This window comes from Ovis aries, chromosome 11, assembly GCF_016772045.2.
Source record: "Ovis aries strain OAR_USU_Benz2616 breed Rambouillet chromosome 11, ARS-UI_Ramb_v3.0, whole genome shotgun sequence".
Classification (NCBI taxonomy): Eukaryota; Metazoa; Chordata; class Mammalia; order Artiodactyla; family Bovidae; genus Ovis; species Ovis aries.
Window position 1 is genome coordinate 20,588,940 of NC_056064.1, and position 286,591 is coordinate 20,875,530.

A 286,591-nucleotide genomic window follows, 5' to 3' on the forward strand; every position below is an offset into this window, starting at 1 on the left:
CTGGGAAAACCATAGCCTTGACTAGACGGACCTTTCTTGGCAAAGTAATATCTCTGCTTTTGAATAGGCTATCTAGGTTGGTCATAACTTTTCTTCCAAGGAGTAAGCGTCTTTTAATTTCATGGCTGCAGTCACTATCTGCAGTGATTTTTGGATCCCAAAATAATAAAGTCTGACACTGTTTCCACTGGTTCCCCAACTATTTGCCATGAAGTGATGGGACCAGATGCCATGATCTTCGTTTTCTGAATGTTGAGCTTTAAGCCAACTTTTTCACTCTCCTCTTTCACTTTCATCAAGAGGCTTTTTAGTTCCTCTTCACTTTCTGCCATAAGGGTGGTGTCATCTGCATATCTGAGGTTATTGACATTTCTCCCGGCAATCTTGATTCCAGCTTGTGCTTCTTCCAGCCCAGCGTTTCTAATAATGTACTCTGCATATAAGTTAAATAAGCAGGATGACAATATACAGCCTTGACGTACTCCTTTTCCTATTTGGAACCAGTCTGTTGTTCCATGTCCAGTTCTAACTGTTGCTTCCTGACCTGCATACAGATTTCTCAAGAGGCAGGTCATGTGGTCTGGTATTCCCATCTCTTTCAGAATTTTCCACAGTTTCTTATGATCCACACAGTCAAAGGCTTTGGCACAGTCAACAAAGCAGAAATAGATGTTTTCCTGGAACTCTCTTGCTTTTTCCATGATTCAGCAGATGTTGGCAATTTGATCTCTGGTTCCTCTGCCTTTTCTAAAACCAGCTTGAACATCAGGAAGTTCTTGGTTCACATATTGCTGAAGCCTGGCTTGGAGAATTTTGAGCATTACTTTACTAGCGTGTGAGATGAGTGCAATTGTGCATTAGTTTGAGCATTCTTTGGCATTGCCTTTCTTTGGGATTGGAATGAAAACTGACCTTTTCCAGTCCTGTGGCCACTGGTAGCATATTGAGTGCAGCACTTTCACAGCATCTTCTAGGATTTGAAATAGCTCAACTGGAATGCCATCACCTCCACTAGCTTTGTTCATAGTGATGCTTTCTAAGGCCCACTTGACTTCACATTCCAGGATGTCTGGCTCTAGGTGAGTGATCACACCATTGTGATTATCTGGGTCATGAAGATCTCTTTTGTACAGTTCTTCCGTGTATTCTTTCTTGCCACCTCTTCTTAATATCTTCTGCTTCTATTAGGTCCATACCATTTCTGTCCTTTATCGAGCCCATCTTTGCATGGAATGTCCCCTTGGTATCTCTAATTTTCTTGAAGAGACCTCTAGCCTTTCCCATTCTGTTGTTCTCCTCTATTTCCTTGCATTGATCACTGAAGAAGGCTTTCTTATCTCTTCCTGCTATTCTTTGGAGCTCTGCATTCAGATGCTTATATCTTTCCTTTTCTCCTTTGCTTTTTGCTTCTCTTCTTTTCACAGATATCTGTAGGGCCTCCCCAGACACCCATTTTGCTTTTTCGCATTTCTTTTCCATGGGGATGGTCTTGATCCCTGTCTCCTGTACAGTGTCAGAAACCTCAGTCCATAGTTCATCAGGCACTCTATCTATCAGATCTAGGCCCTTAAATCTATTTCTCACTTCCACTGTATAATCAGAAGGGATTTGATTTAGGTCATGCCTGAATGGTCTAGCAGTTTTCCCTACTTTCTTCAATTTATGTCTGAATTTGGCAATAAGGAGTTCATGATCTGAGCCACAGTCAGCTCCTGGTCTTGTTTTTGTTGACTGTATAGAGCTTCTCCATCTTTGGCTGCAAAGAATATAATCAATCTGATTTCGGTGTTGACTATCTGGTGATGTCCACGTGTAGAGTCTTCTCTTGTGTTGTTGGAAGAGGGTGTTTGCTATGACCAGTGCATTTTCTTGGCAAAACTCTATTAGTCTTTGCCCTGCTTCATTCCCATTCCACGGCCAAATTTGCCTGTTACTCCAGGTGTTTCTTGACTTCCTACTTTTGCATTCCAGTCCCCTATAATGAAAAGAACATCTTTTTTGGGTGTTAGTTCTAAAAGGTCTTATAGGTCTTCATAGAACCATTCAACTTCAGCTTCTTCAGTGTTACTGGTTGGGGCATAGACTTGGATTGCCGTGATATTGAATGGTTTGCCTTGAAAACCAACAGAGATCATTCTGTCGTTTTTGAGATTGCATCCAAGTACTGCATTTTGGACTCTTTTGTTGACCATGATGGCTACTCCATTTCTTCTGAGGGATTCCTGCCCGCAGTAGTAGATATAATGGTCATCTGAGTTAAATTCACCCATTCCAGTCCATTTTAGTTCACTTATTCCTAGAATGTCAACGTTCACTCTTGCCATCTCTTGTTTGTCCACTTCCAATTTGCCTTGATTCATGGACCTGACATTCCAGGTTCCTATGCAATATTGCTCTTTACAGCATAGGACCTTGCTTCTATCACCAGTCACATCCACAACTGGATATTGTTTTTGCTTTGGCTCCATCCCTTCATTCTTTCTGGAGTTATTTCTCCACTGATCTCCAGTAGCATATTGGGCACCTACTGACCTGGGGAGTTCCTCTTTCGGTATCCTATCATTTTGCCTTTTCATACTGTTCATGGGGTTCTCAAGGCAAGAATACTGAAGTGATTTGCCATTCCCTTCTCCAGCAGACCACATTCTGTCAGACCTCTCCACCATGACCCGCCCATCTTGGGTGGCCCCACGGGCATGGCTTAGTTTCATTGAGTTAGACAAGGCTGTGGTCCTAGTGTGATTAGATTGACTGGTTTAATGTGATGATGATTTCAGTTTGTCTGCCCTCTGATGCCCTCTTGCAACACCTACCGTCTTACTTAGGTTTCTCTTACCTTTGGTGTGGGGTATCTCCCCACGGCTGCTCCAGCAAAGCACAGCCACTGCTCCTTACCTTGGATGAGGGGTATCTCCTCACCGCTGCCCTTCCTGACCTTCAACGTGGGATAGCTCCACTAGGCCCTCCTGCACAGGCCTGCACAGCCACCGTTTCCTTGGAGGTGGGGTTGCTCCTCCTGGGGGCCGCTCCTGGCCTCGGGTGCAGGGTGGCTCCTCCCAGGCGCGGGGTGGCTCCTCTCGGCCGTCGCCCCTGACCTCGGACGCGGGGTAGCTCCTCTAGGCTGTTCCTGCGCCGTCGCAGCCTGGCACTCTCAGCTGCTGCCCCTGACCTCGGATGTGGGGTAACTCCTCTTGGCCGCCACCCTTTGGGCATGGAGTCCTCCCGGCTTCTGCCCCTGACCTCAGACGTGGGGTGGCTCCTCTCAGCCGCGCTGCTCTTAGTGCACCGGTCGCAGCCTCTCCATTCCAAAATTACTCTTTTTCACTTTGTAATTAAGTGTTTTGTAAGGGGATATTTTGAGACTATGTAAATTTCTTGTTCCTCATCAAATTTTCTCCCATTAACTTTAGTATCCACGATATTTCTTGGCTGAATTCACTATCACTACAGGTTGCCAAATGGTGATTATCTAATTCCAGTATTCTTTCTACATTTATTAGTTTTATATATATATATATATCCCTTTTATATATACGCACACACACACATATCCCTGATTGTGCTCATGTGCTTTTGCTTAGTTGCCCAGTTGTGTCCGACTCTTTGCAACCCGATGGACTGTAACTTGCCAGGCTCCTCTGTCCATGGGAGTCTCCAGGCAAGGATACTGGAGTGGATATCCATTCCCTTCTCCATGGGATTTTTCCAACTCAAGGATCGAACTTGGGTCTCCTGCACTGCAGGTGGATTCTTTACTGTGAGCCACCAAGGAATAGACCCAGTTAGAAGTAGTTGGAGAAGTGACAACTAGAATTTTAATAGACAAAATAAATTTCATTTCTTTTCAGAAGAATAGCCCTGAGATCCAGTCTGGACCTGGCACTTTGGGGAGACTTGTAGCCAGGTAGCCAATTGCTTAGTTTTATAAAAAGTAAGGCTGCAGTTACTAGCTTCTAGCAGACATTGTTTTGAGAATGTCCAGAGAAGGCAATGGCACCCCACTCCAGTACTCTTGCCTGTAATATCCCATGGACGGAGGAGCCTGGTGGGCTGCAGTCCGTGAGGTTGCTAGGAGTCGGACACGACTGAGCAACTTCACTTTCACTTTTCACTTCCATGCATGGGAAAAGGAAATGGCAGCCTGCTCCAGTGTTCTTGCCTGGAGAATCCCAGGGACAGCGGAGCCTGGTGGGCTGCTGTCTATGGGGTCACACAGAGTCGGACATGACTGAAGCGACTTAGCAGCAGCAGCAGTGACATCTAAATCTGACACAATTCAGAAAACTCAAGTTCTTAGCAATACAAGAACTAGTCTGTAATTACACCCATAGTGTCACGTAGTCATTTCCTTGTATGTCTGAACCATATCTACTCTATTTTGACTTTTAATTGTAGTATCCTCCTTAATAGCCAAAGCTGATGTCACTGTTAACAATGTTACTGCTTCTGTAGGTATGAGAAGATGCAAGAACTGGGACTCATGAAATCTTCTCCTGAAAATATCTAACTCTCTGAAGGCCTGTTCTGCCAGTTTTTCCTAGAGCACAGGGTGCCTCATTCCTGATTTCGATGCTGAACTCCTCTCATGGGGTGTTGAAGGTCAGCAGCTGCAGTAACCATGATTTAATCTTTGTAGAGATAGATAGCAAGTGCCAGTTTCCAGTTGGCAGGGCCCCTTCATGGTTATAAATTTGACCATGGTTTGAGGGGGGCATTTCATGACCATTTCATTCCACGGTGCTGGGAATGTTCATTCCCAGTTCTGGCAAAAATTTTGCTGATATGCCACAAAATGTGCTGTTATTGGACTAGGCCATGAAACAGTATCCAAAATTCTCTGGACCACCTGTCTTACTAGCCTCTTACAGTCCAGGAAAATATTTCCTCTTGTTGCTTCTTCCTATATCTAGAGTTGTATTATTATAATCATCGATATCATATGGAGCTATATATTATTTTACAGTCAAACATTTGGTAATATAAGAAACAGCAATTTTGTAAAACAGGTGAAATTACAAATAGCATAGCTAGAAGTATTACTATCCCTTATGTATATACATATATATCTCATACATATTTTTATGTATGCATATGTTTATTTATATTTGTTTTTATGTCTCTATATTTTAAACCATGTGTTTGCACTGATAAGTTCAACTCTAATATAACATTAGAGGGCATTCTAGTTTTCTCCACTTCCATATTGGTAATTCCCATTGCAAAATATCTTCAATATTTACTCATTGAATCAAGCCTCCCAATATTCCGTAATGTGACTAATTGTCCAAATCATGATGCTCACTTTCCAGGCAAACATTCTCTTCGCCGCACTCTTCTTTCAACAGCCTGCACCTGGTTAACACTGCCCTTCATCCCCCTTCCTGTGGACATCTACCTTGCTTGGCCCCCACATAATGGCTTTAAAAAAATTTTATTCTTTTGACTGTGTGGCATGTGGGATGTTAGTTCCCCAACCAGGGATTGAAGCCATACCCCCTGCATCAGAAGCACAGAGTCTTAACCACTGGACCACCAGAGAAGTCCTGACATTTTAATTGAATTATTCAGGAGGAGACTAAGTCAGGAGGGCAGGATGGCAATCAAGAAAGCAAGCTAGTCATGTTTACCTTTTAAGAGTGAGTACTCTAGCCCAAAGGAGAACTCTATCAGAGTAAGAAATGTTGGATGCTGGGTCAGGCCAGTGGAGATTATATTTGGAGGAAGCAGACCTTCATTACAATCTTTAAATAATAAGGTAAATATCAATGCTTAGAATTTAATGTGAATTAGCATTTTTCCTTCTAAAATATTTATGTTCAAAATTTTTGAGTTGAAATAAATCACATCTCTTAAGCTACAGCCTTTATACTCAAAGTATGATCCACAACTAGCTACATCAACATCTTCTGGGATCCCATAGGAAACAGAGAATCTCAGTCCCCACCCTAGATGTACTGAATCAGAATCTGCATTTAGCAAGACCCTCTGAATGATTTATCCATACACTAAAGTTTAAAAAGCACTGAGTTTGAACATTCACCGATTATTAGTAAAATCCATCCTGGTCTCACCTACAAAATGTAGGTAGTAAAACTCCTTCTTTGCTAACTACAGAAGTTAAAAATGACGTTAAATGCTCCAGGATTTCCCGAATGGTCCAGTGGTTAAGAATCCACCTGCCAATGCAGAGGACATGGGTCCGGGAAGATTTCTCATGCGGCAGAACAACTAAGCCCATGTGCTGCAGCTACTGAAGCCCACACACCTAGAGCCCATGTTCCTCAACAATAGAAGATGCTGCAATGAGAAGCCCAAGTACTGCAACTACAGAGTCGCCCCCACTCACTGCAACTAGAGAAAACCAGCGTGCAACGACAAAGATAAACAAGTAAATTTTTGAAAAGTAAATACTCCATCTGTCTCATTTCATGTTCCTATTATTTTTATCCCCTCACTTCCTTCCTCATTTCCTATCTGCCTGCCTCCCTCCCCTTTTTTCCTTTTCTGTTTAAATGTCTGGTTCCCTTAATTAGGCAATAAACACCTTTAGGATAGAAACTATTTGTCCTGTAAGTTTACAGTTTAGTAGTCAAATACCAAAGAGTCTGGCTAATGATTTAAAAACTAACTCCTACAGGAACTTTATTCAAACAGTACAATGAAATAAAACCCAGTTAGATTGCTATACTTTCAGAATTAGCTTCAAATCAGAGAACTAAATTATTTTTCCATTATTTTTCTTCTTGCACAATGTCAGCATTTTAATTCTGGAATCAGACAAACCTGGATTCAGATACCAGTCTGTGATTTGCTGGCTGTGTAAAACTGGGCAAGTCTCTTAAACCCTCTGAACTTTGATTTCTATTTTTGGAGTGTTCAAACTCATGAGCTTTTTGGAATAAGAAATCCAAGCTCTGAAAGTTGCTTTTTCTTCTTTGATACGTAGACTTGGGCAAGCTATTTAACCTTCTTTATCCTCAGTAAAATAGAGACCCACTTCAGAAGTTTGTCTTGGGAAAATGCATATCATGTGCTTAGCGCAGTTGTTCAGCCACTCAGTCAGTCTGATTCTTTGTGACCCCATGGACTGCAGCATGCCAGGCTTCCCTATCCTTCACTATCTCCCAGAGTTTGCTCAAACTCATGTCCATTAAATCAATGATGCCATCTAACCATCTCTTCCTCCCCCTTCTCCCACCCTCAATCTTTCCCAGTATCAGAGTCTTTTCCCATTAGTCAGCTCTTCGTATAAGGTAACCAAAGTATTGGAGCTTCAGCTTCAGCATCAGTCCTTCCAATGAATATTGAGGGTTGATTTCCTTTAGGACTCACTGGTTTGATCTCCTCACTGTCCAAGAGACTCTCAAGAGTCTTCTCCAGCACCACAGTTTGAAAGCATCAGTTCTTCGGTGCTCAGCCTTCTTTATGGTCCATTCTCATATCTGTACATGACTACCGGGAAAACCATAGCTTTGTCTATATGAACCTTTGTTGGCAAAGTGATGTCTCTGCTTTTTAATATGCTGACTCAATTTAGCACAGTGCCTTGGCACATAGTAAGATGACAACTGAACAACGTGGGCATTAGGAGCACTGACCCTTCATGTAGTGGACAAATCCATGTTTAATTTGCAGTTGGTGCTCCCTAGCCACAGTTCCACATCTGGGGATTCAGTCAACTGCAAATCATATCATGTAGTACTATAGTATTTACTTGAAAAAATCCATGTGTAAGTGAACCTACATAGTTCAAACGCGTTATTCAAGGGTCAACTATGTGTTCAATAATTGTTAAATCTTTTCAATTTGAAAATAAGGAATTATCTGCAACAAAGGTTGCAGTGAGAGCTTAGACAACACAGGATCTGAAGAGTTTCCGGCACAAAGAAAGCACTCGTAGGGTTGGCTCATAGGTTGTCATAAGGATCCAGTAGGATAAGACAGTATGATACTCATCATCATTATTGTTCTCCCTATGGAAGGTAATTCTGACCTTGGGTTTTAGCGAATTTGGACTACAGTGTCTGTAACCTGCAAGTTCTTTCGTTTTTTGTTTTTTTTTTTTTTTTAATTCTTCATCTTACCTAATTCTTGTACTTATCACTTATGTATATGCTGAGATGCTACAGAAAGACGCACCTGGGCATTTCCACTTGGATCTGCCTTTGTTGTGTTTCTCTGATCCTAAGATCCTGCTCCTGAAATGGCCAGCACCATCTGGCTCTTCTGGGATGAGTGGCTGGATTTGGACTTTTCAAGAGAAAAGGAAAAGCAGGTGGAAAGAAATGTTCCAAACTCTTCTTTAAGATAAACGGCGAGGACTACATGTGCCTCGGAAACGACTTCTTTAAAGGCCACGCAAATGATAGAGAGAGGAACAGAGGAAAGAGCAGCATCCAGTTGCTATGGCAACTGGAATTTTGCAAATAAATACTTCAGCATAGCTTGTTTCTCAAACAAACTGACCTATTCTTTCCATTCTTTGTTTCTCCTCCTGTTTCCCTTATCCTCCTTTTGTAAGTGGACACTCCTTCCTATCTTGGAATGACAAGGAAAAGTATTCCTTTTTGAGACTTTTTATCACCCCCTCCCCAGTAAAATCCAGTAACACCTTGTTTGCTCATACATTGAGACAGGACGTGTCTATTATACAGAAACTCTGTCCGTCCATGAGTGTCATCATGGAAGTATAGTAAGACAAGAACTTCCCCCGAAAACTGAAAACTGACAATCAAAACAGTAAAGGTCTACTGATGACTTGTGAATCACCAGATTTCTGTAAGCTTCCCTTTCCCAGCGTGCATGGGGGAATGCTGCCCTAAATTATGGGAAACATGGGCAAGATTTGGGTCATTTGTATTCATACTCAACTGACCCACTTTGGACCCAGTTTTCCTGCAGCCTGAGCCCTCACTGGTCTCCTGTACTTTAGCCAAACACGTCTAGTTGTTCCTGGCACACACAGTTCTGTGCCTTCGCTCTTGCCATCTCTGCCTGGAATGCCCTCTCCCCTTTTCTCCATTTCCTCCTTCTGTTTTATTCCATCTCTCTTCCTATATGTCTCAAATCAAATAACACCTCTTCCACAAAGCTTTCCCTGATTTCCCCTGCGAGTACATTTCTTGCTTTTCTTATTTGTGTTCTTTCCTGGTATGTGTGGTTGTTCGTATGCATCTTTTATCCACCTTCCCTTCCCCCAGAAGAGATTAAGCCCCTTGAGAGCAGAGAATGTATATTCTCCTTGATTCCCTATAGCATCCCAAACTATAAATGGCCTTTTTACTTACAGGTATCCTTCCCCTACAGACTCTTGACTTATAAGCTTTTTAAGACCAAGGGCCATGTCTTGTTCCCTATTATATACCCAATACCTAGCTCATGGGTTTCCCTAATAGCTCAGTTGGTAGAGAATCCGCCTGCAAAGCAGGAGACCCTGGGTCGGGAAGATCTGCTGGAAAAGGGATAGGTTACCTACTCCACTATTCTTGGGCTTCCCTTGTGGCTCAGCTGGTAAAGAATCTGCCTCCAGTGCAGAACATCTGGGTTCGTTTCCTGGATTGAGAAGATCCCCTGGAGAAGGGAATGGCTACCCACTCCAGTATTCTGGCCTGGAGAATTCCATGGACTGTATAGTCCATGGGATCGCAAAGAGTTGGACATAACTGAGTGACTTTCACTTTCACCTAGCTCATTGCTTGGCACATTGAACTGGTATTCAAAAAATAATGATTGAAGTAATGAATGAAAGTAGCTGCTTTTGGAATTGAATTAGATTAATTTGTAAATTGAAACTTTAAATAGTGGGGAAATACACTGAGTAGCTACAAGTGCATAAAATTCATTCATTCATTCAATCAGCATTGAACAGGCAAATAAAGATCTCGACTTGAAGCTTATGTTTTAATGGGACATGGAGAGAATTAAAGCGAACAAAAAGGTAAATTCAGATTGAGATGAGTACTGTGAAGGAAATAAACAGGGCAATGAAAGAGAGTCACTTTAAAAAGGGTGTTATATAAAGTGTTATTTGTAGGGTTTCTCAACTTCTGCACTGTTGTCGTTTTGGAATGGATAATTCTTGTTTGCAGGGGGCTGTCTTGTGCACAGTAGGATGTTTAATAGCATTTCTGGCCTCTGTCCACTAGATGCCAGTAACAACCCTTCCGGTTATGATAAAAATATCTCAGGACTTTCCTGGCGAGACTGGTAGACTGGTAGACTCCTCGTTTCCATTGAGGGGCAGGGGCTGGAGGGAGTGAGTTGCTATTCCTGGTTGGGCAATTAAGATCCTGTATGCCTCATGGCGTGGTCTAAAATTTTTTTTTTTTAATAAAATAGTGAAAACCAAAAAAAAAGTCTCTAAACATTGCCAAATGTCTGCGGGACAAAATCACCCCCAGTCAAGAACCACTGCATTAAAGTAGTACCTCTTAGGGCTTGTGACGTGAATTGAAACCTGAAAGACAAGATATAAATAAACCTTTAAAACTAGTGAAGTATATTCCAGGTAGGGAAGTAGACTACAGCCCATACAAACACAAATAGACTATAGACATGACAATAATAAGTTTGGAGAGGAGTGATATGTGATTAGAGAGAGAAGCAAGGGACCAATCATAGTTGCTTGAAGTCATATAAGGAAGCTTAGTTTTCATTTTAAAGTACTAGAGGTCATTAAGGGATTTAAGCTGAGATGTAGCACATTCTAATTTGTTTCTAAAGCTTGTTCTAACTGTAACATGGCAAATGGGTTTGGCAAGAATTGAAGCAAGGAGACCAATGAGCAGACTATTGGAACAATCCAGGTGAAAGATGAGGCTTGGATTTCTCTAGTGGAGCAGTGGCTAAGAATCCACCTGGCAATGCAGGGGACATGGGTTCAATCCCTGGTCCGGGAAGATCCCACATACTGCAGAGCAATTAAGCCCGTGTGCCACAGCTGCTAAGCCGGTATGTATAGACCCCATGCTCTGCAATAAGAGAAACCACTGAAGTGAGAAGCCTGTGCTCTGTGCAATTAGAGAAATTCATGAGCAAAGCAATAAAGTGCAGCCAAACAAACAAATTTTAAAAATAAATAAAAATAGGAAGTGTTCAAAAGATAGAGATGCTGTGCCAGAAATTTAGTTGGAAAAAAAAAAATGAGGAGGCTTTAGTCTGCAGTAATAACAGTGGTAATGAAGATAGTGAACAGATTCGTGATATCAAAGAAGTATAAGACAAATTCTATCACTTAAAATTTGACACTACCAGTTCAGAACAGGATGACCTATGGAGTGGTAAACTGGGGCCCTCACTTCACCTCTCATAGAACTGCTTGGTCTACTGTCTCCATTTTCTCTGCAGATGAGTTTCAGTGCATCCACCATATTTCAGTCCTCACACGGTTTTGATCTGTGGCCTAGCCTCAACAGTACTTTTTCATTCAAGTACCCACCACCTACTAGTTGCCTCAGTCTCTCGGCTTTACAATTCCAAATTCTTGGGAGAGGGAATCTGATTGGTCTAGTTTGCTTCATGTTACCCTCTCTTCTAAGGGACATGGGTAGGACAAGTTCACTAAAGATGAGATACAAATAAATCACAGCAAGCTGTTTTTTGATCCACCTCCTAGAGTAATGAAAATAAAAATAAATATATACAAATGGAACCTATTAAACTTAAAAACTTTTGCACAACAAAGGAATCCATAAACAAGACTAAAGGACAACTCTCAGAGTGGGAGAAAATATTTGCAAATGAAGCAACTGACAAGGGATTCACCTGCAAAATATACAAACAACTCATACAGCTCAATATCAAAAAAACAAACAATCCAATAAAAAAATAGACAGAAGACCTAAATAGACACTTCTCCAGAGAAGATATACAAATGGCTAAGAAAAACATGAAAAGGTGGTCAACATCACTAATTATTAGAGAAATGCAAACCGAAACTACAATGAGGTGCCACTTCACACTGGTCAGAATGGCCATCATCAAAAAATCTACAAATGATAAATGCCTGGAAAATCCCATGGACAGAGGAGCCCGGTAGGCTGCAGCCCATGGGGTTTCGAAGAGTCGGACATGACTGAGTGACTTCACTTTCACTTTTCACTTTCATGCATTGGAGAAGGAAATGGCATCCCACTCCAGTGTTCTTGCCTGGAGAATTCCAGGGATGGCAGAGCCTGGTGGGCTGCTGTCTATGGGGTCTCACAGAGTCGGACATGACTGAAGTGACTTAGCAGCAGAGAAGGTGTGGAGAAAAGGGCACACTCTTGCACTGTTGGTGGGAATGTAAATTGATACAGCCACTATGGAGAACAGCTTGGGCATTCCTTTAAAAAGTAAAAGTAGAACTACCACATGACTTGGCAATTCCACTACTAGACAAATACACAGAGAAAAATATCATTCAAAAAATGGTGCGCCGTAATGTTCATTGCAGCACTATTTATGATAGCCAGGACATGGAAGCAACCTAAATGTCCATCAGCAGAGGAATGGATAAAGAAGGTGTGGTACATATATATATATGGTGGAATATTGTTGTTGTTTTTGTTCAATCACTCGGTCTGACTGTTTGTGACACCATGAACCGTAGCACTCCAGGCTTCCCTGTCCTTCACTATCTCCTGAAGTTTGCTCAGACTTACATCCATTAAGTTGATAATGCCATCCAACCATCTCATCCTCTTGCCCGCTTCTCCTCCTGCCCTCAATCTTTCCCAGTATCAGGGTCTCTTTCAGCGAGTCAGTGCTTTGAATCAGCTCTATCGGAGCTTCAGTTTCAGCATCAGTCCTTCCAATGAGTATTTAGGGTTGATTTCCTTTAGGATTAACTGGTTTGATCTCTTGCTGTCCAAGGGACTCTCAAGAGTCTTCTCCAGCACCACAGTTTGAAAGCATCAGTTCTTCGGCACTCAGCCTTCTTTATGGTCCAGCTCTCATATCTGTACATAACTACTGGAAAAACCATAATCTTTGACCTTATGGATCTTTGCTGGCAAAGTGATGTTTCTGCTTTTCAATACACTCTCTAAGTTTGTGATAGCTTTTCTTCCAAGGAGCAAGCGTATTTTAATTTCATTTAAGTAGTACATTAAAATATTCACCAAAATTCATATGAAATGGATTGCTGGCTTCCCATATAGTACTGTGCTTCCTTTATGTGAAAACTGGAAATGAAGAAGCAAAACAGAAATGAAAAAGAAAAGGTTAAAAAAGTGAGATGTAGAAAAGCCTTAAATAAGCATTGTTAAGCTGGGTAGTATGACATGATGTGTCATTAAAGAGGTATATGCAAAGTGCTTTTGGAAGCACAGAATAGAGTAATGCTGGCAGAGCCAGAGAGGAAGTGACATTTGAGCTGTGTTAAAAGATGAAATGGAATTTTCCAGGCAGAGAATATTTTTTTTAAAATGTTATACCATGTATAAGTAAAGGCATGGTATTTTCAGAATCTGTTACACAGTTTAACTTTCTCCTGTAGGTCTTAGAAGCAAACAGCAGAAAATTACCTGCTATTATTCAGGTCCATGATTGCTAACTGTGATGGTAACATGGAAGATGGGTTGGAAGAGGAAGATTCTTGAATCCTGGAGATCTGCAATGATATTGTGGTTGCCTAGGTAAAGAGGAGGGCTTTCCTGGTAGCTTGGTGATAAAGAATCTACCTGCCAAGGCAGGATACCTGGGTTTGATCCATAGGTCAGGAAGATCCCCTGGAGAAGGAAATGGCAAACCACTCCAGGATTCTTGCCTGGGAAATCCCATGGACGGAGGAGCCTGGTGGGCTACAGTCCATGGAGTCGCAAGAATTGGACACAACTTAGTGATTAAACCACAAGGTAAAAGGCACAGTGAATCTGTTGAGGTATGGAAGAAAACCAAAGAGCTTTGGAAGAAGTTGCCTATTGACTGCAGCAGTGAGAGATGGTCAGAACTTGAAGATAACTCAAATTTCTGACTTCGGCAACCACCCAGGTAGATGGTACTGCCATTGTCCAAGCTAAAGAATGAAACAGAAGCAAGTCTGTGGACATGAGGAGACTATACATATTTATTTTATTTTTCTGCTTACATCTCTGGAAAAGAGGATTTCCCTACAAATGTCACAGATAGTTTAAAAAGCTGACTTTTATCTGTAACATAGAATTGTAATTTTGCCTACTTAAAAAATTTTTAATTGTTGCATGATATTCCCTGGTGGCTTTCCTGGTGGCTGAGTTGATAAAGAATCCGCCTGCAAGGCAGGAGACCTGGGTTGGGAAGATGCCCTGGAGAAGGGAAAGGCTACCCTCTCTAGTATTCTGCCCTGGAGAATTCCATGGAGTGTACACATAAAGAGCTGGACACGACTGAGTGACTTTCACTTTCATTCCACTGTTTGGATGTAATACTTAATTTCATGACATTTCAAAAGTCTGCTTTTTATGGTTATCATACTGTTGTTTACACATAATTTTAAATTTTAAAAAAATGTATTGCTTGTCCACATTTTCAGCAATAGGCATATACCATTAATAGCATTTTTTTTTAAGTTAAAGAAGAAACAATGATGTTGGAGTTTTGAGTAAGCATACTAGAATCCTGTTGTCATTGATCAGAAAAAGGAAAGTCAGAAGGGTGAACTTTTTGAGGGGACAGACTTGGAGGTGCTGGTTGAGGAGCCAGTGTTTCTAGTTTGGAACAGGTTAAGATCTCAGGAAAATTAAACATAAGACTAGAGTTCAGGAAAGAAATGAAATATGAAGATGTGGGATTATTCACAGAGGGAGAGTTGAAAATGCACAAAGAAGAAAATGTAGAAGGAAAGAACTGAGGGTGAAGGAAAAATAACAGGAAACACACACATAAATACTGCACACACACAGAAAACATGAGGGTTTGTTGTTAGACTGAGTTCAAATTCTAGTTCCATAAATTACCATCTGTTCCAAAATTTACTGAGAGTCTTCCAGGAAAATCATTTAATGTTTCTGAACCTCAGTATTCTCTTAAGTAAAATGGGTATAAATAATACCCTAAACTATAAATAATACCCTAGGCAATTGTCCCCAATCTTTTTGGCACCAGGGACCAATTTCATGGAAGACAAGTTTTTCCAGGGACCTGGGGTGGTTAAGTGATGATCCAAATGCATTACATTTATTGTGTACTTTATTTCTATTATTATTTCCTCAGCTCCACCTCAGATCATCAAGCGTTAGATCCTGGAGGTTGGGGACCCATGCCTTAAAGTGCTATAAAAATAAAGAAAAACGTAGGAAAATTTTTTTTTCAATTATCTTTTGTTATACAACAAATTTATCCCAAAATTTAGCTGTGACTTATTATTTCAGTTTCTAGGAGTGAGGAATGTGGAAGTGAGTTGCTTAGCTGGCTCAGAATCTCTCATGAAGTTGAGATCAAAGGTCAGTGAGGCCTGTGGTCCTCTGAAGCCTGCAGTATTTGCTTCCAAGAGGGGTTCATTCATACAGCTGATAGAAAAGGGTCTCAGTTCCCAGACAAGTGAACTTTGCCATGGGGCTGTTGGGGGTACCACTTCACAACAAAGCAGCTACTTCCTCCAAAGTGAGTGATCTGAGAACAAAGAGAAAGCTGTGATGCCTTTTATGACCTATCTCTGAAGTTAAACACCATCACTTCTACAATATTCTATTCCTTAGAAGCAAGTCACTATGTCCAGCCCACACTCAAGGAGAATGGGGTTAAGCTCAATCACTTGAAGAGAGGAGTAGCAAAGATTTTGAGGGTATATTTTAAAACCACAACAGATACCAGGCAAAATGTTACTTCTTGAGATCTGATCCCGAATCCTCTTTTCTTCTCTATCAGTCTTGATTTTCTTCCTAACGCAGTCTTCCCTTAACTTTCCTCTCCCCATAAATGACACTACTGTTCACTCAATTACAAAAAGCCTGAGTCATTCTTGATTCTTTTCTTTCTCTGACCGTCGATCTCCCAAGAAATCCATCTGCAAGTATTATTGACTCTACTTCTAAAATAATGAATATATGAAAGTTGGGGGGTTGAAGCGACAGAGACACACTTGAGAGAAGGGGAAGTAGAGGTTTGGTATGGTTCTCCTGCCTTCCTAAAGCAGCTTTTCCATACCTTCTTTATTCATTCTTCCATCAGCGGATATTTAGGTTGTTTCCATGTCTTGGTTGCTGTAAATAAGGCTTCAGTGAACACAGGGGTGCAGATACAAGACAGAGATTTTGTTTCCTCTAGATGAATACCCAGAAGTGGGATTGCTGGTTCTGCCCATTTTAAAATTGAATTATTTGAGTTTTGTGTTCCTTATGGATTTTAAGTGTGTGTGTGTGTGTGTGTGTGTGTGTGTGTCTGCTCAATTGTTGTGTTAGACTCTTTGGGATCCCATGGACTATAGCCCACCAGGCTCCTCTGTTCGTGGGATTTTCCAGGCAAGAAAATGCAGTGGGTTGCCATTTCCTTCTCTAATGTATTTTAAAGATTAACTCTTTATCTGATGCAAATATTTTCTCCCATTCTGTAAGCCGCCTCTTCATTTCGTTGATTGTTTCATCTGCTGTGTGCAAGTTTTGGGTTTGATGTAGTTTCTATAAATATAGTGTCACTTGTTTATTTTTCCTTTTGTTGCTTGTGCTTTTGATATAATATCCAAAAAATGATTGCCAAACCTCCATCGAGGAGCTTTTCCTCTTTGCTTTCTTCTAGGAGTTTTAGGGTTTCAGGTCTTACGTTTGAGTCCTTATTCCATTTCAAGTTAATTTTTGTGACTGATATGAGATAGGGGTCCAATTTAATTCTTCTTCACGTGAGTATCCAGTTTTCTCAACACTGTTTATTGAAGTGACTAAGCCTTTCCTCAGGCTTCCCAGGTGACTCAGCGGGTAAAGAAGCTGCCTGCAATGCAGGAGATGCAGGCAGACATGAGTTCAGTCCCCGGGTCTGTGAGATCCCTGGAGGAGGGCATGGCAATCCACTCCAGTATACTTGCATGGAGAATCCCATGGACGGAGGAGCCTGGTGGGCTGCAGTCCATAGCGTCTAAGGGTCAGACTCAACTGAAGCAACTAAGCACGAGCCTTTCTTCATTGAGCATTTTTGGTTCCTTGTCAAATGTTAGCCAACTGTTTATGCCAGCCACGTTTTACTAAGCATTTACTTTGTGCCTTGCACTACACTGAGTAATTTTCATGTACCCTCTCATTTAATCATCATACCTTTCTAAGGAGTGGCTATTACTATTGCTCATCTAACACATTTATTTAAAAGCTTACTTTTACTGTTATCAAGATAATGTATGTTCACACACATACTTTTTTATTCTTCTGTTTATTTATTTTCTTAGGATAGTTTTCAGAAGTGGAACTACTGGGTCAAAGAATATACAGCTTTTAAAGCCATCAATAATTTTTTTTAAATTCTTTTTTCTGTTCCTCCTTTCCTTTCCCCTTAACTTTTTAAAAATATATTTTAAAAGATTTATTTATTTATTTTTGGCTGGGTCTTCATTGCTGTGTGTGGGCTTTCTCTAGTTGTGGCGAGGAGAACTCCTCTTTGCTGTGGTGTGCAGGCTTGTCATTGTGGTTGCTTCTCTTGCTGCGGAGCACAGGCTTCAGTAGTTGCCACTCTCCAACTCTATCTTGATCAATACTTGTGGTACTAGGGCTTAGTTCTTCTGTGGTACATGGGATCTTCCCAGACCAGGGATTGAACCCATGTCTCCTGCATTGACAGGTAGATTCTTAACCACTGGACCACCATGGAAGCCCTCCTCTTAACTCTGATTTTGAAATGGGTTTTTAAAAAATGGTAGATACAGATTCCCAAGAGAAGGAATGAGGGCACAGCCAAGAAACTGGGCAAAAATGCTGTAACTTAGCTTAATTTTTAAACATTTTTCCAAAATAACTCTTGGTTAAAGAAGATCTAGGGCTTCACAGGTGGTGCTAGTGGTAAAGAATCCACCTGCCAATACAGGAGATGTAATTCCTCTGTCAGGAAGATCCCCTGGAGGAGGACATGGCAACTCCAGTATTCTTGCCAGGAGAAGCCATGGACAGAGGATCCTGGCAGGCCACACTCAATAGGATCACAAAGAGTCAGACACAACTGAGCACAAAGAAGATCTATGGAATATTTACTTCAAAATAGCTTCTGGGTTTTTTACCTTCAATTTTAAGAGAATATAATAGACATAAAAATTAAATTTAATACCACTAATTATTATAACATCAAAAACCTTTGTGAAGTCTCACTTGGAGGACTTATTTGCTCCCTTTCCTCATATGTAACATTTCTATTAAGAAAGTGGACTCCTTCACTGCTGATGACCTACCTTAGAGCCTGATAGATAACAGATGCTTAATAAATATTGACTTCATGACTACCAAATACTATATTTCGAGTATCTTACCTAAAAGCCCCTCTAAGGAAAATGGCCAGTTCTGTCTTTATGAAGATTTGAGGATGAGCTTTTACAGAATTGCCTGATTTTATTGAACTCATTCATTCATTAATCTACAGTTTGCCATCTTGTAAACAAGATGACCTTGGACTTCCCTGGTGGTCTAGTGGTTAGGACTCAGTGTTTTCACTGCTGTGACCCTGGCTTCAGTTCTTAGTTGGGGAACTAAGATCCCACAAGCTTCACAGTGAGGCAAAAAAACAAAAACAATATAAGACAGCAACAGCAAAAAACAAATCTTAAGGTGGCTTAGAAATTTGTGAAAAGAAGTAGCAAGACAAAATATATTCCATATAAGAAAGATAAAGCCCAGGGAATATAAGAGTAGGGAAGTAAAATGGAGCCAAATATCAAAAAGTGCATGCCATGAAGTTTTGTGTACATTTGCTAATAAGAGCAAAAAATTTTGATTTTAACTCCCTGGCAACCCAGAAAAAGAGATGAGAATGTGATCAGTTGCAACAATATTTGCAGTGTTCATAGGCAAAAACAATCCAGCTACTTAGGAAAATCATCGTCCTTCCTGGAGATAAAACCTGACATAAATTTCCACTGTGTTTTCTCTGATTGCTAATCTTGTGAATAATGTCACCTCCAACAGCATCCTCCTTATAGTAAACATGGAGATGAATTTTGAAGGGCTGTTTCTTATAGTGCCTATAATAAAAGCTGAGAACATTACAGCCATGTACAGTTCAGCAGGGCTTCCCTGATAGCTCAGATGGTAAAGAATCTACCTGCAATGCAGGAGACCCCCGTTCCGTTCTTGAGTCGGAGACAGGATAGGCTACCCACTCCAGTATTCTTGGGCTTCCCTTGTGGCTCAGCTGGTAAAGAATCTGCCTGCAATGTGGGAGACCTGGGTTTGATCCCTGGGTTGGAAAGATCCCCTGGAGAAGGGAAAGGCTACCCACTCCAGTATTCTGGCCTAAAAGAATTCCATGAACTGTATAGTCCATGGGGACATGAGTCAGCGGCTTTTTCCATTCCATACAGTTCAGTAAGGACTTCCCAGGCAGTGCTAGTGGTAAAGAACCTACCTACCAAATGCAGGAGACCTAAGAGAGGCAGCTTCAATTGAGTGGCGGGCATAACAACCCACTCCAATATTCTTGCCTGGAGAATTCCATGGAAAGGGGAGTTTTGGCCGGCTGTAGTCCATGGGGTTGTAAAGAGTTGGACACAATTGAAGCAACTTAGCATGCACGCATAGTTCAGTAAAGGCAAAAGATGATGACAATGTGTAGCAGATAAGGAACTCCTGGTTTTATTCAGCTTATGCTTCTTTTATTTAAGAGATCTAGTGTGAAAGTACTCTTGCCTGGAAAATCCCATGGATGGAGGAGCCTGGTAGGCTGCAGTCCATGGGGTCGCGAAGAGTCGGACACGACTGAGTGACTTCACTTTCATTTTTCACTTTCCACTTTCATGCATTGGAGAAGGAAATGGCAACCCACTCCAGTGTTCTTGCCTGGAGAATCCCAGGGACGGGGGAGCCTGGTGGGCTGCCGTCTCTGGGGTCGCACAGAGTTGGACACGACTGAAGCAACTTAGCAGTAGCAGTGTGAAAGTTCTTAATCTAAGGTTCATGGACAACATTTGTGTGGGCTGTCGCTTTAGTCATGTCCAGCTCTTTGCGACCCCATGGACTGTAACCCACCAGGTTCCTCTGTCCATGGGATTTTCCAGGCAAGAGTACTGGAGTGAGTGGCCATGCCCTCCCTCAGGGATCTTCCCGACCCAAGGATGGAACCCACGTCTCCTGTATTGCAGATGAAATCTTAACCTGCTAAGCCATCAGGGACAACATCAGGGTATTTAAAGTCTTTGAAGTTGTGTGCAAAAATATTGTGTCATTTTGAAGGATTATGACATGTCAATGTAGATTCATTGATTGCAACAAATGCACCACTATGGTGAGGATATTGATAATGGGGAGGCTATACATGTCTGGGAAATCTTTAAAACTTACTCTCTATTTTGCTGGAGCCTGAAACTGATCTTAAAAGGTAAAGGCTTGGGACTCCCGTGGTGGTCCAGTGGTTAAGACTTTGCCTTCCAATGCAGGGAGTGCCTGGTTCGATCCCTGGTCGGGGAGCTAAGATCCCACATGCCTTGCAGCCAAAAAACCAAAAACATAACAGAAGCAATATCGTAACAAATTCAATAAAGATTAAAAAAAAAAAAAAACGGTCAAGTCTTAAAAGAAAAAAAATATGTCCATGAGTAAATGTGCTTTCCTGGAGAAAAGTCTAGAGCAGGAGTTCTTAAGTTTAACTGCACATTAAAGTCACCTAAGCAGGTTTAAAACTAATGCTGGAAACTTTAGCTACCCTGACTTTTAATCGGTCTTGAGGAGCCCAGGCATAGCTGTATTTTAAAAGCTGCTATGAACACAAAACACTTAACAGTTTTGTTAAAATGCAGGTACTGATTCAATACTGCCATCCGCTTACAATTTTCTTTTAAAGTGAAATTTTAGGGGCTTCTCTGGTGGTCCAGGGGCTAAGACTGAGCTCCCAATGCAGGAAACCCAGGTTCAGTCCCTGGTCAGGGAACTAGATCCCACATGCCCAACTAAGAAAAACAAATTGCAGTTTTACTTAAGAATAAATGACGAAGCAGTGAAAAGTATCAGTTTTATGAAATCTTGACCCCCTCGGTACATGTCTCTTTATTTTATAGGACAAAATGGAAAGTGTGAAAGTGTGCATGAAACCTTTTGTGTTGCATGCGTAAGAAGGATCGATGGCTATTTTGAGGAAAGACATTTATGTGATTCTTTGAGTTGTAATCCAAGTTAGCTGCTTTTCTCATTGACTAGCATTTTTACTTGGAAGACTGACTACCAGACAAACTATGGCTATTTAGACTAGTGTATTGGGCTCAAATTTTCTCAAAAATGAGCAAAATGACCTTGTGTGTAGAGAAAACCAACTGATAGGGTTTCCTGCCATTGATAAAATTTGAGTTTTCAAACAAAAATTAGAATTTTGGGCAACTTGTTTTTATCACCATGAGCTCAACAGCTTCCCAATACTTGAAAGACTTTTCTGATGATGATACACGTGTCTTTAAAAAGACGGTACAATAAAGGATGTCAACATTTGGAAGATCTTCTTAACTTAGTGAACCAATATTTTCAAATGACCAATGCATATTTAATCATGCATAGGTAAAAGATCCATTCAAATAAAAAACAAGATCTACTGTATAGCACAGAGAACTATATTCAATATCCTATGATAGTGGAATTCCCTGGTGGTCCTGTGGTTAGGACTCTATACTTCAACTGCGTGGGGCATGGGTTCGATCCCTGGGCAGGGAACTAAGACCCTGCATGCTGCATGGCAAGGCCAAAAAAATTTTAAAATCCTATGCTAAACCATAATGGAAAAGAATATTTTAAAAAGAGAATATTATATATATATGTGTGTATAACTGAATCACTTTGCTGTATAGCAGAAATTAACATGACTGTTAATCAACTATACTTCAATTAAAAATATTGATTAAAAAATTCAAAATAATAAAAGTAAAACTCAAAAAAGATCCATTCAAAGAGCAAGAAAGACCAGTGGATTTTAATGAAACAGAGAATAAAAGGTTCATTGATTTGGTTTCAAATTCTACACTGCAGCTAAGCTTTAAAAAATTATTACGTGTTGAGTTCCCGTGTAATATCAAAGAATAACCACAATTATCTGAGAAGGCTATTAAAGTACATCTCCTTTTTCCATCTACACAGCCGTGTGACGTCCAATATTCTTTTTATTTGTTTCTGTATTCCATGCTCCAATATTATTCATATACTACACCTAAAACAATGTATTGTAACAGTTACTGTGTACATAGATGGGAATCTAGCTAAAGAAAACATTAATGATAATTGTAGAAATGTAAAACATTAACACTCTTATTGCATTTTTTGGAAAATATAATTACTTGTCACAAAAATACATTATTTATATTAACATATACCAATAAGTTTACCACTATTTTAAAAATTAAACATTTCATTTTAATTTCTAATACAGTAATCATTGGTAGATATAGCCCATGCATGCACATAAATTAAAGCTCATTAATTTAAAATTTTTTTTGGTTTGAAAACTGCTGCTCTACTTTTATTAAAGTACAAAGAGCTCCAAGACCTCAAAGTGATTAAGAACCTCAAACATTTAAAAAGGAATGAATGGGTTTCTCTGGTGGTCTAGTGGTTAAGAATCTGCCTGCCAGTGCAGGGGATGCAGTTCCATCCCTGGTCTGGGAAGATCCCACATGCTAAAGCTGGTGCGTGGTGAATCCCACGCACCGCAGAGAAGAGTAGCCCTGGCTCTCCACAACTAGAGAAAGCCCACACACAGCAAGGAAGACCTAGCGCAGCCAAAAATAAAAGTAAATGAATAAATCTTTAAAAAAAGAAAAAGGGATAGATGAACTGATTGCATATTCTCCACAAAGATGATTTTTCTCGGTTAAACTTTCGAAAAGTACGGAGTCGCAGTGAATTGTAGAATATATTTCTGATAAGAACTTGGAGTACAACAGTTCTAAGCTGCCAGTTATCCACTCAGTCTTAATATTAAAGGGCTGAAAACAACTCTTGAAGCACAAATCCAGTTCCATTCCCTAATATGGTATACAAAGCATCTTTTTGAACTGTGCTTTACAAGAAATAACCAGTTTAATTCATGACCACTCTGTTTGGCAAAAACTCGTGATCTCTGATTTGTACATTTTGTTGAATGAATGCATGAGTGACAACACAAGTAAATAAAATTGAATTTTTTGCCTGCATGCAAGTCTAATTTAGTAAAGGTTCTCTATATAGCTCTACTCAGTTAGTGATCACTTCCTATTTTCTCTTTATTTGCCTACCTGAAGTTTCCTTCTGTGTTTTGATTACCACTTGTCTCTTTTTAAAGTTGTATTCATTTTTTATTGACGTATAGTTGTTTTACATTGTTGTACCAGTCTCTACTATACAGCAAAGTGACTCAGTTATATATAGACGTCCTTTTTTATATTTTTATATCCTTTTCCATTATGGTTTATCCCAGGATATTGAATATAGTTCCCTGTACTATACAGTAAGATCTTGTCATTTATCATTACTACTTGCCTCTTTATTTTATCTCCACAGTTAATCTCTTTCCTTCTCAGCTTGAGATCTCTTGCCTCAATATCTCCATGCACCTTTTTAAAAAATATATATTTATAAATATATATTTATTTAGTTGAAGAATAACTGCTTTACAATAGTGTGTTGGTTTCTGCCATACATCAGCATGAATCAATCATAGGTATATATACATCCCCTCCCCCTTGAACTTCCCTTCTACCCACCCCTCTAGGTTGTTATGGAGCCCTGGTTGGATAAAGAAACTGTGGTATATACACACAATGGAATATTACTAAGCCATAAAAAGGAAAGCATTTGAGTCAGTTCTAATTGGGTGGATGAACCTAGAGTTTACTCCAAGGGTGAAGTAAGCCAGAAAGAGAAAAACAAATATCATATATTACTGCATATATATGGAATTTAGAAAAATGGTACTGATGAACCTATTTGCAAGGCCCCAATGGAGACACAGACATAGCTGCTGCTGATGCTAAGTTGCTTCAGTCATGTCCAACTCTGTGCGACCCCATAGACAGCAGCCCACCAGGCTCCCCTGTCCCTGGGATTCTCCAGGCAAGAACACTGGAGTGGGTTGCCATTTCCTTCTCCAATGCATGAAAGTGAAAAGTGAAAGCGAAGTTGCTCAGTCGTGTCCAACCCTCAGCGACCCCATGGACTGCAGCCCACCAGGCTCCTCCGTCCATGAGATTTTCCAGGCAAGAGTACTAGAGTGGGGTGCCATTGCCTTCTCTGGACACAGACATAAGTACCAATATCATCGTCTCCATCAACTAGTCCTGCCTGACTTACTGCACCCCAGTACTCATGCGCCCTCTATGGGCTGTGTGCTCATCCTATCAAGCAGAGCTCCTCACCATCTTCTGATAATGCTAATAATAACAAACACTGATATTCACTGAATAATTATTGTGGGCTATGTGCTTTACTGAATGACCTTAGTCTTCACTGGGTAGCTGCAGTACTATTTTTATCATTCCTATTTTACAAATTAAAAAATACAGGTTCAAGGAGCTAAAATAACTTGTCCAAGTCTCATAGCTAGCTAGGATTTGATTTAAACCTTTTTCCTTTCACAGCTCTATTGAGGTATAATTTGTATATCATAAAACTAACCTATTGTAAATATGCAGTTCAATGATTTTTAGTAAATTTGTAATTATGACCATCATCACAATCTAGTTTTGGTGTATTTCCCTCACCCCTAAAATTTCCTTTGAGGTCATTTGCAGTCAGTTCCTGCTCCCACTCCTAGCTCCAGAAAATTACTTATCAGCTTTCTCTCTATAAAGTTACGTTTTACGGAATTCATATAGATGGAATCCTACATTACATTTAAGTGGAATCTTTTGTATCTGGCTTTTTTTCACTTAGCATGATGTTTTTAAAGTTCATCCATGCTATAAAGTTTCTCGCTAATTCATTCCTTCCTGCTTATCTATTTGGCTGCACTGGGTCTTAGTTGCAGCACATGGGACCTCATTCTCTGACCAGTGATGGAACCCCAGCCCTTGGCATTGGGAGCATGACTCTTAGTCACTGAATCACCAGGGAAGTCCCATTTCATTCCTTCTTATTGCTGAACAGTATCTGTCAGATGATAAACCATGTTTTGTTTTGTGTCCATTCACCAGCTGATATACATTTAGGTGATTTCCATTTTGGGCCTACTATGAATAATGCTGTTATGAACATTCAGGTACAAATTTCTGAGTGGACATATATATGGGTGGTTCTTCAGAATGAAATTTCTGACTCATAGACTAAGTTTTATGTTGAACATTTTAGGAAACTCAAACTATTTTCCAAAGTGACCATTTTATATTCATTTTATATTCCCGCCAATGATATAGGAAGGTTCCAATTTCTCCACATCCTCATCAACACTTGACATCGTCAGTCTTTTTGATTATCACCATCCTAGTGGATGTGAAGGAGAAGGCAATGGCACCCCACTCCAGTACTCTTGCCTGGAAAATCCCATGGACAGAGGAGCCTGGTAGGCTGCAGTCCATGGGGTCGCTGAGGTCGGACACGACTGAGCGACTTCACTTTCACTTTTCACTTTCATGCATTGGAGAAGGAAATGGCAACTCACTCCAGTGTTCTTGCCTGGAGAATCCCAGGGACGGGGGAGCCTGGTGGGCTGCTGACTATGGGGTTGCACAGAGTCAGACATGACTTGAAGCGACGCAGCAGCAGCAGCAGCAGCAGTGGATGTGAAGTGGTATCTCATTGTGATTTTAATTGGCGTTTCCTTAGTGACTAATAATGTTGAGTATCTTTTCCTGCACTTGTCAGCCATTTACATATCTTTGGTGAGAACCCATGACTACAAAGTTAATGCCTCTCAAATAGACCATATTCATTCTTGTCTCTCTGCTTTTGATAGTCTTCCTATAACCTAAAATGCCCTGGTATTTTATGATCTCAAATTTCCAGTTTATTTAATTAATTTATTTATTCTTTGGCTGTATAGCACAGCTCTCAGGATTTTATTTCCTCAACTGGGGATCACACCAGGGCTGCCTGCAGTGGGAGCATGGAACCCTAACCACTTGACCACCAGGGAATTTCCTGCAATTTTAAAAAATCTAGTTCCAGATTTGCATCCTCTATAAGACTAATCCTGGCCCAAACTTTTATATATCCTATCTCCTGCCATATTTTATATATGACAAGAGACTATATGACATATAGCAAGAATTCTTGCTATATGATATATAGCAAGAATCCAATAAATGTTTATTAAATTTATAGATGGACTTTGTCCCATTTAAAACATATGAAGTCTATTCAATTTCTGAGCAGAACAATCAACATATAGTTCTTGAGAACTGATACTGCGGAAGATACCAAGATGAATATAGCAAAATAAAATTTATCATCTAGTTAATCAACTCTCATGAGGCACAGATACAGGCCCAAACAGTGCAAAAAGTACATCGTCTGCAATTGTGTCATCACTTCAGGCATAAATGAGACCCCCAAAGCTTACTATCTATTCGTGCATCAGTTTGTTTGACTATTTCCTTTATTGAGTATCTCCAATGTATCTGCTACTGTGTAATTGCTATTGTTAGATAGATAAAAGAAATAAATAAGATCCTTCTATTTGTTCATAGCAAGATAAAGAGAAGTGATAGGTAATCAATCCTAATATAATGATAAGTGCTATAAAGGTATCAGTAGTTCCAGCGGGGACCACAGAGGAAACTGTGATCATGCTGTCACAAAAGAGATGACTTTGATTTGGTTCTTTAGCAAAGAGTATTAGCCAAGTAAAATATGAGGCTTCCTGGTAGGAATCTGGCCCATCTCTGGGTTTTTCTCTCACCTCAAGGAAGTCAGACTGTTGAAAACCATATCCAATTTTGGATTCAGCGAAATAATCAGGGCACAAAATTGTCCTGGATTGACCTGAGTTCCTAGGGATATTGGGATAATGTCAACAACATCACTTCTCTTCACCTTTTACCTCTCTGGACTCATTTCCGGGCATTATCCTCTGAGTTTTTAGGAAATGAACAATTGTAGAAATCAACAAGGGACAAGGGCATGCCTACTAGATAAGAAATGAACCTCTAGAAAAAGGCCATCTTCAGCAATCTGATCTCTTCAAGCCTGGAGGATAGCCTAAGACCTGGAGCCCCTGAATTGTAAATAAAGTTAATTGTTCCAACATGAAACTGTTAGGTTTTTAGGTCCAAAAATTGTGTACACTTGTGTTGGGTTTTAGCTCATACTGAGTATTATTTAAACCTTTCTTGAAGGACTTAATCTGGAAAACAAAAGTGGATGATGGCCAAGAAAACGGAGGAAGTATAAATAGTGATATCAGTCTTGGGAATTGTTATTTTGAGTAAATCTAAACAAGAAGGTGTTTCTCCAGCCATTAACCTGGTGTAATTAAAGACATAATTTCAGTCTTGACTCTGAAAACTTGTTCAAACCACTTAAATCTCCTAAGCGATAGTCTCTTTATCAGAAAAATACAACACCTTTCACTCATTATTGAAAGTTAAAGGAAGTATTTCTGTAAAAACTCTACTGGTTACCTACTTGATGATGGTGATGACCATTCTGATACAAATAGGAACATTTATTGAGCATTTTCTATTGAGCATTTTCTATGAGCCAGACAGTGTTCCAAAGTGCTTTGTATGATAATAATTATTTGTCGAATCACTGCTCAGGACTATATCTGTATGAAAGACCAGTGAATTATCAATTGTCTTAGCCAGGTTGGGCTGTTATAAGTATGTATACTAGGTGGCTTAAACAACAGATACTGATTTCTCATAGCTGTGGGGGATGGGAAGTCCAAGGTCAGGCTGTCAGCATGGTTAGGTTCTTGGTGAGGGCTCTCTTCCTGGCTTGCAGATAACACCCTTCTTACTGTATCCTTAGTTAGTTAGTTCAGTCACTCAGTCATGTCCAACGCTTTGCGACCCCATGAATCACAGCACGCCAGGCCTCCCTGTCCATCACCAACTCCTGGAGTTCACTCAGACTCACGTCCATTGAGTCAGTGATGCCATCTAGCCATCTCATCCTCTGTCGTCCCCTTTTCCTCCTGCCCCCAATCCCTCCCAGCATCAGAGTCTTTTCCAATGAGTCAGCTCTTCGCATGAGGTGGCCAAAGTACTGAAGTTTCAGCTTTAGCATCAGTCCTTCCAAGAACACCCAGGGCTAATCTCCTTCAGAATGGACTGGGTGAATCTCCTTGCAGTCCAAGGGACTCTCAAGAGTCTTCTCCAACACCACAGTTCAAAAGCATCAATTCTTCAGCGCTCAGCTTTCTTTATAGTCCAACTCTCACATCCATACATGACCACTGGAAAAACCATAGCCTTGACTAGACGGACCTTTGTTGGCAAAGTAATGTCTCTGCTTTTCAATATACTATCTAGGTTGGTCCTAACTTTTCTTCCAAAGAGTAAGAGTTTTTAAATTTCATGGCTGCAGTCACCATCTGCAGTGATTTTGGAGCCCCCCAAAATAAAGTCTGACACTGTTTCCACTGTTTCCCCAACTATTTCCCATGAAGTGATGAGACTGGATGCCACGATCTTCGTTTTCTGAATGTTGAGCTTTAAGTCAACTTTTTCACTCTCCTCTTTCACTTTCATCAAGAGGCTTTTTAGTTCCTCTTCACTTTCTGCCATAAGGGTGGTGTCATCTGCATATCTGAGGTGATTGATATTTCTCCCGGCAATTTGATTCCAGCTTGTGCTTCTTCCAGCCCAACGTTTCTCATGATGTACTCTGCACAGAAGTTAAATAAGCAGGGTGACAATATACAGCCTTGATGTACTCCTTTTCCTATTTGGAACCAGTCTGTTGTTCCATGTCCAGTTCTAACTGTTGCTTCCTGACCTGCATATAGGTTTCTCAAGAGGCAGGTCAAGTGGTCTGGTATTCCCATCTCTTTCAGAATTTTCCACAGTTTCTTGTGATCCACACAGTCAAAGGCTTTGGCATAGTCAATAAAGCAGAAATAGATGTTTTTCTGGAACTCTCTTGCTTTTTCCATGATCCAGCGGATGTTGGCAATTTGATCTCTGGTTCCTCTGCCTTTTCTAAAACCAGCTTGAACATCTGGAAGTTCATGGTTCACATACTGCTGAAACCTGAACTGGGGAATTTTAAGCATTACTTTACTAGTGTGTGAGATGAGTGTACTTGTGTGGTAGTTTGATCATTCTTTGGCATTGCCTTTCTTTGGAATTGGAATGAAAACTGACCTTTTCCAGTCCTGTGGCCACTGCTGACTTTTCCAAATTTGCTGGCATATTGAGTGCAGCACTTTCACAGCATCATCTTTCAGGATTTGAAATAGCTCAACTGGAATTCCATCACCTCCACTAGCTTTGTTTGTAGTGATGCTTTCTAAGGCCCACTTGACTTCACATTCCAGGATGTCTGGCTCTAGGTGAGTGATCACACCATTGTGATTATCTGGGTCATGAAGATCTTTTTTGTACAGTTCTTCTGTGTATTCTTGCCGCCTCTTCTTAATATCTTCTGCTTCTGTTAGGTCCATACCATTTCTGTCCTTTATCGAGCCCATCTTTGCATGAAATGTCCCCTTGGTATCTCTAATTTTCTTGAAGAGTTCTCTCTAGTCTTTTTCGTTCCGTTGTTTGCCTCTATTTCTTTGCATTGATCGCTGAAGAAGGCCTTCTTATCTCTTCTTGCTGTTCTTTGGAACTCTGTATTCAGATACTTATATCTTTCCTTTTCTCCTTTGCTTTTTGCTTCTCTTCTTTTCACAGCTATTTGTAGGGCCTCCCCAGACAGCCATTTTGCATTTTTGCATTTCTTTTCCATGGGGATGGTCTTGATCCCTGTCTCTTGTACAATGTCACAAACCTCAGTCTATAGTTCATCAGGCGCTCTATCTATCAGATCTGGACCCTTAAATCTATTTCTCACTTCCACTGAATAATCATAAGGGATTTGATGTAGGTCATACCTGAATGGTCTAGTGGTTTTCCCTACTTTCTTCAATTAAAGTCTGAATTTGGCAATAAGGAGTTCATAATCTGAACCACAGTCAGCTCCTGGTCTTGTTTTTGTTGACTGTATAGAGCTTCTCCATCTTCGGCTGCAGAGAATATAATCAATCTGATTTTGGTGTTGACTATCTGGTGATGTCCATGTGTAGAGTCTTCTCTTGTGTTGTTGGAAGAGGGTGTTTGCTATGACCAGTGCATTTTCTTGGCAAAACTCTATTAGTCTTTGTCCTGCTTCATTCTGCATTCCAAGGCCAAATTTGCCTGTTACTCCAGGTGTTTCTCGACTTCCTACTTTTGCATTCCAGTCCCCTATAATGAAAAGGACATCTTTTTTGGGTGTTAGTTCTAAAAGGTCTTGTAGGTCTTCATAAAACCGTTCAACTTCAGCTTCTTCAGTGTTACTGCTTGGGGCATAGACTTGGATTACCGTGATACTGAATGGTTTGCCTTGGAAAGGAACAGAGATCATTCTGTCGTTTTGAGACTGCATCCAAGTACTGCATTTTGGACTCTTTTGTTGACCATGATGGCTACTCCATTTCTTCTGAGGGATTCCTGCCCGCAGTAGTAGATATAATGGTCATCTGAGTTAAATTCACCCATTCCAGTCCATTTTAGTTCACTTATTCCTAGAATGTCGACGTTCACTCTTGCCATCTCTTGTTTGACCACTTCCAATTTGCCTTGATTCATGGACCTGACATTCCAGGTTCCTATGCAATATTGCTCTTTACAGCATCGGACCTTGGTTCTATCACCAGTCACATCCACAACTGGGTATTGTTTTTGCTTTGGCTCCATCCCTTCATTCTTTCTGGAGTTATTTCTCCACTGATCTCCAGTAGCATATTGGGCACTTATTGACCTGGCGAGTTCCTCTTTCAGTATCCTATCATTTTGCCTTTTCATACTGTTCATGGGGTTCTCAAGGCAAGAATACTGAAGTAATTTGCCATTCCCTTCTCCAGCAGACCACATTCTGTCAGACTTCTCCACCATGACCCGCCCATCTTGGGTGGCCCCACGGGCATGGCTTAGTTTCATTGAGTTAGACAAGGCTGTGGTCCTAGTGTGATTAGATTGACTAGTTTTCTGTGATGATGGTTTCAGTTTGTCTGCCCTCTGATGCCCTCTTGCAACACCTACTGTCTTACTTGGGTTTCTTTTACTTTGGACGTGGGGAATCTCTTCACGGCTGCTCCTTCCCTTGGATGAGGGGTATCTCCTCACCGCCACCCCTCCTGACCTTGAACATAGAATAGCTCCTCTAGGCCCTCCTGCGCTCGTGCAGCCACCGCTCTTTGGACATGGGGTTGCACCTCCAGGCCACTGCCCCGGCCTCGGGCGTGGGGTAGCTCTTCTCGGCGGCCCCTGCGCTGTCACAGCCTGGCACTCTCAGCCGCTGCCCCTGACCTCAGATGTGGGGTAGCTCCTCTCAGCCGCGCTTTGTGCACTGGTCACACCTGGCATTAGCATCTAATAGCATTAGATGCTCCAAAAGAGAACTGTATCCTTACATGGACGTTAAGGAGAAAACTCAGGGTCTTCTCTTCTTGCAAGGACACTAATCCCACCATGTGGGCTGTACCCTCACAACTTTATCTAACGTAATTATTTCCCAAAGATCACACTTTCAAATATTATCACATTAGAGGTTAGGACTTCAACACGTGAATTTTGAGGGGGACATAAACATTAAGCCATAACACCATTCTAGGAATTGGTTCTGCATCCTGGCTGTACACCTAATGTGTATGTGTGTGTGTATTCAGTGGCCAACTCGTGTTTGACTCTCTGTGACCCCATAGATGATAGCCAGGCTCCTCTGTCCATGGGATTCTCCAGGCAAGAATTCTGCAGTGGGTCCCTTCTCCAGGGGATCTTCCTGACCAGGGATTGAACCTGCATCTCCCGTATTGGCAAGCGGATTCTTTGCCTCTGAACCACTGGGAAGCCCTTGATCATCTAGGGAGCTTTCAAAAAAATTTTAATGTCTATATGCTAGACAAATTAAGTCAGAATATTTGGAGCGAGGCCTGCTCTTTATTAAGGACAGTTAGAAAGAGGTAGAATTCACATTTTTCCCAAGTAATGAGTACCGAATTTCATAAAGCCCTAGGGGTCAGCCCAAGGAACTGATTTCACCCAATTTTCACTTTATTTCTGGATTTTTTGTTTATCCATATAGGAAGAAAACCCAAAGAGAGACTTCTTTGAGGATTTCTGTGCCTTCTGAAGAAAAGATGTATGTGAGGCTTGATTAACACACCTATCAGGTCTCTTACTAGATTTAGGGACAACCTTTGAATTTCTTGTAAAGATGTTCTGTCAGATTTATTCATTCATTTATTTTTTGGCCACACTGCATATGCAATCTTAGTTCCCTGATCAGGGAACAAACTTGGATCCCCTGCAGTGAAAGCACAGATTCTTAACCGTTGGACAGCCAGGGATGCCCCTGGATTTATTAATTTGATTACTATATATTGACTGCATACTATACATCAAGAGTTGTGCTCAAAAAAGAAGAAAACAAATACTTCCTCCCTAAAGAATTCGCCTTCCTGGGTAGGAGACCCACACAGATAACACAGATGAAAAGTGGAAACGTTCATGTAAAAATATTGTGGAACATTTTGAGAATACTTAAAAGGGAGCAGTTCGTTGTAGGTTATTAGAAAAAATTGGAGAAGGAATATGCCATTTGCATTGGTTTTTAAGGACAAGATGATAACAAGGGATGGGAGTGGGTTGAGAGGGTATTTCTGGCAGAGAGGCAGTGTGAACAATGGGCTGGAATATGATGGAATGTTGAGTGGTCCAGTGTCACTCAAATGTAGGACATTTAAGGAAACCATAGAAAATGGGAATAGGATGGCAGTTTCTATTTAGATTTTTGAGGAGATAGAGGTTAGAAGACATAGTTCAAAGAGAGTAGGAAAGCTTTGAAATGGCCATTTCACAGAATGCGAAAGGGAGTTCACTAGGAATAAAGATCATTGTTGTTCAGTCGCTCAGTTGTGTCTGATTCTTTGCAACCCCATGGACTGCAGTGCACCAGGCTTCCCTGTCCTTTACTATCTCCCAGAGTTTGCTCAAATTCATGTCCATTGAGTCAGTGATGCCATCCAACCATCTCATCCTCTGTCACCCCCTCTCCTCCTGCTCTCAATCTTTCTCAGCATCAAGGTCTTTTCCAATGAGTTGGCTCTTCCATCAGGTGGCCAAAGTATTGGAGCTTCAGCTTCAGCGTCAGTCCTTTCAATGAATATTTATGATTGGTTTCCTTTAGGATTGAGTGATTTGCTCTTGCTGTCCAAGGGATTCTCAAGAGTCATCTCCAACACCACAGTTCAAAAGCAACAATTCTTCGGCACTCAGCCTTCTTCATGGTCCATCTCTCACATCTGTACATGACTACTAGAAAAACCATAGCTTGACTATACAGACCTTTGTTGGCCAAGTGATATCTCTGGTTTTTAATATGCTGTTTATCATAGCTTTTCTTCAAAGGAGCAAGTATCTTTTAATTTCATAAATAAAGATAGTAGCCACCATTTATGAGCACTTACTATGTGCCAGGCAATATGCTAAACACAGCATATGCATTGAAGAAGTAAGTGGACTTGACTCCTGCCCTCATGGAGCCTCCAATCTAGAAAGGGAGGCAGACAACAAATAGGTGTATTCTAAAAACATATAACATTTGAAATAAATGTTATGAAGAAATAAATGATATCATGAAAAGGAATGATTAGGGACGAAGGCCAGTTTGGACCAGGGGAAGAGCCTTGGACCAAGACTCAAAGGCTGGGAAACAGACCATGACAAGAGGAAACAGAAGAGAGCTTTTTGCTAAAGCCTAGGCCCAGAGGAGTGTTGCCTGTTCCAGGAACTGAAAGAAGGCCAGTGTGACTGGAGCACAGTAGGAGAGAGTGGCAAGAAGTGAGAGGAGATAGGTGGGTAGAGGCCAGATCATGCAGAGTTTCTTCTAGGCCCTAGTAAGGAATCTGAATTATACTCTTTGTGCAATGGGAATTTGTAGACTAGTTTTAAGCAGGGGAATAATATGACTGGATTTGTGTTTTAACATTAGTTACTAAAGGGACGTCCCTCGTGGTCCAGTGGCTAAGACTTTACGCTCCCAAGGAAAGGGCCCAGGTTCAGTCCCTGGTTGGAGAACTAGATCCCACACGCCACAACTACAGATCCAGCATGCTGTAATGAAGAGCGAGGATCCTGAATGCTGCAGCTAAGACCCAGCACAGCCAAATAAATACAGGAAATAAATATCTTTTAAAAATTAGTTACTAAAGGGGAGTGGATTGTGTCAGAGCAATCAGGAGGCCTCGAGAAACTTTTGGAGGACTAAGGCCTCTATCAGATGAAATCCTGAAGGAAATTAAGAGCACAGAGTGGTTTGGTGGAAGAGATGATGGGGTAGGTCTTATTGACTTCAGGTTGATATGTATTAGTTATTTTTAGCAGAGCTCCAAGTGGAACTGAGATAAGAAGATTTGTAGAGTCAGCATGGACAGCTAATGTAAAGATATGAAGGGTGGGAGAAGTGATGCCAAGAGTGGAATCCAGAGAAGTCAAGGCATTATCTTACCCAGAGCTACTTTTACAAGGTTGTCAAATACCTCACGTTATCCTGTTGAAGATGTTCCACAAACAACTGGACTGGAGTGAGATTCAGGTTGTAGAACACAGCAAGAAGTTAATGAATATTTATTGAATGAATAAGATCGATGTGGTAGTTCTCCATCTAGCAGGAATAGTTGAAGGTAGAGGAGTGGATGAAACCACTGAGGGATAAAAGAGAGAGAAAGAGAAGGGAACAGCCGAGAACAACTAAGCTCTGATTGGAGTTGATCTGATAGAAACTGAATGATGCGACCACAAGAGAAATTTGAGTTACACTCTGGAAGATCCTAAAACTGATATTTTTAATAAGAATAGGAGAATATCTATTAAAGAAAGATGTTTAATTTCTATCTCTTACACCCAAAGAGATCTTGAAGAATAGACAGCCTACTACATAAGTAGGATCTCAAGCGTTTGGGGACACGATTTCAATTAGATTGGTATTTTTTACATAGGTCTTACCAGGACATACTAGGAGTTTTTAAAACAATAGAATATTGAATAAAATGGTATTCAGTCATTGAGAAATTGTCTCATACAAAGTGGCTAAGTAGGGTTTCTTAAAGAGCTGTAATTAAAGGGGAGTGAAAACAAATTCTTTGCTTACAGTTTCAGTGGGTTTAATTAAAATGTATTTATGTGGATGAGGCAGCCCATTCCACATGTAATTATCTATCTACTGTATCTAGATTTAGGGTTCTAGGAAACAAAGTCAAAGGCACTGGAATAGACCAGTTGATTTTCTGCTTTTGTGAGGATACGTGGTGGTGGTGTAATTGCTAAGTGGAGTCCAACTCTTCTGTAACCCTGTGGACTGAAGTCCGCAGGCTCCTCTGTCCACGGGATTCTCCAGGCAAGAATACAGGAATGGGTTGCCATTTCCTTCTCCAGGGTATCTTCCCGACCCGGGGATCGAACCTGGGTCTCCTGCATTGCAGGCAGATTCCTTACCGACTAAGCCACCAGGGAAGACAATAGAGTAATTTAATTATTAAGATTGAGGGCATTAATGTCAGACAGACCTGGTTTTGATTCTTACTCGGCCACCTCCTAGCCCTGTGACTGTTTGCAAGTTACTCAACCTCTCTAGGCCTAGTTTTTTCATCAGTGCTGCACAGAAAATGGAACAACCTACTTCAAAGGGTTATTGTGAAAATTAAATGAAAAAAATTAAAGCATTTAACCCAGTGCCTTAAAGACAATCCCTGACATGTTCCATTAGAGAAAGACATAATAGAAGCAATCTAATATCCAATACTTAATCTATGGCAGCTACTGGGCTTAAGTACTTTAAATACCTAATCTCATTTAATCCTTTGAGATAGGTACTATTTCTTTTCTGAATTTCACTCATGAAGAAACTGAGGTTTGAGGAATTCCAAGAATCAGAGAGCTCTACAAATACCCAGTTAGCTCAGTCACCCACAGGTGTGCACATGTAATTTAATGCAGACATATGCAAGGGTATTTACACGTTCATCATTGCCAGCCCTTTATTTCCTGGCGCTTATATCTGAAACTGGTGGTGCTGGAATAGCACAGTGACATTAGTGGAAATGGGTGGAGGAGCACCTACTCAACCAGCGTGAGTGTCCTCATGAAAAGGGTGTTGTAATATTGCAGAGTCAGGACTTCCCTGATGGTCCAGTGCTTCAGACTTCACCTCCCAATGAGGAGGGGGCAGGTTCGATCCCTGGTTGGGGAATTGGGATCCCACATGCCTTGCAGTAAAAAAAACAAAACAGAAGCAATATTTTAACAAATGCGGTGAAAGTGAAAGTCCTGCCAACTCTTTGCAACCCTATGGACTATATGGTCCATGGAATTCTCCAGGCCAGAATACTGGAGTGGGTAGCCTTTCCCTTCTCCAGGGGATCTTCCCAACCCAGGGATCAAACCCAGGTCTCCTGCATTGCAGACAGATTCTTTACCAGCTGAGCCACCAGGGAAGCCCAAGAATATTGGAGTGGTAGTCATCTCTTCTCCAATCGATCTTCTTGACCCAGGAATTGAACCCGGGCCTCCTGCATTGCAGGTGGATTCTTTACCAACTGAGCTATGAGGGAAGCCCACAAATGCAGTAAAGAATTTTTTTTTAATAGCCCACATTAAAAAAAAAAAAAAGTATTGCAAAGAGCACAACTCTGTTTCTAACTTGCCCTAGGACCCTGAATGAATCATCGAACTGACTCTATGGGCCTCAGTTTCCTCATCTGTAAACTGAGGGCGCTGGCTCAGTTCTAGAATCCTCCAAACCTAAGCAGCCCTCAAGCCTACCACCTTGTATAGACAGTTCTATACAAACACTCTCGCCCCCATGGCAACAGCCACTCAGCTCCGAGCAGCGCTGGTATGCCTCACCACTCTAGCCAGCAGGACTATTTCCATCACAAATTCCTGGGTGAATAGGGGGTTTGAATGGGGGAGGGATCTGTCGGTCAGAAATCTTAAAGCCTCTGGCTTTGAAAGAAATTCTGGAATAAATTGCCTGTGGGTGGCATGTATGTGCTAAATTAGAAAAAACAGCATCCCTGTTTAATTCACAAAAATCACCCTCTTAGCAGGTAAAGGAGCTGTCTTTGCTGAGATGAGATTTGAAGGGTCACTTTGCCACTAAGTGCTGAGTCAAGGAGTGGAGGAGATTGCGGCCCAGGTTCGTTAGCATTGGCAAGGAGGCCAAAGGAACGTTGCCAGAGGGTGTTTAAATCAATCCAAAATTTTGAGAAGTGATTCCAGTATTTATTTTCAAGATCCATACACTTGGATGTGACTCTTTCGTTATGATCAGAGCTCCGTTTTAGAAGCATGGAGATTCTGGGGCAAAAGGACAAGGATTAAGTTTTGAAAAAAGAATAATTCTTCTCAAGGAAAGCAAAGGATGTCTTTGAGGAGGCTATCCTTTATCTGCCCTACTCTCTTTTTCCCTGCTGGTAATGATGATGAAAATGCTGAATTCATTGGGAGGAGGTCCTGCTTTTTCCTCCTCCACATTGCTTCCTTAAATCTGAGCCCGAGAGTGGAAAGGGGTACTGTCTGTTTATAACTCGGATGCAAAAAGAAAAGAAGGCTCAATAAGATACCGAGTTAATAAAGATTTGACTCTCAGAGAGAGAGAGGGTCCAGGGAAAATGCAACATGCACTTCCCTAGGTCCCCACTTGAGGGCAGCAGTGCTAGCTTTTATGCCCTCAGGGCTGCCTACTGCTGGCTCTGCATTGCGAGGGCGTTGAGGAGAGGAAGGGTGTAGAGGTGAGGTGAGGAGCAACTGGGAACCAGGCTGGGGAAGAATTCTCAGAAGAGGGATTTTTATAATGGGAGACAGGGCTGTATCCATGGAAGTGGGGGAATTCTGGAATAAATGCCTGGTCTCTGCTGAAGACTGAGCAACGCAACGTGCTCAGAGGTACGGGAGCTGTGACATTCAAGGATAATCAAAGCTGGCGGCTCCTCGTAAACCTGAAGAGCTGGAACGTGCTGATTTTCGTCTTGCCACTAGAGGGCAGAATACGAAAAGAAGACTTAAACTGGCTTTACACCCCTGGAGGAATTTTAGTTTCCGAAAGGATTAATCTTGATCTTGTTAACATGTGTATCTGGTCAAGTCATTTCCCTGATTACACATTTTCACTGGCTCCCTAAAGTCTCCAGAGTAAAGTCTGAGCTGATGAGAACAGTATACAAAACCTTTTCCGAAGTGTCCTTGGTCCTCCTAACTACCTTACTTTTCGGTTGGCCCCCTGCTCCCCACTGAACACACACGACCTTAGGGAGAGTAGTGAGGTAGAAAGGGTGAGGGTTTCGAGCCAAGCACGAGCCAGTAAACCACCCCAGACTCCCTCTTCCCCCTCACTCTCACATTCAACTCCACTAACTCCCATCTATTCTATCCCTTAGATGAACTCCGTGAGGGCAAGACCCTCATTTGCCTTAACTTTGTATCCTCGTACTAAGAGTAGGAGCTTATTAAATATGTATTGGACAGAGGAATGAATGAATGAATACTTCCGTGGCGCTTTTATCATCCTGGTCCACTTTACTACTGCCTTTTACCTGGTCTGCAATAGGAACCCAAAGGGTCGCCCATGTCCCCCTTTATTCCCTGTAATCCACTCTATACTCTGCAAGCAGAGTGATCTTTCTGAAACACAAATTTGCCTAAAACCCTCTGATGGCTTCCCACAGCTCTTAAAATAAAGACAATCATCCATAGAGTAAGTATAATTTAGCAGTTTAGGCACTTGCTAGTTAAGTGATCATAAGAAAGTTACTAAATCTCACTGAGTCTTGATTTTCTCATCTTAAAAAAAAAATGTAAGGAATAATTATTCCCACCTGATAGGGTTGGTGGGAGAATTAAACAAGCCATACATACACATAAAAGGTTTAGCATAGTGTTCAGTTCTGTGTTCAATAAATGGTCATTACAATTGTTAGGTCCTGAATGAGGTAGTCCCGGCCTATCCCTTATTATTCCCTCTCATTTCTGGCAGCCTCATTAAAGCTACTTTCAGATCTTGGAATATGCTATGCTCTTTTTTATTCCTATTCCTCTTTCTGGTCCAGATGTAAAGTTTACTTCCTCTAAGAAGGCTTTGTTGACACTCTCCTGTCTGGTTCAGGTGACCCTGCAATGGCTTCCCTTAATACCCTATATACCATTTATCATGGCATTTGTTATCCACTCCCGGCACAGTGACTGATATTTAGCGATGTCTCGGTAAATAAATGTGTTGAGTCAACTCTAGACACACTGCATTTCTCTTTTTCCATGTTCTTTGTATATGTTATTTCTTCTTTCTGTTCTAAACAGAGCATCATGAATGCTATATCCGTATTTCCTTTCTTTTTTTTTTTTTCCCGTATTTCCTTTCGAAGGGAAACTTCACTACCTATAGCTGCTGTTGAAGAGGTAGCCCGAGGTGGCCACAGTTCATGGAGGTACTTGCGCCTTAGCTGACAGGACCAGAGTTGGCATCTGATACAATGGTGGACAACCCAGAACCTGGCCAGCAACTTACAACATACCTGATACCAATAAAGGATGAGGTCAATCAGATACTCTCTAAGAATGAATTAGAAAAAGGAGAGAATGTGGCTATTAATAACAGGAACAAGATCTAAAATCATATATAAAGAAAAGTCATGAGAGGGGACTTCCCTGGTGGTCCAGTGGCTGAGAATCCACGCTTCCAATGCAGAAAGCATGAGTTCAGTCCCTCGTTAGGGAACTAGGATCCCTCATGTCCCGTGGCATGGCCAAAAAAAAAAAGAGAGAGAAAGAAGGACCCCTCAGGGTTACCAGGGGTCAAGGCAGGCTCTAGCTGTGGATATATAGAAACGACAGGGAAGAGAGCATAATACAAAGCAGAGACCAAGGAACCAGTTGGAAAGGAGGCCAGGAAAACAGCTAAGTCATGCTAATGACTGAGCATCAGGATTAAAATACCCAAGATGCTCTCTCTCGCTCTTCTGGGCTGTTACTTTTCCTGGTTTTCTTGTGACTTCTATCTTTCAAATAACCTTGTTGAGCTGGAGTGACCCAGAGTGCCTAATTGATAAGCTGTTTCTGTTTAGGAAAACCCAGGCATCCTTCAAGGCTGAATTTCTGGCTCTGTCTCAGTTCTCTCTCTCCATTCAGAGAAGTACTTGTCATGTTACCTGTAATTACTGGGTATTCTATTTCTACCATGTGGATATCAGCCTTTAAACTCTTTGAGGATAGGGCAACTTGTCTGTGTTTCTCAGTTACATACTCTGTCCAGAGGCATCCTTGATACATAAAACCAGGGACTAATCAAAGTACTTTACATGTTTAAATTTATGTAAGCCTCATGACAGAGAAGGCAATGGCACCCCAATCCAGTACTCTTGCCTGGAAAATCCCATGGACAGAGGAGCCTGATGGGCTGCAGTCCATAGGGTCACAAAGAATTGGACACAACAGAAGCAACTTAGCACACATGCACACAAGCCTCATAAAAGCCCTCTAAGCAGGGTACTATTATCTTTCCCATTTTACAGATGGGGAAAATGAAGCACAGAGTAACCTTGCCAAAAGTACAAAGTAAAGGGTAGAGAAGGAATTCAAACCAGGACATTTGGCTCTAGAGTCCTATGCAATATGACCTTGAACTAAAGGGGAAGGGTAGGCAGAGAATAGTAGTTAAAATGAATATTTGAATTTCACAAAACTTTATGTTAGTGTCTTATTTATTTCCATAACTTATTCAAGATTCCACATTGTATTTAGTTGCATTCAGCAACTTCAGCCACATGCAAAAAATTCTGGTAAATTCTCTTTTCATTTTTACTGTGTTACAAATATAGGGGTGTGTTAAAGTATCTTTGTATTAATTTCTCATTTAAATATTTTCTTCTCTGTAATCACCCTCTGTGTTTTTTCGGTCTTCTAATTTTATTGAGGCTTTCAATGGCTAAATCAAAGACCTCTCTTGGTAAATGTCACATTGCACTTGAAAATTTGTGGATTATTTTCAAATATCATTGGATATGGGTTTCTAACACGATTCTACAGTAACAAGAGGACAGACTCTGTATGTTTTTAATATCTTTAGATCAAGAAATTTTTTTACCTTGTTTTATGTCCCTGGATATGTTCCAGTGTCTCCTAGTTTGTAGTCTCTGGGAACTTGAATATAATTGGTATCCTACTGTTGTGTGAAAATTGTCTAAATCTTATTTATTTTGACGTGGCTCATGGTGTTTTCAGCTGTGCTTCTACTTTTCTGTATGTCCATTCTATTAATTTTTGAGAGTTAGACATTAAAACTCCAACTAAAAATCTGAATTTATCTACTTAAAAAATAATTGTAATATATAGTAGAGCTATATGTGACTTTGTTCCATATTTTTCAAGGCTCCTGTCAATGTGTTATCATACTTTCATAATTCAAAAAATAAAAAAGAAAGAGAAACAGAATATTTGAACACTCTGCTACAGGGTATGAAGCACTTTCGAGTGTATTTTATGAGGACATCAGGAGTCCCCTCCCCCTCTGTGGGAAACCAAATAGCACTTCTAGCCCTGAAATGCCAACCACCTGGATTCTTTCTACCAGCACAGAAAAAAAATGAAGTATAAGTAAAGGATACATACAGATGTATTTTTTAAATTCCATGGAGTCCTAGAGATGTTGATACTTTGTAGATTGGTCAGATTTCTAGGCTAGTGTCTAAAGAAAGAATTGTGTTAGAATTTTTTAAAGATTTTTTTTTATGTGAACCATTTTAAAAGTCTTTATCAAATTTGTTACAATATTGTTTCTGTTGTTTCTCTTGCCTAGGAGACATATGGATCTTTGTTCCCTGACCAGGGACCCAGCCCTCGGATTCTTAACCACTGGACCACCACAGAAGTCCCTGGAATTTAGAAACCTTTCATCTGGGGCAAAACAGCCAGTTTCTCAGCTGTTCCAAGAACTGAGTCTCTCCATAAAATCAGCAATTGAAAGTATGTATTCGGTGTGGTGGAGAAGGTGGATGGAGTGGTCATTCCACATTATGCTATTGTTTTTAAAGGAGTCTGAGTTTGGGGACTGATGCCTATATTGGCAGCTTCAATCATTGTGTTTGAGTTACCATGACAACAAGCCAAACTTCAGGGGCTGTTTATTAGTGAGTGGTAAGGAGCCAACTGAAAGGGAAGCTCTTTGAGGAAGCCTGGGGTTGCTTCGGGGTGGTAGTGGAACAGGGTACGTGGTACAAGGTAAATCCAGATACTTGCTGGCTAGGTATACAAGTAGCCTCCTCCTGATTGCCTGTATCTCAGAGATCTGAGTGAGTAACCAGAGGAGAGGTCTGACAGTAGCAACTGTTCAGCATGAGAATGTTCTTAAATATTAATGGTGTTGTGGAAGAACAGGAAGAGCCTTTAGGTTCCTCCGAAAGTGAGGGAATGCACAGGGAGCTTTGTTCAGTGCTCTGTGGTGACCTAAATGGGAAGGAAATCCAAAAAAGAGGGGATGTATGTATACAGATAGCTGATTCACTTTGCTGTACAGCAGAAAATAACATAACATTGTAAAGCAACTATATTCTGATTAAAATATTTTTAAATAATAAAAATAAAAGACAATTAAAATTTTTTACAAAAGCGAGAGAACAGCAGGAGATGCCTATACCTGAGTAAAATTTACCCAGGATGTGAGTGTAGTTTGTGTTAGGGCTGAATTCCTGGTGACACAGCCATATGGCTTTTGCTGACTGCCATCCTCCAGACAGTATATTCCTTTTGCAGAGTGGCTAACATGTATTTAGGATGGTGCTTTCCTCACGGTCACCTTTACTCCTTCTCCCAGCATCAGCTGGTACTCTTAAATGAGGGTGCTCCTACCTGTCCTTCCAGCCTGAATTTCTGCCCCAGATGAAGGGTCTGGATCTTTCCCTCAGCCACTTCCTCACATCTCTGATTTCCTCCCCGAGAGTAGGAGGCTCCAGGGGACCACAGCTGACTCTGCCAGGCACAGAGGGTTGAGTCATCCCGCAGGCGTCAGAGCTGTTAGCAAAAGCTCTGCTGATCTGTATGCAGCTCCAACTCCCTCTCCGGTTCAGAGTTTTGGAGCCGTCTTGTTCAAAAGTAAAGAACGGAACACAGATGGCTGGTAACAGGATCCCACAGGAGCCTCCTCTCCCACTGAGCCCATCCTGCTAATCCTTTTATAGGAGAAAAGAAAATAAATGGTGAATGAAGAAAGAAAAAAAAGAGGAGTGTCAGTTTTGCTCTGTCCTTTGGGTTTTGGTGGAAGGCCTCTGAGAACAACCTCCTGCTCCTCATTACATTTCCCAAACATTTCCCCTTCCTGGTCCTTGTTTCTTCTCGTCTGCTTCTTTCCCCTCCCAGTTCTCTATTCTCTGTATCATCTTTGAATCTGATGGAGTATTTTGCTGAATGTCTTCTATTTAACCAGGCAATTGTAATCCATACAGACAAAAGAAAATCAAATGCACCAGAAGTGCATGTATCAGGTGTATCTCTTGGGAGTTTCTTTAGTTTCTCCTCTTCTACTGAAGCAGCATAATGCATTACAAAGAGTACAGGCTTTGGAGCCAGAAAAAAGTGGGTTCTAAGCCCTGTCCCAGGAAATAAACGTTAAAAAAAATCTGCTCTGTCACTTACTAGCTGGGTCATTTTGAGCAATTTACCTAACCTCTCTGAGCTCCAGATATGGCATTGGAATACATATATCAGTTCACTTCATTCGCCCAGTCATGTCTGACTCTTTGCAACCCCACGGACTGCAGCACGCCAGGCTTCCCTGTTTATCACCAACTCCCAGAACTTGCTCAAACTCACGTCCATCGAGTCGGTGATGCCATCCAACCATCTCATCCTCTGTCGTCCCGTTCTCCTCCTGCCTTTTATATGTGTATAATAGTGTCTATGTTGTCAGTTGATTCATAGATTAAATTAGATAGAAGTAAAATACAGTACCTAGGGACTCTTCTGGTGGTCCAGGGGTGAATAATACACCTTGCAGCGCAGGAGACACGGGTTTGATCCTTGGTCAGGGAACTAAGATTCCATATGCTGTGGACCAACTAAGCCCACACACCACACTTAGAGAGTCCATGTGCCGCAACTAGAGAGTCCGTGTGCTACAACAAATGATCTCGCATGATACAATGAAGATCCCTCATGCAACAACTATGCAGCCAATTAAATTAATTAATTTTAAAAAGCATAGTATCTGGAACATCATAAGTATGCCCAGTAAATATTAACTTTCTCTTTCTTCTCATCTCCTGTTGCAATAAATACCAGGCCCCGGATTTTCAAGTATCTGAAAAAAAATTTTTTTTTCCATTGAGAAAGTAGCATCCACGATCAGGTGCTACTGATGCAACTGAAGACAGAAAGGCAAGTGGGAAGTGTGTGTGAGTGTTTTTGCAAGACCAGAAGACCAGGACTTTGTAAAAATTAGCATGCGAATACAATAAGGTTGCTTTCCCTCAGTTTAGAGATTCTTGGCCAAGACTGCTGGTTTCCTCATGTTGCTGCTGTAGCATGGTTGATACTAATTTATTTTCCTTGGAAGATAAGATGCTAGGTTGCTGATTAGGTAAGTTATTACCTGTCTCTAAGCTTCTCTGGAACACAGGATCACTAGCTCCTCTTCAGTTCAGGAAAGGAGGAGGACTGGTTGAAGTCTGTGTAAATTCCAGGAGGAAAGTTAAGTATGGTTTGGTATTATCCTTGGCACTGAGAATACCAGAAGTGTTTTTACAGTCAGGTCAAATGCCACTGTTCAATTTATGTGACTACCAAAGACTTAGCTGACACAGGGCTGTGGTTTGACATGTTTCCTTTGTTCCAGATAACAAACACGTGCGATGTCAGTTGTATTAATGTGCCGTGCTCTAGTGAAGCAAGAAGGAGGCTGATGATGGGGCCAGGATACTGTACCTCATTCTCTCTGACCAGGAGCTCTCTGACAACACGTTTTTCCTGTCTCTCTTTGTAACTGGTAATTAGGTTCTCAGCTGAGCTGTCAGGAATCTTGACAAGTTTCACAGGCAATCACCATTAGACAATTTACAACTGTAGGCTTTTCATAACTGGCACAGTCCCTCCCCAGGAAGCAAAGTTTCTCAATCCTAATCTCCTCCTATCATTCCAAGAGTCTGATCTGAGTGGAAGGCTGGCTCAGTACATTATCCAGTTCCAAAGCAGACTATTGCTTCCAGTGGAGGTGATGGGCAAACCTCTGTATTCACATATGCCCTCAGTAATAAGGGGATATGGTTGGGTAACAGAGTGGAAGTTGTCCAAGCCAGAGGTGACATGCGCCTATGAGAATTTAACAGAGCCTATCAAAAAGAGAGAAAAAAATTAGTTAATAAAGTGGCTTTTTCTTTTGTTCTTAGAAAGCTCAACCCCTGTACACTCAAAAAATTGGAAGCAAGGACTCAGATATTTGTACATCATGTTCATAGCAGCATTATTCCCACTAGCCAAAAGCTGGAAACAACCCAAATGTCCATTGACAGATGAATGCCCAAATGAAATGTGATACCTACATCATACATGGAATATTATTTAGCCTTCAAAAGGAATGAAATTCTTTTTTTTTCAGCCACCTATGAGGTTTTGGGGATCTTAGTTCCCTGACCAGGGATAGAACCCATGTCTCCTGCACTGACAGGCGGATTCTTTACCACTGAGCTACCAGGGAAGCCCTGAATTGCCTATTTTTAAATGGTTAAAGTGGTAAATTTTTTAATGTATATTTTACCACAATCCCTCTGGATTAGGGAACTTAGGTAGTGGATAAAAAGAAATCAGTTCTTGGGGAGTTCCCTGGTGGTCTAGTGGTTAGGATTCTGGACTTTCACTGCGTGGACTGGATTCACATCACTAACTGGGGAGCAGAGGTTCCACAAGCTGTGCCAAAATAAAACAAAACCAAAACCAAACCAAAACAAAAATTCAGTTCTTCCCAGAAACTCCTCAGATGAGCTTGAATATTTACCTTGATCACAGCACTGGCCAGACTGTACCATCAAGACTATGATGCTGCTCATCTCTTGTTTTTTGCATCCATCCTCTCTCTTTCTCTTGCTGGGAACGAGCCTGTCCTCTAATCATAGTCTATGAGGTTCTTGTGACATTGACTCTACTCTGCACTCCAGGGATGGAGCAGGTTTATCAGGCCTAAACCGCCAGTGTGTGCAGCGTATGACACTCCCTTGGCTCTGGGTCAGGGATGGGCACACGATCCAATCAGAGCCAATGAGAGGCAAGAAGATTTTCTCTGGCATTTGGGAGAAAGAAACTCCCTTCTTTTTCCCCCCAAAATTGGATGACAATAATGATAAGAATAATGAAAATAAGTTATTTTATTAATAACTTAATAAATTAATAATTATTAATAATAATTTATTAATAAGATAAGTACTTATTGAGTGCTTATTCTATGCCAGGGAGAGTTCTGAATACAATTTATGTTCTTTAGCCCTCATGATAACTTTACTGAGTAGGGGACTTCCCTGGTGCTCCAAAGGCTAAGCCTCCCAATGCAGGAGGCCTGGGTTTGATTCTTGGTCAGGGAACTAGATCCCATATGCTGCAACAAAGATTGAACATCTCATGTGCCACAACTAAGACCCAGCACAGTCAAATAAATAAATAAAAAGAAATATAAAAAGAAAAGAAAAGCACAAAGTGTATATATATATATGTATGTATGTATGTATGTATTTTGAACTATATTGGGTAGGTATAATTATTATTCCCTTTTTACAAATGGTGGAAATGAGGCACAGAGTGTTTCGATCAGCCTGCGAAAGCTCTCATAGCCAGCGTGTGGTGAGGCCTGATGTCAAACCAGCTTTCACTCTGAACCACTACACTCTGTTGCCTTGAAAGGATGTAAGAACTGGAGTTGCTGATGCCTCTTTCTGTGAAGCTTCAGACCACATGCAGCATGGTAGAAGTCCTAGAGATGAAACCAGAGTATTTAGCCCGGAAGCAACTCTGCCTGAAGCTAGCCTGTGGACTTTTTAACATATGTGAGCCAAAATATTCCCCCCCACCTTTTTTTTTTCCCTTAAACTACTTTGGGTCCTGTTTCTATGTCAGCCAAAGGACTTTGGACTGTTTACTTGTTGACTTTTCCCATTAGGCTGTGACTTAAGAATAGGAATGCTTTTCATCTCTATATCCATAGAGCCTAGCATAATTCACATAACTGACATTCAGTAATGATTGCTATCTCTCAATGCATCATTCCATAAACACTTGTTGTGGTTTATGTGTAAATTGGGTTAGATGTGGGAGATGGAAATAAAATGAGTGAATGAAAGTTGTTATCCTGGAGTATATGGAAGAATACCAACTATAAAGGTTAATGTGATAGAGAACTCTAGGGATGCACATGTGTGCTAGAGTTTCCAGGAAGTTGCAGTCACCTTGATAATATGTACCTGGATGCTGGGCAGGGCATTTTCTGGGTTCCTGCAGATGCCAGACAATCTCAGGATTGCCTAACATCCTGAGAATGTCTGGAAGGCACCTGCCTCCCAAACTGATGTACAAACCAGATTTACACCTGGCACTGTCATATGAACCACGTGTTTTCCGCTGTGCTTCCCTGTGTTGCTTGACTTTCAAAAGCACGTTCTGTAAAATAAGTGTGCCCTGCCCAATTCTCGTCATTATGGTGACAATCAGAAGAGGTAATAGATATGAACATTCTACAATGTAACTTTCCAGATGACTGTTGCTTTCTTTTACCTGGCCACAGCAAACACTTACATACTGTACTCTAAGAAGCATCCCCACAAAACCATGTCGTTTGGCCTCGCCAGCAGTTCTATTCTCCTTGTAGTGAACATCTGTTGTTTTTGTCTGTCCAGAATTTCTCCCTCATCTTCTGGCAAAAAGTACCCTACATTCTTTTAAGGAATTTCCTCTCCATCACTCCATGTAATTTTGTGGAGCTGTTACTCAGAGCCACTTGCCACAGGGTGAACACATAATCCCAGCTAGGGCCATCAGAATGTCCCACCCGTTGGTGAAGAGACTAGCCCACAGAGGAACATATGACACAGGGTCCAAGCTGGGCTACTCAGCGATGCTCCTTTGGATTTTTTTAAAAAGATGTATTTATTTGTTCATTTATATTTGGCTGCACCGGGTCTTCATTGCGGCATGAGGGCTCTCTTTAGTTGTGGTGAGCATAGGCTACTCTTCATTGCAGTGCATAGCCTTCTTGCAGTGGCTTTTCTTGTTGCAAAGCACACACAGGTTCTAGGTGTGTGGGCTCAGTAGCTATGGCACGGTGCACTGGCTTAGTTGCTCCAAGGCATGTGGAATCTTCCTGGACAAGGGGTCGAACTCATGTCCCCCCACATTGGCAGGCAGATTCTTATCCACTAGACCACCAGGGAAGCCCTCCTTTGGCTTTTATTACTATTGAGACGGAGAATCTTTCCTTTACCTTTAGGGTCACTAAACTGGGATGATGTCAATCTGGACTTCTGTGGTCATTTCTTTCACTCCCCTCTGCTCCCTTGCCCCATCCCTCTGCCCCATGAATCAACTACAAAGATGGAAGTTCATCTAATACGATCTATGTGAAACCTGCTTACATGTCTCCTGGAAACACTATCTATGGTCCATATGCCCTAAATTCTGATGTGCTCATTCTCACAAAGTCCCAAATGACTTCAATTTCTTACATTTACAATATTGTAACATTTTTATGTTGAGAATATTTGTGAAGAGGAGAAATAAAGGATGAGTTTCATGATAACCATTTGTATGTTACCATTTGATCACTAGACTAGATGTCTAGTGTTTTTGGGCAACAGGTGAAAGAGAGCAGGTTATGCAAGAAAGGCCACATAGCATGCGAGCTTAAGTGGTTGTATAAACCTCAATTTTGGAACAGGGACTCCTGTTACTAGTGATCACAACACAGGGTCATGTCAGCAAGGGAAGTATCTGGTTAAAACTGATACTAGAAAACTCCTTGATTGACTTCCCTGGTGGTCCAGTGGCTAAGACTCCACTCTCCCAGTGCAGGGGGCCTGGGTTCAATCCTTGGTTGGGGAACTAGATCTCACAGTCTGCAACTAAAGATCCTGTGTCCTGCAACTAAGACCCAGTGTAGCCAAACTAAAGAGAAAAAAGAAAGAAAGAAGTCTCCTTGATTCATTTCCTGTGTATAGACAGTATTAATGGCAGTATTCAGTGCTGGGGTATACTAAACTAGATGATAGCAGTGGGAAGCACCTGGATCCCCTAGTTGCATTCCCCCCTCCTCAATACAAACACACACAAATTTATAACAAAAATCCAATCTATAGACAAAAATAGTCAAGCATTTGGAAACTGGGTATGGTGTGTGGAGAGGAGGAAAGGAGAGACAAAAAGGGGCAAACATCTGACAAAATTCTTTAAATTCCTGAGGCACTGGACTTTTCAGTTACAGGGTTTAATGCATTTCCTTCCCCTCACCCCCTCCAAGCTGATCTGAACTGTCACTTTCAACCAAAGTCTTCTTGCTAGTATTGTACTACTGCCCAGCAAAGAGAAGGCTCAAAGACGAAGCCCAAAGATAGTCTTAGGCCAATAAAATGTCAACTTGTTTGATGTTTTGATTGCCAGCTGTTTGTTTCATATCTTATGTAGCACAACTCCCTTAGGACTTTGTGTTTTTGTTTTTAATCCTGGCAGATGTCAGCAAAAGACAAGGGCATGACAAAATCACCAGTTGATCCAGAAGTGCATTCCAAAAACCTCTCAGTCTGCAACCATGCAGCCCAACCCTTGCCACATTCACAGATGTCCCAGACAATTGTGATGTACTGATCATGGGCGCCTGCCAGACAGTAGCATCAGAGAAGTGTGATGAATATTTACCTCCTGACACACACACACACACACACAACATCTACCACTTGAAAACATTTCCCATGGGTTAGGCACTTTACATATTACCTTATTATTATGTTTAAAATAATTTTAAAAATTTATTAATTTTTGGCTGTCCTGAGTCTTTGTTGCTGCACAGGTTTTTCTCCGGTTGGAGTGAGCCAGGGCTACTTGTCATTGCATTGCACAGGCTTCTTATTGCAGTGGCTTGTTTTGTTGCATAGCACAGGCTCAAGGGCACCCAGCTTCAGTAGTTGCGGCACGTGGGCTCAGTAGTTGCAGCTCCCTGGCTCTAGAGTACAGGCTCAGTAATTGTGGCACATGGGCTTGGTGGCTCTAAGGCATGTGGGGTTTTCCTGGATCAGGGATCAAGCTCGAGTCTACTGTTTTGGTGGGTGGATTCTTGACCCCTGAGCCACCAGGGAAGCCCCATGTTACCTTATTTAAATCCTCACACAACCCTGTGAGGGAGGTAATGTCAACCCCGTTTTACAGAAGAGGAAGCAAAACAGCCGGGTTATGAAGTCAGCACAAAGTAACATACTCACTGACAGGAGTAAGAGAGGGAGATGGAACTCCACAGTCAATTTTTTTTTTTGTTAGACACTCCAATTTTCTTTGTTAATATACATGCATTGTTTTTAGTTGTTAAAAATAATTTTATTTTGTTTTTAGTTATATTAATATATATGGTTTATTGGCAACATTGTTTATAACATATTGTGTCAAGTGCACCACATGAACATTTAACAAGATAGATAATATCCTATTTATAGTCTCACAATACAATGAAAAGGATTCAACTCAAGCCAGAGCCTGTAAGAAACTATTTGCATATCATGTACATCTGATAAAGGACCTCTACAGCCCATGTTTTTAACTCTGGCCGTACAGCCTTCACATCTACTGCCTGATATCTTCAGGGCTGGCTTTCTTTAAGACTCCCGGGCAGCTGCTTTAATTTATTCATGGCTTTTGCTACAGATGCTTATCTGATAGATACCTGAGACTGAAAGTTTTCTAGGGCAGGACTTTCTTGAACTAAATTGTATTCTACCATCCTTAGGGACCTTGGCCCAGCGTTTATTTCTGTGTGTTAAAATGGAACAATCTGGGACTTCCCTGGTGGTCCAGTGGCTGAGACTCTACAACCCCAGTGCAGGGGAACCTCAATTACCTCAAGTGAGAAACAGGTATGAACCACCACAGCAGAGGCCATGGGGATGAGGAACCAGGCCAATTCAAGAACTGTTCAGGAGTTAAATCCACAGAAAGCACAGTCCTTGCAACCATTCTAAGTACTGACTACCACTGATGAGTGTAAATTTCTTTTATTTCTTGGATAAATTCTAAGAACTGAATAACTTATATATTCTACAGTATCTACTAAAAATACCTTCATGTTGAACAAATCTGACGTTGGGATATGCCCCTGTAGGTGTGTGTGTGTGTGTGTGTGTGTGTGTGTGTGTGTGTGAAATTTGAAGAATTTGAGGAAAGAGGCCTATTAACACAAGATCAGAAGCACAGATCTGGAATAATAATAATAATATTAAGACAGCCAGAGTCTCTTAAGATGCCCTATATATTGAGGAAACAGAGTGGGGTGTGGGGGAGCTGTAATTTAGGCAGAGATAAGTGTGAGAACAAGGTCATGGCTGATACAAAATTCTATAAAAACACTCCCTATACAACATCAAACCTTTATTAGTCTTAAAAAATTTTTTGGGGGGCTATGCCATAGGTCATGCAGGATCTTAGCTCCCCAACCAGGCAGAGTCTTATCCACTGGACTGCCAGGAAAGTTCCCAACATCAAACCTTTAGATTTAACTCCTAGTTTACAAGAAAAATAGTGACTGAAGCAAATGTGAAATGACATCGTAAGGATGCAACTGGCCAAGTCCAGAATGTGGAAAGTTCTTAAGATATGTAATCTGGTTTCTTCAACAAATAGACTGTGTGTGAAAAAGGAAGGAAGACAAAAAAAAGGAAGGGAAAATGTTATACATGAAAAGAAACTTGAGAGACATATTTATCAATCAAGTGCAAAGTGGAGATCCCGATTCAGATAAATAGGGTATGAAATAATATTTTGGAAACTATTGGGGAAAAAACTGAACATGAGTTGGCTATTAAATCATATTAAGGACATATTGTAAAGGTGTGATAAAGAAATCATGGTTATGTTAAAAGTATTTATTAGAGATACATATTCAGTTCAGTTGCTCAGTTGTGTCTGACTCTTTGCGACCCCATGGACTGCAGCACGCCAGGCTTCCCTGTCCATCACCAACTCCCAGAGCCTGCTCAAACTCATATCCATCGAGTCAGTGATGCCATCCAACCATCTCATCCTCTGTCATCCCCTTCTCCTGCCTTCAATCTTTCCCAGCACCAGGGTCTCTTCCAATGAGTTACTTCTTCTCATCAGGTGCCCAAAGTATTAGAGATTCAGCTTTATCATCAGTCCTTCCAATGAATATTCAGGACTGATTTCCTTTAGGATTGACCAGTTTGATCTCCTTGCAGTCCAAGGGACTCTCAAGAGTCTTCTCCAACACCACAGTTCAAAAGCATCAATTCTTTGGCACTCAGATACCAGAGATATCAGAAAACAGAGATACATATTAAAGTAAATATTTACAGGTGAAGTGTTACCATGGTTTATTAGAGATTTACTTAAAAGTGCATGGGGGTGGACTTCCCTAGTGGTACTGGATAAGAATGGACCTGCCAATGCAGGGGACAGGGGTTCCATCCCTGGTCAAGGAAGATTCACCTGCCACAGAGTAACTGAGTCCATGCGCCACAAATATCGAGCCCGCATGCTACAACTACTGAAGCCTGTGCACCTAGAGCCTGTGCTCTACAACGAGAGAGACGCTGCTGCAATGAGAAGCCCATGCTCAAAAGAGTAGCCCCTGCTCACCTCAACTAGAGAAAGCCTGTATGCAGCAAGAAGACCCAGCACAGCCAAACAAATAAACCCCCACTGGGGTGAGGGAGAAGGTTGTGGGAGAACAGGTGAAACAAGAATGACGAAGTGTGATAACCAGTGAAGTTGGGATAATGGTCACGAGGTTTACTATTCTGACTCCTTTTTTTGTTTGAAATTTTCTAAAAAAAATTAAGAACAAAGATTACAGGAAAGCATGAATCTCTTTCCATTCCCAACTGTATAAAGTAGCCAGAAGAGAACATTCTTGCTGTAACACTTTCAGAAAATGGGATCAGGATTGGAGGGCATTATTTAAGGAGTATGTGGCGGGAGAGGGGCTCCAGGAACAGGACGGTACAAGAAAAACTGTTTCTGAGCAGTGCTGAAAGAGCCATGCTGCTGCTGCTGCTGCTAAGTCACTTCAGTCGTGTCCAACTCTGTGTGACCCCATAGACAGCAGCCCACCAGGCTACTCCCTCCCTGGGATTCTCCAGGCAAGAACACTGGAGTGGGTTGCCGTTGGAACACAGATTTCAAGATGAAAGGAGTATCAACTATGCCAACTATTGTAGATGTCAAGAAGAAAGGGATCAAAATGAAAACTCCACTAGATATGACTAGGAAGTCACTCTTGACCTTGGCAGGATCGAAGTTTTCATTTTCAGTTGAGGTGGGATGATATACAACTTTTCCACGAACTTGTCTATGAAGGAGAGGTAAGGTGAAGATTGTAATCTCTCCTTCAACCTCAAAGAAGAAGAAATTAGGGCATTTTTTGTGTTTTTCATGTTGAGGGGAAGTTGCCCCTTTGAGAATGATTGATGATATAGATGAAAAGAGTAATGACTGACTGATTTGCAAAGCAAGGAGTCTTACTAGGAGAGGGAACATTGAGAACAAATTATACATACATCCTGCTGAAGCAGAGAGCTAGTTTTTTTCTGATCACAGCCAATGTACTTGCCTAGTTTAACTTCCAATTATTGTTCTGGTGTACATATTCACTCACAAGTCCCACACGGCAGATCTATTTATCTCAGTTTTATACACTGAAGAAAAAAGATTTTTTTTATGACTGCACTTTAGGCATACCTTTTGGTTCTTGAATAAAATTGCTCTCTTTGTGGCCTACTGAAGAGGTTTTCCCCTTTAAAAGGTTTTCGTTACAAAAACTGAGCAGCACTACGTCTTCTCTTGGAACTCTCCAGTTTGTTTACTGTTCTTATTACTCAGCCTACTCACTCTACAAAAACTTTTCAAGAATTTCTCCTTTTTCTACCATCGCTAACATATAGGACGGTGTAGATTTGTATTTCTCTTATTACCGTTCCAAAAATTATTATAAACTTTTCGAATCTGAAAAACTCAATTATGTACTGATTAAGCTGACCAGCTTATCTCCGAATTCCAAGGAGGGATGGAAGTAAGGTGTGTAAGAAGGGGATTATTCAACACGTCAGGGAAAACTTCATTCTCAGGTTTATTGGGGAGGGGGGTGCACATACTTTGGGGGTGGGAAAAGCAGAGGCGGAGGAGAGCAGATAAGCTCTTCTTCCTTAGGTTTCAGGGTGAAATAAACGCACCTGACGCCCGCGTGGCAGAAGAGCTCCGCCAGCTGAGCGAGCCAGGGCTGGACAGAGGCTGTAAACTCGGGGACACGCGTGAGACTCCGCCCAGTGTAAGCACTCGCGCGTTCCCGTGAGGGCGTGCACGCGTACGCAGTTTTGTCTCGCGCAGGGTCGAGCCTGTCAGGCGGGAAATCTCGCGAGATCGGAGACTGGGATGACTGTCGGGAGGAGGGGAGTGGTGTCGGGGAAGGGGGGGAATCTGGGCAGCGGCCGGGCTCTGTGGCTTCAGGGCTCGGAGAGAGAGAGGGAGGGTGGCAAAGAGAGTGAGTCGGTGCCGCCGCCTGCCTAAGCAGAGAGGAGGGGTCCCGCTTGCCTGCGCCCTTCGCGGGCCGAGAGCGCGAGGCACCCGCAACCTCTGAGGCCTCCGGCCCCTGGGGACCCCGCCCCGCCGCCGGCCGGCCGGCCCGGGGCCTCTATTCCCTTTGTGAGCGCCCCCTTCCCAGGGGTGGTGGTGGTGGCGGAGGGCTGTGCGTGGGCCCGCCCGCCGAGGGGCCGCGGCGGGGGACCGAGAGGGCCTCGGCTGTGTGAGGACAGGAGGCGGCCGAGGCCCGGGCCGGTTCCCCCGAGGCGGCGGCGGCGGCGGCGGCGGCTCCCGGCACTTCCCCGCGCCATCTTAGCTGAGCCCAAGCGCTGAGGGCGCCTCCTCGACCCCGGTCGTCCCCTCGCCCCCCCCCCCCCCGCCCCTTGTCGCAGAGCTTGGGCTGGGCGGCTTGCTGGGGCTCCGGGGGGGGGGGCGGCGGTCTGTCGCCTGGCCCCCTCCTCCTCCTCACTCCTTGCCCTCCAGCGTAGCGGCTCCCCCGGCGCTGCAGGGGGCTGCGCCTGCCTACTCCGCCCCAGACCTGTCGGCGAAAGGGTAAGGGCACCTCTGCTTTGGGAAAGGGAGACATGGAGGGGGCGGGGAAATTCGGCCCACTCTGGCCGCTGCGCGGAAGCTGGGATGTGGGGGTGGGGTGGGGGAGGGAGACAAGGAGGGTCTGTGATTCTGTGGGTGGGGTGAGGAAGCTGGTGAGCTAGGCGCCCTCCTGTTTTGAGGGGCAAGAGCAATTGCATTCCTCTTTCCTGAGGGTCACCGGAAGGGGTGGTGGAAGGGGATGTCTCGAGGAAGGTGTGGCCCTCCTAGGGAGACAGGGTTGATGTGCACCCCGACTTAAAGGCGCGGGGTCCCCTTCCCTTCTGATCCCTCTGCTCCTCCCTCCTCTTTGTAGTGTCTGTGTATTCTTGAGAAGGGAGACTGCTCTGGGTAGTCTACTGGGGTAGATTCCTCCCGCCCCCCAGGAACTCTGTACCCCACTTCTGTAGGGGTGATGGAAGCGTTTCTTTCCCCCTACCCTTCCCCATCCTTTAGTCTGCTGCAGTGCTGCAGAAGTCCAAGGCAGTTTCTTCATACACAGGCCCGTGTATACACTGAAGGGAGGGGGAGCGGGAGAGGGAAGTAATGGCGCTTCCCTTAGAAAGGTTACCCCTTTTCCTTTGGTTTTAAATCGATAACAGTACCGGTTTAATACTCTTCCTCTGAGATCTGTCCGTGGGAAGTATATCTGTTTCTGTTGTTACTGCGAGGATATGGCCACTCAAGAGGGACCCTGCCATGTTAGGAACAGTTTTGATGGTCTCTCTTGCTCTCTCATTTGAACACTAGATTGACTGTGTGAGCATATTGGGTTTTCGTTAAGATTTAAGTAAAATAATTTTGTTTTCTCTGATTTCCCACTTTTTCTCCCCTCTTCCTATGACTTTTGTAGTACTTGAAGAATTATTCAAGATTATTCTGTACAGACAGGATGTCTGATGGACATTGCTTCTCCCTGAGCTGTGAATTTTTAGGGTTAATACTATTTTGTATACATCGAAATTGGAATTTTCCCGAAATGATTAGGCCACACACTTTTCTATTGCAAATGCTTTGTTTCTTAGTGTAAGGGAAAAATAAACGTGATTTGCCTAATTATGCTGTAATAGAATATTCTGTAGTCAAAAAGTCATTTTCCACTTTTGCTTCAGAATGTCATATTTGTTTAAGACAAATCGTCTTATCTGGTTTACAATAGTACTTATTGGTTTTGCTTAGTAGAATAGAAATAAATTTTTAAAAAATTACATTCTAGAAGTATGTTGCCAAGTTCTTGTGACCAGAGTAGTCTTGAAGTCTATAGTTGATACTTTTCTCTTTACTGATGGGTGAGTTCAAAACGTTCCATACTTGAATATTCATATAATTAAAAAACTGTTACACAGAGTGATGAAGATGACTAAATACAGAGATCATGTCTTGACATTTTACTAGCAAGTTGTATTTAGTGTTTAAGCTTTACTTGGTGGCTGACTTGTTTTTAAATACTTCCCTGCCATCTACATTTTACATTGTCCATCAGAGCTCTTTTGGTGTGTGTTGCATTTTGAAACCCATTTTAAGACAAAGATTTAAAGATGTTAGAGGCAGTAGTAGTGTTAAGCATTAATTTAGATTTTGTCTTATTTCATGATTTTAATATAGGAGGACACGTTAATGCTATGTTAAGTCAGTTTTTATTATTTTTACTCGGCAAATGGAATTCTCCTTGCTTTCTTTATTCTCTTGATTTTTTATCTGAATTCATTTAAACAGCACTTCTCATTTGAATCTTTATTTCATGGCGCGATGCTGCATGTTGTGGTGGGCAGTTTTTCCCTGTATGGCAGACTGTGATGTAAAGTTTAATTCTCTATGCTATGGCTTGTTGTTGATAATTAATTCATATATTACTAGCATGTGTAAACCCGAGCTTACTGCTTACTAAAGAGTGTCTGTTTTTGTCTTTCAAAGATGCAGAGAGAGGATTTATCAATAAGGGCTACAAAACTGAAGGATGTAGACAGGATATAGGTAAACTATTTGCTATACATCAGAATGCTGGAACTAAGAAGTACTCTTTAGAACAATTATAAAGAGACCCTTGTCAATAGTTGGTAGGAATTCTGCTACAAGTGGTAAAATTATGTTCATCACCAGTTAGATAAATTCATTATTAGGGGAAAAACAGGGTTATGGCAGCTGAGTTCTGATGCTGCTGTCAGAAAGAGAATACTGAGAACTATTAGTGTGAGTTGGTTGATTCCAGATTAGTATGGTACCTCTTGTGTTTCTAAATAGTTCATCTACAAAATGGCAGTGGACATCACTTCCTGTTCTTTCACAACTGACTCTCTGAATTCCCTTTTAATGACTTAATTTTTGGCATTCTCGTATCTGATTTGCTAATTTTGTTGTATTTCTCATGCTTTATAGATGGAAGAATTTGTTAGAAAGAATTTGGTTTTAAAAGGTTTTATATAAAATTATCTTGACAGTAACTAAGTATCCTTCCAAATTAAAGGATATTTTCTCAAACATTTAAACTCTGAGAGGTTTTAAAGAAACATAACAATATACAGGACCAAAGGTATGAGTGAACTGAATAGAAAGTAGTTACTGTATTTTCTGTAATATATATTTTAGGAGAACAGTAGATATGCAGTTAATTGACCATGTTACTATACACCATGCTTTCTGCATATCAAAGTATATGCATGATACTTGATCCCATGTTATGATGCCATCCCACTAGTATGAAAGAAACTAATTACTTGCAAAATACTAGAAGAACCAAATACTCTTAACCAGAAAAAGTGTAATTTAAGAATTTGCTAGTACTTAGTAGATATGGAGCTGGAGGAGGGCACAGCAACCCATTCTAGTATTTTTGCCAGGAGAATTTCGTGGACAGAGGAGTCTGTGGGTGACGGTCTATAGGGTCACAGAGTCGGACATGACTGAAACGACTTAGCATGCACGCAGTGGATATGAATACTTAGTAAATCCAGAAGTTATTTAGAGGGCCAACTGTTGGCATTGAATTTACATTTGAGATTAATCTGTTATTCAGATTACCTGGAAATAAATTCTGTTTTTCATTTGACCACTTCAAATATTAAAATTAAAAAAAACCAAATATTGAAATCATTTTATCTCTCCAGTGTATATCTTTTTGGTTATCGGTAGTCTGTTGTAATAATTGCACTCATACTATTAACCTTTTAGAAATTAGGAGCTTTTTTATATGTATTAGTTAAGGGCTGGTGTTCAGTTCCGGATCATATATGAATGAATCTCTTCTAAAGTGTCAATTCCGTAGTCAAAAATAAAAGTGAGATTGTTGTATTAGAATGCCAACGTATGTTCATCCACCTTTAGGTTTCTGTACTTGTTCATGGCTGGATTATTTTTTATATTGTTCAAGGTTTCAAATTTTAAAATGTGAGTGTAAGAGAAAGAAATGGCAACCCACTCCAGTATTCTTGCCTGGAAAAGTCCATGGACAGAGGAGCCTGGCGGGCTATAGCCCATGGGGTTAGATGACTGAGCATGCATGCGAGAGGGTGGAGGGAGATGGGTTGGTAGCAATGAACTGGTAGAACTAAAAAATAAAATGTAAATGTAAAAAATACAAATCCATTATATTGGATTAAAAATTTTAATTTTTAATGATAAAAATTAATATTTAATATCATTAAAGTGTCTCATACCTTCTTTAAAAATCCACATGAATTTAAAAATTGTATGGAGGGACTAGAAACAATTTCAATTGGGATGTTCTGTCAACATTTGGTAACAATTATTTCTATATCAATCTCTCTTGCTTGTGCTAGAAGATGACTTTTTGTTCTGAAATAGAGTTTAAGGCTGCATCCTCTTACCTAGTGACAAAATTGAGTGGCCCATAAAAGGCCCATATTTCACAATATGAAGTACTTGGCATGTAAATAGACTTAGCGAAAGTACAGGTTACTAAATACTTTACATAGTAAATATATAGCCTGTTAAAAATCTCAATGACACTGGCATTGTTACGTAAACATAACTACATTTAATGTACCCTAATTTAACTTTAAAGTTAAGAAGGGGATGATTTTTACTTTTGATTAAATTATTCTATATGTTAGTGTTGTGCAGATTCAGAAATAAATGAATTACTTCATTTAAGGAAGACACATGCGAAGTTCAGTTTTTGAGAAAAGCTGCTGCTGCTTCTGTTAAGTCGCTTCAGTCGTGTCTGACTCTGTGCAACCTCATAGACGGCAGCCCACCAGGCTCCCCCGTCCCTAGGATTCTCCAAGCAAGAACACTGGAGCGGGTTGCCATTTCCTTCTCCCATGCGTGAAAGTGAAGTCGCTCAGTCGTCTCTGACTCTTCGAGACCCCATGGACTGCAGCTTACCAGGCTCCTCCGTCCATGGGATTTTCCAGGCAAGAGTACTGGAGTGGGGTGCCATTGCCTTCTCCTTTGAGAAAAGCATCAACAGATAATGGTATGGAGCACAGTATTTGGATCTGTAGTCATCAATAATAAACTAGTGCTTAATGTATCTTATTTTCTCCATTTATTAGCTGTGTGACTTCTTTATGTCACTTTTTTAAGCCTCACTTTCCCTGGTGGCTCAGAGAAGGAAATGGCAACCCACTCCAGTATTCTTGCCTGGAAAATCCCATAGACAGACAGGCCTGATGGGCTACAGTCCATGGGGTCTCGAGAAGTTGTACACAACTGAGTGACTAACACACTTCCCTGGTGGCTCAGACGGTAAAGAATCCGCCTGCAATGGAGGAGACCTGGGTTCAGTCCCTGGGTTGAGAAGATCCTCTGGAGAGGGGAATGGCAACCCACTCTAGTATTCTTGCCTGGAGAGTTCCATGGACAGGAGCATGGCAGGCTATAGTCCTTGGTTGCAAAGAGTCGTCAAGTTGTCTGACTGAACACTTCTTCCTGGTCTATAAAATGAAAATCATGTCTACTTTATAAGGTGGTTAGGTTTAAATGGGATAATCCTTGTTAAGTACTTAACATATTGCTTGATACGTAGTAAGCACTCAGTAAGATGTTGGCTTTCACATACTGGCCACTTAATAAATGTTTACAGATGAAGATAGGGAGTCTTAATTTTTAAGAATGAATTATATTCCATAATTTTTATTTGAAGTTGGATTTATACATTTGGAGCTCTCTTTCTCTCTATATATCTGTGTATGTGTGTATATGTATAGACACATATAACATATTTTTAAAAGAAATGGTTAGAATTTCTTTTTTTAAATAATATTTATTTGGCTTACTGAGTCCTACTTACCATGTGGGATCTTCGATCTTCATTGCTGCATGCAGGATCTTTAGTTTCGGCATGTGGAGTTTAGTTTTCTGACCAGGGATCAAACCCCAGTGCCCTCCATTGGGAGCTCAGAGTCTTAGCCACTGGACCATCACAGAAGTCCCAGAAAAGGTTACACTTTCTAACCAAGGGTAGCTTGCAAACTTTTTGTACCTATAATGAACTACTATGTGGTTCTGTAAGAGATTTTCTTTTTCCTTTGCTGGATGTAAACCTGTCTTGAAGGCAAAATTTCCTTTCCCTTTGGTGGTTGTTGGTGTTCGCTGAGTTTGCATCTAGCTTTTTGCAACGCCATGGACTGTAGCCTGCCAGGCTCCTCTGTCCTCCACCATCTCCCGGAGTTTGCTCAAATTCATGTCCATTGAGTCAGTGATGCTATTAATATCTAACCATCTCATCCTCTGCCACCCGATTCTCCTTTTGCCTCGTTTCCCCCTGCATCAGGGTCTTTTACAGTGAATTGGCTCTTCGAATGAGGTGGCTAGAGTTTTGGAGTTTCAGCGTTATCAGCAGCCCTTCCAATGAATATTTGAGGGTTGATTTTCTTTAGGATTGACTGGTTTGATCTTCTTGCAGTCCAAGGAGACTTCTAAGTCGCATACTTCTACTTCCTGAAACTCTTTTCAGTGTCCCTGGCTTTGAAGGAATTCAAAATAGTTGTGTTCTCCTAAGGCTTTTTCTAGGTATGTTTTGTAGGTATGTCCCACCTTGAACATGCTTTATATTCCACAGTATATTAATTCAGCAAATGTTAAGTGATGATTATGTGCCAATAAGACTTGGTCCCTGCCGTGGAGGAATTCTATCTTTTCATTTTTTCCACTTAAATAGTTTTCTCAAACTAGATATTCAGAGGAAAGCAGGGACCTTCCCGTGGTTGTCAGTTCCTCTAAACCAGTTCTTTTCAAATTTTAGGTTGTGACCCATTAGTGACTTGTCAATTCAATTTAGTGGATCACAACACTAGTTTTTTTTTTAATGAAAAATAATGGGGAAATGTCAGAGTGTGATGTGTAAGTAAAGGTGAGCATTGTAATGGGAAACTTCTTTTGACTTTATGAGTTCTGGGTACACAGTTAAATTGTTTTGAAATTTCTTTTTGAACCCTCATATCTGAGTATGCTTATTTTTTCTTTCAACAACTCTACTTTCGGTCTCTCCTGATTCTAGTCTCTCATCTATTTGTTAGTTATGTTGCATGTATTTACCTTCCCTAGGTCTTAAATCTTGTAGGGTACTGAAGACTTTGTCTAGTAAGTCCTGGGCAGGATGCCAGCAGTTTGGGGTATGATGATAACTTCTGAGGTTTTTATTTTGGGGAATATATTATCACATATCTAATGTCACATCTTACTTACGTGAGGGCAGTTTCTCACGAATTGCAGAATTTAGTAAAAAAAAAACTTTATTGGAGCATAATAAAATATATTTTTATTTGAGGCACATGTAGATTTAAACTACTAGTTGTAACATGTAATTCAATAAAGTTTATTATATGACTAAATGTATTGAGTATATTTGAAAAATTTCAGTGTACTTCTGTGCATTGTCTAATGATATCCTTATGTTTTGATGTTTTTAATTGACTTATGATAGTAGTTACAAGTCTCTATAGTTTGTATTTTGGGTTGATTTCTTCCAATTTATCCCCATGAAAACTGAGGAAAGTTTCAAAAAAAAGTTGATGAACAGCATTATTAAACAAGGTCAAGGTTTTTTTCCTTTTTTACACTTGGGAATTTAGTGTCACTCAAAATTGGAAAAGCTTTGTCTCTTTGCCAAAAGCATCCATAATGCTTGATTGTAATAACTTATTAATATGTAATTGTACTTGATAAGGAAACTTGACTCTTCAACGTTGCACAGAAAACTGTATGGTATATATTATAGTATTTAATATATAGAATTTAAATAAACTCTTGCTGTGTAAATGGTAGATGATGATTGTGATGTTTTATAGAGACCATCACTTCATAGGAGTATACTATTTCAGTTGTTTCTTAAAATTCAAGGGTTCTGAGTTCTGGGGTGCAGTATAATGTGCTCACTTTCACATTCTTTACTTTATGTGATTGTTAGTGATGGTAATTTTTCGTTACCTGGAAAAGCACAAATAATTTAAACATAGAGTAATGAAAAGATCCTTTTATCTTTAATTTAGAGACTGACAAAATCGTTTTGTGTGTTATGTATGAAAGTTCAGTTCTATGAAGTAATGCCGCAAAACTTAAGGCTAAAAGGATTTTAAGAAGGAAAAGATGTGAAAATTTTGTGTTTAGGAGAGAAATGTTCTGTAGTAGAAAAACTTGAATGCTAACAGTAGAAAGTATAGAATTTGGATATTTCTTTGTTTATGTGATACTTTGATTGAGCTCATTGTAGATATGCATGCAGATGTAAACTGGAAAAATCACTGTGTTCAAAAATAGCATGGTTTTAGGGGAAAACAAAAATAGTGATACATGAATTTTGTTTTGTAATGTATATTAGATACTTTGATAAGTTAGAAGAATAAGCTTTACAAGAGAGTTTATTCCTATAGTAAAAGAAGTTTTACTAAAACCCTAAATAATGGATTGTTACCAGATGAGTTTTTCTTTGGTTGAATACATACAAAATAGATATTGTTTATTATTTAATCATCAAATCAGTGATAAGGGTGGTGGGTTTTTAAATTTATTTTTTGTTTTGCTTTTGCATTTAGTATTAATAGGTTCAGTTCAATCGCTCAGTGGTGTCCAACTTTGTGACCCCATGGACTGCAGCACACTAAGCCTCCCTGTCCATCACCAACTCCCGGAGTTTACCCAAACTCATTTCCGTTGAGTTGGTGATGCCGTCCAACCATCTCATCCTCTGTCATCCCCTTCTCCTCCCGCCTTCAATCTTTCCCAGCACCAGGGTCTTTTCCAATGATTTTGCCTTTTTTTTTTTTTTCAATGAGAATGGACCCACATTGGCAGTTAAATGTTTTGAGAACTTTAGATAGGGATCAAATTAAGAACTTTCATTTTTATTTATCAGATTTGGAATACAGATAGTTTAATAATAAATCATTATCTCAAAAATTTTCCTTCAATTGAATACTTAGTCTCCTAACATTTTACAGTCTGTCTACTCTAAACAACTAAATTTAACAAGGCATCTGGTTAATTTAAGAGCCTTGTAAATACACATTTTCTTTCAACCTTCCAGGAGATGGCATGGAATATATTAGGGGAGGAATAGTGAAATAGATACAGTAAGCAAGCATCTAAAATGTATTTTATGGTTATCTTAGAGGTGATAAATCCAGTCATCACCAATAAAATGGTTCTGTTGTTGAGATACAAAATGTTTATTAAGTAATACAAAAAGTGTAATTGTTTTTGACAATACATTAAGGTATTGTTTTAAAAAACCACCATTATGTTTTTTTAATATAAATTAATATTGGATTAATATTAAGTGAAATGGTATCCCACATTTTAGTTTTCTATTATTCTGCTTTATCTTATTCAGGTGGCATTGTGATATGTGATTAAAACATTTTTTTTAAAGTTTTATGCTTTTAATCCTTTTCAAACATAGTCATTAAGCTATTTGGTTTACTCATATTTGGTCTAAGCTTAACTTAATATCGGAGAAGACAATGGCACCCCACTCCAGTCCTCTTGCCTGGAAAATCCCTTGGGCAGAGGAGCCTGGTAGGCTGCAGTCCACGGGGTCACTAAGAGTCGGACACAACTGAGCGACTTCACTTTCACTTTTCATTTTCATGCATTGGAGAAGGAAATGGCAACCTCCTCCAGTGTTCTTGCCTGGAGAATCCCAGGGACAGGGGAGCCTGGTGGGCTGCCGTCTATGGGGTCACACAGAGTCAGACACGACTGAAGTGGCTTAGCATAGCAGTAACTTAATATAGATATCAATTTCAATTTAACTACTTGAAATACATAGATTATAGTTTATGATCTGTTGGTTTGTACTATGAAAGCATCAAATCAGAATGGTAATTGATGGAATTTAAATTTAAAGACTACCAGTGTAGCTAGTATACTGTATAGCTTTAGTATTAAAATAAGATTCTGTAATAACACATGTACTTGTTATGTATCTTTTGAGTGCTACATTGCTACATTCCAGGCACTGTGATTATCAAAATAGGTTCAGTGATGACATCTCTTATTATACATTTTTAAATGCTATTTGCTAGGTACTATGGAGAAGACTCTTGAGAGTCCCTTGGACTGCAAGGAGATCCAACCAGTCCATTCTGAAGGAGATCAGCCCTGGGATTTCTTTTGGAAGGAATGATGCTAAAGCTGAAACTCCAGTACTTTGGCCACCTCATACGAAGAGTTGACTCACTGGCAAAGTCTCTGATGCTGGGAGGGATTGGGGGCAGGAGGAGAAGGGGACAACAGCGGATGAGATGGCTGGATGGCATCACTGACTCGATGGACGTGAGTCTGAGTGAACTCCGGGAGTTGGTGATGGACAGGGAGGCCTGGCATGCTGTGATTCATGGGGTTGCAAAGAGTCGGACATGACTGAGTGACTGAAGTGAACTGAACTGAACTGATGCTGGAATACTGAAATGAGTATGATTTAATCTCTCCTGTTTTTTTTTTTCAGTTTAGCAGGGAAACGGACTTGCAGACATATTGTATCATACAAAAACGTAGTGCAGAATTTCTCAACCATGGCAATATTGACATTTTAGGTAGAATTATTCATTGTTGTGGGGGTCTGTGTTGTATATTTATAAGACCATTTGCAGTATCCCTAGCCTTTACCTTTAGATACCAGAAACACTCCCTCTCCCCAGTTGTGACAATTAAAAATGTTTCCAGACATTGTCAAATGCCCCCTGGGGAGTAAAATCACCTCTTATTGAGACTCACTGGCATAGTGAATAAGTTACAAAGAGCTGTTATCGTACAAGTGAAGGAAAGTCAAGGAATGTTTGGGTGGAGTAACCCCTTATGGGAGTGAAATATTGTATGAATCTTGAAGAAAAGTAGGAGTGGAAAGGAAATTGTATACCTGAGAACATGAAAGATCAATGTCTAAGAGTGTAATTACTGACAGTTTGTGGCTGTAGGCTATTTATGTTGTTTGGAATGGAAATTCAGTAAAATGAAGCTGAAAAACTAGGGCCATGTATCTTTTAAACTATTTAATTGAGTTATGATTAGTGCAGCATGATGCATAAATATTAAGTGTAAGCTTGTTGAATTTTTGCAAATTTATATACTCATGTAACTCCCATGCACAACAACATATGGAACATTTCCAGCATCTCTCACAGTTATTTCTTTTTTCCTTTTTTTTAAAAAAAGTTAATCCGTGTTGTTTTTTAAAATTAATTTAGAAAAATATTTGTCTGCACTGGGTCTTAGTTGAGGCATGCAGGATCTTTTAGTTGTGACATCTGGAATCTAGTTCCTTGACCAGGGATCAAACCCAGGGCCCCCTGCATTGGGAGTGTAGAGTCTTAGTCACTGGACCACCAGGAAAGTCCCTCTGACAGTCATTTCTTGAAGGCCCTTTTTTCCTGTGCTCCTATTTGATAAGAAAACCATATAAAACCAAGGGTATGGTATGATCAGATTTATGTTTTGAAGAGATTATTCTGGAATTATTGCAGAGAATAGATGGGCAAAAATTATACATAGAGAGGTTGGTTAGAAGGTCATTTCAGAAGCCTGTAAAGAGTAGCGCTCAGATGATGGATTTGAGAGAGATTACAAGTAGCTGTGAAAAGAAGAGAAGCAAAAAAGCAAAGGAGAAAAGGAAAGATATTCCCATTTGAATGCAGAGTTTCAAAGATTAGCAAGGAGAGATAAGAAAGCCTTCCTCAGCGATCAATGCAAAGAAATAGAGGAAAACAACAGAATGGGAAAGACTAGAGATCTCTTCAAGAAAATTAGAGATAGCAAGGGAACATTTCATGAAAAGATGGGCTCGATAAAGGACAGAAATGGTCTGGACCTAACAGAAGCAGAAGATATTAAGAAGAGGTGGCAGAATACACGGAAGAACTGTACAAAACAGATCTTCACGACCCAAATAATCACGATGGTGTGATCACTTACGCAGAGCCAGACATCCTGGAATGTGAAGTCAGGTGGGCCTTAGAAAGCATCACTACGAACAAAGCTAGTGGAGATGATGGCATTCCAGTTGAGCTGTTTCAGATCCTGAAAGATGATGCTGTGAAAGTGCTGCACTCAGTATGCCCGCAAATTTGGAAAAGTCACCAGTGGCCACAGGACTGGACAAGGTCAGTTTTCATTTCAATCCCAAAGAAAGGCAGTGCCAAAGAATGTGCAAACTACTCCAAATTGCACTCATCTCACATGCTAGTAAAGTAATGCTCAAAATTCTGCAAGCCAGGCTTCAGCAGTACGTGAACCGTGAACTTCCAGATGTTCAGGCTGGTTTCAGAAAAGGCAAAGAAATCAGAGATCAAATTGCCAACATCTGCGGGATCATGGAAAAAGCAACTGTTCCAGAGAAACATCTATTTCTGCTTTATTGACTATGCCAAAGCCTTTGTGTGGATCACAAGATACTGTGGAAAATTCTGAAAGAGATGGGAATACCAGACCACCTGACCTGCCCCTTGAGAAACCTATATGCAGGTCAGGAAGCAACAGTTAGAATTGGACATGGAACAACAGACTCGTTCCAAATAGGAGAAGGAGTACATCAAGGCTTTGTCACCCTGCTTATTTAACTTATTTGCAGAGTACATCATGAGAAATGCTGGGCTGGAAGAAGCACAAGCTGGAATCAAGATTGCTGGGAGAAATATCAATCACCTCAGATATGCAGATGACACCACCCTTATGGCAGAAAGTGAAGAGGAACTAAAAAGCCTCTTGATGAAAGTGAAAGAGGAGAGTGAAAAAGTTGGCTTAAAGCTCAACATTCAGAAAACGAAGATATTGGCTTCTGGTCCCATCACTTCATGGGAAATAGATGGGGAAACAGTGGAAACAGTGTCAGACTTTTATTTTTCTGGGCTCCAAAATCACTGCAGATGGTGATTGCAGCAATGAAATTAAAAGACACTTACTCTTTGGAAGGAAAGTTATGACCAACCTAGATAGCATATTAAAAAGCAGAGACATTACTTTGTCAACAAAGGTCCATCTAGTCAAGGCTATGGTTTTCCAGTGGTCATGTATGGATGTGAGAGTTGGACTGTGAAGAAAGCTGCTGCTGCTGCTGCTAAGTCACTTCAGTGTGTCTGACTCTGTGCGACCCCATAGACGGCAGCCCACCAGGCTCCCTCGTCCCTGGGATTCTCCAGGCAAGAACACTGGAGTGGGATGCCATTTCCTTCTCCAATGCATGAAAGTGAAAAGTGAAAGTGAAGTCGCTTAGTTGGGTCCGACCCTCAGTGATCCCATGGACTGCAGCCTTCCATGCTCCAAAGCTGAGCACGGAAGAATTGAATCTTTGAAACTGTGGTATTGGTTGTAGAAGACTCTTGAGAGTCCCTTGGACTGCAAGGAGATCTTACCAGTCCATCAAGGAGACCAGTCCTGGGTGTTCATTGGAAGGACTGATGCTAAAGCTGAAACTCCAATACTTTGGCCACCTCATGCGAAGAGTTGACTCATTGGAAAAGACCCTGATGCTGGGAGGGATTGGGGGCAGGAGGAGAAGGGAATGACAGGATGAGATGGTTGGATGGCATCACCAACTTGATGCACATGAGGTTGGGTGAACTCCGGGAGTTGGTGATGGACAGGGAGGCGTGGTGTGCTGCGATTCATGGGGTCACAAAGAGTCAGACACAACTGAGCGACTGAACTGAACTGAAGGTAGAAATATTGATGGAAATCGGTTCACTAGAGGTAGGGGAAAGGATATGTTAAGAATGACTCTAATTTTTCAAGAAAAGGGAAAGATAGTGACTTTGGCTTTGGTTGTGTATCAGTCAGGAGAGACCAGGTTATGTAGTGGTAACAAACAGTTCAAAGATTTCAGTGACTTTTAACAAGACAAATGCTTTTTTGCTTGACATGATGTGTATATAGTGTGGGCTGGTGGGGCATTCTGTTTGTTCTTACTATGTAGGATCTCAGATTAATGGAGATTCCATCACATGGTTCCATGATCTTTGGCCATGGGAAGGAGACTGTTAAGAACTCACTGGTTCTTAAAGTGTCTTTCTAGAAGAGGATCATATCATTTTGGCTTATCATTTATTGGCCAAAACAAGTTAAATGGTCTTAAGAGATTTCACAGAGAGGGTAAAAAAGTACAGTATGTCCTGAAAAGGAGAACTGAAATATTTTAGCTATGATAAATATATGTTGATATACAGCTTATTTAGTCATTTCAAAAATGAATTATGTGACATTTATGATTAGAATTTTAGTAGTAAAAAGACCCACTGTTTATTGAGCATTTAACTGTGGGCCAGGTACTACTTTATATGTGTGTACACACACACACACACACACACACACACACATACATATATTAATACATGTTTTATTTAAGTTTTTCATAACATCCCTGAAAGGTAAATAGCAAGTTGCATTTTATAGGGGGTAACTGATGCTCTTGAAGTTAAATAACTTAAGATCACATAGCCAGTAAGTGATGGAACCAGGAGTGTCTGTAAAGCCTGAGTTGTACTCTTATTTGGTTGGGTAGAAACTATTTGGTGATAGGGTAGAAGGAGGGGAAAAAACTGATTAATCAATCAAATATTGTTGATTTGACTTAATATTGTTAATTAGACTTAAATGAATTAGCAGTGATATTCTTGTAAATAACATTTTTTGTCTAAGATTTTTGCAAAATGTTACAAGTATAGACTAATTTCACTGCATTTTAAAGTTTCACAGATTAACATCTGCCGTGTCTTATTTATTTATTCTGTTTTTTACTGCCTTCTCTCTGGGTTTCTGCCTGTATCACTCTACTGAACCTTTTCTCTAATTTTTTTCACTCTTCTTTTAGATTTTTTAAATTTTTAATTGAAGTATAATTACAGTATTGTGTTGGTTTCTGCTGTACATCAACATGGATCAGCTATAGGTATACATATGTCCCCTCACTTTTAAGCCTCCCTCCCACCCCATCTCACCCCTCTAGATTGTCACAGAGCCCTGGTTTGAGTTCCCTGAGTCATCCAGCAAATTCCCACTGGCTGTCTATTTTACATAGGTTAGTGTGTATGTTTTCATGCTACTCTCCATCTGTCCCACTCTCTCCTTCGTACTCACTGCCCCCCACCATGTCCACAAGTTTGTTCTGTGTGTCTGCATCTCCATTGCTGCCCTGCAGATAGGTTCATCAGTACCATCTTTCTACATTCCATTGTTGTTTAGTCACTCAGTCGTGTCCGACTCTGCAACCCTGTGGACTGCAGTATGCCAGGCTTCCCTGTCCTTCACTATCTCCCACAGTTCGCTCAAACTATCTGCTGCCCCCTTCTCCTGTCCTTAATCTTTCCTTGCACCAGGGTCTTTTTCAGTGAATCAGCTCTTTGCATCAGGTAGCCAAAATTTTGGAGCTTTTGCTTCAGTCCTTCCAGTGAATATTCAGGATTAATTTCCTTTGGGATTGACTGGGTTGATCTCCTTGCTGTCTATATGTATTAATATATAATTTTTGTGTTTCTCTTTCTGACTTACTTTACTCTTTATAGAAGGCTCTAGGTTCATCCACCTCATTTTCTCTAATTTTTTGAGTGTGAGAATCTTTCATCAGTTCTTTGTACATGAAATGCTAGTGTATGTGATATGCCTTTCTATTACTCTTAGTGAGCATTTCTTTTTAGGTATGTGAATTGCTGGTCATAGGGGTGTTGGTAATTAGAATAAGAGGGAGTCTAGCTGTTGAGAATAGAAAATTCAAGTTGAAAGCTGAGTCAGGAGTAGGAATTTTTATAAGAAAACCTTAGAAAAGATTAAAGGAAACAAGTAACTCTGATCTGTAAAACTGTCTTCTTACCTTGGTTGGAAGAAAAGGGCTTATTTTTAGATCATCTCCTTCTTAAGAATTTGTTTTACTGGTTCTTTCTGACTTCCCTTAACTGTAGATGTCTCTTAGCACTTGATATTTTTCTTTCTCTCTCTGGTCGTCTTTTTCTCCCTGTTCTTTCCAGTGCCTCTCCCAACCCCATCCTGTATATCCAACTGCCTGTCTAAGAAGTTTTGTACTTCTTGGTTATCTATAGGCACATCAGGTTCAACATATCTAAAAAGAACTCATCTTTTTCATCTCTTCTTGCAAAACATTTTTTTAAAAAGTTAACTTTACCAAGTCACAACTTAGTGACTAAACAAACAATTTGCTTGGCAGTAAAACTCACATTTTTAACGTACAGATCAGTGACTGTAACCGTCAACCTAGTGAAATATAGAGCATTTTTATTTCATCTAAAAATTCCTGAACAGTCTCATTCTACTCTTATTCTTAGACAGCCACTGATGTGATTTCTGTTATTGTGAGTTAGATTTGCCTTTTCTAGAGTTACGTAGAAATGGAATCACACAGTATGTGTTTTTGTGCTTGGCTCCTTTCTCTTGGCATAATGTCTGTGATATTTACCCATGTTGTTGTGTGTATCAGCAGTTCTTTTTTATGTTCCTTAGTAATATCCCTGTGTTGTGATATACCATTAATTCACTTATGGTTGATAGTTGCATCATTTCCAGTTTTTGACTGTTGCAAGTAAAGCTGTTTTGAAAATTTGTGTGTCAGCTTTTTATGGACATTTATTTTTATTTCTTTTTACAACCTTTCTAAAGTCTTGTAACTAGAAACTGGGATTTTTTTTTTTTCTTTTAGTCTCTTTCCTCACCTATATTCATCCAATAGATCATGAAGTCATGGAGTTTCTTTTTTAAATGGTTTTACCCTTATGTTCTCTTTTCCAAAGATCTTTAGCATTCTTGAAAAGTTTTTTAATTTTGTGAAGCCTTATTTTAGGAATAGGGCATGTAAGGGTGATTAGGGAGAAGGTGTCCTTGCTAAGTGAGGTTTTTAGTCAGCTGGGAATGCTGACTGAAACTGGGGAGAGGATGGTGTTGACATTGAAGTTATAGGATGGGGGAAAAGGGATGTTGCTGCTGAATGCGCTCCATCCCTGCCTGGTAAAGCACTGTTGTAGTCCCTATTCTTGTTGGTAGGTTGAGATTGCCATTTTTAGTTTTGTTGTCTATTTATAGGTATATATGTAGTGTGACTGACGAAAAGAAAGTTCTTTTTTCATGGATATGCTCATTGCTAAGAGATCTTCAGCCAGTTACTTAACCTGGGCCTTGGCTTCCTTATCGGTAAAATGGGGATAATAATAATAGGCTTGTCACATAAGGTTATTAAGAAGATTAGAAGCATTATTATATGCAAAGTTCTTAGAACAGTACCTGGCATATTGTGTTCTATAAGTGTTTGCTAGTATGATTACCTTAGTTCTGAGTTACTTAAAAGGCTGCCTTTTCCTCTCCCATTTCAGCTCCTCTTCCATATACTGTAAGATGCATCTCCTAGCACACCACTCTTCTGTTACCTATTCAAAACTACAGGACTGCTGTATTAGTTGGCAACTATTTATGTGTCTTTTTCTTTTTTTCAGTTGTGGTAAAGTATACAGACTACTAAAGTGCACAAATTAAATTTTACAAATTTATCAACCATTCAGACTGAGTTGTAAAAGTTTCTAACATTCCAGAAGCTTCCCATTTGTCCCTTTCTGTTCCCTCATCTGTTTTGACTTTGTTGTTGTTGAGTTGCTAAGTTGTGTCTGACTCTTTGCAACCCCATGGAATATAGCCTGCCAGGTTCCTCTGTCCATGGGATTTCCCAGGCAAGAATACTGGAGTGGGTTGCCATTTCCTTCTCCAGAGGATATTCCTGACGCAGGAATTGAACCTGCATCTCCTGCATTGACAGGTGGATTATTTACCACTGAGCCATCAGAGAAGCCTTTTGATTTTTTTTACCATAGGTTATTTTTGCAAATATGTCCTTTTTAAAATTGAGGTATAATTGACATACTAGTTTCTGGTGTACAACATGATTTGATAGCTGTATATATTGTAAAATGATCACTATAATAAGTCAGGTTAACATTTGTCATCATACATAGTTACAGATTTGTGTGTGTGTGTGTGTGTGTGTGTGATGAAACGTCTATGATCTACTCTTAGCAACTTTCAAGTGTGCAATACAATATTATTAATTACAGCCACCCAGCTGTACATTACATCCCTGTGACATTTGGTTTATAACTAGAAGTTTATACCTTTTGATCCACTTCACCTCTTTAGTTCACCCCCAGTCCCTGCCTCTATTCTCTGTATTTCGAGGTTGTTCCTGACCCCTCCCCCGCAAGATTCCACATATAAGTGAGATCCCATGGTGTTCTTTCTCTGACTTATTTCACTGAAGGTCCATCCATGTTGTCCTAGATGGCAAGATTTTCTTCTCTGTTTTGGCTGAATAGTACTTCATTGTGTGTGTGTGTATTTATGTGTATGTGTGTATCTCAGATTTTCTCTGTCTATTCATTCGGTGATGGACATTTAGGTTGTTGCTCTATCTTGGCTGTTGTAAATAATGTTGCAGTAAGCATGGAGATGTATATATCTTTTAGAATTTTCATTTTCTTCAGATGAATACTCAGGAATAGGATTGTTGGATCATATGGTAGTTGTTTTTTTTTTTACACACCCTCTACTGTTTTTCATAGTGGCTGCTTCAATTTACATTCCTACTAACAGTATGGAAGGGTTCCCTTTTCTCCACATCTTTGCCAACACTTTTCTTCTTTTTGATAATAGTCATTTTAACAGATGTGAGGTGATATCTCATTGTGGTTTTGATTTCCATTTCCCTGATGATTAGTGATATTGAGCAGCTTTTTATGTACCTGTTGGCCTTCTGTATATTTTCTTTGGAAAAATACCTACTCACATCCTCTGCCCATTTTAAACTTGGATTGTATGGTCTTTTTCTCTTGAGTTGTATGAATTTTAAAAGCTGTATATTTGAATATTAACCCCTTGTCAGATATATCATTCATAGATATTTTTTGTGTTCTGTAGATTGTCTTTATTTTGTTGTTGGTGCAAATAATTATTTTGTTTAATTTTAAGCTTATCTGTGATTGGCCCCTCCATACCTATGAAGTCTTATTTCTCATTACTGCCCAGCATACAGATTTTATTATACCTGCTCTGCCTATGTTCATGATGTCCTGTTAGTACCCTTTTGATCTCATCTGTTCTTCCTGTCCATTCCAGTGTTCTTTCATGAGATTGTCCCCAACTGGTCCAAATTATTATTGTCTTTGTCCCCTTGGACCCTCCGGGATATTCGGCATGTGGGATTTTAGTTCCCTGACCCCATATTTCACCCATGCCCCCTGCAGTGGAAGAGCAGTGTCCTAACCACTAGACTGCCAGGGAATTCCTGTCCTTGTTGTTATCTAAATTATTTTTGGCTCATTTTCACTATCCCAGGTTAGTACTTAATGAGGTATTTTCTTTTTTTGTAATTACTTAATTGTCTTAACTTTAGTGGTACTGTGGTTATTTTCTGTTCCTCCCTTATGATGCCTAGCATAGGATACATAGCACTAATTGTTGAGTAGAATCTAACTGAATTTTTAATATTTAAGTTCTCTTAAGTATTGGATAGCAACTAGCAGTCATAATAAACAGCTTGTTAGTGAACTAGGATAACTATAACACTACACAAAGTATAAAAATCACATTTTCATGAACCTGTGGAAATCTTGAGGCTATTCCAGTATTAGACTGCAGTAGAATGGGAAATTTAAAACTGAAAGGATCATAGAGATAATCTAACTAGGTATCCTTCAGTCAGTTCAGTCCTCAGTCGTGTCCAACTCTGTGATCCCATGAATCGCAGCACGCCAGGCCTCCCTGTCCATCACCAACTCCCGGAGTTTACTCAAACTCGTGTCCATCAAGTTGGTGATGCCATCCAGCCATCTCATCCTCTGTCGTCCCCTTCTCCTCCTGCCCCCAATCCCTCCCGGCATCAGAGTCTTTTCCAATGAGTCAACTCTTCGCATGAGGTGGCCAAGGTATTGGAGTTTCAGCTTTAGCATCAGTCCTTCCAATGAACACGCAGGACTGATCTCCTTTAGAATAAACTGGTTGGATCTCCTTGCAGTCCATGGGACTCTCAAGAGTCTTCTCCAACACCAGTTCAAAAGCATCAAATTCTTTGGCGCTCAGCTTTCTTCACAGTCCAACTCTCACATCCATACATGACCACTGGAAAAGCCATAGCGTTGACTAGATGGACCTTTGTTGGCAAAGTAATGTCTCTGCTTGTTAATATGCTATAGGTATCCTTATCTCCCACCTTAATGCTGAACCCATGAGAATTGCTTGCATGAGTTACAGGAGTTCTGTGAACTTCTTGAGTTTGTATGTAATTTGCTATGTATATATGTGCATACATACATTTTTCTAGGGTAGATAATCTATAGCTTAATTAGACTTTCAAAGCTGTCTGTGGCTCTAAAACTGTTAAATATCCTGTGATCAAACCAAAATATGACATTTCACCAATAAGATAACTGAGGCTCAGAGATAATTAAAACAGAATAGGGGTGACTTACTCATATATTCGTTGTTGTTCACAATGATGATCCTGAGTCAACGGGAAAATATTAATCATATTCAGTGTGCTTTTCTTTATAGAAAGGGAAACAAGACTATACGAAAGAGTCTAATGCAGCTAGTAAATATTTCTATCCCAGTGGTTAGAATGGACTTTTAAAAATTTGAAGTGAAATTCATATAACATTAAATTAATACTTTTAAAATGAGTGATTCGGTGGTATATAGTACATTCATAGTGCTGCATAATTGCCACTTCTTTCTAAGTTCCAGGGGCTTCCCTGGTGGCTCAGAGGTTAAAGCGTCTGCCTGGAATGTGGGAGACCCAGGGGGAGACCCAGGTTCGATCCCTGGGTCGGGAAGATCCCCTGGAGAAGGAAATGGCAACCCACTCTAGTACTCTTGCCTGGAGAATCCCATGGAGGGAAGAGCCTGGTAGGCTACAGTCCATGGAGTCGCAAAGAGTCGGACACGACTGAGCGACTTCACTTCACTTCTCAGTTCCAGAGCATTTTACTTACCCCAGAAGCAAACCCTTTACACATTAAATAGTTACTTCCTCTTCCCTCTTTTCCCTGCTGCTGATAACCATCAGTCTGTGTTCTGTCTCTGTAGATTTACCTCTTCTCAATATTTTATATATGTTGAATCATGAAATGTATGTATCTTGACTTTTTTCACTAATGTAATGTTTTAGAGGTTCCTCATTTCAAGACCATCCCCAAGAAAAAGAAATGCAAAAAAGCAAAATGGCTGTCAGAGGAGGCTTTACAAATAGCTGTGAAAAGAAGGGAAGCGAAAAGCAAAGGAGAAAAGGAAAGATATACCCATTTGAATGCAGAGTTCCAAAGAATAACAAGGAGAGATATGAAAGCCTTCCTCAGCTATCAGTGCAGAGAAATAGAGGAAAACATGAGGATGGGAAAGACTAGAGATCTCCTCAAGAAAATTAGATATAGCAAGGGAACATTTCATGCAAAGATAGGCTTGATAAAGGACAGAAATGGTCTGGACCTAACAGAAGCAGAAGATATTAAGAAGAGGTGGCAAGAATACACAGAAGAGCTGTACAAAAAGGATCTTCACAACCCAGATAATCACAATGGTGTGATCACTCGCCTAGAGCCAGACATCCTGGAATGTGAAGTCTAGTGGGTCTTAGAAAGCATCACTATGAACAAAGCTAGTGGAAGTGTTGGAATCCCCATTGAGCTATTTCAAATCCTGAAAGATGATGCTGTGAAACTGCTGCACTCAGTATGCCAGCAAATTTGGAAAACTCAGCAGTGGCCACAGGACTGGAAGAAGTCAGTTTTCATTCCAATCCCAAAGAATGTCAGTGCCAAAGAATGCTCAAACTACCGCACAATTGCACTCATCTCACATGCTAGTAAAGTAATGCTCAAAATACTCCAATCCAGGCTTCAGCAATATGTGAACCATGCACTTCTAGATGTTCAAGCTGGTTTTAGAAAACGCAGAGGACCCAGAGATCAAATTGCCAACATCCGCTGGATCATGGAAAAGCAAGAGAGTTCCAGGAAAACATCTGTTTCTGCTTTATTAACTGTGTCAAAGCCTTTGACTGTGTGGATCACAAGAAACTGTGGAAAATTCTGAAAGAGATGGGAATACAGACCACCTGACCTGCCTCTTGAGAAACCTATATGCAGGTCAGGAAGCAACATTTAGAACTGGACATGGAACAACAGACTGGTTCCAAATAGGAAAAGGAGTACATCAAGGCTGTATATTGTCACCCTGCTTATTTAACTTCTGTGCAGAGTACATCATGAGAAACGCGGAGCTGCAGGAAGCACAAACTGGAATCAAGATTGCCGGGAGAAATATCAATAACCTCAGATATGCAGATGACACCACCCTTATGGGAGAAAGTGAAGAAGAACTAAAGAGCCTCTTGATGAAAGTGAAAGAGGAGAGTGAAAAAGTTGGCTTAAAGCTCAACATTCAGAAAACTAAGATCATGGCATCTGGTCCCATCACTTCATGGCAAATAGATGGGGAACCAGTGGAAACAGTGTCAGACTTTATTTTTTTGGGCTCCAAAATCACTGCAGATGGTGACTGCAGCCATGAAATTAAAAGACGCTTACTCCTTGGAAGAAAAGTTATGACCAACCTAGAGAGTATATTCAAAAGCAGAGACATTACTTTGCCAACAAAGGTCCGTCTAGTCAAGGCTATGGTTTTTCCAGTGGTCATGTATGGATGTGAGAGTTGGACCATAAAGAAAGCTGAATGGCAAAGAATTGATGCTTTTGAACTGTGGTGTTGGAGAAGACTCTTGAGAGTCCCTTGGACTGCAAGGAGATCCAACCAGTCCATCCTAAAGGCAATCAGTCCTGTGTGTTCATTGGAAGGACTGATGATGTTGAAGCTGAAACTCCAATACTTTGGCCACCTGATGCGAAGAGCTGATTCATTTGAAAAGATCCTGATGCTGGGAAAGATTGAGGGCAGGAGGAGAAAGGGACGACAGAGGATAAGATGGCTGGATGGCATCACTGACTCGATGGACGTGAGTCTGAGTGAACTCCGGGAGTTGGTGATGGACAGGGAGGTCTGGCGTGCTGCAATTCATGGGGTCGCAAAGAATCGGACACAACTGAGCGACTGAACTGAACATTTAGTAGTTCATTCATTTTTATGAGTGAGTAATATTCTATTGTGTATATAACACATTCATTTATCCTTTTATCTGTTAACGGACATTTAGGCTGTTTTTACCTTTTGGCTGTTGTGAATAGTGCTGCTGTGACCATGTGTATACATGTACTTCTTTAAGAACCTGTTTTTAGTTCTCATGGGTATATACCAAGAAGTGAAATTGCTGGGTCATATGGTAATTCTCTGTTTAGCTTTGAGAACTGCTAACTATTTTATACAGTGACCGAATGCACAGAGGTTCCAGTTTCACCACATCAATTCCAATAGTTGTTATTTTTCATTAAAAAGATTTTTTTAAATAATAAGCCATCCTCATAGATATGAAATGCTTTCTCTTTGGGCTTTATTTTATATTTCTCTAGTGACTAATGATGTTGATTGAACATCTTTTCATTTGTGTATTGGCCTTTTCCATATCTTCTTTGGACAAACATAAAATAAACTTTTGGTTCTCAAAGAGGAATGCTTTGGTTATGAAGACAAATCTTTGAAGATATAAAATATTTGGTGTTAATATATAATTAAGTTCCAAACTGGTGTAAATACAACATACTATGGGTAATTAAAAGGAGGATATGTAGTAAGACTAGGTTAAACTTTAAGACCTCTTCTAACATTATGTACAGTGATAAATTTTAATGCAGATAAAATAACTTTGGTGCTTTTCTTCAGATATTTGATTATTGTTCTCTGACTTGGCATTGAAAGATGCGGGTTTGATTTTGTGCCTGAAAACATAACATTTGAAGTTATACATACCAAAGTACTTGATTTCAGGGGACTAACATAAAAACATACAATACTTTAAATTGACAATAAAAATAAGCAGGTGAAAATAAAGGTAGGATACTAAGAGGCTTATAGTAAAACACTCTGAAAGCATCCATGATATTTTTAGCTTTATTGAGGTACAATTGATATACAAATAATTGCACATATTTAGTGTATACAGTTTGATGGATTTGGACATAAGTGTACACCTGTGATACCATTACCACAATCAAGGAATCTGTCACCTCCCAAAATTTTCTTGTGTTCTTTTGTGATATTTTTGTTTGTTTGCTTTGTGATAAGAACACTTAACATGAGAACTATCCTCTTAATATATTTTAATGGTATTCACAATTGAAAGAACTGGATTGAGAATTCATTCTTCCTTGCTTCTTTTTCAAAGTATGGAGAGAATCACAGTGCCTATTAGACTTAAGAGGAAAAAGCCTGTTATTCCATGAGAAGTCGTAGAGGAAATAATTGGATCATTAGAAAAGGGGTGGTTATATTTTGGAAATTATTACAATGAATCAAATAGAATATATTGAATAGCTTCTTGCATTGACGCCAACTGAAGGAGTATATTTGCTATCCTTTAGCCTTGTTTAATTAAAAACTATTTGTAAAAAAAAGAGGCAGACTCACAGATACAGAGAACAAATCAAGGGAACCAGAGGGCAAAAAGGAGGAGGAAATTAGGAAGTACAAACTATAAAGTATAAAATGTGTTATAAGGATAATACTGTAAAACATGGGGAATATAGCCAATATTTTATAATAACTATAAATGGAGTATAATTTTTTAAAAATTGAGTCATTATGTTGTACACCTGTAACTTACATAATATTGTACATCATGTGAACTTAAGTTTAAAGAAAAGCAGAAAAAAAGACTTTCAATATGTTGAGTATAAAAATGATTCAAGACTTTCCCTCTTTGCAGTTAAATTTTGTACCTTGTTTGGTACTTCATAAAGGCAGATTTTGAACTCATTGATTTTCTAAAAGGGGCACACTTTTCAAGGTAGGGTTATCTTTTACTCATCTTCTACTATTAATATTTAATAAGTATTTGTTAAGTCAAATTCTCCTATATTTGCCTTCCCACTTAATCATTTCTGAATCCCTAGCATCTAGGACGGTGTGTAGACTTGGTAAAGACCAAGTAAATACTGAGTGAATTATGCTTATTCTGGTTTACTAGTTTTGCTATTGTCTTGTTATGTCAGAGGAAGGCAAATTGGTTCAAGCTTGATAGAATTAAGAATGCTTTATTTACATGTAGTTCCTCTTCCTCTATGAATTATTGTATATATTTGGATATTAGAACATGAAGCACTATTACACCTCAGTGTTAATGATTTGCGAAGATAATTATATCTTTTAATGTATGGTCAAACTGATATTTCTCCCCTTAAAATTTTATATATTTTAAAGGATTATTTTGCCCCTCATTTTAGGTAATCATCCTTTTACTTGAACTATTACAGTAATTACTGAGAATAAAATGTATTTCTCAATTTGCTAATATTTTGGCATACCATAAAAATTCATTAACTGCAGAGGAATCAGTATTAATTATTTTAATATTTCTTCCATAGGATTAAGTTTGAATTGTAGAAATCAAAGTAAATGCTAGAATACCATTTTAATACATAATTATTGGTAAGGGTTCTAAGTTTGGCAATTTCACTGAAGAGGAGGTTTTAAAATTTTTTATTGCAGTATAATTGATTTAGAATGTTTTGTTAGTTTCAGGTGTACAGCAGAGTGAATGGGTTATACATATACATATATCCTCTCTTTTTTAGATTCTTTTCCCATATGGATCATTACAGAGTCTTGAGTAGAGTTCCCTGTGCTGTACCATGGGTACTTGTTAGTTATCTGTCTTAGGAGTGTATATATGTCAATCCCCATCTCCCAATTTATCCCTCCCTCTTTTCCCCCTAAGCATAAGTTTGTTTTCTACATTTGTGACTCTTTCTGTTTTTTAAAGAAGTTCATTGGTACCATTTTTTAGATTCCACATATAACCAATATCATATGATATTTGTCTTTCTCTATCTGACTTATGCCAGTATGCCACTCTCTAGGTCCATTCATGTTGCTGCAAATGGCATTATTTTTTTACAGCTGGGTAATATTCCATTGTATATATGTATCACATCTTCTTTATCCACTCCTTTGTCAGTGGACATTTAGGTTGCTTTCATGTCATGCCTATTGTAAATAGCACAGCAGTGAACATTGAGATGCATAAATCTTTTCAGATTGTAGTTTTTCCTGGATATATGCCCAGGAGTGGGATTGCTGGTTCATAAGGTAGTTCTATATTTAGTTTTCTTTTCCAGTTTTTAAAAAACTTATTTATTTTTGCTTTTTTTTTGGTTGCAATGGGACTTCGTTGCTGTGCATGGGCTTTCTCTAGTTGCAGAAGCAGGGGCTACTCCTCACTGTGGTGTGCAGGCTTCTCATTGAAGTGACTTGTCGTTGGGCACAGGCTTTATGCACATGGCTTCATTTGTTCTAGCCTGTGGCTATAGAGCGTGCAGGCTTCAGTAGTTGCAGCACGTGGGCTCAGTAGTTGTGGCATATGGGCTCTAGAGTGTGGGGTCAGAAGTATTGGCACCTGGCCTTAGTTGCTCTGTGGCATGTTGAATCTTGGGATCAAGCCTCTGTCCCCTGCATTGGCAGGTGGATTCTTATCCACTGCACTACCAGGGAGGGCCTATTTTTAGTTTTTTAAGTAACTTCCATACTGTTCTCCATAATGGTTATACCAGTTTGCATTCCCCTAATCTTCCATAACTAAAAAATAATTACCAAGGCAAGAAAATTAACATTGGTATAATACTGTGAACTTAACCTCAGCCCTTATTTGAATTTTGCATTTTTTTTCTTTTAGTAGTAACCCTTTTCTGTTTCGAGACTTCACTCTGCAGTTCGTCATGAGTCGTTGCTCTCCTCCAGTCTCTCGGTGGTTCCTTAGTCTTTGCCACTTTTTTTATCCTTGTCATGTTTAATGAGTACTGATCAGTTATTTTAAAAATATCTCTCAATTTGGGCTTCTCTGGTGTTTTCTCATGATTAGACTGACAATATATTTTTAAGAATATTGCAGAATATCTTGTGGCCTTCTCAGTGCATCATCATATCAGGGATCTGATATGTGATGTTGATATGTTTTACTGTTGATGTTAATCTGGTTTATTAAGGTGGTATTTGTTCCATTTCTGTACTGTAATTTTCCCCTTTGTAAATAGTAAATATCCTGAGACTGTGTGTTTAAACGTACCTTTGTCAAAAACTAATAAACTGACATGAAACAACATGGTCTTACCTGTATAGCACAGGGAACTGTATGCAGTATCCTGTAATAAACCATAATGGAAAAGAATATGAAAAAGAATATGTATGTATAACTGAATATTTGTTGTACATCATGAAGTAACACAGCATTGTAAATCAGCTATACCTCAGTTATAAAAAAAGGAACAAACTGACATGAGTATATTACCTATTTAACTCACAGGCTTTATTTGGATTTCACCAGGCTTTTTTCCCCACCAGTTTTTCCATTAATATTCTGTTTCTGTCACAGTCACCTCTGAAATATGATAGTTCCTGTCCTTTTGTCCTTGGTTTTCATGACCTCGATACTACTGATTAGGTATCTTGAAGAATGTCACCAATCTAGGTTTTTTTTTTCCTTATGATTAGCCTGAAATGATGGGTTTGGGGGAAGAATACCATAGTGCCTTTCTTATCAAATCATGGGGTATAAGATAGGCCACATGACACACTGATAACGTTAACATTCTTCTCTCGGTTCATGTAGTGTTGGCCAGGTTTTACTATAAAGTTACTGTTTTTCCCTTTCCCTACTCTATTCTTGGGAAGGGAGTTACTGAGTCTGTGGGTGTGCTCAGTTGCTCAGTCGCTCAGTCACGTCCGACTGTTTGTGACCTTATGGACTGTAGCCTGCCAGGTTCCTCTGTCCATGGAATTTTTCAGGGAAGAATACTGGAGCAGGTTGTCATTTCCTTTCCCCGGGGATCTTCTGGGCCCAGGAATCAAACCCATGTCTCTTGTGTCTCCTGCATTGGCAGGTGGATTCTTTACCACTGTGCCACGTGGGAAGCCCCACTAAGTCTAGGTCACCCCTTAAAAGAGGGGAGCGGTTCATATTTTGGTTTCCACTTCATGTGCTTCAGTTCAGTTCAGTCGCTCAGTCATGTCCGACTCTGTGACCCCATGAATTGCAGCACGCCAGGCCTCCCTGTCCATCACCAGCTCCCGGAGTTCACTCAGACTCACGTCCATTGAGTTGGTGATGCCATCCAGCCATCTCATCCTCTGTCGTCCCCTTCTCCTCCTGCCCCCAATCCCTCCCAGCATCAGAGTCTTTTCCAATGAGTCAACTCTTTGCATGAGGTGGCCAAAGTACTGGAGTTTCAGCTTTAGCATCATTCCTTCCAGAGAACACCCAGGACTGATCTCCTTTAGGATGGACTGGTTGGATCTCCTTGCAGTCCAAGGGACTCTCAAGAGTCTTCTCCAACACCACAGTTCAAAAGCATCGATTCTTCAGCGCTCAGCTTTCTTCACAGTCCAACTCTCACATCCATACATGACTACTGGAAAAACTATAGCCTTGACTAGACGGACCTTTGTTGGCAAAGTAATATCTCTGCTTTTGAATATGCTATCTAGGTTGGTCATAACTTTTCTTCCAAGGAGTAAGCGTCTTTTAATTTCATGGCTGCAGTCACCATCTGCAGTGATTTTGGAGCCCCCAAAACTAAAGTCTGACACTGTTTCCACTGTTTGCCCATCTATTTCCCATGAGCTTAGTTGCCATCTATACTCTTTACAGGCTAAGTGTCTTCAAATTATTTGCCCATCTCCTCCATTTAAAAAATGGGCTGTTTGTTATTTAGTTAGAAATTCTTTGTTTATTCATTTATAAGCCCTTTATTAGATATATACAGGTTTTGCCAGTATTATCTCTCAGTCGTGTCTTGATTTTTATTTTCTTAACAGTATCCTTTAAAGAGCAGTTTTCAGTTTTGATGAAGTCTAGTTTGTCAGTTTCTTTTAAGAAATTTTTGTGTAAACCAAGGTCACAAAAAATTTTTGTCCTTTACTTCCTTTTAGAAGTTCTAAAGTTTTAGGTTTTACATTTAGGTCCATTATTTGTTTTGACTGAGTTTTTGTTTAAGGATGAGGTAAGGGCTTTAAAACATATATATTTCATTGCATTTGTTGAAAAGATTGTCCTTTCCCCTTTTGATTATCTTTGTACCTTTGTCTTAAAACAACTGACCATGTATTTATGGGTTTGCTTCTGGTCTCTATCCATTCCATTAATTTGTTCCTAACACCAATGTCACACTATCTTGATTACTGTAGTTTTCTCGTGTCTTGAGTTCAGTCACAGTGAGATTTCCAACTGTATTTTATTCAACATTGTTTTGGTTATCCCAGGTGCTTTGCTTTTTAATGTAAGTTTTAGAATCAGTTTCTCCAGAAAAGACTACTGGTCTTTTGAGATTGTGTTGAATCTTTGTCTCATATTGGGGAGTATTGACAACTTAACAATATTGAGTCTCTATTTTCATTTTTTTGTCATGAATGAATTGAACCTTGTCACGTTTTTGGTTTTTTGCATCTACTGAAATCATATGGTTATGCTTTTTTAGTCAAATAGAGTGAATTACACTGATGGATTTTCATTCCTGGGATGAACTGTACTTGGTCATAATATATTATTTTCATAATTTGCAGGATTCTATTTTTTATTTTTTCAGAATTTTTGCATTTATATCGATATGGGATACTGGTCTTTAGATTTCTTGTTCATCTCTGTTTTGATATCATGGTATTGTTGACTTTATAAGATAAGTTAGTAAGTGCTTAAATGCTGGAAGAACTTATGTATAACTGGTGTTATTTCTTAAGTATTTGGTAAAATACGCCAGTGAAACCATCTGGGCCTCATATATTCTTTGTTGCAAAGCTTTTAACTGTAAAGTTAGTTTACTTAATAGAAACAGAGCTATTGAAGTTAGGTTTTCTATTTATTCTTGAGTTAACTTTGATAGTTTGAGGTTATTAAATACTCTATTTCATCTGAGTTATCAATTAACTGGTAAAAGTTATTCATAATATTCCCTTATTCTTTTAATGTCTTTAGGGTCTGTAGTGATATCCTCTCTTTAATTGCTGATACTAGTAATTGGTATCATTTTTTTTTTCCTGTATCAGTCTGCTAGAGATTTCACTGTTTTATCTTTTCAAAGAACTGGAAATTGATTTTTCTCTTCTAGTTTCTTCAGTTTTTAATTTCATTGACATTTTACTGTTATTATTACCTTCTTTCTGCTTTGTTGTGTTGAATTTTCTCTTGTTTGTTTCTTAAGCTGGAATCTTATGTTACTGATTTCACATGTTTCTTGTTTTCTAATAATAGGATTCAGTGTTATAAAATTTCCTAAGTACTTCTTCACCTGTGAACTATAGAGAGTCTGATATACCATGTTTTCATTGTTACTCAGTTTAGAGTATTTTCTAGTTTCTCTTATGTCCTGCTGTTTGACCAACCATGTGTCATTTAGAAGTATGTTGTTTAATATCCAAATATTTAGGAATGTTCCTAATTTAATTTTTAATTCTGTGTGGTCAGACAACACACTTTGTATGAATTTAATCCTTTTATATTTACTAGACTTGTTTTCTGGCCCAGTGTATAGTTTAGATTGGTTCCATAAAGCTAAAGAAGAATGTGTATTCTGATTTTAGTCATGGAGTATTTTTTAACTGTGAATTAGGTCAGATTATTTGATTGTTAAGGTTCTGTACACCTGTTGGTTTTCTATATTTGTTCTCTCAATTATAGAGAGGAATATTGAAATGTCAGCTATAAATTATTCATTTGTTTTCATGACTGATTCATGGTATAGCATGTCTCAGAATTTCCTTCCTTTTTTAAAAAAGGCTGAATGATAAGTATATGTTTATCCATTCATCTGTTGATAGACACTTGGTTTGTTGTTGGTGGCTCAGATGGTATAAAATCTGCCTGCAGTGCAGGAGACCTGGGTTCGATCCCTGGGTCAGAAAGATGCTTTGAAGAAGGGAATGGCTACTCACTCCAGTATTCTTGCCTGGAGAATTCCATGGACAGAGGAGCTAAAGTTCATGGGGTTGCAAAGAGTTGGACACAACTGAGTGACTAACACTTTGCACTTTTTTTTTTTTTTCTTTCACGTTTTGGCTATTGTAAATAATGCTGTTTCAAAGCTTGATGTGTGTATTCTTTGAGCCTCTGCTTTCATTTCTTTTGGGTGTGTACCTAAGGCTACCCTGGTATTCATAACAGTGTTTGCATGGTATATCTTTTTATATCCTTCTGTTTTTAAGATATTTTCGTCTTTGTGAGTTTCCTGTTGAGAGCTTTTTTTTAAATTGCCTTTTTGAAAAGGGCTTTGCTTTGTAATTCGTTCTGTCTCTGCTTTTTATTTAGAGTGTTCTTAGACCATTTACATTTAATGAAAATAACAATATGGTTGGGTTTCAGTGTTCCTTCTTGCTGTCTGCTTTCTGTTTGTCTCATCTTTTGATTATTTCTTTTGTCATTTTTCTCCCTCCTTTGTTTGGATTAAGTATATTTATTTATTTAATTTTATCTCTACTATTGTCTTAACAAGCCATATATTTTTTAAAGTGGTTATACTAAGATTACAGTAGGCCTTTTAACTTAACACATTTCACTTTGAAATATTATAACACTTCACATGTAATGTAAGAGCCTTACAATGGCATTCTTATATTTTCCCCTCTAATCTTGTGTGCTGTTGTTTTCATACCTTTTTCTTGTGTGTTAAAAACTCAGGTTACATTGTTGTTATTTTCATGTCAACAGCCTTTTGTATTTATAAAGGATAATTTAAAATTATTTTTTAAAGTCTTTTGTATTTATACCATATATTTGCCATTTCTTTTGCTCTGCATTTCTTTGTGTAGATTTGAGTTTCTGTTCAATATCATTTTCTTTGTGCTTGAAGAACTTGCACTGAAGTGAAGTGAAATCGCTCAGTTGCGACCCCATGGACTGTATGTAGCCCACCAGGCTCCTCTATCCATGGAATTTTCTAGGCAAGAGTACTGGAGTGGTTTGCCATTTCCTTCTCCAGGGGATCTTCCCGACCCAGGGATTGAACCCAGGTCTCCCGCATTGCAGACAGACGCTTTACCGTCAGAGCCACCAGGGAATCAGGAACTTGCATTAGGACTGGTTTAAATTTTGTTTTAGTAGTATGGCCAGTATTATGGCATCATTATTGATTGAATTTTGACAGCACATACTTGACATTTTTCTACTCTGTCTTATGCATTATGGAAAAGTTAGTGGGGGCAGTGGAAGAATGTAACTCACATAGAAATAAGTGAATGCAGATATGTAATAAAACAGATATAGAGTGGCATGAGTTTTTCCTACAATATCCTAGTGAGTTAGTGGAATTGATAAGAATTTACATACAGGGGAGCAATTGAAATAGATTTAGAAGGGTAGATAAGATTTTTAGGCAGAAAGGTATTTGATAGATAGCATTGCAAGTGGAGAGAATAGCACTAATAAATATATGTCATGCCATTGGTGAGAAATAAGTTTAAAATCTTAGATTGGACTCAGATATGGAGAACCTGGAAAGGTCTGTCTGGTGAAAATTGTAATGGTGAGAAGTTGTGGGCCATTTAAAGTTTTTGAGTAGGAGGATTGAGTGGCACTGTAGAGGTGCTTAAATGAGTCGGGGGGGGGGGGTGCCCTATCCATTAAGATTTTAGTTTGAAAATAGACTGCTTAAGGAGAAAAGAAGTTTATTATGAGAGTATTAAATTACTCATAAACTTAAAAGGAAGGCTGGAGAGCTTGTCTCGGGCAGTTCCTGGGGTCTTTATATCAGGAGTGTATTGATAGTCTAATCAGGATGCCACCTAAATTAAAGCATGTCATCCATTTTTTCCCCATAACTTTGGTCATTTTTCTCAAAATTCAGAATCCCCGGAAATAGTTTATTGGCTTGTCTTGATTGATGTCCATTCATCTGTGAGGTGATAATTTTAGGCATCTTTGTAGATAGTGCTGCCTAAGCAGAGGAGAGGTAATTTCCCAAAAGGAAATCAGTGCCATTACTGAAAAGTGGGGATAGATATTGGGAGGCCAGCAAACAACTACCAGATAGTACATCAGAATGAATTAAGGAGGAAAGACTAGAGATTGGAATGCTCATGGGAGGCTTTCTTCTGAAGAACTTTTGAAGAGGTAACAGAGATCTTAATAAAAGGTAGTGGCTGTGTGATTGGCTAGTAATGGTTTTGATATGAAATACTCTGGAAGTAGAATCTAAAATTTAGTGACAAATGATTCTTACTCCTGTAAATATATAGATAACTAAAAGTTAAAGAAAGTTGATGACGTATAGTGGAAACCTGGCTCTGTTACTAAGCTGTGTGATATAATGAGCAAATTAAATTACTTAACTTTTCTGAGCCTCAAGTATAATTTGGGTTGATAATTATTTTAGGACAGTTGTGACAATTCATTAAACTAAGAAAAGTGCTGTAATATAAGAAGAATTCAGTGAATTTTAATTTCATTATTAAACAGAAAAACAGGATTTCTTTTTTTTTGTTAGGAGATGCTTTAGGGAAGTGCTGTGCTTTGTTACTTGGTATTATATACTCTGTATACTTAGTATTAAAACTTAATTCCTTTATGTATTGAGATTTTTATGGAAACAGAAGGGAAACATTCAGGATTAGAAATTAGCTTCAGAGTTAAACTTTTTATTTTTTATTTTATTTTATTTTTTAGAGTTAGATTTTTTAAACTAGGCCTTTTATTTTTATAATTTTGGACTTAGAGAAAAGTACAAAGATAATACAGAGAGTTCTCACATACCTTTCACTCACCTTCCTCTAATGTTAACATTTTAAATAACCATGGTATATTTGTTGAAATGACAAAGTTAACATTGATATGACTATTAATTAAATTACAGATTCTATTCAGATTTACCTGATTTTCCACTGATGTACTTTTTTTCTGCTCCAGGATCCAATTCAGGATACTACCTTAGATTTAGTAAATTCAGATTGTAAATTCCACTTCTGCAAACCACTTAACCCGTCAGACCCTCATGCATAAATTTTGACTTAAAGAAGATCTATCTGAACTGCCATTCATAATGCTGATGTTCTGAGTCTGTTTATATCTGTCACACGGTGTGCCCTGTTTTTATTTTTGAAAGATTCTAAGATCTAATCCATATGCCAGATCTTTTGACAGAAAAAAAAATTCCATTTATATCTTGTAATTTTGCTTTATTATTAAAGAAAAACTATAAATTTATTGAGATTTGGGAAAACTTCAAGAACTTTTTCTTCCATTTGAACAAAAATGACAGAAAAGCAGGGTCTGTGTCTATTCAGTTTTGTAATAATTGAAAGGAAAGTTATAAAATATGAGTATTGTTAAACTGCCTCTTTTGAGGGGCAATACTAGGGAGGGCATAAAGCTTAGAAATGTAACTTGAAAGTGAATCTTCATGTAGTGGAATTTATAATGGAAATAATTGAGAGGAGATATATCTTTTCTCAAATAATCCAAAGTACTTCATATAGCTGCTTGTTAGTTCTTCTCAGGTGTGGGCATGGTTTGGTATAGGTTAAATTGTTTATCTATTTTAAGTTGTTGTCCCTTTTTCCTTCCAAGCTATGTCTGTGTTAGGGAAAATATCATATTGGAAATAATTTCAAGACAGTTGTCTTTTATCCCACAGATTCCCCTGTTCAGAAATTGTTGAACCTCCCAACAGTCTTGGCTTATAAATAATCAACTTTTATTCTATAATAGGTTCGGTTAAATAACTTCATTATTTTTAGGGGCATTGCAGTAGTATTTTGATTAATTTTCTTATCTAAATTTACTTTTAATAATTGGGTTAGCTTTTATTATTCTAATCCAGTGACTCTTAACATGCTACACAATTCTCATGCAGGTGGCTAAGGATTACACTTTGATAAAATATGAATGTGCAGCAAAATGTTGTATATAGTGTCTCAATTTCTGCTTGTTAAAACCATATTTTTCATTGTTTACCTGTGTAATATATATATTCAGTCTGACACTTTGTTTTTACTCTGACACTTCTTGAATGCCTACTCTCTATGAGAGATATTTTTAGGTATATAAGATTCAAAGATAAGTAAGGTAGCCTCTGCCTTTAAGGAACTCAGTGGTAGGTAAGATAGATAGATGCTTAAATAATTCAGTACAACGAGATGTGTTAGTTGAGCATAAGCAAATTTTATGGAAGTATCACACAGAAAACCAATTAATTGTGCCTGGAAGAACTGGATTGGGAAAAGTTGCCCTGTGGAGATGACAACCAGAAATCAAAAAGCAGAGGAGTTTGACTTAATAATTGTGAGCACTATGTTTTATCTGCATATTTCATTTAACCCTCACAAACCTCCCATGACTTAGAGGCTTCTTTGGGGGCTCTGTGGTTAAGAGTCTGTCTGCCAGCGTAGGAGATGTGGGTTCTATTCCTGGGTTGGAAAGGTCCCTTGGAGAAGAAAATGGCAACCCACTCCAGTATTCTTGCCTGGGAAATCCCCTGGACAGAGGAGCCTGGTGGGCTATAGTCCATGGGCTTACAGGAGTTAGACACAACTTAGCAACTACAACAACAACTATTTTAAAGATGGGAAAACTGAGGTTGGAGAGATTAAGTTACTTGTCCAACAAGTATGTTGGTAGATCCAGTTTGGGGACTTAGATAATATGATTTCAGGACCTGTGTTTTTAGTCACTGTGTGTTCACCACTCTGTAGAAAGAGGAGCACAGTGATAAACTGGGAAGCCCCTGTCATCAGAGGACAGGAAGTTGGAAGGAAATGACTATAAAGAGTAGGCTGTGTCAGACCATAGAGTTTCTTGAAAGTCATGGTAAAGATTTTTGTTTCAACCAAAGTAAAGTGTAAAGGCATTGAGCACTTAAACAGAGGGGATGGCATAATCAGATTTGCATTTTGAAAGGTCGTTTTGGTTGTAGGAGACCAAATGAATTGGAGGGGGGCCAAAAGGGGATGCAATGGCACCCTGTTGAAGTTCATGATAATGAGCAGCCCAGGTAAGATAAATGGCCTGGATGGAGTAAATAGGTGATTGTTGAGATGGAGGAAAGTGGGCTGGTTTAAGAAAGATACAAAAGGTAAGACTGCAAGACATGGTTATGGCTACATATTACTTATACATTCCATATCTTTATCAATGCTCAAAATTAAGCAATATTCATAACTGCCCTATGTAGGCTCTCCTACCCAATGACCCAGTGACATCTCATTTATTCGGCTGCATTGGGTTTCAGTTGCTACATGTGGTATCTTTCATTGTGGTGTGCAGGCTTCTCTCTAGTTGTAGCACCTGGGCTACAGAGCTTGTGTGCTCAGAAGTTGTGGGTCTCTGCAGCTTGTGGGATCTTAGATCCCTGACCAGGGATCGAACCCACGTCCCCTGCATTGGAAGATGGATTCTTACCATTGGACGACCAGGGAAATCCCTTCAGAGACTTCTTTAACAATATTATTTTTGCTTTTTACCTTTTCCCTTTTTTTCAGTTTGACATACTTGACAGTAGTTCAGAGGATTGATTCTGTATTTTCCACCATTAATTTACCATGTGGTTTTGAGAAAGGCATGTGACCTTTTGAAACCAAATACTCTTTTAATTTCTTCCAATCCTAAAATTTTGTAATTATATGTAATATTTATAAGTAGGTTGAAGCACCAGACATCAAATGAGTTCTGTGTCGGTTAAGCCTGATGGGAGTTCCTGTAACGTCAAATTTATCTCACTGGTGGCATTTCTTAGTTGTATTTATCATTTCTAGTTATTGGTATGGAGAAGGCAATGGCACCTCACGCCAGTACTCTTGCCTGGAAAATCCCATGGATGGAGGAGCCTGGTAGGCTGCAGTCCATGGCATCGCTAAGAGTCAGACATGACTGAGCGGCTTCACTTTGACTTTTCACTTTCATGCATTGGAGAAGGAAATGGCAACCCACTCCAGTGTTCTTGCCTGGAGAATCCCAGGGACGGGGGAGCCTGGTGGGCTGCCGTCTATGGGGTCGCACAGAGTCAGACATGACTGAAGCGACTTAGCAGCAGTTATTGGTATAGTAACTGGTATACATGTGTGTTTCTTTTGAGGGAAGACATAGTAGACAGTATAATGTGTGTCTGCCCATTCTCTGTAGAGAGACAGTTTTTCTTTCTCTAAAGTGATTGAACGTTTGACTAAGTTGGCTCGTTTCTAAGCTTGAGCCCTCTGAGTAACAGATGTAGGGAAAAGGGCGTTATGGTATTGAAGCAGTTGCTTAAAGCCAACAATGTCCTTTTTGTGAAAATCTGAAGGTTCTTTAAAGATGGAATACCATGACATCATCACTGTTCATCTAAGGAGCATTCCTCAAGTAATACTGAATATGCTGTGATTATCAGTACCCTTCCCCCTTCTTTCTATCGCTTGACTGATGTTATTGTCAATTATTTGACTATTTTTGCAAATGTGGAGCAGTTACTTAATTCTGAAAACCCTGAGAGCCTGAGATTTTAAAGTATATTGGGTTTTAATTCTAGTTTCATCAGCTTTCTTAGAGATTTATGTTTTAGGATTGAATAAAATGATTTCATCCACAGAAACTGTATCTTTTACATTCAGCCCTCAGTAGCCTAATAAATGATATGCTTCTCTGATCTATTTTAATGGAACCAGAAACAAATTAGATCTCATTTGCTGTTTATAGGATTCTTAATGTCTTTTACTCTTCTCTTTTAGTAGGAAAGATAACGGTGAGTTATAATAATGACATTTTCCCTGAAGAACAGATTAGATATCTTTATAATCTAATAGTCTGTTTTTTTCTTTTGTAAGGAAGATTATTGTAGTCTCATAGAACTTTTTACACATGCTCATATCTTTTAAGCCTGGACACCAGTCCATTCTAAAGGAGATCAGTCCTGGGTGTTCATTGGAAGGACTGATGCTGAAGCTGAAACTCCATACTTCGGCCACCTCATGCGAAGAGTTGACTCATTGGAAAAGACTGATGCTGGGAGGGATTGGGGGCAGGAGGAGAAGGGGACGACAGAGGATGAGATGGCTGGATGGCATCACTGACTTGATGCGCATGAGTTTGGGTGAACTCTGGGAGTTGGTGATGGACAGGGACGTCTGGCGTGCTGCGATTCATGGGGTCGCAAAGCGTCGGGCATGACTGAGTGACTGAACTGAACTGATAGTTTAGCAAGCTGTATTAGTACTGTACTTTGGGTATTTATTACTTAATATTTATGTTCGGCAGAAATTAAGGAATTTATGGTTAAGGTTGCTGTGAAAGTTCCTCTGCTGTTTTCTTTTCCTGTAGTTTTTCACGACAGCTTTTGAAGATGGACAAGATTCAAATCAAGTACCTTTGTCAGTTTTACACTGATGACTCTATGTTAACTCTAGCTTAACAGTGTAAAGTGTAATCTTTGCAGAGACTACATTTGAGTCTCAAACAGCATGGATTTGATCTGCATGGGTCCACTTATATGCAGGTTTTTTCCAGTAAATACATGTAGGTACTGTTTGTGTATTCTCTCTTCTTCATGATTGTCTTAACATTTCTTTTTCTCCAACTTACTTTATTGTAAGAATACAGTATATAATGTATATAATATACAAAGTATGTTTAATTGACCTTGTATTATCAGTAAGACTTCTGTTCAACAGTAGGCTATCAGTAGCTAAGTTTTTGGGATTGTTGTTCAGCTCTGTCCGACTCTTTGGGACCCTATAGACTGCAGCACACAAGGCTCCCCTGTTCTTCACTATCTCTTGGAGTTTGCTCATATTCATGTCCACTGAGTCAGTGATGCTCTCTAACCATCTCATCCTCTGCCACCCTCTCCTATCACATTCATTGATAGTGGTGTTCTACAGTGTTCTGTATATTTTCAGACTACTTTTAAAGTTCTGAAAGGAGTGTTGGAGGTTCTCAGTATAATTATAGGCTTGTCTTCTCTTTATCAGTTGTATCAGTTTTGCTTCATTTTATTTGAAGTTCTTTTGTTATTCAGGTGAATACAAACTTAGGATTTGGTAATGGCATACCATCATTATGTAGTGTCGTCCTTATCCCTTGTGGCTAACCCAGTTCTGAAGTCTGTTGCTGATATTAATGTAACCACTCCAGATTTCTTTTGTGTAGTATTGTGTATTTCTTTTAGAGCAGATCTACTGGGAACAGATTCACCTTTTAAAGATATTATTCTACTTTCTGGGACCTCTGGTGTTTCTTAGCAAAATCTGTGGTCATTCAAATTCTTGTTTACTTTTGTTTTGTTTTGATTATGATGTGGACAGCCCTGATTTTGTTTGAATTTTTCCTGTTTGAAATTTACTGAGCTCCTTGAATCTCTAAATTTATATTTCTTGTCAAATCTTGGACGTTTTCTGCCATTACCAAAACAATTTTTTTCTCTACCAATTTATTTTTCCTCTCGTTATGTGAATGTCAGTGATGTAAAACTTAGTTTGATATTGTCCTATGATTCACTAAGGCTCCATTCATTTTTTTCAATCATTTTTTTCTTTTCTTATTTCATTTTAGATAATTTCACTTGCTCTCCTTTCAAGTTTACTGACTCTTTCCTCTATCATCTCTGTTACTCTTACATCTCTGTTACTTTTACATGAAAAGTAATTTTGGATTTTTTTCCTGGACATTTTGAATATCATGATTTCTGATCCTGTTCATATCCTCTGGAGAGTGTTGATTTGTTCGTTTCAGACAGCTACCAGTTAAATGGCAAGTTCTGTCTCACTTTCTGTGGCAAGTAGTTCTAATATCTGTTTTCAAAACCTTTGCTGTGCTCTTTGGATTTGCCCTTCAGTGTACCTCTCAGTGATAATCTGAGACTTGGGCAGTGGTGTTTGTCATTGATTAGGTCCTCTTTAGCATAGTCTTTGCTGCACCTCTTTGAGTCTGTTTTACACAGACATAAATCATAATTGTATTGGTTTGTACAGAGAATTAGGGGATCTCTTTTCCACCTCTCTCCTCTCCATGATTTCCCCCATGCTCTTCAGTTTCCAGGGCCTTATTCCCAGTTCCAGAAAGACATGTTTCTGGCAGAGCCTTTAGACCTCTGCATTGTACAGCTCCCCATATGTGGGGTTGCCCTTAAGTGAAGTGGGGAAAGGAGAGAGATGAGGGGAAAAAAATAATGGGAATTCCCCTCATACTTTTTGGATGACAGAGGCCCTGTTTTCCCAGTTTTTCTGACCAGAGAGATTGGTTTTCTCATTGGGGTTTTTTTCTCTTGCTGGAACAGTGCTATTCTATGGCTGAGGAGAGAAAAAAAGACCAAAAAGAAGGCATTCCCTCTTGCCAATCTCCAGATCACAGGATTCCCTTTTCCTGGTCCTTTGGACACGGGGAGAATTTCTTTAAGCGTTTTTTGTCAGCACCCTAAACATAGTTTCATAACTTAGATCACACTCTTAGGTCAACACTGGGAGATAAAGGGATAAAGGAGAAAAATGGAATGAGAAGACTCATGGCCATACTTTCAAGTTTTGACTCCTCTCCACAGTCATTTATATTACCTGTTTTTGGAATGTTTATATATATCCTTTGGTCATTTATATTTTGGTGGGTTAGTTATTTCTTCAGTGATTTGGATGATGCCACTATATTTAAGGAATAATAACCCTTAATTTTGTGTGCTGTGGATATTTCAGGTTTTGTGTTCAACTCAATTTTTTATATACAGATTTTTTTTAATGAATTAGTCTTTTGTAAGTTAAAGTGCTAATAGCCTTTTAGATGTTCTCTCTAGTTGGAGTGTGTATGCTTCTAGTTTAAAAAAAAATTCTATTTTATTTTTCTCAAAATTTTTTTAATTTTTAGAAGTGGTTGGTATAAAAATTCAGATAATATAGATGTCTAGGTTAACAAGTAATGCTGTTCATAGCCTTTATCAAAGAAAATGTTAGCATTTTAATACACATCCTTCTATACCTTGTTCATAAATTTGTTGTATATACTTATATATTTTAGATTTTAAACCTTTTTATTTTTTAAAGTTTTACTTTAATTGAGGTATTATATACATAAATGCATCCATTTTAATATAGTTTGAATTTGACAGAAGTGATTCTCTACTGAAATCAAAATACAGAACATTCTAGAACCCTAAGCAGTTCCTGTGAGCCCTTCTGTGGTCAGTTCCTCTTTTCTTCCCAAAGCTGATCCAAGCAACCATGAATCTGTCACTGTATACTAGTTTGGCCTATTTGAAAATTTATCAGGGAAATCATATAGTTTTCACTGTTTGATTTCTGGCTTTTTTTTTTAAATTGAGAATAATGCCTTTTTTTTTTTTTTTTTTGGCTGTTCCATCCCACCCCCACCCCCTACCCACATGTGGGATCTTAGTTCCCTGACCAGGGATCAAACCCACTCCCTGAGGTAGAAGCTTGGATTCCTAACTTCTGGGCTGCCAGGGAGTTATGGAGCTTAATGCTTTTTATAGTCTTCTGGGTTGCTGCATGGATCAGTAGTTTATTCCTTTTTATTGCTTTGAAAAGAATTTCATTGTGTGACTATACCACAGTTTATATATATATATATTTGTTGATAGACATTTGTATTATTTGCAGTTTGGGGCTATTATGAATAAAGCTTCTACGTACAAGTCTTTTTGTGTGCCTTTGTTTTTATAACTTTTGAATAAGTGATAACTAGTTAAGGAACTGTTACATCACATAATAATGTTTATTTAATTTGATAAGCATCTGTTAAATGGTTTTCTAGAATGGTTGTACCTTTTCAAATTGCCGTCAGCAGTGTAACGAGTTCCAGTTCTTCACTATGTTTTTTTAATCTTTTTATTTAATTTGGGGGTGGGGGGAGTGTGCGCAATGCTTATGGGATCTTAGTTCCCCTACTGTGGATCAGCCCAGGCCCCCAGCAGTGGAAGTGTGGAGTCCTAACCACTGGACTAGCAGGGACTTCCCCCAGTTCCTCATTTTGTGCATTTATCATTTCTTATATTTTATATAAGTGTTTTTGATGTGGGTTCCTTAAAGTTGGATTTTTGTGTGAAATGTTAAGGGTACATTTGATTTTTGTAGATTTTTCTCTGTAGGTTTTGTACTGTTTTTGCAATACCACTGCCACTGTATAAAAGTGCATATTTCTCTTCCACCACATATCAGTGTGTGGTGGATTTTTGCTGTTCTGATAGGTATAAGATTAAATCATAGGATAGTTTTAACTTGTATTTCTTATACTTTGAGTGATGTTGAACATATTTTCACATATTTAATGACTGTTTCTTTTCTATTTTTTTCTTTCTTCTGTGAACTACCCATATCTCTGCTGAGTTGTTGGGATATGGTTTTCTTTGTGTGTGTCTGTGTGTGTGCGCGTCCATGCTGTTTAGAAACTATATATTAAGAATGTAAGATTGTCAGATTATTGCCTTGTTTTTTGGAACTTTTTACCTATTAGAAGTACTAACCCTTTATAAATGTAAGTTTCAAACATTTGTTTCCCCAAGTTTATTGTCCCTTTTGTTTGAAGTCTTTCCATGGCCCCTCCTTCCAAGTTTAATATTTGCTTCTCTAACCCGTATGTAATTCTGATGTTTAGTTTGAGGAATAGATGTTTTATTTTTTTTCCAAATAGCTATTGGTGTCTCTCAACAACACTTATTTTTATCAAATACTTTTTTTCACTCATTGATTTGAGAGGCCTGGTTAAGCCATTTAGCAGTAGTGTTTATATAAGGTATGTGATAGGGATATAATTTCTCTAATTTTTTCCAAATGGGTTCTTAGTTCTCTCGACAAAATTTGCTTCTTCTTTATTGTATGCTAAATTCCTAGGTACACATACATGGATTTGTTTCTGGACCTTTGTAGATACCTACTTAAAAGCTTTATGAAGTGGAGAAGAGTTAGAATCTAATGACATTAATTAGGAGGCAAATGAAATAGCTTTGGGAGATTTTTTTTTAATTGGTGAATTTATTTAGTTAAGTGGCTAATATTTAATGTAGTGCTTACTGTGCCTGAGTACTAATCTATGCTTATATTTATTCATTTAACCTTCACCAACCACTGTATTAGGTAGGCTATTGTTTTCATTCTACAGTTTAGGAAAATAAGGCTACTCAGTTCACAGCTTGTAATTAGTGTTGCCAGGATTCATATTCAGGTAGTGTCATACCAGAACCTAGATTCTGAAGCTTCTCAATTATGACACCCATTTTTTAAATTAGGTAATCTGATATAGGGGAACTCATAACCAACAAATTCCCTGGTAATTCTGCTATCTGTAATGTCTACTTAAATGAAGCAGATTTGATAAAGGCTATATTTTAATGTGAGTCATGTTTATAGAGAAAGCAGTTAGTTGTCTGTTAAATCCATTACTTTCTCCCATTGCATTTTTCTTTGGAATGTCTGTGTTAAGAGTTGATTAAACACTGGCATATGAAAGGGAAAGAAAGACAACTTACTGAGTTAAATTCTTTGTATATTTTCTTATATTTGAAAATCATTAATAGATGGGACTCTAACCTTTCTGTTGTTAAAAACTTCTATGGGTACACCTTAAGTTGGCATGTATACTTTTTTAATAGCCTGTGTCTTCTGTCAGTGGGCTCACTACCTCAGAATTAGGTAAGGATTAGATAAACCTTCTAATATGTAAACATTTATTTAATTTTTAAAATTGTGTGTCTGGTAATACTTACGCTATGTGTAGTTGAGTTCAGTTCAGTCACTCAGTCGTGTCTGACTCTTTGTGACCCCATGAATTGCAGCATGTCAGGCCTCCCTCGCCATCACCAACTCCCGGAGTTCACTCAAACTCGCATCCATCGAGTCAGTGATGCCATCCAGCCATCTCATCCTCTGTCGTCCCCTTCTCCTCCTGCCCCCAATCCCTCCCAGCATCAGAGTCTTTTCCAATGAGTCAACTTTTCGTATGAGGTGGCCAAAGTACTGGAGTTTCAGCTTTAGCATCATTCCTTCCAGAGAACACCCAAGACTGATCTCCTTTAGAATGGACTGGTTGGATCTCCTTGCAGTCCAAGGGACTCTCAAGAGTCTTCTCCAACACCACATCTCAAAAGCATCAATTCTTCAGCGCTCAGCTTTCTTCACAGTCCAACTCTCACATCCATACACGACCACTGGAAAAACCATAGCGTTGACTAGACGGACCTTTGTTGGCAAAGTAATGTCTCTGCTTTTGAATATACTCTCTAGGTTGGTCATAACTTTTCTTCCAAGGAGTAAGCGTCTTTTAATTTCATGGCTGCAGTCACCATCTGCAGTGATTTTGGAACCCAAAAAAATAAAGTCTGACACTGTTTCCACTGGTTCCCCATCTATTTGCCATGAAGTGATGGGACCAGATGCCATGATCTTAGTTTTCTGAATCTTGAGCTTTAAGCCAACTTTTTCACTCTCCTCTTTCACTTTCATCAGAGGCTTTTGAGTTCCTCTTCAGTTTCTGCCATAAAGGTGGTGTCATCTGCATATCTGAGGTTATTGGTATTTCCCTTGGCAGTCTTTATTCTAGCTTGTGCTTCTTCCAGCCCAGCGTTTCTCATAATGTACTCTGCATAGAAGTTGAATAAGCAGGGTGACAATATACAGCCTTGACGTACTCCTTTTCCTATTTGGAACCAGTGTGTTGTTCCATGTCCAGTTCTAACTGTTGCTTCCTGACCTGCATATAGGAATCCTTTATTTTTTTAAGCCCCACAGGTGATTGTGATGATGAGCCAGATTTAGGAACTCCTGCGCTAGTAGATTATACTTCCTTCTCAGTGAAATTCTAGGCCTGAAATAACTTTATATATGCTATCAGAAAATGATCTTATACAAATTATTCTTAGCAGCTTTTCCTGACTTTTTTCTTCTTTTATTTCTCTACAATAGCTTATGCCAGCGTGGCTTCATTTATACAGATGAACCAAGGATTGGGATAGCAGTATAAAATTAGAATCAGACAGCTGATTGCCCAGCAGGATGCCATCAACCAACCGTGCGGGCAGCCTGAAGGACCCTGAAATTGCAGAGCTCTTCTTCAAAGAAGATCCAGAGAAGCTCTTCACAGATCTCAGAGAAATTGGCCATGGAAGCTTTGGAGCAGTTTATTTTGTAAGTGTTAAAGGCTTAAGTCAGTGACCAGCATTTACTTAAAATTCAGTCATGGAAAAATAAAAAATAATAATATAAAGAGACAGAGGCCATAGTCCATTTTATAGTCACGTGTATTGCTTTGTGTATATAATATGAGAGTAGTTTTAGTTATTGAGTTTCTTGGCTTATTAAAAAATGGGAATGAATGTATATCGTCCTGAGCACTTCTTTCACTTGGTTCCATAAGTTTTGATGTGTTGTATTTTTTTATTCATTCAACTCTCAGTATTTCTAACATGCCTTATGACTTCTTTGGTACATTGGTTTAAAAGTGTGCTGTTTAATTTTTATAGTCTTGTGAATTTTCCTTTTTTTCCTTTTCTTGTTATTGATTTCTGATTTAATTCTGTTGAGGTTAGAATTAAACCTTTGGATGATACCTATCTTTTAAATCAGTTAAGACTTGATTTTTGGCACAGCACGGTCTATCCTGGAAAATATCCCATGTGCACTTGAGAAGAGTCTGCATTCTGTAAATAGTTGGTTTATTATGTTAAGTCTTCTATTTCCTTACTTATTTTCTGTCTGGTTGTCCTTTCGAATATTGAAGTTTTCAGGGCTTCCCAGGTGGTTGAGTGGTAAAGAATCTACCTGCCAATGCAGGAGCTGTGGGTTTGATCCCTGAGTTGAGAAGATCTTTTAGAGAAGGAAATGGCAACCCACTCCAGAATGCTTGCCTGAGAAATCCCATGGACAGAGGAACCTGGATGGGCTACAGTCCATGGGGTAGCAAAAGAGTTGGACATGACTTAGCGACTAAATAACAGTTGAAGTCTCCAATTGTTATTGAAGAACTGTCTATACATAATGATCTGTCCATAGGTGTGTGAATGTTTACAATTGTATCTTCTTGATGTATTGAACCTTTATTAATACATGATGTCCTTCTTTGTTTTTAATAACATTTTTGAATTTAAAGATTTTTTATTTACAAAAGTCCACAAAAGTCTTTTTGTGGACCCAATTTTTCATTTCTTCTAAGTAATTACCTAAGATTTGTTGAAGGTGTATATTTAGTTTTATGGCCAATTGCCAGACTTTTTTCACTAAGTAGAAAGTTTACACTCCCATTTGCAGTGTATGAGAATTCAGTGTATGTATCCTTGCCAGCATTAGATGTTGATGGTCATTTGGAGTTAATTTGATGGGTATATCATGGTATTTTAGTTAGGTTTTAATGTGTATTTCCCTAATGATTGGTGATGTTGGGCTCTCTTTCATAGGCTTAATGGCCATTCACATGTCCTTGGAAGTATCTATTCAAATATTTCATCCATTTTTTGAAAATAGGTTTTTCTTTTTTAATTGAGTTTTCAGGATTTCCTTGTTAATCTGGGTTGCTTGATCTGTCAATATATCTTTTGTGATTATTTTCTTCTAGTGTGTACACTGGAAAATTTTGTTGGTGTGATGATCTATGATGTCAAATAGCTAATATTTGTAGGTTATAGTCTTCAGATCTTTTGAGTCTTTTGATTTTACTAGTTTGTTTTTGTGTGTTGTGTCAGTAACTGAAAGAGGTGTTTCAAAATCTCCACTGATATCTATTTTGCCTTTTAGCTCTATCTTGTTTTACTTTATATATTTCTAATCTGTTACTAGAAATATACAAATTTAGAAATACTGTATCTTGTTGAATTGTCCCATTACTATTAAGATTTCACTCTTTACCTTTTATAGTATTTCTTGCTTTAAAAATCTACTTTTGATATTATTGATAGGTTTCCTTGGCTAATGCTCACATACTGTTTCTTTTTCCTTTTCATTATGTGAGAGCATCCTTATGTAGCCTTTGTGAGTCTGATATTTTTGGTCCAAGGACTGTTTTAATACAGATGCCTACCACGTCTTTCTTCTGTGTGTGGTGACTTTTATCCTCTTGATAGTGAGTGCACTAGATGTTGAGCAGGGCCTCCTATTTGCTCTGTAATTGTCACAGCCCTATTGGAGATAAGGTCTGCTCCCCAGTTATTGCAGTGGAAGCCCCCAAATTGGTTTCTGAGCTGTGGTATGAGGTAGGTGGGAATGGGGTGCTTCCACTGGTAGTGCAGCCACTGTGTCTTCCTCCAAAGAAGCTGTCCACCAGGAAGTGGGCTCTGTGGTGCTGCCAGTCACCTGCTGTGTACACTCACAAAGTACACTGTAGTTGTCACTACCCTTGGCCCCACCTCAGTTGAGGAATACAGGCCATCACCCTGGATATCCTTCAGGTTCTATGCTCACAAAACCAATAGGGCAGATCCACCACAATCAGGCACCTGGACCTGCCATGGGGGCTACAGAATCAGTCCAGACCCAGGCTCTGCCTCTGTGTGCCTGTGCCCTCAAATCCCACAGTTGCCAATACTGGACCTCCTCATCTTTGGAAGCACCAGTAATCCCCCGTAACGCCCCTCAGACACTGAGCTTACAGAGCCACCAGTAACAGTGTGAATCCACCAGTGTTGAGCTCATAGAGGTGGGGCCATGTCTACTGTGAGCTCCTAGAAAATGAGGCTGCTGTGGTAGGGCCCCGCCTGTCCCTTTACATGTGTGTTAACTTGCGTTTGGTCCCTCAGTTGTGTCCGACTCTTTGCGACCCTATGGATTTCAGCATGCCAGACTTCCCTGTCCTTCACTATCTCCTGGAATTTGCTCAAACTCATGTCCATTGAGTCAGTGATGCCATCCAGCCATCTCTTCCTCTGTCACCCCCTTCTCCTCCTGTCTTTGCCAGTATCAGGGTCTTTTTGAAGGAGTCAGCTGTTTGCATCAGGTGGCCAAAGTGCTTCAGCCATCAGTATGAGTCCTTCCAATGAATATTCAGGGTTGATTTCCTTTAGGATTGACTGGTTTGATTTCTTTGCAGTCCAAGAGACTCTCAAGAGTCTTCTCCAACACCACAGTCCAAAAACATCAATTATTTGGCGTTCAGCTTTATGGTTCAACTCTCACATCCATACGTGACTACTGGAAAAACCATAGCTTTGACTAGACAGACCTTTGTGACTTCTGTTGTGGCCCAGATGTGCATTTTGGGGTGGGGAGTAAAGGGAGGTGGCCAGGACCATCGATGCTGGTGCCCTGTCTCCCGCAGGCTGGTTGCTGGACTCTCTCTGAGCCTGTGAAGCTCACTGTCTGTCCCAGCCCATCTCCAAAGAAGTGAAGGGGATTCCCAGACTGAGGGAACTTTGTTCTTTCATAGCTCACCCCCAGGGGCACAAGTCCTGTCCCAATTCCTTTTTTTTTTTTTTTTAAATTCACCCTACCCTGTTACATGGTGATCATTCTTGCAGCTTTGGTTGTATGAGATCTTTTTTTGTTTGTTTTGTGTGAAGTCTTCTGCCAGTGTTCAGTAGATATTCTGTAAGACTTCTTCCACATGTAGGTTATTTTTTTTTAACGTTTCATTTTATATTGAAGTATCAGTTCAGTTCAGTTCAGTCGCTCAGTCGTGTCCGACTCTTTGAGACCCCATGAATCGCAGCACGCCAGGCCTCCCTGTCCATCACCAACTCCCGGAGTTCACTCAGACTCACGTCCATCGAGTTAGTGATGCCATCCAGCCATCTCATCCCCTGTCGTCCCCTTCTCTTCCTGCCCCCAATCCCTCCCAGCATCAGAGTCTTTTCCAATGAGTCAGCTTTTCGCATGAGATGGCCAAAGTATTGGAGTTTCAGCTTTAGCATCATTCCTTCCAAAGAACACCCAGGGCTGATCTCCTTTAGAATGGACTGGTTGGATCTCCTTGCAGTCCAAGGGACTCTTCAAGAGTCTTCTCCAACACCACAGTTCAAAAGCATCAATTCTTTGGCATTCAGCTTTCTTCACAGTCCAACTCTCACATCCATACATGACCACTGGAAAAACCATAGCCTTGACTAGACAAATCTTTGTTGGCAAAGTAATGTCTCTGCTTTTGAATATGCTATCTAGGTTGGTCATAACTTTCCTTCCAAGGAGTAAGCGTCTTAATTTTATGGCTGCAGTCACCATCTGCAGTGATTTTGGAGCCCCCCAAAATAAAGTCTGACACTGTTTCCCCATCTACTTCCCATGAAGTGATGGGACCAGATGTCATGATCTTTGTTTTCTGAATCTTGAGCTTTAAGTATAGCCAATTAATATTGTGATAGTTTTAGCTGCACAGAGCAGTTCGGGCAAATATATACATCCATTTCCCCCCAAAGTCACCTCCCACCTAGGCTTTCTGGAGAAATGTATCATTTTCTTGCAGGGAGGGAACATAAAAGATAAGCCTTAGAAGACCCTGTATCAGAAAGCTAGAAGTGCTTTTAAAAAAAAGTAAAAGAAACTGGGGCCTGTCAGAAAGAACATGGAGCCAGCTTGGAGGGCCAAATCTGAAAGAACTTGAACATCAGTATAAAGATAATAGTGAATTATACCCATTTAATAAAAGGGAATTCATAATTTCTATAATAGAGAAGGATGGATGGATGAAAAGGGAGAGCTTTTCCTTAAAATAGAATGCCTGACTGATACATGTGAAAGGAATGGCATGGGTGTTTATGGGGGGGAAATCAGCATTTTGTTATCATCATAGTGAACTATCATTTTGTTTGGGGCCTCAGTGTTTGCTAAATCTAAGGGAAATTTTTGAGAGCAAGATGTTTACATGGTTTTAAAGTATCTCTGCACAGATTACTTGTTAGATACAAGGTAGGAAATGGTAACTTTATCATTGGAAAACCAGAGACAGTGCCTTTAGAGGGTGAGTAAAATTGGTAATACCAGTGAGGAATGAACACATTGTATATCTCCAGATAAGATACCCTAGGAAGGGCACAATATTCTTCTAGTGTTCTGGCCAGGGGTGTATAATCAGAATCTAATCTTGAAAAACTGTCAGACAAGCACAAGTTTAGTTATATTCTCTAAAAATACCACTGTATATTCTTCAAAAATGCCAGTATCATGAAAGACAAAGAAGGGTTGTGAAATTGTGCTAGATTAGAGGAAGACATGATAAGTAAGCAAGATATGTGATCCTGAAGGGAAGGAAAACATGTTTACGAACATTTAATATTTTTGTATTTTGCTTTTTAAAAACATGAATAAATAAAAGTCCTATCTCATTTTAACTTGGTCATTTAACTTGAATTCTATCATTACCTATGTTTGGATTTTATTAATAGTCATGTTTTAATTTAACATGTATTATTTATTCATATATTATTTATATCAAAATGAATGTAATTATTTTATAATATGTTATTTTATGTTTTCTTTATTATGTAGGGTTTTATTTTCATTATTTAAAGAATTTTTTTTACTTTTGGCTGCATTAGGTGTTTGTTGTAGCCTGTGGGATCTTTTGTTGCACAGTGCAGACTTCTTTCTAGTTGTGCATGTGGGCTTAGTTGCCCCATGGCATGTGAGATCTTAGTTACCCAACCAGGGATTGAACTGGTATCCTGAGTTTTTCCAGATTTCCTGGTTTGTCTCTTCTCTGTTCTAGAATCCAGTCCTGAATACTACATTGTATTTGGTGTACCCACTTTTAAATTAAGCTTTGGCCAATTAAAAGTGTAGCAGTTTATGGCTTCCCTGGTGGTCCAGTGGTTAAGAGTCCACCTTGCAATGCAGGGGGACACCAGTTTGATCCCTGGTCCCAGAAGATCCCACATGCCACCAAGCAACTAGGCCGGTGAGCTGCAGTTACTCAGCCCACATACAGCAACTACTGTAGCCCGTGTGCCTAGAACCTGTGCTCCACAACCCAGGAGAAGCCATCGCAATGAGAAGCCTGTGCACCGCAACTGGAGAGTAGCCTGGGCTTCCCCGGAGATACTAGTGGTAAAAAACCTGCCTGCCAGTGCAGGAGACCCAGAGAGATGATTCAGTCTCTGGGTCAGGAAGATCCCCTGGAGAAGGAAAGGGCAACCCACTCCGGTATTCTTGCTTGGGGAAGCTCATGGACAGAGGATCCTGGTGGGCTACAGTCCATGGGATCACAAAAAGTTGGGCACAACTGAAGCAACTGAGCACAAACATGGACACACCTCACACATACCTCGTAGTATAGAAAAATTAGCTCAAAATGGACCAAAGACCTGAATGTCACAGTTAGAACTGTAAAATTCTTAGAAGAAAATACAGGGCTAGGCAAAGGATTCTTAAATGTGGCACCAGAATCATGAGCAACAAAAGAAAAAAATAAATTGACTGTAATCAAAAATAAAAGTTTTATGCTTCAAAGTAGTGAAAAGGCAGCCTACAGAATAGGAGCAGAAAAGTTGTAAATCATAGATCCATAATCTGATAAGGGACTTGTGTCTAGCATATGTAAAGAACTCTTCTAAATCAATCAAAAAACAATCTAATTTAAAAATGAATTGACATTTCTCCAAGAAAGATGTATTAATAGCTAAGAAGTGCATGAAAAGATGCTCAGTATCATTAGTCATGAATCTTGAAAAGAGTCAGTCACAAAAGACCACATATTACCTGGTTTCATTTATATGAAATGTCCAGAAAGGGCAAATCTCTAGAGAGACAGAAAAGTAGATTAGTTGGTGCTTGGCGTTGCACGGGCAGAGAAAAGGGACAGGAGGGTGTTAGCTAAAGGGTATGGAGTTTCTATCTTCTTTTGTTAACGGAAAAGATTTTTATTGTACAGTACACACAACATTTACCACTTTATTTCTAAATGAACAATTTGGACTTTCTTTTTGAGGTGATGAAAGTTCTAAAATTGGCTTAGTGTTGGTTGCATGTATCTGTGAATATTCTAAATGCCAAAATTGTATGGTATGTAAAGTATATCTCAGCTGTTACAAAAGAAAGGAATATAGCTGTTTTGAAATGTTGATTAAAATAAAGGGGTTTGTAGATAAGCAGAGAATATTTTGGAAAAATGAATGTATTATATATTCAAGCCAGAGCTTCTGTGGATAGATCTGATTCACCCATTACAATAAGTGGTGCCAATTTCCTAACCAATTTACTGGTAATTGAAATTGGAATGTGATTAAATTTCCCAGGGCCCACTTAACAGAGTCTTTTCTTTAAGGCCACTCTTGAGATATAATTTACAGATGTGTTGTCTTTTTTAAAGTATAAATTATATACCATAAGTTCACCGATTTTTTGTGTGCATTTCAATCATTATCAGTAAATATGAGTTTAGCAGCCATCACTATAAAATAATTTAGAAGTTTTATCTTTGGGAACTCCTTAAAATCTGAACTGAAGATGTGTTCTTCCAAAAAATGTTTTGAAACGGTTCTGATGCTTTTAGTGAACCCACTTTAATTATTTTGCAGCTATTCTCATGTACCGTCTTAATATATAGATTATAATTTTTTAACACATAGGAGTTTGGCTTTTTCTTTTCTAGTTAGATAGAAACTGGAACTTCTAGTTCTTTCCTGTTACATTTTGTTACTTTTTTTCAGGCGGACTTTAGCACTGTTAAATAATAATTGTGATAGCATTTTAGCAGTCTTGTCTTAAGCCTGATTAATAGTTGTTTACAATAGATGTGGTTTATCATGTTAAGAAAGGGCTTCCCTGGTAGCTTAGTTGGTAAAGAATCTGCCTGTGATGCAGGAGACCCTGGTTCAATTCTTAGGTGGGGAAGATCCCCTGGAGAAGGAATAGGCTACCCACTCCAGTATTCTTGGGCTTCCCTTGTGGTAAAAAATCCGCCTACAGTGTGGGAGACCTGGGTTTGATCCCTGACTTGGGACGATCCCCTGGAGAAGGAAAAGGCTACCCACTCCAGTATTCTGGCTTAGAGAATTCCATGGACTGTGTATAGTCCATGGGGTCGCAAAGAGTCGGACACTACTGAGCGACTTTCATTTTCATCATGTTAAGAATCTATATTTCTAATCTGTGTTTTCTAAGAGTGTGGCCTTTTTCACATTTGAATACATTCAGAGTGGGGCCCTTTCTGCATTTTCAGCATTTATGAAGTGCTTATATATTTCCCCCTTTACAAAAATATGGTAAATTATGAAATTTTTTCTAGTAACAATCTTTGGCATTTCTGTAATTATAGTATATTTTATCTAAATGAAAAATTCTTCTAACGCTGTATAATACTTTAAAAATTTCTAGAGTTTTCTTGTCTTTATTTGGGCCTCCCTGATAGCTCAGTTGGTAAAGAATCCACCTGCAATGCAGGAGACCTTGGTTCAATTCCGGGGTTGGGAATATACACTGGAGAAGGGATAGACTAGTCACTCCAGGATTCTTGGGCTTCCTTTGTGGATGAGCTGGTAGAGAATCTGCCTGCAATGTGGGAGACTTGGGTTCGATCCCTGGGTTGGGAAGATCCCCTGGAGAAGGGAAAGGCTACCCACTCCAGTATTCTGGCCTGGAGAATTCCATGAACTTCAGGGATCAAACCCACACCTTCCACAGTGAAAGTACAGAGTCTAACCACTGGACCGCCAAGAAATTCCCCACTCAAGAGTACTTTAAAGATAGTTCACTGATGTTCTTTTCAGTCTGGCACCATTGTTGCTTTTACTCATATTTTTTTTAGATCAATTGAAGTAATTTATTCCTTCCTAGAAAATTGTCCATTTCATTGCAGTTTCAAAATTGATTAGCATAGGCTTGTATGTATATATACTAGTCTCATGTTGTCTCTTTGTTACAGTGCTATTCAAATTTCTGTTTTATCCTTAACTAGATCTCTGAAAGTTAAACCCTGCTTTATATTTCTTTCCAAAGTACCAGCTCCTGGATGGTTTGATAAGTTTCACTATGTGGTTATTGGTGTTTTTAATGTTCTTCAAAGTCAGTTTTGATGTCCTTTTTGACAGGTAGCTTATGAATGCTTTTATTCTCAAAGAAATTATTGCCCAGATTGTTAATTTTTATAATAATCTTTTCTTTGTTTTTTTTAAGGCTCGAGATGTGCGCACCAATGAAGTGGTGGCTATCAAGAAAATGTCTTACAGTGGAAAGCAGTCCACTGAGGTAAGTGAAATATTTACATTCTTATTCACATGCTAGAAAAAGACATGCTATTTTTAATTGAGGATATTTTGAACGCTTTTCTAAAAGTATAACATACCGGAAAGTATGTATAAATTTTAAGAGTATATCTCAGTCTATTTTTTTTTTCACAAACTGAGTGTACCCATTTAACTTGTACCTAGAGCCCATTATCAGCACATTACTGGCATCTTAGAAGCTTCCCAACTTGGCCCAGTTTCTCATTTTTTTAAACTGTGATATAATATATTATTCTACCATAAAGGGATTATCAGTTTCTAAAGGAGTAAACTAGAATAAGATGCATGTAATAGTAAATTATATTGGATGTAATTTTTTTAATGATTTGGAAATTAAGGGCTGATTTTAAAAAACTAGTCTGAAAAAATTTTTAAATACAATTATTAATACTATGCTAAGTATACTTTAGTTCATTAATATGATTAATGCTTTTCAGTATATTTATTTAATTGCATGAATTTATTTTGTGTAATATAGTCTGTTTTTAAAAATTGGGATCTGTAAGTCTTTAATTTTTCAACATAATTATTTTTAATTGTGGTAAAATACATATAACGCATTTACCATTGTAAAATCATTTTCAAGTATTCAGTTCACTGGCATTAAGGACATTCATATTGTTCTGTATCCATCAGCACCACTCATCTCCAGAGCTCTTTTTCATCTTAAAAGACTAAAATTCTTTGCCCATTAAACAGCAACTCCCCATTCCCTCCTGCCCTCAGCCCCTGGAAATCACTATTCTACTCTCTGTCTGTATAAATTTGACTAAGTATCTCATGTAAGTGAAATCATGCATTTGTCCTTTTGTGACTGGCTCATTTTACTTAACATAGTGTTCTCAGAGTTTATCCATGTTGTGGTATGTATCAAAATTTACATCCTTTTTAAAGCTGAGTAATATTCCTCCGTGTGTGTGTGTGTGTGTGTGTGTGTGTGTGTGTGTGTGTGTGTGTGTAAAATACCACATTTTGTTTATCCATCCATTCATCTGTAAGTGAATGCTTAGGTTTCTATTGCTGCCTTGTTATTGTGAATAATGCCACTATAAATATAGGTTATGCAAATACTTTTTTTGAGTCCTTAGTTTCTGTACAGACTTTTAGGTGTTTGATCAGAGTTGAAATTGCTGGATCAGTCTTTAACTTTTAAAGACTTTTGTTTTCTACTTGTTTGGAATTTCATTGTTTATGGTAAATCTTATGAGTACAATAACACTATTATATTACTGTTCCATCATTTTGATACCTAAAAAACTCAATTTCTTACATGGTTACTCTCTTTTATTTTCCATTCTGTAACACAACTTTAGAAATAGCTTTCATAGGTGTACTTGTACTGTGTTGGAATCTATTTGATTAGTCATACCTACAACAAAAAGTTTCATTTAGAAGTCATCTTTTCTCATCTAACACTAATGTCCTTCTTGACATTATGTTACACTGAAAAAATGCTGGGTTTTGTTTTGTTTTAAAAGTGTCAAGTATCATTCAAATTTGAAATTTAAAAGCTGTGAAACATTTTCTGAGTTTAGCATTTATATTTTACACATTTTATATACAACATTGTGAATATATTTTGCTTTTATATAAAACATATTTTGCTTTATTTTGTTGAGGGCTTATGAAATAACATTGGAATTATGTGGTCTTACATTCTAGTACAAAACATTTTCTAAAGTTTTCTATTATGCTAGTTTCCCTGGCTTTGGAAATATGGCCCAAGTCAATGATATATGATTGAAAACTAAAACAAGGACAAAAAATAGACTCCTAGTTCCTATCCTACACCTGCCAAACCTCTGGAGTCTCTGGATATGGACCTAGTATCCTGTATTCTTAGTTCTCTGGTTGCTTCTTAAGAGTAACTATGTTTAGGACATGGCCTAAGTGTCTAAGGTTGTCATGGAGTAGCTTATAACTGAAGGTTTATGTGTATTTCTTGGCATGTGTCATTGAGGAATGCTGTTAGTAAAATATGTAGGAAAATGTTTTTGTACTGGTTTTTTTTTTCCCTCTGAACTTTCCCATATCAGTTCAGTTCAGTTCAATTGCTCAGTCGTGTCCGACTTTTTGTGATCCCATAATTGCAGCACTCCAGGCCTCCCTGTCCATCACCAACTCCCGGAGTTCACCCTAACTCATGTCCATCGAGTCGGTGATGCTGTCCAGCCATTTCATCCTCTGTCATCCCCTTCTCCTTCTGCCCCCAATCCCTCCCAGCATCAAGGTCTTTTCCAGTGAGTGAACTCTTTACATGAGGTGGCCTAAGTATTGGAGTTTCAGCTTCAGCATCAGTCCTTCCAAAGAACATCCAGGACTGATCTCCTCTAGAATGGACTGGCTGGATCTCCTTGCAGTCCAAGGGACTCTCAAGAGTCTTCTCTAACACCACAGTTCAAAAGCATCAATTTTTCAGCGCTCAGCCTTCTTCACAGTCCAACTCTCACATCCATACATGACCACTGGAAAAACCATAGCCTTGACTAGATGGACCTTTGTTGGCAAAGTAATGTCTCTGCCTTTGAATATGCTATCTAGGTTAGCATATAACTTTCCTTCCAGGGAGTAAGCGTCTTTTAATTTCATGGCTGCAGTCACCATCTGCAGTGATTTTGGAACCCAACAAAATAAAGTCTGACACTGTTTCCACTTTCCCATATAGTAATGAATTATTCTCTTAATATTTTATTTTAGAAGGTGTGCACTTAGGGGTTTAAAATCTTCATTTGAATTTAAAAAGCAAACTAAACTTTAATGTTTGGCAGACAACATAAGCCAAAAACACAATAGATGAACTTTGTCCTATGTAAATTATACACCAAAAAGCTACAATTAAGAAAGTGAAGTTGAACTTTTGAAGAAAAATCACTAAATATGGTATATAGTTTTCATCAGCATATCTGAGGTGTGGTTGTAAAATTTTAATAAGACCCATTGATGGTAAGTTTTACAAAACTAAAATTTGTCCTACCCTGAATGGAATAATTTTATAAGTTGTGTAAATTGAGTTATATACTATATAAACATAAGTTTACAATTTATTATTTTGATATTTAAATATTACAGGTAAAGTTGTTTGTTCTTGATAACCCGACTTAGTCTAATAATTATTTTTTTCTTATACAACTTGCTAAGGAAAAGCAGCTGTTCATAATTTTTTCCTTTATTCATTTTTTTTTCTCCCCACAGAAATGGCAGGATATTATTAAGGAAGTCAAGTTTCTACAAAGAATAAAACATCCCAACAGTATAGAATACAAAGGCTGCTATTTACGTGAGCACACAGCATGGGTAGGTATATTCTTTCCCCTTGCTGTAATTTTACTTGGCTGAAATGTTAGTTCTTATTGAGAGGAGGAGCAGCTTTTCCTAGATTCCTAGGCAAAGAAGATAATACAAGTTTTGCAAATTTATTGCAGAGATTTAGCTAACCTTTCATGTACCTAGTAAAATGTTCTCAGACATTTTTAGTAATATCATTCTTCAAATGGTTTATCAGACATTCGTGAAAGCAGTTCTGTTATTTGAGGATGCATATCTTTGACATAAATGTAATCTATTTAACCACAAAGATCTTGGTGAAGTCCTGATGAGTCCTGGTGAAATTTAAACTGGTTATGATTCCTTGGCTGAATAATAACTAATGTTAGAGAGTTGAGACACTTTGTTATAAGAAGTGGGAATTAATTTTGCCCCATTGTTACCATTCAGGTGATAATGGTAGTAATATTGTAGCAGTATGGGCGTAATAACTGTATTTTTTAAGAGAAAGGCAAATTTTCTTTAAATAAGAATGAGTCCTTATTTTGAGTAATTAGTCACAATTAATTTTCATTTTAGTATACTGAACTTAGATTTGTAACCTTGGGTGCATTTTCATCCAGTTTAATTTTGATGGTGGTCGTGGTGGTACTCAAATACAAGGCTGTGGTTAAAGAAAATCTTTGACCTTTTTTTTTTTTAAGTGACTTTGGGGAAATTACCTCTCTGTCTCTCAAGTTTCTCCATTTGTAAAATAAGCATAGTGATAGGGTCTTCCTTATAAGGTAGTTGTGAGGATTTACCTAGCACGTAGAAGATGCTCAGGATGCTCTGTGTTTGCTTTATCTGTAACCTAAGCTTTGTATATATAGTTTCAGAGAACGGTTTTTTGCTTCCTAGCAATTTTCAGTATTGCTGCATACTATATACTATAGATTAATAGTAACAGCATATGTATATTCCTTTATAATTTTAGTAGTAGTTACATCTGAAATACACATCTTGTACAAGTAATTGAATGTTGGTATTATAAAAGATTAATGTACCATTAACACTACTTACACATTTGACAAATTACTAAATACGTATTCATTTTTTTAAGGTAAATGGTGACTAGGATTTGTTTTGCTTTAAGCTGTCTTCTTGAACTCTTTGGTAAATTTATTTAATCTCAAATTGAATCTTTTAATAATATATTTTAATGCTTTCATAACTTTTCTTCCCATGTAGCTTGTAATGGAATATTGTTTAGGATCTGCTTCAGATTTACTAGAAGGTAGGTTTCCTTTAATTATTAAGAAAAAATAATATTAGCATGATAAAATGAGAATTCAATGAGAAATTTCTTAAATAATGTTCAGATTTTTCAGAAAGAATAAAAATCTTAAACTTTTCTATGTTCTCAGCATAATATGCACTGTCATCATTAAATATTATATAGTAGCATAAAAAAGGTGATCTTTTTCTCTCATTATGACTGAAGTTTTTTTTTTATTCTTTGTCATTCACCTTAATCTGTTCTTCTGTTCGCAGTGAAGGTATATGAGAATAAAGGGAGAACATTTATTATTTTTGTTTTTGTAGTCACCAAGTAATTGTTTATTTTTTGTCAGGTTAGTCAAAAATTGGTTGTGAACTATACTTCAACAGCTAGGTACAGCTATATACTAGTTGTAAAGTTCAGTAGGCTTATTTTATTATCTTGGGGAGAATATCCCTTCTCGCACAGTGTTAGTTTGTAAAAATTGCCCTATATATTAGGTATGCATATTTATCTTTAAACAAAAATAAAAAGTATTTTCAAATAACTTTTTTTTAAGTTCACAAAAAGCCATTACAAGAAGTGGAAATAGCAGCAATTACACATGGTGCTCTCCAGGGATTAGCCTACTTACATTCTCATACCATGATCCATAGGTAAGTACTTTGAAAATTATTATATACTAATAAGCAATGACTTGTTGCATTTACCAACCCTGAAACTTACTAACCCTGAAATTTTGTTGGTTATAGCCAAATAAAAGCATTTCTTCTAAACTCGTTTTTTAGATTGTCCATGTTAAGAACAACATACTGCTGCACTTGATCTCTCTGTTTAAGATAAGTTTTATCTTTGTCTATACATGATGCCAGACTTTCTGAAGTACAGGCATACATTTTATTGTGCTTTGCTTTATTTCACTTCACAGTTACTTTGTTTTTACAAATTGAAAGTCTGTAGCAATCTTGTGTCAAGCAAGTCTTTCAGTGCCATTTTTCCAACAGCATTTGCTCACTTTATATTTCTGGCACATTTTGATAATTCTCACAGTATTTCAAACTTTTTCATCCTTCTTTTTGTTACGGTGATCTGTGATCAGTGATCGTTGATGTTACCATTATGATTGTTTTGGCATTTTTTAGCAGTAAAATATTTTAACATTAAGTTATGTACATTATTTTTTAAAGTAAGGCTATTGCACACTAAGGAGCCTACACTGTAGTGTAAACATAACTGTTACATGCACTGAGAGGCCAGAAAATTCACATGACTTGCTTTATTGCATACTCGCTTTATAAGGATAGTCTGGAATCAAACCTTAATATCTCTTAGATATTGCCTGTATGTACGCTTTATAGATTTGTGGTAGAAATTTAATTGTGGAGTCATTTAATTTGGGGAATGGAAAGGACAATAAGGGTTACATAGTCTTATAAGAAACTGATCTCCCAGTCTTATAAGAAACTGATCTCCCAATTTGTGACTAATTTCTCAAAGTTTACAAAGCCAGATAGATTTAGATGAGAACTAAACCTAAATCTTCTGAATTCCTGGTACATGATAATGCCAGATTTATTCCATTCATTCCATGCTTTTGAGAAATAAAAGATGCTTAGTACTTTTTATGCTTTTGAGTATTAATCCTCGATGATCCTTGATAATGAATAGTAACTTTAAGCAATTCTATAATGCATTTTTAGCGTTGATATTAGTTTTGCCTATTTTAGAAGAAAATTAGCATGTTTTGATTATATATGTGAATCAGGGAATACATGTTAAACTTTATAGTAGCATCAGGTCCTAGAGTAAGGTCCAGGAGAAATTTCCATACTAGTAAATAAGTGAGTAGAAGATTTGGAATTATAAACCTAACTTCTTTGCACTTCGTGGCTTGTGGGATCTTAGTTCCCCTCCAGGAGTAGAACCTGGGCTCACAGCAGTGAAAGTGCTAAGTTCTACCCACTGGACCACCAGAGAATTCCCTAAAGTACCCCTTCAGTTAAAAAAAGAAATGAATAGAAGGAACATAGATTAATTTATGTTTGCTACAGTACTGTGGTAAGAACTGTACTATAGTAAGTGCTTAAGAACTTAGTTTTTCTGTTTTTGAAAGGATAATTGTATGTTATGGTACTCAGTGGACTTACAGTCCCATTTTATAAATATCTGTAGTTTTCTACAATCATGGATATTACATTATCCAAATCTTTGTTTTCATTTTATATTTAGTTAGGAAAACTATCCTAAGGTTTGGAAATGATTGGGGGCATGAAATGCTTTTCTTTTTTTTTCCTTTTATAGTAAGTAGACTGCTCAGAAATCTAACCATTGTAAAGGAGTGGTCAGCTATTTAAATTTAATTTTTAAAGCCACTTAAAATCATATTTGTACCAATAAACAGGACCTCAAATTATAGACTTTACACTTTAATCACCTGAATTTCTGTCTTCTATTGCTGTTTTGCCTCTTTTTTGTTTTCTATTTTAGATCTTAATTCTACCCCAATTGAGAGATTATCCTAGGACTTAATTATCTTGATTTCTCCTTTTCTATTTTACGAATTTTTATTTTATCATGGTTTTACACAATCCAGTGAAGGAAAGAGAAATAATTTTTTGTGTTCTTTAAACTCAGAGACATCAAAGCGGGAAATATCCTTCTGACAGAGCCAGGCCAGGTGAAACTTGCTGACTTTGGATCTGCTTCCATGGCATCTCCTGCCAATTCTTTTGTGGGAACACCATATTGGTAAGAATAATCTTATCTGGATTTGATCCTCATAATTGAAATTGTGTGTGGTTGTATATGGTTGTGCATTTTTTAAGGTATCTTATCTTTTTCCTGAAAATAAAATGTTATTTTGGACATTTTAAGTTTAAATATTATAGTTAGTTTCAAATACAGATTTGGAGTGCTCCCTTTACATCCCCCAATTTTTGAAATTTGCCTCTTTCTACATTCTTTTCTGTTATTTGCATCATGTTGGGTGTGGGGACATTTAATAAAAATTCAAGTGGGGAGAAGCTAGAAATGTTAAGCGGAAATTTTTGTATTTTCTTTAGATTTATGTTTACTGTATATCATTGATCTTCATACTAAGAATACCTGAAGACTGGTAGTGGACTTGGAGTTCTCTGGAGTTTTTTTGTTTTTATTTTTATTATGGAGAATTTTAAAGATACATAACACTTGGTGGAAGTATAACGAACCCTTATCTACGAGTCACTCAGCCCAACAATATTATCACATGGTCTGTCCTGCCTTATGCATTCACCTCTCCCTCTCTTCCTCTCTCCCCTAAGTTTGAAAGAAATTTTAGGCATCATCTAAGTTTGTTACTCAGTTGCTATGTCATGTCCGACTCTTTGCAACCCATGGACTGCAGCACGCTGGGCTCCCCTGTCCCCCATCATCTCCTGGAGTTTGCTCACATTCATGTCCACTGAGTTGGTGATGCTATCTAACCATCTCATGCTGCTGCTCCCTCTTCTTCAGTCTTTCCCAGCCTCAGGGTCTAATGAGTTGGATCTTCGCATAAGGTGGCCAAAGCATTGGAGCTTCAGCATCAGTCCTTCCAATGAATATTCAGGGTTGATTTCCTTTAGGATTGACTGGTTTGATCTCCTTGCAGTCCAGGGGACTCTAAGAGTCTTTTCTAGATCTTCAACTTTCAAATCTGTCCTCTTTCTCTCTGTATACTGAAAGTGGTGTCTTAGGCCCACTATGTCATCTTTTCACCTGCCTTTCAAATCTCCCTTCTGCTTTATAAAAGAAAGGCTTCTGACCCACCCTGAATATTGCAATGATTCGTTGCTCTGGAATGTCAAAGCCTCAAAGTAACACCAGAGGAACAATTTGAGAACATATAGGATCTGTCAGATATATTAAAGAGTCAGGACACAAACTCTTGGCAAGTCCTTGTACCTTTTCAGTCATCTCTCTTCTGTTCCTTTTACCCCTTGCTTTTTCTTTCTCCCCAGTTATCCCCCTTCCCTTCTCTTTTTCTAGTGTAGAATTTATATCTGTGACATGGTTGTCATGGGGATGCATTAACATGTTATTTGCATTGAATTCATATTTTCTGGCACAAAGTGATTCTGGTTTAACTGATTGATATGACCATGAAGACTGCCTTTGCTAATTATATTACACAGCAGTGTTTTTAACAAATTGGGTGAACTAATTCTGCAACCCCAAGTTTTGAGTATCTTTAAAGCATATATACTCTGTGTATGTGTGGACATATACTGTGCATTATATCCTTTGCAACTATTTATAAAATTTATATATCAATTCAAAAATGTGCAAGGGATACATAGGTTTTATAAATTAACTGAAGGTAAATAATGAATACAAAAATTTGAAGACCACTACTCTAGACGACCAAAAATTTCTTATGTAAAACCCTTGTTTAGATAGAGTGTCCTCTTCTCTATAAAAAAGGGTTCTGTGAGTGAATAATGTTTCTTAGTGCTTCCCCTCTTTAGACATCAGTATATTGAATATTAAAAAGACCCTCAAACGTTCTGCAATAAAGAACAAATTACTCATTTAATTTTTCCTAACTATAATTTCTCAAACTTACTTCAACATCTTAAAGAACACATTGGAAATACCCTGCTATTGACAATAGAAAGTTTACAATAAAGTGAATATATTTTAGAATTTGTTTGTAGTACATTTGGAACACAGGAACTAAGCTCAAATTTATATGTCTTTTCACAAATGCACATGGGTACCTGCTACCCCATATACAAGTGTACCTGGTAATAATCTTACCGACGCAGTCAGCAACTGCTTAATACCAAATTACATACGAAGTAAAAGGTAAAGTATCATAGGAACATTAGATCCTAGTTAAAGACAGGAGAAAAGGAAAGATATCCCGTTTGAATACAGAGTTCCAAGGAATAGCAAGGAGAGATTAAAAAAGCCTTCTTCAGTGATCAGTGCAAAGAAATAGAGGAAAACAATAAATGGGAAAGACTAGAGATGTCTTCAAGAAAATTAGAGCTCCTAAAGGAACATTTCATGCAAAGATGGGCACAATAAAGGACAGAAATGGTGTAGACCTTATAGAAGCAGAAGATATTAAGAAGAGGTGGCAAGAATACACAGAAGAACTATACAAAAAAGATCTTCATGACCCAGATAATCACGATGGTGTTATCACTCACCTTGAGCCAGACATCTTGGAATGCAAAGTCAAGTGGGTCTTAGGAAGCATTACTACTATCAAAGCTAGTGGAGGTAATGGCATTCCAGTTGAGCTATGTCAAATCCTAAAAGATGATGCTGTGAAAGTGCTGCACTCAATATGCCAGCAAATCTGGAAAACTCAGCAGTGGCCGCAGGACTGGACAAGGTCAGTTTTCATTCCAGTCCCTAAGAAAGGCAATGACAAAGAATGTGCCAACTACTGCACAATTGCACTCATCTCACATGCTAGTAAAGTAATGCTCAAAATTCTCCAAGCCAGGCTTCAGCAGTATGTGAACTGTGAACTTCCAGATGTTCAAGCTGGTTTCAGAAAAGGCAGAGGAACCAGAGCTCAAATTGCCAACATCTGCTGAATCATGGAAAAAGCAAGAGGGTTCCAGAAAAACATCTGCTTTATTGATTATGCCAAAGCCTTTGACTGTGTGGATCACAACAAACTGTGGAAAATTCTGAAAGAGATGGGAATACCAGATCACCTGACCCACCTTCTGAGAAATCTGTATGCAGATTAAGAAGCAACAGTTAGAACTGGACCTGGAACAACGAACTGGTTCCAAATGGGGAAAGGAATATATCAAGGCTGTATATTGTTACCCTGCTTATTTCACTTATATGCAGAGTATTTCATGAGAAATTCTGGGCTGAATGAAGCACAAGCTGGAATCAAGATTGCCGGGAGAAATATCAGTAACCTCAGATACGCAGATGACACCATCCTTATGGCAGAAAACGAAGAACTAAAGAGTGTCTTGATGAAAGTGAAAGAGGAGAGTGAAAAAGCTGACTTATAACTTGGCACTCAAAAAACGAAGATAATGACATCCAGTCCCATCACTCTATGGCAAATCGATGGAGAAATGATGGAAACAGTGAGAGACTTTCTTTATTTTCTTGGGCTCCAGAATCATTGCAGATGGTGACCGCAGCCATGAAATTAAAAGATGCTTGCTCCTTGGAAGCAAAGCTATGACCAACCTAGACAGCTTATTAAAAAGCAGAGACGTTACTTTGCGAACAAAGGTCTGTCTAGTCAAAGCTATGGTTTTTCCAGTAGTCATGTATGGATGTGAGAGTTGGACTATAAAGAAAGCTGAATGGCGAAGAATTGATGCTTTTGAACTGTAGTATTGGAGAAGACTCTTGAGAGTCCCTTGGACTGCAAGGAGATCAAACCAGTCAGTCCTAAAGGAAATCAGTCCTGAATATTCATTGGAAGGACTTAATGCTAAAGCTGAAGTTCCTGTACTTTGGCCATTTGATGCAAATAACTGACTCATTGGAAAAGACCCTGATACTGGGAAAGATTGAAGGCGGGAGAAGGGGATGACAGAGGATGAGATGGTTGGATGGCATCACCGACTCAATGGACATGAGTTTGAGCAAGCTCTGGGAGTTGGTGATGGACAGGAAAGCCTGGCGTGCTACAGTCCATGGGGCTGCAAAGAGTCGGACATGACTGAGGGAGTGAACTGAAAGACAGGAATTAGCTTTTTTTGGCCATGTTGATCTCTCTGGTCTGGGAGCGTGGAGTTTTAATTGAACTGCCAGGGAAGTCCCGTGTTTCATTTTAGAACCAAGACTCATGTTGGTTGGTTATAAAGTTAATAATTTTGTGATGATTTTAGTTATCAGCTACCCTGGCCACTTTGGAACACTATTCTAATTTGAAAGAAGACTGACAAGCTATGGTTATTCATTGTTGGATAGTGTGACAGATACTTTCTGAAATACATGGAGTGAGCTTGTAATTTCAAGGGAAACAACTGATAGTATTCAGTGCCAGTGATAAAATTCCCTCTTTCAAGCAAAAATCAGATGGAATCTTGAGACCAAAATGTTTGAGACTCACTGGCCTAAAGGATATACAGTATTCGAACCTGCAAACTTGAACAGATGCAGAATACAGCCTTGCTCTCAGGCATCCTTCCTTTGGGATGCTGTTACATGATCATGATAGATGGTGAGAATGAGTCTCACACTATACAGGCAAAGTTAAATATTTACCTCACAACCTGTAATGCATTTATTTCTCTTTTTCAAAATTATTATATCTAGATGTCTTGCCAGGAATCCACACAAGTGTTTTCCATATAGATAGTCATTACATTTTGAAAGAATAGCATACATTTTTTTTAAACTTTAATTTAAAAGACATTTTGTTTTTTAGGATGGCCCCAGAAGTAATTTTAGCCATGGATGAAGGACAGTATGATGGAAAAGTAGATGTATGGTCTCTTGGTATAACATGTATTGAATTAGGTAAGCATGTTCTTTATTACTATGTAGTAAGTTTTGATCTGTGTTTTACCTCCATTTCTATACCAAACTACAGCTTTTTATTTTTTATGTTGGTCACTAAAGGGAGCAATATATTTTAAAGGTTTCATTTTGATTATCTGATATATATATTAGGTTATGTATATAGGTTATATATAATATATACATTAGGTTATATATATATTTGCTCTGTTAAATTAGATCTTAAATAATTCCCCACTGTATAATTGTGTTAATATTAACAAATACTTGCTAAACCCCTGATTATATGTGTGATTGCTAGATTTGCCATCTACAGATGGTCTCTAAAGCATTTATGAGTTACTTACCTTTACCTGAGGTCCTTACTACTTTGAGTTAGATATGTGAATCTATGTGTCTGCCCACATATTGTAGCAGTTTGATTTTATGCATACATTTTGTTCTGTTGCATATAAATGGAACTATGTTTAAAGCAGTGGATCATCTCATAGCTTATGTCTTAATGACCAAGAAATCTTAAAGTGCAAGATTTTCCGTAGGTGGGTTTATATGTTTGATTACAGTTAATCTGATGAAGATCTCTAGTTTGTTGTTTTGAGGCATAATTATACAATGGTGTTTATAAAAATAAATGTACCACTTTTTCTGATTATAAAAGTATATATTGAGGGTATGAAAGGATTAGAAGGAAAATAAAAGAACTATTAACTACAGTAATTTGTTCATGGAGACACAAGATAGAAAGATGTAAACTGCGACGTGAAAGATACAAAGAAAGGAGTCCAAACTGAACACTAAAGACAGTCATCAGATCACAAAGGGAGGAGAGCAAGAGAAAAGAAAGGAGCAGAGGAATTATGAAACAGCCAAAAACCAATTAACAAAATGTAATGGGTACATATGCTTATCAGTAATTAATTGTAAGTGAACTAAATTCTCCAATCAAAAGAAATGAAATGACTGAATGGATGAAAGAACAAAACCCATCTATATATTGCCTACATGAGACTCAGTCCAGATGTGAGGGACACATGGAGACTGAAAGTGAGGAACGGAAGAAGATATTCCATGTAAATAGAAACCAAAAGAATACTGGGGTTCTTGTTCAGTCTCTTAGCTATGTTCAATTCTTTGCAACGCCATAGACTCCAGCTTGCCAGGCTTTGCTGTCTTTTACCATCTCTCGGAGCTTGCCCAGACTTATTGTCCATTGAGTCAGGGATGCCATCCAACTCTCTTGTCCTTTGTCATCCGCTTTTCCTCCTGCCTTCAATCTTTCCTAGTATCAGGGTTTTTCCTAATGAGTTGCCTCTTAAGATCAGGTGGCCAAAGTATTGGAGCTTCAGCTTCAGCATCAGTCCTTCCAATGAATATTCAGGGTTGATTTCCTTTAGGATTGACTGGTTTGATCTCCATGCAGTCCAAGAGACTCTCAAGAGTCTTCCCCAACACCATAGTTCAAAAGTCTCGAACAAAACAGACTTTATAAATATCAGACAAAATAGACTTTAAAAACAAAGACTATCAGACAAAGTAGACTTTAAAACAGAGACTGTGGAGGAGGAAATGGCAACCCACTCCAGTATTCTTGCCTGGAAAATTCCATGGACAGAGAAGCTTGGTGGGTTTCAGGCCCTCAAAAATTGTAGGATCTTAGTTCCCTAAACTTCATCCCACAGCTACGAAAGCACCAAGTATTAACCACTAGACAGCCAGGGAATTCTTGTCACATCTTAAGATGTCAGTTACCTGAGTGTAAACCTCATCCCAGCACCACATTATATACTTGAAAGTTGCAAGAGACTGGTCCTTAAATGTTCTCATCACCAAAAAGGAAATAAGAATTGTGTGATAGGATGGAGGTGTTACCTAATGCTATGGTGGGAATTATTTGCCATATATAAATCTATCCAATCAACGCATTGCACTCCTTAAACTTATACAGTGTTATATATTAATTATGTCTCAATAAAGCTGGAGAAAATTTTTTAATTAAAAAAGAGGCTGCAATAAGAGACAAGAATATTACATAATAACAAAGAGGGTCAGTTCAGCAGAGGTTATAACATTTGTAAATATTTATGTACCCATCATAGGATCACCTAAATGTATAAAACAATATAAACAGAGCTAAAGGGAGAAATCAACAGCCACACAACAATAGTAGCATAGATGCACAAATCCTAAACAAAATATTAGCTACCTGGATGCAATGATACAGTAAAAGGATCATACACCATGATCAAGTGGGATTTATTCCAAGGATCAAGGATGGTTCAAAATCCACAAATCAATCAGAATGAGACATTACATTAACAAAATGAAGGGTAAAAGTCATACAGTGATCTCAATAGATGCGGAAAAAAGCTTTAGAAAAAATTCAACATCATTTTTGATTACCTTAAGTGATCAGTGAATACCATCAAAAATGGAACCATTTGAAATTATATATCATCTCATAGAATAAATTTGAAAATATATTATTTACTTCTGTGATATTTCTATCAAAGTTATATGACCCAAATTTAATCATTAGAACCAACCAAAATTGAGGGATATTGAAAAATCTTCTATACTTCAAAATAATCAAGGTAATGACTTCAGCTATCACCTTGAGTCTGGATAAAGAAAGGGAAATTCAACCCAAAATAACCATAACAAAGAATAAAAATATCAAAGCAGAAATCAGTTAAATAGAAGCAGAGAAGCAGTAGAGAACATCAGTGAAACTAAAAACTACTTCTTTGAGAAAATTAATAAAATTGATAAACCTCTAGTCAAACTGATCAGGAAAAGAAGAGAGAAGACACAAAGCACTATCAGAAATAAGATATGACATCACTACAGGTATTAAAAGAATCATAAGGAAATACTGTGAACAACTTTATGTTAATAAATTTAACAACTTAGATAAAACAGTTTCCTTGAAGGATACAAAGGACCAAAGGACACTTTTGCTACTGAGGACATTATTGGCATACTTGATTGAAACTTAAATGGGGTTTGAGGATGAGATGATAGTCATGTATCAGTGTTAAAGGTCTGATTTAGTGGATGTGTTACTTTTTTTAGTAGAATATGAGAATATGTTTCAGAAAGTAAACACTAAAGTATTTAGGAGTGGTGGAGCATCTGGCCAGCAATTTATTGCACATTGATTGACTTGAAAAAATTCTTTGAACTCTACTTGAAGTTTAAAATTATTTAAAAAAAAAAAAACAACAAAAAACAGTACTTGTGTGTCCCTGTTTAATAGGTACATATTTTAACAGGAAAATTTTTCTTCTTTTACAGCGGAAAGGAAACCTCCTTTATTTAATATGAATGCAATGAGTGCCTTATATCACATAGCCCAAAATGAATCCCCTACACTACAGTCTAACGAATGGTAAGTATTGCTAAGAGATATATTACTCAACATTGTACAAATTAAATGCTTTTTCATAATGTTATCAAAGTGATTTCATTTCAATTAGGTAAAATGTATTACTGAAAAAGTATTAAAACAGGTTCTATCATGTGTATCCTTTATTATGTGTGCTTTTCTTAGCAGATATATGACTCAGTTCAGAAATAAAGGATAGATGGTACCACATAGAAGCAAGAAGTATTTGCTTTTTACAAAAAAAATATTTAGTTTTTTGAACTTTGGAAACACATGTAACCCTGATTATATGATAAATAGCATGATTTAAACATAGTACTTTACAACTAAAATATCGATTGCCACAACCTGTAATGATGTTCAGTTGGGGAATGGCTTATAATTTATATAGCATATGACATAGGTAAAACGGTTTGATTTATCAGAATTACCAGATAAATTCATAACTTTGGAATCATTCTAATTGTCATTATGACATTATTATTCAGATTGCTTAATGTTTTTCTCTCCTATTGCTTCCTTGATTTGAAAAATTAAGTTCATTTGTGTAAAAAGCTTATAGAGACTGTTTTTAAAAACCAGGATTTCATCAGTGATAGAAAATTTTAGTGGGGAATTAATTCCTCATGGGTATCAAACATTTGAAAAATTCTAAGGAAATAAACAGCATATTTAATAAATATTGTAAAGTTCAAGATAGATACATTAGTTGCCAATTTATTTTAATAATTAAATAATTATTGAAGAAATTTAATAATAAATAATTTTAACGTTCCAATGATAAGGCTTAACTAACACATTCATAGGTCTCAGTACTTAAGTAAATACACATAAAAGGAATCTTTTGGCACAGTTTAGTATTATGATACATATAAATAATAAATAAATTGAACACAGATTGTCTACACACTGTGTTTGATACTTCAGGGATTCAAAAGAGAATCTTTTTTGTCTATAAGGAATTTAAAATCTTACTTAGATATTGAAGTCAAACACCAGTGGAGTAGTAATTACTTAATACTCTTTGAACTCTCATCTGTAACATTTTACAATAATAATGGGTTACAGACTTCCAGTGTTTTAAATGTTTTAAAAAGAAATCTCAGCTGGTTTTCTGGATTTAATGGAAGTTACATCCATTTGCTCAGGGATACCAAATACTTAGCTGTAAGGAGTACTGCTTCCAAAGCAAATGGAGTAATACTCTGAATCACACTATACAGAAGATGATCCAAGGGGCAAAGAAGAGAGAGAGGTGGTTTATAGGGAGAAAAATAATAAGAAAGTTATCCTAGATTTGAATGCAAAAAAGAAAATACTGGCTTGTCTAACGTTCCCTCAATATAGAATGAGCTGTGATATTTTAATTGCGGGAGCAGAAATTTAAAATAATCTGTGCAAATTTATCTTTGGAAAATGAAGAAGATTCATTGGCTGTGCTTTAGATAACTTTTCATAGACATATATGAAATGTATCTATATCTGCTTTTTTTCATCATTTCATTTCCATCCCCCTCCCAACAGTAGGCATGTGCTTTGTTTTGCTGGTGTGTTTTTAAAGGAAATAGCAATATGTTCACTTGATACTTTCCTTTACAATAGGTCTGATTATTTTCGCAACTTTGTAGATTCTTGCCTCCAGAAAATCCCTCAAGATCGCCCTACATCAGAGGAACTTTTAAAGGTCAGTTCAATTGTACTGATTTCTACCCCTAAGAAATTTTTTTAATGTGTCATTCTTCTTTGATTTGGAATCAATATGGTGTGCGCTACTGGTTTTTAACTAAAATACTAATTGTGTATTCTATTAAAGTAATATGAAGGAAATAGAAATGATATGTGATATATTTACATAAATATTGTGAGAGAAAAGAGAGTTTAAAAGAAATAGTTAAAATGGATGTCATATTTTTGTTTCCATTTTGAAAATAAATTTTTCTAACTTAGCAATGAAAAGATTTTTAAAATCATGTGTACTCTCCAGATTTCACAAAGTTTCATTGCCTCGTTTAAATATGAGATTTATATGCTTCCTATTCTCAAAAATTTATTATTTCATTTGGCAGCTGTCTATTGTATCAATAGCAGTAATAGTGTGAACGTAAAGTTGCTCAGTCGTGTCCGACTTTTTGCGAGTCCCCATGGACTGTAGCCTACCAGGCTCCTCTGTCCATGGGATTTTCCAGGCAGTAGTACTGGAGTGGATTGCCATTTCCTTCTCCAAGGGATTTTCCCAACCCAGGAATCTAACCTGGGTCTCCCGCATCGTAGACAGACACTTTACCATCTGAGCCACCAAGGGATAGTGTGTTGAGCTTAATATAGTTCTTAAAATATCTAGATAAAGCAGTGGTAAAATGGGATTTGATTTTCTTGGTGACCCTAGGAAGTCTTACTGGTTTTTCACTGTAAAATCTAAGTAGCCTATTTTTGCATGAATGTTTTACAATTTCAGATGGATTAAGTTTATTTTCATCAATGGACCTCAGTTAAAGATACAAAGAAATTGAAAGGATTTTATTATATATATTCAATAGTATTATTTGAAACTTTAATGTGTAGAAGAGCAGTATTGATTTTCAATAATGCTTGAGGAATTTTAGGCAATAAGCTCACTCATACTCTACGAAATGAAAACTTGACTAAATTGGTACTCAAAATAGCAACAAAAGGTTTGGTATAGTTGGGAATTAGTGAAAAATAAGCAAGATCTGTATGTAGAAAACTGGCAGACTTAGAAATATAAGATATGAAGTTGGGATAAGAAGATGGAATATTGTATTGATAAATAGTGATACATACCAAGCTAAGGCTCAGGAAAAAGGAAGAATGTGACTTGTTTCTCATGAGTGAGTGAAGTCGCTCAGTCATGTCTGACTCTTTGCGACCCCATGGACTGTAGCCTACCAGGCTCCTCTGTCCATGGGATTTTCCAGGCAATAGTACTGGAGTGGATTGCCATTTCCTTCTCTAGGGGATCTTCCCAACCCCATACTTGCCCAATATAGGTGAAAGAAGCTCTTTGAGTATAACCCAACCTACCAAGCCCAGGTATTTGGTATTTGGTGATTAGGTTCCAAGTCTGAATATAGTGTTCATTTACCTAGTTGATAGCATATATTGGCACAAGCCTTATTGGAAATGATATGAAATATCTAGCAAGTGTTTCTTTCCCTTTGGCCTGACATTTCTTTCATGATTCATCATGAAGAAAAAAATAGAAAAAAAAAATCTTAATGAATTTTTAAGTTTTGTAAAGAATTCTATGAAGCTGTTTATCTCTGAATTAAAAGTTGGAAATAACTGTCCAGAATTAGGGTAATGGAACTTTGGCACAAACCTTTGATGAAATATTCTGTAGGCATTATGTTTACGAATTTGAAATAACAGTCTTATGATAGTGAAGCAGAACCAAATACGGTATAATTAGAAGTCTTTACATAAGAAGTAAGTTTGGCTGACAAAAAAGGTAAGTGTTACAGAAATTCAGGGGCATCTCATGAAGTCAAGGGCGGAAAGTGTCTTTCTGCAATCTATATATTTATTTACTTATGATCTATAAAACAAAAATCTGTATATAGAAAATTTCTGAAAAGAAATGTATCAATGTAGCAGTGATACTCTAAAGGTGGAATTATTCTTTGTACTTTTCCTTATTTGATAAGGTTAAGTTTCATTCAGTGTTAGTAAAAATCACTAATAATATGCCTTTTAATCAACTACTAGTGTTTTATGAAGAGTATTGTTTATGTAACATATAAAGGAACCCACAATATCCATGTTTATATTATATAATTCACCAGCAGTAAATGCATTTCTCTTGAAACCTAATAAAACTCAGAACTGACATGCCTTTTGTGTGAAATCAACAGTTCTGAGACTATGTAAACCTTTTTTTTAGCATCTGTTTAGGGCTGTAATTGGGTTTACTTCTTAGTATTTAGTTAAACCCTTTTATCATTTCAACTCTACATTTTTAGTTGACCAGAGTTTATATAAAATGTAGGCACAGAGTAAATATATATAAATAATGATTTTGTAAGTATAAGAAGTCAGAAATAGAATAGCTATAGATTATATGTGTTATCTATGATGATTATTTAGGATAGTAACTCTGGAGTCTAAGAAGGGGGGCATGTGTGCGTGCTCAGTTGTGTCTGACTCTTTGCAACCCCATGGACTGTAGCCCAGTGGGCTCTTCTGTCTATGGAATTTTCCAAGCAAGAATACTGGAATGGGTTGCCATTTCCTTCTGCAGCTAAGAGAGGTGTACATTTGTATTAATGGAAAAATAATAGGTTTCAGCTTGACTTTTACATTCTTTTATCCAGCACATGTTTGTTCTTCGGGAGCGCCCTGAAACAGTGTTAATAGATCTTATTCAGAGGACGAAAGATGCAGTAAGAGAGCTGGACAATCTGCAGTATCGAAAGATGAAGAAACTCCTGTTCCAGGAGGCACATAATGGACCAGCAGTAGAAGCACAGGAAGAAGAAGAGGTGATTTATAAATGAATCAAATATTGAGCTCTCTTCATCGGCTTCTTTTCTTGTGGAACTCTTCTTTTACATCATGAATCTCTTATATCAGTGGTTCCCATTTGTGTTTTCTTAACACTGGTCCTATAAAATCACATGTGGGAAAAACAGTTCTGTGTTCTTTAAATTCAATCCCTGTGTTGTGCACATTGGCATATATAGTAAAGCTCAGCAACGTCTTTTATTAAATAAGTTCAACTTCGTTTAATCTTGTCCCTTTCAAATTTCTTAGCCACTGAACCCTTTTTTGCCTTATTGTCTCAATTGCGAGAGACATGCTTTTGAAAATATATAAAATTATAGACTCTGGAAGTTGACAGCACTCACTGACAAGTCATTAGCAAGTTACTAAGCATTCTACTCTGTCACCAAGGACGTTTCTTTTCAGTTCTGCATAGTTTCATTCCATCTACACAGTTCTGAAATACTTATTTTCAGTTCAGTTCAGTCACTCAGTTGTGTCTGACTCTCTGCGACTCCATAGTCTGCAGCACACCAGGCTTCCCTGTCCTTCACCATCTCCCAGAGTTTGCCCAGACTCATGTCCACTTGAGTCAGTGATGCCATCCAACCATCTTACCCTCTGTCGTCCCCTTCTCCTCCTGCCTTCAGACTTTCCCCAGCATCAGGGTCTTTTCCAGTGAGTTGGCTCTTCTTATCAGGTAGCCAGAGTATTGAAGCTATGTGTAAAGCAAGGCTCAGTGGTTTACTCAGTGTAGGTAGAGGCCTATGAGTTCAAATTCAGATAGCTCTCACTCTCAAGGTCAGGTTCTTTCTGTGTTGCTTTTTAGGGAGAATGGGAATACAAATTTGCAATGGATATGTTATAGAACTTTCTCATGTTGAAATATACATATAAAGCTTTTACTATAAGTAGTTTCACTTTTCTTTGCTTCTGTCAGAATTCGAGAGCTTTGGTTTGTTTTTTACTGTTTTCCAGTGAGAAATGTCATTTTACATTTGGAAACTAGAAGCAGTTACTTTTTAATAGTGCTGCACAATTACTGAACTACAAAATGCAAGATTTTCTTAACCGACAGTTTTGGGTTTTTTCATTTTTTAGTTCTAATGATAGTCTTTTGAAAATTGCTTTGGGTTACTTTATTGTGGGGTATTTTAGATACATGAAATAAAATTTTTAATAAAAGTAAGTTTAAAAATTAATAAATTTATCATGTAGTTAAATCTATAACAGCATCTCTGTTAGGCTAGAGATATGAGAAAAGTTCCTCTGTATATACCATATGTCTACATTAAATTCTCCATATCTTAGAGAATTTTGGTATGGTAACACTACTAAAATGTTGGTACCTAGATACCTTGACTTTCCTGGTCACTTCAGAAAAACATTCTTGGGATTTTATATATATGTGTGTATATATATGTATATGTAATAGATAATTTTAATTTAAGAAAAATAGGAATTCTTTGGTGGTAGAATTTTTAAGTAAGAAAGAAACATATACTTACAAAAGACTTCAACAAAAAATAACTAAAAGGAGGTGTTTCTAGGATTTTTTTTTTTTTTAATTTGTGGCTTGTTTTTCTGATTTATTTTTTTTCTACGCCCTGTGGCTTGTGGGATCTTAGTTCCCTGACCAGAGATTGAACCCAGGCCCTCCCTTGGCAGTGAAAGTGCTTAACTCCTAAACCATACCACCAGGGAATTCTCATGGTTGGGGCTTATTTTAACCATGGGAATTATTGAGAAATGAGCAAAATCTCTATATATGCCCAATGAGATGTGTGGTAAAAATGGATTTCAAAAAGTGGCAGTTTAGAGAAAATGCTTTACTTCGGAAGTAACCCAAAACTGATAAATTGACTTCACATAGTTGGTCAGGTTTTTGTTATGTACTTGTTGGTCATTTTTATTTGTTTATTTTTCTGTTACGGATTAACTTCCTAGTTTCACCAAATAAAGGGAATATCTCATGATAAACCTCTGACTTTCTAAAGACTGTTGGCCAAGCAGTGTTTGATGCTGCTATTCAAGAAATCAAGAGAAATAGAGATATTTGAACCTATTGGTCTTTTTTTCCCTAGGAACAAGATCATGGTGTTGGACGGACAGGAACAGTGAATAGTGTTGGAAGTAATCAGTCTATTCCCAGTATGTCCATCAGTGCCAGTAGCCAAAGTAGTAGTGTTAACAGTCTTCCAGATGCCTCAGATGACAAGAGTGAGCTAGACATGATGGAGGGAGACCACACAGTGATGTCTAATAGTTCTGTCATCCACTTAAAACCTGTGAGTATTTGGATTTCAGTGAAAAAAATCAGCTTTGATAAATAATTTTCATCTGGTTAGATTAAGAGTTTAAAAATTTTTTTTTTTTTCTGTTTCAGAAGTTGGGAACAGTTTTAGGTAACTTATTGGAAGATGGCAATAGGCTTGTTAACTTCCAGTATAATATCTGCATTTGTAAAACTAATGTCTTGAGAATATGGAAAGAATATTTTTAAAATATCTTAGAAGAAATATTATATATAATGTATTATTTGAAGTCACTTAGATGGAAAATTAAGTACTTTAAAAATAGTAGGTATACTCATGAAATTCATTGTAATATTAATATTTTTGAAGCGTGGGAGAAAGAATTAGGATGGATGGTGACCACAAATGATTTTGGTCACTTTACATTATCTATATAATGTTTATAGCTTTAAAATAAAACTTAGAGTCTAATTATGGAAAAATATAAATTCTGGGTTTAGGAAATAATGAGTATTTACTACATTAGTCATTATACTTTTGAATGCAAAATTTTAAATGTTCTTCAAAATATTTTAAGATTGGATAGCTCCTTTAACAATTAATAGGAATGCTTCCTTTTTTAACTTCACAGCTTGCAGTGTTACCTAAAAAGTTATTAGGCACAAATAGATGAAAGGTGGAAAGAATGGATAAACAAAACCATGGTATATATATATGGTGAATATTATTCAGTTATACAAAGGAAGGAAATTCTGATAACATGATACAACATTAGTGAGTTTTGAAAACATCATGCTAAGTGATATAAGTCAGATGTAAAAGGACAAATATTCTATAATTCCTTTTATAAGAAATACCTAGAATAGGCAAATTCATAGCGATAGAAGATGGAATAGAGGTTACCAGGGGCTGAGTAGAGGATGAAATAGAGAGTTTATATTCTTAGGCAAGAGGATCACCCATAAAAAAGATTATTCCTGTAGCTGCTGCTGCTGCTGCTAAGTCAATTCAGTCGTGTCCGACTCTCTGCAACCCCATAGACAGCAGCCTACCAGGCTCCCCCGTCCCTGGGAGAGGGGGCAGGCAAGAACACTGGAGTAGGTTGCCATTTCCTTCTCCAATGCATGAAAGTGAAAAGTCAAAGTGAAGTCGCTCAGTTGTGTCCGACTCTTCTTGACCCCATGGACTGCAGCCCACCAGGCTCCTCCGTCCATGGGATTTTCCAGGCAAGAGTACTGGAGTGGGTTGCCATTGCCTTCATGTAACTAGTTGGTTGCTAATTGACTTCCTTTTCAGTAATTGAAGTAATGTATATATCAAGAAAGTCATTGATTCTTAAAATTTTTACAATTATTTGTTGTTTACTTATTTTGGACCGGTGGCAGGAGTATTACAAAGTTTTTTTAAGCTATATTATTACTTCTTAAACCCAAGAGCCCTAAAGTAATTAATTTTATTACTGCTATTTAAAATACTGGCTGCATGTTTTATTATCTTTGTTTTTAAGTTATATTAAGGCTTTGTAATTTTGCACTTAATGAATATTATATAAATCTATCCATAATGTTTCATTATCCTGATTCTGTATACTGTTTCATACATTGAGGAGATAATGTCTCCTGATTCAAATTATGTTGAAAATAAAATGTCAGCATTCCCATTTTTTATTTTTGCTTTTTAGAATTATGTCTTTGAGATTTATTGATCCATTTGTCTTTAAAATTTAATTTTCTTGAAAGTTCACCCAAACTGTGTTTATTCACAATAGATGTTTGTTTCTTTGCCTAGGAGGAAGAAAATTACAGAGAAGAGGGAGATCCTAGAACAAGGGCATCGGATCCACAATCTCCACCTCAAGTATCTCGTCATAAATCACACTACCGTAATCGAGAACACTTTGCTACTATACGAACAGCATCACTGGTATGTACTACCCCAAATACGTTTTTCATGTTAGACCTTGGCATCTATATTCAAGTATAAGTATATCTTTTTTTTTTGTATTTTGTATTTCTAACATTTATTCAACATTTAACTGCCTGTTATAAGAAAGATCTTATAGAAAGCACTCTGAGAGATGTGTATACAAATAACTAATATATTAGAATATATTAAATGCTTAAGACGGCTGAAACTGATAGTTGCTCAGTTGTGTCCAGCTCTTTTGATCTGTGGACTGTAGCCTGCCGGGCTCCTCTATCCATGAAATTCTCTAGGAAAGAAGTGGGTAGCCATCCCCTTCTCCAGGGTATCTTCCCAACCCAGAAGGCTAAAAGGTACTAAATAGGAATTCAGATTACCTTTGATTTAGGTTGAGTATTTATAAATCATTTGAGCCTTTAATAATTAGTTGGTTTTAGGCACAAGGGGAGAGAAAAAATGTAGTTTCCACCTAAGAGTTGACAGGCTAACAAAAATGAGGGGAAGTGTTTGTGAAATAGCAAGTAATCCAATTTGATATAATTAAAATGTAGTTCTCCTGACTTCCCAAATAATGAAAATGGATTATTTGTTCATTACAAGGATGTTGTTATACTGGGGTACTTATAACCCTGATCAGTCAGATATGTAGGACCAAAACATGATAAAGGTGGGGATAGAAAGATGTTAAGATATCAAAAGGAAATAGGTTATTAGTAAATATGACAGAAAAAATATATAGAAATTGTCTGAATTATCAACTACATAACAGATCTTGTAAATCTCATGCTGTGGCCCATGAATCTGAATGACATCTAGGGTCAAGAACACCATCCCCTGGACTTCCCTGGTGGTCCAGTGGTTAAGAATCCACCTGCTAGCACAGGGAACATGGGTTCAATCCCTGGTCTTGGAAGATCCCACAGGCCAAGGAGCAAGTAAACCCATGTGCTGCAACTACTGAAGCCCAACCGCTTAGAGCTCATGCTCCATAGCAAGAGAAGCCATCACAATGAGAAACCTGTGCTCCACAACTAGAGAGTAGCCCCCACTTGCCACAGGTAGAGAAGGCCTGCAGTCAGGAACTAGACCAGACCCACCCCAGCCAAAAATAAAATAAATTCAAAAACAAAAAGATAAACACCATCCCCTATGATAAGTCAAGTCATTCCTACTGGTCTTCAACATGTAAATAATTCTTTGAACAGAGAAAGTAGCAAAGATTGCTTAGTTTTTTCATGACCATTTTAACAAATACCTGGACAAAGCCAGCTTGTTGGGAAAACATCTTTGTGACTGGGTGCATATAAATGTTTTCCAGACAAGCCTTCTGTGTCAAATTTTAGCTCCCTCAAATTAATTGAGGAAACTTTTTTTTTTGGTCATGCTACTCAGCTTACAGGACCAGGGATTGAACCCATACCCTCAACGTTGCAAGCACAGAGTCCTAACCACTGGACCACTAGGGATTTCTTGAGGAATTCTCTTAAGTTATGGATTTAGACAACTTAAGATCCATGTCCCTAAACCTATTAAGTCTATTTATTTCAGATAAAACATTCATACAGTAGGTAGATTTGTGTTCAAAGATATGCGTAGCTATATTTTTCAATAAAAGTACCATGTACTATAATTCAGTCTGACTGCTCTGCCTTGGGTTTTTTTCATACAATGAAATACATAGATCTTAGGTGTTCAATTTGAAGTATTTTTAGTGGTATGCATTATGCTAACCATCAACTAAGAAAATACATATACATACTAAATGCTAGTGTTGTTCACTTTAAAATAATTTATTTTATATTATGTGAATTTCACCTCAACTGAAAAAATCAGTTTACACATTTTTTCCTTTATTGTCAGTGCTTTCTGTGTCCCACCTAGGAAATACTTGTCTGCCCTACAGTCATAAAGATATTCTGTGATTTATTCTACTTTTATGATTCTGGATTTTGTGTTTATGTCAAATGATTCTTTTCAAATTAATTTTGGTATAGAGTGATACAGAAGTCAAGGTTTTTGAGTTTTATATACAGAGAACCAGTTATAATTTGATAATACATTTATTTCCTCTTTGACCTAACTTGACTTTTTGGTAGAAAAATCAGTTGACTAAATATGTATGATCTGTTTCTAGATTTTATTCTGTTCCTTTGATCTGTTCAGCCTGTCCTTCCACCAGTACCACACCATTTTGATCACTGAAATGTGTGTCTTCCAACTTTTTTTCCCTCAAGAATGTTTTGCTTCTTGTAGCTGCTTTACATTTCTATATAAATTTTAGAACCAGCTTGTCTATTTCTTTAAAAGATTGCCTGGAATTTTAATTGGAAACTGCTCATTGGAATCTCTTAGAGTAATTGTTTACTTGGATAACTAATAGAGTGGTCTAAAATGCTTCTGAAAGAAAAAATGTTTTGTTTTATTGTTTTCTCTCCACTGTTTGTGTGTCTAGGTTACAAGGCAAATGCAGGAACATGAGCAGGACTCTGAGCTTAGAGAACAAATGTCTGGCTATAAGAGAATGAGGCGGCAACATCAAAAGCAGCTGATGACTCTGGAAAATAAGTTGAAGGCTGAGATGGATGAACATCGCCTCAGATTAGACAAAGATCTTGAAACACAGCGTAACAATTTTGCTGCAGAAATGGAGAAACTTATCAAGAAACATCAGGCTGCTATGGAAAAAGAGGTGGCTGATTTACTGTAGATCATAAGCATCTCAGAATTAACCAAGATGGCATTTTGATCTTAGGATATGTTCCCTAGAACCAAGCCAGTTCAGTTGGGAATAGGGAGAAGCATTTATATAACATGTGTAGTATCAGGTACTAAGTCTGGGAACCAGTAGGCGTGGGATTATTTCCTAATGCTCATGTTTTATTGTTACCGCAGTGGGTAAATCATGCAACCATTCTAGGCCCTAGGTACTCTGATAGTATGAGGAGTTTCTTAATCATCTATCAATAGGTGATTTAGGTCTCAAAAAATCATGTGTTTTTTGGAAATCTTCCTTCACTTTATAGTAGCATTTTAACATTAGAATAATTAAAGATTACTGTAATGTAACAATGTTAGAGATAATAAGAGAGGTTCAAATTAAGATTTGGCCCATTTTGTTTATTTATAAATGTGTCATTCTACTGTATGATTTAAGTATATATTTTTTAGGATTCTTATGGGAAACCTAATGTTTTTGATGTCCCATCAGTTAAATTTTATTTTGATAGTCACATTTGTCAAGTAAAATGTAAGCTTCCCAGTAAATTAACACAATATCTAGAAATATATCTAGCTAGTCCACATTGAGGCATTATTTATTATAGTTACCCTGTTCACCTTCCCCCCCCAAATTAAAAGACCCATTCTCATAATAGTAGTTCAGTTCAGTTCAGTCGCTCAGTCGTGTCCGACTCTTTGCGACCCCATGAATCGCAGCACGCCAGGCCTCCCTCTCCATCACCAACTCCTGGAGTTTACCCAAACTCCTGGAGAATCCCCGGGATGGTGGAGCTTGGTGGGCTGCTGTCTATGGGGTCACACAGAGTTGGATACGACTGAAGCGACTTAGCAGCAGCAGCAGCAGCATGTCCATTGAGCCGGTGATGCCATCCAGCCATCTCATCCTCGGTCGTCCCTTTCTCCTCCTGCCCCCAACCCCTCCCAGCATCAAAGTCTTTTCCAATGAGTCAACTCTTCGCATGAGGTGGCCAAAGTATTGGAGTTTCAGCTTCAGCCTCAGTCCTACCTACCAATGAACACCCAGGGCTGATCTCCTTTAGAATGGACTGGTTGGATCTCCTTGCAGTCCAAGGACTCTCAAGAGTCTTCTCCAACACCACAGTTCAAATGCATCAATTCTTCAGCACTCAGCTTTCTTCACAGTCCAACTCTCACATCCATACATGACCACTGGAAAAACCATAGTCTTGACTAGACGGACCTTTGTTGGCAAAGTAATGTCTCTGCTTTTTAACATGCTGTCTAGGTTGGTCATAAGTTTCCTTCCAAGGAGTAAGCGTCTTTTAATTTCATGGCTGCAATCACAATAGTAGAGAATTGGCAAAATAATTTATTGAGTAAATAATTATTTAATTTTGAATTATCTTGAGTAAAGAATTTATAGATATTTAGAATCCTGGTGGGCATTAGAAAGTATTTTTAATAACTTGGGAAGAGATAAATACTAACATATTTAGAAAAGCAGATCATGACATAGGATGTGCAGTGTGATTACAGATTTATTTAAAATGTGTGCATGCATAGAAAAAATAGGAAAGGTGTGTATCAAGCTGTTTTTCTTATTTTTCTCTGAATGCTAAACTCATACAAAGTTTTTTTTCCTTTGTGTTTTTCTGTATTTTCTAAATGATCCACAATGAATATACATTGCATATGTAATCATATGTAATCAGAAATAAAACAGTATGATATATATGTATCTAATATTTAACATTTTTATTTAATATATAAGTTAAAGGTCAAGGTTTACTTTGGAGAGGAGTATATTATTTAATATACAAGTCAATCTAAATAAAAGGTCATGATTTTATTATATTTGAAATAAATACTTATTTTTTGGGGGGGCATATTGTTAAGTTTTTTAAAAGGTGAAAGCTTTTTAATTCTGTAATAGGTCAACATTTTAAAGATGAGTCCCATTTTACTGGTTCTCTGAAATTCAAATAAGATGCTAAGTAATACTTATTAGTAATTTGTTGGATCTTCTTATTTTGGTAATGCTTATACAGATTTTATCCTAAGTGGTATATATTAAACTGTTCGTTTCAATCTGTCTACTTAACTAATTCGATCCATTTTTTAAATTTCTCATAGGCTAAAGTGATGGCCAATGAAGAGAAAAAATTTCAGCAACATATTCAGGCCCAACAGAAGAAAGAACTAAACAGCTTTTTGGAGTCTCAGAAAAGAGAATATAAACTTCGAAAAGAGCAGCTTAAGGAGGTACTTTTTTAATACCAAATACCACATGATATATTTATGCAGTTGATTTTTATGTATTTTGAACTGAGTTGTTTTTTATGTTACCAGGAGCTGAATGAAAATCAGAGCACCCCCAAAAAAGAAAAACAGGAATGGCTTTCAAAGCAGAAGGAGAATATACAGCATTTCCAAGCAGAAGAAGAGGCTAATCTTCTACGGCGTCAGAGACAGTATCTAGAGTTGGAATGCCGTCGCTTCAAGAGAAGAATGTTACTTGGGCGTCATAACTTAGAGCAGGACCTTGTCAGGGAGGTGCGTTAGAAACGCGAATCTTTTCTGAAAATATGTTAGTCCCTCTCAGTCTCAGGGCCTTTGCGCTTGTGCCTCCCTCAGCCTGATTCTTCTTTCCTAGATTAATCTACATGGCTTGCTTTCCCCGTTCATGTCTCTCCTCAGAAATGCCTCCCCTAATATCCAAATCCTCCTCCTTATTTAAATATTCTCTGCATTTCTCTCTCCTACACACACACACTTTTGGGGGAGAAATATCTCTTCTTGCCTAGAATGAAAATTTTATGAAGTCACTGGTTTAGTTTTTTTCCAGTCTTTATATCCCCTACATGTTACCATTTAATACTTTCTTTATAATCATGTACTTAATTGAGCAAACATAGAAACTCTTGTGTCAGGGAAAACAAACATTCTCAGTATCAGGGATACCTCTGAGCACAGATTAGCTTATTTCCAAGAGTGGCTTAAAATAAACTTCAAGTATAGTGTAATTGTTCAAATTTACTAATAATTAAAGAAATTCGAATTAAAGTAGTTACATCAGTTAAATAAGAACAGTTTAACAGACTGGCAGCATTGAATCCTAGTAACAGGTTTGGGACATGTGCAGTGTTTGTAAGAGTATAAATTGATACTGCCCTTTTGGAGCTCATATGCTTTTACCTACAAATCCACTTCTAGAATTCTATCCTAAAGAAATAACAACATGATTATATGATGCATGATGCATCAACATTTAATGAAAAATTTTTTATACAGCAAAAAATGGAAAATTATAGTATTTCAAAGCAGAAACCTATGGTGAAACTTAAAGATCTGTATATACTGATCAGATCTGGATATATGTCCATTATATTGTTAGCTGAAGAAAGCACATTACATGCCTATGTTGTCTCAGTTTTTTAAACTATATGCTTTTGTATAATAGTTGTTTCACAGTAGCATGGGGAAGGTTGGGAAGCATTTTCTTCAAACTGTTGTCCTTTGCAGAAGGGTTTGCAGGGGCAAAGGGAACAAGTGTATGTGTTTTACACTTGTTCTTTTTAATCTGAAAGAAAAAAAAGGAATTAAAACATTTATCGAGCATCATGTGCTAGGTATTATTCTGAGAACTTTCCGCTTATGAATTCATTTCATCCTCACATTAAATCTGTACAATAGCTATACTATTATTTCTTTGAAAAGTGATGACAGTAAAGCACAGCAGGTTTAAACAACTAACCCAAGGACTCGGTGACTGTAGGTAGCAGAGCCAGGTCCATGTTCTTATCCATTACACTATACTGGGTATTCTGCATGTAATAGAATTGGATAGGACACTCTGAAGAAATTCATAAAATGGCTTCGGGGTTCTCTTCAAATATAAAATTCAGAAAGAAAGAAAGAAAGAAGGATGTTATTAAGTCTACTGAGATTTGATATGTTTTAAGCTTATGGCATAAAATAGTATTAATGAATAGTAAATACTAGAATAAGGAAATTTGTCTTTACTAATGGCACATTTACTACTGTGTAGGTCATAAAATCTGATATTTACTGTGCAGTCATTATTGAATCTGGGATTACATCTTTTTCCTGGTTAATCTGTTTCTTACGGTTTTTCCCCCTGGCATTGTTCAGCGATAAATATACCTTTGTCTTTTGTATTATGGATTAGGAGTTAAATAAAAGACAGACTCAGAAGGACTTAGAGCATGCCATGCTACTACGACAGCATGAATCCATGCAAGAACTGGAGTTCCGCCACCTCAACACAATTCAGAAGATGCGCTGTGAGTTGATCAGATTGCAGCATCAAACTGAGCTCACTAACCAGCTAGAATATAATAAGCGAAGAGAACGAGAGCTAAGGCGAAAGCATGTCATGGAGGTTCGACAACAGCCTAAGAGTCTGAAGGTACCTTTAGCCTAAGCTAAAGTTATTTAAGTAACGTGTCTGTGAAATGAATGATGATTTTAAAGTTAGCAGCAGTAGGGCTTGGTATAGAGTTGTTTGGTGTTTAACCTTTACTTTCTCTTTCTTATTGTCAACCTTTTCAGTTTGAAAGTTTATAAACACTAGTGTGATCTTTGCAGATACGATGTAAAAAGTGAGGCAAAAAACAATGTTTCACAGTTATAGTCAGGCTTTGAAGAGAATGTCTGCTTTTGATGACAAATGAGCTCAAGATTTTCTATAAAGGAGATTGTTGTTACTTTACTAGGGAAGAAAATGACCATTTCCTCTTAGTTATGTATCTGTATCTACTTACTCAGTTTGAACCAAACTGGCTTGATTTTAACATCAAGTTATTCCATTTTTGTTTCCCTAATAATTGCAACTTCCAACTTTCTCCAGGAATTTGAAGGAGATCGGGGGCATCAGTTTTAGTACTTATGTGATTTAACTGGTCATCTGAATTAAATTCACCCATTCCAGTCCATTTTAGTTCGCTGATTCCTAGAATGTCAATGTTCACTCTTGCCATCTCCTGTTTGACCACTTCCAATTTGCCTTGATTCATGGACCTGACATTCCAGGTTGCTATGCAATATTGCTCTTTACAGCATCGGACCTTGGTTCTATCACCAGTCACATCCACAACTGGGTATTGTTTTTGCTTTGGCTCCATCCCTTCATTCTTTCTGGAGTTATTTCTCCACTGATCTCCAGTAGCATATTGGGCACTTACCGACCTGGGGAGTTCCTCTTTCAGTATCCTGTCATTTTTCCTTTTCATACTGTTTATGGGGTTCTCAAGGCAAGAATACTGAAGTGGTTTGCCATTCCCTTCTCGCAGTGGATCACATTCTGTCAGACCCCTCCACCGTGACCTGTCTGTCTTGGGTGGCCCCACACGGTATGGCTTAGTTTCATTGAGTTAGACAAGGCTGTGGTCCGTGTGATCAGATTGGCTAATTTTCTGTGATTATGGTTTCAGTGTGTGCCCCCTCGGATGCCCTCTCACAACACCTACAGTCTAGGGTTTCTCTTACCTTGGTCGTGGGGTATCTCTTCAGGGCTGCTCCTTACTTTGGACAAGGGGGTATCTCCTCAGGGTCACCCCTCCTGACCTTGAACGTGGAGTAGCTCCTCTCGGCCCTCCTTTGCCCACGCAGCCGCTGCTCCGTGGACGTGGAGTTGCCCCTCTCGGCCGCTGCCCCTGACCTCAGGCATGGGGTGGCTCATCTCGGCCGCCGCCCCTGACTTCAGGCATGGGGTGGCTCGTCTTGGCCGCCGCCCCTGACCTCAGGTGTGGGGTAACTCGTCTCGGCCGCTACCCTAACCTCAGACTTGGGGTAGCTCCTCTCGGCCGCTCCTGGCCGTCATAGCCTGGCACTCTCGGTCACCGCCCCTGACCTTGGGTGAGGGGTAGCTCCTCTCGGCCACGCTTCTGCTCAGTCCATCACAGCTGGGACGGTTCTGCATGGTCCATTGACCATTATATCTACTACGGTGGGCAAGAATCCCTTAGAAGAAATGGAGTAGCCATCATGGTCAACAAAAGAGTCTGAAATGCAGTACTTAGATGCAATCTCAAAAATGACAGAATGATCTCTCTTCATTTCCAAGGCAAACCATTCAATATCACAGTAATCCAAGCCTATGCCCCAACCATAACGCTGAAGAAGCTGAAGTTGAACAGTTCTATGAAGAGCTAAAAGACCTTTTAGAACTAACACACAAAAAAGATGTCCTTTTCATTATAGGGGACTGGAATGCAAAAGTAGGAAGTCAAGAAACACCTGGAGTAACAGGCAGATTTGGCCTTGGAGTACGGAATGAAGCAGGGCAAAGGCTAATAGAGTTTTGCCGAGAGAACGCACTGGTCATAGCAAACACCCTCTTCCAACAACACAAGAGAAGACTCTACACATGGACATCACCAGATGGTGAACACCAAAATCAGATTGATTATATTCTTTGCAGCCAAAGATGGAGAAGCTCTATATACAGTCAACAGAAACAAGACCAGGAGCTGACTGTGGCTCAGATCATGAGCTTCTTATTGCCAAATTCAGACTTAAATCGCGGAAAGTAGGGAAAACCACTAGACCATTCAGGTATGACCTTCATCAAATCCCTTATGGTTATACAGCAGAAGTGAAAAATAGATTTAAGGGACTAGATCTGATAGAGTGCCTGATGAACTATGGACAGAGGTTCATGACATTGTACAGGAGACAGGGATCAAGACCATCCCCAAGAAAAAGAAATGCAAAAATCAAAATGGCTGTCTGAGGAAGGCTTACAAAAAGCTGTGAAAAGAAGAAAAGTGAAAAGGAAAGATATAAGCATCTGAATGCAGAGTTCCAAAGAATAGCAAGAAGAGATATGAAAGCCTTCTTCAGCGATCAATGCAAAGAAATAGAGGAAAACAACAGAATGGGGAAGACTAGAGATATCTTCAAGAAAATTAGAGATAGCAAGGGAACATTTCATGCAAAGATGGGCTCGATAAAGGACAGAAATGGTCTGGACCTAACAGAAGCAGAAGATGAGGTGGAAGAATACACAGAAGAGCTGTACAAAATGGATCTTCACGACCCAAATAATCACCATGGTGTGATCACTAATCTAGAGCCAGACATCCTGGAATGTGAAGTCAGGTGGGCCTTAGAAAGCATCACTATCAACAAAGTTAGTGGAGATGTTGGAATCCCAGTTGAGCCATTTCAAATCCTGAAAGATGATGCTGTGAAAGTGCTGCACTCAGTATGCCAGCAAATTTGGAAAACTCAGCAGTGGCCACAGGATTGGAAAAGGTCAGTTTTCATTCCAGTCCCAAAGAAAGGCAATGCCAAAGAATGCACACACTACTGCACAATTGTACTCATCTCACATGCTAGTAAAGTAATGCTCAAAATACTCCAAGCCAGGCTTCAGTAATACATGAACCATGAACTTCCAGATGTTCAAACTGGTTTTAGAAAAGGCAAAGGAATCAGAGATCAAATTGCCAATATCCGCTGGATCATGGAAAAGGCAAGAGAGTTCCAGAAAAACATCTATTTCTGCTTTCTTGACTATGCCAAAGCCTTTGACTGTGTGGATCAGAAGAAACTGTGGAAAATTCTGAAAGAGATGGGAATACCAGACCACCTGACCTGCCTCTTGAGAAACCTGTTTGCAGGTCAGGAAGCAACAGTTAGGACTGGACATGGAACAACAGACTGGTTCCAAATAGGAAAAGGAGCACGTCAAGGCTGTATATTGTCACCCTGCTTATTTAACTTATATGCAATGGCACCCCACTCCAGTACTCTTGCCTGGAAAATCCCATGGATAGAGGAGCCTGGTAGGCTGCAGTCCATGGGGTCGGACACGACTGAGCGACTTCACTTTCACTTTTCACTTTCATGCATTGGAGAAGGAAATGGCAACCCACTCCAGTGTTCTTGCCTAGAGAATCCTAAGGATAGGGGAGCCTGGTGGGCTGCCGTCTATGGGGTCGCACAGAGTCGGACATGACTGAAGCGACTTAGCAGCAGCAGCAGCATAATACATCGTGAGAAACACTGGGCTGGAAGAAGCACAAGCTGGAATCAAGATTGCCAGGAGAAATATCAATAACCTCATATTGGCAGATGACACCACCCTTATGGCAGAAAGTGAAGAGGAACTAAAGAGCCTCTTGATGAAAGTGTAAGAGGAGAGTGAAAAAGTTGGCCTAAAGCTCAAGATTCAGAAAACTAAGATCATGGCATCTGGTTCCATCACTTCATGGGAAATAGATGGGGAAACAGTGTCAGACTTTATTTTTGGGGGCTCCAAAATCACTGCAGATGGTGATTGCAGCAATGAAATTAAAAGACACTTACTCTTTGGAAGGAAAGTTATGACCAACCTAGACAGCATGTTAAAAAGCAGAGACATTACTTTGCCAACAAAGGTCTGTCTAATCAAGGCTATGGTTTTTCCAGTGGTCATGTATGGATGTGAGAGTTGGACTGTATAAAAAGCTGAGCCTGAAGAATTGATGCTTTTGAACTGTGGTGTTTGAGAAGACTCTTAAGAGTCCCTTGGTCTGCAAGGAGATCCAGCCAGTCCATTCTAAAGGAGATCAGTCCTGGGTGTTCATTGGAGGGATTGATGCTAAAGCTGAAGCTCCAATACTTTGGCCACCTCATGCGAAGATTTGACTCATTGGAAAAGACTCTGATGCTGGGAGGGATTGGGGGCAGGAGGAGAAGGGGATGACAGAGGATGAGATGGCTGGATGGCATCACTGACTCGATGGACATGAGTTTGGGTAAACTCCGGGAGTTGGTGATGGAGAGGGAGGCCTGGCGTGCTACGATTCATGGGGTCGCAAAGAGTCAGACACGACTGAGTAACTGAACTGAAGTGAATTTAACTGGGATTTGGGGAGTTCTGGGGTACCCATGTCAATGGAATAGGTGATTGACACCTGTTACCTGCTCTGCTGTTTCATCTGCCATCCAGATGATGATTTGTCAATGTTAGATGAGTAACTTAACATTCCTCTTGTGTTCATTTGAGTCAGACATTAAGGGGTATAGTTTATTCTTGGTACAAGTATTACTATTCTTATAGGAAAAGCACATTTTTCAAGGGTTTTATTTTTCCCTCTCATTAGACTAGTGGTGTGGAATAATCACAGTGTTTTCTTGACAGAATATTTAAAAATAAAAACTATTAAAGGACTGAAGGCTGTTATACAGAGGTAGGAAAGAATGGCTAAATGTCATTGTCCCATTCCTGGCTAACTTGAATATTATTTCAATATTGTTAACCAAGAACAGTATTTAAGAGTGGTGCCACTAAACATAGCTGAACTAAGAGTTTCTCTTTGTAGCTAGGCATTTCTTTACCTTTCACAGGATGGTGGTAACTTAATGACTTGGTTGGTACAAAATATGGAAAGTGTGTATTTGATATTTTGGTATTTATTGGCAGAGGTGGTGGAGAGAATGAATAGTTACTTCCTTGAAAAGTATGTTACTTTGGTTTTATATGCATTTGTTGCACACTGAATCAACCAGTCAATATTTCAAGCTATAATTTCTGCCTTATGGAAGTACATGAGTAAAGTCTCACATGTAGGCTTGAACAATATACCTTATAGAAATATATCTCATCTTCTCAAATTTTGTTCAGACCTGAGTTCATAGAAACAACTAACCTGTGATTAACCAAAAAATAAAGCCAAACCACTTTGTCTCTGAACTCAAATTGTTTTACCTCCCAAATGTTTATGTAGTTCATGTCTTTTATCATCACCTCAAGAAGGGCTGTCCCCTCCCTTGCCCCACAGTTTATTCCCCTTAAGGAAAAGATAATTATAATAATGTTAGTCAGTTACTGATAGCCTGCTTTTGTGGGGTCTGTCACAGACTATGTAGTTAGAGTTGAGATTGTCATTAAAAGAAATTGGAGCAAGTTGTCTCAGATAAGGAACAATAAATATGCTTATTTTCTGCCTTGGAAATCTGGTAAGATATTGTCTGGCCAATAAGAAACTTTTGTATCTACTATTGTTAATGCATGAGAAGAAATTTAATTTTGTGTCAATATAAATAGCAATCAAAATTAATTTTAATATTTATTTGTAACTGTTACCAAAATAATGAGTACTGCTTGAAGTCATACGAAAAATAAGGTACTTGGTATTCTAATGTTTTAAATTAGAGCTTTTGTAATACATAGAATCTAATGGTTTGCCCTAATAGCCAAGTAGAAACATACTGTACCTGCAAGCTTATGATCTAACCATTTTGTTTTTCCCTCTTCCTTTCTCCTAGTAGCCTTTTATTTTCATATAAGCATCAGGTATACCAAATGCCATATGTTAAAAATTACATATATCTTTTTTTTCCTTCTCAGTCTAAAGAACTCCAAATAAAAAAGCAGTTTCAGGACACCTGTAAAATCCAAACCAGACAGTACAAAGCATTGAGAAATCACTTACTGGAGACTACACCAAAGAGTGAGCACAAAGCTGTTCTGAAACGGCTCAAGGAGGAGCAGACCCGGAAGTTAGCCATCTTGGCTGAACAGTATGACCACAGCATTAATGAAATGCTCTCCACCCAAGCAGTGAGTTTGTGTTATTTAGGCAAAACAAATTCAGGGCCCCTTTCCTTCCACCTCCTGAATGAAGTCTCAGTAATTAAAACACTAATAGGAAGTGGTAACTCTCCTACAGCCTGGGAAATAGTAGTGGTTATCTGTATTTTTCCTGTCTCTGCATTGTTTGGAAGTAGGCATGATTTATATAGAATTCTCATTGATACATTTAGACATGAGATTCTAAATAGGCTCCTTGCCAGTGCCTCTCAGGTGTTTAGTGCATATCCCAAGAGTATACCAAGATTAGAGCAACAGCTTCATTAGGCATTGGACAAAAAGTAGTACTGTATTAGAAATCTAAATGGTCACATTTTAATGGAGGCAGATACAAAGTATTTTCTATATAAGTTTTGTGAACTTTTTCTTAAAGGGCCAGTAAATATTTTAGATTTTGTGGGACAAGATACAAAATTGAGGATATTATGTGAGTACTTATAGCCATATAAAATATAAGAATCATTAATTAGCAGACTATAAAATTAATTAATTAAAACAGGCAACTGTCCAGACTTGGTCTGGAGCTATAGTTCGCTGGTCTCTGTTCTATAATTATTTTCATTGTGGAGAATAGATTCAGGATCTTATATCACTTAATCAGATTCTAGATTTTTCTTAAGAAAAGTATGGTTATTCAGACATTCTCCAAATAGTATATGATAGCTTTTATCTTCTTGTTATCATCATTGGTTACTGTGCCTTCCTTTTTCAGAGATGTTTACTCCAAGATCCAAGAGAGAACAATTGTCTATCCTATAAAAGAGTAGTCTGCCTTTTCTCACACCTTCTTTCCATAGGTCTTGAATAAATAGTTCATAGTAGGATATATCTGTTTTTTTCCCTCTCTTTCAGCTGCGTTTGGATGAAGCACAGGAAGCAGAGTGCCAGGTTTTGAAGATGCAGCTGCAGCAGGAACTGGAGCTGTTAAATGCATATCAGAGCAAAATCAAGATGCAAGCGGAGGCACAGCATGATCGAGAGCTTCGGGAGCTTGAACAGAGGGTCTCCCTCCGCAGGGCACTCTTAGAACAAAAGGTATAGATGATAGAAGGAAGTTATTTGCTAACATTTGCTTTCATCAGAAGAGTTTTATAAATATATTTTCATACTGAGAGAGGTGGCATTTGGTTGTTTTCACCATACCATATTTCCTTAATTCTAATTTTGTAGTGTTTTTCTTTAAAATTATTGATTCAGTAATGAACCTTAATGAATTCTAAACATCAGGGAAATATAATTAAGTAGTTAATACTGCTGCTGCTGCTGAGTCACTTCAGTCATGTCCGACTCTGTGCAACCCCATAGACAGCAGCCCACCAGGCTCCCCCGTCCCTGGGATTCTCTAGGCAAGAACACTGGAGTGGGTTGCCATTTCCTTCTCCAATGCATGAAAGTGAAAAGTGAAAGTGAAGTCTCTCAGTCGTGTCCGACTCTTAGCTATCCCATGGACTGCAGCCTGCCAGGCTCCTCTGTCCATGGGATTTTCCAGGCAAGAGTACTGGAGTGGGGTGCCATTGCCTTCTCCGGGTTAATGCTAGAGGAAGGATATGGAGTTATGTGAAGACAGTTGAATTGTGAGTGAGTACCTCTGCTGTGTTCCTCACTTTTTTTGTGTACCTAGCTCTACCTAAAGAGGTTGGTGAAAAACTTAGATAAAAAACTTCTTTTCTTAGAAGAAAAAGAACTTTAGTAGTTGCCTGAGAGAGGCAGAGGCAAAGGATTTGGAATATATACTTTACTCTTATATCCTGGGCCTAGAACCATACAGACTGATGGAAGAGTACTAGGGCACAGAAGGTAAAACTTGTTCTGCACAAGCTGAAAATGTTACTTCTAGATGTATCTCCCCCCCCCCTTTTCTCTCTTAACTTATTCTTTGTCAGATATATTAGAGAATAGAACTAGAAGCCCCAAATTAACTTCCATTTTTTAAGGTATTATATCTGTGTTTTGTGTGTGTGCGCGTATTTGTGGGAAAAGCTAATGGACAGAGATTTTAAAATTTTGAAAGATAAAGGAAAGTTTTGTCATGAGAAGTAATAGATTACCAGTTGTACCCAGGATTCAGAGCTATGTTCAGAATTCCTAAGCCATAAGTTCCCAGCAGGTGATTAGTCTTAGGTCCAATGATCCTTTGTATGTTAGTACTTGCCTAATTTATTTAAAAGTTGTCATGGTTTCTAGACCATTGATCCATAGATTTTCCTCTACTTCCAGTAGTTCTTCTGATAAAAATAGAATGCCTTACTAAATTAAAAATATAGTCTTAAAATATAAATAGGATATTACTAATAGAATACTTAAATAAAATATTCCTCTCTGTCACAGTTCTTACCAGTGGCTTCTCCGAGGGGTACTTGCCTCTAAAAATTATCTCACTTATGTTTCCCATTCATAATGGGAAAGATAGAAATGCATATAAATTTTGAGAAAAGTCTAGTTTGTCCCACGTACAGGTTTCATAAATCTGATTCGAACTTGCTTATTAAAATTCAGTCTGAAATATTGTCTCTTATGCTTCAAGAAATTACCATTGGACTTTTGTGATGGTACAGTGGTCAAGACTGAGTGACTTCACTTTCACTTTTCACTTTCCTGCATTGGAGAAGGAAATGGCAACCCACTCCAGTGTTCTTGCCTGGAGAATCCCAGGGACAGCGGAGCCAGGTGGGCTGCCGTCTATGGGGTCGCACAGAGTCGGACGCGACTGAAGCGACTTAGCAGCAGCAGCAGTGGTCAAGAATGCACCTGCCAATGCAGGGAACATGGGTTTATCCCCTGGTCCGAGAACATCCCATATGCTGCGAGGCCACTGAAGCCTGAGTGCTACAGCTGCTGAAGCCCACACACTGAGAGCCAGTGCTCTGCAGCAGTAGAAGCCAGCACCGTGAGAAGCCCGCACACAGCTACTGGGTTGCAGCCCCCACTTGCTGCAGCTAGAGAAAGCCCACGCAGTGAAGCCCAGCAGTGAAGACCCAATGCAGCCTAAAATAATAAATAAATGATTTATTTAAGAAAGGAAACTCCCATGGTGTTGTAAGAGAAATATTGGCACTATTTCCAGTCAGCTCCCCCACACCGGTGGGTTCTGCATTCATGGATTCAACTGACAGATTATGATAAAAGTATTCAGGGGAAAGAAAATTCCCGAAAGTTCCGGAAAGCAAAACTGCAGTTTGCTGCAAGCCCCAGCAACTATTTACATAGTATTTACATTGTATAGGGTATTATAAGTAATTTAGATATGATTTAAAGTACTGCAGTAGGGCTATGTATTTGTATTTTTAGCTCCACCTAGTGGTTCAGAGTTAGTGCTAATTAGTATCTAACACAGTCTTATTTCAATATATGAACTAAGTGGACATGTTCTACAGAACCCAGTAAAATGTGTGCGTAAAACTGATATGCATTGGTCAGGGTGCAGTGGCACTCTCATACATAGTTAATGCATTTTGCAAAGCAACTTGGAAGTATATATTGAGCTTTGGAAATGTTACATATTTAAGACTTTGAAAATTTATTCTAAGGAAAAGAAATCCAACTATAGGAAAAGTAAGATGCATAAATATGGTAATTATAGCATACTTCATAATGTTTTAAAATACATAACCATCTAAAACAGAGCTATAATTAATTATAGCCAAACCACTTAATAAAATCTTAAATGATGGCTATAAAGATAGTATTAATATAGAAAAATGCTTATGATGTATTGAATAAAAGTGAATCGAAGTAATGCTAGTAGTGGCTATATTAATATGGTAGAATTTTTTTTTTCTGTTTTTACTTTTTTTGTGAGGGGAGAAGGGCATACTGTGCAGCATGTGGGATCTTAGTTCCCTGAACCAGGAATCAAACCTGTGCCCCCTGCAGTGGATATGCAGAGTCCTAACCACTGGAGCCAAAGAATTCCCTCTACTTTACTTTTTTAATATGGCTTATAGTAATTTCATAAGAGAAAATACGTTCGATTAGTATTACAAATAATAAAGGAACAGTAGAGTGATAAATCTATAAATCTATTTTGAGTTGCTTCTTGATTTTTAGGGCTAATATTTACATTTCAACTGAAGTGCATGACAGTGAAGCAGTTTGGGATCAGTTGGCAGCTACCAAGGCAAGGTACCCTCTGTACAAAAACCAAAAAATCTTAACAACTATATTTTCTGCACTTTGTACTTACTGGCTATATAGATAAAAAACAGTCATCTGAAAATAGAGGTGGAACCAGAGTGAATATTAGTTGTTTCATGCTGGGTAATTATCTTTGAAGATTACTTTACTCTCCAAAGAATCAAGAATTGTTCCTCAGGTTTGGCACTAACAGAGTAGGGTTAGGGTTAGGGCTTCCCTCGTTGCTCAGCCGGTAAAGAATCTGCCTGCAATGCAGGAGACCTGGGTTCGATTCCTGGGTTGGGAAGATCCCCTGGAGAAAGAAATGGCAACCCACTCCAGTATTCTTGCCTGGAGAATCCCATGGACAGAGGAGCCTGATGGGCTATAGTCCATGGGGTCATAAGAGTCGGACACAACTTAGCGACTAAGCCACCACCACTAACAGAGTATAACAAGTAAACCTCATCTGGCTCACATGAAGCCCTTTACGACTTTTCTCATTTCATTTACGTTAAAATTTCAGCAAAATAGCGACATAACTATACATGTTAAATCACTTATTTGGATTAGGGTCCAAACAAGGTCCAGATACTGCTTTTGGTTAATTGTCTTTTAAGTCAATGAGTCTATAATAGGACCCTCTTTCCCCCATGTTTTTTTTTTCCCATTTGAATTGGATCATTTGCTCTGTAGGAATTCTGGTTTGGGCTTATTGTGTCCTCTAGTGTCTTTAAAAATATACCCTTCTCTCTTTTACTTCATATTTCCCATCAGCTGGTAATTAGATCCAGAAATATGATTAAATTTAAATTATTTTCTCTTTTTAAAAATTTTTTGCAAGGAATTTTCATGAGGGTTACTATGTACTTCCTTTTACATTACATCAGGAGATATATGATGTCTAACTGTCCCCCTTTTAAGTGATATTAATATTGGTCAGTGGGTTTAGGCAATTATCAATTTGATCATTCATAAAAAAGTTCTCCATGAACTTTTTTCATTGCCTATTGAGTTTATTATGAATTATTTTACATTAAAAAAAAAATGTATGTACAGTCAGCTACACTTATTTGTAATACCTTCCAGTTTTCCAGAAATGATTATGATGGCTACCGAACCACTAATTTCTAGGTATATAGAGTCTCCTAACTTTTTAATGAAAACTTCATGGTTTGTGTTTGTTTGCTTTTTACTTAAGGCTTTGGTGCATCTGGAATATGGTGTAAGATGGAGTTCCATTTTTATTTCCTTCCAGATAGTTGGCCATTGTGCCTGTGTTATTTGTTAAAAACTCATCTTTTCCCCACTGAATTAATTAATGCTCTTGCCTTAAAACCCTGCAAACTGAGATCTTTATTTCTATTTCACTAATAATTTGTCCCTACACCAATACCACATTTAACAGAGTGACATTTTGGTGTGTCTGATAAAGCTAGTTTCCCTTCACCCATTTTCATTTTTTATACAGTGTTTTAGGCTTTCCTGGTGGCTCAAATGATAAAGAATCTGCCGTCAGTGCAGGAGACCTGTGTTTGATCCCTGGGTTGGGAAGATCCCCTGGAGAAGGAAATGGCAACCCACTCCAGTATTCTTGCATGGAGAATTCCATGGACAAAGGAGCTTGGCAGGCTCTATAGTCCATGGGGTCGCAAAGAGTTGGACACAACTGAGTGACTGTCACTCACTCACTCAAAAGTCATCCAGTTGACAATCTAGAGACAGAGATGGCTAAGGTATTGTTATTTACAAGATTGGCCAGGAGAGTCCCAGGTGTCTTCAGGGTTTTACCTAATGATCCAGTGTTTTACCTAATGATTTAGTAGCCATTGATGATAATTGCCTTGATTTATTATTTCAATAGAGGTTATTGCCTTTGTTTTTAAGAACTTGGTTTTACACATCTTAAAAATATAAATTGTATATGATTTCTATAGTACATCTCTTTCGTTTTTAAATATGCATCCACAAAATAGCCATTGTGAACTTTTTAATGATTCACTTCAAAGCTGACTAATTATGACTTCTTTATTAGTTTATAGATTTAAAAATAATAAATCAGCTTTCTTTTTGCTTCCCCCTAACCCCCAACAGATTGAAGAAGAAATGTTGGCTTTGCAGAATGAACGCACAGAACGAATACGAAGCCTGCTGGAACGTCAAGCCAGAGAAATGGAAGCTTTTGACTCTGAAAGCATGAGGCTAGGTTTTAGTAACATGGTCCTTTCTAATCTCTCCCCTGAGGCGTTCAGCCACAGCTACCCGGGAGCTTCCGGTTGGTCTCACAATCCTACCGGGGGTCCAGGACCTCACTGGGGTCATCCCATGGGTGGCCCACCACAAGCTTGGGGCCATCCAATGCAAGGTGGACCCCAGCCGTGGGGTCACCCCTCGGGGCCAATGCAAGGGGTACCCCGAGGTAGCAGTATGGGAGTCCGCAATAGCCCTCAGGCTCTAAGGCGGACAGCTTCTGGGGGACGGACGGAGCAGGGCATGAGCAGAAGCACGAGTGTCACTTCTCAAATATCCAATGGGTCACACATGTCTTATACATAACTTAATAATTGAGAGTGGCGATTCCGCTGGAGCTGTCTGCCAAAAGAAACTGCCTACAGACATCGTCACAGCAGCCTCCTCACTTGGGTACTACAGTGTGGAAGCTGAGTGCGTATGGTATATCTTACTCATTTTTGTAAAGAGTTCTGTTTTGTGTTTACTAATTGGGATGTCATAGTATTTGGCTGCCAGGTTTTTTGTTGGTTTTTTTTTAACTTCTGAAGAAATTTTGAAAAGGGGAATTGTCATGTAGGTGTGTATACAAATACATACACACACATATATATGTATCAAGCCTGTGGTTATAAGAAATTGGGTAGATAGGGGGTATTTTTGAAAACTGCAAAAATAGAATGCAGCAGCATATCTTGAGTCATCACTTTGGGGCAATGATATATCCTCAGAATGATGTGAAAAGATCTAAAGCCTTTCTACATACCCCAGATTCTTATAAGCTACTCACAGCAGGCAACATATGCTGAAACAAGTTCTTACTGAAACACATCTGTATCCCCTTACCAACATATTTTCTTTATTAAATTGGTCTGACTTCTCAGCCTCATTTGGAGTGAAAAAGAACATGGAAATCCATGAACACTAAAGGGTTGCATTGACTTTTTCAGAGAGTAGGAAACAATTTAGTTCTTTTTCTGAATGCTGCATAGATTTGTCAGTGGTTTTTTTTTTTTTTTTTTTTTGGTGCATTCAATTGTGCCTTCTTTGTGGCATGGTGAGATGGAGGTGCTTAAGGAGATCACAAGTGGTGTGGGAATTGTATCAACGAACCCGTGAGCCTTTAAAGGGGAAGACAAGAAGGGTGAGAGAGGCCCCTGAAACTTCATATGGTGGGTATGTTCAGCAGCAAGAGTGAGGAGATGAAGCCTCTGTATCCTGACGTTTCGTTGCTTATACTGTGATATCTCATCCTAGCTAAGCTCTATAGCTTCCAAGACCCCAAACAGTACTTCTACTTTGTACAAAATCAATGATATATAGCCAATACAAATTAAATGCCAGAGGTATTTGAATGATGCCATATTTGCAAACTGCCATCTATTGGAATTTTCACCACACTACATAGACATAATTTGATTACCCCCTTTTGGCTTGTGGGATTTCCTGTTTACAAGTAGAATAGCCAATTATTTAAATGTTTAGTTGCCATAGTGAACCAGGAGTCACTGAGCCAATGACTTTGCCAGCTGCTGACTAATTCTCATCACCACTGTAGATGTTGCTGCACGTGCAGGTCCTCTTTTTTTTTTTTTTAATTGCTGTTTTTATTGCTGCAGTACTTTACAAACTTCTAGTTCCTTGAGACTTAGTGACCATTCGGCATCATGTTAACATCACACGACAGGAAACACCACTCCCAGAAGTCTCTAGCCTCAGTGCTAAAGTACTACTGAAAAGGAACTAGCTAGTTTGGCAAACTAGAAAAAAAAAAAAGTAAAGTAAGTTATAGTGGTCAGGGAATCTCTTGACAAACGCTAACTTTTTTATTTTTTCCCACAGAGGGGCACGTTTTGTTTTGTTTTGTTTTGCAATGAAGGATCAACCCAATGAAAGTTAGATGTTACTTGGTATTCCACTGCTAGTGTGGAAATTGAGTTGAAGGTGGGTAGGAAGCTGTGAGTATGACTTGAAGGAAAAAAAAAAAAAGTTATTTTCAGTGATAGATCAGAGTTTCTTACAAGTTACTGTTTTGCCCCCTCCCTTGTCTTGAAGAACCCTTGCTGCTAACTCTGGATCCTGCTTTTCATATAGTCAGAGGACTCCCAGGTAGAATTTTCTAAGGCCCTCTCAATGATACTCTTCAGCTATCCAGGCTAATGACCAACCAGTAATCTGTTTGTTGAAATCTTGGTTTTCTCAACCAAATTTAAGTCTTCCCCAGGTATATCAGTCTAATCTCCATGAATCCTCCCTGTTAGGAATTTCTGGCATTCATTTAAAGGTAACTGGAAGAAAAATTAATATAAATCTTTTAAAAACCAAGATCACAGTAGAACTCACTCACAATTTTAGGCAGTGTTTCAGGTAGCACTCTGGTACATTTTCCTCTTGGCCAGGCTTGAAATCACCAGTTTTTAGGTGAACATGACATGTACTTGCTTGTCTGTCTAATGAAAGGGGCTTTTAATTTCCTGTCTTCTTGCATTCATGTTGTATACAGTATTTCAAGCAAACTGAGGTATCTACCTATTTGGAGGAAAATGATAGGAGAGAGCTTTAGAATTAATCAAATGTATAAAAATATAATGAATTTGATACCTTTTATAAAAATTCTTACTAGATCTGGCCTCTCTGTTCTACTGGAGGGGTGGAATAGAAGTGCAGATCAATTTTACATATAAAACTCTTAAAAAATATTACCAATAATACATGTTAAAGTCCACTTGTGGACTTGAATTAGTCAAACTGAGTTATTGAATTCATGCAGACCATATGTACTTGTAAAATTGTGATTGAATACTGACTCCAGATGTCTATCCAATAGGTCTTTGTATCTGATTTGTGTGGCAACCAGTTTTACATGTAGGTCATGACTATACCTGGATTATTCCATTAAGTTAATTTTAATTAAAGTATATATAGTTTGCAAAAATGGTTCAAATTAATTGTGTGTGTTTGTAAGATCTAACTTCTGAAGAATATCATACATAGTAGGAATCATCAGAGTAAAGCTTGTAGCAAGAAAATTTGAAAGGTTTTGAGAGATCCTAAAGAAAGAAGCAGGCACTTTCTGAATCAGTGTACAGATGTCAGAATTTGATCAAAGTACTACTACCTCCTCCCCAGTGTTGGTGTTCACTATATATAAACATGTTTGAGAAAATAAAAAGTATGGGAAATTTGTCCACGCATATCAGAAAGTCATATATGCTATGTCTGGCATCCAGAGCTTGGCAGTATAAGTTTCTTACGTTCACTCTCTCCCCCCTTTTTAAGTTAGCATTTGAAAAATGCAAAACCTCATACCTTGATATATTGTTCCTAATGGGGTTCCCTTCCTTTTGCACTTATTTTACCCCTTATTAAAGTCAGCTCTAACCCCAAATTAAAGTATCTGAAAGTATTTTCATTATATAGATAACATTAGCTGGGAAATATGTTTATATTTTATTCAGAGCTGCCATTCTTTTCTAAGTCATTTCTGTGCCTAGAGATGAACAGTCCTGGAATTGAAGCCACACCCACGGATATGAGATGCTTGGTACTCTAGGCCAAGGGTTTATTGGTAAATTGAACTTTTTAGCATAGTCATTATGATTTTCAGCTGCCTAGACATCAAATAAACACCATTTAGCACACTAAAGAAACTGTCCTTGACTCTCTCCCACTCCCACCTATTTTTCCTCTCCCCCTTTTCAAAAATCAAAAACACTTTGAGTATCTTTTTCAAACCATAAGGCCGACTTTAGTAACTTTCTACTTCTTTATGTCTGGCATTTTAAACTTTTATAGAATACATTGTGTTGGACACTGGAATAATACTGTTTATTTTCACCTGTGAAAAATGACTCTGTTGTACTTGAAACACCTCCTTTGCATTTCTCCATTTGTGCCATTCACTAGTGGAAATAAATTGTATTATACCATAATCTACTGGCTTTTAAAAACTGTGTTAAATATGCACATTTTTGGTATAGCTATTATCATTTGTATGTATATATTGTATATACATATGAGTGTCTATATGTGTGTATAGATAGATGGATATAACTCATACTGTACATTTCCATCAGGGCACTTAAGGTTCTGTTATTTTGTTTCGTTATTTCAGTCCTCAGTTAAGGCAAGAATGCATGTGTTTCTTAACAGTTGAATACTCTGGGTTGATATTTATGAGAAGGTGGTCATTAGATGCAGTCTTTTCTTTTTTGATCCTTTCTTAGCACTTGAGTGGGTGGAAAGAAAGTTAAGTAAATTGTGGAACCATAAGTTGCAGTGCAGTAAAGTAGTGCTGGGGAAGGAACCAGTTAGTGTTCCTGTGAGTTTGTGTCGTGATGCAGTGAAAGATAGTGGTGCAGAGAGAAATGAACCATAGAAACTAAAAACCACTGGTGGTGATTCCTCTGCAGAAATAGAGAACCAGTAAATCACGTAATCTTCATGTGCACTCCATACATATTTCTTAGTAGTGGTGCCATTGATCCTTTTACCCTTTTTGTTCCATTAATAATGATGATAATAATTAATAAACTTTGCTAAGGACCAAAACATCCAAGAAAGAAATTACTGCTAAAGCATCTAAGGTTCTCCTAAACAATAAAATCAACAGGAAATGGCCACTGGGAGAGAAGGATTTGGTATTGGTGAGGGGCTTTCTCCTTTCAGCTGCCTCTTCTTGCTTGCTAATAGTGAGTTCTTCATGTACTGTCCACCCGTTCAGAGGCAAATCTTTTTAAGTGCAGATTTGGCCCCACACTGCAACCCTTTCCTAGGAAGTTTATATGGCCCTGCATTTTGTTCCATGCTCACAATGTGAAGTGTCTAGTGTGTATTCAAGTCAGAAAATAATATATTTAAGGCGTTTAAGTGTGAATCTCCTATAATGATGAAAGAGGAGGCTCTTATGTCTTTAAAAAAAAAAAAAAAAACTGTCTTCTCTAAGGAACAGATCTAAAACTTGGGCTGTCATCTTGGAGTTGCTTACCAAAATACAGATCATTATTGTTAAAGAGAAACTGATTCTCTGTTTTCCCTCATCTGTCATGATAGTGCCCCCAACCAGGTTGTAGCATTACCTTTGAAAAGGCCCTCACTTACTCTTAGTTGTTAAGAACTGGAAATTTTCCATCCTCAGATTCCTTAAAGGATGAAGAGTATGCTGTACACTTAGCAGACTTGCCTCTTGTATGCAAGGACTACTGATTGAAGTCTATTTTGCTGTGTGTCTGGTTATGTTGTCTGCACTTTTATTAAATCACTACAATAAGTCTACATTGGAAATGACTTAATTTGTAAAGAAGTTTTATTAAACACTGTCTAGAAAAAGAAAGTGAAGCTGAGAACTCTTCCTTTGTTGTGTGTTTATATTTTCTACTGAATTCTGGTAACCCCTTTTAAAGTCAGTTGACTAATTTTTTCCTCACTTATATTCACATTTCCAAAATTTCACTTATGCAAGGGAAGAGAATCCATTTGGCCTAATAGTAGTCCTCAAATCATAAATGCATAAGTTAGTATGCACCTTATCTGCCTGTTGTGGGTTTCTTAAACTTGCACTTCCCTCTCACCCACCCCAAAATAGATATCCTTTAAAGAAAATAAAGGCAGAGAATAAAAACTGGGGAGCCATTTACTATGTCACCATCACTGATAACTGTTACCCAACAATCAGAACTTTTTGAAGTTTCGGAGGATGTGTGCATGTGTGTGTGTGTGTATCCGTTTGATTGTGTTGGGTTTGTTTTATTTTTAAATATTCAAGAGATTCTTTTTTAAATAGAGAAAAAGGTTAATCCTCTCTGAAACAGGATGCCCATTGGATATATTAATCTAGACATCTGTAGGTAGTTTGCCATGAAAAAGTGGAGAGAAGATGAGACTTGTGAATGAATGAAAAGGGTATCTTGATACCCCAGAATTCCCCCCAAAGTACGGGTAATTCAACCTGCACAGTTTCCTTTTCACTCATAGTTTTTAGCAATTGTGAGTGAAGAAATCGTGTAATTATCTGTAAATATGTAGCTAACAAATTGACCTAGTTTCTGTATTTTTTTTTTGTTTTTGTATTAAAGTTTATAAGTCTGTGCCAGCTAGAGAGGAGTTGCTGTCATTGCCAGTTGTGGTCCTAGCATCTAACCCTGAAACCATCCTAGGTGACATTTTTAGAATTAATGCTTCAGTGTTGCTAAACAGGGGGAAGTTAAGTTTAATCATTGGTCAGGTTTAAATTTGTTTGAAGCAGAGTCATGTTACTTAATATACTGATTACATGTCCTCAGTCATGAATGAGGCAGGGAGCCTCCCTCCCCCAGTGGCCATGTTTACAGAAGTGTGTTTTGTCTGTAAAGTGCAAGAGTTTTAATGTTTGTGTAAATTACACAGGTGATAACATTATGGCTTGGAACTGTTTATTGGGCTCTCTTGCTGAATTTTCAAATGAACTATGCTTATACTGGCACATTGATCCCATTTCTGGAGCAATTTTCCTATTTCCAGAACTACATATGTTCCTTTGTCATTATCCCTTAATATGCCTTGTAGCCTAAGGTATTGAAAGCTGGTAAACATAGATGAGGGAAATGCATTTTTTAAAATCCGTGAACCTTCACTTGTATGCTTTCATTACTCATGTTATGTTTCTATGGCAACTCTGAGGTCAGTGGAGTTTAGAAATGAGATACCAATATTAATGAAAAGTGTGTACTCTTTGCTTTTGCATGGCTTGGCTTAGCATCAAAGGTATATTAAAGCCACTTGAAAGCATGAAGACCAGTTGTATGGGAACAGGTTTCTCTTGGTGGCACATTTTGCTTTTTCTGAGCCCTCAAATACATTGCCTCAGCGTGAACATTATTGTTTCTATAATTACACATGGTCCTGGAATGAATTATGTGACTTAAAAGGATAGAACTGCTTGATGTTTGCAGATTCTAACTGGCCATGTGACTGTTTGGCACATATCAAACAAACCTGGGGGGAAATATTGGAAGCCTTCTAACCCCTGTTTAGTCATAGACAAGTAAGTGTATTTAGCTTATCAGGATACTGACTGCCCCTGTTGTGTTGCCAGAAAGCTCTTTTTTGGTGTCCATTCCAAATGTGCTTTCTTGCATTTCATAATATCAAAGAAACCACCACCTCTTCTCTCAAAAGCATTTTATATGTCATACCTTTTATCCTATATTAAATGGGAATTGTGCCTGTTTAGAGTGCCCCTCCAATTAATTACATACATGTGTCTAAAATAATCCAAGCCGGAGGCACAGGTGGGAAAAACATTTTTTTTCTTTTAAGTCCACTCGAGGCCAGTAATTTATCTGACAAGGTATTTTACCACATTATCTTGACATGTGATGTATGAGCCTATTAGAAATTGCAGGTGGTTTCATAGGGCAAAATCCAAGTGGAGGGGGATATTCGGGGTTTCTATTAAGAGATAATTTTGTTATTGTTTTACCTCTCCGTTTATGATCCTCCCCTGCTAGGTTAGAATGGGTTAATTCTCCAAATTTGTTTTTTATCTTTTAGGGAAATTTTTACAAAAGCAATGGTCTGATGTAAATAACATTTTGAAGTATAGTGCACATAACTTCCCCAGACTATTCCAACCTGATAATTTGTAAATGCTTTAGAGTTTTTTAAATTAACACTTGTGTTGCTAAATCCTATTTATGTAAGTCTGCTAAAGATTTTAACCCATTTAAAACTTAAACTTTTAAATAATGGATGGGTTGCTCTGAACAATTTAGCTTTCAGAAACCCCTTGTTTTAGTATATGAAAAGGATAGCCTAATGCGCATTAATGAGGTTGGAGAGACTATGAGAAATATGTATAGTGTATATTTTAAAACAGCTTTGCTTGTATTGTGAAGATTTAAAAACAAACTTGAGATTTTTAACGTAACTATTAACACAGTTTTAACATAAGTTATCCCACTGGGTTTAAGAGCATCTTGAATGTATAATCCTTTTTGTAACCCAGGTTGGTTTCTGCTTTTACCAGTCATCCAAACATATTATTTATGATTTTAGTTTTGTATACTCATTTACTTTTGTTCTCCTCAACCAGCATGATTTTTTTGCACATGTATTGTAGAAATTTTTTAAAAGAAAAATCAATACATCATTTTCTCTGAATTTTCTTCACTTCTCTCTTCCTTTCTACTAACCCGTTACCTTAAAGGCCATATCGCTCCATTTGCATTATTTGTGCAAATGCCAGGGTTGGTTTTTATTTTTATTTTTGCTATTTACTGAAAAAAAGAAAAATGCTTCAGTCAATTGCTTTTTTATTTAAAAAAATTTTTTAAAAAGAAAAAAAGCTGTAACCTTATCATTTCTGAGTAGACCATTGAAAGATGAATGCACACCTGTAATAGAACAGGACCAGCTTTGGTGGCTAAATGGAATATTTTAAGCAAAAGTTTCTTTTCTAAAAATGGTGTATATAATCCACAGTCTCTTTCAGTTATTCCCACAAGTCAGGGGTCCAGATAAAATGAGGGTTATCAGCTAACTGATATGTTATCATTGAGATGCATCTATGAATTTGTACATTTCTAGTTCCTTTGGTGAAGGGGGAAAAAAAAAGATTTTGCAAAACCTAGATTTTGGCTTGGTTTATTGCCTCCTTTTTTGGCAGCCTTCATCTTCTCTTCTCATCTCCCAAAGTCCTTGAGCCTGTCGGGTTTTCATGGTGGACAAAGGACCGTGGTCTTTTAAAGCTGGGACGTGATTTTTTTTTTGGTGAGAGATTATCACGTTGAAAGTGATGTTCTGCCACTTTCCCGATGACTAATTTAAAGTCTACACAGTCCTCTTAATTTTTGGACCAAACAGACGCCCACAGTGGAGGCTTCCCAAGGGTTCCAGTGGAGAAGAAGCCTCTCCCCCTCTGTCAGCACCAGCTGGTAAAAGTGACTGTACAGATGTGCATTTTCCTTTTGGTAGAAATGGTTTGCAGCACTAACTGGTAAGGCTTATTGTACAGTATATTGTCAGTATTCTTCTGGTTCAACATACCTTATAGTTCATATATAACCTGTATTAATTGTATAGATTGTGCATTTAAAGCTGTTACCAAGTTGTCAGAACATAAGAGCGAAAACAAGGTCATATGTAATATTTTGTTTGTAAGTATCCTTTGTATCATAGCAAAGGAAATGTTTAAAAAAAATCAACTGTAATAAAGTAATTTTAGTACATGGAGTGTCTGCTCAGTTTTTTTAAGTAATTGCATTTCCATAAAATACATTTCAGTTCAGTGACTGTTTATTGGATAATCACTGGAGTGAGATGCGGCTAAGAATGAGCTCCCTGATGTCGGCTCTAGTCTGATTGCCTCAAATTCTGTGTGCCCAGGCAGTGAAGTAGCCTATTGTGTTGCGGCTGTGAGATACGATTCTAGTTTAGGTTCTGACGGTTTGATGCATGTTCTTAAGTTTTACACAAACGTATGTTGTGGTCTATATTATTACAGCTCCTCCCGTACACATGGACGCCCCGCTGTCTGTAGTTCTTGGACATTGTGCAAAGAAAGCTTCTGAAGGTGATTTCATCTGGGTTTATCTTCCCAGATTTTAAAATCACCACATTTTAGCCCTGAATGAGGTAGATGATCTAATCTGGTCCTGTTAAAATGACATTTTTTGGTTAGAAGGCTTGATTTGGAGGGATGGAGTTTAATGGACTGGGGCTTCTATGTTTTTTTAATTAGAAAGTAGTTTTAAGTGTCATTTTAAAAAGCATTGTTGAGATTACCTACTTTATTGAATAAAAGACTATCAGAAAAGTGGCACTTTTCAACATAGCTTTTAAACTAGATTGTTGACATTGAGCTATTTTGAGGTTAATTAGCATTTACATAGGGTTTAATTTGCCTGGGTCAAACAGCTAAGATTAGATTCCAGGTGTTCTATCTCTAGCATTTCCAGCATCCCACCTTGAATTTGGTTGAGCTATAAAAAGGGATTTAAAAAACAAGATTTCTTTTTATATCTCTACAATTGGGCTGTTCAAACTGCAGTGAAAGAGTATCATAAAACATGTGCTTCTAACCATGTCAGCAACTCAAAAACACATGTTGTTATTGACCAAACACATCAAAGATGCTCTAAGTTAATGCATAGGGTTTAAAGCCTATCCTGACTATAAAAGAAATTTGAACAGAAATAAAAAATCAGCACAGTGGTCTGTTAGCTCCACAGCCCCAGGGTTATAAGCTAGCACTGTCATCTACATCTGACTGATGAAAAACTGCTAAACCAGGGTTTTCCTGTATGTGTCCCAGGCAATTAGTGACTATATTTTCATATACTTGTTCTTATGGGTAAGAGAGAGACAAGGCCGCTGGGGGCGGGGGGAGGGGGGTTGCTAAGGCTATGCAAACTGCAATAAACTTTAGGGACACCATTCATAGATACATGTTGACTCCGTCACAGAGTTGTGCAGCAGCTCTGAAAAATTCTCCTTTTGTTAACACCTTTTACATTATGGAGTTTAAGATAAGCATTAGTTACTGTCATCTCAGCCAGTGATTGACTAGGAAAAGGCAAAGTATGGCATGAAGAGCAGTGGTTGGGGTTCTGGTCTTTAGCCCTGTCACTACTAACTGAGATCTTGAAAGGCACATCCTTTCTGACATCACTTATAAGAAGAAAGCAGATGGTTTTTTGGCTGGAACAAATGAACCAATGATAACATGGTTATCAGTGCGTGCGTGCGTGCGTGCGTGTGTGCGTGTGTGTGTGTACTCGAATGTGCTTGGGAAGGGGCTGGAAAGAGTTTGCTATCAACTGGGCAACCCAGCACCCAGTCTGTGAGCCTCAAATATGCTGCTCTTCCAGGTCCTTCCCTACTTTGCAATAGAAATAATAATTAGAACTTCTTGGCCTTATAAGAATCGGAAAAAAAGATTCTGATCTGAAAGCAGATGTCACCTCATTACAGAGATCTTTGAACTCTATGGAATTAAATGGACTTGCAGAACGGGATCCATCTGCTCTTATTTCATTTTAGCCTAACAGACCTAAATTAAGGCTTTTTTATTGTCTCAAAGTGTTTTCATGTGGAATAACTCATAACTTGCCCAAAAGTCCTATGTGTCACTGATGAAGGAGAAACTAGAATCCACATCTTCAGAAACTATTTCAGTGCTCTGTCCAACACACAAATTAGTAATTGCTCCTGGAAAATATCTCTATGTAGGTACCATTGATGATCAGGGAATTTTGAGCCTACTGGGAAATTATTAGCCCAGAGCAGGAGGACTGGTTATTGATTAAACAGAGCTGCCAAAAAATAAATAAATAAACAGAGCTGCCAGTGGTTAGTGTTAGGGGACACAAACCTAGATCTATAGAAATGAAGCAACACCCAGCAAATAGTGTGCAGCAAGGCTCTATTAACTCAGGTAGGTAAGTGTGGCTCAGTACATAGAGGACTTGAGACAAACGGCGTGTTTGTTTCCGGAGATTTAAAAATGACATTCCATTGTTGCAGGGAGACTGCAATTTATTATTCAGAGGCAAACAAGTTGGAGAGAATTTTTTGTTTAATCACACTAGTGATAGACACTAGAATAGGATATTATCTTATTATACAGGAAGGCTGGAGGAGCTAGAGATACTTGTTTTTAAAGTGTTAATATCTTTTATTGTTTGTTTTAATGAAATTCCACTATTTCTCACCACCGGTCCCCTCCACGATGTGTGCCAAGTGGCTGTCTAGGTTGCATATTCTACCAGAGTTGTGGGACCTAGATCTGTAGAATGCCTGCTTCCTAAGGCATTCATTCCATCTCTGGGCACTCGGACACTCCCTGGGTATAACTTTTCAATCTTTAACTCTGTAAAATGTGATAAATAGTGAAAACAGTTTCTGATGCCATCCATTGTGGCTTGGCTGTAGAATCATTGGTATCACTGAATCACTGGTATCATTGGCAAGTTCTGCCAAAGTGGCCAAGTATATCCGTTTATTTAAGCATGGAGAAGCTTTAAAGTTCATTTCTAAAGGAAGAAACTTTGGCATTTCTAAGCATGACTGACTGACAAATTATCCTGTGGTCTGGGTGGAAGATGAGTACAGAAGACTCTCTGGCTCTGGTGTGGTTTTGAGGTTGTATATAAAGCTGAAATGACACTTCCTGTGTCAAGATCTCTTATAACAGCATTCAAGTCTTAGCAAGGATATCTTCACACAAAACAGAGACAATGTCTTCTCAAAAGGAGGATCTGGTGCTATGTTTTTTTCACATTGTCATCTCTGGCCAAGCCACCTTGGAAACCCATGTATAAATACATAAAATACTAAATCTTTAAGAGAATTAAGTTACAGCTTAAGCACAGTCTTTGATATCAAAGGTCAGAACTTAGTAGAACTCAAAGAAACTTTGAGAAGCAGTTGTGGGCTTCCTACATTCTGGTCCAGTGGATGGAGACAACTCAGTTTCTACCTCAGAGATAATTGTCATTGGGCTGTGTTTTTTCCCCCTTTAACATTTGAAGGTGTTTATAAATAATGAAGAGACCAAAAGGGGCGGCAAACAAATGAATGAGACCTGAGTGGATTGCCAGTCATGCCACCTGGAAAACTCCCAACTCATGGTACTTCTTTGGGTTTTGTTTGTTTCATTGTTTTCTCACCTCCCCAAGTTTGTAACTTGTCAGTTTTTCCAAGGGCCTTGCACTCTCTCAGAATGTGTCTGGGGTTCTTCCATCTGGTTTCATATAATTAGCTAACAACCAAAGTGGAGCCAGTTTGGGTGAGTCCTGTATCATTAGATGAAGGGCAGAGTCACCCAAACCTGCTTGAACAGGAAGTACACTTTCTTGCCAAAAATGGGCTGAAAAGCAATGATGTCACCAAACAGTGATGAGAAGACGGAAGAGAAGTTTTTTGAGAACGGCTATGAGTACATCTGGCACAAGGGGCATGGAGGAGAACTGAGGTTTAGGGCTGTGGATCCAAGGCAATCAGTGGAGCTGGACTGGGCTGTTCTGAAAGCTTGGCTCTGGAGAGGGAAAGGCTAGTAGTAGTGTCAGAAAAGAGGGAACTAACCAAAAAAACACCTCAGATGTGAGGTTCATACTTTTATCACTTTAAGGATATATGTATCTTCCTCTATACCCACCCCACAAGCTTGCTTTCCTGTTAAAGATGAACCATGCTTTCTCCAAAAGCTCTTAAAGGACTAATGTCTCAAGGTATCTGGCCTAGAGAAACAATCCAGACTTTAGCCCGTAGGGGCCATTTAATCCTGGGGGTGCAGGTGGGGGGGCTGTTTAAAAAACCACTGAAGTGTTTGGTTTACAGTGAGTTGTGAACTATCATAGGGTCCTGCATATGGGAGTGCAAGGCCTAATAAACTGAAATCTCCACTGCCAGATGCTGGGGGAGAGGGCTGGCCAGACATCAGTAGTTCTCCACCAAGCCTTACACCAAGGCGGTTAGCCAGAAGAAGAATGGCTTCTTTGGGGTTCACTTCCTTATTATTTGGACTTCCCTGGTGGCTCAGATAGTAAAGCGTCTGTCTACAATGCGGGAGACCTAGGTTCGATCCCTGGGTCGGGAAGATCCCCTGGAGAAGGAAATGGCAATCCACTCCAGTACTGTTGCCTGGAAAATCCCATGGACAGAGGAGCCTGGTAGGCTACAGTCCATAGGGTCGCAAAGAGTCAGACACGACTGAGCGACTTCACTTCACTTAACTTCCTTATTATTTCTCCTGCTCAGAAATAGTGAGAGAATGTTAGCTGAGGAATGTGGAGGAAGAGGAAGAAGCAGTGGGGAAGGAGAGGGGGGATCTTTTCCTGACAGGATAATGTGCCTTAGACAATTGACTGTTGTCTGCCTTCCAGTTCAGATTCTTATAGAGTTTCTTCTTATTTGATCTAGAAGAACAAGAATGGGCGAAGATTATCCAAACCTAAAATCATGGCCCTAGGAATTCCTCATACCAAGCCTTGCTGCTGCTGCTAAGTCGCTTCAGTCGTGTCTGACTCTGTGCGACCCCATAGACAGCAGCCAACCAGGCTCCCCCGTCCCTGGGATTCTCCAGGCAAGAACACTGGAGTGGGTTGCCATTTCCTTCTCCAATGCATGAAAGTGAAAAGTGAAAGTGAAGTCACTCAGTCGTGTCCGACTCTTCGAGATCCCATGGACTGCAGCCTACCAGGCTCCTCCATCCATGGGATTTTCCAGGCAAGAGTACTGGAGTGGGGTGCCATTGCCTTCTCCGATCCCAAGCCTTAGGACATGGTAAACATCTCTCCTCCTTAAAACTGCTTTCCTGTTTGTGAAGCCAGGATGGAGCCTCTTGTAGAAACATGTGCTTTCTTGATGACCAATTAGACTTCTGGGCAAAGCTTTCCTTTTTGCGGGGGAGGGGACGGACTGGATGTCCTACTGTATTGCTTAATGGCTTAATCCAAACCAAGTTGTGTGGATCACTCCATACAATACCTTATTTTACTCTAATCTTCAGCATTAGTCCTCAAAACACCGAGCTTATCAGTCAGTACGTGGCCAGATCCAGGGGGAAGCTTTTTCTTCATCTACATGGATAGATAGTCTTTTGAATAATTGAGCAAAAAAGGCGTGATAATGTGAAATATTCATAAATCACTGAGTCAGCTCCAGTCAATCTCTTGGAACTTCTGTTTTCTCTGGTACCAGATGTCTCTCTAGGCTCTGAAGAGGGAAAGGCTAGCAACAGTGTCAGAAAAGAGGGCAACTAACCAAAAAAACCCACCTAAGATATGAGGTTTATACTTTTACCACTTAGAGAAAGCTCACATCTCTAGAGAAAAACACCTCTCGCTAGAGCTCTCTGGAGTAATCCCCCAAAATGGTACTGGAAGGAGCACCTAGAATGTTTGAAAGCCTGGCTCCTTGAGCCATGGTCAAGCACACCCTGTGAGGATCTCCTATTCTTAATCACCCCTGGAATCTCCCCAGTGAGTCTTGAGGTCCTAGGCTGAAGCCCCAGATCAGCCCCCTACTCCCAATCAAGACTTGCAGAACTCATCCAAACGCTGGACCTTAGTGTTCCAGAAGCAGGTGTTCACTTTCTCCGCCTTGTTGGCCTCCCCAACCCAGTCTCAGCACAGCACTAACCGCCTCCGGGCCTTTTTCACTGACACAGCCACAGGGCTCTGTGAGCCGCTTCCACAACTGTCACCACGTGAAGTCAGCGGAGAGCCACAGCCGCAGAAAAAAAGAAACGAGGGAAGTGGGACCAAGACACAAACATCCTGTCTGTCCCCACTACCTCAAGTGGCTCCAGCTTGAGAACCTGTAGGGCAGACCTACCCAATGGCTCACAAAAGCTCATCTTCTCTGTGTCATTGCTAGTGAGCGAGTATTTTCTCTAAAGTCCAGGGACTTAAATGGTGCTATTCTTTGGCTTATGAAGTCAATGACAGGGGACAGTGATGGGCAATGCCCCACTGCTGAACCAGGATGAGTTGGCATGTGCAGAGCAGGGTCTGGGCAGGAGTTCTCCTCAGGGGCCAGTGAACGCCAGCTTCCGGGGGTGTGCGGGGGGGGCGGGGTTCCATCTCTTTCTACAGACCAGTTTAAGAGAGGGGCTGGACCAGGGGCAAAGGGCTGCAGCGGCCTGGCCACGTTCCGTCCTCATTGCCTGGTAAGGACTCAGCCATGCGCAGTTCTCTTCTTCCTTGAGGGGCTAGGGGCTTCTCAGGTCAGGTCTCACCGCGTATAGGATCTCTTCCAGCTAAAGATCTCCTCCAGACTGGAAGAGGGGGAGACCTCCCGCTTCGGCAGGGTTGCCCAACGACGCCGGCCTGCTAGGAAGGAAGCTCGGCGCCTGCTGAGCCCTTTCATCCTCTCTTCCGTCCGGAAGAAGTCAGTCAAGGCCCGGAAGTACTCCAAGGTGACCTCATGGCTCCAGGCGGGCAAGGGCTCCTGGCGCAGGAAGCCGCAGTGGCCCCCGTGGCGGCTGAGCAGAAGGAAGAAGTAGGGGTTGCTGTGAAAGAGTTCAGTTGGCAGAACGTGGTTTGGGGGCCCGCACACGGGGTCGTCGGCACTACAGACGCACAGCACAGGTACTGCTGCCTCATCCACATCCCGGAGGGGGTCGTTGTGGTCCCAGTAGGTGTCCCAGCTGATGGGGAAGCTCTTGGTGTGGCAGAAGAGGGTCTCCTCAAACTCCCGCAGGGAGCGGCTCCTGAACAGTTTGCGGGTATCCACCGTGTCCTCCAGGGCCGTGGCGTACCTGGCAGCAAGAAGTTGGAGGAGGAACGAAGGAAAGAGAAAATAAATTAACAGCACCTGTTACAGAATGGCTGCCCACAGGCCAGTGTCTGACCGCGGAGGCTTTCTTTGGCCATATAGTGTGTTTAAAAACTTCCACATTGTTGCCATCATTTGAAACCAGGAGATTTGGGAATTCCCTGGCAGTCGGGTGCTTAAAACTGCCGTGGGCCTGGTTTGATTCTTAGTCAGGGAACTAAGGTACCGTAAGCCACATGGCGTGGCCAAAAATAATAAAGTCAGGATAATTCACATAAAATGCAGCTAGCTGGCTTCTCAAAGGAGAAGGTCAAATGAGGAGGTCTGATGACATGTGCTGGCATAGCAACAATCAGGGTATTTCTGCCCTCCTTCCTGTATAACAGTTTCTGCGAGGATGGTCATTCATGGCATCACCTCCCCAGCCCTGGGGCAGCATTTGACTTTACAGCTGTGACCTCTGTCCTCCTGACCTCAACTTCTGACCCCTGTAGGGAACTTGCTACAAACTGTCACCTCCTGTACCCCTCTTAGAACCCACTGGCTCAGACTATCCAAACCAGCATGTGACACCCCCATCATTAACATTTTACTTCAAGTTGTATTAGTTTGCTTGCTTTTTAAAAAATATTTCTTTATTTTTAGCTGTGCTGGGTCTTTGTTGCTGCACGGCCTTTTTTCTAGTTGGGGCAAGCCTGTTGCAGCGCACGAGGTTCTCATTGCGGGGGCTGCTCTTGTTGTGGAGCTTGGGCTCTCACTGCGTGGGCTCAGTGGTTGCGGCTCCCGGGCTCTAAAGCATAGGCTCAGTAGTTGTGGTGTAACCGGCTTAGCTGTTTCACGGCATGTGGGATCTTCCGGGACCAGAGATCAAATCCATGTCTCTTGCATTGGCAGGCAGATTCTTTACCACTGAGCCACCAGGGAAGCCCAGTTTGGTTGTTTTTTAAAACATAATATGCTGTCCAGATGATGACAAATGAGTGTGACCTTGATCAGTGGGGCAGGTATTTCTAGAGAGGGCTGAGTGGCGGAGGAAGTAACTGGGAGTGTAATAATTAATTTATGAGGTGAGTTCCCAAATGGGAGCCTGAGAGCAACTGCTCTGGGAAAGAGGGATATATTTGCTGTTTCCACGTCCCTGGGGAGAGCCTGGCACCCTGACCAGGAGGCCAGGATGGGCAGTTCAGTACTTAGTTTGGGTTAATTCAGCCTTAGCCAGCTGAATTTGGATAGGTGCCTCCTGCAAACAGTCAAAGAGGCTTGCCCCAAGTGGGCAATCCCCAAATTCCATGGGCAGGGCAGTTCCTAAAGGCCCAGTTTTTCTCTTCACTTCCCTCACTGTATCCTCCAGCTGGTACCTGGGGTCAGCAGCACTGATGGTGGTCATTTGTGGAAGGAAACTGAAAATTAGGCCATGTGAGAGCACTTTGCCCCTGGACTGTTCCAGTGGCTTTGGGTTGCCATGGTAGCATGTGGGCTGTTGTTGAGCTCAGGGTTTGGGAGGCAAAATGGAGCAAGGAAAGAAAGAGAAATCACAATTGCCACCATGTATTGGTGCCAGGCCCCTTACTTTGGTTATCTTACTTCATGCCACCTTGTGAAGTGGTTATTAGTAACTCTAACTGAAGAGGAAAGTGAGGCTCATAGGGATTAGCTAGACATGATGGCAACACTGTGGTGGGGCAGAAAGACCTGGGATGTGGGGTCAGACCCATTTGGGTTCAAATCCTGAATTTCCAGCAACTTAGCTAACCCCTTCATCTCCTAGGAAAGCAACAGTGTAAGCCGAGGCCTGGTTATTTGCTGTGGGACTGTCACCCAGGCCTTTTCAGTGGAAGAGTCTCCCTGTCACCCTGGTGGTAGATTCTTTTCTTTTTGGAGATTTAAAGAAATATGTTTAAATATTCTTAAAATTTTTGCATTAAATATTGAGTACATACCTAGGAATATGCAAAACACTTGTCAGGTCTCAGGAATTTCAATAAATCAAATAACCACAAAATTTCTGATCCCTGTCACCTCCATGCTCAGAGACTATAAGGAAACATTCTGGACAGTCAGTCACAATTGCTTCCAGAGCCCTCTTTGCTGATTTGACTAGGCAATGCGCAGCATCAGGCTCTCAGGTTGCTAGGACGAAGTGCAGCTGAGGTGAGGCCAGGGGGCCCCCTGGGTTGGAGTTCCTGCTTCAGCTAATGATGCTGACTCAGTCGGTCCGTGGCTTTTAAATTTGCTTCTCTGATTCTGCCTAGACTAGAGGGTTTGGACGCTTCAGAAACTGTGTGTGAACTCTGCCCAAATTGCTCTACACCTGTTTGATTCAGTACCAGGCAGAGCTGTTTCCCAGCCAGCCCCAAACCCCTACCCACCGCGTCTGCGGCCCCCATTACCCACCTGCTGAGGGCGACCTTCTGGTGAAGCAGAAAGCCCCGCTCGTAGGGCCAGGGCAGGCCGGCCTCGAACCACTCGCGGCAGCGTAGCACGGGCGAGATGCAGGCGGCTCCGGTCACGTAGCTGGAGGAGCCACATTCGCCCAGGTAGGACAGCAGCAGCGCCGAGCCCGAGCCCTCGCTCACCGCGAAGAGCGGGGCCGCGGGGTGTCGGAAGCGGATGTAAGTGATGGCCTCTTTGAGGTCGGACGGGTCCCCAAAGGGCTGCAGCCGGGGGCTGACCAGTGGGCAGCCGTGGTGGCCGCGCCGGTGGAAGATCACCGGGTAGTAGCCGCGCTCCAGGGCCAGCAGGCAGAGGCCGAGCACGTTGCGGGTGAGGCGCCCCCAGGCATTGGGGATCACCAGCAGTACCGCCGGGAGGCCCCCGGCGTTGGTGGCCCGGCGGCCCCGGGCGACAGGTCCCACCACCCAGTCCAGGGCCACCAGCCCATCATCTGCCAACTGCAGGTACTCCCGGGCCAGCTCGGACCCCGGCCCCACCGGCAGCACGAAGTGGCAGAGGGTCTGTAGGTGGGGCCCGGACAGCCAGGGGCGCGGGCCCGGCTCCAGCGCGGCCGAGCGTCGCAGAGCGCGCAGCAGGCACTGGGCCAGCGCCGACGGCTTACAGATGAGCCTGCAGCCTCCGGGCAGCGGCTCCCGCCCGTCGCTGAACTGACTCGCGGGGCCTCCGCCGTCCACCTCCTCCCCGTGATCTTCTCTCCGCGCCCCTGGCAGGGTCCTCGCTCCGACGGCGCGCCTGCCGGGCCGCCGCAGCCGCAGGGCGAGCAGGCAGAGCAGGGCGAACACAGCCAGAAGCAGGGCTAGGGCGGCGCCCCACGGTGGCATGGCGAGGCCGGAGAGCCCCCGGCGGGCGGTCGCGGCGGGGACGCCCCTCGGCTCGCTCCCCGCTCTGCCCGCGGCTCCGCCCGGTCGCGGCGGCCGCCCAGGGCCCTCCCGTGGAGCAGGGAGAGGGTGCACTCGGGATTGGCCGTGGCCCCGCAGAGGCAGCCAGTTCGCGCCCGGCTCCCCTCACCCGCCCCCCGACTCCCGCCCCCCGGCCCTTTGTACAGCGATTGCGACAGGCAGGAGCAGAGGGTGAAAGGAGCGGAGGCCACGGAGAGGCAGCGAGGACGCGCCGGCGAGGCGGAAGGGACTGGGGAAGGCGAGCCGAGGAGCGGAGTGTGGGCGGCGGAGTGGGGGGAGACGGGGGTGAGCCTCAGGATCCTCTGCCTCCACCCCTCCGCCCCGCGTGGTGTGTGGCTCCCGGGGAGCCCCTGCGTCACTGCGCCCTCAGGGGCCGCTGCCGAGAAGCAGCAAAAGGGAGAAGCGAATGAACCGCAGCTCCTGGCGCGGACCCCGGGCTCCCGCGGGGCGGCGCGGCGCGGCGCGGCTGCAGCGGGAACCATCACCCGCACCTCGGTCACCCGGACCGGCGGTCCTCTCCGACCTCGGTGTCTGTCTCCGCCCCGCCGGCACCCGCAACTGCGCAATAACTCCTGCCGGGAGAGGGTCCGGCTCAGGGCCAGCGAGGGCCAGGGCAGGCGTTCCGCCCCGACCGCGGGCTTGCATCGGGAGCCCAGAGGGCCAGGGACCTCTCGTTCCTTTGCCTGCATTAGAGCGCCCTGCCGACGCCCCCACGAGCATGGAGTTGCCCTGGATCCTGGCTGCAGGGAGAGGGAACCCTCAACACCGCTCCCCAGGAAGGACTTCACCAAAAGAAACAGCCCCTGAGCCGGAGAGAAAGATGCATTCGGGTGCCCTTGGAGGGGGGTGCCTGTCACCCCGCAAGCGGGCTGTGGCGGGAGATCTATTGAGTCCCTTCATCAGCTCAATCTCTGGAGCAAGGGGGGCGGTTAAAAAATACCCCTTGCAAGTCACGGGGGGTAGGGGCGGTGGATGTGGGAGACGCTCTTGTTCGATTTCAGTTTCAGGCTGGACAGTACAGCTCTCACCCTCCACCTACTTTCCCGTCTTCCCTCAAAATCTCGAGCTGGGCCAAGGAGATAGGCGCCGGGGACTGGGCGGCACAACGGGCCGAGCACCCTGCTGGGGGCGAGGCCTGTGACTCCACCTCACGAGGTGGCCAAAGTCTCCTCGGGCACCGGCGGGTCGCCGTTGGGCTTATCACGAAAGCGGAGGCAGACGTAGACAACAAAGCAGCCCCCAGCCCGGCTGCAACTTCCCGGGACTTCAGGGCCTGGGGAGCGTGGAGGCCCGAGACCCTCTGAGACTCCTCCGGGTCCGGGCGCTATTTGCGAGGGGAGCAGTGGGGACCCTCTCCTTTCCGCAGCTTGTATTTCAGGATTCTGCCCCTCTTCCAGAGGCAGTCATAATGATGAATCTGAAGCGGGTTTGCCGAAGGAGCGGACGCGTCTCCTCTCCTGGGCCACCTAGTTCACAGGAGTCCCACTTCCCGCCCTCCTTCCCGCTCCGCGATCCCACCCAGGAGCTGCAGCTGCGCCCTGCAGGCCGCGGAGACCCGCTGGGACCAGTTTCGGGGTGAGGGAGGTGGTCCCGGCTGTCTCGCTGCGCGGTGAGCTGAGGACCCGCTTCCAGATGACTTCTCCCGCTTGGGCAGGAGGACGCGTGCGCGCGCGGCCCGGGCTGTGGGCGGGCCCAGGGGCGGGGCGGGGACCCAGCGGAGCCGCCCGGAGCCGCGGGGGCGGGGCGAGGCCCGGGCGGGGCGAGGCCGGGGCGGGGCGAGGCCCGGGGCGCGCGAGCCCGGGGAGTCAAGGCGCGCGGTCTGGGGTCGGGCCAGACCCGCGCGCGCGAGCCCGGGGTCTACGTGGGCACGCGGGTGGCGTGGGTGCGCGGGGGCAGGCCCAGGCGGCGAGCGTTCCCTTGTTGGCTGGGCGGCCGGCCGGCCGGCCTGGGGCGGGCTGGGATGGCGCCTCCTCCGCCGCCGCCCCAGCTGTTGCTCCTGGCCGCCCTGGCAGGACTCCTGAGTCCCCGTGAGGTAAGGCGACCCGCTGCCGAGAAGCCTTCGGCCCGGGGTCTCCAAGTGCTTTGCCAGAAGGAGGGGCGTGCCGAGAGGGGGACTCGGAGTTCTCCCTTGGAGTGCTGGGCCTGGGAGGGAGACGGCAGAGCCCTCTCCGAGGCCAAACGACCCAGCTCTTCTGCGCCTTGAACCCACAGGTGGTGGCTGAACCGGCGGCGGAGGAGGCGGGAGCCCGTTGTCCCGAGGGCCTGTGGCCTCTGCCCCCACAGGTGGGAGCCTGGAGGGCGGTGGGAGAGAGGAGCGTGAAGGGGTAGCGCAGTCCCGCCCTGGCCTCGCGGTGCCCTCCACAGCCATCCTCTGAGCACCTTGTTCCTCCGGCCCTAGTCACCAGCGTCACCATCCCAACGTGACAGCACGGGCCTGCTGTCGTGTCCCATCCCCGCCTCCCCAGCGGGGTCCCCCGGGGCCTCTCAGTTCTCTTGTCTCCCTGGTACAGGTGTCACCAAGAGTGACCTACTCACGGATGCGGCCACAGCAGGTGAGTAAAAGCAGGAGGCATCCTCGGGGTCTGTGCTGGAAACGGCCAACTCCCTGCAGGCTCCATCTCTTCTGCTCACTAGCTCCATTCCTCACTGCTCCCCATTCCAGGAGGAAACAGTGCTCTTAGTCCCAGGACAGTGAGCTTAGGCCTCTGTCTTCTGCAGCGAGGTGTCAGGAATGCTATTGAGTAGCTGGCTGTGTGGGCAGGAGGCTGCAAGGGGGTTGAGAGTCCTAGGAGGAAACAACCTGTGCTCTAGTTCTGCTGTGTGACTTTGGAAGTCCGCTGACTTCTCTGGACCCTGCTTTTCTGTGAGAGAGGTTCTTAGTGGTTATTATGGGCTTCCTAGGTGGCACTGGTGGTAAAGAATCCACCTGTCAATGCAGGATACACAAGAGATGTGGGTTCAATCCCTGGGTCAGGAAGATCCCCTGGAGTAGGAAATGGTAACCCACTCCAGTATTCTTCCCTGGAAAATTCCATGAACAGAGGAGCCTGGCAGGCTACAGCCCAGGGTGGTCACAACTGAGCACACATGCTCCCCATGAGGAGTAAACAAATTGTGTGGGATAGCACTTTGGGAAACAGGAAGCTGTCAGGAGTGTGTGAGTGTGTAATGGGCTTCCCTGGTGGCTCAGCGGTAAAGAACCCGCCTGCAATGCAGGAGATGTGGGTTCGATCCCTGGGGCTGGGAAGATCCCCTGGGGAAGGAAATGGCAACCCACTCCAGTATTCTTGCGTGGGAAATCCCACGGACAGAGGAGTCTGGTGGGCTATCGTCCATGGGGTCAAAAAGAGTCAGGCACGACTTAGCAACTAAACAACAAGGAGTGTGTGTACTTCAGGTTACCGACCAGACCTTGGGTTCACCTTGTGTGCCTGCGTGTGTCACTGCCAGTGGTTGGATAGCTTCTCTGTCCCTTTGGTTTTCCTTTTGAAATACCTATTTTTGATCCTTGTAATATCTCCAGGCCAGCAGAGCTCATGCCGCCTATCCGTTTCCTTTCCCCAAACAGCCCTTTTCATTGCAAACTGTTCAGAAACCACTGGCTCCTCATTTCCCACCGTATCGTGGCCCCACCCCCCTATCTGGTTTTTCTGGCTCTACCTGGTTCAGTAAGCCTTGTGTAACTTATCCACAGCTTTGGTTCCCCTTCAGTTGTGTTGATCTGCTCACCACCCATGAGTGCGAGGCTCCTTCCCCTCTATACCTGGCCTGACCTGACTTGAAGGGGGTCAGCTCCCTGCCCTCCTGCCATCCATCCCCACCCTTCTTCAAGGCCCAGGGCAGGAGTCAGCTCTCCCTTGAGACCTTGCCTGAGCACATTAGCCCTTATTTATTCATCACCTTCTCCAAATTCATGTAATGCTTGAAATTGTCTCTTACAATTTAACTGCTAATCACTTTGAGCGTTATTAGTTTGCTCGTTCATTTGCATCAGTCCTGTTTCCCTGAGTTTCCTTTGTATTCCCTGCAAGCGGAGCCCAGGAGTTCTCTTTTGGCATCTCCTACAGCCTCCGGCACAAATGCCGAGCATCAGGTCAGCTCAATCAAAGAATGATTCATAATTGAAGTGTTTCCATCCTGAGATTGTGCACCTGCTGCCTGTGTGCCCTGTATTCGGATACTTTGGGGAGACTGAATATATATTGACGGGTCAATACGTAGAAGACCCGGTCTCTCTCTGGGGGGGTGGTTACAGCCCAGGTGGGGACCTGTAGAGCCAGGTGCAGAGGAACATAGCTAAAGAGAGTGGTCTGAGTCTGGCAGGGTTAACCACTCATGTTGTCGTGGAAGCTGTGACCTTTGAGGGGTGGCACTGCTTGGAGAGGAGGGATGAAGGGAATGCTCAGAGACAAGAGGGCATGCACACCACTATCCAGGGCTCTTGATCCTTTCCTAAGCCCAGAATGTGGGAAGGTCATCTGGTCATCCTGGGAGTCCCTTGAAGTTGACTCCCCAGGATGGGAGAACTTGGAACTCTCAGGAGGGACCTGGGCCCAGCTTGATGTCTCCATGCCTTTCCTGCAGGCTGAGAACATCAGCTTCCTCTACCACCCCTGTGCCCACCCCTGGCTGAAACTCCAGCTTGCCCTTCTGGCCCACACTTGTGTGGCCCAGCCCTCACTGGCCCCTGACTCCAGCCTCACCCAGGATCGGGTAAGTGCTTGCTGAAAGGTGATTGTCTGGTATCAGTGGAGGCTGCAGTGCCGTGGGCAGGGCAGGGGGAATTCAGGGCCTCTGCTTGCTTGCTCCTCAGCTTCGACTTAGCTATAACAGTCCCCTTCTCCTTTCGTAGCCCCTCGTACTGGCAGCATGGGGCTTAGCACTGGAAATGGCGTGGGTGGAGCCCGTCCGGGCTGCCCACTGGCTGAAGAGGAGGCAGCAGCGGAAGCAGAGGAGAGAGAAAGCTGGGTTCCGTTCTGACACTGTTCCTGGGCCCCCTTCCTTGGTGCCCATGCTGGGCAGAGGGAGGCTGTGCCGTCGTCGAGGGTGTGTGCAGGTGAGGGGTGCTGGCCAGGCATGGCGGTCATGGGGTTGCTGGCTCAGAGTGGTCGTGCCATTGGGTTATCTGGGCAGGGAGGCGGTGACTGCTGTCTCTTCTCCTCTTAGGCCCCGGCTTTGGCCTTTACTTTGCGGAGCTGGCGGCCACCCGGCGTGGAGGTGGCATCTAGCGGACATGGGCAGCTCTTTCCTAGTGGTGCCAGGAGACGTGGGCTGCGGGCTGCCCTTGGTCTCCAGCCCACCCCCTCAGCTCCGAGGGTCCCCTCTGTTTCCCCAGGGAGCTTGGAGGCCAAACAGCCTATGTTGGGACCTCAGGGAGAAGGCGATAATGCCGGGTCTGTGCCCACCGGCCCACTGCTGCTAGGGGGACCAGGAAGCAATGTCAGCTCCAGGCTGGAGGCTCAGCTGCCCAAAGGGCAGAACAGCCCTGGGGGCTGTGCCTGTCTGGGTCAGGCTTCCCCGGCCCCTCGGGCAGCAGCGCCACCGAGGGCCGCCCGCGGCCCCACCCCGCGCACGGAGGAGGCCGCCTGGGCGGCCATGGCCCTGACTTTCCTGTTGGTGCTGCTCACGCTGGCCACGCTCTGCACTCGGCTGCACCGAAACTTCAGACGCGGGGAGAGCATCTACTGGGAGCCCACGGTGGACAGCCGGGACACCGTGGCTGGTGAGATGTGGCCCTCCTCACCCCCAGCCCCGCCCCCGGGGCTCTTCCCGGCCCTTGACCGCTCCCCTTCCTGCCCATAGCTGTGCTGAAGCGGAGGCTGCTGATGCCCCCTCGCCGGGTCAAGCGCTCCCGCCGGAGACCCCTCCTCCCGCCCACGCCGGACAGCGGCCCGGACGGGGACAGCTCCGAGTGACCTGCACCAGCCCTGCCGCTGAGGCAGGTCCGGCTCCTCCCCCCACCGGAGGCCGCAACCTCCGCCACGTGGCCCGCGCACAGGGCCGCCCCCTGGCGGCCCGAGGGAGCAGTCACGCCCAAGCGCGGCAGATGGGCTGATCCTGTGTGTGGTTTGCTGGGAGGAATGGGGTGGGGGAGAGGGAGGCGAGAGAAAGGAGCAGTTTCAAGCCTCCGTTGCAAAAACTGTTTTTATTAAATTATTTTAGTAGAGGTTGGAGTTGAGCTTGTGCATCGGCCACACAGACAGACTCACTCCCGCCAGGGACACTGTCCTAGGTCACGTAGGTCGTGTTTGAGGTAGGGAGGGGGTTACAGCATCAAGTCAGGCACCCTCTGCTTGCCGCTTCTTGCCAACCTGGCCTCAGATCCTGGTTTTAGTAACGTGGTAGACCCTTCCCACCACCATGGGCGAGCAGGTGGCAGGACGCTGGTGGTAGTTACTGAAACATTATTTGCAGGACCCCACTAACAGAAGACAAGGGGCTTCCCTCCCCTTCAGTATGGGGGCTGCAGCAGTCACCATTTTCACTAGCTTCATACTTTTGCCAGGTTGGTCCGTTTCAGGTCTGCACCTCCCTGATCCCTCCTCCCACAGTTCCCAAAGCATCAGAAAAGAGCACATGGTCACTTATTTATTTTTGATACAAATGTACATGACACACGTCTTGACAGTCAGCCCACCCACCACCACACAGGTAGAGCCTGGCCCCTGGGACAGAGGTGGGGCAGGGAGAGGAGCTGGTAGGTGCTGCCATCTGCCTCCCCAGGCTGCAGCCCAGGCTGCAGGGACCCAGACACCGCAGGCGCTGGCCTCTCAGAGGTTACAGGGAGGGGCTCTCAGGTTCGTCAGGGACCCCGGGGAGCCAGCCCCAGGCTCGGGTGCTCAGTTCTCTGCCCCAGCTGGCACTTTCCCCCTCCATAAGGGAGGGGAAGAGAGATGGAGCGAAGTGGTTTTCCTTTAAGTTCATAGAGGGTATGAGTGGGGGGAGCAATGAGGGGAGGCAGAGGGCAGGACCCAGCTGGTTCCCTCCCCCAGCCCCTGGCCCCAGGATGGGGGGGGTCAAAGCCAAACCCTGGTCCCCTCACCCCTCACGAAACCCCAGATGGGCCAGGCCTCTGGAACGGCACTGCCGCCCCGCACACTCACACACAGGCACACTCAGTTACCACAACGTTAAAATTAAGGGGTGGAAAAGAGGAAAAAAAAAAAAGATTAGACTTTTCCAGTGTTTGCTGCTGGGGACCCCGGGGACACAGGTTGGGGCCTGTGCCCTAGGTGGGGCCGTTTGGCATTGAAGGAGAGAGCAGCAGGGGGCTGGTGGCTACAGGGTGGGGACATCCACAGGTATTATATGTACAAGGGGGGATGCCCCCCCCGGCTCAGCCCCCAGGAGGGCTGGACTGGCTCATGGGGGTGGGGTGCATCAGGGGAGCTGCCCCACTTGGAGTGTCCCCACCCGACCCTTGGCTGAGGGTGCCCCCAAGGGCATGGGGTTGGGAGTGCCGCCTTGCAGGCCCCTGCACGCTAGAGGGGTAGGGGGCTATGTACAGGGAGGGGTGCATGGAATGTGGGGGCAGAAGCTCCTGCCACCTCACCTCCCCATCCTTGGGGGCTCGAGGGGGATGGGCACCAGGGCACCTGGCTGCCGGGAGCAGTGGCAGCGCTAAGGGCACTTGGGCCAGCGGCTCGGTGGGGGCGGGGATGAGTATCTGGGGTGGCCCAGCTCCCACGGCCAGTGAGGTCCCAGGGTGCGGGTGAGGGTTCGGGGACAGTGGTCACTGCTTCTTCTCGCGGGTGGTGATGGTGACCAGCTGCTTGGCGGCCTTGGCGATGTCGTAGGCGCACTGGATCACCTGCTGAGTCAGCAGCTGGAAGTCCACGGGGGCGCCGGGCTCCGGGGGCGCCGTCTTTCTGCACTCGCTCTGCAGCCGGTAGGCGCTGGCGTTGAGCAGCCGCAGGGAGCTCCGAACGGGCTCCAGGGCGGGCCTCTGTGGAGGGGTCGGGCCTTGGACGCCAAACCAACCACGAGCCACGATGGGGCCCCGAGGGTCCAGAGGTCCAATCAGGCCGGCGCCGTCAGACTCCCCACACCCACCCCCTCCAGCTCCCCTCTCTGTCCCCTGTACCTTCGGGAAGAGAGAGGCCATCTCAGTCACAGCCAGATGGATCTTCTCTGAGCAGGGCACGAAGCTGGGCGGTGGGGGAAGGGCAAGTGAGGGAAGGGTCCCAGGACAGCGGCGCACTGGTCCCTGCCCTGTCCTCTGCAACACCCCCGAGGCCCGCGTGAGCCTCCGCCCACCTCCATACCTGTCGTGCTTGAATTCCTGGGCTGCCCGCAGTAGCTCCTGAATGTTCTTGGTGACCTGCTCCGTCTTCAGGATGACATCCTCCGTGCTGGGAAGCCCGGGGTCGAGGTCGCCATCCAGGTTTTCCAACTCCGGGTGGAAGTCCTCTTCCTTGCCCAGCTCCAGAAACCTCTTCCCTTCCAGGCTGGGGTTAGAGAGGGAGGATTCCAGCCGTGAGGCCCCTTGCAGACACCCTCCCGGACGCTCAGGGGCCACCATCCCCTTTCCCCACGGAGCCTCACCTCAGCAGCGGGTCCCCACTTTGCGTGTTCTCATAGTCACTGTCTGCGCCGCTGCCGTGGCGGGAGAGCTTGCTCTGGAGGGCACAGGGCCGGGGTGGCAGGTCAAGGGTGTGCTCATGGACCCCCGTCACCTCACCAGCACACCTCTCTCTCAGCCTGTCCCTCCCTTGGGCCCTGGGGATGCTCGTTACCGTGTGGCGGCTTCCTTCCTGGGAGCAGGACAGCAGTGGGGAGGAGGGAGTGAAGGGCACAGCTGAGGCCGACACCCCCTTCCGGATCTGAAACCCAGGCAGGGCTGGAGTCAGTCTCCTCCTCCCCACCCCCCCGCCCTGTGGCTTCCCTGCAGCGAGGCCAGGACCGTGTGTGTCCAGTCACCCTGTGCCCAGCGTCCTGCACAGAGCCTGGCATCCGCTGGGGCCCAGAACCTATTTGTGGGAATGGACCCACTTCCCAGGCCCTGCTTACCCGGTAAAGGCCGGCAGGGACGTGCACTGAATAGATGGCGTCGTCCTCCAGCTCCTGGGGGTGGCACAGGGGGGTCACAGGGGGCCCTGTGCTGGTCCCAACCCTTTCCCCACCCCAACCCCCTGGGGCCCGCAAGCGGCTCACGGTGCTGTGGAAAGGCTGGAGCCGGGTAGTGAGCTCGTCCCCGGGCGGGCCCCCAAAGGGCTTCAGGGCGGAGCCTGGTTCATACATAGAAAAGGCCTGGCGGTCCCTGCGGTGGGTGCTCCCGCCAGGCCCCATGGGTGCGTGCTCGGCTCGCTCGCTGGGGAGAGGGGGTGTGGGCACTGGCCCCGGTGGCTGCCGGATCTGCAGGTTCTCGGCCTGCAGCTTGTGGATCTGAGAGTGAGAAGGGCATCAGAAACTCCGGGCAGCACCGCCGCCTCCAGGAGCGTGCCCCTTCGCCACCCAGCAGGGCCTGGGAGCCCCGTCCTCACCTCCCTCTGCAGCCTCCGGAGCTCATCGCTCAGGCTGCTGTTGACCTTCATGAGCTGCTGCACCTTGGCCTCGGAGGCGGCCAGGGCCTTCTTCAACTCCAGGTACTCCTGCAGCGTCACAGCCCCGTCCGACAGGTCTGAGGAGTCCATGCTCTGCAGAGGGAGATGGGCCAGTCAGCCCCCTCATCGCTGCTGGGGGCCCAGAATATGAGGAGTCAGGGCGGGGGGCGGAGTGGCTCTCGGACCCGAGCTCGGTTGTTCCGCGTGGCACCGGCACTGCGCAGGGGCTCCTGGTCTGTGTCCTCGTCCGAGGCCACGCTGTCGTAGTCGTGCTGGTCGTCCAGGTCGCTCTGGCCCCGTGCGGACAGCTCGAGGTTGTCTGAGGGCACAGGCTTGTCACTCAGGTCCCAGGCCCGCAGCCTGTGCACCACGCCACCCGGGAGGGAGCGCACCCTGGAGCAGCGCCCACGCCCTTCCCACCTGTGGGGCTGCCCAGGCTCTTGCCCTGCTGTCTCCTCTTGGCCTCGCTGAGGATGTCGATGATCAAGGTGGCAAACTCCCGGGCGTTAAAGCGGGCCAGCTTCTGTCGCCCCTGGGAGGGAGGCAGGGCCGGGCTGGTGTGAGGAGGCCCATGTGGCTGACGAGAGGCGTTAGGGACAAAGCAGCCAGGCCATCCAAGGAGCCCAGCACAGGGTGATACAGACGTGGAGGGCCTGGGGGAGCTCTCAGAGGCTGGGACAGCACCCAGGGGCTGCTCACCGAGGGCTCAAAAGAACAGCCTCCTCCCCATTCCCACATCCTGGAGCCAGAAGCCAGGGCGAGGCCTCGGCCAGGAGTGGGGAAGAGCAGCAAACAATGGCCTGCTGAGAAGGGAAGGGCAGGGCCCGCAGTGGTGACCCAGCAACGGAAGAGATGGCCCTAGGCCCTGTCCAGCGGCTCACCTGATTCCGTGTGGCTGAGTACTCAGGGTTCACGGGCAGGAAGGGCACGGCACTGCGCTCCGTCACCAGGGTGCTGTGGTTCTGGGTCGCCAGCCACACTGTGGGGGAGGGGCAGGGGTGGACTGTCCACGGGGGCTGGGCCCGCGGGACAGGCCGGGGAGGGCCGGAGCACCGCCTTCCAAGCTCCTTCCCAGGCCCGCGGGGCCCCCAACACTGGTATTCGGAACACAAGTGGTCTCTGGACACGGAGGCAGGGCTGAGCCAGGGAGGCGAGGCCAGCTGGGGACGGACAACAGAACGAGGAGACTCCCTCCCGCCTCTGGGCTGGAATCTGCTATAGCCAGGAAGGAGGGATGGAGGGGCGGAGCAGGGCTGGGGAGAGAGCCAAAGAGGGCGGCCGCTGGGTGGAGAAGAGCCCCGGTTCAGGGGGCTGGGGAGAGGAGCAGGCTGGCTGCCTCCAGCTCGGCAGCTCTGCCCACCCGCTGGGGCCACTGGGCTCCCAGCTGGCGGGGCTCACGGGCAGGCCTGCCAAGCAGACCAAGCCAGGCACCTCTTCCTAGTCCTGGCGAAAGAGCCACCCAGGTCCCAGCCCTCTCCAGCTGGTAGGGCCTCTGTCCCCTCTGCCCAAGACTTCCATGCCCTCCTGGCTCACCAGCATCATTTTCCCTTCGATCCACCTCGTCATACACATCCATGGCTAGTTCTTCAAAAAGCCGGTTGCTGAGCTGGAGGCAGAGAAGGGGACCCGGGCCCTGTCAGTTCAGCCCCAGTGCCCACCAAGCCAGTGCCCCAGGGCCTTGTACGATGTGTCCCTTGTGTTGCCCAGCTCTCCCCCGCGCCCGTCTCAACTGGAAACCGGGGTAGGCAGGGGTCTGTCTGCCCAGCTCTGAGGTAGGAGAAAGGGAGACCAGGGCAGACAGTCAGTGCCCCTAAGGGTAGAGATGCAGGAAGTCCCCTGGGAGCCGTCCCCTGGGAGCCGTCGGAGGGCAGAGTCAGAGTCACAGACTAACAGTACGAGGTGGGAGGCAGGAGACTAGAGGGCGGGCAGTAGCAGGAACAGAGGGTCAGGGATGGGGGACCCTGTCTGAGCAGACTCACCGCCTGCAGCTTCTTCTTGGCAGCTTTGGCCAACTCGGACAGGTCCAGGCTGTGGACGAAGGAGGGAGATGGGCACAGGGAGGAGGGGAGAGGCCAGATGTGAGAGGCAGCCAGGCCCCTGCCAGTGACCTCCCGAACATGCAGGGACCCCAGGGAGATGACACCCCAGGTGCTGCACATCGAGTGCCTCTCTGCCCCGCCCCTCCTCCAGGGCCTGCCCCCGAGCAGGCACGTATACCTCTGAGACATGCACTTTTGCCGAGATCTAAGTCCAGAGAAGGCAGCAGAGGAAAGAACAGGACAAGGTGGCAATTACCCAGGAGCAAGGCACACACACCTCCCGTGCCACACTCAGACCCAACTCTGTGCACGCCAGACCTGAGGGTACCAAACCCAGCTTGTCTTCCCCCAGCCCACTCCTCAGCGGCTGGCGTGACCCAGTCGCCCTGCACCAATGTCAGCTCCTAGGAGTGCCCTGCAGCCTCCTGCATTCTCAGGCCCCGGCCAAGCCTTCCCAGGTGCTGCCACTTCATCCTCCTGCCTGGTCTTTGGCAGCATTTTTCACCCATCTTCCTGCGTCCAGTCCTGCCCCTGCAATCCTCTATTCAGCCGCAAGCCAGGGCATTTTGGACACATCCGGCTGCGCCATTCTGGCCTTAGAAGCTTTTTCAATAACGGTATGTATGGCACACTTCAACAAAAAGCTCACTTTAAAAACATGCTAAGGAATTCCCTGGTGATCTAGTGGTTAGCATTTAGCACTTTCACTGCTAGGCCCTAGGCTCAGTCCCTGGCTGGGGAATCAAAATCCTATAAGCCAAGTGGCGTGGCAAAAAAAGAACCCGAAACCAAAAAACCTTAATGCTTTGCGTGTACTATCTTATTTAATCTTAACAGCCCAGAAAGATAACTAAGGCTCAGAGAGGTTAAGGAGCCTGTCTGCACTTACACAGCCAGCCAGTGGCCGAGCAGACTCCACACATCCATGTTAGAGCCTCACTGCTCCCACGACAGTCCCAACTCACGTTGGGGCTCAGCACCAGCCACTCCCCCCGCCATCTCTCGTCCAGTTCCGCTCCAGGGATCCCCTGCCTCTCCCATGCTCCAGCCGCGGGTCTGCCTGCAGCTCCTCGCCCAGCATTCTCACGCCTGTGCCTCTGCCTCTCTGGCCACACTCCCCACACAGGACTGCAGTTGACTAGGGCCCTGGCCACCCTGTCGGGATGGTGATACCCTTAAGGGCCGGGATCACGCCTGAGGTACCTCTGTGTTACAGGGCCAACAACAGCTGGCGCCACAAAGGTGCATCTCATTGAGAACCCGCCTATGTGTGTTTACAACACACGAACACACACAAGCAGGCAAACACACCAGGCAGAATCAGACCAGAGAAACGGGCAGAGTCTTCGGGGGTCTCAGAACAGAGGAGATCTGGGGCTTGAGAGACCTGAGGGGTCCAGGCCTGATCACGGCCATCTGCCCACGTGGGCTTCGGAGCGGGAGGGAGCCTCTCCAGACCCAGGCCAACAGGCACAGCTCGGCCACCAAGGGCAGCCACCAGGTGGCGCCAGCGCCCATCCTGTGTGCATCCCCCACAGCCTGGGCTCCTGGGGCCTCTCACACAAGGGGTGGAAAACACCTCTCCTGGCCTTGTGCCCCCAGCCCATGCCCAATTTCTGAACACACCACAGAAGCCTGGCAGAAGCCCAAAGTTAGTCAGATTCCCAGGGTCCACCACATTTTCACTGAAGGGCAAAAATCTGTCTAAAGATTTTACAGTTGGGGTCAGTGCCCCTAACAGAACCCAGAGTTCCTGGTCTGGGGATTGGGGGGCTGTTTCTTGCACTCAAGCCCTATGTGCTTGACAGCCATGGGGGTCAGGCTGTGCTGGCCACAGGCTGAGTGGACATTTCTTACCTGCCTTGCCCAGCATTAGGGAGTGAAGACCAGACTGGGATAGGCTTGTGCTTCCAACCCCTGAAGGTGGGGTGGGGGCAGGGGTCCCAGGTCCCTAAAGCCTGAAGAGTTGGGGGTGGGGGTTCTGGGGGTTGGGCATCCTCATGGCACCCAGCAGCCTCTGGGAAGGGGCATCAGGTGGGCACTCACCTGTCTGCCATCTGTGGGATGATGTAATGCCCATTCTTGTGATCTGAATAAAAATAAAAATGCCAAGTCACTGGTGCTGGGTGGCCTCATCAGCCAGAAGCCCACCCCATTGCCATGAACAGGACTCGGCAACCGGAAGGGACAGGGGAAGGGAGGAGGGCAGGCCACCCCTAAGGGCCCTGGGAACTGGCTGCAAGTTATGCCCACCCCCACTCCCTACCCCAACGTGCTGCAGCCAGAGCCTGCAGCGATTTCACAGGAGCCAGTTGCCTAGCAACACTGTTCCCCAGCGGGCTCTGTCACCATGGCACCTGCTGCTGGGGTGTGTCTGGGTCCCACCTGCCTGGCCTCGCCAGGACCGCCCCACACTCTGCTCACCCGGCTTGCGCCCACAGAGATAGAAGGCCAACCGGTCAGTGAGCTCGTACTGGCACTCGACTAGCCGTTCCGCCAGCTCATGGTGCCCCGCCTGCCTGTGGGGAGGTCACACGGCTCAGCCCTTCAGCCGCAGTCCACTGCCCACACCCGGCCAAGCCTCACCCTTTGGCCGGCCCTTACCTGGCATAATCAATGGGTGTACGGCCGTTAACATCTGGGGAGCCAGGGTCAGCCCCATATACCACAAGCAGCTCGGCCTGCAGCGTCTGACCTGCCTTGGCAGCCACATGCAGAGGTGTGGTGCCCTTCTCGGGGTGGAAGAAGTTGGCCTGGGCGCCCAGGGACAGCAGGCGCAGACATGTCTCCAGGTTGCCCGTTCGCACGCTTGAGTGCAGTTGCTGCGAGGAGCAGAGTGTGCAATAAATGGGTGTGTGTGTCCTCCCTCTCCCTGCCACAGCACCTAGTCCAGGCCCCTCGGGACTCTGGCCAGCTCCCGGGACCCGGCTGCAGTCAGGGCGGACCGAGGGCTGCAGTTCACGTCCAGGAATCACAGCTGCAGTCAGTCACCACTGACTGACCGCGAGCATGCAGTGCGCTTGGCTTAGAACAGACACTGTCCACGAGGTAGATACTCTCTTTTCCATTTTACAGATGAGAAAATGGAGGCTCTGCCCAACGTTTTCTGGCTCTTGGGTGGTGGCTGGGTGATTTCAGCCTTGCATGTGCACTCGGAGCAGAGGGGCCTTGATCGCACGTGGCCTGAGCATGCAATCCTGTCCTTCCACTGTGCCCACCGTTCTTGCCTGACCTGGCTGCCTTGGGGACCTAGGGCTCAGTGAGGATGGCATCATGGGTGAGGATGGGCCTGGTCCCCTCCCGAGGTGCCCCACAAACCTTGCTGAGGTCTTTGGCGGTGACTCCGTCATCATCCCGGCAGGGCAGCTTGTGCACAAAAGCCAGCATCTGGTACTTGGCCCTGATGAACTCAGACTTGATGGGGCTGCACGGGCCACGCAGGAGGAAAAGGGGAGCAAAGCGGGAGGGGTCAGGCACCCAGCCGCCTCCCAGGCTCGTGTCCTGACCGCATGGCTGCAGCCCCCGACCCCTCACGCCTGACTCACTGGACTTTGTCTTGGGGGTTGGCTTTACGCCGGCCGCTCTGCACCTGCGCGGGGTCCAGCAGGGAGTGCTCCCAGATGGAGTTGGCCCCATTGCTGGCGAGCGTGTGCACCATCTGTGGGTAGGAGGCGCCAGAGTGAGCATGCCCACTGCGCACCAGCAGACGCCTCCGAGCCCCGGACTGGACGCGGCACCAACAGGCCTACTGTGTGCCTGGCACTGTCACACCCCCAACCCAGTCTGGCCATCCAAGGATGTGGGTCCGGTTGAGCACTTCAGGGGTCGTGGTGGGTACGTGAAGGCTCTCAGTGGTTAAGCTCCATACTGCACGCTCAGAAGTGGCAGAGTTGGGGTGAACGCCCAGGTCTGTGTGGCTCCAGTCCTGGTGGCCTCTCTGTGCCCAGGCGGCAAGGGGCAGGACTAGGCTCTGCCACGGGTGGGGGGCCCCAGGCAGCTGTGTGTGTGGGCACGGGGAAGTGTGCCTGCGCTCAGCACGCCCTGAGGAAAGACAGGAAGCACCTCGGGTACCTGCAGCAGGGTGGGGGGCCAGGCGCTGTGGCGGAGGTGCTTGACGATGGAGATGTGGCGTCCCAGACTCCGGTGCACGCTGCAGCACTCGTCACACACGAGCACGCCCCTGCTGATGGAGGCCCAGCCAGGGTCTGCGGGGCGGGCAGGGACAAGGGTCAGCCACAGCCAGACACGGCTGAGCCTCTGAGCACGGCCCTTGACCTGCACGGTGCTTAGCTCTCCATGCACAATTTGCACACTCAGTCCCCTAAGGATTGGGGAGCTGGGCCACTGAGGAGGGCGCTAAGCTCTGGAGGAGGGAGGGAGGGACTCCCCGAAGGCTTGCTCCAGCGGCCACTTATGGAGCCAAGCCCTTTCCTGCACGTCTCTGCGCCCTGGGGAGGTGTGGTCCCCAGGGCCTCCTCAGTGGGCACAGCTTCCTGTGCTGCAACCACTGCTGCCAGGACCACAGTCCTTCTCCAGGGAACAAGACTGCTGCCCTAGCCCTGCCCCTAGGAGGCAAGAATCCCCAAGGACTGCATGCGCCGGACCGGTGCCACAACTCTCCGCACCCAGGCTTCTTTTGGAGTCACTGGTCCACCTGTCTGACCCATCACACCCTCCAGGGACACCTGCCTCTGCCCTCACCTGGGCAGGTAAGAAGCCTTTTCATGACAGCCTCCCACCACCATCACTGATGGGTGAGCTGGAGCCCCGCTTAAGGGGGATGGAGGGGGCAAAGGAACCAACACTTGCCGAGCACCCACTGGGGACCAGCTGGGAGTGCCATCAGTATGGCGCCTCTAACAACTGTCAGGCAAGGTGGGAAATACTACCCCCCGCTTCTCTGTCAAGGAACCCGTGTCTCAGAGATGTTAGGGTGCTTAGTCAAGGCCACCCAGCTCATGAGGGGGATTGCTGGGATGTGAACCCTGGTATTTAGATGTCCACACCAGCTGCTTTTGCAGCCCCAAAGTGGGTGACCCCAAGTGGGCCAGAGCCCTGGGAGTCACTCTCTACTCTTCCAGAAGTGAGCTTTGCAAGCAAGCAGAGGGACCAGAGAAGGGTGGGAGCTCCTGGGGTCCTTCTCAAGGGCAGCAGAGATGCCTCCCACCCCAGGCCCCTTTGGGGAGGGGGAGGAGACAGCTGCAAACAGCTCAGGCTGCAGAAAGGTCACGGGGAGAAAGCAGCCATTGTGTGTGGCCGGAGAGTGGGGGCAGGGAGACGCTCTCCCAGGACTCTGTGCTCTGCCCAGCCCCCCGCCTGTCTCAGGAAGCCCCATCCTGGGGGGTTGGGTGGGGGGCTGGCTCTCTGCCTTGCCCCTAGCACTCAAATTGTCCACAGTGGTCCCCACTGGGGGAGGGGACAGGCTAGGGGTGATGAGCCTCTCCCAGCAGAAGGCAGTTCTCAGGCCCCTCCCCGCGAGGACGTCCATCAGAGCTCCCCAGGGCTGTGAGGAAACTGAGTCAGCGCAGCCTGAGCGGTGATGGAGTCTCCTCCGCGGCACAGAAACAGGAAGAGGAAGGAGCGGCCCCGCTCTCTGGGTCTAGGTTTTAGGGACCTGCCCCCAAAATAGGACAGAGGGGTGCAGGAGGTGCCCCCGCCCAGCTTCATCGGAGGCTGACTCTGGGGGCCACCATCTCTGCCAAGAGGGGGAGCCCTAGAGCAAACAGGAGCGCTGGCTTGACCCAACCGGTCTGGCCCCAGGCAAGAAACGCTCCCTCCCCCGCTCCAAACCCCACTGGGTCAGGGGTCTGCCTGCCAGCCACCTCCGGCCAGCCCAGGCAGGAAGCTGGAAATGACGCAGCCCAAATTCCTCCTGTTGAAATGGTGGGGTTTCCTGTCAGCAGGGAGCCGCCCAGGCCAGGATCATAAATGGGCCGCTCTAAGGCCTCCACCCCAAGCCCATGGTCCTCCTGGAGGAGCCAGGCCTGGGTGGGCTGGCCAGCCATCCGGCGCCAGAGCAGACACGCTAACCCCTGAAGGCGGCAGGGACCAGGATCTGGGCAAAGGGGTCCAACTCTCCACTCTCCCAGCCTGGTGGAGGGGTCCCCCCTCTCCTACAGTGACCTGAACCAGGTGGGCAGGGGAACACTGCCCTGGTCTGGGGCACAACGGTGCCAGCTCAGTTCTGGGTGACATAATTGGGTCACTCTGCTCCCTACTTCCTCTGCCCAAGAGGCCTGGGCCTCCCCCAGCTGGCGCCCCCATGCCCCACCTAGACCAGTTCCGAAGCTGAAAGGCCAGGAAGGGGTTCTGAAAGTCAAACGGCTACTGCAATTTGAGATTAAGGGACCCATGCCCGCTAAAAGGCTTCCAGGACCAAACTCGGGGCAGAAAGGACAGGGAACGTGAGGGTTAGGGGGTGCGGCCACCTCCTCAACATCTGCCAAGTTTCCCAGTGGGGCTGGGGTGCAGGGGTCCCGTGTTGTGTGCCAGGTGGCAGGAGTCCTGGAATAATGCGAAGCAGCACCAAGCCCATGGTCGCCTCTACTGAGGGGAATTCATACCACCACCCAAAGCCACCAGTGGTCTCTGGAGCCAGTGGCCAGCCTTTCCTATCTCGGCACCTGGGCAAGAGGGACAAGCCCATCATCTTGAAAGCAGGCAAGAGTAATCTACTCCATGGGGACAGAGGTCACAGTGGCGGTTCCCTGTGGGGGCCAGGGCGGGGGGGGGGGGCAGTGCGGGCATTGACACAGAAAGCCCTTTAGAGTGTTGCACGGGCTCTACTTCTGGATCGCTCTACTTCTGGATTCAAGTTGTGGCTACAGAGTTATGTATGTATACAGGTAAAGACTCATCAGGCTACAGAGTAGGGTACAGGCACTTTGTTGTACAGAAGTTGTGAGTGTGTGCTAACTCGTGTCTGACTCTCTGCGATCTCATGGACTATAGGTCCCCCCTGCATCCCCCCCCAACCAGCTCCTCCGTCCATGGGATGTTCCAGGCAAGAATACTGGAGTGGGTTGCCACTTCCTTTTCCAGGGGTACATAAGCTACACCTCAGTGAAAGCAAAAAGCTCAGCATTCACCCCGGCCCACAATTTACATCATGAAGAGACAAATGAAATTGCAGGTTCCCAGACACCTTTAGCTGGTGGCCAGCCTTGCTCACTCAAGATGCCTGTTAAGATGGGCATTGTGAGGGCTTCACGTCTGTGCCAGGGGCTGCCCGAGCCCGCGGGCTGCCACACGCACGCCCTTAGAGATGAGCCGGCTGTGCGGCAGGTGGAGTGGACGGGCGGGACAGGGGAGACACACATCCTCCATGGTTCCCAAGGCAGGCAGGGTCACAGACGGTGCCTGGCGAGACAGCACCAGCCGCCAGGGCTGGCAGCCGTGCCACGCTCACAACACACTCAAGATTTGTCTCATGCACCCAGGCCTGGGAGGAGGATGGGGCTCTTTGGCGTCAGGCTCATCTCACCTTTTACCTCAAGACCCCGCAAATTCACCACTCACAAAGAGACAACAACCCCGCTCCCAGGGCTGGGTCTGCAGGGCTCCGAATACAGTGAGAGGCCTACGACTTCAGGTAGGAACCACACACCAATGAGGGGGCTTTGGGCCTGGGCTCCAAACTGCTAGTTTCTCTCCAGCCTCTTACCTGGGCTGTTACAGGTCCCAGACTGAAAAATGCCCCAAGGAGAAGTCAGGGTCTTGAGAAGCCTCCAATCCCTTGGGGGAATGCCTGCTCTGTGCTAGAAACCATGCTGGGTGCTGGGGTGAGCAAGACTTTATCGGCACCCTGCACGCCTCACATCCTCACCTCAGCACCTGCCTCCTCCTGACCTGCTTTCTGGATCGGGGCCCGGGGGTGGGGTGGGGGTGGGGAGGTTCCCAGGAGCACACAGGACTCTGTGGGATGAGGACCAGGGATAGGAGCCAGGCACCCCAACACATGAGAGACACACCACTCCTGCCCATGCCCAACGGGCATCCAGAGGCTTCCAATCAAGTAGTCAAAGGCAATGGAGAAAGGACAACTGCCTTGTTAACGCTGCCCTGCGTCCCCCTGCCCAGAATCAGGACCGCAGACTGGAGATGGGATGGTCCTCAAAAACCATTCCTACTCCAACTTCTTGGCCTCAGAGTTGAGGAAACTGAGACTCAGCATGAGAAAACTCTTGCCATGAGTCAGAGAGTAAGCTAGAAACAAAGGCAACACAAAAATCCAGGTTTCCATGATAAAGTGTCTGTTAAGCAACCCCCTCCCAGCCACACCTTCCCAACCCACCAATGCTCCTTCCCTCCTTCCGCGGGGCAGAGGGGCAGCCCGGCAGAGGGGCAGAACAGCCTTGGACCAACACACAGAAGGCAAGCTCTCCTCTTAGCGCTTAATCCCCCAGACCTGCCTGCAGTTGGGGGTAAGGAAATAGTAGTTTCTAACTAACCAGAGGTAAGGACACCCCACATCCCTGGACACACAGCTTCCTCAGGGACCTCTAAGAGACCATGACATGCCCTGAGAGGAGGCCTCAGGGTCACAGCCACCCAGACCACCATGCACCTCCTGGGATCCCACAGTGCCCAAACACTCAAGCTTGGAGCCACTGAAACCACCAGCGCATCTGTGGGTCTCAACCTATTGGGGTCCTCTCTCAGTTGTGTTCGACTCTTCTGCAACCCCATGGACTGTAGCCCGCCAGGCTCCTCTCTCCATGAGACTTCCTAGACAAGAATACTGGAGGGGGTTGCCGTTTCCTTCTCCAGGCGATCTTTCCGACCCTGGGATTGAACCTAGGTCTCTTGCATTGGCAGGTGGATACTTTACCACTGAGCCACCAGGGAAGCCCTGGGCCTGTCCAAAGGGTAGCAGGAAGTGATGGGCCACAAAACAGCAGCCCACACTCTCCACTTAATTGTGCCCAGAGTCCTCCTGGAGTTCATGGATCCCCCTTGAGCCTGCCCGGAGGTCTCCCAGGGAGATAGCTCCTTTTCTAAAGAGAGGATGGTCAAGGGCCAGGGCTTCCCCTTTCCCCAAGGCAGCTGCAGAGTCCGATCACTGGTAGTGTCCCCCCACATCAGAAGGGAGCAGCCTTTCCGGGTCATTTCTCCTCACCTCTTTGGCAGGTCAGGGGGGTTTCACATCAGCCTGGACCTGACTTGGTGGGAAGAAGGGAAACAGCACGGAAAATACAGCCGGGAGGCAGGCCACAAAGCCAGGTGGGTCCCGGGAATGTAGGCACCCCTCCACATGCTCCCTACCCATTTCTGGTAAGGCTGGGCTAGGGGACAGGGAGAGAGGTCTGTGCCCAGGCTGGGGTATGGCCAAGCCACCTTCCAAGCAGGCCTTACTGGAGCACAGGAAAAGCTGAGGCTCGTTGTCCCGTTACCAGGCCTGGGGACGCCTCAGGGGACGATGCCCAAGCTTGTGGTGGCTCTGAACACCAGGCCTTGCGAGGAGCCTTGGGAGCCAGGGGCAGGGAGTCCTAGGAGCAGCCACCCCGCCGTCTGCTCCCGAGAAAACAGAATCCAGACAACCCCCACCCCACGCCGGCCCATCTGCCCGGCTTTCTGCCCCTTGCCCTCCGCCACCCCTGCGGGCGCGCAGACCAGGAGAGCAGCAGGTGCAAGACGCGGGGGTGGCCCTGCGATGACACAAAACCACACTCGCCCCCACCTCCGAAGCCCGGCCGGCCTCCGCCACAGTCCTCCTGGCCACCCTAGGCTGGCGCTTCCGTTTGGACCCAGAGATGGAAGGCGGGGGGGGCGGCGGGGGGGGGGCGCCAGCTGAGGGGCGGGAGGCGGCGCCGGGAATGTCCTTCCTCGCTGGTCCACGGACGCGAGCAAACCGCGGCCCCCTGAGCGGCCCTCCCTCCAAGGACGCGGCTCCGCAGCGGCCCGGGCGGGGGCCGAGACCGGAGGCCGCAGCCCCCAGCCCCGCCCCGCCCTCCGGCCCCGCACGGCGCGCCCGCCAGGCCCCGGCGCCCGCCCGGCGGCGCCTCGGTGCGCGGTCCCGCCCCCGGCCCGGCCCCGCTTACCCGGGGCGCTGCAGTCCGCACACACCTCCGCTCGCGGCCCCTTCCGGGACATCCTCAGCGGCGACGCGGCCGCAGCCCTCTGGGCCAGCGTGGGGGGCGCGGGCGGCGGGCCCGGGCGGCGGCGGCCCCTGCTGCCCGGCCCGGCTCCGGCAAGGCCCCGGCTAGGCTCCGCGCGCCCGGCCAACCGTCCGCCCCCGGGGCTGGCCCGGAACCCGCCGTGCCCGCCCGCCCGCTCGCCCTCGGGCGCCCTCCGCCCCGCGCCGCCCCGCGCCGCCCCGCCGCCGCTCGCTCTCTCCGCCCCCTGCGCGGCTCCGGGCCGCTCCTGCAGGAAGCGGCGCAGGCCCGGCCCACCGGGGGAGGGGCGGCCCGCACACCCGCCCCGCCGCCGGGCCCAGCCCGCCGCTCCTCCCGGAGAAAGGAAGCCGGGAGCGCGGGCGGAAGGGGGCGGGGGCCCTTAAAGGGGCCGCCACCGCCAGGCCCGAGCGCGCAGCGCCGCCTGCGGCCCGGGCCTAGGTGCGCCCCTGCCGCCAAGACGCTGCGAGTTCGCCTCACAGCCTCGTCCCCTTCATTTTCGAGGCTGAGGGTGGCCTGAGGAGCTCGGGCCCAGGGACAGTGACCCTTGGGCATCTGAGAAGAGTGAGGAGCTGGAGGCCCCGGGCCCCCCTTATCCAGGGGCTGTGGTTCGAGGTACCCGCTTGTCTGTTTGGGTTGAATTGTGCGTTCCGGTCCTCCCGTGTATCCACATTTGTGTGTCCAGGTGTGTGTGTGTGGTCACACTCTTGCTGACTAGCCCACCGCCAACAATATGGACGGCCAGGTACCAGAGGTCATGCAGTGAATCCCCCAGTCTCTGGGCTAAAAAGATATCTATCCGTCCTCCATGCTTTCATCCAGAGAGAAAAGAATGGACAGGTTTTTTTTTTTTTTTTTGAAGACCTCCTGAGGAGTGAACACTGTGCCTGTGTGCAGAAATATCCACTTGGTATCAGTGTTGTGTACATCAACGGTATTTCTGAGCCACCAGAAGTGTGTGTCTAGGGCGTGGACATATAACATATAGGGATCCTTTCTGTGGTGGTCTTTCTTCCTGGACTTCACGGAGAGACTCATTGGAGGGGTGGGGGTGACAGGGAGAGGAGGCGCAGGCCTCACATGGGTGCACCCCTGCACTGAGCATGCTCCCCCATACACGTGTGCCCCACGTGCACCCAACCCCCATCCCTGCAGCAGCAAAAGGCCAGCGCTCTGTTTGTTGGGAGAGGGCGAGGGTGTCCAGGCACAAGGGCCAGGGTAGTGGTGACACGATTAAGGCAGGTTCCCCAGGTTAGGGGAGGGTTCCCCATGGCCAGGAGTCCTGCTCAAAAGCAAGGGGGCTGGAGGGGAGTCCTTGGGCAGGGGTGTTGGAGTTGGCTCATTTTATCCCGGCGGTGCCAGAGCAGCAGTGACTTGTGGGTGGCAGGCTGCTTCCCTGGGGGAGACGAGTAATGCTCATGAGTCACTCCACCCGAAATATATGCAAAGCTGCCTCCATCGCCTTTCCCTGCAGCCCAGATTGACAAGTTTGTTTGAGATTGCGATCCACAGGGTGTATTTATAATCGCACCTTTAAAAAAAATCTTGCAGGCATCCCCTCCCCCCATAGCCAGCCGCTCATCTGGCAGGGTTTCTGCGAGCACAGATACCTCGCGGGGTGGGGTGGGGTTGTGGGGAGCACCACCTGCCGCCCCGTGCCGCACCCTCACCGAGGAGTCAGTCCGTGGGGTTGGTGGCCCCATCCCTGGTGATGGGAGGAGTGGCCTGGCCGCTCTTACTGGGCGCCCAGCCCACGAGCTGTGGCCGCCCGTTCACCCCTGATCGACCCCCAGCTATGGAATTTCATTTATTAAATGTCGAGGCGGCTGCTGGCAGCCCCATTGCTTGGCTGTCTTTGTTTCTCTGCTGTGTGGGCGCGTCTCGAGCACGTGGCAGCTGGAGCGCGCAGGCTGGGGAAAAGCGACCTGGGTTTAGAGTCCAGGGCCACTTAGCGAAAAGAGAAACTCCGGCTGCCCAGAGGATGCCGCCCCCCCCCCCCGCCCCCCAATCCAGGCTGAGCTCCCCGCCTCCTTGAGCTCCAAGCCTTTTCAGAGGAAGAAGGATGAGTCACTCGGTTCCCCCGACCCCGCTAGCCCCATCTCCTGGTTGGCCCTGGGACTACCGGGGAGTGGCCGAAGCACGGATCCACTCTCCAAACTTTGTTCCCGAAGCCCCCAGCCCCGCCACAGACGAGCTTCTCTGGGCCTGGGGCTTAGGGATAAAAGGGTTTCCAAATTTCCCTTTGGAGACTTCGCCATCTCAGGAAGCAAGACAGTTAAAGAGGATCACAACAAGATTGTAAAAAACAATTTAATGAGGAAATGTACAGGCATTCTCCTGGCCACTCCTGGCCGTCCCTTCCCCGCTCCAGCCCCCTCCCCAACTCCGGCTGCAGCCACGGCACTCTGGTGACCCCTCGTGGTGGAGGTGGGCAGCGGTCCCCGGCGGCGGGAGATGCCAACTGGCTCCTCCCAGCCTGGAGAAAGGGGCGAGGCAGTCCACTCCTCCTTCATCGTTCCGCGCCGGGGCCTGGCACCGCAGGGTGTGGAGGAGGAACAAGAGAAGACCACACAAAGAAACCTGAGAGAGGCACGGAGAGTTTGCAAGCTTTCGCTAGCACCTCCCACACAAACGCTTCTTGGATTGTTCTAAGTGGGGCTGGTATGGAATCCCTGATTCCTGTCTTGTTCTAAGGTGGGCTCCAGAAGGCGCAGTGCCTGGTCCCGCCACCTGGCCCAGTGGGCTTGGTGAGGGGAGGGATGCATCATTTCCGGGTCAGTAGCCATCCTTAGCTAACCCCAAGAGGTAGTATTAGAGACACATTTTAGAGATGAGTGGTCTGAGAAAATTTAAGCAATTTGCCTAAGGTCAGGCAGTTAGTAAGGAGGAATAGGAATTCAGGTTCCCTCGGACACCCCAGTCCCTCCCCGCCTCCAGGGGCTGGGCCAAGCCCCAGGTCCTTCTAGCTCCTGCAGTAGGCTGCCCTGGAGGGCAATTCCACTTTTATCGAGGCATCTGCAAGCACCCTTCTGGAAAGATCTCTCTGCCCTGGAGTTATTCAGGAAGGAGATAGTCTTTGGAACCAGTGCTTCCTCTCCAGAGGGGACCACACGGGGTGGAGGTGGGGAGCTGCCACCTGCTGCAGTCTCTGCGCAGCCCCACTCAGGTCCTTGCAGACAGCAGTGTATGGGGGGAGGGGTGTGTTCTCCCATCCTTAATAGACACCGTCTTTCTAAAGTCAAATGCAGAAGATGGAGTTTAATTTTAAAAGAAGGCAGGAAGACTCCTACGTAGTATTTCAGATGCCAGATTTCTGGTTGCTCCAATGACCCTTGGCACTGCACACTAACGCCCCGCACCTTTCTCAAGACTCCTTCCACCAGTCACTCTTTTCTTGGAATCTGGATCCTGCTCACGTTCCACGGGACTCAAACTCAAGCCTGAAGGCCACACCTTCCCGCGCCCCCTAATGCTTGAGGAAGGCCTGTAACCCCGTCCCTCCCCAGCAAAAGGCAAAATGCCAGGGGGTGGGGGTGCACCCCAGTCCATCAGACGTCAGGACACTGCCTCCGACCCGGCCAGGCCTGACTCCCCACTGTCTCAGTGGATCAGGGGGACAGTGCGGGACACTCTCCGGCCACTCACCACCCCCTAGTTCCACGAGGCGGACTACAAGCCCCATGATGCCGCGGGGCCCAGTGATAACAAGCGCTGCCCAGGGCATCCGCGTCCCCCTCCTCTCTCCCCCGCATCCCCGCATCCCTAGCCGATCGCTCGGGCTGAGGGCCGGGCTATGCAGCTACGGGGTGCCGGGGGCCGCGGGCGCGCGTCCCTGCGGCGGCGGCGTCCCTGGGGCCCGCGCCCCGAGCGCCCCCGCGCCCGCTGCGGGCGCCTGCTCCCTCCGCCGAGCGGCGTCTTTGTGCGCGGGGGTGTGGGAGGCAAGGCGCGAGTCCGCGCCGCGCCGCCGAGTGCCCGCGCCCTCCGCGGGCGGGTGGGGGCCTCTCCGCGTCGCCCGCCGCCGCCGCCTCGCGAGGACGCCCGCGGCCCGCGCCGCCCGCACCGCGCCACCCCCGCCCGCCGGCGCCGCTCGCACATGCCCGAGCCGCAGCCCTGCGAGCAGGCAGCGCCGGCCCCCCGCCCCGCGGCCCCGGGCCCCGGCTCTGGCGCCGTCCCTCCTTCCGGGCCGGGCGCCGCGGCCCCGGTATGAGGAGCGGGCGATGATCCCCGCCAACGCCTCCGCCAGGAAGGGGCCCGAGGGCAAGTACCCGCTACACTACCTCGTGTGGCACAACCGCCACCGCGAGCTGGAGAAAGAGGTCCGCGCCGGCCAGGTAAGAGCGCCGTCGGGGCGCCGCGAGGACCCCACGGCCCCGCAAGCCCGCCCGGCTTGGGGAGGGGGCGCGGCGCGGGCTGTCCCGCCCCCCTGGCGAGTTTGCAGCGCTTCTTTGTTCGCCGGCGCCGCATTTGTGCTGTTGACCTGGAGAGGATGATGGGAGCGGCCCCCGCTCGCTCGGCTCTGGCCCGGCCGGGCGGTCCACACGTGCTCCGAACCCTCCCTGATTGGGGTAGGGGACGCCCTGCCCCTCCTCCGCCGGGGCAATGAGGGCTGCGGGGAGGGGCTGCCGGCTCCATCAGAGCTCCGCGCGGTGGGAAAGTCCGCTCCACTCAGCCCGGCAGCAACACCTCCCGCGTGAGTGTGCGGAGGTGGCCTGCGTAGGCAGGGGGTCACAGGTCAAGGATCCGAGACGAGGCCGGGACACTCCCAGGCGTGCCTGCCCCACCCAGTGCCCTCTGCCCTCTCCACGAGCGCTTATCTGTTTGCTCACTCTGGGCTGAACCCCTGAACGCCGCCGACCCCAGTGCCTGCTCAGGAATGGGGAGTGAAGAGGGAGAGCCTCTGGGGTGAAGCCCTGGAGGGCCTTGTCCAGGTGCTGAAAGGCGTTCTCCTGCCCTCTGATGCTGGGCCTGGCTTCTAGGTGCTGAGGAAGCCGGGGCCCCACTGGCCCCCGACAGGATTTGAGGTTTTGTACACACAGCGGCTCCCTGGTTCTCTAGTATTGAGAATGGGTGGGTCAGCCAGCCTTGGCTGGGCGGTGGCCTCCAAGAAGATATTATCAGGGATGGAGTCTCCTCACCATTCTTCAGGACAGAGGCAGGCAGGCACAGGTCACAGTTAATTCCCAACTCAGCCCTTGGGCCCAGGTCACAGGCAGGCTCTTCTCGCAGAAACGACTTGCCCTCCAGGGTGGGGAGGCAAAAGCCAGAGCTGGGCCCAGCTGGCCCTGGTGTATCTCCATTGAGGCCTGCAGACTTGGCCTGGATCTGCGATCCTGGGGCCATGGACTGGGAGTGGTTTCCTCAGGCGCTGCCCCTTGGGGAATATGCCTATTGAGGGCCACTTCCTGAGTCACAGGAAGTTCAGTTTGAGGAGCTGTCTGCTTCCCAAGGGAAGAGTGAGGTGGAGAGCAGGACATCGCCAGGCAAGCGAGGTGAGGGTTGGCACCTGTCTTCACGTCGGCCTCCGGGCCCTCAGAACAGCAGGACACCCGGCTGTGCGCGGCAAGCGCAGGAAGTGATGAGGCGTCCTGAGCCTTCACCTCTGGTTGGGGTGTCCGCTTCCATTCTCCCTCCACTTCCACAAGGACGCTTCAGGTTGCTCCTTGGACTGGTAAAGGAAGCGAGGTCAGAGTGGTAGCTCCCGGGACAAAGATGAACAAACCAGGCACATCCCATGCCCTCCCAAAGACCCCGTTGTGCTGATGCAAGTGTGAACAGGGAAGCTGTGTGATGTGCAGGGTGCTAAATCAGTTCAGCCTCTTCTGGCTTGTCTCTGCTTTCCTCCCCTGAGGGCAAGAGAAGACACAACCCTGAGGGAGGGTACAGCTGGAGGGATTTGAGTATGACCTGAGAGGAACTTCCCAGTGGGATGGTTGATGATTGGCTGAAGAACTGTTAGGCAGAAGGCTAGTGGCTGAATGTCCAGAACACCTTGATCGTGCTCCCTTGCCCAAGAGGAGGGTGCTTTTTTCCTTGCAGAGACTGGAGTGAGGCAGAATGCCCTAGAAGAAAAGGCCATTTCACCCAGGCCTTTTTGATAGATAGTCAGCAGTCCTCTTGCTGGGGTGGGGTTGGAGAGGGGTGCCAGAGCCTGCTGCAGGTAGGGCTCCTTTGGACCACTGAGTGTGGTCCCTTCAGGCTACTGCAGGAACCAGGTGTACCCCAACCCCACCCACTCATCCCCTTACCCTGGTGAATTTGTGTCTTCCTGAAATGTACACTGCCTGCCCTGATCCCAGCCCTGAGGGGATACAGGGCACAGGTTGAGGAGAAACCCTTCTTCAGCCACAAAGGAGCCAGATCAGTCCTCTCCTTTGCACCAGGGTGCCAAGAAGGGAATGCCAGTCAGTCTGGGTGGGAGAGCCCCCAGGCAGAGTTTCGACTCCAGGACTGACCTGGACGGAATCCTTGCATCCAGATGTGCACTTAGTTCTCCAGGCCTCAGACTTGCTAGGAGAGCTAAGGATGCCCCCTCCCCAGGCATTTCCTGCAGGTGAGGGGTCTGGGGTGCCACCTAACATCCTAATGAAACCCTGTCAACCCCAGGCATCTCATCTGGGGGTCCCTGATCTCTGGTCCTCTTGGCATCCACTGTCACAGAAAACAGCCAGGCTTTCCTCAAACACACAGCAGCTGGGTTTCCCTGGTCTTCATTTGGCATAGCAGTCTCCTCTTCACTCCAAGAAAGCCCCGCAGAGGCCCTCCCGTGGGCAGGCTTGGCAGTGCTGGCCAAGGAGGAGGGGGATGGCATGGCAGCCTTCTGAGCAAGTTCACAGGGGCTGGCGGCAGGGTGTGGTGGGGAGAGGGAGGTGCTAAGCAGAGGTTTTTTGAAGGGAGGTGTCCATGATCGCCCCTAGCCGATGCCCAGCAATACAACGGTTGTTGGGTGCCCTGCTTTCTGCCATGCACCTGCTCTGCCAGGTTGGGAGGGGGCAGGAGGTTGTAGGGTAACGGATGTGCCAGTTCTCCCTTAGCTGGCATGAGGCCTGAGGTCCAGACAACTGGGCATGGCCTTGGTTCTGGAGCTACAAGTCCCTGGGCTTCCCTGGAGGTAGGTGGTGGAGGTTAGACAGGAATAGCTCCCTGTGGGAGGGCCAAGGAGAGCAAGGTTCTCCTTGGGCAGCAACCACTCTGGAGGGGACTGGATGGTGGTCCTAGGGGAACATTTTCTTTCTTCTGGCGGCCGCCTCCACCATAGTCCTCCTTCCTGATTTCCCCAGGTCATCTCTCTGACCTGACACCCCGGTGAGATTGGGATTGTGGGGCCCCTGGATGCTCAGACAGAGGCTGTCCCACCCAAGGTACCTGTTGTGACCAGGAGCACCTGTGATTGCATCTCCTGGCAAAGTAGGCAGTCCCTGGTATAGGCTGTCACCACAGCTGATGAGCTGGGAAGCTCGGGAGAGGGAGCCACAAACCCTCGAAACCAAAAATCAATGTGTCTGGGATGAGGGGGAGGGGCTGCGTGGGGCAGAATGGAGGGGGACTCAGCAGGTGCCACCCCCACGGGCCCAGCTCCACTGTCCACGGGGAAGCACCCTGCCTCGCTTCCCCTTGAGAGAGCTCAGGCCCACCTGGTGGGAAAGCACAGAAGCGGTGGTGGCCACACCAGACTTGGGCTGTCCTCCCTGGGGAGGGGGTGGAGCAGGGAAAGGAGCCCATCTGCTCCTCCAGCACCTGCGTTTACTGTATAGCGCTCTTATAAGATTTCACCTAACAAAAAGACTTGCTAAACAACTTCGAAAAATACTCTGCGAGTGCACGTGGGTTCAAGGAGTGTCCATGTGCAAATGTGCTGGCATCTATGTGTGTTACACATGAGTAGAAGCCTGCAGGCTGGAGGGCAGCTGGACACATGCCCTTGTACACTCGGGTGCACATGTGCTGTGCTTGTGGATGCAGGAGCACGTGTGTGTGTGTGTGCAGACGGGGGCCTGAATGGAAACAGGGAGACTATGCCCAGGGAGCCTCAGCTCCTAAGCTCGAAAGTCCCTGCTTGGGCCTCCAGCTGAGGCTGGCTGGGGTGCAGAGCTTCTATCCTCTAAGGGCTGGGGGTTGGGTTTCACGGGAAACCTTTTCATTCCAGCAATTAAACAGCAGCAGGCCTTTGACGAGGAAATTAATGAATTCTCCCACCTGGGCCCTCGGCAAGGTGCCGCTTCCACCGAGGGCCCAGCTTTGAATGGGTGCAGGGAATCTTCTTTGGAGCCTGGCTGACAGTACACAGGGCTCACCGTGGCTGTGGAACACACCGGGGCCCTGGGGACCCTGGGGAGTGCTGCCAGGAGAGCTCCGGAGGAGCAGGGGTAGGGCGGGCACCCCTTTCTGGCCTGTACCGGCCTCTGCAGCCTGGAGCCGAAGCACCTGAGGGAGGGGGAGGCGGGCGGCATCTGGAGCCCTGGGGCTGGCCCTGCTGGCTCCCTGGGGCCTTGTTAGCAGCAGCAGCAGCATCTGGGGCAGGGCTGGTGGGAGGATGATGGCTCAGCTGCGGCCCGTGGGCAGCCCTCCTCCTGACACCCCGGTGACCCAGCCCGCTCAGGGTCTGTGGATGCTGCCTCACTCCTATCCCAAGACTCAGGATTCCACCCAGGTTGGACCCTGAGGGGCCCAGCTCAACCTGTAAGAGGCAGAGAGTAAATAATGCTTTGCCCTCCTCTCTGGGGAGCTGGTGGACTCCAAGCTACAGCTCAGAGGGCACAGGGGCTGGGCACAGTTTGGGTTTGTTTTTTTTTTTTAAATTTTGAGGCTCCTTGTATATTTAAAGACAAGGAAATGCCAACGGAAGGTTATACAAATTATATAAATCACTTAAAATGTTTTATTTTTGACAAAGGAGTTCCCTGCCTCCCTCACCTCTGCATCTCACCCCCAGAGGCAACCACTTTGAACTCTTTAGGCAGTTCATTTATTTGCCTCATGTTATAAACAACATACTTCTACAGCTATTTACTAGCTAATCAATTTTACTCTTTACTGCCTTGCCCTCCTTCCCCATGTCCCTTAAAAATAGTCATCTAGGCATTTGCTTAATAAATATTTATGAAGCACCCATTATGTGCCAGACACTGTCTAGAGTTGGGGATATAGCACTGAACAAAACAGACAGTTCCTTTATGGGGCTTACATACAGTCTAGGAGAGGGAGACAGTGAAGAAATAAGCAGGCAATTTAATGCTGAAAGAGAGCTGGAGCAGAAGGGACAACAGACAGACAAATAGCAACTGTCACTTGAGCTGGCTTGTCAGGGACAGCCTTCAAGGAGGTGACATCTGAGCGGTAGCCTTAATAAAGTGAGGGAGGAAGCTTTGTGGCTACCAGGACCCAGAAGAAGATGGTTCCAGGGAAGGCCAACATGCCAGAGTGGAGCTTGGAGAGATGGGAGAGCATGTGAGTTCAGAGACATTCAGGATTCTATCCTCAACTGCATGGGAAGCCACGGAGAGGTTCTGAGCTAAAGGGCATCGGGACCTGAGGAATAATATTTTACAGGTACCTGTGATGGGCCCTAGAGAGAACAGACCTAAGGAACCAAGAGAGGAGTGGGAGGAATTAGGTGACAGACAGGGTGGCTACGACCAGGAGGGTAGCCTGAAGGTGGTAACAGCTAAAATGACTCTGGATCTATTTTGAAGGTAGAGCCTATAAGGTCAAATTTTACTGGTGGATTAGATATGGAAGGTGAGAGAAAAAGAGAGAAAAAGTCTTCCCTGGAAAGGGAGTGACCCGAGGTGCTGTTTACTGTGATGGGGGAACTGGGATGGGGGAAGCTGTCCAGGGACAGCTGGAGTGGCGAAAGCAAGGGAAAGCAGCACAGGTCAGAAAGTCCCGTTCTGTTTCATGGATTCAGTTTCCTTTCTGTATTTTTCTGAGGGTGTAAATGACTGTCCCTGCCTCCAGTTTTCTGTTTCCTGCATCGACAGTTGTTTCCTCTGTGTTTTTAGCACCTATCTGCGTGTTTTGGTATCTTTCTTTCATGTTGGGCAGCTTTCTGGACCGGCAGTGTCCGGTCATCCTTGGCTGCTAGAGCATAATTAAGGATGGAGACGTGGAGCTTATTAATACACGGGTGCTGCTCTAAGATGACTGGCCTGCTTATTGTTAGGATCCCCAAATGTCTGTACCCAGAGGTCTTTGGTGCCTCTGGTTTCTCCAAGAAAGATTCCTCCACTTTCCTGCTAGGGGCGGGATGGGACAGTGCAGCGTGCAGCCTGGCTGCCAGTGATGAGGACTTCAGGCAGAGTGGGGACTGGACTTACACTGTTCATCAGTTTTCAGTCTCATGACCTCATCCTCAGACCAAGTTCAGTATATATCAGGCTCAATTTATTTAACATTTATTTTTATTTATTTATTTGGCTGCATCGCGTCTTTAGTTGTGGCCCACTGGATCTTTGATCATTGATTAATAGATCCCTCACCGGGATCAAACCCAGGCCTCCTGTACTGGGAGTGCAGAGTCTTAGCCACTGGACCACCAGGGAAGTCTCTCAGGCACAATTTCTACAGAGGATAAACCCCCTGGCATCCCATGGAGAGAAGCCGGGGCGGGGGGCATCTCCCAGCTTTACAAAATTGGGGAGGGAACCAGGGCTTCTAAAGTTTAACCAGGCCCCCCAGTATTCAGTTCTGAGCCTTTCTCTCACCTCTGCTGTTCCCACTGCCTGCATGCTCTTCACCTTTCAAGGGTGCTAAGTGGGGGTCTCTAGCTTGACTGGGGTTTCCCTCTGTGAATGGCTGGGTTCTAGTACCCTTTCTTCCCCTAAGTCAGTTGTAATGCTCCGGCCACTTTCTTGTGGGTTTTAAATATTTTATTGGCATTATTTAAAAAAACACATTTATTTGGCTGTGTGATGTCTTAGTTGTGGCAGGTGGGATTTTTGCTGTATCGCGCAGGATCTTTCATTGCAGGGTAGCTGCCTCGAGGACTGTGGGATCTTAGTTCCCCAATCAGGGATCGGACCTGAGACCCCTGCACTGTCAGGCAGATTCTTAACTACTGAACAACCAGGGAAGTCCCACATTTACCTTCTGAGGCAATCTTCATTCCTTTGTGTAGATCAAAGTTTCTATCTGGTATCATTTTCCTTCTACTTGAATAACTTCATTTAACATTTCTTACATTTCTTACATGCCTTCTGGTGACAAATTCTCTTAGTTCTTATTTGTCCACAAAAATCTTTATTTCCCCTTATTTTTGAAGTATATTTTTCACAAGATATTGAATTTGAGGTTGACAATTCCCATCCCCTCCCCGCCCCCAGCACTTTAAAGACTTCATGCTATTGTCTTCTAGCTTGCATGGTTTCTGATTTTTAAAAAATGTAGAATTTCCTGTATTCGTCCTTCCATACATAGTGTGTCTCATTTCTCAAAATGCTTTTAAGATTTTCTTTTTATCACTAGTTTCCAGCATTTGATTATGATGGGCCTTGGTGTAGGCTTTTGGGTATTTATCTTCCTTGGGATTCATTGAGTTCCTTGGTTCTGTGGATTTGTCACTTTATTAGTTTCTGCAACAAATTACCAGACAGGGTGGGTTAAAATAATAAATTTATTCTCTCATCATTTTGGAGGTTGGAAGTCTAAACTCAAGCAAGATATACGCACTGCTCCCTCCAAAGGCTCTAGGGGAGAACCCTTCCTTGCGTCTTCCAGCTGCCTGTGGCTCTCGGCGGTCCTCGGCTTGTGGTTGCGCCACTTTAGTCTCTGCCTCCTCTCACATGGAACGTCTCTCTGCATCTTACAGAGACACATAAAACTGGATTTAGGGCCTTCCTGGATAATTCAGGCTGATCTCATTTCGAGATCCTTAACTGTATCTGCAAAGACCCTTTTTCAAAATAAGGTCACATTCATAGGTTCTAGCGGTTAGTATGTAGATATATTTTTGGGGTGTTTTTTTTGGTGGGGGGGATGGCACCAGTATTCAACTCACTACAGTAGGTTGTTTTGTTGTTTTTTTAAATGGAATTTGGAAATTTTTTGGCTATTTCTTTAAATTTGTCTTATTCCTCCACTTCCTTTGTGATCCTGTGGGATTCCAATTATACATATGTTAGAATGCCTTATAATGTCTGACAAATTGCTGGGGCTGTTTGAATGTTTTTTCAGTGCCTCTTTTCTCCTCTGTTCTTCAGCTTGTATAGTTCTGTGGCTGTATCTTTAAATTCACTTATTTTCATTCTGAAGTGTCTAATCTGCTATTAACTCTACCCAGTGAAAATTTCATTTCAGAACATTTTATCTCCTAATTTTTCCTTTGTGAATGTTGTTTTTCTTAAAGTTTTGAGCACACTGAGCCATTCATCTTTATTATGTCAGAATGTTTCTATTAAATGATTTTTCTCCTGATTATGGGTCATATTTTCCTACTTCTGTGCATATCTAGTAATTTTTAACTGGACGTTGGACATTGTAAATGCTGTGATGTTAAGCATCGGGATTTTGCTGTCTTCATTTAAAGGAGTGTTAGGCTTTGTTCTGGCAGCCTAATTTAAGTTACTGGCAAAGCAATTTGATCCTTTTGAGTTTATTTTTTATCTTTATTAAAATTAGGCCTGGGTGGGTCTTTAAGGACAGGCTGGGGTTGCAAAGAGTTGGACACAGCCTGGTATCTGAACAACTTCTAAGGTATAATCCTTCTTTTGAATACCTCTCTATTGAATACCCTGGGTAATCAACAAGAGTTCTCTACTCTAGCAGGCTGGAGCTTGAATGCTTCCCTGCTATGGCTCAACTCTGAGAATTTTTTCCCTTGAGTCTGTTGTTTCTTTTCTGCCTGGTTTTGTTCAGTTTCACTCTAAAAATGTGAAGTTTAATATTTAGCAAAGACTCAAAAGAACCACATGCAGATTTCTGGAGCTCTTTAAAAAACAAAACAAAACAAAACATAGCTTACTTTTTCCTGGAACTCTGCCCTGCAAGTTTTAACTACCTCAGCCTCCCTGCTGCTATCTCTCAGCTCCTCAGTGGACTACCATGCTCTGCTGGGGATTCTCCTCTCTGAATGGCTGTTTGGAATATTCCTCCAAGTAGAGACTTAGGCAATCATAGGTCCCACCTTGTTTCTTACTTGGGGGATCACAGTCCTGGACTAATTGTTGCCTAATGTCTGAAAACAATTATTTCAAGCAATAGTTTTCTCTGTTCTGGGTGGGATGGTAATTTCAGTTATTTATTCATGTCGGCATAGAAGCCTTTCCCTGGCGTTTTAATCAAGTTTTGGGGCAGAGAAGAGTAGTTACATGCATGTGGTCAGTTCACATATTTAAACAGAAGTCCTAGTCTCCTGAAGTGTATCTAAATGCTTATATTTAATAAACATACGGTTTTATCACCCAACAAAAATCTCATGCAATATAACTGCTATTCACAAAACAACAGGATTTATTTTAAAAAATGTTAGTGTCCCATAGGCACAGGACATGGATTTGAAGGTGTACCATGAACATAGTCTTTTATTCCTGGTAATGTATCATTGCAGCTGTGCTAAAACCTCACAGTGATACTGTCAATGATCTAAACTGGTGGCCCTTCCTGAAGGTGTGGTCTTGGACACCTAGGACAGGCCTCAGGTGCCCTCCCTGGCCAGTAGCCTCTCTAGATCACCCTTCAGTCCCAAGCTTACTCGTCACAGGCAAACCACTGGACCTTGGAAGAGTGAGCCCAGTCAGGGCACCTAGGTGAACTGGAAAGGAAGCTCCTCCCCTTCTCAGAGTTACTTCCTGCCCTGTCCTGCAAGCCCCTTTCCACTTGACCCCGGCTCATTGTGCCTGTCTCTCCCATTGCTTTCTAAGACAGGCAAGGCAGGACAACTAGGTGATTGCTGCCTGCCTAGAGACAGATAGCTCATCGCTGTATCTTCCGGAGGCCTTTCCACACTGCCTTGATTCCATCATTAATGGAATCCTGAGGCAGGCTTAGATGGGCTGCCTCACGACGTGACCAGGGCAACCGCTTCACCTCCTCCAGGTGGACATTGAGCAGCTGGATCCCCGGGGGCGGACTCCCCTGCACTTGGCCACCACCCTGGGGCACCTCGAGTGTGCCCGCGTGCTCCTGGCGCACGGCGCAGATGTGGGCAGGGAGAATCGCAGCGGCTGGACAGGTGGGCACCCCTGCTCGCTTCCACCCCACAGCCTGGGTCTCCCGGCACCATATCGTCACCTCTGGTTGGCTGCAGGGAGCCCTAGGCAGGGTCCTGCCCTGTGACGTTGCCCACCCCCCCACCTCCACCCCCAGTGCTTCAGGAAGCTGTGAGTACCCGGGACCTGGAGCTGGTGCAGCTGGTGCTGCGGTACCGGGACTACCAGCGGGTGGTGAAGCGGCTGGCGGGCATCCCCGTGCTCCTGGAGAAGCTGCGCAAGGTGAGGGCCAGCTTCTTCGCCTCCCCACCGTGGCCCTCGATCCCTGTCTCCAGTGCAGGCGTAGCCACTCTCCGTTTCATCCTCCAGGCCCAGGACTTCTACGTGGAGATGAAATGGGAGTTCACTAGCTGGGGTAAGAGGGACTGCCAGGGGCCTCTCGGGTCGTCTCCTGCCCCAGGGCTCCTGCACTTGCTGCTCCCCTGCCTGGAGCCTTCTTCCCACTGCGCACCCCTGGCTCCCTCCCACCTTTTAGTTCTCAGCTCAACACTAACTCTTCCTGAGGCCTTTCCACGCTGCCTCCATTCCGTTATTAATTCCTTCACTTTGTAATGACTGGCTCATTTGTCTGTTACCTGTCATCCCTTGCTAGAAGGTAAGCTCTAAGATGGCAGGGGTCCTGTCTTGTTCAATGTTGTATCCCCAGTGCCTGGCACAGAGGAGGTGTTTAATAAATATTTGTTAGAAGACTGGATGCAAGATTGAATGAATTAAATGGTGAATACTAGGGACTTAGTGGTGGCTGACTCATGCCTGTCTCCGACTTTAGGTTGCTCATATCTGAATGACTGTGGTCTGCATTTGTTGGGGGTTGCTGGTTGGGGGAGAGGTTGCTTTCCCACCAGTTCCCTTACCCATTCCCAGACACACCCCTGACCCCCATGTTCTGGGGTTTGGTGCGCCAGGCAAACTGAAGCCACCTCTGACCTTCTCATCCACTCAGTGCCCTTGGTGTCCAAGATCTGCCCCAGTGACACCTACAAAGTGTGGAAGAGTGGACAGAACCTTCGGGTAGACACCACACTCCTGGGCTTTGACCACATGACGTGGCAGCGAGGAAACCGCAGCTTCATCTTCAGGGGCCAAGGTCAGGCAGGTGGGAGGCAGGGCCGGGTGGGGAGGCTGGGGACACCCCCACGTGAGCCCTGACTCCCTGAGCTCTTCTGGGGCTGGCAGACGCGAGTGCCGTGGTTATGGAGATTGACCACGACCGCCGCGTGGTGTACACGGAGACCCTGGCTCTGGCCGGGCAGGACCGTGAGCTGCTTCTGGCTGCTGCGCAGCCCACGGAGGAGCAGGTGCTGAGCCGGCTCACTGCACCTGTCGTCACTACGCAACTGGACACCAGGAACATCTCCTTTGAGAGGTAAGTGGGCGTGCCTTGGGAAGCCTGGAGCCAGCCTGGTGGGTGCCCCCTGACCTAGACCACTCTGCTTCCCCAGGAACAAGACAGGCATCCTGGGCTGGCGCAGTGAGAAGACCGAGATAGTGAATGGGTATGAAGCCAAGGTGAGGTCACAGTTCCGAGGTGCCAGATCCACCACACTCTTGCCTACAGTGAGCGGGACAGGGGCTTCCTGACCAGTTTCTAAGCCTTGGAGGTACAGAGACAATACAGTCTGGAGGGAAGAGCCTGAGACTAACAGGCAACTGATGAGAAGAGCTGGCCTTTACTGGTCCACCTAATACTACATTCAGGCTTCCCTGGCGGCTCAGGGTAAAGAATCTGCCTGCCAATACAGGGGATGCAGGTTTGATCCCTGGGTTGGGAAGATCCCCTGGAGAAGGAAATGGCAACCCACTGTAGTATTCTTGATCGGGAAATCCCATAGAGAAGCCTGGTGGGCTACAGTCCATGGAGTTGCAAGAGTCAGACATGATGTAGCAAGTAAAACGAAAACATTACATTCACGTGCAGTGCTCTATTTTGACATTTTAAATGTCTGTGCGTGTATGTATGTGTGTCAGTTGTACACATGTACACATGTCTATGTACATATGTGCGTATATCTCACACACACTCATTTAATCCTCACAACAACCCTTTAAGGTAGGTGCTTTTATTATTCCCACTTTACAGATGGTTTACAAAAGGTTGATTTTAATCAACCTTTCTATGGTTTCCCATTTAATCTTCACAACAACTCTATGAAGTAGAGTACTGGCCCATTTTATGAAGACAAAGCAGAAGCTTAAAATGATTAAGTAACCGGCACAGGGTCGGCCAGATCTGCTGGCTGACTCCAAAGCCAGGCCTTCACGCCTGAGCAGACTGTTGAGGGAGGTCTCCCACAGTCACTAATGGGACCCTCACATCACCCACGTGGGGTCACATGGTGAAGAGGCTAACCAGTGCAGGGCTCTGTGTTGTTGCTGTTTCCTCCTGGAGGCCTTCCCTGGTTCACAGGCTAGGTTATGGTCTCTGCTTTTTATTCCCACAGTCCTGTGCTTCTCCATCTAGAGGACATGTCACACTGGGTTATTACCATCCACTGTCTTCTTGTCTTTTCAAAAAGACTTTGAGCCTCAAGAGGACAGGGATCATGTCTGGCCATGCTTGTTCATCACTGTATCCCTGATGCCTGCCTCAGTGCCTGGCCTAGAAATGGTCCTCACAAAATGTCTGTTGAATGAATAGGAAAATGAATGAATAACTTCATATAATTACTTGCCCAAAGGCCTGGACTGGAACAAACGGTACCTCCCTCCCCTGATCATTCCTTAAAGGAAATGTTTGTGATGCCCTTGGGGGCAGGGGCAGGGACAGAAGTACCAAAGCTGTCAGCGAGTCCTTCCCTCGTCTGTCCCCAGGTATATGGGGCATCCAACGTGGAGCTCATCACGCGGACACGGACAGAACATCTTTCAGAACAGCACAAGGGCAAGGTCAAAGGTAATCAGGCAGAGGTGGGTGGGGGATGGGGAAAAGGGGTGTGGGGAGGAACCAGCTCCCACATGAGCCCTTCTAATCAGTATTTCCTCTGACACACTAGCAAGAGTCCGGATAGCTTACTCAGGCAAGTAGGCTTCAATTAAAATGCCAAATCCTAGTGATTGGTAGTGGCTGCCTAGAGTGCTGATAAGATTCTAAGGCATCATTTGGGCTCAATGGGAAGGGATGCTGTAATTGATTACTAATATCTGCACTGGATTTGTGGGTGGGGGGATGTCACGTATACTATCAGCCATTCCAGTCTAATAGGACACACCAGAGGCAGGAAGACATGGGCCCTGCTGCTAATTCTCTGTGCCCACTGATACTACACCTGACTCTCTAGGCACCAGTTAGTCTGTTTAAAGTGGGAAAATGGAATTCCCACCTCACAAGAGAACAAAATGAAGTTACTACGGAAGCCCCTGAAGGAAAACACACACATGCATACCCCCAAACTGCTCCCAGGTATTTTTTGTCCAGTGTCACAGCCTGGAGAGTGACATTTGGGGAAGTCTCTCCTGAGCCCCAGGCCTACTTTTATTCCAGCTGCCCCTGCCCCCTTGGAGTCCTCAGGCACCTTCAGGTGAAGGTGCCTGCCTGAGTGTGTGGTGTGGGTGAGCCACCCTCCCTCCCCACCAGGGACCAGCCTCCTCCCTGGGTCTTGGGTGCTGTCCCTTCTGAGGGGCTGCAGTGTCCTCTGAGATGTCGTGTTTCTCGTAGGTTGTAAGACACCTCTGCAGTCCTTCCTGGGAATTGCTGAGCAGCATGGGGGCCCCCAAAACGGGGTGAGTGTGTGCCAGGGGTACCCCTGTGTAGAAGGGCGTGGATGGGGATCGGGAGGAGGCATCCTGTGTGGACTTGCTTTCTTTCCACAATGCCCAAGGCCCTGTCGGCTCCACAGTGGTGGGGAGTTGGGGGGAAAGGAGACAGATTTGGGACTTGTAATACCAGGTGGCTGGCCTGGCCTCCGGAACTGAGAAGGGCTCATGAGCTCCTCCCTGTGTGGTTTTACAGACCCTGATCACTCAGACCCTGAGCCAAGCCAACCCCACTGCCATCACTGCAGAAGAGTACTTCAACCCCAACTTTGAGCTTGGAAACCGTGACATGGGTCGCCCCATGGAACTGACCACCAAAACACAGAAGTGAGGGCCCCTGCTGGGGCTGGGCAGGGCTGGGGGAGGGGTCGTGGCTTCTACAATGGCCCTCACCCTTTGGTATCTGCGGGGTGGGGGGCAGGTTCAAGGCCAAGCTGTGGCTGTGTGAGGAGCATCCCCTGTCCCTGTGTGAGCAGGTGGCCCCCATCATTGACCTCATGGCCGTCAGCAACGCACTTTTCGCCAAGCTCCGGGATTTCATTACCCTGCGCCTGCCTCCGGGATTCCCCGTCAAGATTGGTGAGGCCTCTACTCTCGTTCCTCTTGAGCTGCTCTGGGGAGAGTGGGGCTTCTTAGGAGGTTAAGAGGGGGTACCCGCGGTGGGAGGGAGTGGGTGGGGGTGGTGCCTGATGGGTTTGCTCATCCTCAGAAATTCCGATTTTCCACATCCTCAACGCCCGCATCACCTTCGGGAACCTCAATGGCTGTGACGAGCCGGTGCCGTTGGTGAGAGGCAGTCCCAGCAGCGAGACCCCTTCCCCAGGCAGCGACTCCTCCAGCGTCAGCAGCTCCAGTTCCACCAGTGAGACCCCGAGCCCGCCCTCACTACCCCCACTCCCCTGGCCCCCACCGAGCGCTTTCCTGGGGAGCGGGCAGGAGGGGGCGGTCTGGTCCACTCTGACCCCCTCCCCGCCTCCCCGGCCTGGCGCCCCCAGCCTCGTGCCGCGGCTGCGAGATCTCCCCCGCGTTGTTCGAGGCCCCGCGCGGCTACAGCGTGCTGGGCGGCCAGCGAGAGGCCACCACCCGCGAAGACGACGACGACCTGCTACAGTTCGCCATCCAGCAGAGCCTGCTTGAGGCGGGCAGTGAGTACGACCAGGTGCGTCCCCGGAGGCCGCGCGGAGGGCTCCCCACCGGGACCACGGCGCCGCCACCACAGCTAACGGGCTCAAACCGCGCCCCGCAGGTCACCATCTGGGAGGCGCTCACCAACAGCAAACCGGGCACTCACCCCATGTCCTACGAAGGCCGCCGGCAGGACAGGTCGGTGCCCGCCCGTCCCGAGAGGGTTTTGAAGCGTCTATGCCCCCACCCCCGCCTCCACACACAGAGAACACGACCGGGACCCTGTCCACGGCGCGTCCGGCCACTGCCAGCTGGGCAGCCCCCCATGGCCCAGAGAAACCACGGTCCCCTCGTTGGGGACCCTGCTGGTGTCAAGGTGGCGTCCTTTCCCAACCCAAAGGCGGCCTGAGAGCTTTCACAGATCCTCTGGTGGGTGGCGAGGCCCGCGGTGTCTGAGGGCCTCCACGCTGCCTCCCGCCGCGCTTCTGGGCAGAGGGGCCCTAGACCTCTCTTTACCTGTCCCGCAGGAGCGCTCCGCCCACGCCGCAGCGCCAGCCCGTACCTCGCGCAGCCCTGGCGTCGGTCCCCAGCCCTCGGCCCAGCCCGCGCCCAGGCCCGGGCGGCCACGTGTTCCGGAGCTACGACGAGCAGCTGCGGCTGGCCATGGAGCTGTCTGCGCAGGAGCAGGAGGAGCGGCGGCGGCGCGCGCGCCAGGAGGAGGAGGAGCTGGAGCGCATCCTGCGGCTCTCCCTGACCGAGCAGTAGCGCCCTCTGCCGGGCGCCCAGGCCACGCCCCGCGGAACCCGCCCCGGAGCGAGGACCGCCCCGCGCGCGCGCTCGCCTAGACGCGTCTGGAGACCGGAGGGGTCGCCTCGCGGGCGCAGCGGCGCACCCGTCAACCGACGGGGAGGGCTTCGGCCCGGCCGCGGAGTACCTTTCCGGGCCAGGGCCCTGGAGGCAGCTGGTACGGCCCGGTTCCCTTGCTTTGCTGTATCCTGACCCCCCTCCCACCCTTCTCCCCTGGGCTCGGACCGGTCCACGGGTGGAACCAGGCGGTCCTGAGGGGGAGACGGTCCTGAGAGAAGCAGGGTCCCCGTCCTTTGCTCCTTCTGGGCGGTCCTCCTTTCTGCTCACTGACCCCACTCCAGGACACTGCCCGTGAAGCCTTTGCATCCCCAGGGGGGATGCAGCTGAGCTCCCCACGTGCTGTGTTGCCGCTTTGTCCCAGACACAAACCAGCACGTCCAGGGCCCAGCCCCTCCCCCACCCCCGCATTTCAGCGTCAAGTGCACTTAGCGGGGTGCCAGGCTCCCCCAGCCCCCACACCCCTCCCGGGTCTCAGGGTGGTCCCAGCTTCTCTTGGGGGCGGCCAGAGGTTGGAGTCCCCATCCCCAAGGCATGTTTTTGTGATCAGAGAGGAGGCTAGGTCTGGGCAAGGCCTGGCTCCCTCATGGTGTCTTGGCGAATGAGGGGCATAGTGGGTGCGGCGCAAACAAGGCAGGGGTCGCCCAGGGCCGTGGCACCACTACCCACCCCTTCCCACCAGCTGCTGCTAGCCCTCTGTGGTTGTGCATCCCACTTGCCCCACCCAGGGGCTGACTCTAAAACCCTTCATCCAATGGTGCTAACCCCCGGCTCCCCTCTGCCCCACCCCACCCACCCAGAGAAGCACAGACCCCGCCGGGGGCAGGGGCCCACCGCACACCCTTGTCTGGGTTCTCTCGGACTGGCCTTCCTGGCTCAGCCAGTGAGGCTCAGAAGGGACACAAAAGGGATGGAAGAAAAAGAACAAAGAGAAGCTGTTCCTCTCACCCCCTTCCCTGATGCCAGGGGCACCAGACTGATTCTGAGGCACAAATAAAAGAGGCTTCAAACCCGAGGTTTTTCCTACCTGCCTTTACTGGGGAAGACTGCCCACCCGCGGGCTGAGGGTTCCTTCTGAACCTCAGAGTGGGGAGGGCTCTGAAGTAAGAGGGTGTCTGGTGGGTCCTGAGCCGAGGGTTTCATCTGTCAGGGCCTCCAGGATTCTGGCGGTGGCATTTACAGAGGCTGGGGGTCTCGCATCCCCACCCATGCAGGAGGCAGAGACTGAGCACTTGGTAAATGTTTCATTCAGAGCATCTTGTTTTCCTCCTAGAGTCAAGGCCACAGCAGAGTGCTGGGAGTTGTGTGTGTGTACAGCAGAGGGCTGGGAGGTGTCTGTGTGTGTGTGTGTACAGCAGAGGGCTGGGAGGGGTGTGTGTGTGTACAGCAGAGGGCTGGGAGGGGTGTGTGTGTGTACAGCAGAGGGCTGGGAGGGGTGTGTGTGTGTGTGTACAGCAGAGGGCTGGGAGGGGTGTGTGTGTGTGTATACAGCAGAGGGCTGGGAGGGGTGTGTGTGTGTACAGCAGAGGGCTGGGAGGGGTGTGTGTGTGTACAGCAGAGGGCTGGGAGGGGTGTGTGTGTGTACAGCAGAGGGCTGGGAGGGGTGTGTGTGTGTGTGTGTACAGCAGAGGGCTGGGAGGGGTGTGTGTGTATGTGTGTATGTACAGCAGAGGGCTGGGAGGGGTGTGTGTGTGTACAGCAGAGGGCTGGGAGGGGTGTGTGTGTGTGTGTGTGTGTACAGCAGAGGGCTGGGAGGGGTGTGTGTGTACAGCAGAGGGCTGGGAGGTGTGTGTGTATGTGTGTGTAGTGGAGGTGGAACCTGCTTCCTTTTGCCAGTTTTCTGGTTGGTTCTGAGAAAGTGCCACGCGGAAGCTGCCCTCTCACCCGCAGGTGGGGAAAAGGAAGGGAGCCCTCTGCCATGGACTAGTGGGTGTAGCCCAGGGGACCGGCTCTACAGCCAACGTTTGTGTCTGCCTGTAGAACTGGGGTGGCGCCCGTTCAGTTGACCACTCAGGGTGGTGGGGTCAAGTGAGCTGATTAGAGGGAGAAGTGTAATTTTCCCCAGTCTGGGGAGACCCGTCGAATCACTACCACTTTGAGGTCAATCTCAAGCTCCCCACCATCTCCAAGCATTGCGCTAACACTAAGCACTTTCTCTGCCCTGGGCGAGGAACAAAGGGGACACTGCCTGCGGTGCAGCACCATTGCTGAGGCCCTTCCAAGGCCAGCTCCTGCCTAAATCCGGGATGAGGTATGCAGCCAGGCGGGCGCCAGACGGACACGAGTCTCTGCAATTGTCCAGAACTCCCGCGAAGGGCGGAGTTCCCTCCCCAGTCCCCACCCAGGCCTAGGGGGCGGAGTGCGGAGCTCAGGACCCAAAGCCGGGGCCTGCGGGTGTGCTGGCGCTCCGCCCCGTTGTGCCTCCTGGCTTGGACCTCCCCGGTGACGCTGCGCTAGTCCGTGCCGTCCACCAGCTCACACAGCATGTTCTCCAAAGACGTGATGCGCTGCTCCTGGGCCTGCACCTGCTCGCGCAGGGCCTTGATCTCCTCCAGCAGCGTCTCCAGGGTGTGTTGCTGCGGGGCGCAGAGGACCGGAGAGGTGTTGGGCGCGGGGCCGTAGGGGGCTGCAGATTGGGCCTCGGTGGAGCCGGGCGGGGCCTTACCGACAAGGGGGCATTGCTGGCTGACTGGCTGCGACGAGGGCCGGAGGGCGGGCGCACGTCCAGGATGTTGGGCTTGGTGACCCGCAGCTCGCGGTGCTTGGGAGGCACGTAACCATCCCTCAACGAGATGAGCACGGGGTCGGCGTCCTGACCTGATAGCCATTCGTCTGCTTCTAGGGCCGGCTCGGGGCCCGGAGTATCTGGGTAAAGGTCGTCCTGGAACAGGTCTGACTGCAGGGGTAGGGAGACAGGAGAACAAGCGCAGCGTCCGGCCTGCTCCGCTCCCTTCCGCCTCGGAGCTCTGCCCAACCCTCTCGCAATCAACTCACCTTGCGGGGCACAGTCATGACGATGGGTTCACACTTTCTTTCGTGCAACTTGTAGAACCTAAAAGGGAGCGGCGATCAGCAACCGCTCAGGCTCCCACTCCCTTTTGCTGGGGACCAAGGGGGATCGCAAAGAGTCGGACACGACTGAGCGACTGAACTGAAGGGATTAGAAGCCAGCACTTGCCGGGCGCCTACGATGCACGGCACTTTAAACACATCCAACTGGTAAAACGCCTCTGAGAGGGTGTTTATCATCCTTAACAGGTTAAGAAACTGAAGTTCAGAGAATGTCAAGCGTGTAGCGTTGTGGCTGGCACTGGAAACGAGTCTGTTTGACCCCAAGCTCCCAACCCAGCCCACTCCTTTCCAAAGATTACACGCCTGGGGAAGCCCCCGCGTCTTCCCAGATGGGACGTGGGGACAGAGGCAGGTGAGCAGGAAGGGCAAAGCTGCTGACCGTGCGATCTCGCACTTGCTGACATCGAGTCCCCTCTTGGGCATGAAGCCCATGCCCCTCTGCGGCTCCTTGCTGCTGAAGGTGTTCAGGTAGTGTACGAAGGGCGGTTCCTCAGTGATCTCAAAGTACCGAATGCTGCTGTCGCCCTGCAAAGTCAGTCGGTTCAGAGCTGTATCGGGCAGGCCCCCCTCATCTCCGTCCGGCCCCTTCTCCCCTCCCGGCCACCAGCACCTTGCCGCACAGGTAGACGATGCTGGAGTCGGCATCATAGAAAGGCAGTAGGACCCCGTTGCTTGTGTCCATCTCCTGCAGCGCCACTGGCTCCTCGAAGTTGTTCTGCCCAAGCACAGGAGGCGTGAACCGCCAGCCCCAGCCTGCCCTTGGTGCCGCTTCCGGATGCCCCCAAGCTCCTGGACACTGCCTGCCCTCCCTGACGCCCTCGCACTCCCAAGGCAGCTCTGGTGAACGAAACTGCAGACCCAACCTCTGGACACCACTCCTGGTCCCCCGCACCTAGACCCCTGTGCCGTCGCATGCAGTCACCGCAAACCACCCCCAGGGACTCGGCATCACCAGGTAGGGGCGCCAGCGTGGGCTCCTTCAGGCGACGCAGCAAAACTGGGCAGAGGGGTGGGTGTGGGGTTGGCAGGCGCTGCCAAGGGGGCAGCAGCCTCCAGCCCTGTCCAGGTGGGCATGCCCTGCGGGTGGGGGGCGCCTGGCCCCTCCCCCATGATGCCAGTCCCCGGGGCACACACCCCAAGCGTCCAGCTGCGTTACCGGGTCCCACAGGCCCAGCTCTCGCTGGCTCATGCGGGTGAAGCCCGTGGTGAAGATATGACCCTGGCGCGTGAAGACGGCCCGCATGGGCCTCATTCCCTCGTGGGCTGCAAACCTCTCCTGGGGAGGGGGGGAGGAGACAGGGAGAGGCGTCACCCAGCTGCCTGCCCTGGGAAGCCTGGAGGGCCGGGCAACCAACTTGCTGACTTAGGTGTGAGGGCGGGGGCGGAGACAAAAGGGGCCCTAAATATTCAGTTTCCTGGGGTCCCCCTGGGTGGCCCCAGGCCTGGAGAGCGCGGGGCGCGCATGCGTCTCTGCAGATGCTGAGCCCTTAAACGCCCTCAGCGCAGGGGAGATGTCTGTAGGCTTCCCCGGAGCGCGGCCAGGCTCTTCCCAGACCGGAGCTCCCCGCTCCGCTTCGGCTCTCTTGGACGCGGGCCACGGCCGGGGAGGGCGCTCCCAGCTGACCCAGCGAAGGAGTGAGCGCGTGCGGCCTGGCCTACCGGGTCCCAGAGCGCGAGTTGCCGCTCACTCATCCTGCTGAAGCCGGTGCTGAGCAGCTTCCCGTCTGTGGTGAAGACGGCCCGCAGCGGGCGGGCGCCCTCGTGAGGCCGGGCTCGCTCCTGCTCGCGGGGTTAGTGGGTTAGAGCGCGCACGGCTCCGCCCGGCCCCGCCGCGCTGGACGCGCCGACGGGCAGTGTCCCGCGCAGCCCGAGCCCCGGGTTAGATTGAGGCTGGTGAGGCAGGTGCCACCGCCCTCGCAGGCCACCCAGCTGGGACAGACAATGCACGGGGATGGCCCCCAACCCTCCACCCGGCTGGTCAACTAGGTTGGAAAGGGGCCTGCCTGCAAGCCAGGGTTGGGTCCAGACCCGGGAAGAAGGCGTGCCGGCTGGGAGGAGAGGGGTCCGGGGGCTCAGGTTCATGCAAGGTCTGGTGGGAGGATAGAGTTTGCAGCTTCTCCCCTCCTCAGTCTCGAATAGGACAGCCCTCATCTGGGCTGCTGAGATGCAGGGAAGGGGGGAAACAGGAGCCGGACAGAGACCAGCGGAGCTAGGGGCTTACTTAGGGCAGGGGGCTAAAGGGAGGACTGGGGTCTGGGATCGAGGTGGAAAAGGTGAGCGCTGGAATCAGGGCTCAGGGGAGGGCGGGTACAGAGGCCTGACAGCTGCCCCCTGACGTAGGGGCTGGAGAGTGGCCAGGCCAGGCACTCACCGCCACCACCTGGCCCTTGCGCGGGTCGATGATTCGCAGGGTCTTGTCCTTGCAGGTGGTGGCTAGCAAGCTCCCGTTGGTGTTCCAACACACGCTGTGGATGACGTCTGGGTGCATGTCGTCTAGACTCAGGAGCACCTCCCCAGTGCCCACGTTCCAGATGATGATCACATTGTCACCACCTGCCCAGAATGGCCAGACATCATCACCTGGGCCCTGCTGTTGCCACTCCCACCCCCTCCCCGCCCCCGATCTATGGTAGGGACCCCTCCCTAGCCCCCCAGACCTGCACTGAGCAGGACATTCCGGGCAGTGGGGTGCCAGGAGAGGATGCCCACACGTTTGGAGTGGCCCTCCAGTGTGATGATGGGCTCTGTGATGTTGCGCACAGGGGTATAGTCTGGAATCTGCCACACCTGGGTGGAAGGAAAAGGCGTAGGGTAGGTGGGATGAGGAGCCAGCTTCATCACTGCTCCTCCCCTACTTCCTGGAGACGGAAATGGCAACCCACTCCAGTATTCGTGCCTGGAAAATCCCATGGACAGAGGAGCCTGTTCATGGGGTTACAGGCTAAAATTTATGGGGTCGCAAAGAACAGGACACAACTGAGAGATTTCACTTCTTCCCCTAATCCCCCACCTCCACCGCAACTCCACCGGCCCTCTAGCCAGGTAAGAGTCAGATGCAGGACAATATGAGATGGTGCCCGCCTGGGGCACGGGAAACGGCTGGGAGCCAGGAGGGGGCGCTGTCAGCTCTCCAGAGACCTCCCTACTCCCCTGAGCAGGGAGACTTCAGAACACTGCCCCCCTGCTCTTCAGGCTCCAAGGTGGCCACAGCTATAATTAGTCCTAAGCAGTGCATCCTGGGAGGGGGTGGGCATGTAGCTGAAAATAGCCTGGGAGCTGGGCAGGGCAGGTCCTGGCACTCAGTACCTCCCTTACCACCTTACACAGCACAGGTGAGGCCGCCCTCCCCGCTTCCCCTGCCCCACAGCCCAGGAGCATCCACCCGGTGCCTACCATGATAGTGGTGTCATCTGAGGCACTGGCGATGACGTTGTCATTGTGTGGGCACCAGTCAATGTCCAGCACAGGGGCAGTGTGCCCAGTGACCAGTGGGTAGTTCTTATCCACTCGCCCTGTCTGCAGGGGTCAGAGAAGGAGATATGGGGCTATTCTCCTGTGTGTTTTCGGCGGGGGGGAGTGGACCTGTTTACATCTCAACTGTATGTTATCTGTTGTCTCTTTGCAGAACTCGCCCCCTCTCTGCTCCTCCAAACCCAGACAGCCTACTTCCTCTACTTCCCTGAAGGCAGAGTCTAAGTCATTTAATCAAGGAATCAGAGGCAGAGAGGTAAGATAACTTAGCCAAGGACACACAGTAAGATACTGGTAGAGCCAAGACTTGACTTCTCAGTCCAGTGCTCTTCCAAGAACACCTCCTTGGAGGACGCTGTTCTTGGGCCTGTCCCCTGCACCTGAAATATCTCTGGGAAACCCCTGATGGACTAGGTCAAGGTAAGGTTATATGCAGTGCAGGGCTGCATAGCTCCTTCCTAGCCGCACGGGGCAGATCTCTCCCTAGTCACTGGCTTTACCTTGGAACCACAAGCAGCAGGCACTCCTTGTGCCTGCTATCTCCCAACCTGAGCTGAGGCCCATCTATTTTTAATCTTTATGGTATGTTTGCGGGGGCTCTGAGGCCTTTGCAGGGGCTGGCATCAACCCAGACCAGGCGGCAGGGAAGAGGGATGGCTGTGTGGCACTGGAATGGCGGTTGTACTGGGGGAGGAGGTGGCTCCCACTGAAATTCGAGCCCTGGGGATGGTGTCCTTGGATGGCGTCTGCATTGTCTTGGAGTGAATCACTGGCTATTGTCAGGCCTCATCCTGACCTTGCCACCTGTGGGGCCTCTCCTAACAAGGTGTAGAGGCCAGAATCCAGGTTAAGGTCATGCCTTGGAGTGGACAGCCTATGGGTAGGGATGGCTGAGGGCCTTGAGGCTGCTCAGTAAAGGTGATGGTCCTTGCTTGGCCCTCATCCCTGGAGTATTGGGGGCTCTGGCCTGATATGTCATGTCCGCCTGCCTTTTGCTCTCATTCTACTTCACTGCAAGAACCAGAAAGGGGGAGGCAGCCAAGGATTCTGGATAGAGCCTGACCCTGTCCTCACTGTGCTTCTCCGGGGTGTGATTTAATCCAGTAGTCACCCTGGGCTGGGTACAAAGATCCAGAGGCCAGAAACACGAAGCGGGGTGGCATCAGGAGAATAGAAACAGAAGCCAGCCAGGTCCTGACTCCACTGCTTCCCAACTATCTATCACCCCCTCCAGGTCCCTGCTGGGTACAAGGTGCTGCATGGAGAAGGGATGGGCTGTGTGTGGGTGGGGACCAATGTGATGCTGCTGTTCTGGGAGGGGTGAGGGAGCCTCCCAATCGGTCCCAGAGCAATTGGGGGATAGGGAGCAGTCAATCCACCTAGACTGTCCTCCCAAATTAGGAATGGAGCTAGGTGAGAACACAGGCTGCTGTCCGGAGTCCCCAGGAGTCACAGTCGGTGTCCTCCACCTGCTTCCTTCCCCTCATCCCTCACCTTGGCCAGAGGCAGGACGATGAAGGCACCTCCACCCCCAGCCTCCACAATAATGGCCAGGAATTTGGGGTTGACGGCACAGAAGGAGCTGTCCCATGTGACCTTGGACACACGGATGTCCTCGTAGGCCTGGTCAGCCTTTGCTGCCTGTCCAAACACGTGGCGGAACTTGCTCTGCCGAACCACGCGCCGGCTCATAGCTGGGGGCAGAGATGAAGGATCTCAGTGCCCAGAAATGCTTTTGGTCCTTAGTCCTGTAGCTGTGGGAGGGAGGAAGAGTTGGGGAAGTGGCAAGTGAGAAGGATTATCTTGCCAAGAGTCAGGTATAAATTAATATAGAGTCTGGTCCTAGAAGCAAGGCGTTTTCTTCAAGGTAATTAATATATGGGAGTTCTTCGCTTAGTTCGAGGGACTTGGATTGGGGACCTGACTTCTCCTTAGAGACCGGCCCTTAGACTGGGGCCAACAGTGGAAGCTAACTGGGCCTGAAAGCTTCCTGGACCTTCAAGCGGTTTTGGGAGGAGCCTCAACACCAGGCTGCCCTCCGGCTGCCAGCCTTGGGTGAGCATCTCTTCACCGAAGTGTTTTATCTCCCAGAGGCGTCTTGTCCACAATCAGAGACTTCCTGGCTTAAGGCCATTTGAGGGGCTAGGACTGCAGCCCCCCAAGATTCTAAGTTCAGCATCTCTGGCATAGGTTAGGCGAATGGGGTTTGCCTTTTTCTAAAAATTTGCCAAGGAGGAGTTCCTCCTGTCAGCTAACCTGAGTCCTTCCTGCCCCTGTTCTCAGTTTCCTCCCATGCTGTCGCGGGTCGGGTGGGAGTGGGAGGAATGCGCCATAAGGTAGATGTCCTCCTCCCACCCTTCTCGCACCGGCTTCTCCTAAGAGGCCCTCACCACGGTATTCTGGCTTTTGCCCGCCATACTTCAGTCCCACTTCTCCTCTGGGTCCTCTCTCCTGCTAAACTCTTGCGGCTGGGGTCCTCGAACCCCTCCCCAGGCCAGAGCCGGATTTTCAGAAGTGGAATGGGGAGGGTGAGGTGCCTCTTCTCCCGCTAGGAGCTTGCACTCAGCTCTTCCCCAGGCACCACACCGAGCGCTTCCCAAGCCGCAGCCGCTGCCTCCAGCCCCTCCCCAGCACCGGGCATCCTTGTGCCCTTCAAGCCGCTTCTGCAGCCCCCGGCCTCAGGCCCGGCCTTCGGCCTCCCCGCACCCTCCTTCGGCCCCGGCACTGCGTTCTTGCGAGACGAGGTGTCTGCGCCCTGAGGGCGCGCGGGCCGCTGTCCGGCCAAATATAGACGCCAAGTCCGCCCCGCCCGGGACCGAATTTGGCGGCGGTGGCGGGGGCGGGTGGAGGGAGCGCAGACCTCTGTCCCCTCCAGACACCCCGCCCGCTCCACTGGCTGCGGCGGCGGTGTTGGCGGGGGGAGTACCTGGTCCTGGGCCGGCCGAGGGGTGCTCACGCTGCGACTTCTCTGCGGAGGGGCTTGGCGGTGCGCTAAAGGCCGAGGGAGGCGTCAGGGCGCCGGAACTGCCTCTCCGGGTGTCCGCGGCGTCTGGGGCCCGGGCGTTCGGCTGCGCGCTCCGGCCACTGCCTGCGACTCCCGGGGCCGGGCGCCGCTGCAGTCCCAGCTGCCGCTGCCATCAACCTGCGGAGGCGGGGCCTCCGGCGGGGGCGGGGCCACAAGGCGCCGCCCCTCCAGCGGCGGGAAAGTCGAGCGCCGAACAGGCTGCGCGACTAGTCCGTCGGCCTGTGAGAAGCGTCCAGAGTAATTTTGCATGTGTGCTCGTGAGCTGTGCGTGATCCTTCTCCGGGCTCCGCGCCTACCGGGTGAGCTGGGGAGGCCCAGGTTCCTAGACCTTAGAGCTGGGCGCTGAGAGAGCGAGCCTACGAGGGGGCGCGCTCCTCTTAGAGCCGGCGGCCGCGCGAGATCAGATGCCTTCGCGCTGCATTCCTGCTGCAATCACAGTCCCAATTTAGCCAGTCCCGGCAGACCGGGGCTGTGGGACTGCACGTCCACATACCACGAGGAGAGAGCCCGGAGGATGCTCTAGGGACCCTTGGATGAGGGCCTAGGTTGGCCCAGGGCAGCTGGGAGAGTCCCTGACAGGGGGCTGTGAATGTTATTGTTGCTGTTATTAATACACTGTCATTCTACTAGACATTTCACCCCTTTAGGGAGGATTCCACGGAACAGGGCAGAAAGCAACCTAAAAACCGGGAGTAGGAATGGAGAAAAAAGTGAACACCAGGTTCAAGGAAAAGCAGCTGGCCCAGGTTTTTGGCCATATTTTAGACACTAAACCTGACTCCTCAAGTCTTGAGGGCCTTGTTTGTATTGGTGTTCTACTGTATTCCGGGGAAGCCCCTACCCACCTCCCACTCCCTTCAAGACCCTTGGATCTGAGTATTGACCAAGATTAGTCGTGTCCGACTCTGCGACCCCACGAACTATACAGTCCATGGAATTCTCCAAGCCAGAATATTGGAGTGGGTAGCCTTACCCTTCTCCAGGGGATCTTCCCAACCCAGGGGTGGAACCCAGGTCTCCCTCAGCCCAGGCAGATTCTTTACCAGCTGAGCCATAAGGGAAGCCCAGGAATATTGGAGTGGGTATCCTATTTCTTCTCCAGCAGATCTTCGCCACCTGGGAATCAAACTGGGGTCTCCTGCATTGGAGGCGGATTCTTTACCAGCTGAGTTAGACCAAGATTAAGGAGATAAAAAGAAATCTGATCAAAATGCAGCCAGTGAAAACAATTAATCCCTATAGCTGCTCTTTAAGCAGTCTCACCTGCTGCCTGGATTTCTTCCTTTAGATCATAAGGCCCTGGAGGGCACAGGGGACCAGCAATTACTTCTCATTCTCCAGGAGTGAGTGAGTGAGTGAAGTCGCTCAGTCGTGTCCGACTCTTTGCAACCCCATGGACTATAGCCTACCAGGCTCCACTATCCATGGGATTTCCCAAGCAAGAATACTGGAGTGGATTGCCATTTCCTTCTCCAGGAGATCTTCCCGACCCAGGGACTGAATTCGGGTCTCCCGCATTGTAGACAGACGCTTTACCATCTGAGCCACCAGGGAAGTTTTTCTCTGGACACACCTGGAAATCAATCGAACACAGCCTTCCAGAAGGTAGAGGTCAGCATTAGGGGTAAAAGGAGGGAAGGTGGTGGGAACCTCAAACGGATCACAAGGCTTGTTTCTCAGGAAGAGTCCAAGTATTCAGTGGCTTGTGGGCCAGACACTTGTTATGGGTACTTCAGGAATAATTATGGCATTGGAGAGGGGCATAAGAGTAGTTTATGAAGAATCTCCCTTTTACCTAAAGATTCCGGGCACATGATTAGGAGGGAAAGACCTGAGTGACTCAGTAGCTCCTTAATAACAATAGCTACACACTGTATTACAGACATTACACTTACTAATTCCATTCTGATAATAGTCTTCTGAGATGGGTACTATTATTACCCCTGTTTTACAGATGAGGAAACTGAGGCAGGAAACTGAGATAGTAGAGCTGAGATTCTTACCCAAGAGTTCTGGTGTCTGGGTCAAGCTTTTCAGCACCATGCATTTCTTTTTTTTTTTTTTGGCTGTGCTGGGTCTTCATTGCTGCTGGGGCTTTTCTCTAGTTGTGGTGAGTTGGGGCCTCTCTAGTTGCCTCTCGTTGTGGAGGACGGTATCTAGGGTGTGCGGCCTCAGCAGTTGTAGCTCCTGGACTCGAGAGCATAGGCTCAATAGTTGTGGTGCACGGGCTTAGCTGCTCTGCAGCATGTGAGATCTTCTGAGACCAGGGATTGAACCCATGTCTCCTGCATTGGCAGGTGGATTCTTTACCATTGAGCCACCAGGGAAGCCCAGCACCATGCATTTCTGTCTCTCCTTGAAGGAGAATGTCACTTTGTCTCACAAATGCTGATACCAAGAGTTGCGTTTTATGGCACAGAGGAGAGGACGCATGGACTAACTACAAAACTGGAGTTTTAGCCGTTGCTCAGTCACCCTGTTTTTGCAGCTTTCTTAAGCTGTAAAATGAAGAGGGCTGGGTTAGGTTCTTTCCAATTCTGCACCACTTGTTGGCAGAAAAGCTACGTGACATGCTGTCTCCTACCTTGAAATGGCATTTTTTTTCTTCTCTCCTCTCCTTTTCTCCCCTTTAGAGAGAGCCAGGCACTCCATTCTAGAGGGAAGGGTCTGGGACTAGGAAGCAGGAATCCTTCCATCCATTCTGCCTTCAGTTCCATCACTTGGGAAGTGGGGGAGGTGTGCTCTCCAGGTACAGGAGCAGGAACTCAGATATTGTTTAGAGCTGGTAAGGCTCAGCGCTGCCCTCTAGCCTTCTTCCGGCTGCCAAGGCCTGGCAGAGCCATGGGTGGGTGGAGCCAAGGCACAAAGAATCAATCAGTGGAAGAAGCTCCTTGGACTTGGTGCTTTCCCTTGCTCTTATCCATCTAAACTGCAATCCGTAGGAGACAAGCATAGAAAGCCACGACTGATCAGGGTTAGGGACTCCAGGCACCTGTGGAATATTTTGTGAAATGACTTTGCCTTCATCATCAGGCACTCTGGCACTCGAGCCAGATACCAGTGGTGTGCTCATCTCATTTGATATGGATGATTCATATCATCCATAAAACACTGACAAGGCAATGTTTTCTCTGGAAATGCTTTCCCTAGATGGTAGCACTGCTTTATATGTGATGAACGGCATCACTAAATATCTCATGATGGGTCTGTTGGCGGGTTGGGAGAAGTGGAGACTCCTTCCCTCCCAGCCTGGTTTGTTGTGGATTTGGGGGCTGTGCCGTGCAACTTGTGGGATCTTAGTTTCCTGACCAGGGATTGAACCTGTGCCCTCTGCAGTGAAAGCTCAGAGTCCTAACCACTGGACCACCAGGGGATTCCTCCCCTTCCTGCCCTGTCCCCAGCCTTTTTTAGAGAGCTGCTCTTTGGCCCCATCTCTCTTCCTCTAGCATTGACATTAAGTGCTTCTTTTCTAATGGTGGGAGAGGGTTAAAGGTTTTACTTTGGAAAGTCACATCCCATTTCTAGAAATCTTTCTGTGAGCTGAGGTGCCTTGTGCCGAGCAAAAGCTTCTGAACTCTCATTCATGTCCAGAGAGGTCACCTACCCAAGAAATCCAGTCTCTGCTGGGCCAGGTCACAGCAGCTGTCCCGAGCAGACCCTCTGTCCCACAGATGGCGGAGGAATTTTGGTTCCTTTGCTTATTATTCTAACATTCAGGTGGTGGCTTTGACAAGACCCTCTTTGACCAGGCAAGTTACCAGCCTGGTCACTTGATTGGAGCCACACTATCTGAAATAACCTTTCACGACCCCATTTCCCATCTAGTCCCTGTTTTGTGAGAGGTAGAAAGTTGTATTTTTCCCCAGCACTCAGCTCTCTTATAGGGAGGGAGAGCAATCAGTGAGAATTGATTCATGTTTACCATCAGTGTTCTCTTCCAATCCCCCCACCTTCTCACCACCCTCCTCTTTTGTTGCACTTGATCGAGTACACACTTCATCTTCAAAATAAAAATTTATTCAATCTGTAACAAGAACATTGAATCTGCACATTTGCGCACAAGTTCACATTTAAAAACAGCGGAGCACATCAATAATAAAAAATCTATGATACAAGTGGAACATCCCAACCAGCAGGAAGATTAAGGAAGGAGATGAGACCACTCTATATTCTGCTTCAAATGCCTCAAAAAGGTCCCAGAGATTCCAGGGAGCACCTGCTTTATTTAATAAAATGTGAGCATAAAAGTTTGGGATTGCCTGGGCAAAGGTTAACAGTCAGTGGGAGGGGCTTTGGGGACTTGTTTTCTACCTTTACAACAAGTCCTACAAAATAAAGTAGAAAGGAAAAAAGAAAAGGCACCTTAAGCTATGCCAAGCAAACCAAATTCCAATAGAACATCAAAACCAAACAATTCCCTGTAGACTTACTGATGGGGAAACATTTCAGGGCCAGTTTGTTGCCCAGCTTCCAGACCGAGTCATCAGCTCGGGTTAAGCCCCGGGTACAGGAGGCCGCCGCTAGTGCTGTTGTGAGGGCACAGATGGTGGCCCGAGTCACATACCTCCTGGGGCATCTTCAAGCTGATGAGGGATGATTCCAGTTTAGAAATTCTGCCCCAGATCTCTGGGGCACGGAGAAAATGAGGCTGGTTCTCTTTTCACAGCAGAAGCCAGGCCCAGTCACCCTCCACTTCCAGGCTGGAAAAGTACAGAAGCATCTTGCAATAGCCCTCCATAGCATCCAGGGACCCCAAGCCCTAGAGAAGGGTTAGGAGTGTGCAGCTGCAAGTTTTCATTCTAATACGGCCCCTGGATGAGTTGAGGCAGCAAATACATTTATGCCTAATACATGCCTTGATCTTTTAGTTTGGAAGGGAAAATGAATCCAAGATGCTCTTAAGTTGGATTGGTGCTGAAAGAGCTAAGATTTCATCTCATCTACCATCAAAAAGCAAAACAAAATAGAAAAACAACACTAGCCATTCACCATTACAACCATCACTATAAGACCACACCATCACTGAGGAAATGACGACTGTTTCCACACAGCGTGTTGGCTGGGAGTGCAGGACACAGATGGAAATCAGCTCCAGGCTGCCCCCACTTCCCTGTGAGGGCTGACCACAGGGCCTTGCGCTGTGTGAGGACGGCCAGGGCGGGTGCCTGGAGGAGGAGACGGAGCGGCCATCCAGATGATGCTCCTGTTAATACTCACAATGTAAACAAAGTATCCACAGACAGTTGTTCAAAAAAGCCAAAGAATGGCTTTATTTTAAAAATTGAAAATGCCCTTGAAAATGACCCTTTTTGCATAATGCTTTCTTAGAGTAATAACTCCCACCAAAAAAAAAAAAAAATCTTTACTAAACATGGCTAGATCACTTCAGAACTGAAATCCTCAGCTGGAACAAATCAAGGTTTCTGTGAGCTGCCACTCAGCAACTTCAGGTCTATCTGACGGCATCTGTCGAGGGCCTTTTAGCAGGAGGGGGGACCCCAGAGCCTGGGTGGTCATCCTCAGACTGTCCTTGGGGCTCCTGGTAGTTCCCAAAACTCAAGAAAGAGGAAATGCCAGCTGGGATACAGGTACAGAAGCAGGAGAATGCTAGGTAAAGAGCCTGAAATGTTAGGAGTGATCCCAAACATTCGGAATCTGAAAGGCCATCCAAATGAGGTGAGATGAGGATGGCTACAGTACAGTCCTGTGTCTGCTAGAGCACATACCATGCCCAAGTTGTTTCTAAAATCAAAAAGGGGGGCTTCTTCCTGCTGACCAGAGCGCCATCCAGATTACAGCTCAAACTGTGTGCCCTGGGGCTTTCACCCTGTGCACCACAATGTGACTTTGTATACACACACACACACAATCACACACACACAATCACACAGCCCTCCAGAATAAACTTTGAGTCAGGCTACGGTAGTTTTCAAAGTAAAGAGAACAAGAGGCACTGAGCGAGAGGTCAAAACTTCTACTCATCTCTGTCAATCGCCCAGACCTGCTGTTTTGGGTCTGAGTTTTCCATGAACAGAAAAGGGAAATAGGTCACCCGAGATTATCAGACCGTTTGAAGAGAATACAGTTTGGAAAGTTGTTGATAGGCTATCATGGACTTCCCCTGGACAGAACTCAGCTACGTAAATAGCACAAGAACACTCAGTTGTGGGAGTCTAAGGGCTGGCAAAACCCCATGGCATGCTTGAATTACAGACCTCATGTAGAGAATGTTTCTTTAGGCAGGTAAATTAAATGATTAAAAAAATAATTATTTTTTAAAAAAGGCAGAGCAAGACCATTTCCTCGACACTTAAAAAAAGTTTTTTTCTTCACAGCGTTTGAGGGTTCCCCCCACCCCCTGCATCTCTGTTGTCATTTAATGCAGTGAGAGTGAGCATTAAACACCATGGCGAGAACAGTGCAATACTGTCAACGCCCAGGTGTGTACTTCTTGATATGAGGGATGTCACCATCTCAGGGGAGTCACCGAGTGGACACGACTCTTTACCTCCATGCCAAGCCACCTCCTACAATCCTGCACAGCTCCCTGTCCTTTCCCCATCATCTTGGTGATGGAACTGCCTCAACCAGACAGGGCAGTGTCAGTGGATGAGCCCTGGAAATTCACAACCCTGTCTTGCAAGTCTCCTCACACTGGAACATGCCACCTAGCAGAACACTTTACAACACACTGAATATCCAGGAGTCACAAGACTGCGTGGATGATACATCTGAACACTGAAGAAACTATTTTGGAACAGCACAGGTACCTATCATTACTACACCTTAAAAAACACTTCGAACAGGAGGTTTCTGTCTAACTGGCCTCCTGGCAGGGACGTCAGACCCAACCATGGCCTCCTCATGGCAACTGGATTCACAGCTCGTCTTGGGCACCTACGAGTGGCCTCAGCCCACCTCTGCTGTCTCCTTCAGGTCACCCTGGCCTCACCGAGCTCTGGCCTCTGACATCACATTCACAGCCTGTGAATCTGTCTTCTCCTCTCAGTGCTGTGAAGAATCCCAAGCCTAACCCTCAGCTCTGTGCTTGGTGTGTCTCTCAGCAATGTGGCCATCGACCAGAGCACACAGGAAGCCCATCTGTAGGCCTCTGTGGTTCCGAGGAGCTGCAGAAGGCATTCCTTCCGGGCTCAACGTGTGTTCTCTAAGAAGCTGAAACGGTATTTACAGGAGGTGCTCCTGCGCTAAGGACCTCCACAATAGCAGCAAAGCAACAGCATCCTAAGTGTGGTCATTAGGGGCACCTGCCCTTGCCGAGGCCTCCCTGTGGCTCTTCAGCCCAATCTATTAGGGGCTTCTGACCTGGGCAGCAGTAACACTCACATATGCTCCCTGGTTCTGATTCAGCCAACGTTTTGGGATTTCAGTCTCAAAGAGGCATCAGCCTTCAGTCACGCTGCAATCTAATTGGGAGCCTTTGGGGGTTTCTCTGAGGAGGAAGTTACTAACGCATAATTTGGCAGGAGCTGGTGATTAGAAGTCTCCATTTAAATTACACCACTGTCCACAGATTCTCCGCAGATTCCTACCAACACCCATGAGTTTTATTTCTGTGGTATCTGTATGTCTTCCAGTTGCAGCTTTACTCCTTAAAATGGATTAAATCAAAAAGACCCTACAACATTAACAGCAAACCAAGGCAACAAAGTGGCGACATTATGTACATGAATACTGCGTGTAAGCTAGAGAGATGACAACTCTTCCAGGGAAAGAAAAAAAGAGGACTTATGTCAAGTGTTAGCAGTGATAGTATTAAAAAGAAAAGCCTTTGCATTTGATGGAGGTTATACATAGGTCATGTAACAATTCAAATATCTATGAAATTAAAAAAAGATAGGCAGCGTTGGGAGAAACAGCATGAGGGAGGAAAATAAATTGGAAAAAAGATGGCCATGAAACTCAAAAGGCCCACAGAATTATTCAAGTAACGAGAGGGTTAAAACCCTACATCTGTACTCATTTTAGAACACAAACACATTTTCAGTTGCTGTTTTTCAAACTCGTCCCTATCGTGTTTCCTCATTGGGAGATGCTGCAGAGCACATTTCTGGGGGTTAGGGGGGAGGAGGGGGAGGGGAAGAAAGGGTAGGATGACCACCTTAGTGGAGTCCATCCACCCGGAAGATACTGGGCGTGACCACCTCTCCTCCCCCTATTTCACCGCCTCTTATTTGGCTTCCCTCTACAGAGGACCTCTTGGATTTCATTTGGAGGTCATTTTAAATTTAATAAAATTATTTGCTTGGGGTTAAAAAAAAAAAAAGTATTTGCTCGACAGGTTTACAAAGCCAGCCGTTATCATGCCTTTTTGTAATGATACACTCTGGAGACCAGAAGAGATGATTTCTGGAAGACCCTCTTTGAAAGCAAAGCAGAGCCTGCCCACCTCGGGAACTCCCAGTGGGCTGGGCTGAGAACACGATGACGTCAGGCTGCCCCCTTCAGCAAATCTGAATCCAATGCATCAGGTCTGGAGACCAAACCCTCATCACACAGGCCTAGGGCAGTGCTTCCAATTTCCAGCTTCATCCCCACCCTCCCCATCTGCTTCCTTCCTCAATCAAGCCAGCAGGCCTTTCCTCGGAGGGCAAAATGAGGAGCAGGTGGCAGTTGATTGAAAAACAGCACGTTGCCTTGGATAAAGGTGTTCTTTGAAAATGAGTATTTTTTTGAGGTTCGAATTTTCTCAAAAAAAAAAAAAAAAATTGACAAAATGGCCTTGCTGTCCAAATCAAACTCTCTCTCTCACACACACACGGGGTGGGGTTGGGGAACAAACCCTGCATGCTCCAGGAACAGTAAAATGACCAAAATATTATAAAATTAACCAATAAAGTGCATGGTTCCTTACGTATTACACCTGCCCCTTTTACAAACATTTCTTTTAGAAAGTCACGTGTACAGGCTCAGAATCACATGGTATTATAGAAGGGGTTGGTTGTCCGTTTTTTATCATTTGCTTTTCTCAGTCTCCTAAGGGGGTGAGTTCTGCCGTGCTGCTGTCGGGGCGCCACAGCCAGCCCCGGGGCCGGGCTGGTGTCCTGCAGTCCCTGGGTCGGTACCGAAGGCAGGCCTCCTTCCGAACTAGTCAATTCAGGTCCTGCCCTGGGGAGCAAACACTGCTGACTGTAACCAAACTCTTTGGCATACTGTACAAGGGGCCTCTCCACTGGCCTGCTCTGTGCGATACACTCTGTGGTTCTGAGTTGCTCTATGAAATACTTGGTGGGCTCTCGGTTCTGGGGAGTGTCTGGGTTTTCTGGGGGCTCCTGGGCCTCCATGCCCGAGTCCGTTCTGAGGAAGGGCTGAAGCAGTTTGAGATGAGGGGACTCAGAGGAGACAGGCTCCCTCTCTGGTGAACAGTCTTTACAGAGGTCCAAGTAACCTAACTTGGCAAGGGAAGCTGAACGCCTCATTTGGAGTGGCTTGGGGAGCCCTACCTGGGAAGTCGCTCGGGACCCGATTTCTTTAGCGCGTTCCTTCACCACCCTGGGGCTCTGACTGAGACTCTCTATACTGTCGCTACTGGAGCTGTGTGGGAGCTGATTGGCTACAGATGTTGGGTCCAGTTTTTCTAGTTGCTCCCCGATATTATTACCCAGTTGGTTGATTAAATGCAGGTCTTCGCTACTGAACTGGGAGCCCTGATATGGCACTTCATCACCCCTGGAGAGGGGGCTCTCCTGACTTTCTTCCTGGCTGCCCTGCTCTGTGGAGGGCTCACTGTCTGTGGTGCTGCTCTGCCCTGTGACGCCTTCCAGGTGAACCACTGTCTGGGGGTGCAGGTGATCCGGGCTGGCGCCACATGGCTGGGTCGTGAGACTGACAACAGGCGCTGCTGGGCTGCTCAGGGTTGGGGGCAGATCGACCGACCTGCTGTGCTCGTGCTGGGGAGAGGAAGAATGAGGCGGAGGTAGCACTCTGGGGTGCAGAGGAGCCTGGTGGGGGCTCAGCGTCCGGTTCAGATTTTCATCCAGAGCACAGAGGACAGTGAGGGTCTCTTCCACCTTCACTGTCCTCAGTCCCTGCGCCCCACTCTTCTCACTGCTGGCTCTTTCCCACCCTGGCCCGGGATCAGCGGATGTGGTTGTGTAGGTGTATTCAATGATTTCTATCTTCTTGGGAAAGGGAGCAGGGGCCACTGGTGTCTCGGGCCCCTGGCCTGAGACCCCAGTCCTGGGCTCCCGCAGGACGCCCTCATGCCGTGGGCCATGCTGAGGTGCTGGCGCTGGGTGAGACTCCCGCAGCTCAGGGGCTGGGATGATGGCAAGCTGCTCAGGACGCGGTAAAGAGCCAGACTCAGACCCACCGCATCGCCCTTGGCCCCTGCCTGTCTCTGGCTCCTTGGGGACATATGACAGTTCTGGGGCGGCTTCGTCACTCTTCCCTTTCGCTGCCGGGTCTGCCACTGAAGACTCGTTCTTGGAATTCTTACGAGTGGACAGCGAGGTCCCCACGGGGGCAGCACCATGGTGCTCCTGTTCTTGCCGCAGGCGCTCCTCAAACTCCAAGGTGGCTCGCCTCACGGACCCGGGGTACCACTTGGCATCCGCGGGCATCCCGGGGCCCCAGAGCTCTTGTTCCCCCTCTGCTGGTTCCTCTTCTTCCACCTCCGTGGTGGAGGAGTGTGCCCCTGGACACCCCTCGGGGTCCCCCTTCCCTGAGTCTTTGGCTGGTTCAGGCTGGGCTGGGCAGGAACCTTCACTCTGCTCCAGGTGTCCAGGTCTGTTCTCGGCGGCCTGGGCCCTCTCCAGGGGCAGCTCATGGACGATGTGCTTCTTTGGTGTGTGGCAGGGGTTGGACAGCACATCTCCTTTCACTTGAATCTGTCCGACTCCTTGACTGATGGATTCAATCTCAGTGACGATTTCTTTGACTGACATCGCATTTTCTGAGTGTGGCTGCATGAAGATGTCTGGGCTGACCTGTTCTGAGATTGCCTGAGAAGAGGGAACAGTGAGAAGGTTATGGTAAACTGACTGGAAGAGCCAGATTGTTTGCTCACTAGCTTCTGATCCAGGAGAACCTTCTGGCTCTGAGGACACAAATCCTGGGGTGCCTGGAACTGTCCTCCGCCTGGCGTTACACTCTATTTCATGGTACAAGAAAAGAACAGATTCACCAAAGACAGAGATACAAAATTAGTCATACATCGTGTCACTGCCTATTAAACTTTTGATCTGTTTGCTAATAGGCTTCTGTTCCAATAGCTTGCTCCAAAAGTAAACAGCAAGTAGCCCTGGAGGCTCCTATAATCCTTATTTTCTGAAGACCTTGAGCCTTCTAGATTCAGGCCATCCTGGGGTAAACGAAACTTTTCCTCTGTAGCCTATCAACTTCTGGCCTAATCTGGTTCAAGGGGAAGAGTTCCACTGAAGGGCTCAGTGGCTGCCTTACACGCCCAGAGTCCGAGGGAGACGGATGTCTGACTTGGAGTCTCACTGCTCTCTTCTGTCCTATCTTGCCAGCTCTTATCCACTCCTCCCCCTGCTTCTCCCAGTGGCCGCATCCCAGCATGTGAGCACAATTCCTATGTTTCATGAGGCTCCTTCCGTGGCTGGGGCAGCCACATACCTGAGCAAACTGAGAAACCGTGACTCTGACATTTTACTGTTCCACCAGTTACAAGTCCCCGGATGGGTTTAGAACAAAGCCAGAGAAGACTGGCCAGTGCGAAATCAAGCCCTACTGTGAAACAGTTAAGAATCTCAGAATTCAGAGATGGCCCTTGGACGTCTCTTAAAGCAACATCATTCTGAGCCTCAATCTATTTGGGCAGCGTTTTTGTAAATTTTCAAAGTACAGTATTTTCCTATGAATTGTTCTGGTCTTTCTCCTTCAAAAGAGTCAGAGCTAGTGCAGACTAGCAAGGTCAGTTATGCCTTTGGGAGAAATGTGCTGGGACATCAGGCAGAGTCCAACTTGCCAAAGCTGGGAGAGAAGCCACAGCGGGCCCAGTGTGGTGCAGGGGCTGTGGAGAGAGAGCTCATATGACCAGGAACTTTGCAGAAAAGCTATTTCTGTCAGAGCCGCTGCATCCATTAGTCCAAAGGCGAGCTTGGGCATTCTGGTCTCCCGGTAGAAATGAAATAGAGACATAACTTTAGGGGAGAAGAGAAGACAGAGCAGAGGCAACAACTGCCCTGGGTTGGTTAAGAAGAGAGAAGATGAGGAGTACACGAGGTGGTAAATTTAAGTAGGCAGATATCAGGAGACGTCAAGAGTCTAGTCAGCTCCAGTGAAATCATTAAATGACTTGATTTATGTCAAAGCAAATTGATCATCATTTACTTCCCATTATCAATCTTAAGATACCATTTTTTAAAGATACCACCCAATTTCAAGTCAAAATGAGAATAATAATGTGAATCTTATAACTGTTCACACATAATAACTGTTCCCCTCCCTGGTCTGAGATGGCTCATAGGAACTCATCGGCCACTGAGAAGAATCTTGGGATTCTGTCTGCTCTTAAATTATTTCCTCAAACCATCTCTCAATTCTAGAATACCACAGGGTGGCAAGGTGAGGAACAATTCAGATACATTATCAATAGCAAGAACTCAGCATGGGAATTAGCTGCTATTCCAACAACTATTAACACATGTCCAGCCTTTGAATTTTCTGAGGCAGAAAGAACTTCCCCAAACAAATCCATCCTCTCAGAGAGACGGGTCTCACTCAGGCAGCAGGCGAGTCCCTGGCACCTCCCTGCTGGTTGAGATTTGATCTGAACTGCAGAGGTCTAGGGGAGACCTCTCCTTGTTCTGGGAGGACATGCGTTTTGGCTAATCCCTTCTTCCCTCATCCCCTTTCAGAAATGCTTCTAATGACACCAAAAGCCTGGAAAGATAAATTCCTTGAAATGCTACTGATTTAAAAAAGATAACTATATTTAAACTCTAAGTTCTCCCAGCAAGTCCCAGCTAGCCTGTCTCCCCTATATCGCCTTCTTCAGTCTTTATCAATATCAAAAATAGAGTGAACAGAGCAGAATCCCAAATATTTTGTCTTCACAGAGAACAAAAGTAGGGACAGAACCATAAAGAGAGTCTTTACCTTTGGCTGCTCCTCATCTACTGAAGATTCCTCAGATGCATGGGGAGTATTACTCAAAGAGCTGCTTCTCTGCCCATCAGTGGTTGCTTCAGAAGGGGCTGCTTCCACCACTGACAGTCGACAGCTCTCATTCCTTCCTCCACCCACTTCCTCCATCCTTGAATGAGAAAAAGATCGGGACCGGGTTTCTTGGGAAAGCTCTACAAACTTCTCTAGAGCGCTGAAAAAGTCAATGCGGTCTCCGCTGAAATCTGAGACTGCAGCCTGGCAGCTGGGCTGGGGGCTCGGTGACTCAGGGTCCGGGGACATGGGGAGGTCTTTCAGGCGGGACGTCAGCTCTTCCATGGGCAGCAGGTGGACACTCATGTCTGCTTTCAGCGCGTCTGTCTCCAGATCTTCCACGGTTAAGTCTGGGAACTTGTGGGCCATTTCTGGGTCCTGTCCAGGTTGGATTAAGGCTTTGGATGCATGGCAGTTGTCAAGAGGGAATTTCGGTTCATTGAGACAACACCCTGATGAGCATCCATTGATGTCATTTAGGTTTAATTCATCTTCAATCTGTCCGGCATGAAATTCCCGAGAAGTAAACTCCAAGCAAATCATTCTTTCTTTGGTGCACAGGCCTTTCTGATTCTCATCCTGTGGGACCACATGTTCCACAAAGACGGGAGGGATGGGTGAGGGGCTCTCCATGGTCTTCACCTCGGCAATCTGGTCTGCTGAGGTGGTAATCTCCTTTTTGTTGAGTTCCAGTCCTGGTTTGCAGATGGGTTCATGGTGGTCCGAGAGGTCGCTATCTGAATGCGATCTCCAGAGTTTGTTGTGCCGCTGTTTGCTGTGGAGGACACACATAGGAAATGACTTATTCTGATTTGTGAAAACAATCAATACCCTCCCAGGAAACACCTCCCAGAGAAATGTAAATCTCATCCTGCAAGATGCTTGGTCAATGCCCAATGGGAGTAGGCAATCAACAGTTGAAAAGAGGCTCAATGTTACTAACAGCAAACAACAAAAACAAAGCAGAACAACAAAGGCAAATGAACATGAGACGCGACTTTTTACGGTCAGACTTACAAGAGCTAAGATGGTTAACAGTCAGTGTTGATGATGGTTTGGCCAAACTAGCACTCTCATGATATATGGTTGGTAGGGCTGTGCACTGTAGAATTTCAAAGAGTGAAATCTGGCAATAGCTCTCAAAATTTAACACTTTCACCAGCAACTTTCCCTTTAAAATTTTTACTTTGAGAAATACTACTACATAAATGCACAAAGCTATATACATAAGGATGTTTACTCTAACACTATGGCACCAAAAAAAATTATTTAAATTACATTCCATACACTTACATGCTATGAGGCTATTAGAAAGAGTCAGTATTTCAATGGAACGATGTCCAAGGTGTATTACTAAGTGAAAAGCATGTTGAACACACTTGGAACATTACGTCCCATGTCAGAATAACTGTAGGAAAACATCTGCAGGAGCATCATTAAGCTGGTAACAGTGTTTATTTTGAGGAAGGCAGGGCTTTCACTTTGGGGGAGGGCTTTACATTCTACACTCTGTAGTATGTCTGTGATTTGTGAATTAAAAATGAGCATGTTTAGTATTAATAACTGTGGGGAAAAACTAAAACAAAACAGCATCCAAATAATACAAAGAGAAACACTTTAATGGAGCCCAGCATAAGTCCTCATAATTGAGATAAAGAGCTGATAGAGGATTAATCACTGATGTGGAAGTGTGAGGAGGGTGACAGTCTTTCTTGAATTAGAAAGCCAAGATGAGGGAGGTCCCTAGTGGTGCAGTGGTTAGGACCTCGGAGCTTTCACTGTGGTGGCAAAGATGAGGCTAGTAAATCTGGAGATGAAGGATGGTAACAGAGAGGAAGAGGATAAGCATAAAGTACAGGCCCCTTTCATGAAGATATCTGGATAAAAATCACCAAGCTAAAGTGACCCCAGAAAAGGAGGTAAGCCAAAAAGACTACACACACATCCACCCTGTGGTTGATTTTGTGGAGAGGAGGTCTGATGAGATCTCATTTCAAAGCCCGCTCTAACAGGAAGCACAGTTCCCAAGGCTCCAATCAAAAAGAGGAAGGTGGCCCTGTGGCTGGCCCAGGGAACAGGTTGCCAAATGTGGCATTTGGGGTGCAGTTTCCACGACTCACAGCGGATGAAGAGTTACTTCACCTCAGGCTGGAATGGGAAACAGCCCAGGACAGCTTACTCAGGGCTCAGGGCCATACCTGCCTCGGCTGCCTGTGAATCTCTGCCGAGTCATGCGCCTGCACTAATGTGAACCCCTGTTTGTTCTCAGCTCTGCACCTGCTCTCAGCTCCCCCGCCTGTTGGCTGCTTGGGTGGAGCTCTCTCTGACTCAGGCCTGCCCAGCAGAAGAGTGCTTTTCTGGGTAGGGAGCAGGTCAATTTGTTTATGAAGACAGCTATAATCAATTAGCTGGCTGTGAGGTAGGCTTTTCACCCTTCCCAAGCTGCATGAATTCTAGCCACCCCTAGGAGGAGACAACATATCACACATCCCAAACGCGTGAGTGGTGGTAGGCTGGTGCCAGCGAACTGGTTGGATAGGTGGGGCCTTTGCGACCAATGGATGCCCCTGTGCTTTAAAGTTCCTTCTTTTCAATCGAGACACCCTGTTTCCTGACCTAAATAATGACCGTGTTCTCCAGTTTCTGCTCTTTGCCTGTAGTGAGGATGTTCAAACTGGCACCAAGTCCTCTCAGCCACCATGGTGGGATGACTCCTGTGATGCAGACAGATCACTGGGAAGCCTATCTCTGGGAGGAGCTGTTCTCATCCTGATCATAAACAACAGCTTATGTCACCAGGCAACTCTTATCTTCCTGGTCCTGAGAACCCTCCAAAGTATGTTTCTAAAGAACTGCCTGTAAGTCACTAACCAATGAGAGACGGATGTTATGCTAATAGGCACAAACAGGGCCAGTCTCAGAGGAAGTGGCTGACATCATAGCTGCTTTACCCAGCAGGGATTTCCTTCCCTTCCTGCAGAAGATAATCATCAGAAAATACTGGGTCAGAGCTCTGGAATTATACTGACACCTCCTGTAAAGGAGAGAGAAAAATCCTGATCCAAAAATAAGTCTGATTCTGCTGTCTTTTTTTATTTTTGCAGTAGGACCTGCAGGGAGAGTGGCAGGCGGGTCTCTGACAGTCAAGACACGGCCTTTGAAGCACCATTATTCCATGAGGCCCTTTCTCATCCTTCTCCCAACGCAGAGGTCAGTAACCAGTGACCTGAATTTTGTGCTGATCACACCCTCCTTCTTCCTTATTGTGTCATCACATTTTGTTCTGACAATACATAGCCTGGTTTGCACGTTTTTAATTTTACATAAATGAAATCATACTGTGTATTCTTCTACAACTTTTTTTTGGGGGGCCTAACATATTTTTAAGATTCATTGATGTAGCTGTAATTTTATAGTATAGACAGTAAGCCACAATTTATTTATCTGCCCTGCTGACCAGCAGTTTTGGGCTACAAATGATTACAGACAACACTGCTGTGGACATTCTTGTGCCTGGTACAGTTTGGTTTCTCAAAGGTGTTTACATATAGGAGGGGAAAAGGTAGGTCATAGGGCCAGTGTGCATTGTTAATTTTACTCAGTAACACTACACTGCCTCCCAGTGAAGCCTCTTCCCAAGCCAGTTTATTCTAATACTCCATCAGTAGGGAAAGATATAAGACATTAGATCATATTTGTTACTTTAAACTGTTAACATTTATACTCAGCTGATCCTCCAGGTAGGTAACAAGTAAAAAGTGAGTAAGTGGTGGTTGCTCAGTTGCGTCCGACTCTTTGTGACCCCATGGACTATAGCCCGCCAGGCTCCTCTGTCTGTGGAATTCTCTAGGCAAGAATACTGGAGTGGGTAGCCAGTCCCTTCTCCAGGGGATCTTCCTTACCGAGGGATCGAACCCAGGTCTCCCGCATTGGAGGTAGATGCCTTACCATCTGAGCCACCAGGGAAGCCCGAGGCAACAAGTAAACAAGGTCAAAAAGAACTTCAGAGCTGGTTTGTGGCCTGGATGATGCAACCAAGTCTCAGGTTCTTTTCCTCCCTGAGTGGCCTCTGACTTGAATTTGGACTCACATAAACACACTGATACACGTGAAATGACTGGGTCATTCTGGGTAGGAATTTGGCCTTTTACTTAGTAAATGAGCAAGAAGGAAATCTAAACGACAGGATGCATATGCTATCCCATTCTCTTGCCTCCACTTTTTCTTAGTTACTCAGTCATGTCCGACTCCTTTGTGACCCCCTGGACTGTAGCCCACCAGGCTCCCCTGTCCATGGGATTCTCCAGGTAAGAACACTGGAGTGGACTGCCATTTCCTACTCCGGGGAACTATTTCTTCCCAACCCAGGGATCGAATCTGTGTCTCTTCTGTCTCCTGCGTTGGCAGGCAGATTCTTCACCACTGTGCCAGCTGGGAAGCCTCTTATTGTTACATGTTTGGTGAAGTACCAACTCTGAGAATATTATGTAGAGGAAAATACTGCTAAAAAAGGAGTATCAGTTGTAGTAAAATCAGAGTGTTTATGGTCATTTCTCAGGGCATTAGGCAGTCTGCAGAGAAGAGGAGAAGGAAGAAGGAAAGAAAGCATCAGCTAAGCATCTTCTGAGCTGTGCATGGTCCTAAATGCTCTAAGATATTTCACTGAAACGCTATTAAGAAAATCCTTTAAACTTTTCTTGTGATTGGCTGTCACCTGACCAGGAATCCATGTTCTCTCATTCTCAGGTTCCCTCCTGCTGGCTGACCATTGTGTACCAGCTAACTAGACTAATGCCTCCACCGGCAAAGACAGCTCTATCTTCTCTGGCCCTGGTGACAGGGACAAAGAGTCAAAACACCTATGAGGACATGTCACAGACTCCTCCTGGCCACCATCCAGTTTTTCTTCCTCACGCCTTATATGCTAGGATCTAATATCTCAGACACATGGTCCAGCTTGCAGATACATGAAAGCTGAACCTGTCAAATGGAATATAAATCTGCCAGATACCTTAACGATCAGAGTCCAGGATAACAAATCAGGGCTGCTGGTAGCTTAATGGAGGGTTTCAACACACACACACACACACACACACACACGCACACACGCACACACCCCTCCTCCTGCATCACTCCTATCCCCCAGCTATAACAACAGAAAACATAAAATTAGATACAAACAGTCAGTACCTTTGTGATAAACATCCTCACTTTCAGATCTAAAGGAGAATATGAAATATTAGCCTTCCTCAGGCTTAAAGACAGACTGAAAGATGCAAAAAGTCCCTTGAATTTCACGGGGACTCTCAATGTTTGGTCTACATTCTCATATCCTGATTAAGAGACTGGAACCACCTCATAAATCACTACAGGGGCCTACTGTCACTGTGTTAAACTTCTTTTCTAGCCAAGAGGTTGAAATGCCAAGCTAATACCCTCCAACAGAGGGTTGCCCTCTCAAGTTAAGCACCCTGTGCCACTCTAGACAACCAATGGGGCTTGACAATGCCAGGATTAGGCTGCTAGTTCTGTGGGAAAACCACGGCATGCTTCCTGGGAGAAGATGTGAAATACAAGAAGTCTGAGTGCCTGGACAGGAAATGGAATTTCTTTGCAAATACAGTGAGTCCTCGGGATTTTCCCAAGGACTTTCCTCTCTTGGTTATCGAACCACAAGGCTTGGCAGAGCTTCAGACAGTCACAGGCCTCTGGGACTTCTCCTTCTTTGCTCTTCTAAGCATACAGACCCTGAAGCAGTTCTCTGGGGCTGGGTAAGCAAGCTTCTCTGAGGCCCAACCCACTCGGCAGTCGGCTTGGCAGGTAGCTTTACAAGTGCTGTATTCCTGACAATACATCATAGCCTGCAGACCCGAGCAGCTATATGCCCAGGAGGCACTTGCACTCATCTTCCTTACTGGCAGAGGCCCAATCTGGTTTGAGTGTTCAAGTCCCACAGGGAATGTGGTACTTCCCTAACACCAGAGGGTGAACATGAATTTATTTTATCTTTTCGGCCATGTGGCTTGTGAGATCTTTGTTTCCCGACCAGGGATTGAACCCAGGCCATAGCAGTGAGAGCGAGGGAGTAGTAACCACCGGACTGCAAGAAATTCCCCGTGAGTTTGTTTTAACCAGCCCAGGAAATTCTATTTTCCTAGTCAGTGATTAGTTTTACGAGTATGACCCAGTCCTGGTCAATGGTCCTGTGAGGGTGGAGTGGGTGGCAGACTGTTGGGGAGCTTCTGCAAAAGGTCTTCCCCTCTGGTTGAAATGCCCATTCTTTCAGCCAGATGCTGTGGAACTTCTAGGGAGATGCCTAGAAATGCGGCACCTGTCTGGAGTCATAAGGCAAATTCAAGGACCAAGCCATTAGCCAGGGAAAGGAGAGCAGGAAGAGAGCACCAACCGACGTCCTTGATGCCACCCCAAGCCATTATACAGTCTGCTCGGGTGCTTCCTGCTGCAAGAGATGGTAAATCTTTCTAAACTACCTACAGCTGGGTGTCAGGCAGGGTATCCTGTGTGTACTCCTGCTGATCTACTCTTCAGCTGATCCACTTTCCACCCTGCTCTCTGCCCTGGAGACTGACCTATGACTCCCCTCGACTGGCCCCTTGTCTTCTGACTTCCGCAGGGATTGGCTGATGGGGAGCCCCAGCAGGAGACTGGAGGGAGGAGAGTGGAGGCAGGCCACTGTTCTCCTAGCTTTTTACCCGCAGGGCTGCTCTGGCTGGCTGGAGCCCCTGACTGAAGGCTGCTGCCTCTCTGAAGGGGTCTTTTCTCCAGGAGTCTTCTTCCAGGTTCTAGTAACTGCTCCCCCTACTCTGGGCCCAGAAGTTATTACCAAACAGCTCTGCTGATACAAGTTCCTTGATTCCACTACAGTCTTAATGCCTTTGTAATCAGTCCCTTTAAAAAGTCTTCCTCATAGAATCCGAATCTGAGTATGCGGCTTCTTGTTGAGACTCCCAACTGATGGAGACAGTCTATTACTTGCAGCTGAAAGTCGCTTAAGTGACACCCCAGCACTAGACTTCAGTTTTTAAAATTCAGAAAACATCACAATACAGACAATTCCAGGACACTTCCACTGCAGTTTCAAGTGGAGTGAGTGTGTCTGTGGGTGGTGGGAGGCAGCGGTTGGAGGAAACAGATGGCACATGCCTGTGTGTTTTCTGGGCAGCCCTGCAGGAGGCATGTGATGAGAAGCACGTCTGAATAACCCTTAACAGTGCGTTTTATACATTATACACACTTTTGTTTACCATAACGCTGTGAGCCAGGTCTCTTAGTTTCCATTTTATAGATAGGATCAGGTGAGGATGATAACTGAGAATTAACTTCTCAAAGCTGCAACAAGGGGGTGAACCAGAAACAGAAACCAGATCTGACTCAAAATTCTGTGGTTTCCTCACTCCCCAGGGCTTGCCCTTCCCTCTGTGAATCAAGACCAGAAAGGCAGGATGGAACCAAGAGGGAATGGGAAGAGGCAGGGTGGATGTGTGGGTTAATCCTACCCTTCCTATCCTCATCTGAGATTTTTCTGCAATTCCTTTAACATATAAGAAAAACTACATATGCTAGAAAAACCCAATCCAACAACTTGCAGTAGCCTGGGATTCCAGAATAAATACTGAAATTGGCAGGACACAGAGTGTTCTTCCTCTCGACGGGTCACGTGAGGACACTGCCTAATATCTGTCATGTGTGCATCCGGGAATATACAATATTTATGCGTCATTCAACCTTCAGATGCCTCTTTCTTGTGCCAAAAAGAACTGCTCTGTCCCCTATCTTCTGATCTGACCTAAAAATGTCATCAAAATCTGGCCCCAAAGACCTATAAGTTCTTTTTAAATGGAGGACTTCAGTATCCTCTCAGCCTTCTAAGAGAACAGCTTGGATGAAATCATGCCAAGAACTGAGTAACTGGGCGGGGTTTTTAGTGGAAACCATAGTGCTGTGGCCACATGTTCACAATACCACGGGGGTGGGAGGGTGGTCCTTTGGCCAGGATAGGCTGGCAGGCTATTTAACATTTTAACATCAGGGGAAACACAGCCCAGATTCAAGAGTCAAGACCAAGTCATGAGACTCACTGGAGTCGAACTCTGGCATCAGCTCCCCCTGCTTCTAGGCAGCTGTGCCTTCACCTTAACAAACCACTCAGAACATGCCGATGTGGGAAAACACAGCAAAATACAGCACTCCACAGAACTCCAGCACGTGGCATCTCAGGAAACTGACCCTTGAATTCAGTTTACTATCTCAGTCCTTTTCCTGAAATCTGCTGAAGGTGGTTTTCACCACCCCCACTAAAGGGGTAATAAATAATGTAGTAAAATTAATAACTCACCTTACAACCAATTACCAAATTATTGTGGAAACAGCCAGTTCTTATTGATACAGGAAGATATTCAAGACCTAGTTCTGGGCAGACAGAGAAATACAAATACTGTACAGTACCTCTTACACATGGAATCTGGAAAAGTCAAACTCGGAGAAAAAGAGTGGCAAAGAGTGGTTGTTAACAGAGGATGAGTGGGGTTAGGGGGTGATGGGGAGATGTTGGTCAAAGAACACAAATTTCCAGTGGTGAAATTCTCAAGTTCTGAGGATCTAATGTACAGCATAGTGATTATAGCTAATAATACTGTATTATATACTTGAATTGATGTTTTCTATTTGTGGTGCTGGAGAAGACTCTTTGAGAGTCCTTTGGATGCAAGGAGATTAAACCAGTCAATCCTAAAGTAAATCAACCCTGAATATTCACTGGAAGGACTGTTGCTGAAGCTCCAATACTTTGGCCACCTGATGTGAACAGCAGACTCATTGGAAAAGACCCTGATGCTGGGAAAGACCAAAGGCAAGAGGAGAAGAGGGCAGCAGAGGATGAGATGGTAGGTGGCATCACCAACGCAATGGACATGAATTTGAGCAAATTCTGGGAGGCAGTGGAAGACAGAGGAGCCTGATGTGCTGCAGTCCGTGGCGTCCCTAGAGTCAGACACGACTTGGCAACTGAATAACAACAACACAGAATGTTGCTAACAGAGATCTTAAATAGTCCTACCACAAAAAAGAAAATGTAATTATGTAAGGGGACAGAGGTATTATTAGCTAATGATATGGTTGAATCAGTTTGCAATATATAAATTTATGAAACCAATATAATGGACATCTTAATAAAGCTGGGGGGGGGGCGAGGAACAGTGACAGTTAAGTTTAAGTGTTCCATAAATGCTGCTACAGATTAAAAAAAAAAAAAAGGCCCAATACTGAGTGAAGAGGTAAGGCTGAAAAACAGGTTTTGTAAAAAGAAAAGTATATCCATCAATATATGTGGTAAAAGACCTAGAGACACAGATAAGATAATGTCAACTTCTGTCCGTGGGTACGGAGTTTATAAATGATTTCTCCCTTTGTATTTTTATGTATTTCTGCAAAACATATATAACATTGGACTGAAAGATCTTAAAAAAGAAGACCAGAGTTATTTCTGGGAAGTAACTTCATACCTCACATGGATTACTTATATCCCAGTTTTGCTGATTTGTTCCATGATTGAAATTACTGGAGAAGGCTCACTGAAAGCAAGCACTGGGGGGAAAAAAATGTCCATAGCAGCAGGAGGTACTTGTTTTAAAACATTGGGTCAAAATTTTTCTAAGAATTTCAGCTATACCTAGCCCTACGTTGGGAGCAATCAGTATCCATTTTGATACAGCAGCCGTATCTGGCCTTAGAAGATGTTGAGAAGTATTTATTAAAACCTGCACCTAATTGAGAACTGAAATAAGGGGGTCTTATTTCCACCTTTTAAATGTCTTTAGATTAAATGCCTAGTGATCCATGCTAAGCTTGATCAAGTTCTGGTACTTATTTTTTAAAAACTAGATGGATAGAGATTTCAATTTTCAAAATGCATCACACACTTAAATTAGGCTGAGGACTAGGTGCACAGAAGGACATTTCACTGTGCCCTGGGGAGCATAGAGGAGGGAAAAATCTGAGCAAGTCAATTAAGGAACTCACCTTGCCAGCAAGATCCCCTGGTACTCTTCCAGCTGTCTCATGAAGCTGGGGTTGGGCTTGGTCACTGTCCGTCTTTCCTTCACATAGTCATAGGCTCGGTCCAAGTTCCAGCCATACTCCTTCATCGCATAGGCGATCACAGTGGAGGCCGAGCGACTCACCCCCATTTTGCAGTGCACGAGGCATTTAGATCCATGTTTCCTTGTTTGGGGGATTCAGGTAAGGAGGAAAACACCATAGTGAGTACATTTTATCTTTTTTGTGTGTGAGCTTTTGATGTGGGTCATTTTTTAAAGTCTTCATTGAACTGTTACAATACTGCTTCTGCTTACTGTTTTGGTTTTTTGGCTGTGAGGCATGTGGGCTCTTAGTTCCCCGACCAGGGATTGAACCTGCAGCCTGCTGCAGGTTAAGGTGAAGTCTTAACTGCTGGACCACGACAGTCCTTATAGTGAGTACACCTGAAAAGCTGGGTTCTTAATGTGTCCATGTCTCCTGTTCGGCCCTTCCACTTTCTTGCTATGTAACTCACCCCACCTGAGTGCACTCGTGTGCACCTCTAATCACATGTGTGGGGCAATCCTGGTGCATTCAAACAATATTCAGTGTCAATACTAAGCCTCTTTAGTTCAGCAAATGTTTAGTTCAGCAAACATTTGCCGAGCATTTACCATGTGTGACACGTGCAAGGTCTGGGATGCAAAAATGAGTAACAGGTTTTCCCTGGAGGGTAGGATTCTCTGGGAGAAGTGGACAATTAAAATTCAGAACGGTAATTGCCATGACAGTTGGTCACAGAGCACAGAAGGAGAATTTTCAATTTAGAGACTGGACCCCATTTTGTGTGTGGCTGCAGGCCAGTCCCCTCGGCCCCAAGGGCACATTTCACGGCTGGCAGGCTATTGAGTTACAGGTGTGTTGGTGATTCATCTAATTTATCCAAATGCTGGGAGTTGCTTCCAGTTCTAGCAAGAGTTCTGTCCCAGGAGGAAAGCACAGACCAAATGAAACTGACTCTCCTCTTTACTCAGATGCAGCCCTGGATATTACTTTGCACAACACCACCACCCCTGCGGTATCTAGGGACCGGCTATATAACCTGGGGAACTGGACAGGACCACGTGATGCACCACATGGCTTTCTCAGCCAGCAGGGTGGCATGAATAACAAGCTGTTTGTTTCTTCTTTTTTAATGGGGTAGAAGAGAAAACAAATTTCCCATAGAGTGACACAAACAAACAAACAAAACTCAGTCTTATGCCAGAGCTAATTACCTCGGATCTGAACATGACTTGGTTATGCTAATTCTACTAATAACACAGTGTCTGGCCTGGAGTAAGCCTTCAAATGTTTGCTAAATGTATGAACAAACTTATGGATCTGCTGATTTTATCTGTCAGCTGTAAGTAGGATCAACATTTTGAAATCTGCAAAAAAGGACAGTTACTCCTATCACTGGTATACATGGGCTGGGATCCTTCTCAAGGGGTTATCCCAATAAATTTAAAAATGCATGTCAGTCCAACAGAGGAAATCTATTCATTCACTCACTCACTGTATTACAGTAGACACGCTTCATTCCAGAAGCTTATAATCCTTTTGCTGGAGACAGAGACACATGAAAGAGTTAAGCACCAATGAAAGGAGGCATGAGGTTAAGTGCCAAGATGAGAGAGCCAGCCAGATAAGCTATGAAAATGTAGAGCGTGGTCTGGAATAATTTAAACAGCCTCATAAGAAAGGTAAAATTTTAGCGTCCCAACGGCTGGTGCGTTGTGTGTCTCTGTGTACTCAGATGATCCCAAATGACTAGGAAATATTTGTTTTGCTTATGGCACCACAGAGGTTTCATTTAGACTACAGTTGGGAAGCCACGTCACAGTGACTCAGATGGAAGTTCAGACATGTGTTCTGTATTTTCCCATCAAGCTCTGACAACTTTAATACGTTGAATTTCAGGTCTCTGCCTGCAGGCAAGGAAGGTACTCAAACTTGGCCAATCTTAAAAATACAATTATGAAATCCATTCCTATGAAAACATTTCTACATTTTGAACTGGGCTTTTTCAGTGAATGGCTTCTAACTCAGGTAATGAAGGATATGGAGTTGGTTCTCACCTACCCCAATTTCATCTTTCAGGTTCAGCGCTTGTCCCACCCCCTTACTTCAAGTGCTAAACTGTCCAGATTAAGCCCAGCATCACATTAGGACTCCTAAACTCACCCAAGTGTAGGCAGAGTCTGGAATTCAGGGCCCTGATTAGGGCTGAGATGTCCAAATGAGATGTCCAGGGTACCACTTATGGAGGCGCTTGCTCTCAGAGGCTGACCTACACTTAAAGGACATGAGAGTGCGTGCCTCTCGGTAAATGTAACGTGGGCACTTCATATATTTCCTTTCAACCTCAGCCCTGCTGGAATCAGCCTTTCTCTTCACTGGGACTGGGGCCTCGCCTCGATCTCGAGCCTCTTTGGCTGTAACCCTGACTATTGCCTCATCTTTTCCAGTCCCCTTTCCTTAAGGAACTAGACTGCTCCTATAGTTGATGGACTGAAATGAGGCACGATCTTAGGTTCAAGTCTTGTCTCCACCAGTTACTACTTAATCTCTCTTTGAACCTCATCTCTGTATTCTGTCCTCCTCTGTACAGAAGGAAGACAGTATACACCTCTCTGGGTTTTGGCAAACAGAGGAGAGAATATGTGTAAAGTATATGGCACATAGGAAGCATTCTATGAGTGGTATTATCATTAGGAATAATTTCGTAAGAAGCTTCAACTGTACAAAAGTTTTTCGGGTACCTCTAGGAGATTGAGAGAATGGGCTCAAAGCTGGAGTATGGGAATGGGAATTCAGGGTAACTGTGAGGAAGCATTTTCTGACCATGAAGGTCCTTAAGTGACGTGTGATATCATTCCTGAAGGAGGACTTTAAAAACAGAAGTGCTTCTCACCTGCCAGGGAGCATCTGAGTGTTGCCACACCTGCAGGGGGAGCGTGGGCAACACGTTCACGGAGGGTTTCCTTTGAAGGAATACACAGGACTGGCAAGGAAATCCCCAGGGACTTAAAGTGTTGACATATTAATACTAATTAATACTAAACCCTAAATTAATACTATGGAATCTTTTCAGTAAAAGGAAGACAACCAAGGACTTAATACTCATTGGAAAAGGCCTTGATGCTGGGAAAGATTGAAGGCAGGAGAAAGGGGCGGCAGAGGATGAGATGGTTAGATAGCGTCACTGACTCAACGGACATACATTTGCGTGAACTCCGAGAGACAGTGGAGGACAGAGGACCTGGTGTATTGAAGTTCATGGGTTTGTAAAGAGTTGGACACAACTTAGCAACTGGACGACAATAAGAAAAGTAAAGAGCAGGGGGAGAGATTTCGAAAGCTTGCTGTGTCTTTCTCCTTGATTTCAGAGAGGAGGATCTACGGTTCCATCTGTCTGAAGTGATTTCTATTCTATAACTTTCAAATGTCCTCACTGGCAACTTCAGAATTTCTTCCTTCTCTCATTTCTATTTCTTTCTTCTTTCATTTCTATTTCTTTTGCTGCAGCTTGAGTTTATTTTCTCTCATCTTCTGCTCAATGGAAATAGCCAACATGAAATCATCTTCCAGGGGCTTCATCTACTTAAAGCATAAGTTTTAAGTCACCAGTCATCTTTTTTCCTAGGATTAAGAAATCCCAGTCTCCTTTTTTTCCTTACTTCCCTTCCCTGAGTATCATCAGGAAGTTATCTACAGCTTTCAGGCCCCAGCCATGTGTGGTGCAAACGGAAGAGGAGTCCGAATGTGCACGTGGGACCGTGACTCACTTTGCTTTAGAGATGAATTTGTAAGTGTCATTCCAGTAAGCCAGGAGGTCCGTTGCCTCTTCATCATACACCCGAATGTTGTGATACTCAAAGACTCCCGGGAAGAAGTTGTCTATCTCTCGAGTGACATTCAAGATATAGCGAACCCTGTGAGGAAACCAAGAGAGAATATGAGCTCTATTACTCAGGTGAAATCCAATTCCCAGCACTGTTTTTCTTATTTAAAACTGGTTTACTCCTGAGGCTGAAATTACGTACCAAACTATGGAAGAAAGCTAAAAAACAAAAACAAAACAAAACAACCCTAAGAGGCTATACTTAATATAGAATCTGTAACAGGGTCCTGGGAGTAGCTGGGTCTCAGGGATTTAACTAAGAGAGAAGCTGTCTACTAAGTTCAACATCTAAATTCCATTTTCAGTTTGTGTGTAGTTATACAATCTCATCTTTCAGAGTCTTTTGAAAATATGCCTTGCAATTTACTCCAAAGAATTAACTTGAAGCTGGTCATCTGACAAATTCTCTTCAGTCACAAAAATTATACCAGCAACAAAATTTATTCTGTGGAAGTCATGTGTATTAAATCAGATTATTAACATGTATCTTAAGAAAAAAAATAAAAGGAAACATTTCCTATCTTTCTAAATGCCAGATTGTCGGCTTTTTGCTCTATTACTCCCTTTAAACTACATGAAAGGCAAATGAGGCCAAGGCTGGGAGGGTCAGAGGAAAGTTGGACTTCAAACTCTCTCGGCTCTCAAGGCTGCATTCCTGGCTGCTATGACAGCAGATGTGTCTGAGAGTTCTTCCAGGTTTGCAGAAAATAGTTTCTGTATCAAAAATTTCCTCTGCTGTCTCTCCCACTGTGCAATCTCAATAAATGCTTGGGTTTAATTTGCCAAAGAATTATCTTTTTGCAGTGCTGTGTAGCCTTAAGACATCACTGTCGCCTACTTCAACAATACAACACAGTCACTCGTTTCTCTCTGTAGAAGTGATTTCCTTCTCAGAACCACACACGGACTTCTAGAAACCCAGTCTCTGAAGTCAGAGGAAGGACTACAGAAAGGGAGAGCCATGGTGAAGCAAACCCGTGGTGAAGGTCAGGCAACCGAAATTTTTCTGGGACGTGATTTCCATCTGTTTCAACTGAGCATCAAAGTCCATCACTAGAAAAGATTTTTTTTTCCCCTTTTTAATTTAAAAAGCAAGCTGGGCTTCCCTGGTGGTCCAGTGGTTAAGACTCCACACTTGCATTGCAGAGGGCACGGTTCTATTCCCTGCTGGGGGAACTAAGATCCTGCAAGCCACATGGTGAAGCCCGCCCTCCCCAATTAATTAAAAAATAATAAAAGGTAAGCAACATGCACCTGTGGAAAACATTCTAGAAGTTCTCCAAAAGGTAACTATCTGATCCAGTAATTCCTCTCCTAGTTATAAACCGAGGAGGAATGAAAACATGTCCATCCAAAGCCAAAAAGTGGGAACAACCCAAATGTCCATCAAATGATGAGTGGACAAATAAAATGTGGAGTGTGTGTGTGTATCTCCATACAATGGAATAAAAAAGGAAGAAAGCAGTAATATATGCTACCACACTGTAAACCTTGAAAATACAATGTTAAGTGAAATAAACCATTCTTAAAAGGCCACATATTGTATAATTTCATATAAATGAAATGTCCAGAATAGGCCAATCTATAGCCATAGAAAGTAGATTAGTAGTTTCTAGGAGTTGGGGAGGAGGGCGGGAAATGGGGGTAACTGCTAAAGGGGTTTTCCTTTCAGGCTGGAAAAAAATTTTAAATGGATTGTTACACAGTTCTGTGAATATACTAAAACCCACTGAAGGTGAACTATAAAGTATGTGAATTATATCTCAAAATTGTCAGAAAAAAAGACAAGCACACTTCTTATTTCATTTAAAATAAAAATGAACAACTCTCCCATCCCCAGTCCCATACTCCAGTAAGGGATTATAGCAGGACAGGGTTTCCCAATCTTTTCATTATGGAAATCCAGGCAGCCATTACCCATTGCAAATGACACTCCTTGAATCTTACTTGCCATTTCTGTAAAGGAGCAGCAGTTTAGGGGGAGTTCTAAAGTCAAGTCGATTGGGAGAAAATGGCCTTATTGTCAAAATTACACTTGAAAATCCTTTAAATCATCCACAGGGGCAATATACATGTTTTATATACAGATCCCTGAACTGTAATTCTTCATCCATTTAAGATGAAGCACCAGTGAATTTGGAGAAGGCAATGGCACCCCACTCCAGTACTCTTGCCTGGAAAATCCCATGGACGGAGGAGCCTGGTAAGCTGCAGTCCATGGGGTCGCTAAGAGTTGGGTACGACTTGAGCGACTTCACTTTAACTTTTCACTTTCATGCATTGGAGAAGGAAATGGCAACCCTCTCCAGTATTCTTGCCTGGAGAATCCCAGGGACAGAGGAGCCTAGTGGGCTGCTGTCTATGGGGTTGCACAGACTCGGACACGACTGAAGCGACTTAGCAGCAGCAACCAATGAATTTACAAAACAAGATCTAAGTAGATGCCTGAGCATCTAACCATACTTGTCTTTTTTCTGTGTTTTATAATTTATCCTCGTAAGTAGTAAATGAGATAAACAGGTCTCATCTCTAGCTGGGGATATCAGTCAGAGTACATACATACATGAATGCTGCTAATGCATTTGGCAGGCAGTGTTCTATCAAGTCAGATTTCCTACTGAACCCTCCATCAGCTGCTAGTTTCCCGCAGATCACAGTCTGTCAATTTTTCTATCGTTCCTTCACATTTACTGGGCACCCTTTTGGTATAAAGCTCTAAGTTTGTTATGTTTCACACAAAACTAAGATATAGTCTCTGCTTTCAAGAACTACTGGTTCAATCCTCATCAACTTAAAATTCCCAAGTTCTCTTTATTTTCATACCTTAAAATTAAGTAACCAGATTTCCATTCCCCCTCCCCCAAAACTCTTTGTATAATCACTTGTCTTTCTTCTGAGGGAGAAGTAGAAGTATGCATTTAATCACATTCAAGATAGCCAGAAGGCTGACTTGTAACTGAGGAAACAGGCAGCCAGCAATCAGCCAAGGAGTCATCACTATCTCTGAGTTTCAGTAGGTCTTATCTCAGTCCAAATGAAGAGTTAGCATGGCCAATGTCCAGACATGATTTTCTCTTCTCTTAATGTAATGATCTGACCTAAAGCTGAGTCTGATGGAAGATTTAGGCATTAGCTAAGAAGTGAAAAGGAAGAAGGGTGGCTTTTTGCCTGTTGAAGGTTCACTGTGGTCTCAGCTGCTACAATCAAAGATAACCATACTGCTTAGGAACACATTTCATAATACAAGTCAGTCTTCTTGTTCAATTTTACATTGTTCATTTTATATTTATAACCCACCTAGTCTTCATGCACCTTACTATAAAAGGAGAGGGACTGAGACTTATTTTTCTTTGGATTCCTAGCATCTAGCTGTGCTTGGCCTACAGAAATTACTCAATAAATGTTGATTAGAGAGCTGTAAACCCAACACACGTGGTTCTTTGTACTCCTGCATAAAAACAGGAACCACAGTTCAGAGAGACAGTAAAAAGATCAATGGTTGCCTGGGGTGGGGGTGGGGAATAAATGGACAGAGCACAGAGGATTTTTCACGCAGTGAAGATACTCTGTATGATGCCACTGTGATGGACACATGGTCATCATACATTTGTCCAAAGCCACAGAAGAGACAACACTAAGAGTGAACTTGTATATAAACTGTGGGCTTTCGATGACTATGAGGTGGCAACACAGGTTCACGGGATATAAAAAATGTACCTCTCTGGTGGGGATGTTGAAAATGGGGGGAGGCTACACATGTGTGGGGGCAGGAATATTTGGGATATCTCTGTACCTTCCCCCCAACTTTGCTGCAAACCTTATACTACTCTGAATAAAAAAACCCAATAACTGGGTTTGATTTTTAAACAGCATGAAAGGCTTACACATTGGTCTTTGAAAGACTTTCCACTGCAACAGTTGCTCTTTCTTGGGAGGAGGGGGATGAAACAGTGGGATAATAGCTGTGTTAATTTTTATTAGGTTACCCCCAGTAAAGAACCAACTGGAAGCAACTCTCAAGCTTAAACTTTCTCACTGACACCTCTCAGTCGGGAAAATGCAAAGATAAAACAGTGATATCTGCCACCCGGGGGTGTCAGCAATTGCTCTGTGTGCTTACCCTCGGTTCTGTAAATCCTCTAAGTTGGAGGCATTCCATTCCGAGCCCTGCAGAACCAGAAAGACAAGGTTAGGGAGAGAGAATTAGCAAATGGACCAAATACAATACTTGAAAAGGAGTTCTATGAGGGGAGAAGCACAGTTTCTAAAAAGGAGGCCAATAACGGCTACCACGTTTCCTCTCTAAGTGCCAGGGACTTTAAATGCTATCATATTCAGTTCTTACAAATGATGAGAGTAAGAAAGTTACCTTCAGTTTTCAGAGGTACGAAAACTAACCCATATAGAATTCAAACAATGTCTGCTCACGATCACATTTGCTCTAACAAGGCAGTTTTAACATTGTCACACCAATACCAAAACCAATAATGAAAATATTAAGTTCAAATTTTCTCTGCATTTCTTTTTCTTATTATATCACACTAAGGAAATATCAATAACCTCAGATATGCAGATGACACCACCCTTATGGCAGAAAGTGAAGAGGAACTAAAAGCCTCTTGGTGAAAGTGAAAGAGGAGAGTGAAAAAGTTGGCTTCAAGCTCAACATTCAGAAAACGAAGATCATGGCATCTGGTCCCATCATTTCATGGGAAATAGATGGGGAAACAGTGTCAGACTTTATTTTTTGGGGCTCCAAAATCACTGCAGATGGTGACTGCAGCCATGAAATTAAAAGACGCTTACTCCTTCAAACGAAAGTTATGACCAACCTAGATAGTATATTCAAAAGCAGAGACATTACTTTGCCAACAAAGGTCCATCTAGTCAAGGCTATGGTTTTTCCAGTGGTCATGTATGGATGTGAGAGTTGGACTGTGAAGAAAGCTGAGCGCTGAAGAATTGATGCTTTTGAACTGTGGTGTTGGAGAAGATTCTTAAGAGTCCCTTGGACTGCAAGGAGATCCAACCAGTCCATTCTGAAGGAGATCAGCCCTGGGGTTTCTTTGGAAGGAATGATGCTAAAGCTGAAACTCCAGTACTCTGGCCACCTCATGCGAAGAGTTGATTCATTGGAAAAGACCCTGATGCTGGGAGGGATTGGGGGCAGGAGGAGAAGGGGACAACAGAGGATGAGACGGCTGGATGGCATCACTGACTCGATGGACGTTGACTCTGAGTGAACTCCGGGAGTTGGTGATGGACAGGGAGGCCTGGTGTGCTGCAATTCATGGGGTCGCAAAGAGTCGGACACGACTGAGCGACTGAACTGAACTGAAGGAGTATAATCAGAGTATGTATCATGCTTAAGCTATCTGAATTAATTTTTTTTCTGTGAGGCTATCAGTTTGATATACATGTGGGTTCATTTGCTCCTGCTTATATTCAATCTTAGGGTGTGTTTTTTCTTCCATGTTTTCAATTTTTTCTTTGAATATGCAAGACTTTTAAAAGGTTGAGAGTCAAAAGTTTATTAAAAAGTAAACTTGGAAGTCTCACTCCCACTCCTATCTCTTCAATCTCCATGGGAAACCATTTTTATTAGTTTGTGGCTTATTCTACGTATGTTGTATTTTGAAAACATGTAAGCAACTATGTATTATTGCTTCTGACTTACACACAAGTACTGTACTACATCTACTTTTTTTGTTCTTTGCTTTCTTCACTTTACAACGTATCCTCAAACCCACTCTGCATCACAGTGCCACTTTCCCCATAGCCTTGCCAATAAAATATGCAGTTAAGCTTTTGAATATTCTCCAAACTGATAGGTATGAAATGTTATCTCAGTGTAATTTTCATTTGCATTTCTCTTAAGTGTAAAAGTGAGCAACTATTCAATGCTTTAGGTCCATTTTCTACCTTTGAGCTATCTGTTCATGTCTTTTGAAAAGGCAAAGTTTTTTAAAATAAGAATTTATCTATTCCAGAAAAATGCATTAAGTGGAATTTTGCATTAGAAGACTCAAGTTCAAGTCCTGACTCCCCCTCTGACTGGGGGGCCTTGGGCAAACTGCTTAACCTGTCTTCACTTTCCTATCTGTAAAATAAAACACTCTCCCCACTCTAGCCCTAGGAATCTAATGGATGGATACCTTCCCCTCAAACTGTAAAGTTTCTCCCATTGCTTTTTCCATGTGAGAACACAAAGAGCAATCCTGACTACGCTGCCACACTGATCTCAGACTACAGCCTCCAGAACTGTAATGTTTCTCCCATTTACACAGACTTCCCTGTGGCTCAAATGGTAAAGAGTCTGCCTACGATGCAGGAGACCAGGGTTCGATCGCTGGGTCAGGAAGTGCCCCTGGAGAAGGGAAAGGCAATCGACTCTAGCATTCTTGCCTGGAGATAGAAGCCTGGTGGGCTATAGTCCATGGGGTCCAAAAGGTTGGACACGACTGAGTTATATATGCCAGCACCTCCACCTTGCTCTCCCCCACCACCTTTCTCTCATTTAAAAATGGAAAACCCTCTCTCCATCCTAAATCCTCTAAACATTGTCCTTCTCTTCTTCCCTTCATGGCAAACACTCCCCAGAAATATAATGCTCACTTTCTATAATTCTTCATTTCCCATGTATTTCAACCCATAACACCATGGCTTCTTGCCCTCATCACTCTCGCTAATGACCTCTTCTAATTGTTTAAACCAGGTCACTTTGGTAATCTTACTCTACTGGCTTTCTGTATTTCTCTTGATATTGTCATTACCCACTCCTTATTTAGATCAGACTGCACAAATATCTAGCTTCATGCCTAGCACAAAAAAGAGGATCATCAAATGACTGTTGAATAAATGGTCAAATGAGATAAGTCAGTGAAGCACTCTGAAAACTGTCAAGTGTCACTCTAGCACTACCTTCACATTACAAGTGATCTGCAACCTGGCCACCGAACTAGCAGACCTCAAGGATGCTGTAGGAAAAGGCCAGTAAGTGATGGACTGATCAAAAGATCAGGGCTCACTTGACTTGCTTTTAAAATAAACATGTATAAAAGGTTCTTAAGACTCTGTGCTCAACACTGGAAAATACTCCCACACCAAAGAAACGGGCAAGAAGAATAAAAACAGGGCTTTCAAGGAGACAGAAGCCAAGCAATAAGGGTTGAGTGGCTAAACTGGAGCCAGGGAAATGTGACCACCTCACTTCTTAATTTAGAAATCTAAATCCCCTACAGAATTCTGTCCAGCTAGATGGAAATAACCCTGACGTGATGGGAAGTGTCCACGGTTTACATCCACCAGTCCAGAGAAACTTCAATCTGACAATCTGAAATGACACATACCCAGAAACAAAAGAAATTAAATTCATCAGCTACTGGCTTAGTGAGGCTCACAGCAAGTGACCTGGGCTCTGCCTAGGGCTGCTTCAGCTTGGAAGAACTGGAATCAACATGGTGTCATTACTTTTCTGTCCTTAATACCAATGCCATGCATATTAGCCTCCTGGGGTCCTCCAAAAACTCAATCTTTTTTATTTTTCTCCATGTTTCTCAGGCTTACAACAACATACTTCCATGGGGGTTTTCACTGAGTTCTATGTAATTATGCTAAGCGTATTTTAATTGTACAGAAGTATAAAATGAAATCTTAAAACTGCAATACATCTTAAAATAAGTTCACTTCCATCTTTCACTTTGGTTCACCCACACTGTACTCTGGCCCAAAGACTGAAGTGACTGATTTTTTTTGTTTTTTTCCAAATGTTATCCTTAGGAAATGGCCTTGTTGGGGACCAAGTATTCCAAGCAAAATATAAGAGGACAGCACATTTATGGCAAAGGAGGAGGACTATACTGGGGGTTCTGCTAAGACCATACAGCTCAACACAGAATCTCTAAGGACTGGTATGCCTGTCCAAATCTTTATCATACCACAGCTACAGCATCAATGCTGTGAGTCACTTTACTGTGGTACAAGCTCTACAATTTCTTCTTCTAAAAAGTTGATGATACACATCTCCAGTTGAAGGGCAAAAATCCTGAACAAGAGACTTACCTTAATGTTTCTTTGAAATGGAAACTTATTTTTAAAGGATTTGTAATGTCAAATCTTGAAAAAGATAACCATCAGTGGTAAACGTCTGACTACTTTTTTATTCACGAAGAAAACTACTGGTTGCCTGTCCAATAGTTCCGTGTTTCCCTTGTTTAACTAAGAAAGCTGCCGGCCTTTCTGCAAAGGATCTCTGTTCACATCTAGCATTTTCTCAGCCAAATCGGACAGCCTCCAGGAGAGCTGTTGATACTGAGATTTGGATGGGCAAAGGCTTCCAACTCAGAGGAGTAGTACACTCTTAAGGGTGGGGAAAAACTTTTTCTGGAAATACCCTGGCTTCCAACCAATCAACCCTGTCTTCTCGAAGCAAGTTTTTCTTTAAATTATGCTCTATACTTTTCTTCTCAATATCAGCTGGACACGTTTCCGAATAAACATCTCTGTGCAGTGCACTACAGAGCTGAGCATTCTTCCTCAGGCAGGGGAGAATTCCTGCTGCCTCCCTTCACACAATCTGCTTGCACTCCAGGCATGGCAGCTATGAACAAGACGAAATGACTTTGCAGAAAATTAACACCACCACTTGCAGTTTGGATAAGACCTCTTTTTCCAAGTCAACTGCAGGGAAAGCCAGCGGAGCACAGACTCACTGGAGAAGAGATACGGGTTTGGACACAGGATGTGGCGATGCAAACAAAGGGAGGAAGCCATGAAGGAAGAGGTACAATAAGATGTTTAGACAACCTATTTGTGCACTTATTTTGCCGCATAAGTTAAATTTCAGAATTCTCCAGTTCGAAAATTGCCCCCTACAAAAGAAAAATATTCACAAGGCAAAGAGCATGTCCATTTCAAGAAAACAGAATTATATCTGAAGCTGAATACATTTTCCCTTTTTCAAAAATATGCACATAGATACATATTTTAAAAAGTAAAAAAGAGCTAGAAGGCAGTATTATATAAGGAAGGACAAGGGTGTTTATCTCTCTTGGTGTTAATTAAATGTCGTTTATTGTCTTCTAAAGTTGTCTAAATTTTTTGCAATGAAACCAAATTATTTTTGTAGTAAGAGAAAAACCCAAGACAGAAGACTATGCCAATAATCATGAAATAATAGGATGACTCTATTGATACAAATGCTCAAAGGCCTTTCTAGCTGACTAGAGACTAATCTGGGGGAGAACTGGATTGTTCTTTCTGTTTAAAGTACTATTAACGTGTATTTATATGTCCTAAAACAGTAACATTTGAGGAAGAGGTAAGGAGAAGGTAGTTCTTGAGAGGGTGGCATCTGAAACACAGGGAAGTATGTCTGAAATTAAATAGCTAGATAGTGACTGAATTTGACATTTATCATGTCTGCATCCTTTTAGGTATTAAGATTCAAGCTCAGTGGAAAAGCAACTCCAACTTTATAGCTTTGGTCACTTTCTAACGAGTTATTTTTGGCTACAGGCACTTGCCTGTCATAAAAATTAGTCATGTTACATGGAGACAGTTGGGGGCAGGGTACATTTGAATGAATGACTCATACGTTTTCTACGGACAACACAAAAAAATTCTTTCCAAGGATACAAGAACCGGGAATACTTAAACCCTCATAGAATTACACACAAAAGTCAGCAAAGCCAGGTGCTACACAAATGGAAAGGTCAATGACAGTTTTGCCGTATGATCTATATCCAGAAATGGCAACACACATTGGTCAAGTTAAAGTAATGGAAAAGAAGTTCCCCTCCCAGCTCACAGGTTTTCATGAGTAATTTCATAGCTATACACCCCATGAATCACTCGACAAGCACACACACTCCAAAGTGTCAACAAGTTAATTCAGGGCACAAGCCTTCAATGGCATGAAGTCTAACTGCTGGGTGAAATAAACTCATATTCAGGGTGACATGATCCAGTTTAGTCAGTTCCTGTGCACTTATTCCTCTTTCCTGTTTCCCAGCTTCTAATCATTTCACAGCTCACAAATGTCCTTATCGGAGAAAGGAAGTGAAATTCAAACCAATCGATTTAGTTCCTTGCTAGCATTTTTAGTCAAAGTATGTGAGAACCAGAAATAAAAGGGAGGTTTTGGTGTTCTCCACTGACTTTAATTATCCTTGTGTATCCTTGTTCCCACTACCATGTACAAATGAAAACAAGAACTCTTTAACATCTGGGAGATAAACCGGTCTTGGGGTTTTAGAATCTTTCCTAATCCATCTGTCAGAGAGCTCTCCTTGGGCTAATTACAAGTCACTGAATGTCCAGCACCATCAAGAACAATTTTAAGTCACTGAAGATTTGGTAATCAAAAAGTAACTAAGGGACTGAAAATGTAGCTGCAGGGTTTCAAATATTTTAAAAGTCCAATAGTCTCTGTTAGAGGTGGTTTTCTGCTCTGTTCAGATGCATCAGACCTTAGACCCATTTGGAGTGACATCCAAGGATCACTCTCTTTGTATACACTGGACTGGTCTGCTTTGTGACTGACTATTACTTCCAACGGAATGAGATCTTTAACCACCCATGGGGAGAAAAGCCTTGATGTGTAGCGTCTGCCAACTTCCTTGGTGTAAATTTCCCACCATAGTCAATTGTTGTCATTGAGTAACTGGGAAGAAATGAGCAGAAGCATACCATTATATAACCTTTCCACCACACAACAGACGTAAATAACCTTTAGAGCACAGATAACAGTAAAATGTAGTCAAATAATTAGGGGGTGATGAGGTTTGGGTATTTATTACCTTTGTTTTTAACAAAAGCTACATTTTATTTAAGTATAATAAAATTTGATGATTGCCCCCCATGAGTTGGTAGAGACGAGGTTCGGCACAGCCCTTTAAATTTAAAGGCCCCAAGACTTACCAAGAACACGTGCTCAAATATCTGTGTAGGGCTATCCATCTGACCAAGGATCACTATCATTTCATTATCTATAAATTCCTTGAATTCTCGCAAGTTGCACACCATTTGCATTTCCAGTTCAGTTCGTATCTGAAACAGAGATAACATAACTGTACTAATCTCTGAATGGTCCCTCTGGACTTTCAATTGCTCACCATTTCCAGCCTCGCCCCTCCATTATTAATCTACCTCTAGCCTTGAACAATGAGGACTCAAGGTCTCTTACCTCTTTCGATGTGATATTCTCCAAATCCTTTTGCATCATAATCTCCCTTAATCTGGTTTTAATTAGCCTCTCTGTCCGCTCACGTTCAGTTGGTCTGAGAAGAGAGAAATGGTGATTTTTCTTAGGTAGGAAACTGACCAAGATAATGAATGTGTCATTTGATTACGTTTCCAAATTATCAGGCTTTTCCTTTTGTTAATCTTAAATTTATATTCTGGAGGCAGGGAAAAAAGAAATTGGTATTTTAGAATGTTTCTTTCCAGAATGTATAGAATGTAACAGGGAGAAATTATTACTTGAAGAGACTGTACATGTCTAAAAGCCCATAAATACATTCATGTATAAAGATCCAAGAAGGAGTAAAGACAAATAGGCTACACTGAGCGTAGTACTTTAATGGAGGACCATTTCCATCAAGTAACCCTCAACACCGCTTGCTGAGCTAGAAAACCAAGCTGGGTATGGCCTACTATGGAACTGCGTCTTTTGTAGCTTAAAAATGTCACCAAGTGCTGATCATTTGTTGCTATGACTGGGAAAGAGAGAAGAGTGATTTCTGCCTTCTTCAATGAAGCAAATTCTCTTCCAAAATGAATTTCAAGGATTAACTACCTAGAGTACCCTATCCAAAATATTTTCCTTTTTCACAAAAGCTCTTGCAGTATTTCTGTGAAATTATTATCCTCATTTCACAGATAAAGGAAACAAACAACTGAGAGGTTAAATGATATGCCAACCATCACTTATGATGGCCAAGAGAACCAGAACTCTTTGCCCAGCTTAACACTCTACCTGCAGGATAATGCTGCTTCTATTAGTCTTCCAACTCTCTTAAAAATAAAAACTTCCCTTGGAACTTTATTATGAAATCAAACTAGGAGGCTGATTCTCCAATTACTAGAAAGATACTGGTTCAACGTAATGGGATGTTTCTCTCTAAAAGCATTATTCCTTAAGATGCAGCATCTGAGTGGGGCTCACAGGGAGCTCTTTCTGCCTCCGCCTTCCCTCCTACCTACTCAAGAAGGTATCCGTTCTGTACTTCCTTATTTGGAGATGGAAATGGACTAAGCCTTCAGGCATCCTGCCTGCCTTTGCTGCCTACAGCCTTATCACTGGCTGCAAAAATAGCTTCAGTATAATCTCCAAAGATGGATGCTCTGAGCCTACAACCTTGGGGTTCCCTACCACTTGGACTCATAAGTTTCTCATGAACCCTGTGGAGTACAGCTAACACCTATGCCATTCCCCTGTCAATCAGCTCAAGCACCCCAGTCTTGACCAGGAATAAAATGCTTAACCACACTCCCCACCACTTTTCCTAGACACAGCTAACGGTAGAAAATTACACATTTCAGTCGTCTATTAAAAATAAACATTGGTCTAAAAAAAACAAATTTTAGCACCTGAGTGCAATGGGTTCGATTCCCTAGTTTAGCAGCCTTTCTCCCAATCCTTCACACTTATTGGAGCAGAGTGTTTGGGAGCAAATACACCTGGGTGGGTTTTTTTTTTTAAATTTTTTTTTTGCTTGTTTTGTGTTCTTAAATTTTGGGTTTAGTTATTTTTGCTGAGTGTGGGCTTTTCCAGTTGTGGCAAGCAAGGGCTACTCTCTAGTTGCAGTGCGAGGGCGTCTCACTGCAGTGGCTTCTCTGGTTGCAGAGCACAGGCTCAGGAGTTGTGGCGTGGGTTTAGCTGCTGCATGGTATGTGGGATTAAATCTGTGTCCCCTGCACTGACAGGCAGATTCTTAACCACTAGACCACCAGGGGAAGTCCACACCTGGGTTTTAACCCCAGCCCTGCTACTTACTATTTATATGACCTTGAACAAATGTCTTTCTTTCACTGAGGCTGGTTTCCTTTTCTATAAAAGAACAGTAATACTCTCTGTCTCATGAGGTTTTTATGAGAATTAAATGAGATACTATGGATGAAGTGCCTAGTATAACATTTGACCTACACCGGAGGCACCATATACCTATGTTCCCTTCTCAACTTTCCTTGGATTTCATAATATAAACTTTATTCACAGTGGTGCACTTAAGTCCATTTGGCATGCATTCTCTGTATCCTCAGCATTCTTTTTAAGGCTCTTCTAGTCAACTTAGGAAAGAAGAGGGAATGGAAAAGGCATTACATCACAAACATACTTTCTCCCTCAATTTCACTAAAAAAAAATTTGGAAAATACATACATACAGAAAGAAGACAAGAATCACTGAAAATCCTTCTGGCATTATTAGTACTCTGACCTACCGCTCTCAGTCTCTTTTACTATAGACAGACACTTGTTTACTAAATGTATCTTAAGACTGTGGTTATATTGTACACATGAAGAATTAATATTTAATGGGTCTTTACCATGTGCCAGGGACTATATTTTACATATTTATTTATTTATTTTTGCTCAGGGATAGAGAGAGATTATAGGCAATTTCATTTTCTTTGTTTTTTGGGGCTATAATTTTCAAATTCTCTCTAATAAAATCAGGAAAAATGAAAAGAAAGGTTTTCTCTAAGTGTCTGTTTACAAAAACAGATGAGACGTCTGTTCCTCTGACACCCATCAACCAGTCATAAAGAGTAATTCAATAACACTGCTCATGTGGACTTTGCTGGCAATCAGTGGTTAAGATTCTGAGCTTCCACCCCAGGGATCTAAGATCCTGCAAGCTGTGTGCCATGTCCAAAACAACAACAACAAAACAAAATTAAAAAAACAAAACCCAAACAACAATAAAACACTGCCCCCAATTCTGAAGGCCATACTATGCTTATCTTTTTAGTCACTGTGGAATCTTGAAGGGACTAGAGCTACTTAGTACTAACTGACCCTCATACCAATCATATCCTACACAGAAAAGTTTCCACTTTTTTAATGACTATTCCCTGCACACGATTCTTGGAAATTTCACTTTTTTCTAGTAAAAAAGCATTTCGTATCTAAATTAAGCCTTTAAAAATTCATGAACTGTTTAGGTGTCACTTCAGGAATCTGAAGGCGAAGGGATGGAAGATCCTTTTAGTAAGTCGCTACTCTTCTTTCTCAGATGTAGAAAATACCTTGGAGGTATTGAAAGATCAATTCAGAACAAAATAAACATCCTGATTAATTTTGAAAGCAGGAACTAGGTATGAAAAAATTTCCAAAACAGTCACATAAGTTTCAACACACAGACCTAACTAAAAGGAAATAAACATCAGCTTCAACTTTAGGTCTTTATCCAATTCACAGCACAGCAGCGAGATTTAATAAAAAATCTACAGACCTGATAAGTCAAATGCAGGGCTGAGTAAGACATGAATTATAAAATGTATTTAAAAAAATCTTAGCAGAAATCAGTTAAAAATTCAGCATAACTATGTCAGTATTCTTTTAAATTGACTGGAAACGTTTTCTGAAGTGTTTAGAAACATCTACGCTAAAGCTTCTCAATGTCATTAACTTGCTTAGCAAATGCTTCTTTTACAGATAATGCAAAGACAAGAGCTCAGCCGAACTCCTTTAAACTCAAATTTCCAATTAGTGGAATTGGAATTAATGGGACTTCATGGTACTGCAGCCCTTAACTGTGGAGACTCCACTGTGCCCAGGTGAGACTCTTCCGGTATACAACAGAAAGAACAGGGTTCTTTGTGTGGCAGATTTGTAGTGTCAACAATGACTAGTATCACTCTTAAGGTTCATTCCCTAAGAGGAGAGATGAGGGAGGAACATGTTGCTTCCAAACCCCTGAGAACCTAACAGAGGCAATGTCTGGGATCCCCAGCAAGATGACTCACATGTCTGTGAAGAGAGCGGGAGAGTCAGGTCGGTGGGACTGCACATCCTGCATAGCATTCCACTCGTTGACTGAGGACTGGTCTGAGTTGATATGGCTCTCATAGTAACTCACCCAGGTGAGAAACAGGCTGCCGGGGTAGTAGTTATGCATTCTGGCCACTTCACAAGCCTTGTGTAAACTCTGCAGTGCAGACCTGAAAGATAGGTTGGGAGGTGAGACTAGAGACCTATGGGGATACCTAAAGGCCAGTAATCCATGTATACCCCCAACTGTTCCAATTTTAAAATCTTACAGAATTGGGCCTCTGGAGAATCTATTGCTTGGAAATCAAGATTCTCTGATTCTGATTCTAATAATGCTGTATTATCTATTCATAGTAATCAATTAGACATTTCTTGCTGAAAAATATGCATTATAAAGGTGGTGGGGGGGTGGAAGGGAGTAGGAGAACTGACAACCTACCAGTGGAAGTTAGATATTTGTTGCTGTTGCTTAGTTGGTAAGTCATGTCCAACTCTTTTGTGACCCCCCATGGACTGTAGCCCACCAGGCTACTCTGTTCATGGGATTTTCCAGGCAAGAATATTGGAGTGGGTTCCCATTTCCTTCGCCAGGGAATCTTTCCAACCTAGGGACTGAACCCACATCTCCTGTGTCTCCTGCACTGGCAGGTGGATTCTTTACTGCTGAGCTACCAGGAAGGCCCAGTTAGATATAGTTATGGTTATATACAGCTATAATTGGAACCACGCTATGGCCCATATCACTAGAGAATGAAAGATCTACTTCATTTACTACACAAAGGTTTGTTTCTCTTGGCACAGGGTCATGTAGAGCATATATTCCCTATGATTCTTAGAGGTTCCACAAAGATCACAGAGACAGATGTCCCTAAGCCTTGAGGACAAGCCCTTTTATCTCCAGGATGTACTGCTCTAGTGACATTTGTCTTCTTGCTGCCTTAGTCTCCTAGTCACTTTAAGCCATTTATTCATACCCTTGAGCTACTTTCTAAGAACAGCTCTGGTTATCCTGTGACTAATTAGATCTCTGACTCCAAATCTAGGAACTCAAGAAAGGTAAACAAAACTGAAAAATATTGTTTTGGTTATATACTTGGGAAAAACCAAAGCAGGCTTCTTTCTATGTTTTTGTTTACTGATGTATCTCAAGAGCCTAAAAGAACGCCTTCTTTTAAAAAAACAAAACAAAACAAAACAAAAAGCCTTCTAGTTCAAAGTTAAAATCTGTTGAATGAAATGCCTTATTAGCTATACATTAATATCTCTTTCCCAAGGGAAAAGGACATTACGAGAGAACTCTGTGGCCAATATATTTACATCTTCTGCTTAAAAATGCCTTTTTACTGTTTCTTCTTTCATAACAAATACGATCATGCTCATTTTAGAAAACCTAGGGACCTCAGGTAAAAGGCAGGAATATCCTGTAATCTGACCACCCAGAAATAACAACTGTTAAGCTTTTAGTATAGATCTTTCCACTCTGTTTATCTCTGCAGAGATCTAAAATAAAGACATGATCATATTCTGCATACCATTTAATTTGTTCTTTTACTTTACACTTTGTTGTCAATATTCTTCCACGTCAATAAATGTTCAACTAGATAATTTTCAATGGCTGCATATTTAGAAGCATGGATGTACTGGAATTTAATTGATTCCTAGTTTTTTAGACATTTAAAAATTGCTTTCCATTTTTCTGATACTATTAGAACAACTGATAAAGATTCTTACAGTTAAAAATCTGCACACACCCTTGATTATCACCTCAGGATAAATTCTTGGAAGCAGAATCACTATGACAAAGGGTATACAAAATGGTAAAGCGTACTGGCAAATCACTCTCCGGAAAGACCACTCCAGTTTATTTTCCCATCAGTGAGGCTATGACAGTGCTGTTTCTTGAATCCTTGTCAATCTCATATAATGTACATTAAAAAATAAAATTATGACCAATTTGATTTGAAACACATGCCAGTCCATTTCTACTAGGGAATTAGATTTTCTCGAAAGAACAAAATCACAGAATCTTTTAAAATGCTTCCTTTTACTCAAACTAAGCCAAATTCTGAGAGTTGGACTGTGAAGAAAGCTGAGCACTGAAGAACTGATGCTTTTGAACTGTGGTATTGGAGAAGACTCTTGAGAGTCCGTTGGACTGCAGGGAGATCCAACCAGTCCATTCTAAAGGAGATCAGTCCTGGGTGTTCATTGGAAGGAACGATGCTAAAGCTGAAACTCCAGTACTTTGGCCACCTCATGGGAAGAGTTGACTCATTGGAAAAGACCCTGGTGCTGGGAGGGACTGGGGGCAGGAGGAGAAGGGGACGACAGAGGATGAGGTGGCTGGATGGCATCACCGACTCGATGGACTTGAGTCTGAGTGAACTCTGGGAGTTGGTGATGGACAGGGAGGCCTGGCGTACTGCGATTCATGGGGTCACAAAGAGTCGGACACAACTGAGTTGACTGAACTGAACTGAAGCCGATTCTCAGCAAATTTTAGTTTCATTACACAGATTCAAGTCTCTAGTCACCCATAGGCTCAGCAGGTAAAGAATCTACCTGTAGTGTAGGAGACGTGTGGGTTGGGAAGATCCCCTGGAGGAGGAAATGGCAACCCACTCCAGCATTCTTGCTTGGGAAATCCCATGGACAGAAGAGCCTGGCAGGCTACAGCCCAAGGGGCCACAAAAAGTGTTGGACGTGACTGAGCATGAACACATATTCTAAAGTAAAAGCCAGCTTAGTGCAACATACAGGATATTCAATGCATGTTTTCTTCATCCAGGAAACACATGCTTCAAAAGCATATGCCACAAGTATTTGGTACAAGTGCCCTAAAACACATTCAAGGCACAGCCACCTTGTATTTCAGCTGTGTACGGGAGAGAGAGGCTATAGTAACCACCTTCCTGTGAAGGAAACACCTGGTTTAAACGCTGCTTTGATTCACACATCATCTACTAGGGTTTTTTGTTTTCCTGTGACTTTCAGTTCACTACTCCCCACGTGGTACACCAAAAAAAGTTTATTCTGCAATAAGCTAACAGAGCTAGGACTAGTCAGTCCACTTTAAAACATCAAAGCTTGAATTACTCGAATCCTAAAGAATTAAGACTGCTTTGTATCCCTCCCCAAAATACAGCTGAGAACACTGCATTTATGGGACTTAGGCTGTTGGGTTTTATTTGGTACAGGTCAGATGCTTTTTTTTCCCCTTCAAACTTTAAATGTTTTATTTTGTATTGGGGTACAGCTGATGAACAATGTTGTGGTAATTTCAGGTGAGCAGTGAAGGACCTCAGCCATACATATACATGTACCCATTCTCCCGCAAGCCCCTCTCCCATCCAGGCTGGCACAGAACATTGAGTAGAATTTCATGTGCTATACAATAGGTTCTTGTCATTTATCCATTTTGAATACAGCAGTGTGTAATTGCAGGTCAGTTGCTTTTAACTGAATCTTAGTCAAAAGAGGTTATGAGTTTTTCTATGAGAAATTTATCACTGAAATATGGCCTAAAACTAAAAATTGGTCTTAACACATGACCTGAAACTCTGTCCTATCTCAATTACTGTATGAGGTGATAAGATTTAATTGTCCAGTGGACTCTCTTTTAGGACTGCACCCACTTTAAGCCTATCAATCTAGTTATTCAGGGGTAAGTGATCTCCCTGGAGTCTTTTTCAGGCTCCTTTATTTCTCCTTTGGCTTGCATTCTGCCCATTCTGCTCCTCCTGGGGACTTCCACTACAGAACAGGCAACTGAATGAGGGACTGAAACTCAAATCCCTGACCGGGGGATGACTCTGAATCTTAAGAATCACATCACTCCCTGCTTATATTGGATCATTTTTCTAGATAATCCAGAACAAGAGAAAAAGAGTCTATTCTGTCTAAACGTAAGAGATACTTGTAGGCCAGTTATGTGACCTCTCTTGCCCATCATAAAGAGCTAATAATATTATTTTGGGGAGTTGGTGTGATGATTAGATGTAATCCTATGTAAAGCACTCAATGCCTGACACACACAGTAAGTAACCCCAGAAGTGTCAGTATATCAGCTGATGGTTATTAACAACTACAGTGTTTTTTCTAGAATTTATGCGCATAATATAAATAGTGTCACAAACAGCTGCCAACAATTTAAATGGAAACATCGATATATAATGTAACTCCATCAATGCTATCCCTGATTACCTAAGAAAGGGGAAATTAATGCACAGCCGTGAATGTTCCAGATGCAGCTCTAGATGGCTACCAACTAACTGAGTCAGTGTGTCCCTAATAAAGCCCAGTTCCCACTGGCTACTTGTTTACCAATGCTGAAGGCCTTCCATCGTGATCATCTGAAAACTGAACTTCTAGGTCATCATGGCCACACAAACAGACCACACAAAATCCTATACACACAAACAGATCACCGGGCATTTTCATAAAGAACTGTTCCATTTCAAATACACTTTCTCACAAAATACTGTTTAAATAACATATTAAAAAAAACTTTTTAGAGATATTAAAAGTCCTCTTACCACATTGCCTGCACAGATACAGGTTTGAATATGTGAACTCTGTTATCTGTTGAGACGCTGAACCCACTAAGGAAAACAGAATGAAACAAAAATCCGTTAAGTGAGAGTAGGTTATTTCAGTTGTGAGTTTTCAAGGTTGTTTCCTTGGCTAGCAACTGCTGGCTCAGGAGAAGGTATCAAGTACTTTGTGTAGAAGTTAACTGGAGTAGGACTTGACTGAAAAGTCCTTCAACAAATGGTCTGATTTTATCTACCAAGCAACATGAATGGACTCCCACCTTAGAGTGAGGGAATTACATACCGTTTCCCAGCTGTAGCTATGGACAAACTGTTCTGCTGTATATTTCTACTTGGAAGTCTTGCGGGTTCTTAGTAAACCTGACCCTGGTATTATAAACTGGAGCAAACATCTTGGTCTCTTGGGGATACATTCTAAAAACACCAGGAGGTGGGGGTGGGGGGGTTCACTGGAAAGAACTGGCACAGAAATGGGTTATACTGTAGGCTGACAGCTGGCAGAGGCAGCGAGAGGTTATTTGAAACAGAACATATCATCCTCTGGGAGAGCATTGCAACAGTCCCACATGCTCAGACTAAAGAGTGAGCCAACAGACTAGCTTGTCTTTGTTTGGATTCTTACCATAGTCGGCCCAGAAGAACAGAAGTGAGAGGCTCTGGCAAGTTGTATTTTTACTCTACTTTACAAAACAGGAGTTTAAAAGGACTCACTGAGCTGCTGATATGACAGTTCAGTTGGGTACAATGGGCCTCCCATTCAGCTGAATGAATGGGCACTAAGATGGAACCCCACCCCTTGGCTTTCTGTAGGAGAATAAAAAGGGAAAGCTCTTACCCATCACCATCCAAATGGATTAGGGTGTCACTCCAGAGAGGCAGGACTAAGCCCATGGTACAAGTGCTACTGTAAGACAAGAAACAGTCCATAAGTTACTTTCTATTACCCTAGGAAGCAGTTCTTTTTTTAACTCTTTCACCACAAAGGATAAGTCCCTAAGTTCTAAATTCTGACACAGGTGGAGAAATTTCTAACATATTACAACGAATCCAATGTATGTACCAGAAGCTGTTTTAAACAGGTGTTTAAACAGTTAGTTAGATATTTATATTAGTATCTGTTATGTATCTGTTATATAACTAACTATATTTATTAGTTAGATACTTATACATTTAACAAAGAAAACTTAACTGACTCAGCTTCCTGTATTGCTGTGTTGCCAATGGCTGCTGTCTGAAAAGACCAGGTGATGGCTGATGCGCTACTGGCAGGGCTCAGCCCAAGATTACAGCTCCCAAGTCAACTCTAAGAATCATTTCTGATACCAAGAGCTACTGCTGGTTACTGCAGATCTCTGACTGTGATTTGCTCAATTTTAATTCCGAGGTTTACATAGATTTATTAAATGACAGAATATACTCGGTAGTCTAAAAGGGAAAAGTAATGTTTGATGGCTTAGAGAGACAAAATAGACACACTGCCATTTAAATGAATAAAACAGTGCTTGGTGGCTATGCACTAAAACAGCACTGCTCAAGTACAGAGTGAATAGGACTCTCAACAACCGACAAAGGGGTAGCTCTAGGATCACACACTATTCCAGGAAGGAAATTAGTTTAAAGTTAGTGGAACAGGCTGGGATAGGACACCATGGACTCCCAATTTAGTCTCTACCACACCACTTCTCTGGACAACTAAAATTACCTTAGACTTCTGCCACTTCTTCTCCTTAAGGCTGCCATAAGCCATTTTCCCTTCCATCTAGTCTCCCAAAGGCTCCCACACTCTCTCCCTGCCAATATATCTAGAAAAGCAGCATGATATAGGAGAAAGAACATTGGATGTAGGAGATGGAACAGTGAAGGATGGTTAAGAACACAGGCTTTGGAGTCAGAGGGGCTCTGGAATCTGGAATCTGACATTAACCGTGTAATTGATTGTGTTGTGCTCCAGTTTCCTATCTGTAAAACTGGGATAAAATATACCTTCTTTATTGGGCTGTTTTGAAGATTAAATTAGATAACACACCAAAAAAAACGTGCGCAACAGTGCCTAAACGTAACAACTACCATTTATTGAGCAGTTAGTTATACTATGTCAAAAGATCTGAACCTAATCTCCTTTAGTATTTCAATTCCTTTTGACATGTTATTTAACCCCTCTCAGCCTTAATTTCTTCATCTTAAAATGCAGGTAACAAAACCTAAACCTCATAGGGTTATCATAAAAATCTAACATATTTAAAGTGAAAAATATATATATATATATGTTTTTTAAAAAATATGGAACACTTCATGAACTTGCGTGTCATCCTTGCTCAGGGACCATGCTAATCTTCTCTGTAAGGTTCCAATATTAATATATGTGCTGCTGAAACGAGCACTAAGGTGAAAAAAAAAAATTTTAAGTGAAAAATACATATGACTGTATTGTCATGTAAAACAAATGTTGAATATGAATCTGTAGTGGGTGCTCTAATAAAACAGGAGAGTGATTTTGGCAGGGCAGGGAGGGGGACATCATGATAATGCATTAAAAGCAATACAGGGAACACGGAGTCACTGGAGGGCTAAGGGAGGTGGTCCCCTAGTTGGGCTGCGTCTAATGTGCACCACACTTGCTGGCCTGTATTACTCACAATCCAACTAGTGATTCCAGAGTAGGAGATTCAGATCAAGATTGAACAGCTTATGCACACTGTAACCTTGGGCCTGAACTCCTGAACAGCTCTTGTGCCAGGCCCTGGAGGGAGGAAGACAGCTCCACCACTGTTTTTGTTGAATAGATGAGACGGGTGCAGAGAAAATCTGTTTTGAAAATGGCTTCCCAAGGTTGAGTGAGTTTTTAAAGTTTTTTTTTCTTTTTAAAGCAAATGCTTAATATGAAGGGGCGATAGCTCAGTGACAAATTGAGAAATTAAGTAACAAGGTACCAAAGGTTCAAAGGAGTGTGATCCATGGGCTCGTGACCAGACACCAGTTAAACTTTAGACAAGTGACAATGATATGCAGGAACTAAACATCACATTTTCTGCTTGTATTCAGGTTAGAATTTTTTTCACATTAAGGAGTAGCTTCATCACATGACAGGAAAGAGAGGCCTGATTTAGGCACATCTAGTATTTTTATCTAGTTTATCTTGAGTCACATGAGATTTTCTCCATTAAAATATAGTTACTTCTTTTAATAGATACTCATCTCATTAAAAAATATTCATTGAGTGCCTCTATGTACCAGACATGTTCAAGGTATTGGTGGAATGAGGAAAAATTAAAACATCATAAAGCTCTTTTATAACTTGAAATACACATCAAATGCAATTTGGAAACTAATGCTGTACTTTTTATTAAAAAATTTATTACTTAAAATATAACACAATACTTAAAAATCTTATAAAGAGGCTAAATAAATTGGTTGTAATAGATTTTGAGAATCCTTTGAATGAGCATGTCATAAACATTCTGGGTTCCACTCTGGTTTAATAACGTTCTGAAACATTAACTTTTCGTATTCTCAGATACAAAAGGATACAGGTTCCTTAAACAGCAACTGAGACAGAAATGATACTAGATTACCTGAGCAATGATATTCTGAAGTTGGTAGCATTTTTCTTACTATCTAAACTCATTCAAACAGAGGGTAAAGGGGAATAATTCATAATATCAAATTTACCAAACAGAATTAAAACTAGTTTCTCTAACTTTCCTTATCACATTTTGTCTTCCATAAATGAAAATTTTCTTTTGTTGGTCAGATATGATTCAGGCAGGACTATTACCAAAGACAGATGCAGTTTACTGAGGGTAAATTACTGGACACTCACATTAATAAGCATTCTTTATGATTTCTGGGGATGTTCAGGACAAAGTGAAAGAGAGACAGCACTGGACACCTGACTTCTCACACTCTGGGTCAGGAGAATCTGAAGTAGTCACCTTCTCTCTCTCAGGCAAGACTCAAATGATGTGTCCACCCAGCTCCAGTTCCTGTTTTATGGGACTTCCAAAGGAGTGGTCAGGGAGAACCAAACAACGGAAGTAAGATGGAGAGCAGGACTGTCCACCTGATCTTTCTGTGACGATGGAAACGTTCTGTCCAACACGCAAGCCACAAGCCACACAGAGCTAGAGCATGTGAAATGTGGCTAGTCGTGGCAGAGGAACTGAAACTTTAGTTTTATTTAATTTTATTTAAATAGTTACAATGCGATTAGTGGCTCTCATACTAGACAGTACAGATCTAGAAAGATAAAAACCCAAGTCAGGGGTTTTAAAATACTAATGAATGTAGGCAAGATAGGTATTCTTATAGGGTGAATACTTCTTGAAAGATCTGCTGCTTAGCTAACAGAAGAGGTTAAAACTGGGCAGGAGAAAAAGCTTCCTAAATGTGGTTTTCAATCCTGTATAATTTCAGGGCACTGCAATTAAAGGCTGTAAGTGGTATACAAGGTAACAACTCTGGCCCTGTGATCCTGGTGAACCCACAAATCATTTTCAGGCTGACTGCTATGTTCAAGCTCAGGTAAACACTAGTTTGAAAATCTTTCTGGTGACAGTGTGATTTATTCCCCCCTCTCCTCCTAACATCAGGACAATGAGAAGAGCTCTCAGTCTTCTTTGCTCTCTGTGGCTAAATTCTCCCAGCCTGGGTCACACCCCTAGCTACTCCACAATTGCACTCTAGTCCTGAACCAGGAAGTCCATGCTTTGAGACATCTGGCAGGATTTCCTGAGGCTTATTATCTACAGTGCAAAGATCTGCTTAGCAGCCACATTCCACAGTCTTCTTAAGATTTCTCCAGAAAAAGTGGGAAGATAAAAAAAGAAAGCGACAAACCTTCAGGGCACAAAGGAGCCAGGTTCTGTGCGATATCTTTAATCTTAGGATGTAAAGTGCTGCTAAAGTCAAAGGTGAATATTATAAAAGGTTCTGTTTTGAGTTTTAGAAATCATCCTTCCCTGCTCCTCTCTAACTCAGAAGAAGAAAAAAGGAAGTGTGACATCTGACAGAAGCAAGGTATAAGGCCACGAATGAAAGAGACGGGAATTAAAGGGGGCTCTCTTGGCCCCCGGAACCTACTGGTGCAAAATCACAAAGGATGTGTGCCCCAGGATCACCAAGTGAGTCATTATGGCTTAAAATAAAGTGGACTGCAAAGAAAAGCCATTTTTTTTTCTTCCTTGGAGATAGAACTTTAAACCATTTTCTTTATATCATTACCACCTAAAGATGAGAGGAAGAAGGTAAGGAACAGCGGTAAATCAAGGACACATAACCAAAGACATCACTAAACAAAATTCTGTCTCTAAAGATTGTGTCTAAGATACTTTTGATGTTCTCTAGTTTTACATGCTTAACGTTTTAGAGGTAGAACTGCATACGATGTTCTTGTAATAACTCAAAAGGTCACTGGAGTAGGTTGTTCAAAAAGAGGTTACCCCATCCTCCCATTTGAGGTATCATACCTGTCATTAGAGGAGAAATCCATTCCTAAGACGATGCTTTCTTCAGTGTCTTGTCTACCATTAGTTGAAACCACTACCATATAGCGTGTTCGATTCTGGTAAGTACTTTCTAGTCTTACAGCCTGGAAATTAAGAAATTTACAAGATCAATTTAAGATCATTTAACCCTTTTTATATCACCATTTTAAAGTATACTCAGGGAGACAGCAGAGCCATAGTTAGGAGACCTAAATTTAAATTCCAACTCATGTATTAACTACAAAGCCTTCAGTAAGTTATTTGGAAGGGATATAATAATAGGTATTCCACTGGGTTATAAGAATCATATGAAATAATACATGTGAAGTACAATGCTTGGTATATACTAAATGCTTGATAAACATTTACTGTTAGGATAATTTATAACAGTAACAATTACCCTGGCATGTTCTATTGACCTAAGAGTGGAATGTGATCTGTGACTCACAGATCCAAGTCCCACCAACAATTATAATACGAGGCAAAGTTTAATATTCCAGAGGAGTATGCTCTATTAAACTCTTACAGATTATGCACTATAAGATTTTCTTGTTTCAGATATCAGAAGTTTATATTATTTTTGTCAAAATTATGCTATTTTAAAAGGGCCTTCAGAAAATTCAAATATGCACATGGTCTTGGACGACATTAAGAGCTTACTGTCAGCATGATAATGGCCTTGTTGGTTATATCTTTTTCTTAAATATCTGGAGTAAGAGGACATGATACCCAAGTTTTACCTTAAGATCTTCCAACAGTGGGAAGCAACAAGATATTCTCCAGTAGGTGAATGGATAGACTATGGTACACCCAGATAATGGAACATTCAGTTCAGTTCAGTTCAGTCAACTCAGTTGTGTCTGACTCTTTGCGACCCCATGAATCACAGCACACCAGGCCTCCCTGTCCACCACCAACTCCTGGAGTTTACCCAAATCCATGTCCATCGAGTCGGTGATGCCATCCAGCCATCTCATCTCTGTCGTCCCCTTCTCCTCCTGCCCCCAGTCCCTCCCAGCATCAGGGTCTTTTCCAATGAGTCAACTCTTCGCATGATATGGCCAAAGTATTGGACTTTCAGCCTCAGCATCAGTCCCTCCAATGAACACCCAGGGCTGATCTCCTTTAGGATGGACTGGTTGGATCTCCTTGCAGTCCAACGGACTCTCAAGAGTCTTCTCCAACACCATAGTTCAAAAGCATCAATTCTGTGGTGCTCAGCTTTCTTCACAGTCCAACTCTCGCATCCACACATGACCACTGGAAAAACCATAGCCTTGACTAGATGGATCTTTGTTGGCAAAGTAGTCTCTGCTTTTGAATATGTTATCTAGGTTGGTCATAACTTTCCTTCCAAGGAGTAAGCATTATTCAGTGTTAAAAAGAAACGAGCTGTCAAACCATGAAAAGACATGGAGGAATCATACATGCACATTACTAAGGGAAAGAAGCCAACAAGAAGAGGCTAGATATCTATTGCATGGTTCCAGCTCTACGACATTCTGGAAATGGTAAAACTACGGAGCCAGTAAAAAGATCAGTGGTTGCCAGGGGTCAGAGGAGCACCAAGGATTTTTAGGGCAGTGAAATAACTCTGTATGATACTAAAGTGGTGGACTACACACATGTCACTATATATTTGTCAAAACCTGTAAAATGTACAACACCCAAGGTGAACTCTTATGTAAACCACGGACTTTGATAATAACGATGTGTCAGTGCAGGTCCATCAGTTGTAATCAGCTCTTGTAGGAAACAGTAATAATGGAGAAGGCTATGCATGAGGGGGTACAGAGGGTGTGTGGGAAGTCTCTGCAACCTTCTGCTCTATTTTACTGTGAACTTAAAACTGTTCTAAAAAATAAAGTCTACTAAAAAAGTTTGCTAAGAGGGTAGGTCTTCTGCTAATTGTTGCCATCATCATCATTGTAAGGAGGAGGAAGAAGATGGACGGAGGGAGGGTTGGAGGGAACTTTTATTGATTTTTGGCCACACTGCACAGTATGTGGGATCTTAGTTCCACAACCAGGGATTGAACCCATGTCCCCTGCATTGGAAAGCAGATTCTTAACCACTGGACCACCAGAGAAGTCTCTGGAGGAAACAATCAGAGGTGATAAGTATGTCCATGCCATAGACTGTGGTGATGGTCTCATAGGCAAAGAAAAAAAAAAAAAAGAGCCATCAAATGACCCACTTAGTAAGGCAGAGGTGAGGCGCTCCTGGCTGTCTTCCTGCCTCTACTCTGACTCTCCGAGGAAAAGCTACCTGTGAGCACAGACACCAAAGTAGCTACATTAAAGTTTGTTTCCAGTAAGAGCTCATAGACCAAGAATGTAATTCCCACCATTCTGACTCCGTGCAGCAGGTAGAGAGCTATACTGCTGACTTTTATGTTCCATGAAATAACAGAACATTTCAAACCAAATTCACCTGTGAGAAGTTAAGAGGTAACTAATATTTAGACCGACCAAGGTCTAGTCCCATGGGCTCAGATCAAGTGAGCATTATACGCACAGAGTAATGGGTAGTAGCAAATGCACATGAGGCGGACTGGGAGGCAGCGTAGACGCGGAGATTCTAGAAACACTCCGCAAAATATTAAATTAACCAAACACCTGGTGCAAGTAGACTAGAATTTCTAATAAACAAGATCTCAGTTACTATTACATACCTAGACATTATTACATATCTAAACCTGGGCCTGTTTTGGCAAGCCCTAACTGTTCAGTTTACTGAATATGTATGTTAGAGGCCTTTTATGCTGTCAAAGCTCTGAAGATTTCTAAAAAGGCTCACATGCAGATGGGGACAACTGAACTGTGCTTCTGGTCATTTATTTACAACTTCTACATCTATTAGTGGGGACTGACTAGCTAAGCGGAAGCCAGAACAAGTAAAGACAAAACCAAACAAACAAACTCCATAAATATTACCTATTTTGTAAGTTACCAGGCCAAGTTAGCAAGTTTGTGATATTCAAATAAAACATCAGTTGTGTTTCTTTTACAAGTGAGGTGTGTGTTTGTTTATCTATGTATCTATTTAAAATGTAAAGAGCATTTCGAATGTTTGGCCCTCCCTTGTTTAGTCTAACCATAACAGAAGATCCCAAACCTAACGGGAAAGGTCTCAGTCATCTCACTCTGATTTAGGCTTGAGTTACTGGCTTCCCTGGTGGCTCACTGGTAAAGAATCCACCTGCCAATGCAGGAGATATGGGTTCAATCCCTGGGCTGGGAAGCTCTCCTGGAGAACGAAATGGGAACTCATTCCAGTATTCTTGCCTGGGAAATTCTAGACATAGAAGCCTAGTGGGCTACAGTCCATGGGGTCACAAAAGAGTTGGACATGACTTAGCGACTAAACAACAACAACTGGCACATCACAGATTCACTCCATTTTCAGCTTCTTAGATGGAAAAATTGCACTTAGAGGTCTTGGGATTTGACCATGGACCTCTAGATGGTACATACAGCTATTACTAAATTTTTACTAAGTAGAAATGGAGCTTTAATCAGGGAGTCAGGAAGCCATCATGTTAATTTAATACCTATGTCCTAATTAGAAGGATAAGATTAAAATTTTAATAATTATTATTTTTTGTTGCAAAGCCTCAAGTCAACTTGAGGCTTCAAAATTCCCTGTAAGCGTCAAGATTCTAGATTAAGGAATTAAATTAAAATGTAAGAGCCACAGGATAAAGAAAAACCTAATACCCATCCAGGTCTGAGATCTATTTCACTCCTCTGTTAGGGGGAATTTAACAATATCTAATAATTGAATTCATCAAGCCAATCAGAGAAATATAATTTAAAATAGCATTTTGTAGATAATACTGTAATATTAGAACTGGCTGTAATTCCAGTATTCCCTCAGTTTTCAGAACTTCCATGGAATAGATGGCCTGAATAAGACAATGATTTGAATGCGTTCGATTAACTGAAGCTCTCATTGAAAAGGATACTACTGAGGTTTACTCTAATTACCCAAATAAAATAGCATTTTGGATTTTAAAAGGTGGCAGCAATAGCAACTGAGAAAAGTACTCCAAGAAAGTCCCTTTATTGCTAAATTTGGAATCTTAATACAAGTTTCAGGAGAACTAGATCCAGCAATCCTAGGTCTGAGAAGTCATCTCACAACAGTTTTTGAGAGATAAGAACCCCACTGTTCTTAAAGCTCATCTATCAAAGGATGGTAAAACTTCCCCCATTTAAATGCTTTATCTGATTACAAGCAGTTCAAGAACTGATATAATAACTTCCCTCGTCAGCATCACCCAAGTTAGGAAATACTCCTCCTGAAGTTTACGGTGCACCTTTAATCTCTTTCCCCCTAGTCTTACATCATGCCCCTGCATGCCATGTTTACCCTGAGGGAAGCCACATTATAAAGTCCCAATGTCTAGACATGCAGCTCACCCAATCCATCAGAAAGAAAAGTTTCAAAAGTATGTAAATATTAATTTCTAGCCAAAAGAACAAAGCAAAGTTAATATCTAAAATTAAAACAGACTTCAGATGTGACACTAATAGACTAAAGAACACCGTCTTCAAAAGAACAGAGCTTGAGGGAGTCTCTGGATTTCATCATCTTTAAAAATCTCTATGAAATTCTTAAAAAACAACAACAACAAAAAAAAACAACTCTAGGACTTATATCGGTTTAGGCATTAAAAGCAGGTTTATTTACTGACATGGAAAGATACCCACAGGAAAGTGTGATAAAAGCAGGTTATAAAACATTTATATTTTTAGCTTTCTATTTCAAAAAAGGAGAAAAAACAAAGGCATTATCTGACATGACACACTTTTTTTCTTCTTTCATTTCTGAGCTCAGATCAAGTGTAGAAAACGTAACAGTTATAAAGGTCAGTAATAATACATTTTTTATCATTGCTCAGAACTGATCAGCCTTTCAAACATATACGGTCCCTCCCCCAAGTCTCATTCAACCACTGACAAGTCTGTGATCCACTGTCACATTTATAAGCACATACAACCTAGAAATAAGTTTTAAATTACTTTATACTTTTGCTTATCAGCACTACAGAGATCATGCTTTAGGTAGACTGCAAGGTTTCCTGATGCTCAAATTTGGCTGTTTTCATCAATGACCCAGTTCAGTAAGAGCAGATTGCAGAGCATCAGACACATTGTTGTTGTTCAGTTGCCAAGTCCAGTTGGACTCTCTGTGACCCCGTGAACTGCAGCAGGCCAAGCTTCCCTGTCCTTCACTATCTCCCTGAGTTTGCTCAAACTCATGTCCACTGAGTCAGTGATGCCATCCAACCATCTCATCCTCTGTCACCCCCTTCTCCTCCTGCCCTCAATCTTTCCCAGTATCAGGGTCTTTTATAGTGGATCAGCTCTTCGCATCAGGTGGCCAAAGTACTGGAGCTTCAGCGTTAGCATTAGTCCTTCCACATACTCTTACACATACACTTAAGACTAGAAGGATACTCATCCAAATAGTAAGAATGGTTTTCTTGGGGTACAGGATACAAAGTGCTTTTTACTCTGTTCTTTATGAATTTCTATACAGTCTGATTAAAGACAAAACATTTTCTTTTTGGGAAAAAAAATCAATGTACTATATAACAAAACCAAAAAACTCATTTTCTTAAATTCTCCTCCAAATTACTCAAAGGCGCCTTCTAGTAGTACCTTGCCAGAACCTCAGTTCTAGTTAAAAACATTAGCTAATGTTACTTTAAATGTTAGGAAAGTTCTTAAATTCCTAGTCTATTTTTTAAAAAAACTAAATGGGTCTTTGATAATCTGTAAGAGTACTATAAAACCACTGTCTTCATTTTATCAGCTACAGTTTTCCTAAGTACTAAATTTAATGCTTAAGACTGTATTTACAACGCAGAGCTTTCCTGGAGGAAAAATTAGTTTAGTCCTATTTTCAATGCTAAAGCAAAATGTGGGATTTAGTGCCTCTATTTGTTGTTGAATTATTAAAAAAAAAAAAAGCAGTACTTTCAGTTGACTAGCAAACTTTTAACCTTATGCACAATCCCCAGGATGAGAGTTTCAGCATTTCAAATTTAACTCAAAACAAAAGGCTTTGCTTTGAGTCTACAAATACTTCTTTCAGTTAGAAAAGTGCTAATTTGTCCAAAGTCACACAATGTATTCACTCATTTTCTTGAAGATGACTCACTCAATAATCTGAAACATAATGACTATGTGTTTGCAACAATTCAAAACAACTGCTGTAAAATGGCTTATCACTTGAACTCTGAATTCATTCAAAGGCTTCAGTTACATTTTTTGAATTTATACTTTATAAATGTAAAGAAGCTGAAGTTGCATATTTCAGCAGCAAAGAAAAAAAATTAATTGCCAATTCAGCCTTCTTAACTGTTCCCTTATGCTTTCCCAAGTCTCTGCGGTTGAAATTATTTTAACATTTGGAGGTGCAATCCCAACTTTGGAATTTTATTAATGAGAAGAAGATAAAGTGAGTGATCGATCTCAGCTTTAGCTCTACCAAAGCTCACAATTTTTGGAAACTATCCACAAATTTCTATTTTTAATACATGCAGGTGACTATTATGGATTTTAGAGGGGTTGTTCTCAAAGTGTGATTCCTGGACCTGCAGCATCAGCAATATTTGTAAACTTGCTAAAAATTTAAATATTACTGCCTCCCTCTCCCCAAATCAAATTCTTCAGGTGGAGTCCAGCAAATGGCAGTTTAACAAGCTCTGCAGGTGATTCTGATGTACTCTGAAGTTTGAGCATCACTGCTTCAGAATGTGTGAGTTACGCTCAGCAAGTCTTGGATCATCAAATTATTTCACATTATTTCAGATTAGCTCACATCCCCGATTACATTCTAAGGTCTTTGCTGATGTCATTCTTCTTTTCTAGTCCACATAGTTCCCAGCACTGTGCTGGGACATAAAAATGACTGTTTAATGTTTGCTATCTTAGCCTTTAGAAGAAGAAAGTTATAATAATACCACTAACTTACCAGCCTGATGTTGTCTTCTGGGCGAAGTAATATGAACATTGCTTGGAGATGCTGTTGGAGATCACCTGGTGAAATTTACAAAACAAAGGATAATTATTCTCCATTGTAATGTTAAGAGAGAGGATTCCTTCTACCCTAATAATTTGTGTAAAAGAAAGTTCTGGTTCACTGAGGAGCTCTAATTAGACAGAGAAACTGAGTGTCTTTATATGAATGGTGGACTGCATCTCCATACATTCACTTTTAAGTTTGGATTACATTAAAATTTGCTTTGTGTTTGTCCTAGCTGCACTTGAGACCAATCACAGTTTTGTACTATGACTGATGTTGATGAGAGTGATGAGCAGAGAAAGCACTGGCTGTGTTTTCAGGGCCACAGAAGGTGGAACTGAGGGAATCTTGAAACTGAGGTGTATGGTATGTAGTGTTAGAATCATCCCTAACTTAAAAAAAACTATTTTGCCATTCCTATTTTTGCAACTGTAATATTCAGCTGCAAAAATTATAATTAAAAGGATTTTTAGATTCTCCCTGGAATAATGTCAACAGTTAAAACTGATTTCCACATTAGTAGCTGATATTAAAAAGACAGTACTTCTTAAATAGGCTTCCCAGATGGTGCAAAGGTAAAGAATCCTCCTGCCAATGCAGGAGATGCAGGTTCAGTCCTTAGGTTGGGAAGATCCCCTGGAAGAGAAAGTGACAACTCACTCCAGTATTCTTGCCTGAAAAGTTCTATGGGCAGAGGAGTGTGGAGGGCTACAGTCCATGAGTTGGACATGACTGAGCAACTGAGCACACACTCATTAAATACATCAAATCTTGGGAATTCCCTGGTGGTCCAGTGGTTAGACTCTGTGTTCACTGCTGAGGGCGTGGGTTCAATACTTGGTCAGGAACTAAGATCTTGCAAGCCACATGGCACGGTCAAAAAAAAAAAAAGAAAAATGCATGTGTGTGTGTATAAATACAGCAAATCTCAAGGGATATAAATTCTAGTGAACACATCATTAGGTGCTTTAAAATGGTCAATCATTATTTCAATCCTCACTAGTTTTTATACGTTCTATAAAACTAAGTTGAAATTTCTTTGTATCAAACTATTACAGATTTCCTCATATCCCCTACTGTACTAGGAAATCTGAAGCTTTGGCTGTGTGTCAGTCGCGCAGTCGTGTCCAACTCTTTGCAACCCCATGGACTGCAGCCTGTACCAGGCTCCTCTGTCCATGGAATTCTCCAGGCAAGAATACTGGAGTGGGTAGCCATTCCCTTCTCCAGGGGATCTTCCCAACCCAGGAACTGAAATCGGGTCTCCTGCATTACAGACAGATTCTTTACTGTCTGAGCCACCAGGGAAGCTTTGGCTAGTATAAGATAATTAGATAATGTGCTGTCATAAATGAAGACAACGAGAGAACAAAAAAACTTCATTCCTGCCCAACCCTTTTTTGAGAGTCTAAAGTGACTAACGCAGCTGCATGACCACAGATGCCAGTGTAACCTGTTCTCACACTGGTCTTGGAATCTCCATACATACTTTTCCTCTAGGTAACTTCATAGCTATTAATTATGAGATGAAATACTGATATGTGCAAGAAGTGGAGAGAGATAGGAAGAAAAAAAAGTAGGCTAGCAAACAGACGTTGTCTGTCCTGTGGATCTTAGGCGCCCTGACTAGGGATGGAACCCAGACCCTTAGCAGTGAAAAAGCAGAATCCTTACCACTAGACCACCAGGGAATTCCCCTCTTTTGTTCTCTTAAAGAATAGTTTTTTTGCCCTTTCCCCCCATTTTACTGTTGGCTTCTTTACTTCTTCTATTGAAGAATCTTTCAACTTTCAAAGTGAAAAGAAGAGTCACTATGTTTGCCCAGGTTCATTCTATTATACTTCAAACCCAGAGACACAATATAAGTCTCATGTGCAAGAACCAGTGTGGGTTCATAGCAGAAATCCAAGAGAAATGAAAATATGTGTCCACACAAACACGTGTACACAATGTTCACAGCAGCATTACTATATTAGTCCTCAAATGGAGGACTAAATGGAAAACACTCAAATGTCTATCAACTGATGGATGGATACATAAAATGTGGTTTATATCCATACACTATGGTATTATTCTATCATAGAAAGATATATACTATCACATGGATGAGTCTTGAAAGGGGCCATGTCCCAAGTGAAAGGTGCCTGTTTCAAAAGATTGTTTATATGGTTCCCCTTATACGGAACACCCCTATAGAGACAGGATGTAGCTTAGTGATTGCTCAGGGATAGGAGAGAGGGTGGGGGATATAGGGAGGGACTGCTAATGCGTACTGGGTTGCTTTTTGGGGTGACGAGAATGTCCTAAAATTAGATTGTGGTGATGGCTCTGTAACTCTGTGAATATACTGAAAAAAAAATCACTGAATGTACACTTTAAATGGATAAATTGGGTGAATAATATAGTATTTATGTCTCAATAAAGCTGTTAAAAAAAAGAAAAGAATGAGAGTGGGGAGACAAAGTGTTAGGTATAAACAATGAAGAATGCCTACAATTACTAGCTATAATTGAGGTAAGCAGCTCAGGCTTTTTAAAAACTTAAGTTTTCCTTTTGTTCTATGAAGACAAATAACCTGAGGAAAGAATTTTCAGGATGGAGAACTTCTAGAGAAGAAAAACGTTTCTGGGCAAATGATCAGTTGCTAAGTCATATCTGACTCTTGCAACCTCAGGGACTACTATATCCTGCCAGGCTCCTCTGTCCATGGGGTTTCCTAGGCAAGAATACTGGAGTGAGTTCTCATTTCCTCCTCCAAGGGATCTTCCCGACCCACAAATCAAACCTGCGTCTTCTGCCTCTCCTGAAATGGCAGGTGGGTCCTTTACCACTTGAGCCACCTGGGAAGCCCTTCTGGGCAAAAAGTAGCGTAAATCCCCACTCCGGCTACTACTGGCCTGAAGATCTAGCTGGCTTCTCAGAAGGTTCAACGAAGTCAGGGAGCCCTACCCCTACAAAGGGGCTGCTTCTGCGAGTGGGGCAAGTAGAAGCTCAGGTTTGTTACTGGTGAAAAGCACTGCCATGAACAAAGTGGGCGCTTCCTACTAGGAAACCGTCCTTCACAGAGACTAACAGAGGCAACACACCCAAACCATTAATATCCCTTTTCTACATTTTGTTTTCATATATTTCACTGCTGGTAGTGACGTTTTAGATTTGTTTGATTTTATAGACTTTCGGCTGTTCCTCTTTAAAATGTTAGCAGACACTCACTTATGATATTGCCTTTTGATTACAAAAAAGTACTTGGACATTTTTAATGAAGCCCAGATAAAATTTTAACTAGTTCGAGAAACATGCAGAAGAAAGTACCATGAGACAGAGGAAGCCCCAGTTCTGCAATCATCTTTTCAGTTACTGTGGACCTGGCCAAGGGAGCTCCCAGCTTATGCGAAGGTCTGGCTCTATCAGCTGCATTTATACTCACACTGCCTCATCTGTTCTGGTCTGAATCACAAATAAAGTCCATTCAGTTTCTGTTAAATCTGCCTTTCTTTTTGGTATAGAGAAAGCTCAGTGGACAAGGTCAAGTAGAAACCTGGGTGGCAGCGACCCCACTTACCATTACATGCCACAGAGCAAT

At 43.6% G+C, this 286,591-nt stretch overlaps 7 protein-coding genes, 2 long non-coding RNA genes and 3 other non-coding genes across 29 annotated transcripts in view; 4 read left to right on the forward strand and 8 right to left on the reverse strand.

Annotated features, from left to right (window-relative positions):
- Nucleotides 1–54,870: 54,870 nt before the first annotated feature.
- Nucleotides 54,871–162,211, forward strand: TAOK1 (TAO kinase 1). 2 transcript variants are annotated; one of them, XM_004012516.6, is made up of 20 exons: nt 54,871–55,576; nt 100,058–100,279; nt 109,184–109,255; nt 112,486–112,587; nt 113,788–113,833; nt 114,378–114,474; nt 116,453–116,566; nt 121,206–121,297; nt 124,592–124,685; nt 126,285–126,366; nt 129,014–129,181; nt 131,267–131,470; nt 133,226–133,360; nt 135,813–136,049; nt 138,194–138,322; nt 138,410–138,613; nt 140,250–140,489; nt 146,421–146,633; nt 147,516–147,698; nt 152,871–162,211. In XM_004012516.6, exons 2-20 carry the CDS (start codon nt 100,148–100,150, stop codon nt 153,330–153,332), a joined length of 3,006 nt encoding a protein of 1,001 aa, XP_004012565.2. In that variant the 5' UTR covers nt 54,871–55,576; nt 100,058–100,147; the 3' UTR covers nt 153,333–162,211. The 2 variants fall into 2 exon arrangements, with proteins under 2 accessions (XP_004012565.2, XP_042111389.1); XM_042255455.1 differs by lacking the exons at nt 54,871–55,576; nt 100,058–100,279; nt 109,184–109,255; ... (2 more) ...; nt 114,378–114,474; nt 116,453–116,566 and having other exon boundaries at nt 126,311–126,366.
- ABHD15 (abhydrolase domain containing 15) lies at nt 154,565–172,624 on the reverse strand. The gene is made up of 2 exons (XM_015098550.4): nt 171,657–172,624; nt 154,565–169,245 (listed from the first exon to the last, which is right to left on the reverse strand). The coding sequence occupies exons 1-2, from the start codon at nt 172,535–172,537 to the stop codon at nt 168,720–168,722; spliced, it is 1,407 nt and encodes a 468-aa protein (XP_014954036.3). The 5' UTR covers nt 172,538–172,624; the 3' UTR covers nt 154,565–168,719.
- A 1,736-nt stretch (nt 172,625–174,360) lies between these two features.
- Nucleotides 174,361–178,781, forward strand: TP53I13 (tumor protein p53 inducible protein 13). Of its 2 annotated transcripts, XM_004012518.6 has the most exons (7): nt 174,361–174,647; nt 174,827–174,898; nt 175,126–175,167; nt 177,200–177,328; nt 177,468–177,671; nt 177,782–178,337; nt 178,418–178,781. In XM_004012518.6, the coding sequence occupies exons 1-7, from the start codon at nt 174,576–174,578 to the stop codon at nt 178,528–178,530; spliced, it is 1,188 nt and encodes a 395-aa protein (XP_004012567.2). In that variant the 5' UTR covers nt 174,361–174,575; the 3' UTR covers nt 178,531–178,781. The 2 variants fall into 2 exon arrangements, with proteins under 2 accessions (XP_004012567.2, XP_042111396.1); XM_042255462.1 differs by lacking the exon at nt 174,361–174,647 and adding an exon at nt 176,647–176,708 and having other exon boundaries at nt 174,841–175,167.
- Nucleotides 178,782–179,190: 409 nt separating this feature from the next.
- GIT1 (GIT ArfGAP 1) lies at nt 179,191–194,488 on the reverse strand. Of its 8 annotated transcripts, none has more exons than XM_027975182.3 (21): nt 194,237–194,488; nt 188,268–188,401; nt 187,742–187,854; nt 187,515–187,620; nt 186,801–187,018; nt 186,621–186,715; nt 186,243–186,285; nt 184,375–184,401; nt 184,137–184,185; nt 183,691–183,763; nt 183,039–183,136; nt 182,578–182,689; nt 182,343–182,476; nt 182,098–182,250; nt 181,769–181,999; nt 181,625–181,678; nt 181,351–181,368; nt 181,160–181,233; nt 180,880–181,062; nt 180,699–180,762; nt 179,191–180,560 (listed from the first exon to the last, which is right to left on the reverse strand). In XM_027975182.3, exons 1-21 carry the CDS (start codon nt 194,286–194,288, stop codon nt 180,348–180,350), a joined length of 2,244 nt encoding a protein of 747 aa, XP_027830983.1. In that variant the 5' UTR covers nt 194,289–194,488; the 3' UTR covers nt 179,191–180,347. The 8 variants fall into 8 exon arrangements, with proteins under 8 accessions (XP_027830983.1, XP_014954037.2, XP_027830982.1 ...); XM_015098551.4 differs by having other exon boundaries at nt 181,351–181,437; XM_027975181.3 differs by lacking the exon at nt 184,375–184,401 and having other exon boundaries at nt 181,351–181,437.
- Nucleotides 194,489–196,604: 2,116 nt separating this feature from the next.
- On the reverse strand, nt 196,605–200,449 carry LOC114116894 (uncharacterized). Its single transcript, XR_003590731.3, has 2 exons — nt 199,444–200,449; nt 196,605–196,837 (listed from the first exon to the last, which is right to left on the reverse strand). It is a non-coding gene; the product is annotated as an uncharacterized LOC114116894 (long non-coding RNA).
- Nucleotides 198,402–215,266, forward strand: ANKRD13B (ankyrin repeat domain 13B). 2 transcript variants are annotated; one of them, XM_027975177.3, is made up of 15 exons: nt 198,402–198,639; nt 208,337–208,472; nt 208,607–208,731; nt 208,819–208,864; nt 209,453–209,596; nt 209,686–209,875; nt 209,952–210,018; nt 211,237–211,402; nt 212,165–212,229; nt 212,459–212,589; nt 212,684–212,841; nt 212,972–213,124; nt 213,258–213,421; nt 213,509–213,585; nt 213,915–215,266. In XM_027975177.3, exons 1-15 carry the CDS (start codon nt 198,526–198,528, stop codon nt 214,150–214,152), a joined length of 1,974 nt encoding a protein of 657 aa, XP_027830978.1. In that variant the 5' UTR covers nt 198,402–198,525; the 3' UTR covers nt 214,153–215,266. The 2 variants fall into 2 exon arrangements, with proteins under 2 accessions (XP_027830978.1, XP_027830979.1); XM_027975178.3 differs by having other exon boundaries at nt 211,321–211,402.
- Nucleotide 215,267: 1 nt separating this feature from the next.
- Nucleotides 215,268–223,946, reverse strand: CORO6 (coronin 6). Of its 3 annotated transcripts, none has more exons than XM_004012521.6 (11): nt 223,751–223,946; nt 222,289–222,548; nt 220,717–220,839; nt 219,981–220,110; nt 219,695–219,876; nt 218,480–218,599; nt 217,934–218,038; nt 217,703–217,848; nt 217,246–217,303; nt 216,917–217,147; nt 215,268–216,827 (listed from the first exon to the last, which is right to left on the reverse strand). In XM_004012521.6, exons 2-11 carry the CDS (start codon nt 222,484–222,486, stop codon nt 216,705–216,707), a joined length of 1,416 nt encoding a protein of 471 aa, XP_004012570.1. In that variant the 5' UTR covers nt 222,487–222,548; nt 223,751–223,946; the 3' UTR covers nt 215,268–216,704. The 3 variants fall into 3 exon arrangements, with proteins under 3 accessions (XP_004012570.1, XP_014954039.1, XP_014954040.1); XM_015098553.4 differs by having other exon boundaries at nt 223,721–223,946; XM_015098554.4 differs by lacking the exon at nt 218,480–218,599 and having other exon boundaries at nt 223,721–223,946.
- Nucleotides 223,947–227,814: 3,868 nt separating this feature from the next.
- SSH2 (slingshot protein phosphatase 2) overlaps nt 227,815–286,591 on the reverse strand; it is a 243,783-nt gene continuing 185,006 nt past the window's right edge. For 4 of the 6 annotated variants that reach the window (XM_042255464.2, XM_012185423.5, XM_012185426.4 and 1 more), the window contains 12 exons: nt 282,958–283,022; nt 275,953–276,074; nt 271,323–271,391; nt 270,470–270,535; nt 265,910–266,104; nt 262,126–262,219; nt 261,861–261,989; nt 255,061–255,107; nt 250,825–250,971; nt 246,998–247,198; nt 236,900–237,734; nt 227,815–234,780 (listed from right to left, as the gene is read on the reverse strand). In XM_042255464.2, the coding sequence (XP_042111398.1) occupies nt 232,753–234,780; nt 236,900–237,734; nt 246,998–247,198; nt 250,825–250,971; nt 255,061–255,107; nt 261,861–261,989; nt 262,126–262,219; nt 265,910–266,104; nt 270,470–270,535; nt 271,323–271,391; nt 275,953–276,074; nt 282,958–283,022 (3,998 nt within the window). In that variant the 3' untranslated portion in view covers nt 227,815–232,752. The remainder of the gene's footprint in view (nt 234,781–236,899; nt 237,735–246,997; nt 247,199–250,824; nt 250,972–255,060; nt 255,108–261,860; nt 261,990–262,125; nt 262,220–265,909; nt 266,105–270,469; nt 270,536–271,322; nt 271,392–275,952; nt 276,075–282,957; nt 283,023–286,591) is intronic. The other 2 variants (XM_042255463.2, XM_060395298.1) reach the window with 1 other exon arrangement.
- On the forward strand, nt 250,971–277,862 carry LOC114116893 (uncharacterized). Its single transcript, XR_003590730.3, has 3 exons — nt 250,971–259,722; nt 265,599–265,720; nt 274,901–277,862. It is a non-coding gene; the product is annotated as an uncharacterized LOC114116893 (long non-coding RNA).
- Nucleotides 272,762–272,868, reverse strand: LOC114117026 (U6 spliceosomal RNA). The gene has a single exon (XR_003590822.1). It is a non-coding gene; the product is annotated as a U6 spliceosomal RNA (small nuclear RNA).
- On the reverse strand, nt 280,804–280,874 carry LOC114117079 (small nucleolar RNA U2-30). The gene has a single exon (XR_003590871.1). It is a non-coding gene; the product is annotated as a small nucleolar RNA U2-30 (small nucleolar RNA).
- On the reverse strand, nt 281,012–281,091 carry LOC114117081 (small nucleolar RNA U2-19). The gene has a single exon (XR_003590872.1). It is a non-coding gene; the product is annotated as a small nucleolar RNA U2-19 (small nucleolar RNA).

Excerpts from the sequence above, each read along its gene's own strand:
- TAOK1 (XM_004012516.6), top strand. The coding sequence starts at position 100,148 with ATGCCATCAACCAACCGTGCGGGCAGCCTGAAGGACCCTGAAATTGCA. Across the intron at positions 129,182-131,266 it reads AAGCACAGGAAGAAGAAGAG|GAACAAGATCATGGTGTTGG; the intron begins GTGATTTATAAA and ends TTTTTTCCCTAG. Across the intron at positions 146,634-147,515 it reads AAATGCTCTCCACCCAAGCA|CTGCGTTTGGATGAAGCACA; the intron begins GTGAGTTTGTGT and ends CCTCTCTTTCAG.
- ABHD15 (XM_015098550.4), bottom strand. The coding sequence starts at position 172,537 with ATGCCACCGTGGGGCGCCGCCCTAGCCCTGCTTCTGGCTGTGTTCGCC. Across the intron at positions 169,246-171,656 it reads CAGAAGGTCGCCCTCAGCAG|GTACGCCACGGCCCTGGAGG; the intron begins GTGGGTAATGGG and ends TCTTGCTGCCAG.
- TP53I13 (XM_004012518.6), top strand. The coding sequence starts at position 174,576 with ATGGCGCCTCCTCCGCCGCCGCCCCAGCTGTTGCTCCTGGCCGCCCTG. Across the intron at positions 174,899-175,125 it reads TGTGGCCTCTGCCCCCACAG|GTGTCACCAAGAGTGACCTA; the intron begins GTGGGAGCCTGG and ends TCCCTGGTACAG. Across the intron at positions 177,329-177,467 it reads CCAGCCTCACCCAGGATCGG|CCCCTCGTACTGGCAGCATG; the intron begins GTAAGTGCTTGC and ends CTCCTTTCGTAG.
- GIT1 (XM_042255456.2), bottom strand. The coding sequence starts at position 194,288 with ATGTCCCGGAAGGGGCCGCGAGCGGAGGTGTGTGCGGACTGCAGCGCC. Across the intron at positions 182,251-182,342 it reads CGCGGAACAACCGAGCTCGG|AGCATGGACTCCTCAGACCT; the intron begins GTCCGAGAGCCA and ends CTCCCTCTGCAG. Across the intron at positions 181,063-181,159 it reads AGTGGGGACCCGCTGCTGAG|CCTGGAAGGGAAGAGGTTTC; the intron begins GTGAGGCTCCGT and ends CTCTAACCCCAG.
- ANKRD13B (XM_027975177.3), top strand. The coding sequence starts at position 198,526 with ATGATCCCCGCCAACGCCTCCGCCAGGAAGGGGCCCGAGGGCAAGTAC. Across the intron at positions 213,422-213,508 it reads CGGGCAGTGAGTACGACCAG|GTCACCATCTGGGAGGCGCT; the intron begins GTGCGTCCCCGG and ends CGCGCCCCGCAG. Across the intron at positions 213,586-213,914 it reads GAAGGCCGCCGGCAGGACAG|GAGCGCTCCGCCCACGCCGC; the intron begins GTCGGTGCCCGC and ends CCTGTCCCGCAG.
- CORO6 (XM_004012521.6), bottom strand. The coding sequence starts at position 222,486 with ATGAGCCGGCGCGTGGTTCGGCAGAGCAAGTTCCGCCACGTGTTTGGA. Across the intron at positions 217,304-217,702 it reads AGCAAGTGCGAGATCGCACG|GTTCTACAAGTTGCACGAAA; the intron begins GTCAGCAGCTTT and ends GCTCCCTTTTAG. Across the intron at positions 216,828-216,916 it reads CCAGCAATGCCCCCTTGTCG|CAACACACCCTGGAGACGCT; the intron begins GTAAGGCCCCGC and ends TGCGCCCCGCAG.